General features: G+C 41.9%; 1 protein-coding gene and 1 pseudogene across 1 annotated transcript; one reads left to right on the forward strand and one right to left on the reverse strand.

The window, feature by feature from the left end:
• Nucleotides 1-7311: 7311 nt before the first annotated feature.
• LOC126163236 (5S ribosomal RNA) lies at nt 7312-7429 on the reverse strand (annotated as a pseudogene).
• Nucleotides 7430-13105: 5676 nt separating this feature from the next.
• On the forward strand, nt 13106-125093 carry LOC126161693 (NADP-dependent malic enzyme-like). The gene is made up of 11 exons (XM_049917708.1): nt 13106-13684; nt 46579-46737; nt 62566-62747; nt 62840-63020; nt 65831-65959; nt 70768-70950; nt 82155-82380; nt 84911-85053; nt 111040-111210; nt 123900-124023; nt 124166-125093. Exons 1-11 carry the CDS (start codon nt 13181-13183, stop codon nt 124297-124299), a joined length of 2136 nt encoding a protein of 711 aa, XP_049773665.1. The 5' UTR covers nt 13106-13180; the 3' UTR covers nt 124300-125093.
• The last annotated feature ends 163265 nt before the right edge of the window (nt 125094-288358 follow it).

A 288358-nucleotide genomic window follows, 5' to 3' on the forward strand; every position in this document is an offset into this window, starting at 1 on the left:
TTCCTTCCCCTTGTCCATTCATGGTTTCTGCTCCGCAGTGGTAGATCTGGAGTGTTTGGAGTCATGGTATGGATATTTCTAATAAATAATGATAATAAAGTAATTTTATTATTATTCCAATTACACACGTCGCCATTCGATATCTATGCACTGTAGTTAGAGGTTAGGGCGTGTTTATTGTTATAAAGGATGATGATGACGATGATAATTATAATAACAATAATCATAATACATCAGTTTTATTGTTACAAATATTTGACTTCAGTCATTAGAGGTCTGTACACTGTAGTGTGAGGACCATCAGCATCAGCAGAGAACTGTACTTAAAAAAATTGTGGCAAATATTATCATAATTTTGCGTGCTAAGACACTTTGGCATTACAGTGTGTGTATAAATTAACGCGGTCATAGCATATTCTGCAAAATGGCGATTAATGTTAACATAATTTATGATGTAAGATACTTTTGCATTATAGTGAGTGGCTGAATTACTAAAATTTTATGACGTCATGGCATATTCTGCAAAATGGCAGATAATGTTACTCCATCCGCTCCTCTAGGCATATTGTGTGTGGTAGGTGAGACGTAGTAAAAAATTGCTGTTTTGAAGAGCGCGCCGCAGTGCGTTGTGTGAAGCAGTCGCCCTCCGTTTCTGGCGGAGGCGCCGCTGTGGTAATTGCAGCTTTGGTATCTCCCTCTGGTGGGAAAGCGGAAAGGTTGCCTGTTCACGTGCATTTAAGGGGCGCTATAAGCTCGGCAGGGGCCCATCCCCGCCCCCTGCCACGTCTTCACTGTTGTGTCCCCCCTACCCTCCATCTCTACACCCTAAATCTCCTTTTCCAAGGTGGCTTCCGTCAACTCCCCCTCCCAGATGATGCCATCTCTCCCTCCATTTATCCCTCCTATCAACTCTGATCCTCACTCCCCCTCCTTTCCTCTGTCCTTTTCCCGGGCTCCCTCTCCCCCATTCCATATTCTTTCTTCCCCACCTCCCCTCTCTTTGCCCCCTTCTCTTCCCCGAGTCCTTTTACATTTCCCTCCTCTGCCTCCTCTCATTCCCTCTCACGTCTGCCCTTCTCCCCCTTTATTAGTCCTCTCCATCCTTGGTTCCCCCCCCCCTTTTTTCGTTTTTTCCCTTCCTCCCTCCTTGTTCTTCCCCCTCCTCCAGGTCCCCCCCCCCATCTGCCTTTGGCTCGGGAGTGTCATCTTTGTGCCGCCATTTTTATGCAGTGTTCTACATTGAGTGTTCTACAGTGAGTGTTTTACAGTGATTGTTCCGTGTTGTGTTTTTTGGGAAGTGTTGCGAACGGTCATCATACTGTCGCTGGGTGAGCCTTTTATCTCTTGCGAACAGAAACCAGACTGTCGCCGTGTTTTTTAATTGTGTGTGTACTATGTTACTTGTCTGATTCCTGTGTCTTTTATTAACGTTGCCAACCCCTTTTGCTTTCTGTTTTAACTTTCCGCATTTTTCCGCCATTTTACAGTTGACATCACCGTTTTATCGCCTGTTTTTCTTGTTTCTTTTCTTCTTCCGTTTTTTAAAATAAAAGTCTGTAGGCTGCAGAGCAGCGTACTAAGCTGCTGCCAGCCCGTTCCCTTCGGAGGAATTGAAAATCAATAAAGGAAAAAAAAAAAAAAACTCGGCGGGGGGTCAGTCGGAGTGAGGCTAGGTCAGTCTCGCGTCACCAGTCTGTCTCTCGTTTGCATTTGTGCGGCAGTTAGTGTCTGTCTGTCGTCGGAGTGCTAGTATATCTGTCGTTTGCATCAAACTTTATAAGTCAGAAAATGAGAGTCTTGCCACTCCGCCAGTAACAGAACTCAGCTAGTGGTCGCCCGGTCGGGGCTGAGTTCCTGCATCTGAGCCTGCACTTTAGGCCGCCAGTCTCCTCGGGTTTTAGGACCGTTGCTATTAACAATATACATAAATGACCTGGTGGATGACATCAGAAGTTCACTGAGGCTTTTTGCAGATGATGCTGTGGTGTATCGAGAGGTTGTAACAATGGAAAATTGTACTGAAATGCAGGAGGATCTGCAGCGAATTGACGCATGGTGCAGGGAATGGCAATTGAATCTCAATGTAGACAAGTGTAATGTGCTGCGAATACACAGAAAGATAGATCCTTTATCATTTAGCTACAAAATAGCAGGTCAGCAACTGGAAGCAGTTAATACCATAAATTATCTGGGAGTACGCATTAGGAGTGATTTAAAATGGAATGAGCATATAATGTTGATCGTCGGTAAAGCAGATGCCAGACTGAGATTCATTGGAAGAATCCTAAGGAAATGCAATCCGAAAACAAAGGAAGTAGGTTACAGTACGCTTGTTCGCCCACTGCTTGAATACTGCTCAGCAGTGTGGGATCCGTACCAGATAGGGTTGATAGAAGATATAGAGAAGATCCAACGGAGAGCAGCGCGCTTCGTTACAGGATCATTTAGTAATCGCGAAAGCGTTACGGAGATGATAGATAAACTCCAGTGGAAGACTCTGCAGGAGAGACGCTCAGTAGCTCGGTACGGGCTTTTGTTAAAGTTTCGAGAACATACCTTCACCGAAGAGTCAAGCAGTATATTGCTCCCTCCTACGTATACCTCGCGAAGAGACCATGAGGATAAAATCAGAGAGATTAGAGCCCATACAGAGGCGTACCAACAATCCTTCTTTCCACGAACAATACGAGACTGGAATAGAAGGGAGAACCGATAGAGGTACTCAAGGTACCCTCCGCCACACACCGTCAGGTTGCTTGCGGAGTATGGATGTAGATGTAGATGTAGAGTTGCTCGGGCAACGGTCATTGGCGGTTGGATCGGTCGGTTGGTCTGTCGCGCACTGAGACACAAGATGACTTGTCCGTCTTGAGCGTCGGCGCTTGTGAGGTCGCCATGTGAGCTGCGGCGTATAGCGAGGGGTAGTGACTTCGCGGTCGACACAAGAGCAACAGGAGTCAAACCACGACTTCAGTCTGACCGGTGCGAGCTGCGACGCCGTGAGACGGGAGATCGGCGTCCCTTCCTGCGTCCGTTGAAGCGGCTGGCAGCGGTCGGTTCGGGAGAGCGTTGGGGGTGCTGCGCGAGGTCTTCTCGAGAAATCGCAGTTTATTAGAAGTTAAGTGATTGGAGATATGTTGTTTCTTTTACTTGTTAAATTCTACTTGTTTTCTTGGTGAGGTCACCAGCCGCTTTGTTTTGGGGTCGTCACACCATTCTTCTCCGAATTTATTGCTTAAAGACCGAATTCTTGAAATATGTTTTTTTGCCTCTCTTCTTGCGAGGTGGTATATGTGTAACGTAGAGCATGTTGTACATTTTATGTAAGTCTGCATTTTACGGGTTTTATTTAAATAGTCATTTTAGGTTATAAGGTTGCCACCCTTCCACCGTAAGAGTACTTTAAAAAAAAGGAAATTGCACTTTCGGTGGCAAATAGTTTGAGTGTTGTACCATTTCCATCCCTCCTATGGGGTGCATAGTTTACGTGATTGTGTGAGTTGTTAGGAATTTTTTTGTTTAAAGTAATCTGGTGTGTTGCAGATTTGCACCAGTGTACTCTTTCAGAGGTTGTTGTGAGCGGTCATGACTACGGCCGTGTTGAAAGGGAGCAGGCAAGCTTCTCAGCCTGAAGGCTCATACTGTTAATATTGTTCTTCCTGCCTCTAAATAAAATTGTAACTTGATATTTCGAGTGTGCTTTTCTGCTTATAATTCTAAATTGTTTTTGAAAAAGCTTTTAGGAATAAAATTCTCAGTTGTTAAAAGTAATTTCATTTTCCATCAGTTACTTCCTGCAACTACTTCCACGCTCACCTAGTGTGATTAAATGTGTTAATGTTCTTGATGCATCGCTAGTAATCTAACATTCTGCGTGGTGTCTGTCTGTTGTTCTAAGTCATGTCTCCCCACCACTTTTGCGCAACGACGCTCTGAGCGTGTTTTTTAGGGAATTGACTAGTTTGAACCTGGGACCTGTTGCTGGTAAGGAGACGCCAGACCACACATGACATGTAGAGTTCAGAAGAGTTCAGTGAGACTAGCGATGATATAACCAAATACTTAATGATTTCAGCGTCAGCTCCACTGCACTCCCTGTGAAGGAATCTTAATACTAACTAAATTTAGTGGAAAGGGTTCAAGGCTTTCCTATTTTTAGTTAACTGGTAAAATAACGTCGAAAAAGCAGTTAAGTTTACCATTGGAAATTTTATTCTACTCACAAAACATTGTTTATAAATTGCACTATTGATAAAAGGAAATGTTTTAATACAGGGTGATAAAAACCAACTATATTCAACAAAAATGTGAACGAATATTCCCTGAATGGGTTTCCAAGTTCTACAATGGATCGAAGGATGATCTATGCCATATCATATCTATAATCTAGGTTTAAATTCAGTTTCACAAAAGAGAAAACTATCAAAATGGTCTACAGTGCGCCTCAATTATCTTTAATTACTTATCTAACTTGTCGTAAATTACAGTGGCTGATGTGGCTTCTCAATAATCATATAACAGAAAAATCATCGCGTTTCAGATTTTAACTTACGTAGCAAATATGAATACCATGAGCTTCAATTGACGATCGACACTAGTATTACGTAAAAAGGGGATGTAACAGATGAGACTTCTGCAGTTCTGAGTGAAGCCTTATGCGTTCAAAAATGCGGCATCGCATGCGTTCATTACCTTGTCGGTATTCGTCAGGGGGCGGCGGCCGGCGCAGCTCCATACAGCTCGCCGTCTCCGAAGCAACTCTTTTCTAACTTCTCCTTACTACAATTTACCGAAGTTGGTTTAAAAAAAAAACTATCTGGCTGTGTTTTCATCTGACCAATCAGGGTCTCAATGTTAACCTTAAGCTCCACCTACAAAAATTCTGTCTATCCAATGAGAAACGTTATACATTTCGTGGTGGGGCAATGTTTTTAACGTTTGCGACGTAACAGAGACGCGAAAAAGTCTCACGCTAAAACTTGCAGCTGGTGTGGCCCTTTTAGTGTTATCGTAAGATCTATAATGTTCTTCTGGAGGGCTGTAGCTTTTAACATGGGCTGGGGGGTGGTCCTGTCGGTTAGCTGGCGACGTGGGTGTCCGTCCCTTATCGTAGGGCCTTCTAGCTTAACACGGTTCTGCTCTCGGCTTCTGTTCTCGTTTCTCCTCTCGGAACTGCGTCTGTCTCACGGTGGGAAGGTATGACATGCATTTAGGCATTCTTGTGTTAGTCTGTGGTATTCCATTTGCTCACTCGTTACTCATATTACTTTGGTTAATTTAATGTCACGATTTATTCGGAGCTATGTGACATACTACTGGATTTGCTTATCATGTCAGGGTTTTCATGGAAGGTGTTGGATTTGCCTGGCACCTTATAGTAAATAAAGTAAATTCTTTAAGAAAAGGTTTTGAAAGTAAATTTACGGTTCAGTAGGGTGTAACCCTACTTAAAATTAATGGCCAATATTACCATAACAAATGGTTCAAAATGATGTCTTTAAGTTTTCATCTTAAGTAAGATGATTAGCAACAAAGTATTGGGTATATTTCGTAAGCACTCCTCCTCCCAATGTAATTTTCAATAATTTTAGCCTATTTCTCCACAAATACCCACACTATGAGCCTTAGCAACACAAACTAATGCCGCGAGTATCACGTTGTGCTATTATTAATGTGTGACATCACGATAAAGCAGTCCATAGTAGTAGGCTTGTAAATAACAAAGAAGAAATCAACACACTTGACAATGCTAAAATAAAATTACTATCACCATAGGCATAAAACTGAGGTAGTTTATTAATAAAAGAATCACATCACTAACAGAATGCGTTAGAGGAGTCAGAAACTTAAAGAATATAGTACATTTGTAAATAAAGATGGAATAATCCGAGTAGGAACGTTTCTACACACCAGTAAATTTAAGCTATAAATAACTGCCTCACATAATTGTTTTGGATAGCAGTTGATGCATATATGCAATTTATTTAAAGCATCAACAACAAAAACTTGCAATGTGGATGCCTGTATGTAATGCCGTTGTTGCACATGTCTCTAGCTAGACTGCTCAAGACCAACTGCCGCCAGTGGCGGCTGGTGCCGTACGCCTCCGACCTAGGTCCCAGCTCCGCGACGGGGAAATTAGCGATGTGTTTTGCCAGTATCTGTGGGCTCTGACACTCTTACTACAATGCACAGACTATGAATGACACATCCCACACATTTGCTCTAGTTATAAAGGGGGAGGGAGAGGAAGAGAGGTTGATTATTGTTGGCTCTGAGGAGAGTGGGGTAGGGGGGGGGGGGGGGAGACCTTGAATTATAGCATACAAGTGCATGGACAGGACGATGGGTCCCCAGAGGTGGGCGGCAGGTGACTATCAATATAAGTCACCGAGTTGCCTCAGGTGTAACCTGATACACTGAAAGTCTTAATAGTTCCTCGAATTGCCCCCCCCCCCCTTTATCTTAACAGTTCTTGGAATTTAGATCATTATCTGTGCTCTGCGTAACTGCTTTTAAAAGCGTTTTTCAGACTATTACAGTGTTAACAATAAGGAGCCTTTGGTGTTGGTGAATTCCGCATGTGCCGCGGTGGTCGTATTCTCTGGAACACCCAGATGGCGATAAGGAAACGAAACGTCATTTCAAGAAAAATTGTAGGATGTGAGGTCCACCAGTTATGCAAAACACCGTTTTTTCAAAGTACCCATACATGTTTCGCCACCACTGTGCCATCATCAGTGGGTTTCCATTTCATTTAATCTGTAATGTGAACATTTTTATTAAATGATTACAAAATTTTGTGGATATTTAGTTCAAACAATAGTTAATTTCTTTTTGTTAATACCATTACACTTGGTGTGCATGATTTTTCAGGACCACTTGTGTATTATTTATTACGTGTAGCTGGTTTTGGAAACTTTGTTAATAGACTTTCTTGGGATAGTTTACGTCTGTCTTCAAGAGTCTGCCAGTTCAGTTCCTTCAGTATCTCTGTGACACTCTCTCACAGATTAAACAAACTTGTGACCATTCGTGCAGCCCATCTCTGTTCAATATCCCCTGTTAGTCATATTTGGTAAAAATAAATTAAAAAAAAATAAACTGCGCTCGAACAGGTCATGAAGGCCCAACAGTACCGACGGGCCGCCGTGTCATCCTCAGACCACAAGCGCCAGCGGATGAGGATAGGATGGGCATGTGGTCAGCACACCGCTCTCACGGCCGTATGTCAGTTTCCGAGACCGGAGCCGCTACTTCTCAATCAAGTAGCTCCTCAGTTTGCCTCATAAGGGCTGAGTGCACCCCGCTTGCCAACAGTGCTCGGCAGACCGGATGGTCACCCATCCAAGTGCTAGCCCAGCCCGACAGCGCTTAACTTCGGTGATCTGACGGGAACCGGTGTTACCACTGCGGCAAGGCAATTGGCAATCATATTTGGTGCGAGTCCCGCAAACTTAAGCATTATTCTAGGATGGGTCACACGAGCGATTTGCAGACAATCTCGTTTGTAGACTGATTGCGCTTCCGCAGTAAACCGAAGTCTATCACTCGCTTTGCCCATAAGTGAGTCTATGTGGTCATTCCATTTCATATCCCTACAAAATGTTACACCCAGGTATTTGTGAGAGTTCCAGATTCCAACAGTGACTGATTGATGTTATAGTCACAGGATTCTACGTTGTTTCGTTTTGTGACGTGCACAGTTTTACATTTCTGAACATTTAGATCAAGTTACCAATCTCGGCAGCGCGTTGAACTCTTATCGACATCTGGCAATATTTATGCAGCTTCCTTCAGATAATATTTCATTACAGATAACTGCATCATCTGCAAGTAGTCTGAGGTTGTTATTAACATTATCAGTCACAAATTTCACTTGATACCCCATAAGACTGTACTTTTGACAATAAGCTTAGATGAGGTACTGAGTCAAATACTTTTCGGAATCTAAGAAATACTGCATCTAGCTGATTGCCTTGAGTATGTCACGTGAGAAAAGTGCAAACTGGGTTTCACAGGATCGATTTTGCTGAATCCATGCTAACTGGCACTGAGGAAGTCATTCCGTTCAAGATACCTCATCATGTTTGAGTTCAGAATATGTTCTAAGACTGTGCAACAAATTTATGTCAAGGATACTGGACGGTAGTTTTGTGGATCACTTCTACTACCCTTCTTGGAGACGGGTGTGACCTACGCCTTTCTCCAAGAACTGGGCACGGTCTTTTATTCGAAGGATCTACGATAGGTTATAGAGAAAAGATGGACTAACTCATCTGCAAATTCAGTATAGAATCTAACAGGAATTCCATCTGGACCTGGAGCTTTGTTCAGATTTCAACTGTTTCTCAGCACCACTGACGCTACTGCTTACTTCATTCATCTTTTCAGTGATACGAGGATTAAACTGGGGCAATTCTCCTGGGTTTTTCTTTGTAAAGGAACATTTGAAAATGCAGTTAAGCATTTCAACTTTTGCTTTGCCTCCCTCAGTTTCAGTTCCTGTACCATTCGCTGCGAACTGGACACTAACTTTGGTGCCATTAACAGCATTTACATACGACCAGAATTTTTTGTGGTTCTGTGAAAAATCATTTGACAATATTCTGCTACGCTAGTCACTGAAGGCATCATGCACTGCTCTTTTGACAGCCAAAGGCGTTTCATTCAGCATTTCTCTATCTATAGCTCTACGCTTCGTTTTACACCTATTATGCACCAATCTCTGTTTCTTTAAAAGTTTCTTTACAGTGACTGTATACCTTGGAGGTTCCCTCCCATTATGGACTGTTCTAATGGGTGCACATTTCTCCAGTGCATGGTCAACTATTCTTTTAGACTTGAGCCAAAGTTTATAACGATATGTTTACGTAATGTGTATACATAAACATACAGTTATAAATGTCCCCGTTCGTAGTCTCTGATTATAACAATATGTTACTTTTGTGCTGTAACATATAGCTATAATCAGCGGTGGAAACATATTTGCGAACGCCGACCGTGTGCGGCTGTTTCTTGTTGGATCGTCTGATCAGTCGGAAGTTGCATTGCAGAGGAGAGTAAATGCCTATTCAAAATATAATTATTTTGGATAGCTCAACATGAATTTCCTAAGGGACCGTAGTTTATCATGCATTTACCAGTAGAATATGGCGCGGAGAAAATATTTCGCCGCATGCAACTTCCGTCCGAACTCGACGAAAGAATTCGTGACTGTGAACTCTCTATTTGGCTGAAACATATAGAAAATTAAATAATTTCATGAAGAAGTGCGACATAGATTCTATAGTAAATGAATAGTCCATACACCAGTTCCATTTAACTCTGAATTTATGTCAAGTAATAGACAAACTTACACTGCAACGACGGATTTAACATGGATGCCGTTTTGACTGGCACTTCTCTTAATGAAAACAATTCCTTTGACGTTTTCACATACACGTCGCACAATAAATCTACTGCTAGGCACTTTTAGTATTACACATTTACTTTACACTAGAACAATATTAATTCTGACAATAATAATACGGCGGCAAGACATGCGCGTCCGACACAAGTTACAGGAGACAAGAGAAGAATGAGTAACTGTTCATCGAGAATATCTCGTACCTCAAAAAAAAAGAAAAAAAAGTGTAAAAGTGTTCTTCTTCTGTCCGTTTTTCGCGCCGCGGTTTTCAAAGTCAATAACTCACTGCATCTCTGACGGCGCTTCGACAATAAACAAGTTACGTCACAGGTCGTTCACCTTTTACATTCTCGCAACATTATTTGCTAACTGTAGCTGTTGCCGAGCGACTGCTCGATTAGTGAATGATTTAAAATGATAAGACAATCACATAATGTTACAAGTTCCTCTACATGCTCCTGCTCTGTGTTGAAAGTTTCAGGTTCCTGATCGAGATATGACACTACTAATTTTTTATCTAGTTTAGTGACCGTTTTTGTTTTAATTATCTTTTGTATTTTGGTAATCATTGTCGCCACAAACGCGTCATGGTCACTGATACCAGTTTCGATGTGGGCATCCTCAATGATCTATTTGTTGCCATTAAATACAATATATTTCCACCATGAGTGGGATTTCTAGCTGTCTGTTATAGGTAGTTTTCAGAGAAGGCATTTAGTAATGTTTCACAGTCTGTCTTATCACGTAGTACACCACTAAAAAACAGTAATTTTTCCAATTAACTGTTGGATCATTGAAGTGTCCACCAATGATTACAGTATGATTGAGGAACTTGCATACAAGTGAACTGAGGTTTTCTCTAAAGTTTTCGGTTACACCAGGAGATGAATCCGGTGCAATAGTTCTAGATTTCCGGAAAGCATTTGACACGGTGCCCCAGTGCAGGCTGTTAACGAAGGTACGAGCGTGTGGAATAAGTTCACAGATATGTGAGTGGCTCGAAGACTTCTGAAATAATAGAACCCAGTATATTGTCCTCGACGGCGAGTTTTCATCAGGGAGAAGGGTATCGTCAGGAGTGCTCCAGGGAAGTGTGACAGGACCGCTGTTGTTCTCTATACAGGGTGTTACAAAAAGGTACGGCCAAACTTTCAGGAAACATTCCTCACACTCAAATAAAGAAAATATGTTATGTTGACATGTGTCCGGAAACGCTTAATTTCCACGTTAGAGCTCATTTTATTACTTCTCTTCAAATCACATTCATCATGGAATGGAAACACACAGCAACACAACGTACCAGCGTGACTTCAAACACTTTGTTACAGGAAATTTTCAAACTGTTCTCCGTTAGCACATGCATCCACTCTCCGTCGCATGGAATCCCTGATGCGCTGATGCAGCCCTGGAGAATGGCGTATTGTATCACAGCCGTCCACAATACGAACAAGAAGAGTCTCTACATTTGGTACCGGGGTTGCGTAGACAAGAGCTTTCAAATGCCCCCATAAATGAAAGTCAAGAGGGTTGAGGCCAGGAAAGCGTGGAGGCTATGGAATTGGTCCGCCTGTACCAATCCATCGGTCACCGAATCTGTTGTTGAGAGCCGGCCGAAGTGGTCGAGCGGTTAAAGGCGCTGCAGTCTGGAACCGCACGACCGCTACGGTCGCAGGTTCGAATCCTGCCTCGGGCATGGATGTGTGTGATGTCCTTAGGTTAGTTAGGTTTAAGTAGTTCTAAGTTCTAGGAGACTTATGACCACAGCAGTTGAGTCCCATAGTGCTCAGAGCCATTTTTGTTGTTGAGAGGCGTACGAACACTTCGACTGAAATGTGCAGGAGCTCCATCGTGCATGAACCACATGTTGTGTCGTACTTGTAAAGGCACATGTTCTAGCAGCACAGGTAGAGTATCCCGTATGAAATCAAGATAACGTGCTCCATTGAGGGTAGGTGGAAAAACATGGGGTAATCAAGACATCACCAACAATGCCTGCCCAAACATTCACAGATGTCAACACAAGCACCGAAGTCAACATTACCTTCCTTTCATTGGGCCAACTGGCGGTGAATCGAGGAAGTACAGTACATACTGACGAAACTAAAATGAGCTCTAACATGGAAATTAAGCGTTTCCGGACACATGTCCACATAACATCTTTTCTTTATTTGTGTGTGAGGAATGTTTCCTGACAGTTTGGCCGTACCTTTTTGTAACAAACGGTTCAAATGGCTCTGAGCACTATGGGACTTAACATCTTAGGTCATCAGTCCCCTAGAACTTAGAACTACTTAAACCTAACTAACCTAAGGACATCACACACATCCATGCCCGAGGCAGGATTCGAACCTGCGACCGTAGCGGTCACGCGGTTCCGGACTGTAGCGCCTAGAACCGCACGGCCACCGGGGCCGGCTATGAAGATACGAGTCGACTTAGACAACATTTGCAGTTGGTGTGATGAATGGCAGCTAGCCATAAATGTGGAAAATTGTAAGTCAATGAGGATAAGTAGGAAGATCAAACCTATAATATTCGGATACAGTATTACTGGTGTCCTGCTTGACACAGTCAAGTCTGAGCGTAACGTTGCAAAGTGATATGAGGTGGAACGAGGATGTGATAACTGTGGTAGGGAAGACGAATGGTCGACTTCGTTTCATTGGGAGAATTTTAGGAAGTAGTGGTTCACTTGCAAAGGTGGCCTCATAATTATAGGACGCTGCGGGGACCAATTCTTGCGTACTGCTCGAGTGTTTGGGATCCGTACCAGGTCGGATTTAAGGAAGAATAGAAGCAACTCAAATGCAGGCTGCCAGGTTTGTTACCGGTTCGAACAACATGCAGGTGTTACGGAGACACTTCGGGAACACAGATGTGAATTCCTGGAGGGAAGGCGACGTTGTTTTCGAGAAACACTATTGAGAATATTTAGAGAACAGGAGTTTGAAGCTGACAGCCGAACGATTCTACTGCCGCCAGCATACATTGCGTGTAAGGGCCACGGAGATAAGATACGAGAAATTAGGGTTCATACGGGGGCATACAGACAGTCGATTTTCTCTCGTTCTATTTGCGAGTGGGACAGAAAAGGAAATGACAAGTAGTGGTACAGTGTACCCTCCGCCAGGCACCTTACCGTGGTTTGCGGTGTATCTATGAAGATGTAGATGTTATAGTGTTGTGTTTGTGTCGTTGTTGACGGTTAGGGAGAAAAATGAGGGGAAAAGCCGGCTCCGGTGCACAGAGTACTTCTCTCGAATAGGACCGAATACTGGTGATAAAAATTTCTTCCGCTACCAGCGTTTGAACCGGATACCTTTGAATAGAGTCAGTCTATACAGCGCGTTTTAGTGACTTTTTTCACTCTGTCTGTCCGCTACTTCGCCATTTTCTTGTCACTATTTCTGTGGGAGAGTAGTATGACACCTCTGAAATTCTATCGTAAAGAAAATCACACAGTTTTTTTCTTTTTTTTTTTATTACCGATGGTGGCAAGCCCCCTGCCCGCAGACACTGAGTTGCCGGGTCTCGACTGCGCAGGCGAGTGACACTTTTATTATCTGTAACGGCCTTCAATCTAAGCAGGAGTCCATCCTTTCGATTGACGCGGAGGCATTTCCGCTCTGCCGTTTCCGGACCGGGCTTGTTTATAACGGAGGCGCAGCTGTGAGAACCGGAGAACGCTGGGGTCGCACAGAAATCTGCGCTACTATATCACCCAGAGTCACCAGGCACTAACGAAATACCGCCGTCAGTAATCTGTTAACCATGGACACCGTATCGGCGAGCGAAGGCACTGGGAAGACGGCGATTGAGGCAAAGGATGAGAAAAGTGAAACGGCAGAACATAGCGCGCACTCAGTGTCGACAACCGGTGCTGCTGACAATGCAGACGAGAAGGCGACGGGTACAACAAAACAGGAGCTCGATCCGGGTCAAGCGAACGCAGGCAGCGAAGCGACCCTGACAATTGGCGGTGCAGCAGTGGGACCGACCTCAGAGTCAAAACCAGGTGTAGCGTCCAGGGCGCAGACAGTGCCGTCTGACGAGACAGTAACAGGTACTACTCTTGTTCCACAGAAGCAACCAGTCGCTGGAAAATCCGTGGAAACACCGGTAGCTCCGACTGCGAAGGAGCCACCAGCAGCGGCCGCCGTGTCCGACCTCCGGAGGGACAAGCTGGGACAGTGGGCGACAGGCGATGAGGGAACAGCTGCCTGCCCTTCGCTCACCAGGGGTGTGGATCACTTGCGCAGCCCTCAACTCAACAAGGTGCGTAGTGCAATAGCTGCAAAAGACACATTTTGAGGAAGGGGTTGAGGGGCTTGGATGAGGAGGGCAGGATGTCATCAGTCTTATGACTGGCTCTACGCCACCCACTACTCCTTCTCCTGTACCAATTTCTTCAGGTCAGACTAGCACTTACAGCCAACGTCTTCGAATGTTTTGTTGGACACATTCTATTCTTTATCTTTCCCTCTACGGATTGCTCTAGTACATGGAACATATTCCACGATGCCTTAAGGCATGCACTGTCATCCTGCCCCTCATTCTAGTCAGTGTTGTCCACATATTCCTTTCCTCGCCGATTCTGAGGAAAACCTCCACAATTTTCGTTTTATCACTCCACTTAACTATCATCATTTTCCTATAAGATCTCAAATGCTTCGATTCTCTTTCATCCGTTTTCCCACACAGTCCACGATTCAGTCCTCCTGTGCTCCAGATGTACATTTCCGATTTTTTCCCTCGTACTAATGACTACGTGTGATACTAATAAACACTTTTTAGCGAGGAATGCACTGTTTGCCTATGCTAGTCTGCTTCTCTGCTTCTTATACCCTCCTTGCGTCATCCGTCGTGCGTTGTTTTGCTTCCAAGTTAGCAGAATTCCTTCACTTCGGCCACTACAGGGACTCTAATATTTTTGTTAAGTTATTCTTCATTACATTCGTTTTTCTTCGATATGCTCTCAGTTTTTATTCTGTTATCATTAAACTCAAATGAAACATTACGGTTCTAGAGACCTTTCCAGGTCTCAAGACATCTATGATGTGTATATGCAGACTGCAGTGACAAATGAAGATTTGTAACAAGACCAGAATTCGAACCCCGGCCTCCTCCTTACTTGACAGATGTGCTAACCAAAATGCCACCCTGGCACAATGGCTTTGCACAACTGCACAGACTACCCTAGCACGCCTCACTTCTCCCTCAGTCCATACAATTGTGCAAAGCCACTGTGCCAGGGTGGCGGAGTGGTTTGCACAACTGCCTAGTGAGCAGGAGACCGGGTTCATATCCTGGCCTTGGTACAAATTTTCATTCATCGCTTCAGTCTGCATGTATACGTCATAGATGTATGAGACTCGAAAAAGTCTCTGGAACCATATGGTCTCATTCAATTAATGCACCTAAGCCTGGGTTTCAGGCAGGATCCCCCATTTCGTGGGCTGAGCTGTGAATGGGACTTTGTACTGAGGAGATTCCGTGGAGTTGCGGAAAGCCACTGTGCCTCGGTAGCATAGCGGTTAGCGCATCTGCCTAGCGAACAGGAGGCCCAGATTCGAATTGTGGCCTTGATAGAAATGTAGCCCCTTTTATACCTTGTAAAAAGAGATACATTATTAAGAGTAAAAATAAAAAAAAAACGCCGAAACAAATACTAGTAAGACAAATTATTTTTCTTCATTCTAGGTCCACAGTGCAATGAATTTTTAATGAGTCCATGATACCAACAATAAAATAAAAACTAACAGTTAGGCATCATGGAGTCATTCAAAAACTAATAAGATTAAATTACAGCAGGAGAAAGAACTAAAAATGTTCTTCAAAGGTGTAGAACGATGTTAATGCCCTGAAACAAAACGAAGCAGACATCTCGAATACTAAAGAAGTATTTGCCGTTATATATTAGAACCCATTTCCTTTTAGGAATCTAGAACTGTTTCCTTACGCTACGACGAATTTCTTCGAAACAGGTCAACTTGGTAGAAGTAAACAGGCAGTTTTCTACAGACGTTTGCTTGCGTTTCGACGAATGACAAATACGGCAGAGCTCCTGCAGAGCTTCTTGGAAAATGAAACGCAGAAATGTTTTGAGAAGTACAATGAACGAATACGGCCGTTTGTGCTCTCAAGTAGGTCCTGATCTGAAGGCAACCACTGACCGAACATCCTTCTAAAGCAGAAAAATTTGCACTATCCCTCCAGAATTTTTTTGTCACAGACTTTGTTTACATTTCTTGAGGAATCTCAAAAACGCGTCCTTCGTATATGGTTCATCCACTTTTACTAGTTTGCCGACACACAACTAGCAGAGTACTATTACACTACAGCAAAAAAATGGCTCTGAGCACTATGGGACTTAACATCTATGGTCATCAGTCCCCTAGAACTTAGAACTACTTAAAAAGAACTAACCTGAGGACATCACACAACACCCAGTCATCACGAGGCAGAGAAAATCCCTGACCCTGCCGGGAATCGAACCCGGGAACCTGGGCGTGGGAAGCGAGAGCGCTGCCGCACGACCACGAGCTACACTACAGCAAATAGATCTATAGTAATGTGAGAAATTTCGTTTGTTTCGAATCGCGGTACTTATGCCACTCTCCGATTGCCGGCCGGGGTGGCCGAGCGGTTCTAGGCGCTTCAGTCGGGAACCACGCGACCGCTACAGTCGCAGGTTCGAATCCTGCCTCGGGCTTGGATGTATGTGTTGTCCTTAGGTTTGTTAGGTTTACGTAGTTCTAAGTTCTAGGGGACTGATGACCTTAGAAGTTAAGTCCCATAGTGCTCAGAGCCATTTGAACCACTCTCCGACTTTACTGTGTACTTCACGCAATAGTTTCATTGCACTTTGACAGTTCGCTTTTATCTAAAATTAGTTTTTTTTAGTGAAATTGGTGATGATGTATTCATAGGTTGTTTAGGCACTCCATGCAGGAACTTCATGATGGCTAAAGGTTGACCTCTAGGGAAATTGCCGCACCACAGTTGTATAAGGCTTACTCAGGCAAGCGGGGCTCTGTCTGAGTGGACCCTTATTACCCTAGCTGCTCGTGGGTCTGAGATGGATCCCTCGAAATTTTCTCCTCCACCTCCCAGCAGAATGAGTGAGCGGCTACTAGATATCGACACCAATCTCTCGAGAGGCCTCGTGTGACGAGTCCTTCAGATCCTAGATTTATTCAGGGTAGTTCTGTCTTTAGTAACAGAACGCATGGTTCGGCTCAGGATGTGTTTTTCGTAGTTAAACGAAGAGTGGGAAGCTTTGAGAAAGTTTCCTCTTCCTACATTCACAAGGGTTTAGATGGTATAGCAAGTACACTCCTGGAAATGGAAAAAAGAACACATTGACACCGGTGTGTCAGACCCACCATACTTGCTCCGGACACTGCGAGAGGGCTGTACAAGCAATGATCACACGCACGGCACAGCGGACACACCAGGAACCGCGGTGTTGGCCGTCGAATGGCGCTAGCTGCGCAGCATTTGTGCACCGCCGCCGTCAGTGTCAGCCAGTTTGCCGTGGCATACGGAGCTCCATCGCAGTCTTTAACACTGGTAGCATGCCGCGACAGCGTGGACGTGAACCGTATGTGCAGTTGACGGACTTTGAGCGAGGGCGTATAGTGGGCATGCGGGAGGCCGGGTGGACGTACCGCCGAATTGCTCAACACATGGGGCGTGAGGTCTCCACAGTACATCGATGTTGTCGCCAGTGGTCGGCGGAAGGTGCACGTGCCCGTCGACCTGGGACCGGACCGCAGCGACGCACGGATGCACGCCAAGACCGTAGGATCCTACGCAGTGCCGTAGGGGACCGCACCGCCACTTCCCAGCAAATTAGGGGCACTGTTGCTCCTGGGGTACCGGCGAGGACCATTCGCAACCGTCTCCATGAAGCTGGGCTACGGTCCCGCACACCGTTAGGCCGTCTTCCGCTCACGCCCCAACATCGTGCAGCCCGCCTCCAGTGGTGTCGCGACAGGCGTGAATGGAGGGACGAATGGAGACGTGTCGTCTTCAGCGATGAGAGTCGCTTCTGCCTTGGTGCCAATGATGGTCGTATGCGTGTTTGGCGCCGTGCAGGTGAGCGCCACAATCAGGACTGCATACGACCGATGCACACAGGGCCAACACCCGGCATCATGGTGTGGGGAGCGATCTCCTACACTGGCCGTACACCACTGGTGATCGTCGAGGGGACACTGAATAGTGCACGGTACATCCAAACCGTCATCGAACCCATCATTCTACCATTCCTAGACCGGCAAGGGAACTTGCTGTTCCAACAGGACAATGCACGTCCGCATGTATCCCGTGCCACCCAACGTGCTCTAGAAGGTGTAAGTCAACTACCCTGGCCAGCAAGATCTCCGGATCTGTCCCCCATTGAGCATGTTTGGGACTGGATGAAGCGTCGTCTCACGCGGTCTGCACGTCCAGCACGAACGCTGGTCCAACTGAGGCGCCAGGTGGAAATGGCATGGCAAGCCGTTCCACAGGACTACATCCAGCATCTCTACGATCGTCTCCATAGGAGAATAGCAGTCTGCATTGCTGCGAAAGGTGGATATACACTGTACTAGTGCCGACATTGTGCATGCTCTGTTGCCTGTGTCTATGTGCCTGTGGTTCTGTCAGTGTGATCATGTGATGTATCGGACCCCAGGAATGTGTCAATAAAGTTTCCCCTTCCTGGGACAATGAATTCACGGTGTTCTTATTTCAATTTCCAGGAGTGTATTAAATTCTGTCTTTGGACATTAGTTCTCACAAGAACGTAACACAATTCTTTTGACTGTCATAAGGATATGAAAACATTAAAAACTTTAGCGCCCACCTGAAAAACAAACGAAGACAAAAGATAGAGGTTTCGTGATCCTCGATGCTGATAACCCACAGACCTGTAATACTCATATATAGGTTCTGCCCTCCACCATGAGATGGAGGCAAGAAGAAAAACGATTATTGTACATGTATCTGGAAAGATATTATTATGGCAGTTGAAGGCCGCTCACTTATGTCTCAGACCAGCATAAATAAATGCAAGTATTAATAATAGCAAATAGTCTCCAGGGGACGTTGCAAATGGAAGACTCCTGGACCAGGTGCGGTGTTTATCACACTGTCCATTCATGAGATCCAGAAGTCTGTAGACAGTGAGTTTTCGTTTGATGCTATGTTTCGTGATTTCCGAGAAACCTTCGATGCAGATACACATCGACGCCGTATATACAAACCACGTATTTATGAAAACCCGTATGAAACTGGAGACTGAAGACTTTACTAGCATCGCGTAGTACCTCTTTCTTATCATTTTCAGAAGCGAAAGTATCGTCTGGTATACTTGAGGAAGTTCTGTTGACAAGACATTAAGCAATCTAAAAGAACTTTTACCTCTCTGAGGCTTTTCGGAAACGACACATCAGTAATTAGGGAGAGGGAGATCATATCGTTAGAGGATTGCTGCAGAAAGACCTAGACATAGCTATCTCTCGTTGTAACTACTAGCAACTCATCCTCAACACGGTTTATCTGATTTACTCTCCACAAATATCCCGAAAGTCCCGATACCAGTTGATCCGGTAATCATTCATTAGAATCAGTCAGGACAGCCGGGCTTCAAGGAGTAGCTGTCCAGAGCGATTTATCGCGGAACGACCGCATAAATCTATCGTTCTGGAAACAGGATGACGTTGAGTTATCGGAAAAATCATTCGGAAATGTTCTTCACCCAAGAAAAACGCTAGGCCAATTATGAAATTCTAGTTCCAACAACTCATGAGAATTGTTCATCAGTATTGGTTACCGTTAGAGATACACGTTGAAAACAGATCCATGCGTCTAATCATTAATTTTATTTAGTCAGTGCGAGCACGACACAGAAATCCTCAAAAAACTCTAGTGAGAAACGTATCAAGAAAGGCGCTGTGTATTGTGACTCGAAGACCTTTGAAATAATAGAACCCAGTAGGTTGTCTCGGACGGAAAATGTTCATTGAAAACAGGAATGCTCCAAGGAAGTGTGACAGAACCGCTCTTATTTTCAATGTGCATAAACGATCTATCTGAGCAGAAATCTGAGACTGTTTGCTGATGACGCTGCAGTGTACGAGAAAGTGCCGTCCTTGAGCGACTGTAGCAGAATACAGGATAACATAGATAGAATTTATACTTGGTGTAATAAATGGCACCTTGCCCTCAATGTGGAAAAATGTAGGTTAATGCAGTTGAGCAGGAGAAACAGTCCTGCAATTTCGTATACTCTGTTAGTGGTGTGCTGATTGACATTGCCAAGTCCATTAAATAACTTACCGAAATGTTGTAAAGCTGCATGAAATGGAAAGAACAGGTAAGGGTAACTGTAGGGAAGATAAATAGTCGACTTCTGTTTATTGGGAGAATTCAAGGAAAGGGCAGTTCATGTATAAAGAAGATCACGTACAGAACACTAGTGCGACCCATTCTTGGGTAATGTTCGAATGTTTAGGATTCCGAGCATGTCGTATAAATGAAAGCTGTCGAAGCAATTCAGAAGCGTACTGCTAGATTTGTTACCGGCAATTCGATCAACACGCAAGTACTAAGGAAATGTTCCGCAAATTCAAATGAGAATCTCTGGAGAGAAGTAGTTCTTTTTATGAAGTACTGTTTGAGAAAGTTTAGAGAACCAGCACTTGCGACAAACTGCAAAATAATTTTACTACCACTAATGTACATCCCTCATAAACACAGCGCCGAAAAAAGAAACGAGGGCTTGAAAGGAGGCACCCACAGACTCGCTTTTCCCTCGCTCCATTTGCGTGAAACAGAAAGGAGAACGACTAACACCGATACGAGGCTCCATCCACCATGCACCTTATATTGATTTGCGCAGTATACGCGTAGATGTAGTTGTAGGCTTCCTTTCGAAATTCTGAGAACCCATTTTCCAACACGAGTTTATACTTCAGTTGTTGTTGTTGTTGTTGTGGTCTTCAGTCCTGAGACTGGTTTGATGCAGCTCTCCATGCTACTCTATCCTGTGCAAGCTTCTTCATCTCCCAGTACCTACTGCAACCTACATCCTTCTGAATCTGCTTAGTGTATTCATCTCTTGGTCTCCCTCTACGATTTTTACCCTCCACGCTGCCCTCCAATACTAAATTGGTGATCCCTTGATGCCTCAAAACATTTCCTACGAACCGATCGCATCTTTGGTCAATTTGTGCCACAAACTTCTCTTCTCCCCAATCCTATTCAATACTTCCTCATTAGCTATGTGATATACTCATCTAATCTTCAGCATTCTTCTGTAGCACCACATTTCGAAAGCTTCTATTCTCTTCTTGTGCAAACTATTTATCGTCCTTGTTTCACTTCCATACATGGCTACACTCCATACAAATACTTTCAGAAATGACTTCCTGACACTTAAATCTATACTCGATGTTAACAAATTTCTCTTCTTCAGAAACGCTTTCCTTACCATTGCCAGTTTACATTTTATATCCTCTCTACTTCGACCATCATCAGTTATTTTGCTCCCCAAATAGCAAAACTCCTTTACTACTTTAAGTGTCTCATTTCCTAATCTAATTCCCTCAGCATCACACGACTTAATTCGACTAAATTCCATTATCCTCGTTTTGCTTTTGTTGATGTTCATCTTATATCCTCCTTTCAAGACACTGTCCATTCCATTCAACTGCTCTTACCTCCAGCTTATATCACGAGTAATTATCCAAGAAAATTTAAGGCGTGCCTTTAGGGAATGAAACAAGTAGGACCGTGTTTATTGCACACTAAGTACCCTTCGCCTCGCATCACACGGTGAAGTATAGTCGTAGATGTACGCGCCCTCCATTCTACGATGAAAGATTGGCTCTGAAACTGATCTCTAAACCCCTCCAGGAAGGGCCATTCCACCAGAGATTGCAGGAGAACATCTCAGGAGTTTGGATGAGTAGTACAGAGGTCCTTGTAAATTGAAGAGCCGAACAGGGTTGTGAGTTGTGTTGCAAAGGGTTAGTTATTACGAAGTTTCCTGTGGTATGCAGAGTTTTGATTTCGTCTCCAGTTTGAAATTCAGGTTTAGACTCATTCTGTAGTTGTTTCTGCATTAAGAGCCGGCAGAGCGGTTCTAGGCGCTGAAGTCTGGAACAGCCCGACCGCTACCGTCGCATGTTCGAATCCTGCCTCGGGCATGGATGTGTGTGATGTCCTGAGGTTAGTTAGGTTTAAGTAGTTCTAAGTTCTAGGGGACTGATGACCTCAGCAGTTAAGTCCCATGTGCTCAGAGCCTTTTTTTCTGCATTAAGAGGAAAAAACTTTTCTACGATCTCTCCTGCCAGTTTGGCACTGGCCATCTTATCTCACTGAGTCCGGAATTTTGGATCTGTACCCTTTCCTAATTTCTCAACATTCTAACATCCCGTGCATGCAGACTAGTTGACATTAAATTTTCGTGTGATAGGTCCTCCAAAGTAGTCACCGACCATAAACACGAATGCGGGACTATTTTAGCGCCGAAATATTTCATCCAAGAAGAAATAAATATGACACTTATACCAGAGATATGCAAGGGGAGGACGGTGCGGTGGTTTCTCGTTGATTTCCATATCACTGTACTGCGGCCGTTGAAGTCACCTCGACAACTTCTGCAGGTCACCTCGACGTCACCGTTTCAATTTCCGTGATTTCGGCTAACTACATTTCTGTAGGAGCTACTGATTTCCCCTAGGATTAAGCTTTTCTATGTACCAACCACTGCTGCTGCGTGAGCCATATTGGTGGTGTCGTGATCCCATTCGCTTCACATCATTGCAGTCATCGCTGTTCCTCTGGCAGAAAGTCGTTAGGTGGTTCTGCCAGCCATGCCAGTTGGACAACAATTTTTTCAGGACGTGTTGCTCCGTCATTCTCCTTCCTCCTCCCGTTAACCTGACATATGACAGGCAAAGTCTGTTTCCTCAACAGAGAAGTTAAATGTCACTAGGAACGTTTAATTTCACTAAAGGAGGTAATTCAATATATCGATATTTAAAAAAGTATCATCACAGTCTTAGACTGTGGTATCATTATGGGCTCTCGATACGTCGAAGAAAATTATCGATACATCGCCGGTTAAAGAATCGATGTACCGGCCAAAAAAATATCGGCTGCACGTTGTAAATGTACTGTCAGTTTTAGAGCTGTTTATTTAAATTTAAGTATTGATTTATTATTAGATATCCTGTACATCAACAAGCTGCTTATTCCCCTTAGAGCAAGAAATGAAAGGAGAACGATGCACGTTGACGCTTGGCGATAACCACTTTGCTAACAATAATGGTAACTGCAAGTAAGTGGCACAAAAAAAGTGTCCGATGGGTCTGCCGTTCGGTTTCGTCATGTATCAGACTTGTCTGGAACACTTCATGTCGACTTCCCTGTTTTTTAATTTCTGCAAACGCCAGCGGACTAGCAGCTGTAGTGTCAAAATTACGTGCTGAAGTTAAACCGTGCAGTTTCCGTTGGTAGCGTCGAGTGCCGATTTCGTCAGCATCTCCCCCACACCTCTCCGCCCACCGCAAAGACCAATCTTGTCATTTAGATTTTTGCTCATCAGTTTCCTCAACTGATTTTGAAGAACGCCAATGTGAAGAAATAGCACATTAGTTGTTGGGTTAAAAATTGCTTGGCCGGCCGCGGTGGCCGTGCAGTTCTAGGCGCTTCAGTCCGGAACCGCGGGACTGCTACGGTCGCAGGTTCGAATCCTGCCTCGGGCATGGATGTGTGTGATGTCCTTAGGTTGGTTAGGTTTAAGTAGTTCTAAGTTCTAGGGGACTGATGACCTAAGATGTTAAGTCCCATAGTGCTCAGAGCCATTTGAACCAAAAATTGCTTTTTAACTCTATTCCTTCACATCGGTTGTGTTGTTATTCCGTTCACCCCCCCCCCCCCCCCATACAATCGGAGTTCTTTGTGCCATCTATACTTGCTTCAGCCAAAGAGAAAGACTGGACGTATTAGGAGCTCAAAAAGTAGGAAGAATACTTCACACAGAGAAAGTAAAATTATGTTCTGCCACAATTTTTAAAGAACAGTTTCAAATATTTATCGAAAATTGCGAAAAAAAAAATAAAATAAAAATATCGGCTCTCGATATTACCGTTTCGATATCGATGTATCCCTGAAAGACATGTCGCCGACATATATAGATATTTTTTTGAAATAAAATCTTTATGTCAATATATCGATATATTATCATCACCTCTATTTTCTACACTAATGACCGCTGTGACCGCTGCGTATCCATGAGCTCGAATTCTGCCTATTGTGTCTTGATGGTGTAAGAAAAGTACGTAAGCGAAGCAAAGACAAATGTGAAATCATTCTAGTGTCGTTATGTTCTACAAATGAGAACATTCACTGTCACAAGCGTCTGCCCTGATAGCTGAGTGGTGCCGACACGGTAGCTCAGCCTGTTCGATCAGAGAGCTGGATAGCCTCTGCAATAATAATAAAAAAAAACTGGGTGAAAACAACAACAACGAAGTTCAACGGATGTCATGTGACGTCCGCTACGACGAAATACAGCGAACCATAAAAAAAAGGTGGTCATCGCGACGGACTGTCATGCCAAGGGGCCCAGGTTCGATTCCCGGCTGGGTCGGAGTTTCTCTGCTCAGGCACTGGGTGTTGTGTTGTCCTAATTATCATCATCTCATCCTCATCGAGACGCAAGTCGCCGAAGTGGCGTCAACTCAAAAGACTTGCACCACGCGACCGGTCTACCCGACGGGAGGCCCTAGCCACACGACATTTCATTTCACTGTCACAAGCGACATGAAGAAAAAGAGCAGACTGTTGTCGACCGGCGCCTGCGAACAAGTATCTAGGAAACGGCGAAGCTGGTCGACTGTTTGCTTGCTACTGTGGTGAGCATCTAACGAAAGTGGTTGAAGGACGGTGAAGCCACGGAGGGCGAACAGGTGTTGGGTGTCCACGCCTCATCACACAACGTGAAAATTGGAGCCTTGCTCGCTTTATACAGTAGGGTACGGAACAATCTGTGGCAGATCTGAAAGCAGAATACAGTGCTGGTGCTCTAGTATTTTGGAGCAGACAGTACCACACAGACTACTCCTACGAGTCCCTACGTTGAACCAACGACATCGTAAATTACGATTGCAGTGGGCTCAGTAACAACGAGACTGGACTGTAGATCAATGGAAAAGTGTCGCCTGGTCGGATAAATCATGTTTCTTGTTACACCAGACCGATTGTTGCTTCCGCATCCTCTAGGTCAGTGATCGTCAAAGTTGTCAGTCAAAAGAGCTATATGGCAACAGAACATGAATTGAAATTTCTTTTAAGAGCCAATTTTTCAAAACTTAAACTATGTAGGCAGATACTTCGTTATTAACTTAATTAGAGTACTTCTAAGCCAGGTTTTGCAAAAACCTCCTCAATTTGAATGAAATAAATTTGCTGAGGTCAATCCCTTCCAACATACCCATCCACAGTACAACGAAAAACTAGCCAAAGTTGCAAATTTCACTTTTTTATTTATTTTATTTCGGGCTAGGACCCATTTTCAAATCATCGTGCCGGTTAGTCAAAATGGTATTTCCAAAAATACAAAATCATATCAAAAATATATAAGTATTATGAAGTGAAAATGAACAGTTACAGCGCATACAGAGTCACCGCGTAAATAAAAAAAAGTAAAATTTGCAACTTTGGCTGGTTTTTCGTTGCGCTGATTAAGAGAAGTTGAGGGCTAAGAGAAGTTGAGGACCTGCAAATATTTCAGCATGCTAGAAGTTCATACCCATCCACATTTGTGTTTTATACTTGTCTCGTCTGCCTCCTTTCATTCATCCTCTGTATATGCCAAACAGACTCACCATACCTTTCTCAATATACGACACTACAACTTTTCTCGTACTGCAACGCTCCCTAAAATTAACAAACTTCGCTTAAACTTTTAAATCTCAGTTGTGCTTTAGGCACGTTGGATAACGATGTTATTTATGAATAAAGGTAGATTTTGAGGTATCTATGAAATTAAATCATTACAGTGACTGGCACAAACTAATGTGAGTAATGATCTTGCATGTCCTTGGGCATTTGAGTAAACCAGCTTTCTACGTGGCTTTTAATTATAGCTAAGGTTCGACATTCTCCGCAGTAAGACAACTTCTCTTCACAAGGTCCATGGTTGAGAATGTTCGTTCGCATGAATACATAGATCTGAATAAGAAAACAACAAGGGACACTAGTTTTTCGGCTGATTATGAGTCAGGAATACTGTTCCAGGTGTAAAAAAAATCAACGTGTCTTCACTTCAGAGCACTCGCCTGAAGATAGATACAAACACAAACAGGGTATGAAGAAATTGATTTAAGAAAACCAGACATATTTACAAGTATATTTATTTGTTGTTGCACGGGCTTGTATTTCCTTGTAATTATCATCATCTACTCCACTTATTTACGACTCATGGATATTACTAAACCACTTTGCAAATGTTTCCTTGTTATTTCATTCTCTTCTTTCTTTCTTTTTTTTTTTTTTTGAATCGATTGCACGCTTCATAATGCACTAACTTCAGCACGTTAAAAATTATCTCGCGCACCATTTCGATGACATTGTCTCGAGCCGAAAAAGTGGTGCGAATGGCAACGAGTGGACGTGGTTTGAGTCATCTACACACACGCCTAACACCACTTCTTCAAAATACTCTAGCCCAAACCAAGAATCTACTTCTGTGCATAGGCCAGGGAGATTCAATCGTACTGTGCGTGCGCGACCGCGCGTGATTTTTGCAGAGTAACAATCAACGAGATAAGAGCTGCCCGAGGCTCGCGAGCCACGGTTTGCCGACCACTGTTCTAGGTGAACTTCTGCTCGAAGCAAGTACAGCACTACCGACTCCGGCCTGTGGGGACAGCATTAGCCATACGGGTACATTCACTTGGGCTTCCACGGGACCTGCAGTAGTAACCGAATGCACTGTGACAGCTGCGGACTACATGAACATAACTGCGAACTACCTGCTCTCTTAACGTTTAATATCTTCCTTGATGACGGCATGTCGCAGCAGGATAACTGTCCATGTCAAAAGGCCAAAATTGTGTTAGGGTGGTTTGGAGAGCATGATCGTGAACTCATTTCTTGTCTTGGCCATCGAATTAGTCTGATCTGAACCCGATGGAAAACATCTGAGATGCTGTCGGACACTAGCTCTGTTCCCCATACTAAAGGCCCATAATTTACGGGGATTTCGTGGTCTGTGTATAGACTTGTGAAGCCACATATTTCCACATTCCTGCCGTGGGCTTTTCGAATCCGTAACACTCAGAACTGCTGCTGCATTGCATTCCAAATGTGGACTAACACGCTATTAGCAGGTGATCATAACGTTTTGGCTGTTTGTGTGCGTTTTTTGAAGAATACGAAGGAAGACTATAGAGTTTTGGTTGGAGACGGACCGCAGCTAAACTAGGACAAAGATGGGGAACGAAATCAGCCGTATACTCCTGAAAGGAACATCCCACACAGTTCGCTTAACCGATCTGGGAAAACTACATAAAACTTAAATCTGGACTGGTAGATGGGGATTTGAAACCCACGCCTCCAGAATCTAGGTCTGTTATCTTAATCTATTATCTTAGCCGGCCGGTGCGGCCGTGCGGTTATAGGCGCTTCAGTCTGGAACCGCGTGACCGCTACGGTCGCAGGTTCGAATCCTGCCTCGGGCATGGATGTGTATGATGTCCTTAGGTTAGTTAGGTTTAAGTAGTTCTCAGTTCTAGGGGACTGATGACCTCAGATGTTAAATTCCATAGTGCTCAGAGCCATTTGAAGCATCTATTATCTTAATCGCTGCATCACTTGGCTCGGTTTGGGTTTCTGAGACTGGCATTTACCTGTGTTTGAATCTGCCCACAGTTAATTACAGCACTCAGATTTGCGAATGTCTTGTTCAGCTATATCACAAGAGAGCACTCCGCGCGATAAGCTATTGGAGCAACGTCGTACTACTAGTTATCAACATTTTCAAGATATTCATTTAGTATTCTAGGTAACTGGTACGCGGCACGTCATGAGGTCTATTTTACAAAGGAACTTTGTTTCTACAGCTAGATTCATAACATTATCACCCTGAAATTTTGCCGCATTGACATTAAACCTCGTCAAACTGGCATATACTGTAAAAAAAACTGCACTGTCTGTCAGCAGGTAATACAACATGCAGCTTGAAAAAACACGCTATGGGTGAATGCTGTAAATATTATCTTATAATTAAGTGCTGGTGAGTACGTGGGATACCAGTGTGTTATACAGCCAACACGAAGCTAGAAGCTGTTCTGGATATGTTGTCGACTGTGCATGACGTCTTGTCCAAATAAGTTACGGCGCAGCTATTGTATTATCAGTATGAATTATTTCATTTTCTCGTAAATAATTTTCGTTTCTAAGTTGCTTGTGACGAGGGCTGATTAGTATGATATCCTATAAGCTGTATGTTTTGTGTGACTGTCTGCAGTCGCCTCTGCTCATAATTAAGAAGTTCCACAAATTGTTTTTCTGAAAAGTAAAGCATAAAGGCCGTCTGGTATTAACGATAGGCAGGTAATGAGTGGTAGTTACAATAGATCACTCACTGACTACAGACAGTTCTGAATTGCGTGTAGGTCGACATTCTTACTGCAGTAGCAGGCTACGATGAATGCGTGTAAAACTATGCGTTACATTTACGTCCATATTGACAGAAATCTAAGTCCTGTCAAAAAAGTTAGTAACTAAATTTGGCGTGAGGTAATATTATGGTCAACTGTATCTTACGTTATCTCGTTGTTTGATACTACAGAAAAATTCATTAACCCTGAGTGTCGACGTGATAGTGTGCAGTAGATAATCTCAGATCAAACAACACGAAGATGTATTGTCTTTCTCCACGAAGGAGAGATGCTAAAGGACTGCTATAACGACTCATCATGCATGAAGACGATAACGATTGTTTCGTCATCATGATTGTAAACATAATAACATCGAAACGAAAAACTAAAGAGGCTGCAATTTGTTTTAATTTTGCTGTTACCTGTTTCCCTTTATTCCATCATTGCCTCTGTAATCGGAGAAACTGTAGGAAATAACCATTCGACCTTTTTTATTTTTTATCATTACGAAAGCTTCTGTCTCCTCTCCTGTCAAGAAGCCATTAGTTTCCGTATTATATTCATTTCTGCGTGCTTTTCTCTCTCTTTGATTTAAAAGCTTTTATCTTCTGTGTAAGACACCGCATGGATACATCTTGGAAATGTAGGCGAAATACTGCATCGCTATTCGTCTTTATATACTGATGCAAAAATATCTCAACACCAAAAAATAATTAATGTAACAAAATGAAATTTCGGAAATACATTTGTCTAGGTAACACATTTAAGTGATTAACATTTCAAGATCATAGGTTAATGTTTGCGTGAGATAAGTCATTGCAAATGTGAAATGCTGGTACACTAATAACCCGCGTAACCGCCAGAATGTTGAATGCAAACATGCAGACGTGCTTGCATTGTACTGTACAGGTGCTAGACGTCAGTTTGTGGAATGGATTTCCATGCCTGGTGCACTTGGTCGATCAGCAACAAAAATGGTTAATGCTGTTTGTGGATGAAGCTGGAGTTGTCATCCAATGGTGTCCCATATGTATTGGATTGGAGGCAGATCTTGTGATAGAGCAGGTCAAGCCAACATGTCGACACTCTGTAGAGCATGTTGGGTAACAAGAGCGGAATGTGGGCGAATGTTATCTTGTCGGAAAACACTCCCTGGAATGCTCTTCATGAATGGCAGCACAACAGGTCGAATCACGAGACTGACCTACAGATTTGCGGTCAGGGTGCATGGGATCACCTTGAGAGTGCTCCGGCTGTAGTACGAAATCGCACCCCTAATCATAGGTCCAGCGCATCTACCACGCAGACAGGTTAGTTTCAGGCCCGCAACTGGCCCCTTCTAACCAACACATGGCCGTCACTGGCACCGAGGCAGAACCAGCTTTCATCAGAAAACACAACAGACCTCCACCCTGTCCTCCAATGAGCTATCACTTGATGCCACTCAAGTTGCAAATGGCGGTGGTTTAGGGTTACAGGACGTTTGGCTCGGAGCTGTCCTTGAACTAACCGATCTGTAAGATTCGTTGTGTCACTGTCGTTCTAACTGCTGCTCACGTTGTCGCTACATATAAGTACGATGCGCCAGAGCCATGCGCCGAATACGATGGTCTTTCCTTTCCGTAATGCCACGTGACGTCTGGAGCCCAGTTTTCTTGCGACCACACATTCCCGTGATCACCGCTGACAGCAGTCGTGTACAGAGGCAAAATTTATGCCAAGTCTGTCTGCAGTATCGCAGAACGAACATCCACTTTCTCGTAGCCGTATTACACGACCTCGGTTAAACTCAGATGTCGGTAATGGTGTCATTTTAACGGCATTCTTGACTAACATTAAATCACCACGTCCTGTCTCGAAAGTAACTAAAGGTCACGGCTGTTATAGCCTGTATTTATAGCAAACCCGATTTGCATCCTGATAGTGGCTGTTACGTGACTGGCGTGAAATTTGAGTAGACATCATCTCTCAGATGTAGAAACACACCTACCAACTTTCGTTAATGTCGCACAACTCCTTCTTGGTGTTGCGATGTTGTTTCCGTCAGTGTATTTGGCAGCTCCGCTTCGATTTTTCGCGTATTTGTACACCATATTTTTATTTTTGTTGTGCTTCGGGAATTTAGAAGGACTTTTTCAGTAGTTTCGAATTCACTTTATGCCATCTCCTCCCGTAATCTTCAGTATGAGAAGCTACATTAATATCTGTGCTTTTCCGTTGGTTCATTAACAGCAAACACATTGTCTGCGTATTAATGCCTTTTTCTAAAACCAGGTTGCTTACCATCAAGTCTTGTAACCCCTACACCATCATATTGTTCAAAACAAAAATGATATCTTCTAAGGTGCTGCAGTACCTCAATATAACGTGGGCGAGCGTGGTGGGACAATAACTCGAAACGTAGGAATTTGAACTGTCGTTGTGTACAAGATGAGTCTGAGTCGCCCATTCAGCGCGGCATCGTGATGACTGGGTGTTGTGTGATGTCCTTAGGTTAGTTAGGTTTAAGTAGTTCTAAGTTCTAGGAGACTGATGACCATAGATGTTAAGTCCCATAGTGCTCAGAGCCATTTGAACCATTTGACCCAGCGCGGCATCTTCAAATGTGTAATCTCTTACAAACAAACGTACAATGGAAGACAGAAGGCAAGCAAGCTCTTGACGGAAGGAAATCATGTTTTAAAACTCTAAGAAACCGTTCTGAGTAGTATACCAAAACACTGTGCAGTTACCAGAGAAGCTGTCAATGTATACTGAACGCACTGGATACCACAAAAAGATTTTTTCTAGAAGGTAACACTTCCTTCGACAATTATATTTTTCAATTCTTGTAAGCAAGAGGTTTCAAGAAACTACTTCTGTTGAAATCCCGCTTCAAAGTGCATTCATTTTATGCGGAAGGGAGCAAAAACTACTGCTCATCCTGCAGTGGAATGTTTCGTTACGTATCGTGCAAAGACTGGTTTTCAAAAGCGACGTATACAGTAGAGCCTAGATGTTTTCGTGCAACAGTGATCTGCATGTTAAGTATTGTCGTTATCACCATACTAATCTGATTTCGCAATCGATGTGTCCCAAACAGGATATCGGGAGCGCTGTTTACGGAAATCACAACAATACGGCTATCACGCCGTTATTTTTGGGCAATAAATATCTCATACGGGCACATAAACATCCGGTATGATTCGTCCGTGATAACCTATTTTAGGTGGCTTATAGCATCCGGAGGGCAACGAAACGCATGTTATTTTGGAAAGGAAACGCGCTGTGATAACAGAGAGGTTGCTAACCCAAGAGTCGTATGCCAATGGAGTTGAACAGCTAAAACTCGATGCACTTTGTAGGATAGTGCTAACGTAGATGTTTCCAGAGTCTGCATATACATACAGCCTTAGGGTCAAATATACACTGCAGAGGATCCAAAAATGAACATGTACCAGATGATTCAAAAAGACAGAACATATTTCAGTTGTTTATTACAGACAAACTACGACAGACAGAAGCACATTGCGCATGTCACTGGCGAGACGAAGGTTCAAAGTATTGACACAGCTGAGGTGCTGTTAGTTTGTACAACATGGCGACTACACCACAAGAGAAGTTACTTTGTGTGTTGGGATTTACGCGAAGTCAGTCCATTGTTCAAGCGCAACGTGCATTCCGCCATCGATTCTGCAGGAAGCCGCTTCTGCACAAGCAGATTTATGACTGGCGTACAAAATTCTTTGAAGCTGGTTGCATATGCAAAGGGAAGAGCACTGGTCTGCCACGCACATTTGATGAAAATGATGAGCGTATCTAACAAGGGAACCACCCCATCGCAGCCCGCTCAGATTTAGTAGTAAGATGGCGCAAAGACTGAACACAGATCAAGCACAAAAAAAGGAAGAAAGTGTACTGAACTGTGAAACAAAAGCAAAACAGAAACAGACAACGGTCCAAGCCTGACAAATGCACCATTGAGGGGAGCATAAGTGCAAAGCGGGCGAGCCGGGTGCTAAACCTCCTCGTGCCATTTATCTTTTTTCACACCTTCAAGAACTGTCCGTCCAGTCAGTGAAATGTTTGTTCTCTTTCTTTAATCTTGGTTGGCAGTTTTTTTTTTTTTTAATCTTATGGGACTTAACTGCTAAGGTCATCAGTCCCTAAGCTTACGCACTACTTAACCTAAATTATCCTAAGGACAAACACGGACACCCATGCCCGAGGGAGGACTCGAACCTCCGCCGCGACCAGCCGCACAGTCCATGACTGCAGCCCCTTAGACCGCTCGGCTAATCCCGCGCGGCGGTTGGCAGTTGTCACAGTATACATTGGTTATAGAATATAAGTCATGTGGTAAGAATACATTACCGTCGCAAGTAAATGTGATGAATAGGGAGAGCAGGCGAGATAGCACATAGACGTCTCACAGAAATGAAAACAACAAATAAACCAATGTGAATTGTGTTACTCAAGAGTCAAAACTTCCAAAACGGAACGCAACTTCATAAACGTTAACAACATATGTTTTGACAGAGCACAGAGAAACTGTGTGACTGTGAAAATGTTGCGTTCATTTGTTGCAGCTTATGTGATAAACTATCATGTTTTCATCATTTCCTTGGGAGTGATCATGTTCACTTTCATACGAACACCTAAATCGGGCAGAGAGACATATCTCACTCACTCACCAGGCGTACAAATTAGGTGCTATTATTTGACACACGTACTGTCGCTAATGCCGCGTATGACACACCAGACGTGTTTTCCGGTGGTGGACCCCGTTGACTTGTCGCCTTGTCATCAAACGTTTGCTGTTCCATTTCGAAAGCCACTTCCTTTCGGCTGCTAATAGCGTAGGCGTGCAGAACCAACCTTCATTATAGGTCCTTCCTTACACCTCACTGTTGCAAACGGATCTTAGACCTTAGACCATGAATACAGCGAACAAAAAAATAAATAAATGAAAAAATGAAAGGCAAGAAGGAGCTTTGAAAACGGCTCGCCCACTCTGAAGTCCAACACCGTGACCACTTAACCACGACGCCGTCGTTGCTCAGCTTCCCTTAATGTTGCACTTGTGAAGCCTGGATCGTTCACTGTTTCTATTTGTTTATTTTCACAGTTCAGTACGCCTTCTTCCTGTTTTCATGCTTGATCTGTGTTCAGTTTTTGACGGGCTGACTACTAAATCTGCGGAGGGTGGGAGTCTGATAGGGAGTTTCCCTTGTGAGATGTGTTGGCGCGAAACCCTCGGAAGTCCACAACCATCTACTAACTTCAACAACGGTGTGGAGTGTTCTGAAATGACGCATGCATATGAAGCCTTACAAGTTGCATTTCTGCAGCAATTGCGTCCCGGCGACCATAACAGAAGGTACGAATTATGCATTTCAATTCCAAAGAATATGGCACAGGTAACTTTTTCCAAACGACTCATCGTTTCGGACGAATCGACATTTCATCTACCGGGTAAAGTAAACCACCATAACGTAAGAATTTGGGGTTCATAAAATCCTGGCGTCGTCGTCAAACATGAAAGAAACTCACTGAAACTGAATGGGTTCTGTGTTGTTTCTGTTCACAAAGTTTATTGACCTTTCTTTTTTGCGGAAGAAACTGTGACTGGAATGTCACACCCTGCCATGCTGCAAAATTGGTTGTTTTCTCAACTTCACGAAGATTCCAATGATTTTATTTTTATGCGTAATGGCATCTCGCCTGACTTTCATCTTGAGATGTGGCGTTATCTTAACACCACCACACCACAACGTTGGATTCGAAGAGGTTTATAACAAGATCTTGTTCACTGCTTTTGGCCTCCTAGGTCACCAAACCTCACACCTTGCGATTTCTTTTTTTTTTTTTTTTTCTGAGTACATAAGACAATCTTTGTCCCACATATGGCATCTACTCTTCAAGACTGATAAATCGAATTGTTGAAGATGTCGATTCAATAAATGGAATGTGTAACGAAATGAAGTACCGTTTTGACGTTTCTTGAGCAACTCATGGTACTCATGTTGATTCTACAGTGCAAACATAAAACTTTTAGTCTTCTTCTACCCAGTGACATCTGCAATCTGGTTCTGTCTTTCATAATTTGTCTGTAATAAACAACTTAAATCTGTTCTTTCTTTTTGAATCACCCTATACTCTGTGATAAGTAACTAATAGTCGGAAATGAATTCACACCTTATAGCAACAACTTAGGCTTTCCCAAATGCGACTGACACTTTCAGTGCATGCATGAATGGCAATATAATCCATTGACAGAACTAAACGCCATGTTCAAAAACATACGGCCTCCTGCTGTTTGTACACATTCTTTTTGATACAGGTGTAACTGCTACTGCGTGACTGTCGATTACTCTCCACACTGTGTATTTCGAAGTGTCAATTTCACGCCCATATAGAAGAGTGCGTTTTGTTTAATCTTCTCCCACACGATCTGAAGCCATCTCCTTAAATTCTTTGTCGAGTACCTTGACCGAAACGTGGATCCAGATTCAGTTCTGAAGGAGGCGAGTCACAGCAGTGGGACACCTATTACAGTTGGGAATCGCAAACGATGGCTGACGAGTTTAAGCTTCTTCTGCGCACCTACCCCACGCATTCTCCGACGGCTAACGCGCGTTCAGTAGTGTTCTGATTCCTCTGTTCTGAATGGCGTAGCTAATGCCAGCATTAAACGTGATCTTAGCGAATTGTTTAGTGAATTTTTATTCCATTTGTTGCGAGCTGTCATCGCTGGTTGTGGTTGTAAGTGATTCATTCCGCATAAGCAACAGAGAGACGTAAGTTACAGGATATACCCTTTCTTCAAGCGGAAAGCACACGCATGCGCGGCCGCAACTGTCGCCATGAACCGTCCGTACCTCGACATGCGGGAACCGCCATTGTTCGTGTGTCATTCTATGAGGTGACTCTAAAATTATAATTTTGGATATAAATGTGTTTCTTCCAGTTTCTAGACAATTCATTTCATAAGAACTAAATTACATAAGTGACAGAATAAAACGTTTTATAGCCGAGAGAATTGAAGTACCGGCGTATGAGAAGTGCATCAGAATTCATATGGCCTGTACTCCAATTCCGGTGACGGAGGGAGGAGGTACTCTTTCTTGACTTCTCCCTCCCCGACCCCTCCTTTCCCGCCCTTTTCTCCGTCTGCGCACGCCTACATGCACTGAATGCGTGTCTGCAAGTTCGCTCTGTCTTCGACAACCACCAGTGAACTGTAAACAGTGGTGAACTTCACCGTACACCATCACACTCAGCTAAATGTATACCTTTTAAAAGACGCAGCCGATTTCGTTCCCCATCCTAACATGACGACCGGTCCATACGCTGCGATCTGTCGGCGTAGAAGTCTGTTCGTGTAACAAAATGCCGCGAAGTCTCGCGCCCACACACGAAAGTTTCGATATACTGCCGATCTGTCATCTGTCGTTCTAAAGAAAATATCACGTTTTTACAGTGTCTGTAATACAGCAGGAAAACCACACCATATGGTAAGAAAGTATGAATAAATAATTTTACGTGCTCTTCAAAAATCTGTAATTACTACATAGAAACTAATATTTACATGCATTTAAACAGTAAATAACTTTCATTATGATGAATCTTCTCGGGTTATCAGCCGAGTGGTGGCGTTGTCTTGTCGCAACGTTTCGATGAGTTTCTTCTGGTGAAGATGATGAGTACGAGACTCATCGAAACGTTGCGACAAGACGACGCCACCACTCGGCTGATAACCCGAGAAGAATTCATCTGTGGAATACGCCGAGAAAGACTGCAATCGCATAACAGTCCATATGTTTAACAGCCATAATACGCTCATGCTAATAAATTAATAGTAATCGCAGAATGTGGTGCCACACAACGTGGCATTACACAAAACTGGCGCTAATATCATAGGTACATAGGGAACAGACATGACACGGAGCTATAAGTCCACGGTATTGGTGATAAGTTGAGAAAACCGTCCCGAAACACATGTGCTACAAAACGCCAATGTCTCCTGAGCATGTACCTCGACATCAATATGGGATATGACCACCATACACACGTACACAGGCCACACAACGGGTTGTCATACTCTAGATTAGGTGGTAGAGTAGCTGCTGGGGTACAGCCTCCCATTATTGCACCAGTGCCTGTCGGAGCTCCTGAAGTGTCCTAGAGGTTTGAAGACGGGCAGCGATACGTTGACTGAGAGTATCTTAGACGTGCTCAGTGGGATTTACATCTGGAGAACAGGCAGGCCACTCCATTCGCCCGATAGTTTCTGTTTCAAGGTACTCCTCCATGATGGCAGCTCGGTGGAGCCGTGCGTTATCATCCATCAGGAGGAAGGTGGGACCCACTGCACCCCTGAAAAGGCGGACATACTGGAGCAAAATGATGTGCCGATACATCTGACCTGTAAGAGTTCCTCTGTCAAAGACATGCAGGGGTGTTCGTGCACAAATCATAATCCCACCCCACACCATCAAACCACGAATTCCATACATGTTCCTTTCGAGGACATTAGGCGGTTGGTATCTGGTTCCTGGTTCCTGCCAGATGAAAACCCGGCGAGAATCACTGTTCAGACTATACCTGGACTCATCCGTGAACATAACCTGGGACTACTGTACCAATGACCATGTACTGTGTTCCTGACACCAGGCTTTACAGGCTCTCCTGTGATCAGGGGTCAGTGGAAGGCATCTTGCAGGTCTCGGACGAATAAACCACTTCTGTTCAGTCGTCTGTAGACTGTGTGTCTGGAGACAACTGTTCCAGTCGCTGCGGTAAGGTCCCAAGCAAGGCTACCTGCAGTACTCCATGGTCGTTTGTAGACACTGATGGTGAGATATCGGTCATTTGTGGTTTTGTACACAGTGGACGTCCCGTACTGTAGCGTCTGGACACGTTTCTTGTCCGCTGGAATCGTTGCCATAATCTTGAGATCACACTTTGTGGCACATGGAGGACCCGTGCTACGACCTGCGGTGTCTGACCAGCCTCCAGTCGCCCTAGTATTCTACCCCTCATAACGTCATAAATATATGTTCTTTAAGCCATTTTCAACACACAGTAACCATTAGCATGTCTGAAAACGTCTGCACACAAACTCGCTGCACCGTACTCTGACATGCACCAGCGTATGTGGACTGCTGTCAGCCCACCGTGCGACAACCACAGGTCAAATACACAGCATGGTCATACCCCAAGGTGATTTAAGCCCGCAAACCGCCTATTGGAGCGTTGTTTCACCATGTATCAGCATTAGCCTTAATTTATGAGCGTGAGTGTAATGAAAAACCCACTGATGATGCTGCAACTAAAGTGAAACATGTTTGGGACAAAAAACAAAATTGTGTTTTGCTAAAGGCAGACCCTACCTGAAAACATATGTTATTGTTAAAGCAACCACAGACAAAAGAGCTTCAACCTCAAGATGGCTGTTATTTCACTTCTTTTAACATCTATATTACTTTTTCATAAACATTGTTACCATTCTTGAAGTGTTACTGAATCCCTTACAAGTCTACTGTTATGAGTAATAAATAAGATCTCCAAACACTGGACGGTACTGAAGAATAGATCATTCTTGCATTGATCCACACTGAGAGTTGTCTGTCAGTACTCGAAGTATACGTATTTTCCAAGTCGTTTGAAACGTTTCTTCTCGTCCTTGCGTCGGAGAGACCCACTCACTGCCGCAGCCACAAACAATAGGTGCATATGACCTCAGTTGTTTTTGCGCCCTCAAACCAAACAAAAACAACCACAAACATATATTATTTATGTCTGTAGCAGCAATCAAAATTTATGCATTCTCGGCGCTGTGCGGTGCGCGTGACTAATTATGCTACAGTTTGTTCCGGAGACTTCCTCACAACCGCTTATTATTGGACCTGGATTAATTCTTTGCACTGTCACACATGGGCATCACCGGAAGGGGGAGGGGGCCAGGGTGAACGTGACGCGCTGCCCCTTTTTTTGAGGTGATAAGAAACTTAAGGACCTAAAGCACACAGATAAGGTTTTGACAGAATAGATTTTTGTGAAAATCAGATTTCTTGGCAAACAATCTGAATCGTAGGTTGACTTTTCTTTCTTTTCTTTTTTAACAAAGTCTTGACATTCTACATTTCAGTTAAAAAAATTACGTATCCACTTAATGTTATCAAATTTTAATTAATATTTAGAGTTATTATTATTAATGTTAATCTCTCCTCCCCCCCCCCCCCCCCCCCCCTTCCCCCCATGAACCTTGGACCTTGCCGTTGGTGGGGAGATTAAAACTGAAGAAACTGCAAAAAGGTGGGAATTTAAGGAGATGGGACCTGGATAAACTGACTAAACCAGAAGTTGTACAGAGTTTCAGGGAGAGCGTAAGGGAACAAATGGCAGGAATTGGGGAAAGAAATACAATAGAAGAAGAATGGGTAGCTTTGAGGGATGAAGTAGTGAAGGCAGCAGAGGACCAAGTAGGTAAAAAGACAAGGGCTAATAGAAATCCTTGGGTAACAGAAGAAATATTGAATTTAATTGATGAAAGGAGAAAATATAAAAACGCAGAAACAGAAGCAGGCAAAAAGGAATACAAATGTCTCAAAAATACGATCAACAGAAAGTGCAAAATGGCTGAGCAGGGATGGCTAGAGGATAAATGTAAGGATGTAGAGGCTTATCTCACTAGGGGTAAGATAGATACTGCCTACAGGAAAATCAAGGAGATCTTTGGAGAAAAGAGAACCACTTGTATGAATATCAAGAGCTCAGATGGAAACTGAGTTCTAAGCAAAGAAGGGAAAGCAGAAAGGTGGAAGGAGTATATAGAGGGTCTATACAAGGGCGATGTACTTGAGGACAATATTATGGAAATGGAAGAGGATGTAGATGAAGATGAAATGGAAGATACGATACTGCGTGAAGAGTTTGACAGAGCACTGAAAGACCTGAGTTGAAACAAGGCCCCGGGAGTAGACAACATTCCATTAGAACTATAGACGGCCTTGAGAGAGCCAGTCCTGACAAAACTCTACCATCTGGTGAGCAAGATGTATGAGACTGGCAAAATAGCCTCAGACTTCAAGAAGAATATAATAATTCCAATCCCAAAGAAAGCAGGTGTTGACAGATGTGAAAATTACCAAACTGTCAGTTTAATAAGCCACAGCTGCAAAATACTAACACGAATTCTTTACAGATGATTGGAAAAACTGGTAGAAGCCGACCTCGGGGAAGATCAGTTTGGATTCCGTAGAAATACTGGAACACGTGAGGCAATACTGACCTTACAACTTATCGTAGAAGAAAGATTAAGGAGAGGCAAACCTATGTTTCTAGCATTTGTAGACTTAGAGAAAGCTTTTGACAATGTTGACTGGAATACTCTCTTTCAAATTCTAAAGGTGGCAGGGGTAAAATACAGGGAGCGAAAGGCTATTTACAATTTGTACAGAAACCAGAGGTTATAAGAGTCGAGGGGCACGAAAGGGAAGCATTGGTTGGGAAGGGAGTGAGACAGGGTTGTAGCCTCTCCCCGATGTTATTCAATCTGTATATTGAGCAAGCAGTAAAGGAAACAAAAGAAAAATTTGGTGTAGGTATTAAAACCCATGGAGAAGAAATAAAAACTTTGAGGTTTGCCGATGACATTGTAATTCTGTCAGAGACAGCAAAGGACTTGGAAGAGCAGTTGAAGGGAATGGACAGTGTCTTGAAAGGAGGATATAAGATTAACATCAACAAAAGCAAAACGGGGATAATGGAATATAGTCGAATTAAGTCGGGTGATGCTGAGGGAATTAGATTAGGAAATGAGACACTTAAAGTAGTAAAAGAGTTTTGCTATTTGGGGAGCAAAATAACTGATGATGGTCAAAGTAGAAAGGATATAAAATGTAGACTGGCAATGGCAAGGAAAGCATTTCTGAAGAAGAGAAATTTGTTAATATCGAGTATAGATTTAAGTGTGAGGAAGTCGTTTCTGAAAGTTTTTGTATGGAGTGTAGCCATGAATGGAAGTGAAACATGGACGATAAATAGTTTAGACAAGAAGAGAATAGAATCTTTTGAAATGTGGTGGTACAGAGGAATGCTGAAGGTTAGATGGGTAGATCACATAACTAATGAGGAGCTGTTGCATAGGATTTGGGAGAAGAGAATTTTGTGGCACAACTGGACTAGAAGAAGGGATCGGTTGGTAGGACATGTTCTGAGGCATCAAGGGATCACCATTTACATGGAGGGTAAACATTGTTGATGGAGACCAAGAGATGAATACACCAAGCAGATTCAGAAGGATGTAGGTTGCAGTAGGTACTGGGAGATGAAGAAGCTTGTGCAGGATAGAGTAGCGTGGAGAGCTGCATCAAACCAGTCTCAGGACTGAAGACCACAACAACAACACCAACAACAACAGTGAGGGTCCCCACACCATTTTAATTTTCTTTCCTCAATATTCTCTTGTATGGAAGGGTTTCTCATTTATAATCTCTGTAACCCTTTCACTTCTCATCTTTTCTATTTTTGTCAGACTTATCAACACTTTACATTTTTCCCTTTCCTTCAAGACTCATGTCTTTGCAGCATAAAACAAAACTGCTGTCTAATATTTGGTATATCACCCTCTCAGTTTTCTGAGGGACTTGTTTGTCACACATCATTCCTCTCACATTTCTCGTAAAGTTATCAGGTTGTCCTGCAGGATCACTTACTGTTGGTTAGTTTTTCCATTTTCCTGGATTGTATTCCAGAGATTCTTGAAACTTTCCAATGTTTTCAGCTGCTTCCTGCCAAGCCTCATGTTTGCTATGGACATATTCTCTTTTCTAGTTGTGACGATCAGGTCAGATCACTTTGCATTAAATTTTAGGCCATATTCTTGCATAACTTCTTACCAAACATTTGATTGCTTCTGTACTTTCTCCTTGTTACTCCTCAATACCATCAAATCAACAGCAAACAACTTTGCTGTCACCCCAACTCCAATCTTTCTTGCCACATGTATCGTTATATCATCCATCATCGCCATGAAAAGTAGCATAAGTAATGCACTTCCTTTATTCTGACCATCTGCTTTCCCTCTTCCTACTCTCGCTCATTTCTTCCAAAGTACAATTCTTTTATGGATACAGTTTCCTTCTCTATCTCTTTTATTCATAGTGATTCCTAAACTTTAGTTCTGGACATAGTATCATACAATGACTCCTAAATTGAGGAATACTATAAGTAGGTCTCTTGCATAATCATGATGGTGTACCAGCAGCTGTCTCACTGCAGATATGAGACCTACTGTGGATTCTCCTGGGCAGAAATCACATTCTTCTTTTCTCAACTGCTTTTCTGCTGTTCTCTGTACTAGTCTCTCCAAAATGTTCTCAAAAATTTTCGAGCGGTAGCACATTAGGGTAATGCTTATGTAGTTATTTACAATACTGTGGAGTTCCTTACAGAATTCATTTTGCCACCCATCAACATTCATCCTTTCTTGATAACTGATCCATAATAGCTGGTTTGTTTCTATTGCAGGAAGTGTCATCTTTCTGGATCCCATAGTCTTTCTATTATTCTGAATATGGTTCACCATTGAAATGCTACAACTTCTTCTCCAAAAGTCTATTGCTAATGCCAGTAGATTCACTTTCTGTCAAATTTCCAAATCCCATATCTTTGCACCACACCTAGCAACACTCTCAACAATGGATTTACAGGAGCTTTGCGTCATCCTTTTTGTTATACTGGTGTTCCAGAGAACAGTGTCATCTTATTGCTCTTTTCATTAGTCTATTTTGTTATTTATATGAATTGTGCTTATGATAAGGGATAACAATACTTGCTTCAGATATCACAGCATTTCACATGTGTTGTCTTTATCCCCAATTACAAGACCCTGATTATCAGTGAAGAGGAGTGGATATTACTTTTTATCTTCTGTGAGTTTTCCAGTTTTGATCCATCTCTTAAGTGTTCCTCCAAGTAGATTCTAAATCAGGTCAGTGTCATCGAATACATTTGTCACATTCCTTTTCTGACTGGTAAAACTGTGAAACTCAGTTTCTTACTTTAACTGTACTAGTACAATCTGTATATAGTTGTACATCTTTAACATATGTGCTGTAGTTGGAAAGTTATGGTAGAATGTACATACGGTACTTCGGAGTAAAGGAACTGCGCCCTGAAAAGCAGAGTTGTTGAGTTATCAGCAGGCATACACAAAAAATAATTGCTTCTAGAGTAATCCATTTTCAAGCTAGAGTACAAATACACTCCTGGAAATGGAAAAAAGAACACATTGACACCGGTGTGTCAGACCCACCATACTTGCTCCGGACACTGCGAGAGGGCTGTACAAGCAATGATCACACGCACGGCACAGCGGATACAACAGGAACCGTGGTGTTGGCCGTCGAATGGCGCTAGCTGCGCAGCATTTGTGCACCACCACCGTCAGTGTCAGCCAGTTTGCCGTGGCATACGGAGCTCCATTGCAGTCTTTAACACTGGTAGCATGCCGCGACAGCGTGGACGTGAACCGTATGTGCAGTTGACGGACTTTGAGCGAGGGCGTATAGTGGGCAAGCGGGAGGCCGGGTGGACGTACCGCCGAATTGCTCAACACGTGGGGCGTGAAGTCTCCACAGTACATCGATGTTGTTGCCAGTGGTCGGCGGAAGGTGCACGTGCCCGTCGACCTGGGACCGGACCGCAGCGACGCACGGATGCACGCCAAGACCGTAGGATCCTACGCAGTGCTGTAGGGGACCGCACCGCCACTTCCCAGCAAATTTGGGACACTGTTGCTCCTGGGGTATCGGCGAGGACCATTCGCAACCGTCTCCATGAAGCTGGGCTACGGTCCCGCACACCGTTAGGCCGTCTTCCGCTCACGCCCCAACATCGTGCAGCCCGCCTCCAGTGGTGTCGCGACAGGCGTGAATGGAGGGACGAATGGAGACGTGTCGTCTTCAGCGATGAGAGTCGCTTCTGCCTTGGTGCCAATGATGGTCGTATGCGTGTTTGGCGCCGTGCAGGTGAGCGCCACAATCAGGACTGCATACGACTGAGGCACACAGGGCCAACACCCGGCATCATGGTGTGGGGAGCGATCTCCTACACTGGCCATACACCACTGGTGATCGTCGAGGGGACACTGAATAGTGCACGGTACATCCAAACCGTCATCGAACCCATCGTTCTACCATTCCTAGACTGGCAAGGGAACTTGCTGTTCCAACAGGACAATGCACGTCCGCATGTATCCCGTGCCACCCAACGTGCTCTAGAAAGTGTAAGTCAACTACCCTGGCCAGCAAGATCTCCGGATCTGTCCCCCATTGAGCATGTTTGGGACTGGATGAAGCGTCGTCTCACGCGGTCTGCACGTCCAGCACGAATGCTGGTCCAACTGAGGCGCCAGGTGGAAATGGCATGGCAAGCCGTTCCACAGGACTACATCCAGCATCTCTACGATCGTCTCCATGGGAGAATAGCAGCCTGCATTGCTGCGAAAGGTGGATATACACTGTACTAGTGCCGACATTGTGCATGCTCTGTTGCCTGTGTCTATGTGCCTGTGGTTCTGTCAGTGTGATCATGTGATGTATCTGACCCCAGGAATGTGTCAATAAAGTTTCCCCTTCCTGGGACAATGAATTCATGGTGTTCTTATTTCAATTTCCAGGAGTGTACAACAAACAATACACACAGACACACACACACACACACACACACACACACACACACACACACACACATGCACATGCTTGCCTGTGACAATACATGGTACCAGCTAGATGAAGAATGCCAGTGCCATTCAGTAGGAGAACTAGGCTGGGGGGTGTTGGATTGTGTCAGATGGGGTGTGTTCAGTGAGAGATAGGCAAGAGGCAGGAAGAGGGGTCAGGACAGCTGGCCAGTGGTTGGAGACAGACAGCCACTTTGCCAGCTAGAAATATGGGAGGGAGGGGTGGCAGATACACAAGCTAGGCATGTGATGAATGGGTGCCAGAGACATTGAAGGTTACATGAACTGGGAGGGGTGATAGGACAGAAGAAGTGAAAACTTTTGGGTGGAGGGTGTGGGGACAGTGGGTTACCAGAGAATGAGACAAAGATGATTAGGGGAGCAAAGGATATGTTGCAAGGATAACTTCTAGTTTTGTAGTTCAGAGAAGCTGGTGATGGATGAAAGGATTCAGGTGGCCTGAGTTGTGCACCAGACATTGAAATTGAGCATGTTATGCTCATCTGCATGTTGTGTGGCACAACTTTGATCTTGGAAACAGTTTGGTGGTGTGGTGGAGGCTACTCATCCTGGTGGACAACTAGCTGGTAATAAGCTGTGCAGTGTTTGCAGCAGAGTTGGTGTAGGAGATGGCTGCTTTCACAGGTAGCCCAGCCCCTGTTAGGGTAGGATAATCCTGTGACCGGACTGAAGTATTAAGTGTAGGGTGGTTGGACTGGTCACTTCTTGCACCTGGTCCTTCCACAGGGATGTGATCACTGTGGCAAGGGGTTGGGAGTGAGAGTAGCTTAGGGATGGACTAGGATGTTGTGTAGTTTGGGTAGGTGACAGAACACCACTTTAGGTGGGGTGGGAGGGATCTTGGGTAGGATGTGGCTCATTTGATAGGATGAGGATAGATAATCAAAGCTCTAATGAAGGGTATGGTTAAGCTGTTCCAGTACAGGATGGTATTGGGTGACAGAGATGTTGTTCCTTTATAGGTGGAACCCTACTTATCACTGTTGATGCCACCTCCCTATTCACCAACATCTGTCACACCCATGGCCTTCCTGCTACTGAACTCTACCTGCCCCAACATCCCTCAGACTCCAAAGTCACTACGTCATTCCGTATACACCTTACCAATAAAATCCTACACCCAACTACTTTGCCACTGATGTGAAATCCATGGCACAGCCATGGGACCTGCATGGCACCTTCTTTTGCCAAGTTTCTGGGTCATCTAGAGGGAATCTCCCAAACCCTAGTCTGGTTCAGGTTCATTGGTGATATCTCCATGATCTGGACTCAAGGCCAAGACATCCTATCCTCAGTCCTACAGAATCTCAACACCTTTCTCCCATCTACTTCACTTGGAACTCCTCAAACCTATGTGCCACTTTCTTGGATGTTGACCTCCACCTCTCTAATGGCTCAAGCTGAAGGTCTCTGTAATATGCTGATGTGGTACCTCTGAATAATTCAGCTTTACTGTGCCATATTCAGCCTTCTGATGACTATTTCACTGTAACTCAGCCATTGGACAACAAACACAAGACTTCACAAGCACGGCCATTGCCAGGTGCACCCAGTTCTCTACCAATTGCTGCCTCATGGGGCTCCACACATACAGACAGTGTGAGACAACCTTACTTTAATGATCAAATTTAGACTCTGATTGAACCTTCTTTCTTTTGGGTGCAGTGTAACCTTATATCTTGTTATCTAGTCGTTACTCTTTATTTTGTTCTTGTCACCAAGGATTAATTCTTTATCCTTCTATAACTGATGTTCCGCGATTACAGAATTAATAAATAAAGTGTTGTCCATCACTACAAGTGGCTCATCAATAAGTTTTTTCCCCTCTGTGGTCATGAAGATAAAAGTGTCATAAAGGCTTTCAGAGACAGGCACCACCCTTCAAACCTAGCCTGCAAACAGATTTCCTATGCCATATCCTGACACACTCCCAATCCTCTCCCCACCCCAAGAATCATCTACAAAGGAGTGCACCCCTCATCACTCAATATCACCCTGAACTGGAATGAGTGAAAAATACTGTTCCTAGCTGGAAAACCAGCTACCACTCTCTGAGCCACTAGCCATCCACCCCAACCCCTCTCCTGCCTCCAACCTTTCACATATCATTGCCTGAGTAATACAACTGTGTTATCATGCTAATCCACAACCTATTTAATGGAACAACCTGAATAAAAATAAATTACTGTCAACCATAATCACACATAATCTCCATGCTGAGTGTGAAAATTGCTTTGATTGTACTATGCACTTACGTAAATTAACATTTAGGTGTATGCAGATGTAATGTTCATTCCAGATGTAATGTTATTGTTAAGTAAGCACAGTAAAATGCTCTGGTTTTCACTGTAGGATAAAGACAGTGCCAAACATAGAAACATTATAGATAGAACTGAATAGACAAGAAAAGCCTGATAGTTCACAACATGCCTGGTGGAAAGGTCTCCTATGGTTGCACAGTACAGAAAACGGAAAGTGCACCTTTATACAGACAGATGTATTTAGCATTTGTTATGAGCAATTAAGAAATGAAACAAAACAAATCATGTAATGGATTTTGAGAAAAATTATCTACAGTACTCAGTTACAGTGGCGACTTGTTTGAAGGTAGATATAAACCAAAAACTTCCAGATTTTTAACTTGTAACTGAAAATATACTTTAAATTCCATCACATTTTCTGATACATTCACCACATCACAGAAGCTAAACATGACTAACTCAACATCATTAAACCATTTTAAATATTTCCAGGGTATGGCTTTTGAATTGATGGAAAGACAACTGCTAGGAATCCATGGTCTGCTGCCTCCACGCATCAAAACCCACGATGAGCAAATGGCTCTGTGCATGCTTAATGTGGAGCAGTGCACTGATGACCTGAGCAAGTACAGGTACTTAATGGGACTTCAGGTAAGCAGTCTAGATAATACCTTTTGTATTCACTGTTGATGATATTATAATTATGTATTGTAATTTATTGTATCTATTGAGCAGTATTATACATTTACTATATTTATAAACCTAAATATGTCAGAAGTAATACCATTTTTTTGAAGATTCTAAGAAATGCAAAACTGGCAGCATAAAGGAAACAATTTTCACTTCTTGAATGGAAGGTAGTGGTCTAATCTTCCAAACTTGATAGAATATCAGAAAAATGATTTTCGCTTTGCTGTTTCTCCATAAACCGTCTTGTGAATGAAAATAAATTGAAACAGAAATCACAGTTCAAACCTATCAGATTTTATCAACTGTAATACTCAGAGCTAAGTATACTAAAGTTAGTAGATCCTTGGGTATTTTTATTTCTCATTATTTCCAAGTACCCATTTGTTACATAAATTCAGGACTTGTCTTCCATCACGTAGTCTGGCAATGTGTGTCCATAACAAATCATCATATAAACTTTTTATTTTCTCAGTTAGGTGTGGTTTATATGTCAGTGACTTCAAGCAGGCCAATGTTCACCAGAAATCATGGCTATATATATGAAAATTTTGGAGAGAAAATATCTTTCCACATTTATTTTTCAAGAACATAATATAAATACTATAGAAAAAAGTATATTTTTGTTTTAGAGTGATTATGAGTTCATTTAACTTAATTTACTGCTTAAGGCAAATATTAGAAAAATAAAAAATAATAGATTTACAAAAATAAGGAACTGTAGTCTACACTGAATATCACAATGGATGTATGTTCATACCAACTCTTGTGTGTCTGTCACCAACTGAAGGAAAAATTATTTGTATTTTGACATACTTTCTGGAAAGACAAGTTTCTGTGACATATGCGACATGGTTGAACAATATTTCTTGGAACTTTGTGTTGCTCTGGTGTTTCAGAAATATTTACATTGCCAATGCTGGGTGTGACAGATTTGGCATTTGCCATTTGTCGATCATGCTTGTCGGCAAGAGCCTTGGAAAGCTGTGAAGAACCACAAACATGAGTCTTGTGGTTGTTGGCAGTTAGGCACTAATAGGAATAGTAACCAGCTGCATCTAAACTGCTGTTCTTCAAAAGAGCAAGGAGAAATGCACATCCTTGTATGAGAGCAAAAATGCACTCATTACCGTCGCCAATCTGTAGTTTGTTTGTAGGCACTGCAGCACTTGCTGCAGCAGGTGTTGTCTTTGAGCAGTTGTGAAACAGTCGTTTGGTCATTGTTTCTTTGAGCTGCTACTTGGGAGCACTCATGTCTTACTGCATTGCATGGATTTGTTCTGCTAGCAGAAGCTGGTACCCTCTTGCTGCATTCAGTGAAGCTAACATAGTACTGCCATTACAGGTTAGAGAAGCCACACATTGTCATCAATATTTAAGGTGAAGACAAGTTGTCACTGCTAATAGAAATTACTGTGCCTTTAACTGCAAATGGGAGTTTATTAAATCACACATGTTGTAGGTTTGCATCTGAACCTTCAGCTTTTGCAACCAATGTTTGAAGGTGACACTAAAATTCTAATGGGTATCTGTCACCAATATAACTCTTGTTGAATACGTAGGTGTCTTGATTTCCAAACACAGCAAAGCACTTGCTCTTTCAGAAGTTCATATTTGCACTTACTGAGTGTGCCTCAAATAATTTCTGACAGTAAAAATAGAGTTTGAGCATCCAAAGCACCAGTGGTGAGTACAAATTGAAAAGTGAGAGCTCCAGCACTTTAAACCACAGATTTGACTGCTGGAATTATGATTTTTCTATGCAGTGTGGAAGGTACAATGTTGAAATGTTTGTGAGTTGCATATTACTGAAAATTCCAGCAAATTTCTGTAAGTTAGAAGGACATGAGACCTAAGATTAATTGTTCTACATTGTGACATTTTAATAATTGCTCCAGCAAGACGGTGTTTTGTGTACCCGGCACTGTAAATTCACATTTGGCTAGTTCTTGTGATCCACAACTTTCTGCAGAGTCACCACTTGAGGGAAATGTTGATTCACAACAATAACAACAGTACCTACATGTTAGTACTGAAATATTTCAATTTATTATTGCTCATTTGCAGATGCATATGATACAAGACATTACAAATGTATCAACCACAAGGAAGTAAAGCGAAAGACGGGAAGACAGAGACACTAGTACAAAAGATATTACACACTATATTCCTTCAGTTATTGTCTTTAGTTATCAATTAATTGTGTCACAGGATTTAGGTTAGCACCTCACTTTTGTAGAGCAGAAATGGAGAAAGGAATACTTGTCACATTCATGAGGAATTATCCTAAAGCTGATAAATTTTGGTCAGAGCAGCATGTTGAAGCATAAGCAACAGGAGTAATATTTCATAATACAGTAAAGCTTGCTCAAATCGGCACATGTATAATTTGGAAATCTGCCCAAACCATACAAGTACACTCCTGGAAATTGAAATAAGAACACCGTGAATTCATTGTCCCAGGAAGGGGAAACTTTATTGACACATTCCTGGGGTCAGATACATCACATGATCACACTGACAGAACCACAGGCACATAGACACAGGCAACAGAGCATGCACAATGTCGGCACTAGTACAGTGTATATCCACCTTTCGCAGCAATGCAGGCTGCTATTCTCCCATGGAGACGATCGTAGAGATGCTGGATGTAGTCCTGTGGAATGGCTTGCCATGCCATTTCCACCTGGCGCCTCAGTTGGACCAGCGTTCGTGCTGGACGTGCAGACCGCGTGAGACCACGCTTCATCCAGTCCCAAACATGCTCAATGAGGGACAGATCTGGAGATCTTGCTGGCCAGGGTAGTTGACTTACACCTTCTAGAGCACGTTGGGTGGCACGGGATACATGCGGAAGTGCATTGTCCTGTTGGAACAGCAAGTTCCCTTGCCGGTCTAGGAATGGTAGAACGATGGGTTCGATGACGGTTTGGATGTACCGTGCACTATTCAGTGTCCCCTCGACGATCACCAGTGGTGTACGGCCAGTGTAGGAGATCGCTCCTCACACCATGATGCCGGGTGTTGGCCCTGTGTGCCTCGGTCGTATGCAGTCCTGATTGTGGCGCTCACCTGCACGGCGCCAAACACGCATACGACCATCTTTGGCACCAAGGCAGAAGCGACTCTCATCGCTGAAGATGACACGTTTCCATTCGTCCCTCCATTCACGCCTGTCGCGACACCACTGGAGGCGGGCTGCACGATGTTGGGGCGTGAGCGGAAGACTGCCTAACGGTGTGCGGGACCGTAGCCCAGCTTCATGGAGCCGGTTGCGAATGGTCCTCGCCGATACCCCAGGAGCAACAGTGTCCCTAATTTGCTGGGAAGTGGCGGTGCGGTCCCCTACGACACTGCGTAGGATCCTACGGTCTTGGCGTGCATCTGTGCGTCGCTGCGGTCCGGTCCCAGGTCGACGGGCACGTGCACCTTGCGCCGACCACTGGCGACAACATCGATGTGCTGTGGAGACCTCACGCCCCACGTGTTGAGCAATTCGGCGGTACGTCCACCCGGCCTCCCGCATGCCCACTATACGCCCTCGCTCAAAGTCCATCAACTGCACATACGGTTCACGTCCACGCTGTCGCGGCATGCTACCAGTGTTAAAGACTGCGATGGAGCTCCGTATGCCACGGCAAACTGGCTGACACTGACGGCGGCGGTGCACAAATGCTGCGCAGCTAGCGCCATTCGACGGCCAACACCGCGGTTCCTGGTGTGTCCGCTGTGCCGTGTGTGTGATCATTGCTTGTACAGCCCTCTCGCAGTGTCCGAAGCAAGTATGGTGGGTCTGACACACCGGTGTCAATGTGTTCTTTTTTCCGTTTCCAGGAGTGTATTTCAGTCCCAATGCATTCAATGCACTTTTATATGCTGATTTTTTGTGTAAAGCGGAATGTGCCCAACTTGGAAATGGAGTGCTAATCTTAGAACATACTTAATAATTCATTGTATAATGTGGAAAAGAGCCTATACAGTACTACTATATTACAGTTCATTAGTTATTCATGATTCTACAAGGACATTACTTTTAACAACACTATTAAGTGGCACAAAACCAAGAAAAGAGGTCCAGCACAGTGCAGCGCTGCTGGTGTGGATAAGATTTAGGACAAATGGATGAAAGGGAACAGGCAGATGAAAAGAAAGGCGAAGAAGACCGGAAATAAAGAAATTAACGAAATAGTGTGGGAATGGTTAGTAAGTGCGTGGGCAAAAACCTTACCTTTATCTGGACCCATGTTGCAGAGTGAGGCTCTGAAAGTTGCTAAAGAGCTTGGAATTATGGATGAAGGCTGGTCGGTTTCAAATCTAGCAGAACATCATGTGGAGTGAAGTGTGTGGGAAAGCTAAGGATGTGCAGGAAAGTGTAACAACAGAATGGAAGACACTACTGTCCAACTTAATTGTGAATTATGACCAGAAAGACGTTTTCAATGCTGATGAAATGGGACTGTTTTATTGTGTGCTGCCTTCAAAATCACTTGCATTTAGAGATGAAAAGTGGACTGACTGAAAAATGTCCAAGGAAAGACTCACTGTACTGCTGTGTGGAAACATGTTAGGTGAAATTGAGAAGCCACTGGCGATTTCAAAGGTGGCAAAACAGCATTATTTCAAATATATAGATGTCTATAAGCTTCCAGTCACATTGCAAAGCTATAAAGAAGCATGTATAAAGAGTGTCTTATGAAAGAATGGCTGGGCTCGTTCAATGCCAAAATGAAAAAAGGAAATCACCAAGTTCTCCTTTTCCTAGACAATGCAACCTACCACTCAAAATTAACGTTATCAAACGTGAAATTGGCTTGCTTGCCTCCAGATTCAACCAGCCCCACACAACCTATGGACCAGCAGGTTATTTACACATTCAAGTGTCCTTATAGCTGATTACTGATGCAATCTCTTATTCTTAGTGTCGAAGAAGCTGAAAGTGCATTTGCTCTTGTACTGTCAGTTTCTGTACTGGATGCAGTAAATTGGATTGGCTTGGCAGTAAAGGAAATAAAACCAGAAACTATCACCCAGTGCTTCAACAAAGCGAGTTTTGGGGGTCAAGAAAAGACGTTTCTGTGGCCACCAAAGTTCAAGAAAATGCAGTAGCCATTGCTGAATTCATGAAAATGCGAGACATTTCATGTAGTGCATATGATTATATTCTAAGTGATGACTTTCTGTCAACTCACTCCACTTTCACTTCAGCAACAAATTTAATAGAAATCCACAAAACAGAGAATGATGGAGAAGAAACAAAGGAGGAAAAAGAGGAGCAAAATGATGTCCCTAGAAAAATTAATATGCCTAAAGAACTTTTTGGAAATATTGTATGGTACAAAAAAATTGCCTAGAAAAAACAATTTTGAACAGAAAATTAAAACAAATGTCCCTCCTTGTTATGTGGCAAAAAAAGTGAAATGTAAAGCAAATAAACATGGAAATAATATGTATGTACATACAATAATATACAAATTTAAAATTTGAGTAAAATATAGAAATGCCTTGTTATTTATCAAATAGTGTAATAGTCCAGTGTTGTATTGTCCAATATACAGTAAATGGACATCTATGGTGCTGAAGTGAAGGTACGTAAATACAGTATATGCATAATTAAAATTTTTTACTGTACTTTTGTTCATGATACCTGAAAAATTTTACATAGCCCAGTGAGTTTTGTGTAATGTGGAAACTTGCCCAATTTGGAAAATTATTTTAGTTTCAGGCAATTCGTTTTTGAGCAAGTTTTACTATACGTTTCATAATAGGTAACTGTAACTGAAAACAAGAAAAAAAGTTTCTGTTGATTTTAATGTAGATTTTCTAAAAAAACTCTTCCTATAAGGTCAGTGACATTATCATTCAAGTTTCCAACTAAGTTAGTTAATTGTTCAAAAACAGCCATTAATAATATCTATATAGAAAAATCTAATGAACAGAATTATATTACAAAACAACTCAATGGACTCTCAGATCATGACATTCAGTTCCTTTTGTTGAATGTTAATACTGATTGGGATATAAAATTTACTAAACCTGCGTTCAAGAGTAAGCCAAAAGTTGATTCTTTTAGGAAGCTACTCAAAGACATGAACTGGAGTGATACTGTGCTCATGAATGAAAACTACCACACTTTTATTAATAAAGTCCTTACCTCATTTGAAAGTTCTTTCCTACAAAAGTAACCAAGACTTATTGTGCATATACAACCTAAAAATAAAAATAGATAAACCAACCAGAGTAACAAAGCATAGTGAAACTATAATTGATCATGTAATAACAAATATTACTACATGCTATTGTGACACACAGGTAATAAACTCCACATTAGCAGACCATTTTGCAATCATGATAGACATAAATATAAAGATTAGTGATTCAGTGCAGAAGATATGGGAGATGAGAAGACAGAACTACCCACATAACATAAATCTGCTAAAAAAGATGTTAGAGGCAGAAAACTGGGAAACAATATATGCAGCTAAAGATGCAAACACCAAATGGAACCAGTTTTTTTCTTTATTCAATTATTATTATGATGTTACATGTCCTGTTAGTAAAAGGCTTGTCAAACAGCAACAAAAAAAGAAAAGCTGGGTGACTGGAGAAGTAATCCATGCCAGAAATAATCTGAGAGTGTATTATGACCTCTCCAAACAAAAAGAAATACTGAGGCCTACAACACACTGTATAAAATAAAAAAGAAAGAGTACTGTAGTTTTATCAGAAAAACTAAAGCATCATTCATCAGGATGTCTATAGATAAGGGAAAGAATTACTCAATAGGTTTATGGTCGTTCATTAATGAAGAGAGAGGAAAAGTAACAAATCAGACGGAGGACATCTGCCCACTGATGAGTGGGAAAAACAACGCAAACCCTCTAGAAGTAGCCAATACTTTTAACAGATATTATATTACTGTAGCAGACGAATTAATAAGTCAAAATAAAACAAATGCAGTAAGTAAATTGTTAAACCCCCCACATACAAATCATACTATGGTTTTCATACCTACAACGGATGCAGAAGTGTCAAACCTAATAAAACAACTTAAAATTAAACATTCATCTGGCTTGGATGGTGTCACATCACATCTCATAAAGGAATGCAGAGAATGTATATTAAAACCATTGACACACATGCTGAATGCTGCGATAGAAGAAGGTATATTTCCAGATTCACTGAAAGTAAGTAAAGTGAAGCCAATATTTAAGAAAGGGAACAGGGATGAATTAGGAAATTACAGGCCAATATCATTGACCTGAACATGTGCTAAAATCTATGAAATGATAATAAAGAATAGAATTGTAAGTTTTATAACAAAGTACAGTATACTGCATTCATCACAACATGGTTTCAGAGAAGGGAAGTCAACAAAAACAGCATCAACAGATATAATTGAGCACATTCTTAATTTACTTGACAGGCAACAAAAGACTTGTGGGATTTTTATGGACCTATCTAAGGCATTTGATTGTGTGAACCACTCAAAATTAATGATGAAATTATATCAGTATGGAATTAGAGGAAAATGCTATGACATACTTAAATCATACATTATAAATAGGAAACAATGCACAGAAATCAGACATACTAGTGGGGGAAATATAAAAAACTACACATCAGAATTACAAACAGTTAAACACGGTATGCCGCAAGGGTCTGTGCTTGGGGCAATACTATTTATACTCTACGTAAATGACTTCCCTAGCTATATAAATCAGAAGCTTATAATGTATGCTGATGACACAACAATTATTCGCACAGCTGACACAAAGGAGGAGCTTGAGAAGGAAGCACTCCTGACTATCGAAAATGCAAATAAATATTTAACACAAAACAACCTGTTTATGAATCAGTCTAAAACAATGAATGTAGTATTTCAGACCAAGCATAGTGAAAATTATAATATAAATGTTAATATAAATGGAAAGACTATTAAAGAAGTAACCAGCACAAATTTTCTAGGAACTATAATAGACAAACATTTGGCATGGGGAGAGCACATAGATGCACTGTGTAAAAAGATAAACAAACATCTTCATCATGCATGAAACAGCTAAAACTGTGGATGATAAAGTCCTCAGATCAATGTATTATGGACTTGTCTTCCCACATTTGTCAGATGATTACATCCGCTTCATTTTAACATACACTGGGTGTGCTAATTCACACAACTGCGCATAGCTGTCCACCTCTTACGTATTCAGGGGCATACGAGATGCGTCGGTGCGTCCTCGTAACGACCTACGGGACTGGCCACCTTAAATATGTTCTCCAATGATGGAGATACAATTATTCAGTTCATATATGGGGAACTGCACAAGCTGGCTACCTAAAAAGAATATTCACAATTCAGAAAAGGGCAGTGAGATGCATTGCAAAAATACCACTAAGACAGACCTGTAGGCAAGCTTTTGTACACTATAATATTATGACAGTATATTCACTGTACATATACCAAAGCATAATGGTGGTAAGGTCAAGTGATAAACACCTCCTAAATAAAGATGTACACAAACACAGTACAAGAGGAAATGAAAATTACTACATGATAAACAGAAATCTAAAACTGTCTATGACTGCCCCAGAAGAAGCAGGCAAAAGGTTTTTTAATAAACTCCCCAAAATCATTAAAAAAGAAACAGACCTAAAATGTTTTAAAAATCATTTGAAACTATATCTCACAGAGAAATGTATATACAATTTGAGTGAATACTAAGATGGTGTTTAATATGTTATATCATTACTGAAATGTACCTTTAAAAATTATCATGTACACTCCTGGAAATTGAAATAAGAACACCGTGAATTCATTGTCCCAGGAAGGGGAAACTTTATTGACACATTCCTGGGGTCAGGTACATCACATGATCACACTGACAGAACCACAGGCACATAGACACAGGCAACAGAGCATGCACAATGTCGGCACTAGTACAGTGTATATCCACCTTTTGCAGCAATGCAGGCTGCTATTCTCCCATGGAGACGATCGTAGAGATGCTGGATGTAGTCCTGTGGAATGGCTTGCCATGCCATTTCCACCTGGCACCTCAGTTGGACCAGCGTTCGTGCTGGACGTGCAGACCGCGTGAGACGACGCTTCATCCAGTCCCAAACATGCTCAATGGGGGACAGATCCGGAGATCTTGCTGGCCAGGGTAGTTGACTTACACCTTCTAGAGCACGTTGGGTGGCACGGGATACATGCGGACGTGCATTGTCCTGTTGGAACAGCAAGTTCTCTTGCCGGTCTAGGAATGGTAGAACGATGGGTTCGATGATGGTTTGGATGTACCGTGCACTATTCAGTGTCCCCTCGACGATCACCAGTGGTGTACGGCCAGTGTAGGAGATCGCTCCCCACACCATGATGCCGGGTGTTGGCCCTGTGTGCCTCGGTCGTATGCAGTCCTGATTGTGGCGCTCACCTGCATGGCGCCAAACACGCATACAACCATCATTGGCACCAAGGCAGAAGCGACTCTCATTGCTGAAGACGACACGTCTCCATTCGTCCCTCCATTCACGCCTGTCGCAACACCACTGGAGGCGGGCTGCACGATGTTGGGGCATGAACGGAAGACGGCCTAACGGTGTGCGGGACCGTAGCCCAGCTTCATGGAGACGGTTGCGAATGGTCCTCGCCGATACCCCAGGAGCAACAGTGTCCCTAATTTGCTGGGAAGTGGCGGTGCGGTCCCCTACGGCACTGCGTAGGATCCTACGGTCTTGGCGTGCATCTGTGCGTCGCTGCGGTCCGGTCCCAGGTCGACGGGCACGTGCACCTTCCGCCAACCACTGGCGACAACATCGATGTACTGTGTGGAGACCTCACGCCCCACGTGTTGAGCAATTCGGCGGTACGTCCACCCGGCCTCCCGCATGCCCACTATACGCCCTCGCTCAAAGTCCGTCAACTGCACATACAGTTCACGTCCCTGCTGTCGCGGCATGCTACCAGTGTTAAACACTGCGATGGAGCTCCGTATGCCACGGCAAACTGGCTGACACTGACGGCGGCGGTGCACAAATGCTGCGCAGCTAGCGCCATTCGACGGCCAACACCGCGGTTCCTGGTGTGTCCGCTGTGCCGTGCGTGTGATCATTGCTTGTACAGCCCTCTCGCAGTGTCCGGAGCAAGTATGGTGGGTCTGACACACCGGTGTCAATGTGTTCTTTTTTCCATTTTCAGGATTGTATATTGTTTGGATTTGTGTGTACATATAATGTGAAACATGTAATACTTTTGTATGATTATGGACTATTTCAGTTTAATCATTTGTTTCATTTATATGTAATGAAATCAAGTTTGATGTTAATAGCCTATTGTATGACACACCCAATACTCTCAGCTGGATTTTCAGCTGGAGTCCATGGGCAAAGAATAAATAAATAAATAAAAAATCTGTGAAAAGCCATAAATGACTCAAGAAATAAAAGTTATTTTGTAAGACGTACAGGAAACTGAACCTGTTAATCAGAAACAGCTCTGATGTTGATACTATAGCTCATTACAAGACATACTGCAAAACAGTGAAGAGAGCAGGTGTAATACAGACATCAGATCAAATACGTTACAAGAAAAGACAAGAAAAGTGTAGCTACAACAGGTAACAAGATAAAAGCTACAAGGGATATATTGAAAGAGGAGAGTGGCAGAACCAGAGGTGAAGAGAAGTAGACACAGTTGAGAGTAAATGATACACTGATAACAGATGTGTGCAGTATTGCAAAACTTTTTAACAAGCATTTCATAACTGTTACTAAAAACATGAGGTTTTATGTTTAGCAGATGCTACTGTGGAATATCTCAGACCAGCCTTTACAAAGAACTACAGTAATATGAATATGGCCCATGCTGCACCTGTAGAAGTAAAGGCCACAACAAGTTCCACCATAGTTAATAAAGAGTGTTCTTCTGGATTTAGTAGCATATTAAGTTATTTGTGTAATCAACAACAATATTGTTCATTTTTTCTCAGTGGTTGAAATACACTGAAGTTAAGCCTTTGTATAAGAAAAGAAAAAATATGGACAAATATCAATCCAGTTTCGCTTTTGCCAGAATTCCTAAAATTTTAGAAAAAGTAACAAGCTTTTTAACCATCTGACTATAAATAATAATCTGACTGGGCAGATAGGCTCTTACATTTAGGTTATCTGGTTTTCAAATCTTGTCTGGTGCAGTCCCCAACAATCAGTCTTTCCTTCTTATCCTGTCCAGTAAGTCCCCCTTAACCTGGGGTTCTAGATGACTTTTCCAAACTATCCCCATTACCTAAACCTCAACAGCCTTTTTCTTTCACCACTCTTGCTTCCCCTTCAACACTTCTGTCAAAAGCTAGCAAATTTTAATACCTTCATATGTGTGTTCTCCTGGTGCCACTTGGTGAGTGTATGTTTTATCCATCCATTTACATCATTTTTTCAAAAAGTGATTACTTTCATTGATTACAAATATGACAAAGTCAAAGACACAGTCTGGATATATGGGTTTGTATATTGAGAAGTTTACTTATACATACAGCAAGAATGTACTTGTAACTGGCAATACATAAACCAACAGCTATAGTTTCATCTCTCATTTGTTCCAGAGGCAACCAGTTTTGGCATTCCATTATGCCATCACGATGGCTTGGCATGTAAATCACAATATCCTTTTAAGTAAATTAGAATATTATGATTTAACTAGAAAATCTGTAAGTGGTTCAGATTGTGTCTCTCTAACAGGAAAAAGGGATCAAAAAGAAAAAAAGCCCTGTTTTAAGCTACCAACCATCATCTAATTGGGAACTAATTGCATTTGGTGTTCCACACTATTCCATCTTAGGGCCCTAACATTTTCTAGTGTTTAACAATAACTTTCATTACTAACATTACCATATGCCAAGTTTGTTATGTTTGCAGATGATACAAACAATGCAATAAAGTCCAAATCATATATAGTTTTGAAATGATATGTTAATGAGATTTACATGGATATTAATAAATGGTTCCTAGCCAACACTCTGTCACTAAAATAAATAAATAAAACTGTATGCAGTTCAGTACTTGTAAGGACCATACCACAGAACTGCATTCTGTAATGACATATAGTTTTTTTTTTTTTGTCCGACTATACATCAAATCATGCTAACATGTAACACAAATTATTTGTGCTGTGAACTCAAGAATCCCCTGCAAACATCCATTCAAGGAGGCCTACTGCCTCTGAAGATATTTATTCCTTAAAGAAATTTACCGTGAAGAATATATCTCTTTTTTGAACCAACACCCCAGTGCATTGAGTTAGTGCTAGAAATAAGATTAAACAAACCTGTGACCATTCATGCTGCCCTTCTCTATATATGTCCAATATCCCCTCTTAGGCCTATCTGGTATGGGTCTCACACACTTGAGCAATATTTTAGAATTGGTTGCATGAATGATTTGTAAGCAATCTCCTTTGTAGATTAATTACACTTTCCCAGTATTCTATCAGTAAACTGATGTCTACCACCTGTTTTACTCATGACTGAACCTATATGATCAATCCATTTACATCCCCACAAAGTGTTACACACAGGTATTTGTATGAGTTGGTCAATTCCAACAGTGACTCATTGATATTATATGATATTATAGTCATAGGATATTATTATTATTATTATTATTATTATTTACTTTTTTTGTTGTTGTGAAATGCAAAATTTTACGTTTCTAAACAATTAAAGCAAGTTGCCAGTCTTTGCACCACTTTGAAATCTTATCAAGGTCGGACCGAATATTTATACCACTTCTTTCAGATAGTACTTCATTATAGATAACTGCATCTGCAAAAAGCATGATTTTATTATTAATACTGTCTGCGAGATCATTAATATACTATATGAACAGCAAGGGTCCCAACACACTTCTCTGGGGAATTACTTTAACATCAGATGATGGCTCTCTATCCCAGATAACATGTTGCATCCTCCCTACCAAAAAGTCCAGTCACAAATTTCACTTGATACCAGTGTGCTTTGATCATCTTAACATATACAGCCATATTTCTGTCCCATTCACCCAGCAGCCCATCAGACTTATGTCATTATGTCAGAGTCCACAATGTGTATCTCCCTCAGCCACTGTAAGAAGTCCTTTGAGTTCTGAATGTGGTGCACACATTTGCCCACATGTGGTGTTAGCATTTTCTTTAGGTATTTTTCAGTAGGATATTGCTAACAATAGATCGAATGACCAGTTTCGATGTGATCTCTCTCTTCATACAAGTACCACTGCATGACTCACTCAATCTTATTGGAGAGAGGTTCAATGGAGCTCTCCTTGACTTATTCAGGTGTGTTCTAACCTCAACGTACTTCCTACAAGGGAGTCAATTTTATGAGCAAATGGAAGAGGTGGATTGCCCTGTATCACCAGTGGTTGCCAACCTATTCATGGAAAGATTTGAAGAGGACGCCCTTACATCGGCCACATATCAACCCAAGTGCTTTTTTCTTAGATATGTAGACGATAACTTTGTCATTTCACCCCATGGCAGGGAGAAGCTAGATGATTTTTTGGAACATCTGAATTCACGCCAACCAAATATAACATTCACAGTGGAACTGGAGAAGGATGGACAACTGCCATTCCTCGATGTATTAGTCAAGAGAAAGGCTGATGGCACATTTGGGCACAGTGTGTACCGCAAACCAACACACACTAACTTATACCTGCAAGCCAACAGCTGTCACCATCCAGCACAGAAGAAAGGAGTGCTAAAAACTCTAGTCCACAGAGCATGTACTCTGTGAGACCCTGACAGTTTGGCGATGGAAATAGAACACTTACAGTCAATATTTAGCAAGAATAGATTCTCATCCAGAGACATACAGAAGGCCCTTCAACCTGCCAGTCAACCACAGGATCCAGAAGAAGAACCAGGAGAGGTGAAGAGGGTGGCATACTTGCCATATGCTGGACCAATTTATGCTAAGATCAGTAGAATCTCTTGAAACATGACATCAAGAACATATTTTTCCCACCCATTAAGATTGGGATAATGTTGGGGAATGTAAAGGATGAGCTGAGGTTACAGAAGCCAGGTATTTACAACATACCATGTGAGTGTGGGATATCATACATTGGCCAGACCACCAGGGCTGTGGACATCAGGTGTAAAGAATATCAGAGGCACACCAAACTCAGACAGGCAACGAAATCAGCCATAGCAGAACACTGTCTAGAGCTCGGCCACTCAATGAACTACAATGACACCAAGATTGTCACACAGACCCCTAGATATTGGGACAGTGCAATAAAAGAGTCCATTGAGATCAAGATCACGGAGAATCTCATCAACCATGACAATGGCAGCATGGCCTGGGATCCGGCTCTTGAACTTCTGAAAACTCAAAGCAAAACACATCGAGATTTCACAAGAAACAGGAGTGGGGACCTAGAAAACAGCCACAAGACAGAGCACCAGACACTACAGATTTGTCCTGACACTCCTGAGATGATGACCACAGTGCTAGAAGACATCCAAGTCAGGCGTGGATGTTGGTTGGTACACCAATGATCAGAAGGGACCATTGGAGCCATGCCTAGCTAGTGCGGACCAGAAACGGAACTCTGAATGTGGCGTGGACTGATTACGAAATGCCCAGCATGAGACAGAAGTGGAAACCGAGGAAACAGCAATGAGACAGAACACCTGACATTACAGACCAGTTTTGACAGACCTCAGATGATGGCCACGATCCCAGAGGATGTCCACACCAGGTGCAGAAAGCGTTTGGAACACAAGTGACCAGAGGAGAGCACAGGAGCCGAGCCTGGTGCGCGCGGACCACAAACAAAATGCTCGATGTGGCACAGACCAGTTACGAAGCGCCCAGCAAGAAACAGAAGTGGAGACAAAGGAAACAGGCAGGATACAGAGCACCAGACACTACAGATGATGACTGTGACCCCAGAGAGTGGCTGAGCCAGGCATGGACAGCAGTGGGAACACCAGTGACTAGAGAGGACCCTGGAAGCCGCATCTGGCAGGCGCAGACCTAAGGGGGGACAACCGATGCGGCACGGACCAACTAGGGAGCACCCAGCACCTTACAGGCATAAATACTGGACTCGATCTGTCCAAGGACCATTCTTGGGCAGCACCTGAAGAAGACAGCAAGATACAACATCGAAATACTGTGCGAGAGCGATGCAAACATCCAGCAGAAGTCCTGTTTTTTCAAAATGTCAACAGATTGCCGAGAAAGCTTATTTATTACTTCATTGCTATTTGTCTTTACACAACTCAGATGAAAATTGGCAAATACTGGTTCAGTGAATTGGGAGTTTTGGTGGAGAATTGGGATTAAAATACTGTCTAGCCACTAGGCTTTTTGTAACACACAGCTTTTTTTGGTGTATGCTAATGGTTTCTCTTCACTGTAATATTGCTTGCAGAAAGTAGATATCTCCTTCTCTCATCTCATACTATTACAGTTAATGTTAAAATTACTGGTATCATCTTTTTGTATGTGGTACCAAATGACTCAGCTATCTTTTGTGAAAATAAGTTGTATTCTCAAAGGAGTATGGATAAAAATATTTTTAAAACTGAAAGGTGATCTAAAGCTCAATGTGCAGAATTATTTGGGTGTAGTGAGATACCGCTGGTAGAAAGGTGTCAAAAATTAAGCATTCACATCACATCAAATCATCCCTGCGCATGTTTGCATAAATTTCATGCATATTAATGAAGAACTAATGGAGAGCTTATATTTTTGTACTGCTTGTAAATAATGTGGCTGTGTTTGTCAACAGGACAGCAATGAGAAGCTTTTCTATCATTTATTATCTGATAATGTGCAGTCCCTATTGCCTATAGTCTATACACCAACTGTTGGACTAGCTTGTCAGAATTATGGTTTAATTTATATGAGACCACGAGGACTGTTTATAACAATTCATGACAAAGGACATGTGTATGAAATACTCAAAAACTGGTAAGTATAATTATTCCATAATGAATTTCAGTTAATGGAAAATTTGTACATGTCCTTTTTGAGTTATTGTTAAGTTCACATTTTTTCCTTAGGCCTGAATCTTCTGTTAGAGCCATAGTAGTTACAGATGGAGAAAGGATCTTAGGTCTTGGTGATCTTGGTGCTTATGGTATGGGAATCCCTGTTGGCAAATTGGCTCTTTACACAGCCTTAGCGGGCATTAAACCCTACCAGTGCTTGCCTGTAACACTGGATGTTGGCACCAATACACAGGTAACTTATTTACCAAGACTGTCTGAGGAACTTTAACACTACAACAGTTAAATACACTCTAACTGTTACTTGAATGTAAACTGAATTTTGACAGATTTTCGTTTTTGGGTGCCTTAATTATTTCATACAGATTGGCATTTCTCATTTACATCAGTATCTATTTCTATAGATTAACAGTTTATAGCTTCCAGCCCTGTGGCTGGACAGCTATTACCTCTTAACTGAAATTTAACCACTTATTGTCACAATGAAGTTAAATGAAATGTTTCTAGCTGAATAAGTAAGGAATGGTTGTGAACATTTCTGGTTAACATTCTTAAACAAATAGGGGTGCACATTATGTAATTCTGATCAAAAGGCAGTGATTATTTGAGAAAAGATTCTTATACACTTTTATTAGATCATGTGCTCAACTCCAAGGCAATTTACTAAAATTTATTCAGCCATGAAGTAGGCAATGACTTCATTTATATGTTTCCAACTTCAAGTAAAATTACAAACCGCAGTTACTGACTGATATCTATTTCATGTGCACTCTAAACTCAAACTAAAACCATTTACTTATTAACTACAGCACATTCAATTTACAAATACATTATCTGCTATTCTGGGTGTCGACAAGCACCATGGATTGAATGAACAAATTTGGGAAGTCTGTGACTGATGCTTTTCTGTGAAGTGCATACAGCGTTTTTGGTTTTTAGTTTTAACTGAAACTGCAGTAAACATTACAGCAGGCCTTGCTGTAGTGGAGCCATGCATGTATGCTCTTATATAAATACAGTGTTTTAACTGGTTGTGAATTTCTTCTAATGAAACTCAAACAATTGAATCCACCCTTGGCAATTTTTGTTATAACCAAAATCATCAAGGACGCAAATACCTGCTGTGATATCCTGCCGTGAATGGTATTTTGTTATATCCATTTGAGGCCTCTGGCATAAACTGATGGGCTAGAACATTATGACAACCTGGTTAACAGCTTTTGGTCCACCTTTGGAATGCAGTACAGCAGAGATTCTGCATGGCTTGAATTCTATAAGTCCTTGGTAGATTTCTGGAGGTATGTCTAATGTCAGGTGTCTAATCATACGTTATGCAATTCCCATAAATTACAGGCCGATAGTTTGTTGTAAGAGGGTGGATATGTAATAGCACCCAGGATGTGTTCCATTGGGTTCAGACCACATGAACTTGGTTACCATGACATCTTGCTCCTCAAACCACATGATTCTGGTCCTGTGAGAACAGCTGAAAGGCGCCACAATGATAGAGGAAGATATTAAGCATGAAGTGGCACAGGTAGTCCACAAACATGTTCGCATAGTGCACAGCTATCAAGGCGCCTTCAGTTACTGCCACATTGTCTCTTGTTTGCTATAGCATAATACTGTCCCCAGCAGCCTGCATCCATGTCAAGGTGCATATTTTGAGTAGCCATTCACCTGGATGATGGCATAGCTGGATAAGACATTCAACCTGCTGTAACAAGAAACATAATTCATCTGAGACTTTTCCACTGATCCACAATCCAATCTCAGTGATCCAGGGCCCACTGCAATCATAATTTATGATGACATTAGGTCAATATGGGAAATTGTGGTGGTTTTCTGCAAGTGAACCTCACGCATGCTGAATTGTGTGTTCCAAAACACTTATGCCTTCACTAGCATTGTACTACATCAGATATGCCACTGATAACCAACAATCCTGCTTTAATACATGATTCCAATACAACACTGTTACACCACAAGGTGCATGATTAGCCATGTGCTTGTCTGATAGCACTTCTTTGATGTAACTGAATGCAACTCTTTCTAGTGCCATATTTGAAGTTACATGACAACAGAGACCAAAAAGTGGCATACAACTTGTCTGCTCAACAAAGTTGTATTCAGTTGCATTAAAGGAGTGTCATGAGATAGGTGCTTGGTTAGCCCTGCTGCTTATGTCACTACAGCTACTGCATTGGAATTCCACCTGGACTGGGCACTGTCTCTGATGAGATGTGGGTGTTCAACATCCTGTCACCTGCTCATGGTTTGGCTGTTCTTCTACCACTTTCCATAGATGCTCAGGATGGCTGCATCTAATGGTCAACCAGCTTCACCATTTCCAGGATGCTCTTCTCTGGTGCCAGATCATAACAACCTTGTCAGAATCACTTATGTCATTAGATATTGCTATTTGCAATCAGTATCGTCACTAGAATGATCTCTGTGTGTCTCTTCTCTGCTTATATACTTTTCTTATTATGTCACATACTTGCAGTGCCACCAGGAAGCATACAATTTTCTGGTGGGCAGTAGTCATTATGTTCTGGGTTATCCCTGTTGTTAGAACAAATTTGTGGCCTTATCAAATGAACTAATTGCAAGAGACTGTCAGAATAAAAACCACCAATTACACAGAAAATAGCTAACATTTTAGGGTCACTGGATTTTATGGAAACAGCAGTGATTTTTATGGAAGGATACAATTTTGTAATGTGACCCACGTCTGATCACCAGTGCACATCATAATAATGTTCTGTGTAATTGCTACTAAGCAATGTACCAGAGGTTTCTCAGACTGTCACCATTTACTGCATTTCCCTGTCACAGACAAAACAAATCAAACTAATAATGACTGATACAGCAATTATTTTTGCCATTTTAGTTTGCTCACAGCCATAAAGAATAGCTATCTTCGTTTACAACTCAAATAAAACAATATTTTGTGTAAGACAAAAAATGTTTTTCTCATTTTTGTTGAAGGCAAATGACAAACTTGAATCTATGTTTTCATTCTTGTTTTGCCCTTTATTACAGAAACTGCTTGATGACCCTCTCTACATTGGACTAAGGCAAAAGCGAGTAAGAGGAGACCAATATTCTGACTTTGTTGAAGAATTTATGCAAGCAGTGGTAAAGAGATATGGTCAAAATACTCTTATACAGGTAACATAGTATCTCTGTTCTAATTATCCAAAATTAACTAATTACCAAAACAAATTCCCACTATGTTCATTTATGAAATTTCTTAGGGATAAACCTACTAATGCAACTACACATTTGCAAATAAGAATTAAGTCCATCATTTGTCACAAATACTTCAGAATTTTTGTAATAATAAAATAAATAAACATCATATATGATTAGGGACTTAGGGAAAATTGTTCTCATCTCTATGTCTTCGTCACTGAAGAAGCAAAGCCAGAACATTCTGTTTGCTTTGTTATTTTAACATGTTTTTGTTATGAATGAATTACAAAATCCAAAAAGATTGTCAAAATAACAGTTTTCTATTGGATTGTTTACTGGTATTTTAAAACATAAAAATACTGAGTAAAATAAAATTTGCTTATCTGCTGATGCTGGAGTACTTTGAAAGCCTCTTCTTTCTTTCTTTTTATGTCCAAAAATCGTTAGCTTTTTGCTGACTTTCATCCTAATACTGAACAATATCACTGGGACATCTATGTAATTTCCTTATATCTTGAAGAGTATACTGTAATGGGGGAAACCCAGCATTCCAAAACATGCTTCATGTCTTAAACCTGATCCCACTCAGGAAGGACATAGTCGCCAGTCTTCTGGCTCCATCTTATTAGATTGGTCTTCTCTACTGGCTGCTTGTAACTAATTGAGCTACTTTTTGCATTGTTGAAGTGTGTATTGTTTTGTATAGCTTTGTGTAACATAAACTTCATGTAGTGAACTATTATGTGATAAACTGATTTTCTTGATGTAGGCAGATTCATTACAGAGAGAGCAGGCTGCATAGATGAGAGACCTGTCTAAGACAACTCCAAGATACCTGGTTGTATATGTAACAGCTGGAATTCCACAGACACATTACATTTTTTATCCCAGTCTTGAGTGTAAGGAAGAAAGGAAAATAAGAGTTATAGCCTTCTCAATGGTGAGATAATTAGAGACAAACTTGAATTGGAGAAGGAATGGAAGGAAATTAGTGATGTTCTTTCACAGTTACTATCCTGACATTCACCTTAAGCGATTTTTAGAAATCACAGAAAACCTAAACCACTCTTCTGGTTTTTCCATTTTCCTTTTTTGCCATCAAACCAAACATAGAAGATCTGTTAGGAACCAAGGACTGAATTATTCAAACCGAATGGTAATCCAGGGAGGATTAATATACAAACATCAAAAAAAGTTTTGCATCACCCCAGTTCCCAGAACTCCTGAAGATACATGCTGACTGTGGATATTGTATCACAGACACAGTCCCTTTGACTGTTCAGAGATGTCACTAAATCTGCCAAAATATGTAAACAGCCATGCATGAGTAGCACCTATTAGACGGAGGGGATCTGACAGCTGATCAGTTCTATTCACTCCCCCAGGAAGGAGGTACACAGCTTGTGTTCTCCATAGTTCAACCATACCTAAACAGTCAATGCTGCAGTTTGATTGTGTCTGCCAGGAAGTACTCTCAACAAAGAAGTGTCCAGGCATCTTGGAGTGAACCAAAGCAATGTTGTTCGGACATGGAAGAGATACATAGAGACAGGAACTGTCGATGACATGCCTGGCTCAGGCCGCCCAAGGGCTACTTCTGCAGTGGATGACCACTACCTATGGTTTATGGCTCAGAGGAACCCTGACAGCAATGCTAGCATGTTGAATAATGCTTTTTGTGCAGCTACAGGACATGAGTTACGAGTCCAACTGTGTGCAATAGGCTACATGATGCACAGCTTCACTCCTGACATCCATGGTGAAGTCCACCTTTACAACCACAACACCACGCAGTGTGGTACAGATGGGCCCAACAACATGCCGAATGGGCCACTCAGGACTAGCATCACATTCTCATCACTGATGAGTGTCGCATATGCCTTCAAGCAGACAGTCATTGGAGACATGTTTGGAGACAACCTGGTCAGGCTGAATGCCTTAGACACACTGTCCAGGGAGTGCAGCAGGACAGAGGTTCCCTGCATTTTTGGGATGGCATTATGGGGGGGGGGGGGGGGCAATGTACACTGCTGGTGGTCATGGAAGGTGTCATAATGGCTGTACAATATGTGAATGTCATCCTCCGACTGATAGTGCAACCATTTCATCAGCATATTGGCGAGGCATTCGTCTTCATGGATGACAACTCGCACCCCTATTGTGCACATCTTGTGAATGACTTCCTTCAGGATAATGACATCACTTGACTAGAGCAGCCAGCATGTTCTCCAGACATGAACCCTATCGAAAATGCCTGGGGTAGACTGAAAAGTGCTGTTTATGGACAATGTTTCCCACCAACCACTCTGTGGGATCTACACTGAATTGTCATTGAGGAGTGGGACAATCTGGACCAACAGTGCCTTGATGAACTGGTGGATGGTATGCCACGACAAATACGGGCATGCATCAATGCGAGAGGTTATGCTACTGGGTTTTAGAGGTACTGGTGTGTACAGAAATCTGGTCCGCCACCTATGAAGGTCTTGCTATATGGTGGTTTTCATGAGCAATAAAAAATCAAATTTTCTGTACAGGTTTCGGAACTCTCAGAACCGAGATGATGCAAAACGTTTTTTGATGTGTGTAGGTTGAAAATTATAATTTTGTAGTTTATACGAGGTGCATTCAAGTTCTAAGGCCTCCAATTTTTTTTCTAATTAACTACTCACCCGAAATCGATGAAACTGGTGTTACTTCTCAGCATAATCACCCTGCAGACGTACACATTTTTCACAACGCTGACGCCATGATTCCACGGCAGCGGCGAAGGCTTCTTTAGGAGTCTGTTTTGACCACTGGAAAATTGCTGAGGCAATAGCAGCACGGCTGGTGAATGTGCGGCCACGGAGAGTGTCTTTCATTGTTGGAAAAAGCCAAAAGTCACTAGGAGCCAGGTCAGGTGAGTAGGGAGCATGAGGAATCACTTCAAAGTTGTTATCACGAAGAAACTGTTGCGTAACGTTAGCTCGATGTGCGGGTGCATTGTCTTGGTGAAGCAGCACACGCGCAGCCCTTCCCGGACATTTTTGTTGCAGTGCAGGAAGGAATTTGTTCTTCAAAACATTTTCGTAGGATGCACCTGTTACCGTAGTGCCCTTTGGAATGCAATGGGTAAGGATTACGCCCTCGCTGTCCCAGAACATGGACACAATCATTTTTTCAGCACTGGCGGTTACCCGAAATTTTTTTGGTGGCGGTGAATCAGTGTACTTCCATTGAGCTGACTGGTGCTTTGTTTCTGGATTGAAAAATGGCATCCACGTCTCATCCATTGTCACAACCAACGAAAAGAAAGTCCCATTCATGCTGTCGTTGCGCATCAACATTGCTTGGCAACATGCCACACGGGCAGCCATGTGGTTGTCCGTCAGCATTCGTGGCACCCACCTGGATGACACTTTTCGCATTTTCAGGTCATCATGCAGGATTGTGTGCACAGAACCCACAGAAATGCCAACTCTGGAGGCGATCTATTCAACAGTCATTCGGCGACCCCCCAAAACAATTCTCTCCACTTTCTCGATCATGTTGTCAGACCGGCTTGTGCGAGCCCGAGGTTGTTTTAGTTTGTTGTCACACGATGTTCTGCCTTCATTAAACTGTCGCACCTACAAACGCACTTTCGACACATCCATAACTCCATCACCACATGTCTCCTTCAACTGTCGATGAATTTCAATTGGTTTCACACCACGCAAATTCAGAAAACGAATGATTGCATGCTGTTCAAGTAAGGAAAACGTCACCATTTTAAGTATTTAAAACAGTTCTCATTCTCGCCGCTGGTGGTAAAATTCCATCTGCCATATGGTGCTACCATCTCTGGGATGTATTGACAATGAACGCGGTCTCATTTTAAAACAATGCACATGTTTCTATCTCTTTCCAGTCTGGAGAAAAAAAATCGGAGGCCTTAGATCTTGAATGCACCTCGTAGTATCACACATTACTGAAAGGTCTATTGCTGCAATGCCAGTAACTATGTTCTCCTGGAAACCTTTCTCTATGTGTCCCATGACAAAAATAACCTGACTTGTGTGGTATTGTTGAGCTGGACTTTTACACATACCATAATAGTATTTTAAATAGTTTTAAGAAATGACAGAGAAGAGAACTTAGTTACCAAATATGTTTGGGTATTTGTCTAACTTTAATTTGGAAGCTGCTTTTTATCTTCTCTGTAATTATCAAATATTACAAATGCTGATGCAGTTGTTACATAGTTATAATGCTCATTGTTTGGTGTCAATTCCAAAATGTTTAATTTGCTCTTTACTTGTGTCCTCTATGTTAATGACATTACCATTTCATTTTCTATTGAGACCACTGTTTTGTGCTGGTAAAGAGAGAGGAGCAGTCCTTGCTTCTTTGGATCACATGATTATCTTGAGTTGGAAAATATTTCATTTATCTTCCCATTAAGACTAAGTTAGTGTGTAATCTGGTTTCCTCTCTCTGTGCCACTCTGTTTAGTATGGTACAGTATATCTTGGTTCCCCATTTAAATTCCTTACCACAATCGAACAGTACTGTTACTGTATGCTACACTTATTTAGAAATATTAAAAAATCTGAACTTTATTAACCATTCTGTCAGAAGGGTGCAGTATTTCATTAATTTATCCATTAAATTATTTTATTAATGAACCTTATCATAATTAATTCAAGAACTTCAATTACATAATGTTAAGTAATAGAAAAAGATAATTTTAGCAAATCTTTTTAACTTATATTAGAGGATGCATCTAATGAACATAGTATATATTCCTTTTAATGTTTCAGTTTGAAGATTTTGGAAACTACAATGCATTTCATTTGCTTGAAAAATACAGACAAAGTTATTGCACATTCAATGATGACATACAAGGAACAGCCTCAGTAGTTGTGGCTGGATTACTTGCCTCTTTCCGTATCACAAAGACGCGCCTGTCTGACAACATAATACTGTTTCAGGGTGCTGGACAGGTATCTATGAACTGTTTACTAAAATATCATAATTGAAGGAAATACTGTATAACTAACTTTATGTTGACTTGTGACATAAATGCACAAGTATATGTCACCATGGTGCTCCATTATTGCTTTTTATGTATCTCTTCACATTCGAAAACAATTCTTGAGTCAAGACTTCAAGTGGCAGAAGTTGGCAGCACTTCAAAGGATTATTTTTTCTTAGAGAAATGAATTGTTGCTCATTTGAAAGGACCATGTGAGAGTGGAGATTTGTTATTGATAGTGACTGACAGCTGACAGCCATTACATCAACCATTAGTCCTTTGTAAATATTCCTGCATTTTGCTGCAGTCTTCTCATATTGTAATTCATTCATACACAACAATACCATTAGTAAACAGCCTCATGGTGGTTTGGATGATTCAGTTATACAGGATTTCATTCTTTTGGAGTTACTTGGAATGTACACTTTTTTACCTTGTTTCATGTGCTATTCTTTCACCTTCATTTGCATTATGAAGCACTGATAATTCATTATTTCTGCAGCAATAGCAGTTGCACTTTCCAAGTATATTAACTGACCAAAATCCATAAAATGGGAAATGTCAGTTTTGCTGTAGGATACTGTTTTTTCCATTGAAAATATGATTTTCGATTGTTTGATGATGACAAAAGCAAATAGTGATACTGTGTTATATTTCATAGAATGTACAACAAGAAGTAACAGAAAAGTTTACATTCAATGATTCTCAATGTATTGGTAGTGGCATAAAAATTTGCCTAGAATTCGTCCAAGAAGCTAGACTAGAATTAAACAGCCTGCCTATAGGGCAACAGAGATTGAACATCGAATTAAAGACTTTTTAGAGCTGTAATGTTTTCTAATGATAGAAACAGATAGATCAATTGCCCAACAAGTCCATGCAAAACACGGATACAGCAAGATATGAGCATGCTTAAGAGGTTCATTACAAGCACTTGTCTTAATTTTTTAAACAATCATTCAGTCCTTAACACTTAGTAGTGCATTACATATATTAAAAATAAATATTAATGGCTGTGTGCTAAATGAAACTCTACAACCAAACATTTTTATGTCCTTGTAGATAAGAAAGCAAATGTAGTTGGTATACCACAACATTAGCTAACTGAATCTGAAAAAGACATTTTTCTTCCTCATGGCTATGTTGTCACTAACATAATGTGCAGAAAACAGAAAAAAAGGATGCAGTTGTAATTCTTGTCAAAGATGGCATGAAATTGGACAAAATTTAATGTGGGCCAATTTTGTTCGAAATCAGATTGAGTGTCCAACTGCATAATGATGACAGACCAAGAAAATGATAGTTCTCTGTCTTTATAGGTCTCTAAATCAAGCCGTAAAAATATTCTTCAAAAATTTTGAACTTACAGTGAGAACAGATTTTTTGAAAAAATGGAATATCGCTATCTGTGGCAACTTCAATAGAGATATGACAGACTCTGACAAGAAAGTTTCAAGGTTGTTTTTTAATAGTCCAAAGTACCTCAATTTTTTGTATGAACAAAAGTGATACTTGTAAAGAAGCCTGCTTCAGTACCATTAATGTGAATTTATCTAGTGACATTTTTACTGTTAGCTATGTGGACAGATGTTTTTATGGCCATGAACTGCTGCTCCTAACACTATACAGCAGGCAGCCAAGTCACACCAACAATTCTTTCCATGAAAAAGGTGTAGTGATTTGGATGAGTGATAAGAAATTTGTGTTTGTGAACTTGTTTGCTGATAGGCTAAGTTATATAAAATGGAGTTTTTTTTGTATGAAACTGAGACTGGACGAATTAGTGTTGAAACTATGTGTGATGGGTTCTTTAGCAAATTATTCAGTGAGTGGTAACCTTGTTTGCCTTTAAGAAAGATTAATTTCAAAGTTAAGCCTAAAAGAAATTTACCAAACTGGTATAACAGTGAATTCAAAAGCGTTAGGGAAAAATGTTGTTATTGTGAAGCATATATAAAATTAACCATTAATAGAGACACTAAACAGGATGATAAAAATTACAAGATGTATATGAAATATAAAAAATTTTATTCACTGATCAGCCAGAACATTATGATCACTGATTTACTATCAGTACAAACCCATCCAGGTGATAGCAGCATCAGCCGTTGGGAAATGACTGCAAATCAGATACACACACGGTGCATGTAGTATCAGTGAGCGTGCTGTCCATGTCTAGAATGGGGCAGGTGCATGATCTATCTGAGTCTGACCAAGGGCAGATTGTGATGGTCCAGAGGCTCAGCACAAGCATTTTGGAAACTGCATGACTTGTTGGGTGTTTGAGGAGTGCTATAGTGAGTGTCTTCAACACATGGTGAAATCAAAATGAAACCATATCCAGATGCCATGGGGATGGGGAGCCACCCCTCATTACAGTTGTCAGACATTGTAGGCTGAGCAGACTGGTAAAACAGGAGAGACAGTGAACTGTGGGAGAACTAACACCAGACTTTAATGCTGGGCAGGGTAGTAGTGTGTCTGAACACACAGTGCAGCCTATAACCCATGCTTGTGCCAATGTTAGCACCACGACACTAACAACTGATATGGGCACATGACCTTTAGCAACGGACGTTGGCACAGTGGCAGACAGTGCACGGTCTGATGAATTCTGATACCCTCTTCTTCATGTTGATGGAAGGATGTGAATCTGTCATCTTCCAGGGGAACAGATCCTCGACATCTGTACTGCAGGATGGAGACAAGCTGGCAGTGGCTCAACTATGCTCTGGGAAACATTCATGTGGGCATCCAGGGGTCCAGTGAAGCTCATGCAGGGCACCATGACCAGCCAAAGAGTATTGTACACTAGTTGCAGACCATGTTTTGCATGATCATTTTTCTTGATGGCACTTTTCAACAAGATAATTCACCATGTCACACGGCCAGGAATATGATGGAGTGGTAGGAGAAACACAATGGCAAGTTTCAATTGATGTGCTGACCCCCCAACTCCCTGGATCTGAACCCAATTGAACACATCTGGGATATGATTGAACATGGTGTCAGAGCTCATCATCCCCCTCCCCAGAATTTAAGGCAATTAGGTGGCATGTGTGTGCAGAGGTGGTGCCAATACACTCCAGTGACCTGCCATGAGCTCATTTGCTGTCATGCAATGACACATCACTGCTGTTATCGATGCCAAAGGTAGACATACCGTCTGTTAGATAGTTGGTCATAATGTTCTGACTGATCAGTTAAAATTTTCTCAAACTCTAAAGCTATGGGTAATGACTGTCCATCCACCCACATTATCAAAAAGGCCATTCATTTGATCTATGAAACATAAACATTCAATTCATTGTAATAAATGTCTACAGTCTGGAATTTCCCTGAATCACTAAAAACTTCAAAAGTTATAGCAGTTTCCAAAAAAGAAGACATAAATCTCCCACATGATTACTGACCAGTTTCAGTAGTTGTGATAATTTAAAAAAAATTTTGAAACTCCTATAGTACCAGCTAAGTAATCATTTGAAATAAAATAATTTCCTTCCAAAGAATCAGATTGGTTACAGATGGGGAAACATGGGCTACAGCTTCAGCAGTTTATAACATAGTAAAAGAGATAATTACAGCTTTAAGAACAATATCTTACTTTTTACATGAACTAAGTAAAGCTTTTGATTTTTTAAAAATATTCCTTGAGAAACTTGAACCTTATGGGATGCATAATACATCAATACAAGTAACTGATTCATGCTTAAGTAACAGAAAACAATATGTCTCTCTGAGGAAGAGACATTCTCTGATGGAAGTTGTTGAAACAGGTGTATCTTGGGTATCATTTCTTGGACTATTCTTTTTCATTATTGCAATCAGTTAATTGATGTATTATGTTCCGCACTCTGTGACCTGCTATGTAGATGACTCAGTGATAATTAATGACTTGGTGATGATTAACAGCCATCAAGACACAGCATTGTTAAAACAGTTGTCACTGGAATCACTAGATGCTGCAGTGAAATGGTTCTTCTCCTGTGTAACCCAGATAAGACCCATCATCTTCTAATAGGACTAAATAATGGAGAGACAGCTCATAGTTAAAGGTTCTGAAGTGAAGCCATCCCAAAATATATATTAAACACATCTCTTGATAATGGATTACATAATTTATATTATCAGAGTACATTTTTCATATTTGCCACATGAATTTACATAATGACAGTCAACATATTTAAACTGTTGATATCATCAAGTGATGTTTTTCAAATAATTATTAGCTAGGTGTAAGACTGTGCCTCAAAATGCTTCTTAGCTCTATGTAGCAGAGGTTTGAGTGCATGGTTTCTACAGTATACAGCTCTTACAGGCACCCTGAATATTCAATTCATTCAGCCTATGGGCCCTACATCACCTCTTCCTCATGTCTACATCACAAGAAGAATTTGGGCAGATGTTATTTTGGATTTCATCATATTCAGCTGAAGCCTATGTTTGCTGGGTTTTATGTTATAACATATTATGTCCTATGAATGTATGCTGTTTCAAAGCATTAGCACGAAGAGGGTCTCTTGAAACTGTGTCTTTATTGGTATGATTTGCTGTAAGAAAATGATAGAAAACATCATATTTTCCATTAAAGAGTTTTTGTATTTCTTCATTTTCTTTTGTAGCTTCTGTGCCATGAAAGTATGGCATTTCAGGGCAATGGAACACTGAATATGCATCAAAACTGGATCATTCTTCGTATGATTTGTTATAACTGAATGTCAGTTAATGGCATACCAGTGATTAATGGTGATGGGTATAGTTTCTTTGTGTAGAGCTACCTGTAGTTAATAAATATTCAAACACGCACTGAGAATATACTTGAATGGTTTATTAATTGATATTACAGAAAAAGAAATACAGTTGCTGTAGGCAACTTGTAAACAACAAAAACAGTAACCAAGGAACAGAATAAACATAAAAACAAAAGTTATAACTCCAAGCAGTAGGCAAAACATTATTCAGTGCTCCAACTGGCTGATTCAAACTTGCTTGTGCAGTCACTGAATTTGTGACACAACTGTATCTTGGCGCAAATGGAACTAACGTGTGCAGACATAGCAGTTGATGTGAATAGCAGTTGCTACAGGAGCCCCCTTGGTGAAAGCGGAGCATGGTGTGTCTTCTCTGAACCTGGCCAGGAAGTGGATGTGTTATCCGGAGTGGGTGGTGTGTGTAGGTTCTGCATCAACCTGTTGTGGCAGCTGGTGCCAGAAGTCAAGGTGTTGCATCTGTCAGGCATTGAGCTCTTCACCATAAGGTGGGTGATGCCTCCTTGGAAATGTAAGCCAGCTTCACTCTGCTAAGAGACACAGTGTCCTGTTTGCCATTTACTATGATGACCATCACATATGTGTCTCTGCACTGGATGCAACGGGGTCCAGCATACGGTGGCTGCGGTGGTGGCTTGATGCCATCTGTATGTAACATAATGTGCGAACAGCTTTCGAGGCTGTTATGCACAAAAGTTGTTGGACAACCATGCATGGAGGCCTATGTGGGTTTCATTTGGCTTACATGTTTCTGTAGCTTGCAAAGGAACTCTGGTTGGTCGTCTGTTTCTAACAGTAGGCCTGCGTCGACAAACTGGTAGGTGCAAAGTCTTGCCATAAACCAATACAGTTGCCAAGGACTCTATATCTGGTTTGTATGTGGCTTATACTCCCAGCCGGACTACAGGACTATGGGTAGTGCAGATGTCCAAGATGTCCCATGGCACATTAGCGCAGCCTTCAGCATTTGATGTCAATGTTCAAGCATGCCATTGCTGACCAGATGATAACTGGTCATTTTGTGATGGACATAGTCACAGAACTTCGTCAAGTGTGTGAACAAATCTGACTCAAACTATCAACCTCTGTCAGTGGTGATAGGGAGAGGACATCCAAATCTTGCCAGCTAGGTTGATGTAAAAGTGGTGGCTAGTGTTTCCGCAGAGATGTTGTCCATAGGTACTGCTTCAGACCATTGCATATATCTGTCAATCATTCTGAATATGTACCGCTGGCCATCTGATGGAGGAAGTGGTCCTACCACATCAAGATGAAAATTTGCGTAGCATAAAGAAGTGTCCGGGAACTCTCCTATTCGGGGATGAATGTGGCGAGTGATTTTGCAAAGTTGGCAATGCTGGCAAGTTCTCGTCCATTCATGGCATTTTCTTTCTATCCCTGATCACACAAACCTTTGAGACACTAGCTTGAATGTTGACCGGACTTGTGGGTGCCAAAGATTATTTAAGAACTTGAACACTGGCCTGTGAAATGCAATGGGAAAAAAAGGGCGTGATCTGCCATGTGACACTTCACAGTGCAATTTCATGTTCTCACCAGGAATGTCAACTTGCTGTAACTTGAGTGCTGCAGTGTCATCAGGCAATATGATGTGTAGCCCGGAATCTTCTTGTTGCACCCTGGCACAGCACCATCATGTCCACAGGCTATGAGACACTGGCCACTCCAGAGAGGCAGTCCACAACCACATTAGTGATGCCTCATATATGGCAGATGTCCATACTAAACTGGCTAATAAATTCTAATTGGCTGTACTGCTGTGGAGAGCAAGTGTTGCTGTTTTCCTTGAAGACGTATGTTAAAGGCTTGTGGTCAGTGTATATCACAAACTCTCGTGCCTCAACCTGTGGTTGAAAGTACTTGATTGCTTGATATATGGCTAAAAGTTCCTGATCATATGCGCTCCATCTTTGTTGTGCAGGTGGCAGCCTGTGCGAGAAATAAGCCAATGGCTGCCAGGCATTGTCTACCCATTGTTGGAGGGCTGCACCAATGGCTAACTGACTGGCATCCACCACTAATGCCAGTGGAGCTTCAAGCTTGGGGTGTGCCAGCAGTGCTGCTTGTGCTAGGCTCTTTTTGGTTACTTCAAAAGCCGTATTCATCTCCTCTGTCCACTGCACAGGAGAACTGTGCTTAACCTTGGGACCAACCAGTGCTGTGTTGAACTGTGCCTGTTATTTGGCAGTGTGTGGTAAATGACGGCGGTAAAAATTGAGCATTCATAAGTACCTGCATATCTTTTTTATTGTAGGTGGCTTGGGTAATTGCAATATGGCTTCAACCTCCTCAGAGTGTGGTAATGAGCCTGATGAAGATATTTGATAAACCCAGGAAATCGACTTGATGTTGGCCAAACACACATTTAGCTGTGTTTAACACTATGCTGTACTTTTTGAAACGCTCAAAAACTTCTCTCAGGTGCTGGTGATGTTGCTCCTTGGATGATGAATACACTAACACATCATCCAGATAAACAAAACAAAAGTTCAACCCACGCAAGACAGAATTGACGAACCTGTGCCAGGTTTGAGCAGCATTACGCAAGCCAAAGATCATGAACTTGCCTTCATACAACCCAAATGGCATAATAATAGTGATCTTTGGAATGTCCTCTGTTGCCACGGAAATCTGGGTATACGCTTTTGTGCAGTCTATAACATTGAATACAGTGGCTCCATGCAGTGTGTGGCTATAGTCTTTTAGTAGTGGCACTGGGTAGCAATCAGGCACAGTCCACGAGTTGAGCACTCTGTAATTGCTACACAGGTGCCAGCATCCTCCCTTTTTGGGTACTAAATGGAGTGCAAATGACCATGGACTACTTGAGGGTTGGATGAAACCTTCTCGTAACATTGCGTTGAATTCTGGTTTAGCAATGGTGAGGTGTCCTGGAGCCAATCATCGCAGTCACCAATACACAGGTGTTTTTTGTGTGGTGGACTGTATTGTGCAAAACTTTCTGTGGCACACCTGGAGGCCTTGTTAAGGTCGGGAACTCATGGAGCAGCAAGCAATACTCCTCTTCTGCAACCTGTATAACCTTGATGATGTATGTTATGGCATCACAATGGTACCCAATGGTTATAAGTCCAGTAACATTGTCTATTAGGTAGGAATTTGCTATGTCCAGTAGAAGTTGATAGTGAGCTAATAAATCAGCACCAATTATTGCTTCTGCCACATCTGCTATGGTGAAGTCCCACGTGAACTTACGGTGGAGCCACGTGCCATACATTGCAATTGCTGAATTATTTGCAGCAGACAAGCTAAATGCAGTGGGTGGCCTGAAACAGTGCAGAGATACTCTGGGCAAGATAGTAAGGTTGGACCCTGTGTCTATTAAATATTTCTGACCTGATACCCTGTCAGTAATGAATAGGCACCAGGATGTAATTGAGCAATCGGTGGTGCCTACATCCAACCGCTGTTTGTATTTGGGTAGGTACAGGGGTTAGTGCACTTTGTAGCCTGCTTTCCAAATCTTCTGTGGTACCAACAGGTGGTCAGACCAGCATCTCATACAGATTGATTTGAGGAACGGCTCCTAGATCATTTGTGGCTATGTCCTCTGTAGCGACTAACACCTCCTTGTGACAACAGTGTGCCAATATGTGCGCTCAGTGCATCAACTTTGATGGGCAGAGCATTGTAATCTGTGCCTGAAACGGGAAGGGCCACAGATGGGGCACTACCAGACTTTGTCACAGCACTAACCTGTTGGTCCAGAGCGATGGCATCTTAGATGCAGTCAGCCAGTTCTGCAACAGTGTCCAGGGACATCTCTGACTGCGATGTGATGATTGCCTTTACCTGCAGTGGCAGACGGCTGCTCCAGATGCAGATGCAGAAGATTGTTAGGCACTGTTCTGATGTCCACCTTTCTGCAGAGGTGACACAGGTACGCAGATGGTTTTTCTGTCATCTGTATCTTCCTGAGTCAGCACTTGTCTGATATGGTCTTCCTGTGATCTTGCAACTCTATGAATAAGCTCAGTCTCTAATCTTTTGTATGCATTCTCGGTTGGCAGTGCCGTGATTATATCTTGAACTTTGGAAGCATAGCATTGCTCGAGCTGACTCACTATTAATGCAAACTTAGTCATACCTGCTGTAATTCCAGCATAGCAAAAGCTGACATCAATCTGAGCGAATTTTGAATTTTTTATTACTTGGTATTACAGAAAAAGAAGCACAGATGCTATAGGTAACTTGTAAACAATAAAAACAGTAACCAAGGAATAGAATAAACATAAAAACAAAAGTTATAGCTTCAAGGAGTAGGCAACAACATTATTCAGCACTCCAAGTGGCAGATTCCAACTTGGCCATTTATGCCATTCATTTGTTGCTGTGCAGTCACTGAATTCATGACACAACTGTATCCATGAATGGTGCGAATGGAACTAACGTGTTTGGACACAGCAGTCGACACGAGTAGGGGTTGCTACAATGGCTTCAGGAAACTGGACAATATAAAAAACACACCTGCATGGAAGTTTATGACAGTTAATGGATAGAAACTTGGATTTACGAGGACAACGGTTCAATCCCGTGATCGGTCATCCTGATTTAGGTTTTTCATGATTTCCCTAAATTGCTCTAGGCAAATGCCGGGATGGTTCCCTTGAAAGGGCACGGCCAACTTCCTTCCCATCCTTCCCTAATCCGATGAGACCGATCACCTCACTGTGTAGTCTCCTACCACAAACAACCCAACCCAACTTAGATTTACAATGCAAAAGTTAATTGGTTCACATCCTGCTTTCTCCATTTTTTTAAATGAAAGATTCTGGGACTTGCTTATTAATTTAATGGCTGTATGCTCTGTAATATTAGATTTCATGTACACATACAGCACTCTCTCTCTCTCTCTCTCTCTCTCTCTCTCTCTCTCTCTCTCTCTCTCCCTCCCTCTTTCTCAAGAGTGAGTTTTTTTTATTGTGTGAATATGCCATGGTATATATGAACAAGCTGCAAGACTGTTTTCTATGGCACTGTCTCATTAGATCACAATTCAGTATTTATTTATTTACCCAAAAACCCCAATCACAGCACAAGACAAAACATTAACCACGCAGTAATGCTAGTACATGTAGCACTAAAAATTTCTCCAAAACACAAAAAACAAAAATGTGATGTTGGCAGATAAATATGCTACCTAAAGCTCTGACCTTGGAGTTAGCTTTTAGTGTCATTTAGTAGTTGATGATGAAATGGAAAGAAGATACATGTGTAAACTATTGGCCAGAGTGTGATATTGACATATTTCACTCCTCTCTCCCTCCATTCCACCCCCCCCCCCCACCTCTAATCACCCCCCCTCTCCACCCCCCCCCACCCCCCCAATCTTGGTTGCATGACAGACTGATCTGTAGTGTAGTCCAAGGTCTGGTTTGCTCCAATTGATAAATGTTACAGCCTCCTCTAGTATGGAAACTACAAGCTACATCTGATCTAACTATTTAGGAAACAACGACAGTACAAGGAAAAGGACAGACTGCTACTCATTGTAATGATGACATGTTGAATTGAAGACAAGCACAATGAAAAGACACTTAGCTTTGAGCCAAAGCCCTCTTCAGGAAAGGAAACACACATACATTCATTCACATAAGTGAGAACACCTCATGTACACATGAGCACTACCTCCGGTGGCTTGGACCAGAATTCTCGACATTCCAGTCTGAGCTGCTGGAGGTGGAAGTCCTCTGCTTGTGAGGTGTGCTTGCTTATGTGAATAAATTTGTATGTGTGTTTCCTTTCCTGAAGAGGGCTTTGGCTGAAAACTAATGTATAACAGTCTTTTCATTGTGCCTGCCTGCAACTCAATGTGTCATCTTTAATGTGAGTAGCAGTTTATCCTTTTCTTTACGTTGTTGATATTCCAACCTGGAGTTCTCATTGCCTGTAGAAAATAAGTTGAATCCACGTTAATGTGGGGAGATCACATCAGTCATATCTGGAAATGAATGTCAAGGACAACATGCCTATATAGAAAGTAAGATGTGCAGTTACCTCTGATTATAGAAGACAACATATTTTGAACTGCTCTAATCTCACATCTCTTTTGGGCTGCTGGAGTGGGTGCACTCATCACATATAAGTGATACACTGAAAATAAAAAAAAAGTCATGAGAAATGTGTGACACTTGCCCACAAGCCCACTGTCAGTCTCTGTTTAGAAAATTTAAGATAGTCAAAATTGTAATCTACACATATATGTCTCATCATTATGCATTAAGTTATATGTAAGAGGAGATATTCAACAGCATAACACAAGAAGTAAACTGTAAATTGATATTACAAAACACTGTTCACAACCTCAAGTTTGCACTATGAGGAGATTGATGAATCGTACAGCATTTTGATATTTTTATAGGCTTCACTTGGTATTGCTGGACTCTGTGTGAGGGCAATGCAGGAAGAGGGAACCTCCCTGCAAGATGCAAGGGACAAGATCTGGATGGTAGACTCAAAAGGACTGATTGTCAAAGATAGGCCTTCAGGTGGCATTACAGCTCAAAAGTCAGTATATGCAAAAATCCATGAACCTATCAAAGATCTTGAGGAAATAGTTGAAACAGTGAAACCAACAGTTATAATAGGTAATTATCAGATTTTAATAAATAATCTATTTTTATACCTACATAGTTTAGCTTATTTACTAAATCTATACCAGTCTCAATGCTGCATTTTGCTTTGAAGTTCAGTTTCTTCTTGACCACAGCTTTAGTTTTTCTTGCTATACTGTGCACCGGAGCTTGAACTGCTGCAGACATTGGTTGAGTTGTTTTATAAAGCATAATTAAAGAGCAAAATAGTGGTCCACAAAGATTCATCTATATCATTTTGCTTATTTCAGCCTTAGAATGATTTTCACAGGTTTATCCCACTGAATCAGGTGCCAGGCCACCTGTGAAAGCAGCCATATTATTTACCAGCTCTGCTGCAATCGATGCACAGCTTTTTATACTGCTATGACTACCAACCAACTGTCCAGTGGTGTGAACAGCCAATGCCAAACTGTGGCCAAGAGAAAAGTAGACCACCCTGTGGCACAATATGCAGCTGAACATAACATGCTTGATTTCAATGGCTGCATCACTATCCAAACCATGTAGATCCAGCCCTCCACCAGCAGCTTTTCTTTCAACTGCACAGATGGAGTTATCCTTATAACACATTCTCTGCTCTCATAATTATCCCAGCCTTCGTCTACGGCAACATATTGTCCCTACACCATTCACCCATAAGTTTCCACCCCCTCTGTCCAATGATCTCCTCCACGTTGTCTCCTCCCACCCTTTTTGTTTTTCTGCCCTCTGACAACTTACATGCCCATCTTTTTCTGCTGCTCTCCTTTTTTGCTCCTTTTTGTCCACCTCCCTGCCCAATAACCTCCTGATACTGTATCTGTGGGCACTCTAGTCCCTGCACACTCCACAGGACAACATTCTTCTCTCTCCTCACCCATACATTACCATCCCTTCCCCTTCCTGCCCCCTCCAGATTGCTGCTTGCATCCCAAATGAAGGTGAACTCTGGCTCAATATGCTGGAGTTGGCAGTAATGTGTACATAAGGTGTGCTTGCTTGCATGTATGAATGGTGTGTGTTTCTCTTTTGCTGATGAAGGCTGTGGCTGAAAGCTTTAAGTAAGTGTCTTTCCCTTGTGCCTGTCTGCAACTTAACATGTCTTCTTTACAGTAAGTAGCAATCTATCTTTTCCTATATTGTTGATATTCCTACCTGGAGTTTCCACTGTTTACACAGAAATCTCTTTATATTTTGCTATGTAAAAACTGAACAATTGTAAAAATTATCATATATTAAATTCTGTAGTCATTTTTAAGTACACTGATATTTGTACCATGCATATGTTATCACTTATGCTTATATGAAATGTTTTTTCTCTCTGTTTATGTAAAAAAAAAAAAAAAAAAACTTTTCCTCTTAACAAGTAAGCAGCTAAACTCTTATGACTTATTTCATATGTTGTCAATTGTTAGAGTTACTGGAATATTATTTATCATAATTAATGATTTTGATCAATGGGAATGAACTATGAAACTTAATCTGTGAAAGGCTGAGAAACAAATAATATCTAATAATTAACATTTATCCAGAACATATGGTTTCCACAGAAAGGAAAGGTTTTATTCATACTGTGCAGTTATTTGTAGGTCACATTCTAGTGGAATACATCAGCCTTTGCATCAGCCTTATGTGAGCTAATTAGAAACTCAATGGTACAAGTACAGCTTCAGTATGGGGTGGAGATTACTGGTGACTATATAAAGGGCCAGACAATCCTATCATACCTACAGTAACTGTAAAACACACTTCCTCAATGCTGAAAAAACTTATTTTACTAATTTTAAAGAATCATGTGATCACTACATTCTAATGTTCTATCTCATGTCCAAATTACAGTGTAGAGGCACCTCAACTACATCTTATCCAGTTGATGAATCAAGTATGAGCAAAGTGATCCAGTAGAATGAACTGCTTAGTCATCAGACATGTGAAAGGTTTCAAGTATGAGGAGCTCATATAAGACGTTCAGTTACTAAAATAACATGTTCACACCATTTAGTTTACACTGGAATATTTGAAGAGTGCAGCAATCCATGAGAGTTGCATATTCATGCATGCCTCTGCATTTGAGATGAACACTTCAAACCCTTCCACCAAAATACAAGAAAGTGTGTCATTCACTGTAATTTACTGTGAAGGATGCTGCATGGCATGCATAAAATGGCCTTTTTAATGAAAAAGTGTGTTATGCACTTCTGTTCATTAAACCTTATTATTCCTTACATCACCATGCATCATCTCCTGCAGTTTAATCATGATGTGTATGAAAAGAGCATTCTTTTCTTAAGCTACTTATGTAACTCTTGATATATGTTTTGACTGTTTTAGGACTACTGAAATTAAAAAAAAAAAACAACCTAAAATTTTTGTTTAAATCTAGCTGTAGTGCAGACATACTTTTGACAAATGTTTTGTTGAAGATTTCTGGGAGCACCTGTAGAAATAATGTTTTTCTTACAGTGCCTGCTAAAGTAATACTAAATATTCATTTTTTAAAAATCTTGATAACAATAACAAAATGTACATCTTCCCTTCCCAGGTGCTGCAGCTGTTAGAGGGGCTTTTACACCAAAGCTGTTAAAAACTGTGGCAAAATTCACAGAGCATCCCATTGTGTTTGCATTGAGCAATCCTACAGAAAAGGCAGAATGTACAGCTGAGGATGCGTATGTTAACACTGATGTAAGTGACTCAATGAATGTGAAAATATAAACAATAGGCTATAGCATTTTGAATGAGAGAGAAATGATCTGTTGCAATTGCAAGAGATCCTGCCTTTTTGCAAGATACTGCAGTAATTTCTCCCACATAATGAAATCAAACATAAGGAGATGGTAATGTGTAACATTTGATGGGAATAATGCTCCAAAATATATGCAGAAAGAGATATATTGCTTAATGGGACTCAACCATTATTTCTGTACATGGGACAGCTTTCAGTTTGTAATCACTTCTTCAAGTGTGCTCTGTTTCATGTGAAAATATTATGAAAAGGATAGTTACATTACTCACCATATAGCAGAGATGCTGTTGCAGATGGGCACAACAACTGAGGCCTCAGCAACCAGAGACTGTGGTCTTGTGTGTGTAAGTTGTGTTTGCATGAGTGTGTGTATATATGTTGTCTATTTCCAACAAAGGCCTTTTTGGCCAAGAGGTCCCTTTCTGACAGTCTTTTTGAGTGCCTGTCTGTGACTCAGCATCTCTGCTGTATGGCAAAAAGCAACTATACTTTTCACAGTATTGTCCCATAAAACAGTACATTCTTCTTACATTAGTTTATGTATCATAGGCATTGCAACATTCCTTTTCTTGGTCAAGATCCAAACATTTAGTGCAAAGTTCTAATTATAGATTGAATTTTCATCAACATCAGAATAAAGGGCTTCACAAATCATAGAAGTCTTACAGCAGGAAACATTACTTTTCCAACTGATATGTATCCTGAAGAGTTCAAAGCTGGCTTTCATTGTTGTTCATGTATGCTCACTGCATGCATCCTGGTTGCTATGCTTTATTGGATTATGTTGCATTCTTTAGCAGTTTTTGTATTTTGACTTTTTTTAGATAAAAAATCAAACAGAGGTATATTAATAATTTTCTTCATTTATCCATACCAATTAACTGCAACTGACTCACACTGCTTATTGATTCACACTAACAATTCAGTAACAAATCTCTGTAGCAATTAATTTGAACTGCTTTGGCCTGACACGAGACCTTATATTGAAATATAACAGTTTGTGGTGCTTACAGTTTTGCTATGATTATTATCTTATATAATTTACAATGAAAAAAAAACTGTTACAAAATTATTTATGCACGACAATATGCTTGACAGAAAATAGACATATCTTACATTAACAGTTTCGTAAAATACAGTCTTGCAATGTTAAAATCTATAGGAAGGATATAGACACTCTGGGATGATGATGGCATTGAAACAGAGGATGACAAGCATAAAGCTGAAATACTAAACACCTTTTTCCAAAGCTGTTTCACAGAGGAAGACCACACTGCAGTTCCTTCTCTAAATCCTCGCACCAACGAAAAAATGGCTGACATCGAAATAAGTGTCCAAGGAATAGAAAAGCAACTGGAATCACTCAACAGAGGAAAGTCCACTGGACCTGACGGAATACCAATTCGATTCTACACAGAGTACGCGAAAGAACTTGCCCCCCTTCTAACAGCCATGTACCGCAAGTCTCTAGAGGAACAGAAGGTTCCAAATGATTGGAAAAGAGCACAGGTAGTCCTAGTCTTCAAGAAGGGTCGTCGAGCAGATGCGCAAAACTATAGACCTATATCTCTGACGTCGATCTGTTGTAGAATTTTAGAACATGTCTTTTGCTCGAGTATCATGTCGTTTTTGGAAACTCAGAATCTACTATGTAGGAATCAACATGGATTCCGGAAACAGCGATCGTGTGAAACCCAACTCGCTTTATTTGTTCATGAGACCCAGAAAATATTAGATACGGGCTCCCAGGTAGATGCTATGTTTCTTGACTTCCGGAAGGCGTTCGATACAGTTCCGCACTGTCGCCTGATAAACAAAGTAAGAGCCTACGGAATATCAGACCAGCTGTGTGGCTAGATTGAAGAGTTTTTAGCAAACAGAACACAGCATGTTGTTATCAACGGAGAGACGTCTACAGATATTAAAGTAACCTCTGGCGTGCCACAGGGGAGTGTTATGGAACCATTGCTTTTCACAATATATATAAATGACCTAGTAGATTGTGTTGGAAGTTCCATGCGGCTTTTCGCGGATGATGCTGTAGTATACAGAGAAGTTGCAGCATTAGAAAATTGTAGCGAAATGCAGGAAGATCTGCAGCAGATAGGCACTTGGTGCAGGGAGTGGCAACTGACCCTTAATATAGACAAATGTAATGTATTGCGAATACATAGAAAGAAGGATCCTTTATTGTATGATTATATGATAGCGGAACAAACACTGGTAGCAGTTACTTCTGTAAAATATCTGGGAGTATGCGTGCGGAACGATTTGAAGTGGAATGATCATATAAAATTAATTGTTGGTAAGGCGGGTACCAGGTTGAGATTCATTGGGAGAGTCCTTAGAAAATGTAGTCCATCAACAAAGGAGGTGGCTTACAAAACACTCGTTCGACCTATACTTGAGTATTGCTCATCAGTGTGGGATCCGTACCAGATCGGGTTGACTGAGGAGATAGAGAAGATCTAAAGAAGAGCGGCGCGTTTCGTCACAGGGTTATTTGGTAACCGTGATAGCGTTACGGAGATGTTTAACAAACTCAAGTGGCAGACTCTGCAAGAGAGGCGCTCTGCATCGCGGTGTAGCTTGCTCGCCAGGTTTCGAGAGGGTGCGTTTCTGGATGAGGTATCGAATATATTGCTTCCCCCTACTTATACCTCCTGAGGAGATCACGAATGTAAAATTAGAGAGATTAGAGCGCGCACAGAGGCTTTCAGACAGTCGTTCTTCCCGCGAACCATACACGACTGGAACAGGAAAGGGAGATAATGACAGTGGCACGTAAAGTGCCTTCCGCCACACACCGTTGGGTGGCTTGCGGAGTATAAATGTAGATGTAGATGTAGAAGAATACTTTTAGGAATTATATTACAAAATTTCATTAAAAATAAAGTAATATACCATTTCCCCATACTAGCAGTAACTTAAATTCTAAATCTTCATTATTTTATATAAAATATAATGTTCAAGCTCATACTGAAGACTTCTTTACATTACGAACAAATGTTTTCATAATTTAATAAGTTTTTTGTTATCCTTTGAAGTGTGATTGTTACTCTTCTTCACATATAATGATAAATGCAAGCTGAATATTGGAACATGGTCATACATAAATTCTTACATAGCAAAATTACCAGTGTATCAAGAAGTAAGCAGAAAAGGGTGCATCATGCACTGCTATTGGTGTCTTGATGTGTTACATTATAGCATCCACAAGCAAAGGAAATGGTCACCTCCCCCCCTTTCCCCTAAATCAAGATGTGAGATGCATTTAAAAAATTCTTCCGCATTTTTCATATTATTTTGAGTAGACATGTTGCGGTAATCACTAGGTCTCTCACTCTATGAAAGCCATAGATGTCTCCAAGATGGGACGAGGATGTGGGGGTCACGAAAGAGCACTTGCTATCTCATGAAATATGGAGTACAGACTCTTTATTCACTACATAAATCTTATCTATTTCAAAAAATAGTTATCTATAATTCTGCTAAACTTGAAGTTTCACCTATTTTGGTATTATGTCACTGGTGTAATAAAAGCCCTGTTGCCATGACAGTTGCTGTGTAACATTTGTTTGTTTTGTGGTCATGCTTTCCATAGCAAGTTATTCAGTTTATGTTTACTTGGTGGCAGTATTAGCACCATTGTATGTTGAATAAATATGTGAACCTGCCCAGAACAGTGTCAAAATAGTCCATAAATTCTTCTCTGTTGCTTTGTTTACATATTGTTATCAAGCTATAATATTGACTGATCCAACAGTCCAGAGTGTAGAGTCAGCCTCAATTCCCTGCTCACACAATTCCTTCCTCACCTCCTTAACCCTGGTTGTAGTGTACCTTGTTGATATCAAATCAACACTGACCATAGTAGTAAAAGTTCATATGACAACTAGGTCTGCAGATGATTAAGATATTGAAAGAATAAATGATGAGATAAAAATTATGGAGGTAGTTAAGGGAGACAAAAGTTTAATTGTGGTAGGGAAGCTAAATTTGATAGTAGGGAAAGGGAGAGATGGAAAACTAGTAGGAGAATATGGACTGGGGGAAAGTACTGAAAGAGGAAGCCATTTCTAGAATTCTACCAAGAACATAATTAATCATTACTAATATTTGGTTTAAGAACCATGAAAGAAGGTCGAAGGACAGTGGGAGGTTTCAGATTGATTATGTGACTGTGAGATGGAGGTTTTGAAACCACATTTTAAACTGTAAAGCATTTCCAGAGCCAGATGTGGACTCCAACCATAATTTATTAGTCAAACTGTAAGTTAAAACTTACAAAATCAAAGAAAGCTATGAAATTAAGGAGATGGGGCATGGATAGGTTGAAAAGACAAAAGATTATTAGGAATTATAGCAAGCACAAGACAATATTTGGCTGAAACTGGAAGGGAATGTAGTTAAAGATGAATGGGTAGCTTTGATGTAAGTGGGTAGCCTTGACAAATGAAATAGTGAAGGTAGCAGATAATCAAACAGGTAAAAAGACAAGGCCTAGTGGAAATTCTTATATTACACAGAAGATACTGAATCATTTGATCAAAAGAGAAATTATAAAAATGAAGCAGGTTGCAGTAGCCACCAGACAGATCGCGGGAGGCGCACATTGGCACGGCGCGTCACGGACGGTAGTTGCCGCAAGTAGAGTCCCATCCACCAGAGGGCACGCGAGAATTCGGACGCGACCTCTGCCGGCGTAACAACAACAACAACAACAACAACAACAACAACAAGAACTCAGGCAGCACAGGCCTGCCTAGGACTCAGTCCCGGTCTATGCTAAGTGAAGTGCTACGTAAACGTGAACAGTGTTACTACACAATTGGCGACGAGTAGGGTCGTTCTTTCGCGTGTTGCGTCGTTGTTCCGGTTTCGCAGCTTCTCCACAGCATGGGGGATTTAGTGCGGGTTTTGGTTGAGCAGCAGACGGAGCTCATGGCCACCATGAAACAAGTGCTTCCGGTGTTGCTCTCCACGCAGTCTGCTCCAGCGCCGTTCCCTCCTCCCTTTCCCCCGTATGATGAGACGGCGGAGGATTGGGACGCATATGAACATCGCCTTCGGCAGCATTTCCAGGCGTTTCATGTTGCCGATGCGGAGGTATGTCGTGCTCTCTTCTTGTCTTGGATATCTCCCTTGCTGTATCACGTTTTGCGGCAGCTAGCGCCATTGCAGGAACCCTTGTCGCTGTCTTTTGACGCATTGTGTTCCTTGCTGTCTTCATATTATATCCGCCGCATGCATATTGTGGCGGCTAGGGTCGAGTTCTATCAATGCAAGAAACAGTCCCATCAGTCTTACCGGGCGTGGGCCGCTACCCTGCACGGTCTTAGTTGCAAGTGTCATTTTGTCACGGAGCAGTCGCGAGAGTCGTATGCTCACGTTATGGTACGCGATGTCATTGTTCGTTCTGCCCCTGATAGGGAGGTCCGGCAACGGGCCCTGCAGTTAGAAGACCCTTCCCTTGAGGAAGTCCTGTCCATTGCTCAATCGTATGAAGTCTCTCACATCGCAGGTCAACAGCTGGAAGCGTGGTGCGACGTCGTGGCGGTTCAGGGCGGCGCGTCCGCGTCCACTGTGTCCGGGGCAGACGACGTGCGAGCGGTACAATCCGGCCGTTACGGCCGCTCCCGCACGGTGCATAAACAGAATTCAGGCCGCCGGCCCCTGTTGCCGTCCTGTGCGTCATGCTATATGTATCACGATCGGCCAGAGTGCTCCCAGCGTTGGGCCGTGTGTCGCAAATGTAATAAAAAAGGTCACATTGCTAAACAGGTGGAAAGCAGTAGTCTAAAAATGAGATTGATAGGTGTAAATGGCTACACAGGAATGGATAGAACACAAAAGCAGGGCTGTAGAAGCTTGTATAACAAGGAGAAAGTTGGGTACCACCTATAGAATGATTAAAGAGACCTTTGGAGAAAAGAAAACCAACTGTATGAATATCAAGAGCTGGAATGGCATATTAGTACTAAACAAACAAGGGAAAGTTGAAAGCTGAAAGAAATATAGAGGCTCTACAACTTGAAGACAATATTGAGAGAGGGAAGAAGCAGTAGATGAATGGGAGGTATGGTACAATGATGATAGTTTGACACAATGCTGAAAAATATGGTTATCAGACACTCTGTCATTAAGAGATTAATTTTTTGTCCAAATTTTCTTCCTCTGTTTAGTTTTTACCCTTAGTAAACTATATTTTATGAAATAAATGTAATCGAAACTATATTTTATGAAATAAATGTAACCTTAAAACTTTTCTTCATGAAAAACGACTTTGTTACAGTTTCTTTGGTTAATGAATGTCATAAGTATTGTCAATGCTCAAGCTTCCAAATGCAGGCAAAAGCCAACTTTACTAATTTACATTACTTTCTCCACCATCTCCTGTCTGATTCAAGTATAGTGTGGCATGTGTTCTTAATCTTAGTCTTTACTATAAAATTGGTTTCAAGTTAACATTTGAGGGTGAAGAGGGTTCATCCAAGACTCCTCCATGAATAAAGTTTAAATCTAAAGGCAAATATAATCAAATATATCTCAAGAAGTGGGAAGATACATTTGTGTGGTTTGAGCCAGGACCAGATGAGAGCCAAGCATTCTGTATTTTGTGTAATACACATTTTAATATTTCAAAGGGTGTGACCTGAGGCAATGTGCTCCATTCAAGGGATAACAAATTAAGGAAAAGTTCCAACAAACTGATGAGCTATTTTATTATCTTAAAAGGTAAAGAAAACTTTGATAAAAACACCACATGTGAGCTTCATTTCATGTATGCAGCGAAACATAACCTGAGATATTCATGTCTGGACTACAGAAACATAATCTGTGTCCAATGTATTTAGAGATTCTACAGTTGTTTCCAAACTTTCATGTGGATACAGTAAAGTGGAAGTGTTTGTGAAGGATGTACTAGCTTCTAAAAGTGCAGAAAAGACTTTAACATTATTTTCATTGGCAACAGACGAGTAGTTCAGCAGTCATCAAGATTACCTCAGCAACAGTGTGAACAAAGAGGGACTGGGTGATAAAGTTGTGAACTGGCCTGAATACTTTTGTTCGATACCTGAGCAAGGTGTGCCAAATATTTCCAAAGTGCCAGGAGTTTTGTTTAGTATTCTTGATTTTAGTTGCCTTTGTGGAGTGTACCATGAAGAATAAGTGATGTGACACAAGAAACAAATGTTTAACAGATTTAATTAAGACAGAATTTCAGATAACAGTGAACTATGAAAGCATGTCCTGTTCAGAATTTTTTTTAAAATTTACAAAGTGATAATCAGTTATTGAAAAGTGCCATAAGTTCAGTGAAATACAATTAGAATCGGTTCGAATCTGACTGACTATCCCTTGAAAATGATAAATGCATATTTTTTATTTGTTAGATGTTTACTCTTGCATTATTAATATTTTGTGCACTCTATTGATATATGGAAGGGCTATGTAATTTTTTTGCGTGATATAATGTTATAGAAAAGGTAATGAGTCATCACTCTTTTTTTTTATTTCAGAAAATTTGGCAACCCCAGTGATTGGGTTAAATGCAAATAAGGCCCCTATGGTAGAGAGAATTCCCTGAGAATTATTGAGAGCCTTGGGAGAGCCAGCATGACTAAACTATTCCAGCTGGTGTGCATGATATAGGAGATGGGCAAAATACCTTCACACTTCAATAACAATGGAATGATTCCAATTCCAAAGTAGGCGGGTCACGTTCTCATTATTTAACTACCAGTTTAAAGAGTCATGGTTGCAATTAACACAAGTTATTTACTGAATAATTAAAAAACTGGGAGAATCTGACCTTGGGGAAGATATGTGTGGGAAAAATGTAGGACATGTAAAGCAGGACTGACACTAAGACTTATCTCAGAACATAGGTAAGGAAAGGCAAACCTTTGCTTATAGCATTTGTAACCTTAAAAAAGGCTTTTGACAATGGTGACTAGAAAATAGTCTTTGAACTACTGAAGAAGGAAACCAAAAAAATTGGAGATTGAATTATTTGCATGGAGAAGCAATAAAAATTTTGAGGTTTACTTGTGACACTATAATTCAATCAAGGTCAGCAAAAGAACTTGGTAGAGCAGTAGAATGGAATGGATAGTGTCTTGTAAAGAGATTTATAAAATGAACATCAAAACAAGGAGAATGGAATGAGTCTAATTAAATCAGGTGATGCTGAGGGAACTAGATTACAAAATGACATTAAAAGTAGTAGGAGATGAGTTTTGATGTTTGGACAACAAAATAAATTGATAATAGTCAAAGTAGAGAGAATGAAAAATGTAGACTGGTTCTAGAAAGAAAAGCATTTCTGAAAAAGAGGAATTTGTTAACATTGAATATAAATAAGAATTAGGAAATCTTTTCTGATGATTTGTCGGAGTGTAGCCTAATGTAGAAGTGAAATGTGGACAATAAGCAGCTCAACAAGAAAAGAATAGAAGCTTTTGAGATGTGGTACTGTAGAAGACTGCTGAAGATTAGGGGGGTAGATCAAGTAACCAATAAATCTTTGTTTTTAGGTATATATATATATATATATATATATATATATATATATATATATATATATATATATACACACAATGGTTTTACTGAGAAATGCGTCAATGGAGTAGGAGGAGTTGGCCACCAATAAATCCTTTAGGCTTCTCTTAAACAGAATTTTGTTGGTTGTTAATCTTTTTAATCATTTTATGGCTGCTGGCAAGTTATTGAAAGTGTGTGTTCCTGAATAATGCACACCTTTTTGTACAGGACTAAGTGACTTTAAATCCTTGTGAAGATTATTCTTATTTCTAGTATTGATTCCATGAATTGAGCTGTTGGTTTGAAAAAGTGATATATTTTTAATGACAAATTTCATTAAGGAATAAATATATTGGGAAGCAGTAGTTAGTATCCCTAGTTCCCTAAACAGGCTTCTGCAGGATGTTCTTGAGTTCACACTACATATAGCTCTTACTGCACGTTTTTGTGCTCAGAAAACTTAAGCTTGGCTTGATGAATTACCCCAAAAAATAATCCTATATGACATTATGGAATGAAAGTAAACATAGTATGCCAGCTTTTTCATTTTTATATCCCCTATGTCTGACAAAATTCCCATTGCAAACAGAGATTTGTTAAGACGCTTCAGCAGTTCTGTGGTGTGCTCCTCCCAGTTGAATTTATTATCAAGCTGTAATCCCAAGAATTTAACACTGTCCACTTCTTCTATCTTTTTGTCATCGTATGTTAGACATATACTCGTGGGACACCCCTTACAAGTTCTGAACTGCATGTAGTGTGTTTTTTCAAAGTTTAGTGACAAAGAATTGGCTAGGAACCATTGATTAATGTCCACAAATATTTTATTAGCTGATCTTTCTAAGACTAAGCTTGATTTGCTATTTATTGCAATGTTTGTATCATCGGCAAACAAAACAAACTTGGCATCTGGTAATGTTACTGATGAAAGGTCATTGATATACACAAGAAAAAGTATGGGCCCCAAAATGGAACCTTGTGGGACCCCACATGTAATTAGTTCCCGGTTGGATGATGACTGATAGCTTGATACATGTCTCTTTCCTAAGAACACCCTTTGTTTCCTGCCAGAGATATAAGATTTGAACCATTTTGCAGCATTTCCTGTTACACTATAATACTCTAATTTACTTAAAAGGATATTGTGGTGTACACAGTCAAATGCCTTTGACAGATCACAAAATATACCAGTTGCCTGCAATTTTTTGTCTAATGCATTAAGCACATTTTCACTGTAAGTGTAGATAGCATTCTCAATTTCAGAACCTTTTAGAAATCCAAACTGTGACTTTGACAATATGTTATTTGAGATAAGAAGGTTATAAAGCTGACTGTACATTAATTTTTCGAAAATTTTTGAGAATGCTGGCAACAGTGAAACTGGAGTGAAATTTGATGCTATTTCTTTATCTCCCTTCTTAAACAGTGGCTTAACTTCAGAATATTTCAGCCATTCAGGAAATATTCCACTGATAAACGCTAGATGTTTTTGTTTTAAAGATTTTATGATGGACATTATTTCTGTTGGGGTAGTGAGGGTCAAATTCATATTATGGAAGTTACTTGAAATGTCTGGTCAGAGGTATTCCATAGCAGCATCTACCAAACCTGACAACCCCATCTTTTCAGTAACAGTTATAAAATGCTTGTTAAAAAGTTCTGCAACACTATACACATGTCACCAATGTATCATTTACTCTTAATGCTATTTGTTCCTCTTCATGTCTGGTTCTACCGGTCTCCTCCTTCACTATATCCCATATTGTCTTTATTTTGTTATCTAATATGACTATCTTTTCCTTGTAATATGTTTGCTTTGACATCCGTATTACAGTCTTTAATATTTTGCAGTATTTCTTGTAATGTGCTATAGCATCAACATCGGAACTGTTTCGGATTGACAGATACAGTTTTCTTTTTGTTTTACAAGATACCCCTATTCCTTCAGTAATCCATGGCTTTTTTGTAGACTTTGCTCTAACCTTGGTAAGTTTTGGGGAAAACAGTGTTCGAATAAGGTAAGCACTTTATTAGCAAAAGTGTTATATTTTTCATTCATGCATCAGTCAGAAATGGAACAAGCTGTGTTCTACACTGGAGTTGGAAAATAATCCATATCCATATGTTCTGGTCCTGAATTACACTTTATGTCAAATACTCAAATATGTTGATTTCAACAAACATTTGTTCAACTTTAATTACAGCAGTCAATGTTAAAAAAATAGAAAACATATATTAATATGATCAGATGTGACATTTTGTGAGCAAATAAAGGGTTGTGCAGTGTGTCACAGAAATGCTTCTGAGAATTTTATAGGTAATATGACACAACAAAAGAAGAATTCCTCATTTTTGAATTATTAATAATAGAGCATTACTCACAATTCTCAAGTCAAAAATATGATAGCAAATGTCTAAAACATTACCCTGCATCTACCTCTACATCTCCATACATACTCTCCACGAGCCACTGTAAAATGCATGGCACAGTGTACCCGGTACCACTGTTAGTCACTTCCTATCCTATTCCACTTACAAATAGAGCAAGGAGAAACAAGTCTATATGCCTCCAAATGAGCCTTATTTTTCTCTTATCTTTGTGGTCCTTACACAAGTTCTCAAAATTTTCTCAATATTGTTTCATGAAAAGAACATCACCTTCTGTCCAGGGTTTCTGATTTTAGTTCCTTTTAGCTCCCAAAGCATCTCCATAATACTTGTGTGTTATTTTAATCTACCAGTAACAAATCTATCAGCTCACCTCTGAATTGCTGTGGTGTCTTACTTTAATCCAATCTGCTGCAGACCCCAAACACTTGAGCAGTACTCAAGAATGGGTCATGCTAGTGTCCTGTGTGTGACCTCCTTTACAGATGGATCACACTTTCCTAAAATTCTGCCAATAAACTGAAGTCGATAATTTCCCTTACCTACTACAGTCCTTACATGTTCATTCCATTTCATATCACTTTGCCATGTTACATCTAGATACTTAATCAATGTGACTGTGTCAGGAAGCTGTATTTAAACATTATGGGTTTGTTCTCATTCATCTGCATAAACTAACATTTTTATACATTTAGAGCTAGTTGCTATTCATCAAATCAACTAGAAATTTTGTCGAAGTCATCTTGTATCCCATTACACTCACTCACCTATGACATCTTCCTGTACATCACAATGTCATCAGAAAAAAGCTGCAAACTGCTGCCCACCCATGCTGCCATGTCATTTATGTGTGTAGAGAATAGCAACAGTCCTATCACACTTCCCTGGGGGGCTCCTGATGATACCCTTGTCTCTACTGAACACTTGCTGTGGAGGGCAATGTACTGGGTTCTGTAACTTAAGAGGTATTTGAGTCACTTTACATATATGGGAACATATTCCATATGCTCATACCCTTGTTAAGTCTACAGTGGAACAATATGTCAAATGCTTTTTGGAAGTCTAGGAATATGAAAGCTGTCTCTTGCCCTTCATCCATAGTTCACAAGAAAAGGGCAAGAGGAGTTTTGCATTAATGATGCTTTCAATAAACATGATAATTCATGGACAGAAGCTTTTCTCAAGGAAATTTATTATGATGAAACTGGAAATATATTCACGAATTTCTGCAACAAACCAATGTTAAGTATATTGGTCTGTAATTTTGCAGGTTCCTTCTTCTACCTTTCTTATATGCAGGACTTGCCTATGCTTTTTCCAGTCATGTGGGACTTTGTGCTGGGTGAGAGATGCCTGATAAATGCAGGCTAAGTAAGGCTTCAGTGCTGTTGAGTATTGATTGCAAAACAAAATTATGATTCCACTCAGACCTGGAAACTTATCTCTACAGGCAACTGCGCGGTGGTCAAATGCTGGTATGTTTGTATGACTCTCCTGTATGAATGCTTTCTTAATGTGAAATCTAAAACTTTGGCTCTCCTTTTGCCATCTTCTATTGGTCCACATGTTTTTTGTCATAAAGTGTTCCTTTCTGTCCACATCTGTGATACTCATCAGATTTAGCACCTTGTGACTCCCATCTCTTCCCAAAAATCATAATCCTATGTAAAGGAAAACACTTTGACACCATTCCCAACATTGAGAGGGCCATGGCACAGAGCTGAATGCCTTCAAAAAAAAAAAACCTTCCAGATATGCTTCCAGTCCTGGATTCAACAGTGGCACAAGTGCAGTGCTAACCGAGGACAGAACTTAGAGGGAGATTAAATCAAATTCCATGAAAGCTAGTTACTTTGTTTCTAGTAAAATTGCACCATGTACTGACCATAGACTTTCTCTGAATAACTCTAAAACTGTCACAGCAGAATCTGGTGGCTGGTAAAAACATCCAATGGTTAACTTTATTTCACCTAGCCCTGTTATATGCTACAAGATAACTTCACTGTCACACTCAAACTTGACCCCAATAGAGACAATATTTTTGTCACCTGCAATGGAGACTCCTTCTATGACATCTGATTGCTAAATATCTTCAGGTTTCAACCAGCTCTTAGTCCTGAGAATACTTTGTACATGGGAAATCATACTTCAATAATTCACTGATAAAATTTTGGCAAGCAAAGCATCTTTACTTTGAACATGGTCTGATTTGCTATAGTCATGTTGTCTGGTAGTGTTCAACAGAGTACCTCGAAATACCACCTAGCCTAAAAACTCCTTGTGTCAGGAATGGAAACCATCGGTGACTGGCAGGCCTGATTAACATCCTTCCTTGGGCTCATGGACGACCTTCTCATGTGATGCAGCAGCAGCACTTTTAGCACACAGTCAAAACTGTGGGGGCTGTGACATTAATGTTTATGAGATAATGCACCAATATGAATGGTACCATTTTCTTGATATGCCACACCAAGAAATTGTGCCTCAAGACACGCATTTTAGAGAGTACATTCTTTTTATGTTCACCCCATCTTCAGATGTTCACTTTTATTTACACATTCTGAACATTGTTTCTTTACTTATGATATTTTACTGTAGCCATCTCCTAACTGCTGTTGCAAAATATGCAAATTTCTGCAGTGCCATTAGTAAAGAAACAATGTTCATGATACATAAATAAATGTAAACATCTGAAGATGTGAGAATGGGATGACAGGCATCTTTAAATGTTACCAAGGAAATATAAATGCCCATAAAAGCACTGGTTGCAGGTAATTCATGATAAATTACATTTAATCCCACCTACTGTGGTATTATAATATGTACACAACAGACAAGAATTATTTATTAATGTTAATGTAAGAAAGAGTATAAAAACAAAATGCGGTAATGGTATAATGGAATTGGATGGATAAAAAATCTCCTTACCAACTGGTGGCAGGAGAAAACTCACATAAAAAAGGTTTTACTTATGCAAGCTTTTGGAGCCAATGGCATGAAGGGGAAGGATGAGAGGGTGAAGGAAAAGGACTGAAGAGATCTAGGAAAAAGGGTAGAGTTTGGGAAAGCTACCCAGAACCCTGGGTTATGGGAGACTTCCCAGCTGGAATGAGAAGGAAAGACAAATTGTCAGGAGCTGCATTGGACAAGAAGGCACCACTGCTGGAAAAAGGAGCCACTGGCTCTGAAGGCTTGCATAAGTAGAACCTTTTCTTATGTGAGTGAGTTCTCCTGCTGCCACTTGGTGGATAGATTTTTTTATCTATACAATTCCACTATAGTGTCAAAAGTTGATGATTTTCATTAAAATATGGTAGTGAGATAGGCAGTCCCAATTGACAAGCAATTAGGAGAAACTTTGCCATTTCTGGCCACAGGCAGTTGACTCAAGTGTTTGTGGGTATTAACACAGTAAATTTCAAACACTGTTAGCAAGCTCTTTTTAAATATCCATCCACAAATACTTTTGATGCTGGTTGCATAGGCAATGGTTGTTTCTGCAACATAAATAAAATAAGCCATACATAAAGTAAGCCATCATTTCTTTGTTCATTTTAAGAAGTTTAAAAGTCTAAATCACTTGAATATAGTTCATATTGACTGTTTTACACAGAAGCCAAACTAGACAAATCCGAACAACAGAATGACAAATTGTCAAACTGATAATAGTCACTCTCACATATACCGTTCATACTGAGAATACTGTTTGTCAATATTTCTGATATTGCCATAATCACTCTCAGATCATTATAGTGATGTATTTACAATAATATTGAACATGTGAGGGACCCTTAACTTCCATGTGATGTTTCCACCACATTTCCCACCATGCCCCTTCAAGGAAGTGAGCTGTTTCACCCACTCTCTACATGCACATGAGCTGTAACTTTGCCCTCATACTGGAAACTGGATGGTAGTTGTTGTTCAAATCCAGCAGCAGTGAAATGATGTTGCATGTTCTAGGAGGAAGCAAAACTTTCACGGGTCTGTGCCGAGCTGCAACCCGTGTGGGATGAGCATCTGTAGAAATATCTGAAAATGCCCTCTCACCAATGAATTTCTTCTGTGTGCCAGTCTGAGATCAACTGGGGTTGGATCTGGCCTGTGGGCCATGAGTTGCCTGCTCTACGTGGCCTTGTCAGACCACAGATGTTCACATACTTTTTAGATGCCCCTGGGCAGTGTCAATTGTTTCTTAGACTTCTGTGATATTTTCGTGAATACTTTGAGTGCTCATACTTTTAGGGACTTATCATGTAGAATGTATGGAAGAGCTTTCTGAATACGCTTCTTGAAGACAACAACTGTAAGAGATGGGAAAGAAAGTTTAAACCTAAAATTACAGTGCACACATTATACTTAAATCAGTTCTGATGTTTAGGCTGAATTATATCATACTCATCTACAAATTTTTGTTGAAAAAAATTTGCTGTTCCTTCTCTTCCAGAAGTTGCCTTGTTTCTAAAGGAGACAGAAAAAAATACAACAAATTGGCAGTGTGAGCAACATCCCATCAGCAGAAATTTTTCAATGTACACTCCTGGAAATTGAAATAAGAACACCATGAATTCATTGTCCCAGGAAGGGGAAACTTTATTGACACATTCCTGGGGTCAGATACATCACATGATCACACTGACAGAACCACAGGCACATAGACACAGGCAACAGAGCATGCACAATGTCGGCACTAGTACAGTGTATATCCACCTTTCGCAGCAATGCAGGCTGTTATTCTCCCATGGAGACGATCGTAGAGATGCTGGATGTAGTCCTGTGGAATGGCTTGCCATGCCATTTCCACCTGGCGCCTCAGTTGGACCAGCGTTCGTGCTGGACGTGCAGACCGCGTGAGACGACGCTTCATCCAGTCCCAAACATGCTCAATGGGGGACAGATCCGGAGATCTTGCTGGCCAGGGTAGTTGACTTACACCTTCTAGAGCACGTTGGGTGGCACGGGATACATGTGGACGTGCATTGTCCTGTTGGAACAGCAAGTTCCCTTGCCGGTCTAGGAATGGTAGAACGATGGGTTCGATGACGGTTTGGATGTACTGTGCACTATTCAGTGTCCCCTCGACGATCACCAGTGGTGTACGGCCAGTGTAGGAGATCGCTCCCCACACCATGATGCCGGGTGTTGGCCCTGTGTGCCTCGGTCATATGCAGTCCTGATTGTGGCGCTCACGTGCACAGCGCCAAATACGCATACGACCATCATTGGCACCAAGGCAGAAGCGACTCTCATCGCTGAAGACGACACGTCTCCATTCGTCCTTCCATTCACGCCTGTCGCGACACCACTGGAGGCGGGCTGCACGATGTTGGGGCGTGAGCGGAAGACGGCCTAACGGTGTGCGGGACCGTAGCCCAGCTTCATGGAGACGGTTGCGAATGGTCCTCGCCGATACCCCAGGAGCAACAGTGTCCCTAATTTGCTGGGAAGTGGCGGTGCGGTCCCCTACGGCACTGCGTAGGATCCTACGGTCTTGGCGTGCATCCGTGCGTCGCTGTGGTCCGGTCCCAGGTCGATGGGCACGTGCACCTTCCGCCGACCACTGGCGACAACATCGATGTATTGTGGAGACCTCACGCCCCACGTGTTGAGCAATTCGGTGGTACGTCAACCCGGCCTCCCGCATGCCCACTATACGCCCTCGCTCAAAGTCCGTCAACTGCACATACGGTTCACGTCCACGCTGTCGCGGCATGCTACCAGTGTTAAAGACTGCGATGGAGCTCCGTATGCCACGGCAAACTGGCTGACACTGACGGTGGCATTGCACAAATGCTGCGCAGCTAGCGCCATTCGACGGCCAACACCGCGGTTCCTGATGTGTCCGCTGTGCCGTGCGTGTGATCATTGCTTGTACAGCCCTCTCGCAGTGTCCGGAGCAAGTATGGTGGGTCTGACACACCAGTGTCAATGTGTTCTTTTTTCCATTTCCAGTCCGCCGCTCGTGGTCTAGCGGTAGCGTTCTCGCTTCCCGAGCACGGGGTCCCGGGTTCGATTCCCGGCGGGGTCAGGGATTTTCACCTGCCTCGAGATGACTGGGTGTTTGTGTTGTCCTCATCATTTCATCATCATCCAGGAAAGTGGCGAAATTGGGCTGAGCAAAGGTTGGGAAATTGTACGGGCGCTGATAACCGCGCTGTTGAGCGCCCCACAAACCAAACATCATCATCATCATCATCCATTTCCAGGAGTGTATGATGATTGGCAAAAGACTGGCCATCCACACACTGAAGGTCATACAGATACATGAACTATTCATCATGTACCATCTATGTGGCACTATGGGCTGTATCACAAAGGCAATGTGTCATGTGCTTATACCTGGATCTTTCACAGACACCACTATCTGTGGTGTTATGGATCCAGTCTCTGGAATGTAGTAACAAACAGCAACAAAAGTTGTCTTCTATCTGGAAACTCAGTTTGATACAGTCATATAGCCTTGACTCCATTAACATTTCTATGGCTGTGCCTAAAAATCATATGAACCTGCTCATGAAATGAAAGTTGTTCCATGACTAATCAGAACAACCAGCAGATAACTCACTGTTAATAGACATGTGTAACATTCAAGACACATTAATCTTAATAACAAATACTAACAAAGAGATAGAGGGGCTGGCCAGTACTTACCTCAGCTCAGTACAGCCGATAGATACACGTAAAACAAAACCGAAAATTTATGTTCCTAGCTTTCGGAACAAATGTTCCTTCATCAGGGATGAGAGAGGGGAAAGAAAGGGAAGAAGGGAAAGGAGATTCAGTTACTCGCAACCCAGGTTATGAAGCAACAGGGAAAGGAAAATAGGGAGGGTAGCAAGGATGGAGGCATGGTTGTCAGAGGGAAGCCAAAGATATTCTACTGTAAGTACTGTGCCAGCTTCAAACCAAAGAGGATGCACACAGAAGTAAAGAGGTAAATAGTATAAAGATAAACACAACTATGCAGGATGAAAAGATGCGTGAATGGCTAAGAGGAAAGGGAAAGAGGAGAAGACTGAAGAGTAAATGGGAGTGAGGTTGTTTAACGTAGGTTCAGTCCAGGGGGATGGCGGGATGAAAGGGTGTGTTGGAGTGCAAGTTCCCATCTCCGCAGATCTTTTTTGCGGCACGCGCGATCTTTTTTGCGGCACGCGTGATCGCTTTTGCGGTACGCGCGATCTTTTTTGCAGCATGCGCGATCCTTTTCTTCGCCACTCGCTATCTCTGTTTTTGAGCAACGTGTGTTCTTTTCCCCTGATCTGGACATACTTGCTTGGTCTGGTCAACTTTTTCCGTATTTATCTTATTTAGTGGTCTTCCTTTGGTATTGAACATTACCAACACAATTTCTTTCTTTCTCCTCCTTCCCTCCGCGTTTTATTCCTTCTTATGATTACTATTTCAATTTTAGTTATTTAATTTCCCTACCCACCAGTTACCCACTATGTACCCTAATCCTATACCACATTATTTACATTCATTCCGGAAACATGCATTCACCGTAGCCAAACTGCAATCCCACATACTTTTCCTCCGGTCCTGCTTAACCTTTGGAATTACGCCTAAAGGGCTTACCTTAAAAGTTCCCATCTCTGGGTGCAATTCCTCCCTCCACCAGTCTCTCCTGGACTTCCAGAACCTTCAATCCTTAGCCCTTACCCAACTTGTTCTGAATCTCTACATTACTTCATGTAACCACCACTCCCAACAGCTCCTATCTCTCTTCAAAGTCCTCCACCTCTCAAACCCTTGCTTGGAGAACACACTCAGGAACATCATCCTAGAAGCCAGCTGCAAACTTGAGTTCCATGCCACACACCACCTGAAAAAACTATCCACAGTGCTAGTGCAACATCTAAGAAGTGGGGTCCCTCTCCCTATCCCTCACAAACACCAACCACAACAGAACCTTCAACAAACCCCCCTCATAGCCAACAAACCTAGCCTAGCCACCCTACTCAATCTCCCCATCCCAGCACATACCCCACACAGACCAAATCTCAACTATAACCACAGTCAAATGCCACATATCGCCAATCCCAATTCAGTCCTAAACCTCTCATCCAGATCCCTCTCTCCTCCAGAGACATCTGTTCTGTCAAAAGGCTTAACCTTTAGCCCCATGACTAAATTCAACCACACTGCCCTGGTTAAAGATCTCCTCTCATTCACCCGGAACCTCAACTGGAAATACCACTTCACTACCCGAACACAGCCCCCAAATACTAGACCCAGTGTTGAACCCTGTCTAGAACAGTTCCGACTGCCTTCTCAAAGGGCTCCTCCTCCCCATCCCCAAAACCATCCCTTGCAGACATTTAAGGAATTCCTCACATCCAGTGTTGCCTCCCAGTCCTTCTTGAAGAACATCCCGACAACCCCCAACATCACCCCAGCTGAATCCCGTGCCATTAAGGAGCTGAAAATAGACCGCTCTATTGTCATCCTCCTGGCGGATAAAGGCTCCACAACTATCATACGTGACCATGCAGAGTATGTGGCTGAAGGACTGCGTCAACTCTTCGACACCTCAACCTACAAAGCTGTTACCCAGGATCCCATTCCCTCCATCCAGACTGAGCTGCAAAAAATCCTAAGAATCCAAGGTCCCTCACAAGACCTCACAACGGCTTCCATAGAATTACTCACTCCACCTGAGCCACGTACCCCTACCTTCTACCTATTACCCAAAATCCACAAAGAGAACCATCCTGGCTGTCCCATTGTAGCAGGCTTCAAAGCCCCAACCGAACGTATCTCAGCTCTGGTAGACCAGCACCTCCAACCTATCACCCGCAGACTCCCATCCTACATCAAAGACACAAACCACTTCCTAGAACGCCTCAAATCCATTCCCACTCCTCTCCCACCTGAAACCTTTCTTGTCACCATAGATGCTACATCCCTTTACACAAACATCCCACATACCCATGGTCTCTCTGCCCTTGAGCACTACCTCTCCCAACGCCAACCCGAAGATCTTCCAAAAACCTCGTTCCTTATCACACTTACCAACTTCATCCTCACCCATAATTACTTCACTTTTGAAGGCCAGACCTACAAACAAATCAGGGGAACGGCCATGGGAACCAGGATGGCTCCGTCCATGGGCCGCATGGAGGAGGCTTTCCTGAAGACCCAACAGCTGCTTCCCCTGGCCTGGTATAGGTTTATAGATGACATCTTTGTGGTCTGGACTCATGGTGAAGAAACACTCCTTAATTTCCTCCATAACCTCATCTCCTTTTCGAATCTGAATTTCACCTGGTCCTTCTCCAAAACCCAAGCCACCTTCCTGGATGTTGACCTTCATCTTGTTGAAGCTCACATCCACACCTCCGTCCATATCAAACCCACAAACAAACAACAGTACCTTCACTTTGATAGCTGCCATCCATTCCACATCAAACGCTCCCTTCCCTACAGCCTAGGTATTCGTGGCAAACGTATCTGCTCCAGTGACGAATCCCTCAACAATTACACCAATAACCTGACCAGTGCTTTCCTCTCCCGCAAATATCCTGCAGACCTTGTCCACAAACAGATCTCTCGAGCAATACATTCCTCCCCGTCCAACAACAATGTTCCTACCCCCAGACCGCACAGAAGCATCCCCCTTGTCACCCAATAGTATCCTGGCCTCGAAAACATCAACAAATTACTCCGCCAGGGATATGATTTTCTCAAATCAACCCCTGAAATGAGATCATCCCTTGACAAAATTCTCCCCACCCCACCCAGAGTTTCCTTTCGTCGGCCCCCTAACCTCCGTAACATCCTTGTTAAACCCTACAATATTCCCAGACTACCTTCTCTACCCAGCGGTTCCTACCCCTGTAACCGACCCTGCTGCAAAACCTGCCCCATGCATCCCCCCACAACCACTTACTCCAGCCCCGCTACTGGTAAAACGTACACAATTCAAGGCAGGGCCACATGTGAAACTACACATGTCATTTATCAACTGACATGCCTGCACTGCACAGCCTTTTATATCGGCATGACAACAACTAAACTGGCTGAGCGCATGAACGGACACAGACGAACTGTCCGCCTAGGAGATGCCCAATACCCAGTAGCGGAGCATGCCCTCCAGCATAATTGTAGGGACCTAGGAACCTGCTACACCGTATGTGCCATTTGGCTTCTCCCACCCAACACCAGTCCCTCTGAACTGCGGAGATGGGAACTTGCACTCCAACACACCCTTTCATCCCGCCATCCCCCTGGACTGAACCTACGTTAAACAACCTCACTCCCATTTACTCTTCAGTCTTCTCCTCTTTCCCTTTCCTCTTAGCCATTCACGCATCTTTTCATCCTGCATAGTTGTGTTTATCTTTATACTATTTACCTCTTTACTTCTGTGTGCATCCTCTTTGGTTTGAAGCTGGCACAGTACTTACAGTAGAATATCTTTGGCTTCCCTCTGACAACCATGCCTCCATCCTTGCTACCCTCCCTATTTTCCTTTCCCTGTTGTTTCATAACCTGGGTTGTGAGTAACTGAATCTCCTTTCCCTTCTTCCCTTTCTTTCCCCTTTCTCCTCCCTGATGAAGGAACATTTGTTCCGAAAGCTAGGAACATAAATTTTCGGTTTTGTTTTAAGTGTATCTATCGGCTGTACTGAGCTGAGGTAAGTACTGGCCAGCCCCTCTATCTCTTTGTTAGTATTTGTTTCACATCTCTATATGAGATTTTCCATAATCATTTTAATCTTAATAACACAATGCTAAAGAGGGTACTATAAATGCTTCAGCACATTGACTTACATCAATATTATCACTCAGCTACTTAACAAAATGAATTTGAAGTACTGCTTATGAATTTCAGTTGTTTCATTTTACCTGGAATAAATTTATCTTCAACCTTCATTATTATTTTTGGACTATTTAATTTGGCTTTTTTCTTGTTTTGGTCAAATGAATATGCCTCTCACAGTTTGTGAAAATATTTGTAAAACACTCTAAAAATGGAATAAAAGTTCAATAAGGAGTTTTTGCTGTGTCTCCACTTTTGAGAAGTAATGGTGAGTGGTGGTGCATTATTACTGGTGATTTTTATTGACTATGAGGGTATCTCATTTGTTCCAATGTTTTCCTATTTCACTTTGTTATTACAATTGTTAATCTAATAATACTGGTATGTGAATGAAAACATCCTTCTAGAATCATTATAGTTTTATTCCCAACTTGTTGATCACTTTATTGGACACTTTTCGAAGTTAGTGATAAGAGGATATGTAGTTTCAAATGTCGAAGTTAAAAAATGGCATCAATAATAAATATTAATATTACATAAAGATATTCTTGGTATAACTTGTTATTGTAATGGATACCTTTTACGTACTATAGTAATCACCCCACAGAAATATTGAGAGATTAACTATCATTCTTGTGGGAGATAAAAAGTTATTGTAGCATGGCACATCTTCAAATCCACTGACTTAGTTTTATAAAAAATGAAATCTCATAATTGTGCTCCTCCGTTACGTTTTATGTAATCAGTAATTCTTCCCTCTGTATTTTCCTCAGAAAATGTATTCAATGAACGAAATCTGTGCACATTCCATTGTCACATAATACGCTAAAGTATACCATGATATAATTTTTTGCAATTTAGTTACATATTTTGAAGTGTCCTTCTTTACTCCCCATTATTTGAATCATATTTCTTCTACCCTCTTCTGGTTTGTGATCCTGCATAATAGCAAGAACATTTCTGGAAATTTTATTATTGTCATGGTGGCAAATTTTTAACTGCACCTTCAATCTCTCCCATTAACTCTGTTTAGTCTGAGGAAGGCTGAGTCACCCATTTCAGTCTTAGCTCTTACCTCACCTCACATCACATCATATCAGTTTCACTTTGCAGTCTCTCATTTGTTCATAGGATTCTGCAGATCCTATCAAGAAGTAGTGATGTGGGAACAAATAAAGATATACAGTAAAATGTGGCAAAGAGACTTCAGAAACTTAATCTTTAGACTGTATTAACAGTGAACTATAACTATATTACTTAGTTATATTAAATCTTATACCATCTAAATTTACTGAGTACATTAGTAAGAAAGCTGCTACTTTGAAAAAACCTACCACATCATCAGCTTTACTATACAGCTGATGTTCATCTGATGTTAGTACCTCGAGATTTACTTGATAATGCTGGTATTTTTCAAAGAAAATATCTTTTACATCTACAAGAACTGAGTCCTTCTTGTAATACACTACATTACTTGCCATACAGTATGATAATAAATGATATTACTTGTATGTAGCTAACAGAACTTTTCAATCCTTATATCAAGATATTCATTAAGTCCAGATAAAGATCACTAGGTGACTTTGAATGGAGAGAAAACTACTGATTCACTCATAACATACATGTAAATGTAGTGTTGATTGAATTTTATTTTGTTGCTTATTCATATAAAGGGTGAGTCAGGAGGGAAGGTACATGCTTTGACAAGTAATACTACTTGTGATTCTGGACAAAAAGCTTCTAATAAACATATGCCCTTTTCTTAACCGTCTCTGGGCAAACAATGAAAACAGCTAGGAATGGGAAAGGCACTGGTGATGGTAAATTAAGATACTGTTGTGTTATGGTTTGTTTAATTGTGTACATTTCCTCACAGAAGATGTTCAAATAGTCCACAGTCAGCTTCAATGGATGTTGCTGCTCTTGTAGACAGGTATTGTCACTTATCAGAGCTCAGTTTTGCATTCCTTTAACTGGGTGCAAGCATGTAAAATATGAGTGAGAAGTTTCTCTCTTGTGTCCACTCTGTGATTGTAGATGTTGCTCTTCAGCCAACCCCCAAACAGTAATCCAATGGGGTAAGATGAGGTAACCTCGGTGGTCAAGCAATGACTGCACAGCGACCAATGCAACGACCAGGATATGTTGTGCTGATGAAGAAACTCAAGATACCATGTCCCGGTGATCTAAAACAACTGGACCAATGAGTTGATCATCAATAATACTGCACCACACATTGATTGAGAAACATCATTGAAAATTCATTTCCACAGTAGTGTGCACATTTTAATTTGCCCATACATGAGAGTTGCATGTGTTGTTGATTCAGTTGCGGGTAAATGTTGACTCATCAGTGAACAGAATATGTGGAATTAATATATCATTGGCAATGATTCATTTACAGAATTCTTGCCTGGCAGCAGTATCTCCTTCATGCAGAAGTTGTACACTCTGTTGATGAAAGGGATACAGACTGTGTATTGTTCGTATCACTCATGTTTGTGGAATACCATGTTGGGCAGCAATTCTCCTAGAGATAATAGTGTGGTTGTGTTTCACTACTTGAAGAATGTTCTCAACTTCATTAAGAATTTGTTGTGTGGGACGGTCTGAGACAACATTTGCGCTGGGAAGCATACCACGCTCATACAATCCATGACACACCCTGCTAAATGCCCTACTATCAGGCAATCAGCATTCAGTAATTGTTGTTGGTACTCTTGCACAGCAGCTCTGGGAATTTCCTTTGGACAAACCATAGACAAACACCATGTCAGCATACTCTGCATGTGTGAAGATCCGTGGCTTTTTCACTACACAAAACTGTATTCGTTGTTCACATAAAAACACTATAGTACGATGCACTATGATAAGCACTATTGAACTGAGACTTGAGGTAAACAACTGCACCATGCGCAAGTGAACTGCATACTAACACGGTTAGTAAGGACGACGCTACATGTTTTCCGCTCCTAGTCGTGTTCATTGGTTTACCTGGAAACAGTTAAGAAAAGGGTATATGTTTATTAGAAGCTTTTTTATTCAGAATCAACACTAGTATCACCCCTCAAAGCTTGTACCTTTCCTCCTGTCTCACACTGTATAAATAAATTCAATCAAAACTTGTTCACTGTAGGTGCAGCCAAAAACAAATACATACAGGAAATTCTCGATGAAAAGTAACTTCAATTGCACTCTTTTCCTACATTACTGTTCTTTGTTATATGTAGTAAACTAGTTTTGAGATACATGACCATCACCAAATAATGATTTTACATTTAAAAAACTTTGTAAGTTTACTCAGAGTTTCATAATTTATATGCATATGCTTGGTAATGGATGGGTAGCCTGAAAAAAACTAGTGATATGTGTGTTTTTGTGAATAAATGATATAAATGAGAACACTACAGCTGACACCTTTGATGAATCTAGATTTACTATACCAAATTTTGAAGACACTTGTTCTTTTTTTATTGGGTGGTGTGACTCCACTACATAAAGTAGCTCATTTGCTTGCAAAGGTCCCATAAGAATGCTTATACATTAACTAAGCTATTTTTTAATTGTTTAGTTTGGTTTAAGTTATCAGTTGAATGGCATAACACTTAATATCTTTGACACTCAGAAAATGTAACAGGTGTCTCCTGACAGGACTGAATGTGATTCTCTTTTACTTGGGAAAAAAACCAAGAATGAAATTAACTGACATGATAACTTATTAACAATATATTAAAAGGGATAGAACTAAACAGTGTAGGCACAAATGAAAGATCAGGGAGATAAGGGTAGCAAAATCGGCTAATTTCACTGATGAACAATTGAGTTAGAAACATTTGAGATTTTTGGGAAGACCTTGGTATTGAAAGCCAATGTACAACAGTGCACTCTGTGAAAATCCAAAAACATAGCAACCTAAACCTGAAGAGCATAGGACTATGTTAATTAATGGTGATGATAATAAGAAAATAAGCCTGAATGAAGTTCAATACAATAACAATCCGTACAGATCACGGCAAGAGGAAATAGAACAGTTTAGGTGAGGAAACAGTTAATGAATTTCCTGAGTCTGGAATGAAATTTTGAATTGTAGGAGAAGAGAAAACAATGTGTATAAATAATTTAATAAATTTTAACTATTTTAACATTATTTCATGTGACTGAGAAAATTACTAATAATTTACAAGCTAATTTAAAAGACAATAAAGCAATTGTGTTTTTTGTGAAACAGGGAAAAGCCATTTTTGCTAGTGGATCACCTTTTGCTCCAGTAACATACAAAGGGAAGACATTTTACCCTGGTCAGGGAAACAACTCTTATATCTTCCCAGGAATTGCACTTGGTGTAATTACTGCAGGGATACGCATCATCAGTGAGGATGTTTTCACTGTTGCAGCAAAGGTACAGTATTCCACTTCATGTATGAAATGGGCTATAATCCACCACAATAAACTTTGATATAAAAATAATAGATGGCATTCTTAAAAGTTTCTTTATGTAAAAGGTATTCCTCAAAATAATGAGAATGTTTTCAGATTGTTGTATTATTTGTCAAATTTTATGTTTTAACTTTGTTACACAACATTAGTGAAAATGAAATGAATGTCACTTGAATTTTATGTGTCACTTGTCTATAAGAATATTGAAGCTCCTCTGTTAGAATTGAAATAAGTTGACTCATTCACATCGAGAGATTAACTCCATATCTTTAACTGAAGAGGCTCATAGAAAATTATGAATTTCTCTTATTAAGATACTCAAGCAGTTCCCTAATATTCACATAGAAATTGTTAATACATTTATGAGTTTATACTGTCATGTTAAATAGGCCTAATTCTTGCCCACAAATGTGAGTGCATATGCAGATTTTTACATGTTATCTAGCCTCTTACTGTGTTAGTTTAAGGTATTTTTTACTTGTTAACATAATTTTGTTCCAAGTGGTTCATAGAACCCAGAATGAAATTTTTACACTGCAGTGGAGTGTGCACTGATATCAAACTTCCTGGCAGAGTAAAACTGTGTGACAGACCGAGACTCGAACTTGAGACCTTTAATCTGCCAAGAAGTTTCATGTCAGCACACACTTTGTTGCAGAGTGAAAATTTCATTCTGGAAACATCCCCCAGGCTGTGGCTAAGCCATGTCTCTGCAATATCCTTTTTTCCAGCAGTGATAGTTTTGCAAGGTCTGCAGGAGAGCTTCTGTGAAATTTGGAAGGTAGGAGATGAGGTACTGTCAGAATTAAATCTGTGAGGGTGGGTCATGAATCATGCTTGGTTAACTCAGATGGTAAATCACTTGCCTGTGAAAGGCAAAGGTCCTGAGTTCGAGTCTCAGTCCAGCACACAGCTTTAATCTGCCAGGAAGTTTCTGTTCATAGAATATCTGTCTCTGCTGCTTGAATTTTATCACTTATGTCAAAGGCACCATCTCCACATGTGGCGAATAACATTAGTTTGGGAGCTATTTTACCTGCACATTAAATCTGCTCAGTTTTACTTTCATTCAGCTCCAGTCATACATTTACAGTTTCGTGTGTAATAAGGTATGAGATCACTTCCTTATTTCACCAAATAGTGTATTAAGGTGGATCAGTTATAAATGAGCCTTCAGTGATATAATTTTTATTATTGAAAACTACTTCATATTTACTGTTTTGCTGTTTTTATTATTGATACACTTTTAACGTTAGTCAACCAATTTTAATATATTTTTGACAGACAATATGATGACATAACTGAAGCCAGCTGCACACAAACTGTTGCACCTCTGTATTAGTCATGAAATACTCTCCTCCAAAGCCTTTCTTAAGGCACACAAACACATGGAGGTCACATGGTGACAAGTCCTGAAGGTCAGATGTTCCAGGGCAGTCCAATGAATATCTGCTGATGTTTGTTACGTTCTTTTTTGGGAATCAGGTATGGCATTGTTGTTGACAAGCAGTAAACTTCTGATGTGGCTGTTGTGCCTTTTTGAGTAGCAGCCAGATAGAACTTGATAAAGAATGATGCAGTATTAGACAGCATTAATAGCCCAACATCCATGCAGGGAATTAATTAGCAGAATGCCTTAGTGTTCTCAGAACACCATGAATATGACCCTAACAGCAAGAAACTGTATCTGGGCTTCCATCAACACCCCGTCATCACCCCTCTGTCACTCCATACTGACTTTCCTCAATTAAAGGGTGTAATGCTGGGTGTCAGTCTCTTCAAATTTGATGAATTTCATTAAAAAGCAACACATTGTTCCTCATATTTTCTGGGAAGCTTGTAAGAAATTGTAGCTCTTGCAGCATTCTGCTCTCTATTCAGCAACTTTGGAACCCAACAAGTTGACACATTTCAGAATCCCAACTAATTCCAAATTACTGGCTGAACACTTAATGTAACTGATTTATAGTTTCTGAGAGATTTCAGTAATAGTTGTGCCAATCACCTTTGAAGAATTCATGGATTTTTGCACTGTGGTTCCAGTACGAAGATGATGAAAATGGGCCTTGTTATCAACACATTCTCATCCTTTCTTGAACTTTTTACACAGTACTTCATGCTGGATCATGAGTGGATTTCCTCAAGCTACAGAAGTAAACAGCAACAAATTACCGAAGAAAAAGTCATAATATGGAAAGTTATGTTGGATAACTGAAATTAGGGAGTCTGTATATTTTTTTTTGCACATAATGTAACAATGAAATTTATGCCTTCTACTAAAGAACTCCAACCCCCCCCCCCACCCATGCTCTCTCTCTCTCTCTCTCTCTCTCTCTCTCTCTCTCTCTCTCTACATAAATGAGGCAGTTATAGGTGCACTGATTGCTGACTGTCATTACTCTTAGTAGGAAGAAGATAGGTCTGGAGTGATCTTAGTTCATAGAATTCTAACCAACTTTTTCTTGAGTGCCCTACTGACTGAGAAAAAGTCAGAATTCTATGAACTAGGACATGCTCACATTCTTCTGATTGATCCACAATTAATGTGGCTGTGACAGTGTGCATTGTACACGTGAAGGGATATTGTATTGTTACTATAGGGAATATTCCATATAAAGTGGTTTAATTTTAGAGATGTTTCTCACTTGACTATCTCAGATTTTATCTGAATTTATGTGCAAGTTTTCTATGTGGCCAGAGAAAAGTAAACAAACTTTTAGCCCAGAACTTTTAATGTCATTTAAATCTTAATTTACTAAAGAAGCAACACTGTGAAATTCTTCCATGCTATGTATACTGCCAAGAGAACTTGGTTACTATGATGAAACCTGAATCATCCTTGCCAAGTGAACTTGCAGACAATCAAGAAACCACAATAATCCAGGCACCCAGTGTCACTAAGACTACACAGTATCTGCCATGTTTTATCTTAATTTCTTTTCATTTTGCTTTCTGTGAACCACTTTTTGTTCATGATGAATGACACATCTGCTTCATGAATTGCATGATCAGGGACTTTCCCACTAAGTAACAAGATAGCATCATTTACACAATAAGATCTGTCTACTGTAGCCCAAATTATTTACAAATATTACAAATAGGGAAAGTCCAGGTATCAATACCTGAGCATATCCTACTCTAACTTCTCTCCATGTAACATTGCTCCCTTGAAGGTTATAATCTCCCACCTGTTTTCAAAATAGGAGTGTAGGGTTGCAAGAGCAACACCAGTGATACCTACTATTTCAGATTGGTCTACAAAATGTGATTTGCAGTCAAATGGTTTGTTAAGGTCATAAAGTGCTACCACTATTAGTCCCTTCTCATGTGCACTGTTTATCTTTCTTACCAAACAGATGCTGCCATTGTAGTTGGCCTTCCTACTGAAAATCCATGCTGGACACCATGGAATATATCACTATTTTCAATGTATTTGAAAAGCATATTTTTCATTACAGACTCCATCAATGGAGCTGGTACAGGAATTATTGATAATGTCAGGTGGCTGACGTTTGAAGAGAATTGCCTTGCTCGTAGACTGGTGCTGCTCAAGCAAATTTTAAAGTGTTTGGCACAGCACCAGAGGAAAAGCGTTTGTTTATTACTCTGGCTAGTAGTTTTTCAGTTTCAGAAATAAGTTTATTCAGGGCAGCATATGTCATGCAATAGGCATATGGACTGTCACAAGACCTCTAAACTATCATAATGCTTATCATCTCATTATGATGCACTTTCTTTCTACTTATTCAAGGTGCAACATCTGTTTTACATCACAATATTTACAGAGTCTGTAAATGAATATGGAATCTACTTTACAGCTTTTCTCATTAGTCTCAAAAATGACTCATTAAATTTATTAGGATCACCATAATTCTCAGATGCTATAGGTTTGTCTGTGCTCATTAAATGGCTTATAGTCCTTTTCATTGTAACTGGCATTCTAATCCATTTTAGCTTCTTCAGTTTCTTTCCTGTAGACTTGTTCATGTATGTTTCACACTCCTTATACTCGTCTCTGTTATAGTTTCCATTGTCTCATCTGCGTAACACAAATTGTATCCAAAACTAGTAGCTCAAGAGCAGTCAATACAAAATTGAGATAAACTCAGCATGTTAAGTCAACTGCCCTGACATTGAAACTATTGTCATCATACACAGCCACATCTTATGAAGAGCTGTTTGTTTATTAACATACATTGACCATATGGAGTTACCCAATAAATGTGCCATAAAAATGCTGAATCATAACACACTTGCTGCAGTTGTGGTCAACATTATTTTGTCTCTTGGATCAAAATCAACATAAATCACATTATCAACTGTTACTTCAGCTTTCACAAATTAAATAAATAAATATACACAAACAACTTATTCCTCTTTCTGGTACTTTGTACCTACCCTTGCACAGCCCCAGAAGTGATTTTTCTGTTACCCTATATTTGATGATCAGCTGCAAGAGAATTTATAGCATAATAAAATTTTTGCTTTTTCTGTTTTTCACTACTTACCAATTTGTGTCCATATAGTTATTTGAATTAATATCTATATTTTGGCAGGTTTTCATGATTGTACTGATTCTTGATACTCACACAAGCTGGTCCTCTCAAACACTCCAGCCATACATTTGGACTGTGCAAGAAATTTAGGATATTCACATACTTACTTTCAGAGATTTCTTTGAAGAGACTTTCCAATATAAATGGCAATGGCAATTATTTCACAGTTTTTACACATGTTGTGTTTCTCATTTATCAATGTATGTGATGTGTCTTATTTTTTGCTTTGTTGACTGTGGTTTCCACATTTCTATCCTAAATTTAGTTGTCAACACAGTACTTTGCTTTCATTTTCTTTATTTGTAATCAGTAGTAAATTTTTTCACTTGTTTCGTAATATTATTCACTAATTCGACTCAGTTCCTTGTCCACAAGTTGCCCGGTCAGTCCTATTATTTTCTCTAATTTATCCTTAAAATATTTCCTCATGTTGTTAAAGTATGGCCTATGTGGTCTATGTGTCAAGTAGGATTGTTGATTCAGCTGAGGTTTGTTGGTCTATGTGTAGCCAATAGGGGTTGAGGGAAATAAATCATGTGTTGACTGATGGCTGCTGCCAAAGTGCGTTGGCTCCATGCAAAAGCTGTCTCTCTGGGACTGTTTCCAACCTAGCTTTTTTCTGGGCTTTAGTTCCAAAATAACTAACTTGCATTTCTAATGCATCACTTCTTGGCCCCACCAAGACTGGCTAGCACCTCAAAAATTGACCTTGTCACACCTAATTGCACTCCATATAAGAAACAAATTACTTTTTGGTTCATAAAACTTTACATCTTATGATTTAATATCTCCTAAAGATGCCCATACCTTGACTGTCTTGACCAGACTCACTCTGCACCTGAACACTAATTTGTGAAGTTTTAGCATGTTTTACATTATTAGCATCTCTATGATTTTTTTCTGTTAACCCCTTTACATAATTCTCAAAAAGTTATTTTTGACACCACTCTACAATAGGGTCTTCACTGTTGCTGAGACCAGTCAAATCAATTTGAAAACAGACAATCAATTTGAAATGATATTCCTCACCAAATTTTATGTGTTTAATATTTTAGCAGATTTAACACAAAGCTTTTTCTTTCTTCACAACAGTTTAGATCTTTGATGGTTGCAACCAGGTGAATAACACTTTGTTCTTCTGATATGGCTGGCATGAGGTTTGCCATGCCTGGTTGGTCAACTAGATGACTACGGATGTTGCTTACCACCTCCACATTTTTGACTGTTTGAATAATTTTTTCTGTTGGATACATTAGTTGTAGGGACTGGAAGGGCCAGAGCAGATGAGAATATTGAGCTACAATGGCTTGTTGTCTGCTTCAGGGCATTCAATATAAGATATATTCATATTAGATAGTATAACACATCATTTATTTGAACATCACAAAATCTGACAAGCACATTAACATAAAATAACAATTAATTTAATGAATCATAAGTAAATGCAAAAAATTGCAATATATACCATAATGAGTGAACACTGAATCATAAAAGTGTGCAAAAGACCATGAATATGGAAAACTGTCCATTTGCTGCACCATATTTTGCATGACTGGCCAATAAATCATATAAAATACAAAAAAAGTATTGTATTGTCGGTAGAGAACCAGTAACAGCAGAATGAGTCAGTTACTTTAGATGTGTACTAGTCATTGTATGTCACATGAATAACAAATCTATCAACCATTCTAAAGCTGCCTAAGTTGGTGATGGTGATGTGACTTGAAGTGGAAATGTGAAGAAACAGCCACAGCTAAACCAAGACCAGGCAGATCTCATGTATTGGTGGACAGGTACCATCGAGCTTTGTAGTGGGTGACTGTAAAAAATGACATGAAATCAGCAGAAGGAAGTGCTTGTGCATTCTGAAGTGTTACCAGAACAATGAACTGTTAAGTTAAAAAAGAGTGGGATTTAATGGTCAAGCAGCTCCTTGTAAACGACCCATTTCTGTAGTCTGTGCTAAACCATGCTTACAGTGGATGACTAGAAAAGAATGATTTGAAGTGATGTATTATGCTATATCCTGTGGCTATTGGATTTGGCGAGTGCTTGGAGAATGTTACCTGCCATCATGTGTAGAGCCAACAGTGAAGTATGAAGTGGTGTTAGGATATGGGGTTGATTTTTGCAGTTAGGGTGTGGTACCCTTATTGTACACAAGAAAATGCAGAGGGAAAGGAACATAAGCTTTGAGTATGTACAGCAGAGAAACAGTTCAGAGATGAAGACTGTTTGAAAAGCATGAAAGTGAACTCACAATGATATCCTGTCCACCAAATTCACTTGATCTAAACCAGTTGGAACACATCTGGGACGCAATCAGACACTGACACTGTACTCATAAACCATGGTGGACTGTGTGCAGGCATCTGGTTCCATATGCCTCTGGAAACCTACCAAGGACTAGTCAGATCCATGGCATGCAGAATCACTGTTGTATTGGGTTCCAAAGGTGGACCAACACACTATTGAGCAGGAGGTTGTAATATTTTGGCTCATCAATGTATTTTGGATAGAAGTGGTTCTGTAAAACTTCTGAACAATACTCTCAAAGATACATTTATGACTTAAGATTTCTTCCAGTTAAGAAGGATGTGCTGTGTTCTATTTGCTTGGAGCTTTTCATTCCAATCACAAAGCTGGTATGATGTTCTGTATGCTCATCTTTTCTTCATTGTGTGGCTGTATTGAACTGTATCAAATGCCTTCCTGAAGTCAAGAATACAGTGTCAACTTCAGCACATGAATCTGCTAATTTTGAGCTATTTATTGACTTAATATAAGACCAAAATGTCTTAGAATCTTTTTGTCAGTACTTTAGATAGAAATTACTTTTGAATTCATAGAACTTTTCATCCATGGTTCTCCTTTAGCTCCTTTTGGTCTTATTTGTCAACAAAACTTTGATTTAACTTAAATATGTGATGAAGTTTTCTTTGATTTTGAAGTAACTTTCTGATACAGCTTGAAATGTTCATTTTGTCTATTCCTTGAAGGTCTTATAGCATGGTACAAAATCAGACTCACGGTACAGTCAGGTGATGTGTACCACACATGAGAAATTATGTGATGTACTGCATTAATCAGAAATGCTTATCGGTGGTTCTGATTTCTCTGTATTGCCAAACTATCCAGTCAATGGGATGAGAAGTTCCGCCTTATGCCCATTTTCTTAGCAAGCACGGAGACAACAAGAAGAACTGCACCACAAGATGATTATCCAGTCAATGTAAATAAGGATCATCAGACTTGCATTGACCCGTGAAACAGGGCTAAACTTCTCGCTAGTCCAAGATCAGTTATTAAGTGTCTTGTAGCTATCTCCAGAAGGGGACTGCCAGTTGGGAAGGTGACCATGAGAAAAAGATTGAATAACCAATGAAGAGATAATGTTTTATGACTCGGTGTGTGGAATGTCAGAAGCTTGACCGTGGAAGGGAAGCTAGAAAATCTGGAAAGGGAAATGCAGTGGTTCAGTCTAAATATAGGAGGAGTCAGTGAAGTGAAATGAAAATAAGAAAACCTTTTCTGGTCAGATGAGAGCAGGGTAATATTAACAGCAGCAGAAAATGGTATAACAGGAGTAGGATTCATTATGAATAGGAAAGTAGGGCAAAGAGTGTGTTAATGTGAACAGTTCAGACTGCTACCAAGACTGGGAACAATGACTCTGTCGGTGTATTGCTGCCGAAGGGAACTACTTTGAACAGGACAAAAATAAAAAGTTTGATAAATAAAAAATAAGTCTCATTACTTTTCTCACACACCTCATATATTCTACCAGGCCTGGTAACAACACTAATGCACTCTGTACTGTCACAGAGAGTTACAGCTCAAATCATTTATCTTACTGTGAATGGTGTATACACACACAAAGTTACATTGATATTCTCCGTCTTCTGGGTGCTTCACTTTTTTTTGTCAGACATTGTATTCTGGCAGGAAGAATCTTTGCAATAAACAATTCTCCATTTTAAGATATATTAATATATATTACTAATATTACTGTTGGTGCCCAATATATTTATTTATAATAAAGCATAATAATTTAGTGGTCAGGAATTAAAATAGTTAATTTGCATTGCACAGCATCAAAAAGTTGCCCATAAAACAATCCTGACCAGAGAAAAACATTGTGGTTCTTTCCCTGGGGTAGGTGTTATGAAACTGTATTTCACTTTATGTTCCCACTTTGTTATGTTATTGGCTGGTTGTGGCATCTGGGGAGTGAAACTTGGAATGCGTGTTCTATAAATATATACTTAGGTTCATGTTGGGTGAATGTGAAAACAGAGGCATATTCTAAAATTATTCAAGAAAAACACATACATAACCTATATATTGTAAGACAAGGTTTTACCACATTGGATCACAACACTAAGACAGGATACTTGAAGAGGACAACCTTCATCACCACTGCACATTAATATATTATAGGTTCATAAATGTGTGGGTGGAGATGCACATAACACCTGTACCCACTGGTAGATCAACCTTGAGATTAAAACATAAGCTTATAGGTACTGTTCACAATGATTCTATCCAGTATGTGTTTCAAGAGGAAGATACAAGTTGAAGGTTGATTTGTAATAAAATATAATCAGTTGGCAATCAAAAGAATGTCATTTTACTGTTAATGGTCTCATTGCAGCCAGAGGTGTTGGCATACTGGGAGTGTAAAAGTCACATAGGCACAATAATGAATGTCTCTTCACCAGTACTTTATGGAATACAAAATGTGTATCATGCAAGTATATTCAACTGCTGAGTTGGCATTAAGTGAATGTCAGTGAGAAATTCATAACAGTCATTTCATGGAAACCTAACACACATCTCAGTCATGTGATTGTGGGTTCCCCTCATGTTATCAATGTATTGAATTTTCAGTAGACCACTGACTTCATTTTCCAGTGATTTACTAGTGGTTTATTCTGTATGTGTGGAAGTTGTGTAAGTAAATCAAGTGGTTGTGTTTTTACAGTCATCTTGCAACAAGTGTTTGTTGGATGCAGTACAGAAATTTTGTATGATATGAAGCATAATGTGACACAACAACTGCTTAGCTGTTTTCTTCTCTGTGACTAGGAGCTGCTTTTTGTAATAGAGTTCCCATAATTTAGAGGCCATTGCTGTGGAACAGTAATGACAATGATGGGTCACTTTGGCACATGGAAATTCCATTGTACTTCATACATTTCATGGCCAAAGCATTGATTGTTGTATTTGTTGTATGAGATGTAACTGAGAAAGCAGCTTTGGTCATGAAGAATATTTGTTCATCAGCAAAATTATTTATTTTTGGTTTTGGTTTCCTATAAACCTACTTCAATTTTCTACATAATCATTTTTTGTAAACTTACACTAGCTTCTACAAGCCCTCTGTGCAGAAGGCCTATGCCTAGGAACTCAACCAGTTGACAGTGGCAGTTTTGAGTTCTTTGTAATTTTCAAACCATTGTCCACCAAGCCTTTGTTTTATTTCAAATGCAAGAACACTGTTATTAATCACTGGGTGCGAGGTGGGGACTGTACTCAGGATAGTGAAAAATTCCCAACAGAAGTATTGACTGTCACCCACACATTGTCATGGAGAATAGTTCTCCTGGACAAAACTTCCCTGCACACAAATTTTTATGGAATGTCACAATTTTTTGAGAGTTTTATGTTTACCCAGATTCCATTTCAACATAAGTAAAGATATGCCCACAACATTTTTTTTTTGTGCAATATTGAACTGTGGAGAGTTCATCACGAGTCATGAATCACCAGTCAGATCATTGGGTTTGGTCCACCTATTGCATAATTTTGTCACTGTGGATACTTGACCCGCCGCTGCATTCTTTATTACACTCACTTGTATGGCTGTTTTTGAAGTCCTCTCATCATTGTCTAACATTTCCTTTATTCATTACTGTAGATCCATAAATTAGTCACAATGTTTGGTGAATCTGAATAGCTGTAGACCTTTCTGCACAAAAAAAGGAAAAGTATTAATGATAGCATATAGCACATATAGGGTGATTATAACTAAACTTTCAAAATGCTGTGGGAATAACACCACTGGTCAGAATGACATCAAATTGCAATGGAATGTTATTGGAGAAGGGGGAAAATGTGTGGCAGAAGAAAAAACTAGTGTGAAAACTGATCAACAGATGGTGCTGTATGTGTCAGAATACATAAATGAAAAAACCTGTCATGGGCACAACCAATTGAAGTTGGTATAAACACACCGAGTACATGGCTTTTCCTCCATTCATGTCTGCAACATTTGCCATTACTGTCTCAATTCTCTGCTTGTAAAGCTGTATTACAAGAATGATGACTGTGTACACATTGTTCGGCAGAAGTTATGAACACCGAAGGGTTTGAAAAAAAAGGTGTTGGTCTGATGACTGCCTTGGGTCTGGAGAAAATGATTTGGAAATTCAAGGACACAGGTTCTTTTGGTGTGCAACCTGGTAGAGGGAGGAAACAAATTGATTTGATGTCAGTGGATGCAGTGGCCACAGCAATGCAGGAGGAGACGAGTGGTGGTGTGCAAACGTGTAGTGCATAGAGAACTGCCCGAACATTGGACATACCCATGAGCATAGTGCATAAAATCCTATGACACATTCTTCTTTGCTGTCCATTAAAAATTACCCATGTACACGAGTTGCTTCCTGTTGACCTGCCAGTAAGAGAGACCTTTGCTTTAGAGTTGCTTGCTCACATGGAAGTGGATAATGATTGACCGTGGAAGACTTTGTGGACAGACAAAGCCCACTTCCATCTAAGTGGATATGTCAATACACAGAATTTTTGAATATGGGCAATGGAAAATCCACACGTAAATCAACTAGTATCATTTCATCCTGAAGAGGTCACTGTGTGGTGTGGCTTTATGGCATCATTTATCATAGGGCCATGTTTTTGAAGAGACAGGTGCTTCTGGTCCTGTTACTTGTATCATCACTAGTATGTGATATGAGTGTCTTTTGCACAACCACATCATTCCAGCTCTCCAACAGCGTGGATCTGTGGATGGAATCATTTTTATGCAAGATGGCGTACCTCTGCACATTGCAAATACAGTTGAGCATTTGGAAATGCTAGAATTATCAGCTACCATTTCCCTATAACCTGGCCGTCCTGCTCACCTGATCTTAATCCATGTGACTTCAGTCTGTGGGTCTATCTGAAAGATGTTGCATTCAGTGTTCAAATTGTAAACTTAGCTGCATTGAAGGCCCACATTGCGCAACACATACTGAACGTGACCCCGGAAACACTTCGATCAGTTGTGGAACATGCTGTTTCTTGATTTCAACTTGTTGCAGAAACTGGTGGATAGCATATTGAACGTGGTTTGTACCAGTCACATAGAAATTAATAATCTGATTTGATTTTCATTAGGGTTTTCTATGCGGTTTTTGGCCTCAGGACAGTTGAAAATTGATGTGATTGGTGCTTTATATGCAGTTTTTGGCCTCAGGACAATCAAAAACCTATTTTTCCCATATGTTGTGATATGACCTTGCCTTGGTGGATAGGCTTACGTAAGTAACAGTATCACATCTGTACACCCATGCACACTGAGTAGTAGAGTTTGTTTAATATCAAACGTATATCATAGATTTTGTTGTGTGATTCATTTTTCATTTGTAGTTGACTACTATTAAATTATGGTACTTACAGTGCCATCTATCGGTGCATTTTGTGACTATTTATTTTTCTCCTGCTATACATTTTCCCCCTTCTCTGGTAATATCCTGCTGCAATTTGATGTCATTCTGACCAGTGGTGTTATTTCTACAGCGGTTTGAAAGTTTAACTTTAATTATAATCGCCCTGTACTTTGCAGATACCAATAGAAACAATTTTGTTGTTTGCTTACTCCTATAGTCATATGATTTCTGTGGCTCTGTAAACAATTTGTAGTGTTGCATTCATGCAATTCTGTTCTGAATTGCCAACATGTAAATATAAGCAGAGGCCTTTACTTTTGATTATGCCTCATGCAAAGAGCAATACATATTATTTTCAATCATTTCTGACTGTGTACCTATATTTTCTCATTTATCTGCCAACAAAAAATGGTTATTTACAGGCACTGGCCAACTTTGTCAATGATTCTGATTTAGAGAGAGGTAGCCTTTATCCACCCTTGCATAGCATCCGTGAGTGTTCATTTAGAATTGCTGTGGCAGTTGCAAAGTTTGGATACAAAACAGGTGAGAACATATTACATCATTTTTTTAAAAAGATTTTGCTCAAAGCTTGTAATATTGTTGAGGCAATGAACAACATATTGCTTTGATGTATGTTTATGAAAAGAAGACTGTATATTTTTATGTTCATTTATTTTTATTTCAGGAGTTGCATCAACTTTTCCACAGCCTGAAAACTTGGAGAACTTCATCAAAGCACAGATCTATGATTTCAATTATACATCTTCAATACCAACTACATATGCATGGCCAAAAACTGAAATAATGAATGGTCAGTAACATAGTGTTTCAAATATATTCATATCTTTAAAACACACCTGTAATTCAACTGTATTGAACCAATTATTATGGACAGATAGCATGTGATGGATAGAAAAGAGTTGAAACAAAGAGAGCAGACAATTCCTACATTTATCGTTTTAGCACTTTTTCTCCATTTTCAGAATTTTATAGAAAATAGAAACATATTACTGGTATACATTTTTTAGTATTAACAAAGTAATTAAACAGAGTGTTCTTGGTGAAGTTGTCTCTGTTAAGGACAACAGTTTGTAATGATGATGATGTGGATAAGATGTTAATCTCTAAGCTACCTTCATTACTTTTCAGGCAGAAATCCCATCATTTAAATAAGTTACATACTTGATCAGAGTGAGAGCAAGGAATAATAATAATAATAATAATAATAATAATAATAATAATAATAGAAAGTTTTCAGCATAAAATGACACCACCCAGTTTCAAACATGCTGCATGGTAATTTTATCCACTTGATTTCTGTCTTTAAATATCAGCTTTTATTAGTTTTTCCATGCTTTGAATTTTCATCAGCTTCATTTCCTCCCAATTGCTGTGAATAACTGAAATATTGAATATCTCTACTGAACACTCTGAATTAAAATAAACAAATATACCCACTGTCAAACAACTAAGAAAAAGTAATGAAAAATAGTAAAAGCAGTTCTGTCATGGAATGAAGAGGAAGTTTTATGTCTTACTGTTATACTTATTTGTTATCACAATGTCATTATACTCATTAATAATTTTTTATAAAGTGTGAATAAATATGTAAATAAATAAATAAATTGTATCATATTTCATGCAAATTAGAAATAATGCAATGAACAGAAGAAAAAGAAACAGAACCAATGTTCTTTGTTCTCTGAGCTGCAACTAGACTACTCTGCAGTACAATGACAGGAAGTAGCACAAGAATTACACAACTGTTCTATGATTTTATTTTTAACTGCACGGCTAATTTTATTTATTCTGTTTTTACACACAACTGAACAGCTACCTGAATAAAATATATGTATAACTATCATAAAAACTTAACTTTGTTGTTAAACATACACCATATTAACCATATCACAATGAAATTTTCTTCAGAAAACGATAAAGTAATAATACAAAATTAAAATTGCTAGTGGCTACTAGCTTCAAGAAGTGAAATATCAGTACTGCTAACTAATACACAATACTAACATAGCTTTTGGAACTTCACTACATTAGGGTCATGTATTTTTATACGTGTCTAGCAGCATTGCTGATATTCCAGGTCCTGAAGGTAAGTACTAGCTGGCAATACTGGCTGATAATTTTTTGTACAATAATAGTCAGATTTCAGGCCTTATGTTCTCAGAGCACACTTTTTTAATGTTTGATAATGTAAACTGTATAGTGTACTCATAAAATGAAAATAGACTCACTATGCATAGAAAACAAGTTTTCAGGCACTGCACTTGTTACATTCAAATTTTAAATACCTTTTAGGTAGCCAAATTTGAGCACTATGTTTATCATATGTGTTATGTTCAACTTCATCAGTATTTTCAAAAGATATTCCAGTTCTGAAATGATTAAGGAATTATTGGTATCAAACACATTATTCTCATTTCAGCAATTGGTACAAAAGTTTTTACCAAAGCTTTTGTAACAAGACCAGTATTACTACATCAGCAACAGTTTTTTATTTAGTAATAAAAAGATGCAAAAAATTGTTGAACTTTGTGAGTCCAGGTTGAAGTAAAAACCTGATACTCAGTTTTTTTGTCTTGTACCTTAAAATCAGGAGAAAAACAAAATTCATGTGCTCTTATTGAAATGGGGACTAATCAACTTTTGAGATGCTGTATTACATTTACAAAGTGTTAATGTCGAATATTTTGAGAAGTGGTAGTGCTTAACACAATAAGAGAAAACAGGACAAATAACCATGGGTTTAGAAACATAACTTTTAGAGATCTGAACACTTGTTCATACGAGGAGCTCAATCTGATGTCCATCTGCGGCAGTGCACTCTCCTGCATTCAATGTAAATAATCAGACACTCTTTGAAACTGATCCGTTTGTTGTAGTATGTGCTGACATGCATGAAACACATCTGTAGTACTTTTGAGAAAGCCTGCTTCCAATACATTGAGAAGGTGTGCGCATGTCATCTTTTCACAATTGCATGGTGATTTTCATCAGTCTATACAAGCAGCTAATGAAAATTCAGATGACAGTCTCTTGTAAACCCATAAGTAAATGAAATCTTAGATGTAGACAATGGATCTATATCCCACTTTGGCCTGAGCTATTGAAAGAATTGCAATGAGCAACAGCAATCTTGATGCCTTCGGGCCAAGACACACTGAAGATTAATTGCTCATGGAGTAACAATCAGATAAGTGTATGACTCATACCTTCCACTGATGTTAATCATCACACACTGTAAAAGATTGCCACTGGAGTAAACTGAGATTTGTATCAATTCATAATTACAATGATTGATTTTTGTTAAGTTTTTTTTTCCCTAGCTATAGAGAATAGAATTTTGTTTCATTTTTACTGACTAAGATTACTGTTCAGTCTGTGTCTCTGCCTTGTAAATGTCTCTAAATGAAAGAAATGAAGATGTGTTATCTACTGTCTGAGAATTGTTTCCATTCTTGTTCCTGTGGCTATGTAAGCTAAGTTACTCTGTATGCTAAATTACTTGAATAATTATTCTAATATCTCATACATATCTGAGTCTGTCATTTCAATTCCATCACCTATCGGAATTTACCTCATGCAAATAGCATTCATTAAGCTTTTAGATGTTTGTTTCACAACACCTCAAATAAGAGAGAAAGGAGATGAGTTGTTGGACAGTGAATGACCAAATGCTGATCACATTCTCTCATTACTTATTTCTTTACATGGAAGTAAAGCATCCTGAAGATATTTCATACTGATCAGTTTTCAATACCTTATGTGATATTCTTGTAAGAACTGTAATTAGTTGATCTGTATCCCACCATCTAACAATGCATTACCCAATTTTCTCACTGGTCTGAACAAAAGTGGAGGAAGAGGGTGCTTTGAGGAAAAAGTGTTAAATATATGTTAACTACCTCTTTCACACTAAACGGTAAGGTGTATTAAATTATATTTCTGGTCTTCACCTTGCTTCTCTGTAAAAGACATTGTAATTAGGTGTATGTACAACACAACCAGTAGGCTGAACAAAATTCCATAGAAGCATTAACAACCTGAACACAGTAGTTAAGTAACATTCAGCAGGAGCCAATAACGTGCACAAAGATCTGTAGCAATACACATAGAGAACAGAGGCTAAGAGAAGCTCGTCTAGCCTTAAACACACACACACACACACAGACACACACACACACACACAGACACACACACACACACACACACACACACACACACACACAGATTCTGAGGTTCCCTCTGCAGATGACATATGACATAGAAATGCTGCATGCAGAAAATTCTTTTGAAAGTACATGCATATGTCACGCCTTCTCACCAACAGCAAAAGTTATTTTGATGCTTTGTCAACAACCCTTACAAATATGTTAAAATGTTGTTGAGCGTAGTTACAAATATCAAATTTACGAGTGTGTGAAAGCAAAGAACCACACGTACTACGGACCTCAGTATTTCTCACTCTTGTGAGATGCAAAAAGAAATACACTGATTGACACGAGACATGAATAGGCTAATTTCTGTACCACAGGTATCTAACAATGACTATGATATGCAGATTAATCCTATGGTGTGTCATACCTAGTGTACCAATCCCCACCTTGTGCTAGTAAAGACTTAAAAGCAAATGGTTGGGGGGGGGGGCTTTTAGGACTAACTTAAAGTAATGCTTATCACTAGGCCTAACGAAATCAGAAATCCAATGTTACCCGTCACCACCTACTTCTAAAACTGTCCTGACGAATTACCACACATAGAAAAATTGACACACATTTAATTAAATTGAATAACCTTTTGTAATTATCCTAGTATAACTGATAAGTAAGTAACGTAACTTAAATTATCTATATAATTATTTGTTCTTTTGTTTATGTATATATTTCCAGTTTTTTTTGAGTAGACTATGATCAATTCCCATTCTCCTTTTTTTCTTTATTTTTGTTTGTCAGGCCCATGCCTCTTTCTGTTCTATTCTTCGCTTCTCTTCCGTGAGGACAGCACCTGTGGACATGGTTGTAACATATCTCCCAAATACACTGTGGGGAAAAAAAAAAAAAAAAAACAGAACAGAATGGATATTGGTTACCACTTCCATCAACATGGCAGAAACTGTAAAAGAGTTTGATGTGTGTACAGAGAAAACAAATTAGTCTATTTGTTTTGTTTTTGCTCTCTTTTTTTTGTTGATTTGTGTGTTTTTCTTGACCTAATTGTTTTTGTTTTCTGTGAATGAGAGCTGTGAGTGCATTAAGTCCATCCTCAGAATATTTGTTGTGTGCTTAAGTGGTTAAAGCACCCATCCTCGTTACAAGTGTGCAGGGTCATTGCGACACATCGAGATATTTGCCCATAACAGAAAACAATGACTTTGAGAACATACACACAAATATATCCAGGGATGGCGTCTGACACGCAACTGCATTTACACAAAACAACAAAATGAAGCCAACAGAAACACACAATACAACAAAAAACAAACATTCCGGAGAGTAATATGGATACTATGCTACAAATAGTAATACATTAAAAAATTTCACAAAAATTAGATCAAACCCAATACTAACAAAAAAATAAATAACAAATGATGAAGTTCCTGTTCTAGAAATGGTTTGATGTCTGGCTTCAGTTGTGATTCCCACTTTGCTGGTGTAGTCCTTTGGATGGGTTCAGACCATTAAGTTCTATCCTGTCGCCGTTGTTGTTATTACAGTTCTGTCTGCCCCATCAGTTGTCTCCCTGCTGGCTATACTTTAGTTGGTGCCAGTTTCTATCAAACCTATGGGCATTCTCAGCTCCATAGCCTAGGTCCTCTTGATTCCTATGGTCCATCTGTGCTACTCTTTCCTATCACAAAGCTACAAGTCGTTTTACTCATTGCTCCTTTTGATATTCTTCAGAGGGTTGCTGAGTATACCCTTCATTTGCCCTTCTCCTTTCTCTTCCATTTTGTTTGTGAAACACAAGTTCCTATTTGGGCTGCAAACAGTTAAATGATTCAATGTAGTCACCATATCTTCCAACCTAAACTTGCTGGTAGTAGGTGGGGAGATTGCTGTAACAAAACCGAATTATCTCAGATGCGCTACATGGGAAGTCTTAGAACTGATTTTTTCGAAGCAGCGTGTCAAACATTTTGAGAGGGTTTTTGTATCTGGATGCTTCTAGATCTGGCCACATCATTATGTCCTGCTTAATGCGGTCTTGCATTTCTCGCGACCAGTATGTGGCAGGAAAAGTGTCAATAAATTTGTTGAAGGAAATGCAGTGTTCTGCAGTGACTCTTATTTTTTCCACAGAAACACCCTCCTTGTGAGTACAAACAAATTGCAGCTTCACATTCAGTGACCATGAAGAGGGAGTGACTTGCTGAGTTGTCCCAGTCAAATCTTTGAAGTTCTGAAATTTCAGGACTGATAAGAAGTGTTTTGTGATCAAACATGGGTGTTCCTTCCATGCTTGAATATCTCATTGACTCTGATATCTGAACAGGTTCTACGTGATGTCTACAGCGATCATCGTACAGACCCGAATTACTGCTAAGGGTGTCTGTTGTTGCTTTTAGCGTCTGTCCGGAATGGATCTCCGAGTGTACATTGATCGTGTCTCTGTTCGAATTGTGTGGGCTGCCGTTTAAACCTGAATACATCATAAGGACTGAACCGTGGATGACCCACATAATCGTACAGCCTCCTCTACATCTTTTCTTACAGTGACTGGTTTGAACGCTTGCTCAAAGTGAGCTACTCGATCATCTACACTCCTGGAAATTGAAATAAGAACACCGTGAATTCATTGTCCCAGGAAGGGAAAACTTTATTGACACATTCCTGGGGTCAGATACATCACATGATCACACTGACAGAACCACAGGCACGTAGACACAGGCAACAGAGCATGCACAATGTCGGCACTAGTACAGTGTATATCCACCTTTCGCAGCAATGCAGGCTGCTATTCTCCCATGGAGATGATCGTAGAGATGCTGGATGTAGTCCTGTGGAACGGCTTGCCATGCCATTTCCACCTGGCGCCTCAGTTGGACCAGCGTTCGTGCTGGACGTGCAGACCGCGTGAGACGACGCTCCATCCAGTCCCAAACATGCTCAATGGGGGACAGATCCGGAGATCTTGCTGGCCAGGGTAGTTGACTTACACCTTCTAGAGCACGTTGGGTGGCACGGGATACATGCGGACGTGCATTGTCCTGTTGGAACAGCAAGTTCCCTTGCCGGTCTAGGAATGGTAGAACGATGGGTTCGATGACGGTTTGGATGTACCGTGCACTATTCAGTGTCACCTCGACGATCACCAATGGTGTACGGCCAGTGTAGGAGATCGCTCCTCACACCATGATGCCGGGTGTTGGCCCTGTGTGCCTCGGTCGTATGCAGTCCTGATTGTGGCGCTCACCTGCACGGCGCCAAACACGCATACGACCATCATTGGCACCAAGGCAGAAGCGACTCTCATCGCTGAAGACGACACGTCTCCATTCGTCCTTCCATTCACGCCTGTCGCGACACCACTGGAGGCGGGCTGCACGATGTTGGGGCGTGAGCGGAAGACGGCCTAACGGTGTGCGGGACCGTAGCCCAGCTTCATGGAGACGGTTGCGAATGGTCCTCGCCGATACCCCAGGAGCAACAGTGTCCCTAATTTGCTGGGAAGTGGCGGTGCGGTCCCCTACGGCACTGCGTAGGATCCTACGGTCTTGGCGTGCAACCGTGCGTCGCTGCGGTCCGGTCCCAGGTCGACGGGCACGTGCACCTTCCGCCGACCACTGGCGACAACATCGATGTACTGTGGAGACCTCACGCCCCACGTGTTGAGCAATTCGGCGGTACGTCCACCCGGCCTCCCGCATGCCCACTATACGCCCTCGCTCAAAGTCCGTCAACTGCACATACGGTTCACGTCCACGCTGTCGCGGCATGCTACCAGTGTTAAAGACTGCGATGGAGCTCCGTATGCCACGGCAAACTGGCTGACACTGACGGCGGCGGTGCACAAATGCTGCGCAGCTAGCGCCATTCGACGGCCAACACCGCGGTTCCTGGTGTGTCCGCTGTGCCGTGCGTGTGATCATTGCTTGTACAGCCCTCTCGCAGTGTCCGGAGCAAGTATGGTGGGTCTGACACACCGGTGTCAATGTGTTCTTTTTTCCATTTCCAGGAGTGTATTTTTGTGTCTTTATTCGAGATATGCTTGACCACTACCTCACCTTCTCTTAGTCGATTGGTGAAGGTCTTAGTGTTCTGATTCGCTGTTTGATTCGGATGCACAGCTCTACCGGCTGTTGTGACAGCTACCTTCTTGGCTCCTGCCTCTTCTGATTAAGTCTGTTTCAGTGCCAATTGCAGTTGGCTGCTTCTGCTCACGTCTTTGCTATTTTCAACATCTACTCCCAGAGTTCACTAAATTCAGTGAAAATTCGTTTCGAAAGGTCTTTAAAATTTTCATCTCGTGTCTTTCAGTCTCATCCCTTCTCTTCTCTGCTCATTCCTATTTATTTTCGCTTTGAGAATTTCCTTACGAAATTCTTCGGCCTTCTCTTTCCTCTTCTTTCTGTTTCCTCCATTCTGTTATCTGTTCCCTATCTTTCTCTTTTTTTACTTCTCTCTGGGAAGAGCTAAAACAGCATCCCACGGTAGCTCATATACCATACAGGTAACAGGGAAGCCAACTCTGGATTCTTGCTCGCTATTACAGTATGCTGGCGAAGACTGACTGACCTGTATGCTGTCTGTTTGCAATGGGTTTCAGATTGTTACAATGACTTCAACAGGTTCGCTAAGGTGTGGCTCAACGGAATTTGCGTTATCCTGAATGGAGCGTTTTCCCCGTTGGTGATCAGTCTCAGAGCGGTGAAAAACAGTGGCATCTGGACCTGTCTGCTCCGTATTCCTTGAACACCATCTCGACCCCTGAGAGGTGCCATCCCTGTCGTCAAATTGCTCCAGCGTGTTAATAGAATTTGTACGATTTGCGTTCCTTTCAGCATTCAGAACTAAATGACATTACAACAACGACACTATTTCAAGCAAGAACGGATCTAATAATCTACTATTCTTTCCTCGAGACAATAATCAAAGAAAATTTTCCCTCCAAAAATAACAGACTCAAAAAAATCTTATAGAAGTTAATGTCACTGTTCACAATGCTGGCTTACGACAATCATCATGAATGTGGTGCAGAAATCACAAAACTGTGAGTCACCATGGAATGTAACTCGCTAAATAAAAGATAAGGATTAGCACATAGGTGCCGCCACCTCAAATCTCTCGCGGATCTAAAAAGAGTATCAGGTAACAGATGAGTTGTGAAAACGAAACTAAATTGTATCAGTATGATCTGTAGGGCACGACTCCTAATGCAAGGCTCTTCAATATCTATCAACAACTATCTCTTATTTCCAATCTTGGTACTCTTTAACTGATATGCAAGTTCGGAGGCAGAATCACAGTATCATGCAAATCACACCCAAGTGGGTTTATGTTGATTCTGGGTGCGTAAAGTGAAATAATAATGGCTCTGATATAAATCTTATATGGTGTGTTTAGCCTCTAATATAATTTATTCATTAAATTAAATTCAATGTTTCCCTCCAAAAATGATGATGGGGAGGGTTCTGGTGATTGTGACTATTTAACAGATAAATTCCGCCCTAAAAACTTACACTTACATTTATTTTCTTTAACTGGAACACAAAACTGATTTTGAATTTGTAGGAGGAACAACCTTGTATATTAAAGTAACCCAAACATGTAAGAATTCCCCACTTCATAGAAGTGTTGGAAAGAACCTAATACAAACTACACTGTATGGAATTTAGCGTGCTTCTCTACTGTGAGAAGGAGGAGCAAAGAGAACAGCTGAAATGTATAATATCGATAAATAAATGGGTAACCCTAAGGGGTTAAAGTGATTCTACAGCTGTCACGGACCAAAAACCTCAGTTCGAATTCTTGGTGGCTGAAAAATCAACTGAAACCTTACAGACCGGAGCTGCGTATATTACCGACAGTATGGCTACTGCTTTGGTCGCTGTATGGAGAGGGCCCCACCTTGGAGACCGATCGAAGCGCGAAAAAAAAAAAAAAAAAAGTTTGTCCGGATGGCTGGACAAGTGGTTCTGCAAATGAAATTACTCTGCAGCAAGGGTGGCAAAGTACTCTACTGACTCCTGCGGCGCTCAGGAACCAACAATCCCAATTTAGCTTCCACCCTGCCAACGCCCCCCCCCCCCCCCCCCCCCCCCAGAGACCAATTACTCCGTTGTGCCTGAACTCGGCCAACCGTCGCCAATAAACAAGGATTTCGCAATTATGGTCGTACAACAAATTCGTCTAGATTCCCACTACCATATTACGTCAACCTAGGCACCAATCCTTCCCATCGATTCCCAATGGCGACTGTAAATGTGTGCTCACTTAACAATCGAGCAGCCTATCAGTGCCTCCGTCAGGAGACTGCATGGGAAGCTGGGGCCAACGGAATGTGTTAGGTTGCTATGTGTAGCATAGTCCTGTTGGATATCCCGTTGACATCAGCGTCCACTTCCCCGAAACGCCGCAAATAACACAGCTGTAGCAGACATCTCGAGCGTTCTTCCCGAAAACATGAGGCTTTCGGGAGAAAACTGCCCCCACCCAATGTAAAAATAGCGAGCCTCTGTCGCTCTGACCACCGAGACCCAACATCAAAAGAGAAAGCCGCCAGCCAGGGTCGGAACTCTGTCCGCTATTCCTAGTGACCGTATTTCCCATGCCTTCAGACCGTTCGTCGCTGTTGGAACGGTTGGCCTCTTCAACACCCAAAAGTTTCTGCTCCTCTCCTATGTGAAATGAATAGAACTACAATCTGTATGCTTCCTATTCTCAACCATGTACATGCCGGTACGTACCATCTGATTACCCACCATGCATGACTGTGTAATACGGTAGCGAAATGACATTAATTTGCGTGTATCCAAATTCAGATTTTAGGAATTGAAGATAAGCCCTTAATAAGTATTTGAAGAGGCCAGAAGGCCTGCCGCCTTGCAGCTGTCCTCAGGCCCAATGGTTGCCACAGTTTCAATGCAGAATGCTTTGCAGTGCGAAACAATTATTTAAATTACCTTTGGAAAACCTCAGACCATTTACATTTCGTGTTCATTTATATATTTAAAACTAGAACAATAGATAAATACCCAGCATCAAATAATCTTATGGTTTCACGTGGCGTTGATTTCATCTCCCTTTCCATATGGGCATCATTACATATTCACGAATCAATCAAAACATATTTTATAATACAACACGAGCCTTATTAAGTAACATTCTTCCGTCAGAATACCTTTAAAAACTGTGGTGAATGTCCACAACCACGCTAGCTAACAAACTGTTTAAGAACAACACCAAACCGACGGTCTCCTATCAACATCAAGACACAGCAGCACAGCATGTCACAAAGTGGGAAGAAAGCTGCAGCAGCTGGACGAACGATGCATCCCCATAAACGGAATCGGACTTCCAGTAACATACAGCTGTGAAGTACGCGAATGCCTGAAGGTCGATGAACGTGGAGAATTGAAGTAGTTCTCATAAGTTGTTCAAATAACTTACTGGAATGCAGCCGGGTGACGTCGTCGACAACTGCCGATACTTCGGCAGGAGCACACTCTGCCATTTTCAAGGGAACAGCGCAGCAAGTAAGTGCTGTCCAAGGGAATTTAAAATCCCAGTTTCCAGAGAAACTCCTGAAAGATAAAACACACGCACAAACACACACCTGTAAACACTAGCGCCATTACAAACCATAGATGATCGTCACCAGAAGTTATCAACAGTGAAGCTAATAATCAGAGGATGAGGTAGCATTACATTTGTCCCTCTGTTTTTCGACAAGTGAAAGAGCAGGATTCCATGCAGAATTTAAATAAAACCACCATCTCTGTTTAAAAGGTTACTTGATTACTTAATTTCAACTAATTCCTTAATAGCACTATCCCAACAGCTGGAAGTACATGCCAGGATCTCCGTGTTGTTGTATTTCGTAGGACGACTGGTGCAAAGACAATGTTCTGCTATGGCGGATTTGCTCGGTTGTTGTAAGCTTCGGTCGCAGGTTCGAATCCTGCCTTGGGCATGGATGTGTGCGATGTCCTTTGCTAGTTAGGTTTAAGTAGTTCTAAGTTCTAGGGGACTGATGATCTTAGAAGTTAAGTCCCATAGTGCTCAGAGCCATTTGAACCATTTGTTGTAAGCTTGTGTGCCACTTACACCGGTCCTCCACAGACCTGATAGCCTGACCAATATATAACATACCAAAACTGCAAGGAATACGGTAGAACCCACCTTACGCAAGCCAAGATCATCGTTTACGGAACGGAAAAGGACCCTAATCTGCCAATTAAAGTGTGGTCGGAAAATACATTTCACATTGTATTTCTGTAAAATGCGACCCGTCCTGTTCGAAATGCTCCCTGGGTGTGGCAAAAACACCGTAAAGACCGTAGACTTCGATGAACCTTTCTGACGTAAGGTGACCTCAAGATGGGCTAACTCAGCTGTCACATTCTCAGGGTCAGAGACGACATGGGCTCTGTGAACCAAGGTACGAAGTATCCCTTCTCGCTGAGCCAGATGGTGACAACTATCAGACTGCAGAAACAAGTCAGTAAGAGTAGACTTCCTATAAACGGCATGTCCCAACGTACCATCAGTCTTCCTTCTGACCAACACATCAAGGAAGGGAAGACAGCCATCCTTTCCCACCACCACTGTTAAACAAGTATTCAGGCGGACTGAATTCAGATGGTCTTGAAGGTGTAATTCGATGAATGACGAACACTAACTTCACTTACCGAAGGTTTATTCAGCACTTGCACATACAAGAGCGCGGAGCGGACTGCCACCGACCAGAACACATACAGCATATAGACAGCTACAGAACATTCCAGTACAATGATGCTTGACATTTGTGGATACTTCTAGAATGTACTCGAACTCACGACCCTCCATGCAACAGCTTAGTATCATAACCACTACACCACGGTGTTACTTAGCTTCTTCAGCCACACTGCTCCCTCCTTAAGAGAACAGCGTCTCGGTGTTACGTCGTCCTAGTCAGGGAAAGAGTCATCGGTCCTGCATACTCCAACTCTCGATGACTGATGCTCACCATGGCGGTGACCTCCTTAGAACTTCTTTTGCCGCTACGCTCTTCGTCACATTTCCTCTTGTTGCCTGTCGCTGGAGCTTCGAATTTACCCTGGGTTGCAGGCTCCTTAAAGGGATTCATTCGAAGAACGTGCACCATATTTATGATCTTTCGTCGTCTTGTGTCGGGGTCGAAATCTTCAACTTCATAAGTAACATCAGACAGCTGTCTTACAACCTTATAAGGTCCAAAGTAGCGCCTGAGGAGCTTCTCAGAGAGACCAATCTTCCGAACAGGAGTGAAAATCCAGACGTGGTCACCAGGCTGGTAAAGAAAAGGGTGGTGGCTCGCGTCCTATTTTTGGCGATCGTTTTCTTGAGCCTGCAGCGTTCGGAGTCGAGCTAACTACCGAGCTTCCTCAGCTGTGGTTAACACTTGTCAACGTCACCAGGATGTAACGGAAACACAGTGTCCATCGTCGTAGTCGCCTCACGCCCATGCACCAGGAAAAAGGGCGCAAATCCCGTGGTGTCTTGTTTGGTGGTGTTGTAGGCAAACGTCATGGAAGGTAGCTCCTCATTCCAGTTGCTCTGCTCAACATTGGCATTGATAGCATGTCGGCCAAGGTTTTATTAAGGCGTTCAGTAAGCCCTTTAGTTTGCGGATTGTAGGCAGTCGTCATGTGATGAGTAACGTTGCACCGACGGTTTATCTGTGTCACAAGATTCGATTGAAGAATTTGCCCTCGATCCGTAATTAACGACCTTGGGGCACCGTGTTTTAATACAATGTCTTTACGATGAATTTGGCTACCTCTGATGCTTCAGCTGTTTTCACGGCTTTTGTGATGGCATAGTGTCAGATAATCACTGCAAACAATAATCCATCTATTGCCACTAGCAGACGTTGGAAATCGTCCGAGGAGGTCAATCCCAACACGCTGGAAAGGCGTTTCGGCTGGTGGAATTGGTATGAGTCGGCCAGGTGGTTTCTGAGGAACTGCCTTTGTCCTCTGGCACTCTCGACAGTGCGATAGTGACGGACACTCCTAAATAAACCTGGCCAGAAAAACTTCTTGCGGATTCTGTCGTATGTCTTAATAAATCCTAAATGTCCGGCCTCAGGTGTGTCATGGAATTTCTGTAGAACATCTAAGCGTATGTGTTTAGGAATCACTGGTAGCCACCTCTTTCCAAACGGATTAAAGTTTTTCTTGATAAGTAATTCATTAACTACCTTAAATTGTCCTTTCACATCCTCTGACCGATTTAAGGCAAGCATAATTTGATACATCTTGGCGTCCTTCTTCTGCTCAGCAGAGAGATCCTGGAGTGCAGCGAGACAGTCGCTATCTTCATCAGAGTCTTCATGATCTTGCACAGAGTTTCTTGAGAGACAGTCGGCACCTGGGTGTTTTCCTCCACTTTTGTACACTATGGTAATGTCATACTCTTGAAGACGTAGTGCCCACCTGGCTAGTCGTCCTGTTAGATCCTTAAGACCTGTCAGCCAACAAAGTGAATGATGATCTGTAACAACTGTGAATGGCCTTCCATAGAGATACTGTCAAAATTTGCACATGGCTCAGATCACATCAAGACATTCTCTTTCTGTAGTTAAGTAGTTTCTCTCGGCTTTTGTAAGTGTCCTAGAAGCATTGTAACCTTCTCTTTTCCATCCGAACTTTGCACCAGAACAGCACCGATCCCATACCCACTGGAATCTGTGTGTAGTTCCGTAGGTGGTCTCTCATCATACAGAGCTTTTCGTAGCACATCGAAAGAATCTTGTTGAGCACCACCCCAGATAAATTTAGCATCAGTTTTTAACTACTATTGGAGTGGCCTGGCTTTGATACAAAAGTCTTTGATAAAACGACGGTAATAAGAGCATAATCCAAAGAAGCTTCTCACATCTCTAATAATTTTAGGAATAGGAAATTCCATTATAGATTTCACCTTTTCTGGGTCTGGCCGCACACCTTCGTTTGACACAAGGTGTCCAAGTATTTTCTTTTTTTTTTTTTGCTCCAAAGAGACACTTTTTTGGATTAAGTTTCAGTACGCCTTGTTGGCCCTCAGTCTTTTTATATGTTCATCAAATTTCTGAGAACACTATTATGTCATCTAAATAACAAAGACACTTCGTCCACTTCAGGTGATGTAGAAGATTATCCATCATAGTTGCTGGTGCATTACACAAACGAAACGACATTACCTTAAACTCATACAGGCCCTCAGGAGTGATTAATGCAGGTTTTCACGATCAGCCTCATCTACTTCGATTTGCCAGTATCTCCAGTACAAGTCCATTATTGAGAAAAACTTAGCCCCCTTCAGACAAACTAGTGTATCGTCAATTCGTGGAAGAGGGTAAACGTCCTTTTTAGTTATCTAATAAGCTTCCTGTAATCAACACAAAAGCGCCAACTGCCATTCTTCTTCCTGACGAGGACCACCGGTGACGACCATGGGCTCTGCGAAGGCTGAATGATGTCATTCTTCATCATTTTCTTTACCTCGTCACGAATTATTTGACGTTCCGTTGCTGGCACACGGTATGCTCTCTGGCTTATTGGTTGATGGTCTCCAGTGCTAATCCGGTGCTTCACCATCGATTTGTCTAATTTGCTCTTCACCTGTGGACTGAAGCATTCAGAGAACTCTTGAAGAATGGCAAGTAGCTTCTTCTGTTGTTCCTTAGTGAGATCTGGTGATAGTCGAGTTAGAAGATCTTGTCTCGTAGTGGTAGCGCTAATTTCGCCCACAGACTTGGCACAGGAGGTTTCTATGACGCTCAGCTGTTCTTCAATTAACGGCTCAGCGTTTTTTACGCACATGCGTCTTGGAAGGAACTGCGGTTCTCGGCGACAGTTAACTATCTACAACACACCGAATCCGTTCTTAAACGAGACGGCAGACGCTGGGATGGCCAAGTTATTCTTCAGTGGTATGCTTCTCTCACATTCCACTACAAGATCCACGGGTTGATGCATGACATGACACGTGACAGTTGCCTTTCTAGCGCTGGCTGCAGGAATGATCACTTCATCCAGCACGAATAGTCTCCACACTCTCGGATGCTCATCTTCCTGTCCACAGTATCTCATCTCGTCTAGCATAATCTTCGAGCGACCACAATCTATAATTGCCAAGTCCCATCGGAGAATGACGTCATGACTACACTCTTGTAAGACGATTCTAAGCGTTGTGTACGGCCACTTATACCCACACGAATGGTACATCTTCCTGTAGGTTTTACATATTACCCATTAGCCACCTTCAGCAGAGATGTTTTGCTGTCGACGAATACGGTTCTCTGCAACTGGCGAAGGTACTTCTCCCAAATGACTGAATATGATGCTCCAGAGTCAACAAGAGCTTGGGCTGGTCGGCCATCCATGAGGATATCGACGTAGTTCCCTATCACTTTTGTAGTGATCGACTGCGGAGGATTTTTCTCTTCGGCGGCCTCACCTCCAAGGAAGGTCGCACCCTTTAGTTTTCCAGGTTGCGGAAGCTAGGTGATCGGCTGGAGCTTGTAAACGGCGATGGAGACCGTGATCGACGTGTTGGGAAGCGTCCTCTCCAGCGGCTAGCTTGAGGCAATGTTGACCTACGTCGTCCTGCACCCACATCTTCTTGTTCATCTTCGTCGTCCCGGAGTTGGCGTCGGGTAAGATCGGTCTGCTGTCTTCTGGCACGGGCGTCATCAAATATCCGCTGCGTTTCTCGACAATAGCGCACCACATGTCCCAGTCGTCCGCTGTGGAAACACACTGGTTGGTTATCCTGCGTCCTCCAGACGTCAGTCTTGCTTGGTGCCCAAACAGGTTCCTCATGCGGCATTGCAGGAACGTAACTTCGCCTGGGTCTCGACTTTTTCACCGTTTTAAAGGGAAATGAAGGACGAGAGATAGGGTTCAATGTCTGTTCCACTTCCTCCTTATGACTTCTTGAAGCGTCTCGGTTGTTTGCTCGCCATGCAATCTAAGTGCCTTCTGAACGAAGAACACTTGTGAAATCCGTTGCATCCTCCGTTACAGACATCGATACGACGTTTGGAAGCCGTTCAAACTCCTTGGTGTGTACTTTTTTGATGCATTGTCTCGATATACTGGCACCATTTTATGAAGTCGTCGGCTGTCGCAACCTCCTTCAGGAGTAGGCTTTGATACATGTCCTCAGCAACACCCTTCATGAGATGTGCAGCCTTTTATTCGAAGATCCACTATTTTACACAGCTCCAAGACGTCTTGAATGTAGGATGGTGTAGTTTCTCCTGGACGCTGTGCTCTGCACTTTAATTTATCTTCAGCCTTGCACTTTTGTCGTTGTGTGTCGCCGAAATATTTGCTCAGTTATGCCTGGAATACTTCTCAGCTTGTGAACTTCCCCTCGTTGTTCTCATACCATTGCTTGTCAGTGCCCTCCAAGTAGAAAAATACGTTAGCCAAACACACGGTGTCATTCCGTTAGTTAAATTTGGCTATCCGCTCATATACCTTCAGCCACTTGTTTGGATCTTGGCCATCGTTACCAGAGAACCCGGAAGGATGTCTCACGTGGTGGCACACCGTTGCTGTCATCGTAACGTCCTCTTCTTCTTCTGTCTCCGATAGATTGCGATCTGTTGAATATGGCTCGAGCTCGGGTTTCTCGCCACGTAAACGGCGGCTCTGTCGTGGCCTGATGGGAGCCACTGTGTCGTCGATAATGTGCGCTATCACAAGTTCCAATATCCGGAGCCTCCACCAGAATAATGTCACTTAGAAGAAGGTTGTAACGATGGAAAATTGTACTGAATTGCAGGAGGATCTGCAGCGAATTGAAGCATGGTGCAGGGAATGGCAATTGAATCTCAACGTAGACAGGTGTAATGTGCTGCGAATACATAGGAAGATAGATCCCTTACCATTTAGCTACAATATAGCAGGTCAGCAACTGGAAGCAGTTAATTCCTTAAATTATCTGGGAGTACGCATTAGGAGTGATTTAAAATGGAATGATCATATAAAGTTGATCGTTGGAAAAGCAGATGCGAGACTGAGATTCATTGGAAGAATCCTAAGGAAATGCAATCCGAAAACAAAGGAAGTAGGTTACAGTACGCTTGTTCGCCCACTGCTTGAATACTGCTCAGCAGTGTGGGATCCGTACCAGATAGGGTTGATAGAAGAGATAGAGAAGATCCAACGGAGAGCAGCGCGCTTCGTTACAGGATCATTTAGTAATCGCGAAAGCGTTACGGAGATGATAGATAAACTCCAGTGGAAGACTCTGAGGAGAGACGCTCAGTAGCTCGATACGGTACTGATAGAGGTACTGAAGGTACCCTCCGCCTCACACCGTCAGTTGGCTTGCGGAGTATGGATGTAGATGTAGATGAAGGTGTAATTCGATCAATGACGAACACTTACTTCACTTAACGAAGTTTTATTCAGCACTTGCACATAGAAGAGCGCGGAGCGAACTGCCTCCGGCCAGAACACATACAGTATATAGACAGCTACAGAACATTCCAGTACAATGATGCTTGCCATTTGTGGATATTTCTGGAATGTACTCAAACTGAATATAGAAATTAAAATTGTACAATCCAGGTGCGTTTTGAACTCACTGCACTCCATGCAACAGTTCATTATCATAACCACTACACCACGGTGTTACTCAGCTTCTTCAGCGACAATATTTTCTGTTTATTCAGGGACAAATTTAAGAACTTTCAAATTTTAAATGATTTCAGTGTATTTTATCCACACAGATAGCTTATTTATTAAAGTTTTATTTTATATTATTTTTAGAGCTGAAGATGATCACTAAATATGATCGAAAATAGTTATCATATAAGACCAAATGCAACTGCAACTCTTATAATAAATATATACATATATTTTTAAAATAATGTTTATCTACAGAAGTGTTCCTAAACTTTTCCTCTGATTGAACACTTTGTAAATCCTGGTACTCTGGTGGAACACTTAGTTAATTTTAATGGTTAATAAAACGTTTAAAAAATTGTTTTTTCAGTGATTGTTCCAAAAAGTGTTTTAAAAAATAAGGAAAAATTAATTATTTATTTAAAATGTATTTGGTAATAATGTTAGATTTTCCTTAACGCATAGCAACGCATACTGCGCCCGTAAATTAAAAATCTTTTTTATATCAGGTATGACAGAAAAAAGTTGAATTATAATATCAGATGTGGTGTCAAACCCGTTCATGAACGTTGTACTCATTGCAGTAAACTAAGAAAATCCTGCTTCACATGAATATCTAGTGGCAAACAGAAGTAAAATAATTTGGATAAACTCAAATAATATCTGGTAAATTATGCAATGGCTGATATTTGTGCTTTTGCTTTAAATAATAGTCAGTTATTAACTCAATTACTTTTTCACAGTCTCATGCACTTAAGCTTGTAGGCTTAGCTGTTCCAGAAAATGATTTTCGAACCCAAGAATTATCCTCATTAATCTTTGGAAAATATTGCATAAGAGTTTTTATCAAATCATACAAGTGTTCTATAAATAGCTTAGAAACTTCTTCAGCTATTTTAAAATTGTTTTTAGTAAAAAATTCATGTAAAGTGGGAAAATAATTAAAATTGTTTCCTTGAACTGAAGCAGTCAGAACTTTCAGTTTTCTCTCGAAATATGAAATGTTGTCTCTCACATTAAAAGGTGTAGCACTTTTTCCTTGCAACAACAAGTTAATTTCGTTTAACTTTGTAAAAATATCTGCCAGATATGCGGATTTCATCAACCATAAAGGGTTTCTTAAAAATTCAAAAAAATTTTGCTCTGAATTATTTTTCCCATTATATAATGTCAATAATTTATTACGAAGTTTATAAAACCGCAATAATGCTTTTCCTCTGAATCTCACTTCTGTATGTAGTGCAAGAGCGTTGTCTTCACTACCCATATCATGAGACAAAATTTTGAAGAGTCTGGACTGCAGTGGTCGAGATTTTATGTGGTTTATCATTTTGACAGTTCATCCATAACATATTTAAAATCAGCAGGCACTTTTTCTTGCTAGAACTTGCCTCCACAAATACAAGGTGTACATAAAGTCTGGGAACACTTTCAATTATTTATTGCACAAGAACTGAACATGGTACAGATGTCATACGTATTGAATTTTGATTAGAAAATCTGAAAGTTTTTTTTTCTATTTTACAAACATTTGATATGCGAACCACGAGTCACCCGGCAGACATCAATATAGTGATGGAATTCTTGCCATACCCGTCCCAGCATGGCATCGTCTACTGTGGCAGTCGCTTTCCGTATTCTCTCTCGGAGCTCTGCTGTATTGCGTGGTAGAGACGGTACATAAACCAAATCTTTAATGGGCCCCCACAGAAAAGAGTCACACGGAGTGAGATCTCGTGATCGGGGAGGCCATTTCATGAACTCCAACTAGCGACTAGCGCAAATTACCAAACTACCCTGTGGCAAATTACCAAACTACCCTGTGGCGGTATACATGGAAAAAAAACTTTCATGTTTTCTATTCAAAATGACGTATGTGTGGTTCTAGTGCAATGAATAATTGAATGTGTTTCCGAACTTTATGTACACCCTGTACAATGACTGCTGGTGGGTCTCGTAGCTACCTACAATGTAAGTGACACAGCTTCCCTGACTTTCATACCTTGGCTGCAGCATCATTTGTGCAAATATCAGTACACTTCCCATGCCGACCCTTGGAACCTTCTGAGCGGCACTCCTTGTGTTTTACATAGTGATTTCCTTTTAGTCTGGCCAGTGTGGCCTTCAGCCGAGTTTTAGCTTATTAAAATTGTAAGCTTTCTTCTCCTTAGGCCTTAAGCTGTGAAATTGTTTTCTCCATGGTGTGTGGCCCTCAGGCGAGTTTTAAACTCTCTTAACCTGAAAATTCAATATCTTGCTCTTGCCGTTAAGTCATAACTTTTTTTTTTTTTTTTTTTTTTTTTTTTTTTTTTTTTTTTTTTTTTTTTTTTTTTTTTTTTGGGTATGAGGACTTCAGCCGAGTTTGCATGAAATGTTTTGAGCTAAGGCCCTCAGCCTTTTCAAATTGATAGCTCTTCTTCCTAGGCCTTAAGCCGTAAAATTGTTTTGACATGGTGTGTGGCTATCAGCCGAGTTTTAATCTCTCTTAAATTAAAATTTCAAAATTTTTGTCTTGCCCTTAGGTCGTAAGATTGTTATTCTTTAATACGTGGCCTTCAGCCGAGTTTTAATCTCTCTTAAAATAAAAATTTAAAATCTTGGTCTTCCCTTAAGTCATAACGTTGTTATTCTTTAGTATGAGGCCTTCAGGCGAGTTTGCATGAAATGTTTTACGCTACGGCCCTCAGGTTGTTAAATTGAAAGCCCTTCTTCCTAGGCTTTAAGCCGGTGTACTGTTTGGTTGATCTGCGGCCTTCAGCCGGGTTTCAACCTGTTTGAATTAACACTGAAAATCTTTGTTTTGGCCTTAAGCCGTAACACTGTTCTTGCTTAATGTGTGACCTTCAGCCTAGTTTTATTGAAGAAAAAAATTTTTTTTTATAGAAGTGAAACTTCCAGAAGAACTTCTGTACCTAAATTCCTTGCTTAGGCCTTGGGTCCTGGATTTTCATATGTGGCTTTCATCCGATTTAAATCAAATCAAAGGAGCTCTTTCGTTAAAACTTTGAGAGTTTTTAATTGTTGCTTATGTTATTGTGTGTTTAACTAATAAAATCTGCATGTTGAACGTAACTGAAAGCAACTTATTTTGGTCCCTTTCCACAAATATAACCTCACCTGCTCTGTCCTGCTAGTCCAGGGATTCTCCTGTTGTTTTTTTCATGTAAATATACACACATGAGTAAATCTTCTTCAATACTTTTCTCAAATGTATAGTGAACAAATACTAGTAGTACAGCTAGTCCAGTGAAATCTGTAGATTCATCCATTTGCAGTGCATATTCAAGGCAAAACCGAAGTGAATAAGTCTATGGGAACAGAGAGGTCTTTGATCTGTCATGGAACACTATTATTAGTTTTTCTCCAGCTGAATGAGCTTCACCATTAAGTACAATACGGTAACGATGGTAAGATGCTTCGGTGTATTTTCATTTTCAGCTTTTGCAAAAGTAATTATTTAATGTTTTGACTGTTCTAAGGAGTCATGCTCTCTTTTTAGAAAAGTAAGTATCTTTTGCTTTATGATCAACATGCATTGTTTCTAACCGCCTATAAAATTTGGCTGGGGAAAAGAACTGTTTGCGAGTTTTGTTGGACATAAAACACACTCCGAAACAGGAGCATCTGACTTGCCACTACACATGAATCCATATTTTAAATAGGCTTTCATCCTACTTCCCTGTAGGTCTATTTGTGCGGGACACGGGTTCTTTAATATAAGCTTTTGAAGACGTTCCTGTTTGTGTATCCTTTACTTCTTCAGTAGTGCATGTACCAGTTGAATTACCAGAACTTCCTTCCCTCAAAATTCCTCTCTTTAGCAATGAATCCATGGACACTTTTTAGCTAAATAATGAATTTTACAAAAAGAAAAACAATTTTGATGAAATGCCTTCTTTATTCTTTAAATAATATAATTCCAAAACTATATCAGCCTATAACTAGTCAATGTAACGTTTAGGTTCGGTCCCTAGGGAAGCCGAGGTAGAACACGGTCGCTGTGTGGTGTACGGACGTGAGAGCAGAATGTTGCTACATTTGTCTTTCAGCGGTGGCCATTCAGGCGTGCATCCGCCTCACCAAGTGCGGTATAAATTACAAACGGAACTAACAAATTTCGTGAAAGCCCATCACTTTAACGTTAACGTTCAGACACACACGTTACGTTATCTGTTCCTCAGTTGACACAGAAAACACTGCTTTATCACGTTAGTGCCACATCTGTTAGATCGTTGAAGTTGGCAGCAGTCCAGCAGTTGGAAATATTCGGCAGTGCAATGTGTACCGATTCGCAACGACATGTACATAGCGAACATACATGTCTGTTGACCAATCTACTCCATGTATGAAAGAGAAATAAAATATGAAAGAAATATTATTAGTGTCGCCTCAACGTTAGTTTATTTTTGTTCGGATAAGTTTACCAGTTCACTCTTTTTCTATGTACAATGGGCATCAAAGCTCAGCTTAGCTATGCAAATACAGTGATTTATTAGTTTTAATCGATAAAACAACACGTATTATGCATTATTCAAAAAATGGCTCTGAGCACTATGGGACTTAACATCTGAGGTCATCAGTACCCTAGAACTTATAACTACTTAAACCTAACTAACCTAAGGACATCACACACACCCATGCCCGAGGCAGGATTCGAACCTGCGACCGTAGCGGTCGCGCGGTTCCAGACTGTAGCGCCTAGAACCGCTCGGCCACTCCGGCCGGCATTATTAATTATTCCTACAGATTAATTTCTCCCAGAATTTAGACGTCCGTATGCTGAACAGTTAACAAGTGTTTTACTGACGTATTTTAATCAGTTATATGAAGACTGCATCAGCAATACAGTGAACAGTATTGAGCTTCAGGGATAGCTAATCCTTTACTACGTAGATTGCTAGCAACAGAGGAAAGAAGACCAAAGCGATCGCAATTGTTGAATGGCTTGGAGTCGCAGTGAAACCGTGAAACGACTTTCCGTCATCTTCATTCCGTGACGACAACACAGTCGCGCCCTACAGGTCAGTTGGATTTCGTGAAAGTGCATTACAAAGACGTTCTTGTTGTAAAGTGGTACGTATTATTTGTAGCAATGATTATGAAATGAATTATATGGAGGCTGTTGCCTGCTGTAACTCAATTACTCAACGAGTAGAAGATGGATGACATTTTGAATACCTATTTAAGAGGGAGGCAGCGTGTAATCACACTGTTAGAACGCGAAGGTTGGCAGATGTTGCAAAAATGACGACTTCTAACGCCTATTGACCATTATTAATAAGAAGAAGGGACCCAATTAATGGCTGCAGCACGGTATGAGCTACACTTCTCAAGAGAATTAGGGGACCACGTGTATCTGGTATGCTGCATCTATTTAGATACAGACGGTGCCTTTGGTCTTATTGCACAGCCAGAAATCTTTCCGTTCAGTGCATGCAACAACTAAAGTCATTCGCCATTTATCGTCTATGTTATGCATTACAATATCAGATGACCCCTCAGATGGAAATTGGGCTGGTGTTCTAGCGTTCTCTAGTGAGGTACACAGTAGGCAGTTATCATTTTTGAACGTTGTCTTCAACCAAGTACACGCAATGGGACACCTTAATGTATTGTAGATTGCAAGGGCAGTGTGTTTGATCCAAGAAGGATGGAGTTCACGTTGTGTTGCTGCAGATGCCAATGTCTCTCCATCTGTGATCCATAGGTTGTGAACACGCTACAGGGTGACTCTCAGCACACAAGAGGAGTTGGTTGGACAAGGACGCCAATTTATTACAGCCTCACATGAAGACCGATATCTGGCCATCTCTGCGTTGCGGTGTCGTACGAATACCGCCAGAGCACTGCAAGACGATCTTCAATGGGCCACTGCTGCCGCTGAGTCAGATCAGACTTTAGAGAACAGGTTTCGAGGAAGGAATTTATGACCCAGACGTCCTCCTTGAGTACTCCGCTTGACTCGACATCTCGCAGCCCCCCTTCAGTTCTGCCGTTCCCACGTCAGCTCGAAATTTTGTGACTGGCGAAATGTGTTATTCACTGACGAATCCAGATTTCCTCTGACGCAAGGTGATGGCTCTGTTCATGCGAGAAGACACCGTGGTGAGCGGTACCTGCCAAGTGTTTCCCAGGCAGTCGATAGACTCGGCCAACGTTTGTAATGGTGAGGGGAGGATACCATGCTGACAGCCGTACGGATCTTTCCGTTGTACATGGTCGCCTTCCCGCCAGACAGTACACTGAATAGGCTTAGTTGGACCATGTGGTGACTGCTGCGTACGGCGGCGGCACTGAATCCCTTCTCATGCACGATAATGCCAACACTTATGGGGCGGGCGTCATCTGAGATGTCTTGCGAAGTCGGGACATTGAAGTAATGGATTGGCCAGCCATCACTCCCGACCCAACCACAACGAGCACGTATGGGACGTGTTTGACAAATGTGTCGTGGTCGCACTATTCCTCCTAGAATCTCCAAGAACTCTCCAGAGCTGTCACTGAAGAATGGGAACGGTTGCCACAGGGCAACTCCCGTACACTCACACAGAGCATGCCGCGTAGGTGTCATGAGGTGATAAACGCTCACGGATCGCATATACGTAATCGAAGCTCTAAACGCCCAATGAAAAGCACCCAGGTTTTAGGGATGAGTCACTGTTTCCATTTGGTTTTCAACACAAGTTGGACATTTCATTTCCTGTTATGTAAATGAACGAGGATGTAGTGATTTTTAGTTGTGTACTTAACTTTTAAAAACTCAAGGTATTACTTGGTAACATGGCCAGTCCTCAATTATTACTCAATGGTGTATGGCAGTCATTTTCTCCTAACTCTTCCGAGCATTGTACTTTCATCGAAAATATAAGCTGGAAGAAGTGCCTAATGTTATTGGTAATCACGCACACATTACTTTTGTGGGGCCAATAGCGGTGGGTTAATACATTTACATGCATTAAATTAGTATAATCAAAATGTCGAGAGTAGGAAAGAAACGCCATGTCATTAATAATTTTTTGAGGATCACTTCTTCACTTATCACGGTACACCAGTGGACAACAGAACATAGTTGCCAAACCCTGGTCTGTGGTAACAAGTATGGTACTCCATGTTCGGGACATCGAATGTAAATATTTTGTTTCTAAAATCGATGTTGTCACCTATAGTTATCGACATTGAAATGAAATGAAAAAATGAAGTCCCATGCTTCTTTTACAGAGCGTAGGGGAACGACGCGGGAGACCCGCACCGCCTTAATAGGCAAAGTCCTATTGGAGGTGGTTTACCGTTGCCTTCCTCCGACCGTAATGGGGATGAATGATGATGATGAAGACGATACAACAACACCCAGTCATCTCGAGGCAGGAAAAATCACTGACCCCACCGGTAATCGAACCCGGGACCCCGTGCTCGGGAAGCGAGAACGCTACCGCGAGACCACGAGGGCGGACCGACATTGAAATAAACGTGTGTAAATTCGCAACTTGGAAATATTGTAAATATCGATTACCATCACATATTCCTAACTGTAACCTTGTTCGGACATGTTTCACGGAACGTACATGCTGGTTGTCATTCCTTTAGTGAACTACATAGAAACATAGGTATCAGCGGGAATAATGTGTTCAACTAGGACCAGTTCTGCCGTATTGGCAGCCATGTTGGGCCCCGAAATTTTGGAGAGGAAGGGGGAAGGGGGAGAAGGAGGGGGGGGGGGGAAGCTTTAGCTCAACACCGAAAAGTGATAACAGAACGAACTTTCTTTCAGTTTAGGTTGTTAGCGGTTTGCCTCCTAATTTATACATTAAGAAAGCATTCTCGTAAGGCCAGGAAAAAAACCAATCACTCTACAGAGACAGTTAAGGAGAACATTAGTTTACAATACATTCTGCCGTCCACAATACCCTGGTTGGATCACCTGTACTGCCCCACCGCTGTGACAAAGGATAAAGTTCCATCTGACGTGAACGGAGGTGATTGCAACACATACGTAAAAAAAAAAAATCTCATAACATATCCTGCAGTGAAAAATGTTTCGAGACTGTATTAATACAGAATAGAGACAGGTTAAGACATATATACGTCAATACTACAGAAGCCACTGAGGGTGTATGGCAGAGGGTACTCTTGACACCACTAACCGATCCCCTCTTCCCTGTTCCATTCGTAAGTGGCGCGTGGGAAAAATAATTGTGGGTAAGCCTCTGTATTAGCGCTAGTTTATCGAATTTTCTCCTTGTGGCCATTTCGTGAAACGAATGTATGGTAGTATGTTGTCCGACTCTTCCCGGAAAGTACTCTCTCGAAATTTCAGTAGTAAACCTCTCCGTGATGCACAACGCCTCTCTTGTAGCGTCTGCCATTGGAACTTGTCGAGCGTCTCTGTAACACTCTCGCACGGACTAAACGAGCCCGCAACGAAACGCGCCACTCTTCGGTGGATATTGTCTATCTCTTTATCAGCCCTACCTGATATGCGTCGCAGGCTGATGAACAGTACTCAAGACTCGGACGAACAAACTCCTTGTAAGCGACTTCTTTAGTGGAAGAATTACTCTTACATTTCTTCAAAATTCTTCCTATGAATCTCAGTCTAGCATTTGCTTTTCCTAGTATTTGTTTTATGTGGTGTAAGTAGGCTGTTTATGTTTTCTTTATGTAAGTAGGCTGTTTATGTTTTCTTATTGGCAACGTTACGTAGCGCTCTGTATGAAAATCACTGGCTGTGCTGTGTGCAGTCTGTGGCTAGTTTGCATTGTTGTCTGCCATTGTAGTGTTGGGCAGCGGCAGCTGGATGTGAACAGCGCGTAGCGTTGCGCAGTTGGAGGTGAGCCGCCAGCAGGGGTGGATGTGGGGAGAGAGATGGCGGAATTTTGAAATTTGTAAAACTGGATGTCATGAACTGCTATATATATTTGACTTTTGATGACTATTAAGGTAAATACATTGTTTGTTCTCTATTAAAATCTTTCATTTGCTAACTATGCCTACCAAGTAGTTAGTGCCTTCCGTAGTTTGAATCTTTTATTTAGCTGGCAGTAGTGGCGCTCGCTGTATTGCAGTAGTTCGAGTAACGGAGATTTTTGGTGAGGTAAGTGATTTGTGAAAGGTACAGGTTAATGTTAGTCAGGGCCATTCTTTTGTAGGTATTTTTGAAAGTCAGATTGCGTTGCGCTAAAAATATTGTATGTCAGTTTAAGCACAGTCTTGTATAATTGTTCTAAGGGGACGTTTCAGTGGTCATTCCACTTAATGTAATTCCAGATTGATACTCCTACACGTTTTAAGGTAGTTACTGTTTCCAACAATTTGTCATCAATAGTGTAGTTGTACAGTAGTAAATATCTTTTCCTATATATGCGCAATATGTTATATTTATTCGCTTTCAGGTCCAGCTGCCATTCCTCTCTGTAGGTCTTTCTGCAAATCTTTACTGTCTTCCGGCCTTGCTACCACAGCATCTGCGAACAGCCTTAAAGAGTTTCCGACGCATTCTATGCATTGCAAACAGCAACGGTCTTATCGCATTTCCTCGGGGTACTCCCGAAATTACCTTTACGTCTATCGATTTTGTTCTGTTAAGAGCGACGTGTTGAATCCTATCTGCAAGGAAGTCTTGAATCCAGTCGCAAATTGGGTGTGATACTCGGTAAGTTCGTATTTTTTTTTCACTAAGCGACAGTGTGAGACACTGTCAAATGCCTTCCTGCAGTCGAGGGACACGGAATCAACCCGAGCGCCGATGTCTACAGCGCTGTGAATCACTTGGAGGAAAAGAGCGAGCTGCATTTCTTAAGACCTCTGTTTGCGGAATCCATGTTGATTTTTATAGAGGAAATTTTCATTCTAAAAAACATCATAATACATTAGCATAAAACAACAGATGACGTTAATGAGAAAGGCCTATAATTAGGTACATCTGCCCTACTACCATTCTTGAAGACGGGAATGATTTGCACTGTTTTCCATTCGCTAGCTACCCTTCGTTGCTCCAGCGACCTACAATGAACTGCTGCTAGAAGGGGAGCAAGTTCTTTCGCATAATCTTTGTAGAATATTGCAGGTATCTTATCCAGCCCTGGTTTTCTACACTCCTGGAAATTGAAATAAGAACACCGGGAATTCATTGTCCCAGGAAGGGGAAACTTTATTGACACATTCCTGGGGTCAGATACATCACATGATCACACTGACAGAACCACAGGCACATAGACACAGGCAACAGAGCATGCACAATGTCGGCACTAGTACAGTGTATATCCACCTTTCGCAGCAATGCAGGCTGCTATTCTCCCATGGAGACGATCGTAGAGATGCTGGATGTAGTCCTGTGGAACGGCTTGCCATGCCATTTCCACCTGGCGCCTCAGTTGGACCAGCGTTCGTGCTGGACGTGCAGACCGCGTGAGACGACGCTTCATCCAGTCCCAAACATGCTCAATGGGGTAAAGATCCGGAGATCTTGCTGGCCAGGGTAGTTGACTTACACCTTCTAGATCACGTTGGGTGGCACGGGATACATGCGGACGTGCATTGTCCTGTTGGAACAGCAAGTTCCCTTGCCGGTCTAGGAATGGTAGAACGATGGGTTCGATGACGGTTTGGATGTACCGTGCACTATTCAGTGTCCCCTCGACGATCACCAGTGGTGTACGGCCAGTGTAGGAGATCGCTCCCCACACCATGATGCCGGGTGTTGGCCCTGTGTGCCTCGGTCGTATGCAGTCCTGATTGTGGCGCTCACCTGCACGGCGCCAAACACACATACGACCATCATTGGCACCAAGGCAGAAGCGACTCTCATCGCTGAAGACGACACGTCTCCATTCGTCCCTCCATTCACGCCTGTCGCGACACCACTGGAGGCGGGCTGCACGATGTTGGGGCGTGAGCGGAAGACGGCCTGACGGTGTGCGGGACCGTAGCCCAGCTTCATGGAGACGGTTGCGAATGGTCCTCGCCGATACCCCAGGAGCAACAGTGTCCCTAATTTGCTGGGAAGTGGCGGTGCGGTCCCCTACGGCACTGCGTAGGATCCTACGGTCTTGGCGTGCATCCGTGCGTCGCTGCGGTCCGGTCCCAGGTCGACGGGCACGTGTACCTTCCGCCAACCACTGGCGACAACATCGATGTACTGTGGAGACCTCACGCCCCACGTGTTGAGCAATTCGGCGGTACGTCCACCCGGCCTCCCGCATGCCCACTATACGCCCTCGCTCAAAGTCCGTCAACTGCACATACGGTTCACGTCCACGCTGTCGCGGCATGCTACCAGTGTTAAAGACTGCGATGGAGCTCCGTATGCCACGGCAAACTGGCTGACACTGACGGCGGCGGTGCACAAATGCTGCGCAGCTAGCGCCATTCGACGGCCAACACCGCGGTTCCTGGTGTGTCCGCTGTGCCGTGCGTGTGATCATTGCTTGTACAGCCCTCTCGCAGTGTCCGGAGCAAGTATGGTGGGTCTGACACACCGGTGTCAATGTGTTCTTTTTTTCCATTTCCAGGAGTGTATATGCTCTCGCCCATCTTGAGTACACCGCGCAGAACTGTCAGTCAACCACGTGACACCGTCAGAAAAGTTCTCTTTTGGGTGGTATGTTATTCAGCTCGTGAGTCACAATGGCTTGAATGTCGATTATGTCGTAAAAGCATTGAGTATTGATGTGAATTTCTGAAGTTTGTTGTTTTATGGTAGAATCGTGTTGACAGCACCAATTCTCATCACCCGTGTTGATTTTATCCATCATTTCAATCAAGTCGCGGCAGGCGTCCACGCCGGCCTGGGTGGTCGAGTGGTTCTAGGCGTTTCAGTCTGGAACTGCGCGACCGCTACGGTCGCAGGTTCGAATTCTGCCTGGGGCATGGATGTGTGTGATGTCCTTAGGTTAGTTAGGTTTAAGTAGTTCTAAGTTCTAGTGGACTGATGACCTCAGAAGTTAAGTCCCATAGTGCTCAGAGCCATTTGAACCAGGCGTCCACGCGTTGTTATTTTTGTTCCTGAGTTGATGCGGGACTGACCTTGCCACACACTGTTCTCTTCTTGAAACCATTCTGGAGAATGTTGTGGACAATTTATTTAGAGATGTTGCACCATTGCAATTTGTGACACATTACGTGTGCACGTGTACTGCTTAAACTACCTTCAAACAAATGAATTGTCGAATGTATAATGGGCCATCAAAAAAATTCCGCACAGTCCAGAATCGGTATCCAATTAGGCAAAATCGCCGTGGGTATTGAGATAATCATCCCACCGACTCACCAATTTGAAGATACCCGTTTGGTAAAACACCTTATCTTATTGCATGAGGAAGTCCATAACTGCCTACTGCTCGTCCTCGTGCGACAGAAATCGTCGACCCTTCAAGACTTTTTTTTTAGGGACCGAAGGCGTGGTAATCGCATTGGAGAGGTCAGTACTATAGGGTGCGTGCTCGAGTGTCTCCAATTGAGTTGGCGTAGCTTCTGCGTTACGAAATCTGCGGTATGGGGCCGTGCGTTATCATGAAGCAGCAACACCACCTGTCGCAGTTTCCCCGGACATTTCGCCTTAGTTGCACCCCGTAATTTCTCAAGTGGTGCGCAGTACCGTTCCCCAGTGATGCAAACACCAGGTCCCTTTACATTAGTAGCCACGGTAGAGCGTCACCTTTCCAGCCAATGGTGGGCTCTTAAACTTCTTGAGACGAGAGGGCCATGGATTACACTACAGCATCGTCGACTCTACTGGCTCTGTTTCCCAGTGATGGCACTAGTTTTCGTCGCCTGCAGCAATGCGCTCAAGGAACATGTTACCTTCAACATTGAATCGCATCAGGTGCTTCAGGTAAACAACCACGCGGCTTCCCTTTTGTTCTGCACTTCACTGGCTGCAGACCTTACGGTAGCCTAACTCTTGCCAGATAATGTGACTCTACCGAAGCCGATGTCGAGATTCTTTGCTAGCGCACCAATGGTTACCCACCGGTCCACCGTAATTGCATCACTAACTACCCACCCGTTCTTTGTCCGTAATGGATGAGGCTGGCCTCCCAGATCGATCGCCGTCTTGTGTTTAATCGCGACCAGCACGGAACTTGACACAATATTCCACAACGCTGGTTTTCGACAGACATGCTGCTCAAACATGTTCTTCGTTCTTTGATTGACGCCTAGTGGTGTTTGTCCTTCGGCAGCCAAGAAAAGGAAAACAGCATGTTGGTCCTGTTTGGAGGCATTTGGTAACAAAGTCGCAATAGTTCACGTTTCCGCATTTAACGCACGCACGTCGGGAAGTTACGAATACCATATAAATCCCTTGCCTACATCACCGTGCTTATGTATCACATTGGAGTCGTGCTACGCTGCATTTACACTGTAGCAATCCCCTCAAACGGAAACTTTTTGATCGCTCTTTATACGAGGGGCGTTCAATAGGTAATGTAACACATTCTTTTTCTGAAAGCAGGTTGATTTTATTCAAGATTCAAATACATCATTACTCCCCACTCTTCACTCTTTTTTTTTCTTAATTTGGAAACCCTCGTCGCCAGTTTCGTAAAGGCCTTGTCACGAATGCTGTGGAGGCGAGTTTGTGCAATACACTGCCAAGACAACTTCTCCCTGCCACTATTACACAGCTGTGCGCCAGAGTCAGGTAACAAGATAGAACAACGAAGTTTTACAATACTCCAACAAATTAGTAACAAAGCCACACAAATGAGTTAAAAAGGTTTACTTATATTTTTGACTTGTTCAATAATTAAGTCTGCAACACTGCATGTAATATAACACAAAAAAGACTCTCAATGGCTAAGTGCAAATAACCGTAGGTAAACTTCACAGTACATAGCAGACGCAATTTACAACAGTTGTCTGTTCCCTTCTAACAGTTCACTAAACGACGTTCCCTGTCTAGGTCAGCCCTGGACGATGATCTATAACCAAGTGGGCGAGAGCTGCTCTTCTATCTTCCGAGAAAGTTCTGTCCTTTGTCGTCCAGTCATTGGCGGATTGTACTTGGCCGGCAGTTGGCCGGTTCGAAGTCGATATCTTCATCCTCATCGTCGCCCGTGACGCTCGTGGAAGTTGCTCAAGTGGTGAGTCTCTACGGCATTAGCACCAGCTCACATCTATGTGCCTGTGGTGCTTTTGCCCTGGCTGTGTCGTGTTTGGACGACACATCACTTTTGACTATAAAAACCTATATCTCAACACAACTTCAGTTCAATGCGACGACCTTACGCTACCTTACTGAGAGGGCATGTATGCCCGCTGGTACCACTCCACTGGTCGACTTCGGAGCCAATGTCTAGTGCACCAATAACCTCACCATCAGCCACAAACTACACTACTGGCCATTAAAATTGCTACACCAAGAAGAAATGCAGATGATAAACGGGTATTCAATGGACAAATATATTATACTAGAACTGACATGTGATTACATTGTAACGCAATTTGGGTGCATAGATCCTGAGAAATCTGTACCCAGAACAACCACCTCTGGCCGTAATAACGGCCTTGATACGCCTGGCCATTGAGTCAAACAGAGCTTGGATGGCGTGTGAAGGTACAAAAGATGGTTCAAATGGCTCTGAGCACTATGGGACTTAACATCTATGGTCATCAGTCCCCTAGAACTTAGAACTACTTAAACCTAACTAACGTAAGGACATCATACAACACCCAGTCATCACGTGTGCAGGTACAGCTGCCCATCCAGCTTCGGCACTATACTACAGTTCATCAAGAGTAGTGACTGACGTATTGTGACGAGGAAGTTGCTCGACCACCATTGACCAGACGTTTTCAATTGGTGAGAGATCTGGAGAATGTGCTGGCCAGGGCAGCAGTCGAACATTTTCTGTATCCAGAAAGGCCCGTACAGGACGTGTCGCCAAACACGAATGCGACCATCATGATGCTGTAAACAGAACCTGGATTCATCCGAAAAAATGACGTTTTGCCATTCGTGCACCCAGTTTCGTCGTTGAGTACACCATCGCAAGCGTTCCTGTCTGTGATGCAGCGTCAAGGTTAACCGCAGCCATGGTCTCCGAGCTGATAGTCCATGCTGCTGCAAACGTTGTCGAACTGTTCGTGCAGATGGTTGTTGTCTTACAAACGTCCCCATCTGTTGACTCAGGGATCGAGACGTGGCTGCACGATCCGTTACAGCCATGCGGATAAGATGCCTGTCATCTCGACTGCTAGTGGTACGAGGCCGTTGGGATCCAGCACGGTGTTCCGTATTACCCTCCTGAACCCACACATTCCATATTCTGCTAACAGTCATTGGATCTCGACGAACGCGAGCAGCAATGTCGCGATACGATAAACAGCAATCGCGATAGGCTACAATCCGACCTTTATCAAAGTCGGAAACGTGATGGTACTCATTTCTCCTCCTTACACGAGGCATCAAAACACGTCATCTTCGTGGTGTAGCAATTTTAATGGCCAGTAGTGTACTTCCCGTGGGGTGGATCCTTCATTGGGCCGAGGAGTTGGAGGTCGGAAGGTGCGAGCTCCAGACTGAATGCTGGATGAGGGTGAACAATGAAGTATTGTGGCTACTCTCGGGCGCGCAGACGTGTATCAAGCGTTGCGTTGTCATGGAGAAGTTAGTTGGCATTTTTGTGGCGACGAACACGCTGAAATCGTTTCTTCAGTTTCCTGAGGATAGCGCAGTACACTTCAGGATTGATCGTTGCCACGTGGGGCAGGTCATCAAACAGAATAACCTCCTCAGAGTCCCAGAAGACCGTCGCCATGAATTTACCAGATGAGAGTACGGCTTTCAACATATGCTTCGGAGGAGAGATGGTGAGGCGCCACTCCAACTATTTGCTTCCGGTTCTAATCGATGAATCCACGCTTCATTGATTCTGACGATATTCGACAAAAAATTGTCGCGATCAGCCTCGTAAAGTGCAAGCAATTCCGCACGGATGGTCCTTCGTTGTCTTTATGGTCTTTTGTCTCTGAGTACCCCAACTGGTGGACTAGTGTGCCAGCACTACCAACAGAGACGTCCAATTGTGCAGCGAGGTGTTCCATTGTGATCCGTCGATCACCTCGAATGAGAGTGTCGCACGTTCCAGCACTGCAGGAGTCTCAGCTCTGTGCGACCAGCCCGCACGCGGGATATCGGACGAGTTTGCGCGAACTTATTCCTTATTGTGACGATGACAGACACCTTGCCCAACAACTCACCGTACTTTTGTTCCCTTCCTTTATTTCCGCAGACATTCTGAAAGCGCCTATGAATATTTGCGATGCTCTGGCTTTCCGCCAAAAGAAACTCATCGTCAGCTCTCAGCTTGGATAGCACCCCCGTTCAGACGCCATACTGAAGGCCACGTATAGCAACGCCACCTATTAGAACTTTATGAAACTAATAGGATCTGAAGCGAGAATACTAGACGATGTCCCATAACAAATTCTCCGTTCTTTTAACCGAAATTGGCCGAGAAAAATACTTGTTGCATAACTTATCGACTGTCCCTCGTACATCTATTGTTTACAGTTGTTTGGTCAAGCTGCTTTCGTAGTCACCGTCTGGCATCGCCTGTACGCCAGAAACAAAATCAATCTTAGTACTTCTTGGGCGGGCAGAGTAAACACGTGAAGAGAAAGTGTTCTGAAACCACATCCTTTACTCCTACCTTCATGCAGCACCTCCCTATATTTCGTAAGATGACAGAAGAACCCCGATAGTTGCTTTCGCCAGTATTCAACTAAAAGGAGCAAAATGTTGCTGGAGATGTTGATGTAGTCTGTAAAGCTGTTGCAACACAGTGGCGTGGTCAGTGGGGTATATACGAAACTGTATACTTCTTATGGTCGGGAAGACGAAATGTTTGTAGTCTAGCCCCTAGTCTTTCTGTAACTTTGTTTACATGTACAATTTGTATGTGATATTTCCAATTTAGAAGTCATATAATTTGTTCGTGCTACGAAAGAAAGAGTTATTGTGGTGCAAACTATGCAATTATGTACTTAAAGTTTTTAATCATAGATCTTGTAACTTAAAACTGACGGTTTTTTACAATCTGTCAATATTCAGCAGTGTGTGTATATTCCTTCATTTCTCTGAGATACTTTTGTGGGCAGATTCGGGACCCTTCAGGAATTTGCAATAAATCGTCATTTATATGAGGATAAGAAAGAACACCTAAACAATTCTTGTCAGATCCGATGTTACTACTTCTACTATTGAAGACAACTGAAGATTGATATCATCTTACCAAGATATTATAAATTCGTTTTAAAGTTCAACTGCCTTTTAATCTTTTTAATGTAAGTAAACTGTTGGTAGAAATTTTCATCTTTCTAAATATTTTGAAATAAAAGAATTATTACGAAGAAAATTTTAAGTAAGAAGAGTGCTTACAATGCATTTTATCAGATTTGTGTAAAACAACTCTAAAAAGTAAGTGCTACGTTGCGGAGAAAAGCCGTGAAGATTTCGAAAACTATGTTTTTTTGGATCAGAACCGCAAAAGAGTGTATCCACCTTTATGAACTGTTACGTTTCATTTATTTGATGTTCTTCTGCTTCTTCTGTTTTTTTTTATAATTAAATTTCGCAGATTATTCCTAATCTAGCATCTGACATTCTACAGCCATTGCACTATCCATCTAAAATATGACGTCATTAATGTGGAGCTGGTTTTGGAAGGTGGTTTATGGCTGAACAACGTGTTTGGAATGACAACGACGACAAACACTTTATCAGATACCTAGCCACAAGGCTGTTAGCTCACTTGAGTGTGGCTCTTTCAAAAAATACCGTGGCCCGCACGTAGAGTGCTACTGACATTTCATGACCCCTGGGTGAAAGAGCAGAACTGTAGTTAAAATCCGCACCTAGATCTGCTACATAACAAGGTACTTTGGTTACCCGTAGGGTGCCAACAATATTTAGAGCCGGTCCTATGTACAACCACCAAAATTGTGACACAGAAATTGTGGAACACACTGTAGATACAACCACTACATACTGCAATACGACTCGCGGACAAGTGAGGCAGCAATTCTGTTAGCTAGATGTGTTAGAGGAGTCTGCAGTGCAGGGTTGCTGGATGCATGATGGTCATTCCGCCGTACTGCAGATTACGCAGGTCGTGTGAACATTAGCGCCCCCTTCTGGCCGTAATGGGCGGAGGAAGGCACACAGACACGACATGTTGGGGCTGCACGTTGCTACGAATCAGCAGGAGAGCACACTGATGGACTGTCCGAATAGCACCAATATCCCCAGCCGCCTGGATTGCTTCCATTCCGCGAATGGTGGTACCGTTCGTACAGCAATGGACTGCATAGTACTGACAAGGGACGCCTTTGACCTCAAGTGCTCGAAACGAGCGAGGTGACGCAGTGAATAGCACACTAACTTGTATTCGGCAGGACGACGCTTCAAACTCGCGTCCTGCCATCCTGAGGTAGATTTCCTGTTTCTCTAAAACGCTCCAGATAACTGTCGGGATGGTCCTTTGATAGACCACAGCCGATTTCCTTACCCATCCTTGACACAATCTAAGTTTGTGCTCCGTCTCTGATGATCTTGTAAGATAGACATGTCATTTTGATTTTTGTAAGTTATCGATGTGCGCGGCAGTAAGAGAGCAAGTTATGTTGCTGTTAAACACTCTCTGGTCTTGTTGTGGAACAATCTTTGCCTCTGAGTTGTGTGATACATTCTTAGTTGAAATGTGGTACGTTCTTAGTTGAAGTGAGCTAGATGATCGATGTATTCAGTAGTGCTGTGTTGACTTGTGATTGTATCTGTTAGATGAAGAAGGATAGTAAAGGACGACAAGGATGAATATGACGGACATACTGGAAAGCGAAAAGAATATAAACTTTGAATAATGTTTTTATTTCTGACGAGAAGTCTGAGATAAGACTGCAGCACTGCGCAGTTAATTTTTTAGAATAATTATTAACAGCTAGTTAACTTGCTCAGAGATAAGGGAAAGACCACACCACTTGCCTGAGTTATGCATTAAGATATAAACTGATTAAGCTGTCCGGTTATTAAGGAAACTCTGTTAATATTGTACCCTTTTCAAATCATCGTTCTCTTTGTTAAGCATAAAAATGTTGTTCAGACCAATGTTACGTGTGAAGATCATGCGAAGTATTACTCTGTCTTTTTGAATACATACATCAGCCTAAAATCATTGTATGGGATATCATTTCATGAGAATAGTTACTCTCCTCACTCCGTTGTTTAAAGGAGGTTCATCAGTAAGCATTACCACATTGCACCATGTGGTATGCAACAGTTTACTTATTTAGAAATAGAAATCTAGCTTAGCCTGTGCCTGCTCGCTGTTGTGCTTTCCAGAAATCTGCTATAATGTTGTCAAGACCGGTGGTAAGTGGAAATTTTTGGAGTATTCGCATGCGGGATGCTGTGTAAACTGTGTACAGTGATCCAGAGCAACAGGAACAATCCAGACAAAGTGAGTACGAACTATCTCCACCGAAACAGTCGAGGCTCAGTGCATTGGGAGGTACTGATGATAGCATACTAGAGAAAATTTATGAAGACTATTACAATCATGATTTCAATACCTATAGCAAACTAAAAGCGCATTGAAAGTAAATCAAACTGCAGATTATTTTTAAATTATGTATCTAGCCAGAGGCGAGCAGGTGCTCGTTTCATGGGAAACTGACTGTCGCAATTACAAGCTATTAAAAAGTATGTAGTATCACAATTTGGTAGAGCAAGGTGGTATGGATCTACAGTCCACAATTGGCATTTGCAAATGTGGGCTCCAGAAGTGTGCAAAATGGCTGGGTTGGACAATTTACAAAGCTTCGCTTTCTTTTATCGACGATCTTATGGCTGAACACGATATTTCATTCAGGCATATTACTACATTTGTCACACGTAAAGACATAGGAGACGATAATAGTACACGTCAAAAGTTACAACAGTTTTTGAAGGAATTGAACGTGTTTACGACAGTTTAGGGCGTGGAGAAAGGAAATGTTTGGAACAGTGACCAGTCAATTCCAGTGTGAAATGTCTTCATCCTCAACTATGTCTCAGAGAGGAACAAAGACTACAGTTAGTGTGTTACAGTCTTTGCGTAGTTCTACCCACAGCTACACAACTGACGTGGATTTATCAATGACAGGCAGACTAGCAAACAATTTGTACATTTGTTTTCAAGAGATACAAGGCACTTTCGCCATGAATATTTCAAAGAAACTTGAAACCACCTGCTCACGAAACATTCATGTGTAGGCAATCAAAAGTGGAAAAATTACTACAGAACTCATAAAACGGTCTCTGACTTCAGTCCTTGGCGAACATGTAAGAAGTGAAAGGAGCCTAATGGTGTGCGATTCCTGGTCTAGTCATACAGATCGTACCCTTCTAGATGCGTGGTTTTCAAACAACGATGTTATACTCAAGTTATTGCCACCGAAAACAACAAAATATTGCCAACCACTTGATGTTTACTTCTTTCGACAATGTAAGCTCTCTATCAGAAGGATTTCTGATTTTGTCAGACTACAGTGTGACAAACCACAAGATACGTGATCTCTATTTCATCATCAAGCGTCATAATGTTATGTTGCAATATGCTTGGCGAAAGGCTGGTTATGACACTGGCATACCTATATCATCATTTGAAAATGTAATTAGTGTTGCTTTTGATATTGGACTGCTTGACTGCGAAAGCAATTTTTAATGTAAAAACGTGGCTTTAGCGAGGTCTGCATATTGTTCTGTTCCAATTTGTTTTAAGCACTTCATCTAAATCCCTCATCTGCATTACGAGAACTAATGTAAGCACTATCAGGTGAGTAGAATATGTGTGTTTTGCGCTACTATAATTACTTTCGGCACTTTTGACTGAAAATGTAATGATACACTGACGTCACTGAACTACTTCATCCGCCTTCGGCGTTGTAGCGGCTCGAACGCGCCTAGCGCACGTGCCTAGCACCTCGTTTAGCGTGAGCTTTGTTCACATCCGTGAGGGTTCGCATAGCGGTGCATTGATTACTAAAAAATGGCTCTGAGCACTATGGGACTTAACATCGGAGATCATCAGTCCCCAAGAACTTAGAACTACTTAAACCTAACTAAACTAAGGACATCACACACATCCATGCCCGAGGCAGGCTTCGAACCTGCGACCGTAGCAGTCGCGCGGTTCCGTACTGAAGCGCCTAGAACCGCTCGGCCACCACGGCCGGCTTGATTACTGCAGATCACGATGGCTCTTTCTTACCGGAAGGCGACTATCAAGTTCACATTCGACGCATAATACACAAGACCAAAAGCACGCGAAATCGAACGTTTCATGCGCGGAGTGGTGAAACTAGATCCCCGGGAGCTGAAAGGAATTCACCTGTCAATAGTGGCCAGCGTCGTATAGGTAAAGCTCATAGACGAGGTAGCGTGCGACAGACTTACTTGTCGATCCATCGACGGTTACCGCTTTTGCCACTCCGACGGGAACGTGGGTGTGGTTTCTGTTTATCATGCTGGTAAGCGTATTCGAACTTCCGGTCGATGTTCCTGCGGGCATGGTTATCGCAGCACTTCGCCCTTACGGTACGGTCCTTACTCATGTTGCGGAGAAATTGACCAGATTCGAGACATATCCAGTGCTCAACGGAATGCGCCAAATAAGAATTGAACTCCAGAAGCACATACCATCTTATGTGACAATAGGTGACTGCCGAGTCATCGTTATATTCGATGGTCAACCGAAAACCTGCTCTGGCTGCGGGCAGGAAGGCCATGTCCGAACTCACTGTCTTCAGCGAAGTCTAGTACAGCTACCTCGGGAACTCAACACCCGCCACAGTAGATGACATCGCTGCGTATAACGTTCGTGGAAGCGCTACGGAACGACGTGGGCGACGCATATGACAGGCCGTTGTCCGTAGAGTCTGCGAGTATCGCCCCCGATCCCACGTCACTCACTGCGCAAATGACCTTGTCACACCAACAGCCAGACAACAGCAGCTGAGCCACGGTCGTACCACGCTCCAGTCGAACCCATCTTCAGGTACGGAAGCGGATCCGCAAGAGGATCGCACAGAACAGCATCCCTCAGCAGACGTGGAAGCTCCACCACGAAAACAGCCGTCGCAGAAGCGAAAGAAGAGGCGGCTGTCCACAGAAGACGAGCACCAGAATCGAGGCGACGAACGAGACAGTGGGAATGATCATGATTTGTTTCCACCGCCAGGCCAGAACGACATTACACCCACAGCGTCGATGCTACAAACCGTGGGGAAGCCGCCACGTCAAAGAGACGCGATGGATACAGACATACAACAGGATGACGTCCTACCTGCAGATGAACGTCCGTCAGCGAGAGTCCTCACCAATGCATTAGGAGACTGGGCACAAGAAATGGAACAAACTGATGAATGCAGGAGGTCGACGTTCAATCACTGGCTCCCATCGACAACGAGTCGGGAGGGAACCTTGTCCATGGCGGCCAATGAGACCATGCCGTGTGGTCCCGGTCCAGAAAGAATGCTCCGTCGACGGCCGATCACTAGATGCTTGACTTCCCAGCAGTGCACAACTGATGTCAGACGTCTGCCGTATTGGTACAGTTAACATCAATGGTATTCGCACCTCAGTAAAGATACAAATGCTGCACGATATGCTGCGGGCAGCAGACGTCGACATTTTCTGCAGGATACGATGCCCCAGTTGAGTTTTATCGTTATGACGTCTATCGTTTAACAGGTTACGAGGGTAGCAGTGGTGAAGGCATACTGTTACGAGAAGGAACAGTGGCGGAAGATGTGGAATTCTTATCATCGAGCCGTGGTGTTGCCCTGACTGTAGAGGATGTTTACGCACCGTCTGGCTCGTCGAAGAGACACGAACGCACAACCTTTTACACAGAGTAAGTGTCACTGCTATTTTGAGGACGTCAGGAGAATTATATTGACGGTGGCGAATTCAGCTGCGTTCTGCGGTCCGAGGACCAACGACCAGACTTCGTTCCTTGCCCGGCGTTACAGATGCTGGTCTGGGATCTTGCACTGCATGACACCTGGGGAATGACGCACGGCGACAGCCGCGGATATACGTACTTTACAAGGCACTCAGCTAGTCGACTAGAAAGGGTGTATGTCAGGTTACCCTCCATTCAGAGGCTGTTGCACGCAGAGACAGTTATTTTGATTTGTAAATAATAGATTTCAGCTATCAATCGTCATTTGGAATTTTTATTGGCAGATCTAGATTTCAGCTAGCAACTAGCCATTCTCAATGCACTATCCTTCTTTGGTCAATGCATGTAATGCCTGTTGGTCTGGCTTTGTACACAGTTCAGTATTCAATGAACTGTGTACAAAGCCAGACCAACAGGCATTACATGCATTGACCAAAGAAGGATAGTGCATTGAGAATGGCTAGTTGCTAGCTGAAATCTAGATCTGCCAATAAAAATTCCAAATGACGACTGATAGCTGAAATCTATTATTTACAAAGGGTGTATGTGTCACTTTGACTACGCAAGGTGACGACTGACGCCGAGGAGTGGCCTACGGCCTTTACAGACCACCGTGCTTACATCTGCACCATCGCGCTGCCACGACAGAAGACATGGCGCAGTAGGGGCCCATGGAAGCTCAACGTTACCCACCTGAGGGGTGAGAACTGTTTACAGGAGGTTGAAGTCACATGGTAACAATGTCAATAGCGTCAACGTTCGTACGATTCAACGCTTAGATTGTGGCTCTGCTGCGTCAAACCGTCTTTACGCAGAACGTTCACACGATATGGCCAAGATAAGTCACTTTGATATCGGGCGACTTCCGAATTTTATTTCACAGCCCTACGTGAGTTGGCGAAACAACTACCGTCTCCCGTATCAAATCACAACTGCTGCGTCTTCGGCAGTGAAGAGAAGGAGTTAAAGTGCGTGTGAGGATGCTCGACGGATTACGCAACGGACGGCCGTCATTCACTATATACTGATAGAAAGAAGGCAGGGGCGACGTACACTTATACGAGATATTGAATTGGCCTATGGATCGCGGGCCACGTTACAGGAGGATATTGCACGTGGTTTTGTTCACCCTGTCGCAGTTTCTATGCAGAGGACCAGCTGGAAAGAGCAGGACTGGCAGACGTGCTTCGCGAAATGCCAGCGGACGAGCATCCACTGAAGAGGACTGTCTTATGGCTGAAGTCACCATAGATGATCTGGACGCTGCTCTAAAGTGTGGTGCGTTAAACAAATCCCCTGGACCGGATGGGCTCCCTCTTGAGTTCCACCGCACCTCTGCTCCTCTGATGGGACCGACGTGGGTACAGATGTACAATGAACTCTTAACATCTACCTTTCGTGTCCCTACCGAGATCACAGAGGGTATAACGATACCCGTTCCGAAACCAAGCTGTGGACGTAGACCACAAGACTACCAGCCTTTGACATTGAATGGAGACTTCAAAATCTTTGCACGTATCCTCCGAGCTCCCCTTCAAGCGGCGATAAAGGACAAAATACATTTAGATCAAACGTGTCTAGATGAGAAGCGCAATATGCACACAGCGCTAGAAGCATATAGGAAAGTCATGGCATTGATGTCGACATGTCCATTACGAGGAGTCCTCGTTGCAGTGGATTTCGGTTTCGAACGAGTGGACCATGTGCTTCTACGAGGGGTCATGGAACGGATGGGAATCCCTCCCCTGTTTGGTGAGACGATCTTGAGGTTGATTAATGGCGCGAACTCGAGAGTCTTAGTGAACGGTGTTAGCTCAGAATCTTTCACACTCAGTACAGCAAGGTTGCCACCTTTTGGCCATCTTATCTGCAGTCGCTCTTGAACCTGCACTACACGGCCTCCGACGACGACTTGAAGGCGTCCAACTACGGACCGCACCTTTCCAATGCCGGGCATACGCCGACGACGTCGTTCTTTCGGTCAAGTCAGGAGACGAAATCCAGTTGGGGCTAGAACGGCTTCAGCAGTATGGAGCGGTGGCGGGTAGTCATCAACCTACGAAAGATCCGGTGTATGGAAGTGGGCAGAGGGCTGCCATCAGGGACAGTAGTGCCCATCACCACGGTTCCCACTCTCAACTGTTTGGGAGTGATATTCCAGGGAAACATACGGCACACAGCGGCGGATAATTATCGACGGCTACTGCGGCAGATTCGCGCGTTAGTACAACATGCACTGCGCACCACAGATATGTTCCAGCCCGCACATTATGTCAGCGTCTATTTGGCACCGAAAATAAGTCACTTGGCACACATACGAGGTGCATTCAAGTTCTAAGGCCTCCGATTTTTTTTCTAATTAACTGCTCACCCGAAATCGATGAAACTGGCGTTACTTCTCGACGTAATCGCCCTGCAGACGTACACATTTTTCACAACGCTGACGCCATGATTCCATGGCAGCGGCGAAGGCTTCTTTAGGAGTCTGTTTTGACCACTGGAAAATCGCTGAGGCAATAGCAGCACGGCTGGTGAATGTGCGGCCACGGAGAGTGTCTTTCATTGTTGGAAAAAGCCAAAAGCCACTAGGAGCCAGGTCAGCTGAGTAGGGAGCATGAGGAATCACTTCAAAGTTGTTATCACGAAGAAACTGTTGCGTAACGTTAGCTCGATGTGCGGGTGCGTTGTCTTGGAGAAACAGCACACACGCAGCCCTTCCCGGACGTTTTGTTGCAGTGCAGGAAGGAAATTGTTCTTGAAAACATTTTCGTAGGATGCACCTGTTACCGTAGTGCCCTTTGGAACGCAATGGGTAAGGATTACGTCCTCGCTGTCCCAGAACATGGACACCATCATTTTTTCAGCACTGGCGGTTACCCGAAATTTTTTTGGTGGCGGTGAATCTGTGTGCTTCCATTGAGCTGACTGGCGCTTTGTTTCTTGATTGAAAAATGGCATCCACGTCTCATCCATTGTCACAACCGACGAAAAGAAAGTCCCATTCGTGCTGCTATTGCGCGTCAACATTGCTTGGCAACATGCCACACGGGCAGCCATGTGGTCGTCCGTCAGCATTCGTGGCGCCCACCTGGATGACACTTTTCGCATTTTCAGGTCGTCATGCAGGATTGTGTGCACAGAACCCACAGAAATGTCAACTCTGGAGGCGATCTGTTCAACAGTCATTCGGCGATCCCCCAAAACAATTATCTCCACTTTCTCGATCATGTCGTCAGACCGGCTTGTGCGAGCCTGAGGTTGTTTCGGTTTGTTGTCACACAATGTTCTGCCTTCTTTAAACTGTCACACCCACGAATGCACTTTCGACACATCCATAACGCCATCACCACATGTCTCCTTCAACTGTCGATGAATTTCAATTGGTTTCACACCATGCAAATTCAGAACACGAATGATTGCACGCTGTTCAAGTAAGGAAAACGTCGCCATTTTAAGTATTTAAAACAGTTCTCATTCTCGCCGCTGGCGGTAAAATTCCATCTGCCATACGGCGCTGCCATCTCTGGGACGTATTGACAATGAACGCGGCCTCATTTTAAAACAATGCGCATGTTTCTATCTCTTTCCAGTCCGGAGAAAAAAAAATCGGAAGCCTTAGAACTTGAATGCACCTCGTACTGCCATTGCCCACCACGATCGCATCAAGACCACAGTCGGTCTTCGGACATTTCGTGAGTGCTGACCTCCTCTTCAAACTCCGCTACGATACCTTGACGCTGCCGCCGAGAGGAGGAGGCATCGGAATCGTAAACGAGAAGAACAGGGTGCGTGCGCTATTTTTAGTACGATGCAACGCCATTGGAGAACCGAGCGCGTCACCTTCATGGGCGCTGTGATCAACGAAGGGGTTTCCCCTTCATTCTGTCCACCAGTCAATGTAGGCCCTATCACGGCACCGCTCGCACACCTTCGGGACTTCTTCGCCGATTACAGTTACGTTCAGGACAGTTTGGTGGAGACCAGGCTGCCCACAACGAAAGTCATATATCGAAGCTTCCTTCAGCAACAATCTCGCATTGTGGCCGAACAGAAGTACCCGGCGATACAGTGGCAGAGAATATGGAGAGCGGTCTATCTTCCCTCTCTCTCTCTCTCTCTCTCTCTCTACAGAGGTACGTGCATTGTGGTATGTGTTGTGGATTGGCAAGACAGCCAACCCACTATGAGAGGAAGCCGAAAGGCACGCGTTTTAGCTCACTCAGGCTGGCGTGACATCTGGAACAGGTCAAGGAAATTAGACTAGCAAAAAAGTACGTAGCTGCTGGAGTACTTAACTTTGATCCATAATTGGTGAACATCGCTCTTGACGGTACATGTTTTACAGCATCAATAGTAACTGGTAATGGCGCCTTGCTAGGTCGTAGCAAATGACGTAGCTGAAGGCTATGCTAACTATTGTCTCGGCAAATGAGTGCGTATTTTGTCAGTGAACCATCGCTAGCAAAGTCGGCTGTACAACTGGCGCGAGTTCTAGGAAGTCTCTCTAGACCTGCCGTGTGGCGGCGCTCGGTCTGCAATCACTGATAGTGCCGACACGCGGGTCCGACGTATACTAACGGACCGCGGCCGATTTAAAGGCTACCACCTAGCAAGTGTGGTGTCTGGCGGTGACACCACAGTATGTAGTGGTGAACGGCAAATTCCCGAATCGTCAACGACTGCACTCTGTTCATATGGTCGACACTTTGATATGCCCCCACAGCGGGGTCGTCTACTCCGACGAGCACTGTTTGGTTTGTTGCACGGCGATCGACCGTTGGCTTTTGCTGCGTACGGCGCACACGGCGATCAAAGCTGACGACCTACTGTTCCCGGACAGAATATGCTTACCCACTGACAGGGAAAACGCCGTAAACTGGAGAAAGGGGATGGCGACGTATTATTTGTATCGCACCAATGACGAGAACGTCATAGACTTCTACTACATACAACAAGAGCAACACGATATCTTGCCGCGACACTTGAATTATAGAACACGGTGTTCCCATTACTTAGGTTCGTTATTGACGGATCCTCCGGCTAGTTGGTGTGTTCCGGGTATGAGAAGATAGTTTAAAGTTCAGGAACTAACGTTCAAGCCTGGTGTGTTCAGGGGACTACATATCGTTTTTAAGTTAGCGAGAAACTGACCTGGATACAAGCCAGCAGGACAGTTGCATGGTCCCGTTTTTATTCTTTCTTTCTCTAGTGAACTCTTTAAATCTAGACGTTATCTATCTCTTTAAATCTAGACGGCGTTAGGAGCCGTTTTTACGTTTGGATGTGTTGAATGGCACCTTTAGTTTCTGTATGTTGTGTGTAGCTCCAATGCAAGACAATAAAAATCAGTAGACACAAAAAAGAAAAAAAAAGGAAAAACAGTGGTCACGGTAAAGGACTCCAAAACAGGCGACCCATGTTCGAAGCTCGTCGTCCCATTTTTTTTCTCTATTCTTACAAACATATCGCAGCATGTCATTTTCAATGGAGAGAAGTCTTCCGAAGGAAGAGTGATTTTAGGTGTGCCGTAGGGGAGTGTCGTAGGACCGTTGTTATTCGCAATATATATATATATATATATATATATATATATATATATATATATATATATATATATATATATATATATATGACCTTGTGGATAACATCGGAAGTTCACTGAGGCTTTTTGCGGATGATACTGTAGTATATCGAGAGGTTATAACAATGGAAAATTGTACTGAAACGCAGGAGGATCTGTAACGAATTGACGCATGGTGCAGGGAATGGCAATTGAATTCCAATGTAGACAAGTGTAATGTCCTGCGAAAACATAGAAAGAAAGATACTTTATCGTTTAGCTACAATATAGCAGGTCTGCAACTGTTAGCAGTTAATTCCATAAATTATCTGGGAGTAGGCATTAGGAGTGATTTAAATGGAATGACCATCTAAAATTAATCGTCGGTAAAGCAGATGCCAGACTGAGATTCGTTGGAAAAATCCTAAGGAAATGCAGTCCGAAAACAAAGGAAGTAGGTTGCAGTACACTTGTTCGCCCACTGCTTGAATACTGCTCACCGGTGTGGGATCCGTACCAGATAGGGTTGATAGAAGAGATAGAGAATATCCAACGGAGAGCAGCGCGCTTCGTTACAGGATCATTTAGTAATCGCGAAAGCGTTACGGAGATGATAGATAAACTCCATTGGAAGACTCTGCAAGAGAGACGCTCAGTAACTCGGTATGGGCTTTTGTTGAAGTTTCGAGAACCCACCTTCACCGAGGAGTCAAGCAGTATATTGCTCCCTCCTACGTATATCTCGCGAAGAGATAACCTCAGAGAGTTTAGAGCCGCTACACAGGCATACCGACAATATTTCTTTCCACGAACGGTGCGAAACTGGAATAGAAGGGAGAACCTATAGAGATACTCAAGGTACCTACCGCCACCACATCGTCAGGTGGCTTGCGGAGTATGGCTGTAGATGTCGACGTAGATTCAGATTTGTGTATGTGTCATGGTGTAATGTTCATTTGAACAACGCGGTGTAAGGAAGGGACCTATAATGAAAATTGATTCTGCACAACTGCTCTATTAGCACCAGAAAGGAAGTGGCTTTCGAATGGGAACTGCAAAAGTTTGGTGAAAAGGGGACAAATGAACCGAATCATCCACCGGAAAACACGTCTGGTGTGTCATACACGGCATTAGTGACAGTCCGTGTGTCATATGACAGGAATCTCTTGTCGATGCACCTAACTTGTACGCCTGGTGAGTGAGTGAGGTATGCCTCCTTGCCCGATTTAGGTGTTCGTATGAATGCGAATGTGATCACTCCCAAGGAAATGATGAAAACATAGTAGTGTGTCACATAAGCTGCAACAAATGAATGTAACAGTTCCACAATCACACAGTTCTCTCTGTGCTCTATCAAAACATGTTTTTGGCTTTGGGTTTCGTTTTGACAATTTGGCTCTTGAATTCCTTTGTTGTAACATAGTCACACCCGGTTATTTGCTGTTTTCATTTCTGTGAGACGTCTATGTGGTATCTCGCCTGCTCTCCCTATTCATCACATTGACTTGTTTCGGTAATGTATTCTTACCACATTTTTATAATCTATAACCAGTGTGTAGTGCAACAACTGCTAAGACTACAGAAAGAGAACAAACATTTCAATGACCACACGGACAGTTCACAATTTTGTGAAAAAAATTTGGCACGAGAGTGTTTTGAACCCAGATCGTTCGCTTAGCAGTCCATCGCTGTAACCCATTTTTTATTTTGTTCGTTATTTTTCGTTGTTGATCCCATCACACATTTTTTTTTATTACAGACTCCAGCCAGCTCTCTGACCGAACACGCTGAGCTACCGCGCCGGCTGCTCAACCACGACGCCGTAGCTCTTCCAGTGCGCTCGATGTTGCATTTATCAACGTGGCACTTTTTCTATTTTGATTTTTTTCACACTACAGTACACCTCCTCCCTGTTTTCATGCATGATCCGTGTTAAGTTTTTGACGGGCTACCCGCTGGGCCATTTTAGTACAAAATAGAGAGGGGTGTGATGCGGAGTTTTCCTTGTAAGCATGATTTCGTGCGGTTCGGAGCATCAGAGGTCAAAGATGTCCCTCTTCAACCACTTCTTATCCGAATTTCATAGGTGGCCTGTCGCTTCCCTACAGTAGAAAGTTTATGAAAAATGGCTCTGAGCACTATGGGACTTAACATGTATGGTCATCAGTCCCCTAGAACTTAGAACTACTTAAACCTAACTAACCTAAGGACATCACACAACACCCAGTCATCATGAGGCAGAGAAAAACCCTGACCCCGCCGGGAATCGAACCCGGGAACCCGGGCGTGGGAAGCGAGAACGCTACCGCACGACCACGAGCTGCGGACAGAAAGTTTATACACACGGTGTGTTGCCAGTTGTGAAACCTTCCTGGTTGGCTGAGATCACACGAAGCTGTGTTTCCCTTTGCATTGTATTTGCTTCGGTTAGCGCAGAAGTCGGCAAACCACGGCACGCGAACCAAATGAGTCTTTTTGGCCCCTTGAGTGTGGCTCTTCCACAAAATATCACTTGCGGGCGTGCTTGTACAGTGCGACTGAAATTTCATGGTCCATGCGTGAAAGATCAGAACAGTAGTTAAAATGCGCACGCAGATCTTCTGCTGCATAACAAGGTAGGTTCATTATAAACAGAAAAGTCTTAAAACGTTCCGCCTCCTGGCCGAGCGGTTCTAGGTGCTACAGTCTGGAACCGCGCGACCGCTTCTAGGGGACTGATGACCTCAGATGTTAAGTCCCATAGTGCTCAGAACTATTTTTTTCGTTCCGCTTCCTTATTAACAGAAATTACATTTCTCCTTGAGAAGCGTGTTTACTAACCGAAACTACTGAACGCTAAGTGGATCCAAATACGGCAGATATCATGTCTCATCTAAATCAGCTTAATCGTAAACTACAGGGGAAGAGAAACACAATCTTTTCGATATTAGAAGTTTTTCCATTCAGATACAAGTTATATCTTTTCTGCTCAAGATTTTGAAAAAGTAATTTTCATTTGCTTTGCGAGGAAGGGAGGAGGGAAGGAAGATTAGAGTCGCGGTCATTAGCGTCAGAGCAGAAGTTGGGATTACGAAAGCAGAGGGAAGGAAACTGGGCGTGCCTTTTCAAAGGAAACAGGCCAGCAGTTGCCTGGAGCGATTTAGGGATATCACGGCAAACATAAATTTGGATACCCTGACGCGGATTTGAACTGTCCAGAATGCCCGTCTACTGTGCTAAACACTGTACCACACCGTTCAGTTCGCTTTCCAGCCCTGCTGAAACATCGCAAAGAAAATAATTCTGATATTGATGTCTGATATTTCAAATCATTTTCAAACATGACAGAAACTTTTCTGAAGGTTTCAGAAATTCAGAAACAGCAAAACGACGGTAGAGTTATTTGAAAAAAAAAAAATCCTCTCGTAACACAATTAATTTTTCTCCCTTTAATATTATTGACAACCTTGAAGTACAGTTGCTGAACGATATAAAAAAACAAGCATTGTGGAGCTAGAAATTTTAACCTCTTTGTGCTGATACAGAAATAATGGAGAAAAACAAATGTTAACTTGGTTCACAGTACACGTAGTCTGCTGTGGAAGACAGGGAGAAGGAAGATAAGTTCATTTGTAGCTTGTTGAAAAGTATTCCTGAGTCATATAATCAGCTGAAAAAATCAGTGTTTCCTGTGCTTTACTCATTCAGGTCTACATATTCATGCGAACTATCATTTACAAGTATGAACCTTGACAGTAAATTCAGATGTGGTCTTATTGAAGAGAAACTGCAATCGTTCGCGAAATTAAAAACGACATACAAACTTGACTTAGTCACACTTTCCAAGGAGATGAAAGGCCATTGTTCACATTAGTGTTTGTCAGTCATTGTCGTAGTTAAATCTTCTTGGTGCGGTACAATTTAAACTTTATTGGTAAACAATTGACTGTCGTCATTACGTATGATATCACGTTTTATTCAACGTTCCTGTACTTTAAGACAAAAATTTACTTACAATGTGTTAATTTTAGGGCGTGTGTGAAGTACTGAGAAAGGTTTGGACGTAGAGAGAGGATGAGTGAGAGGAGATAGGCCCAACAAGTATACAAGACGAGTGTGAGTGGGAAAGTTGTAAGGTGTCGATCTTAGCGAACGTTCCTCAATCAGATGGAGGGCGTTTTTAGCAAAGATCAGTTTAGAAGTATCCTGATTCAGTTACTAGAATGTTTTTACCTATAAGGTATAAAGTGAAAAAATATGGCTCTCCTAAGAAACTGCAATCGTTGTACTGCTGAGATTTGACTCTGTTGACTGATGTGTTTGCCAATCAGTGGGCTAGTGTAATGCGCGCGGTATTGCACAGAGTGCGGCGCTTAAATCCGGACAAACGAAACTTTTTTAAAAAAGCAAATTTATTAAAACAAAATACGAATTAAAATGAAAATCTTTTTACGTGTAAGTAGTGATATCTTTCAAGAGTAACATTACTCGATGTAACGCCCTTCAGCTGCAATGACCACCTCCAATCGTCCCCTGAAGCGATTGCACGCGCTCTTTAAAACAGGGCTGTCTATATTCGCGAATGCTGCTTCGATAGTGGCGCTTCGAGATGCGAAATTAGGGTGCCTCGACTTATTGGTAACTCTTTCGAGTACGCTCCACACATATTAGTCGAGGGGCCAGAACTCCTCTGACCGGAACATGTCAACGTTATCGGAGCGTTTTGGACTAAATGGCTCATATGCCATCGGACGCATTGTTCTCTCGCTGATATTCAATATTGGCGCCAGTTTCCTCAGCGATTGCCCCGGACCCTCCGAAATCAGCGCCTGAGCCTTTTCGACGAATGCCGCAGTTCGTCGAATGACGTTCCCTCGCCGGTGGTACTCCTCACTTGGCCCTAACGTCTCAGCCATTTTGAAGTTCTGACTGTTTACTAGTTGCCTATGGCTTTCAAGAACCAGTCGCAACCTCCGGCGGAATACGATATGGCGTTATATTCAAACTGAAATTTGTCCGGATTTAAGCGCCACACCCTGAAGATAGTTACAAGCTCTGAAAACCGATTTCGTGGTATATCATTTATATAAGGAAATATGGCGCCGGCCGGTGTGCCCGAGCGGTTATAGGCACTTCAGTCTGGAACCGCGCGACCGCTCCGGTCGCAGGTTCGAATCCTGCCTCGGGCATGGATGTGTGTGATGTCCTCGGGTTAGTTAGGTTTAAGTAGTTCTAAGTTCTAGGGGACTGATGACCTCAGATGTTAAGTCCCATAGTGCTCAGAGCCATGTGAACCATATGTGAAATATGGCGCATCTCACCACTCTGTTACATTTCATTTTACTTTAGGTATTGAATATAACGTGTCAAGATACCCCCAATGCAACAAATACTTACTATAGACAAAATGTCTCATCGACAATACAGTGTACAGAAACGGGAGGATATGGTCAAAGGTTTGAGGTTACTACTTACTTCAACGAAGAGTACTGCAGCAGGGAGAACTGAAATCACGGTAGCTTTTGTGAAGTAAAACAAAAGAGACCTAATTTATCATGTCGGTCCTGATCAGTTTGTTCTATTTTCTGAACATCTGTCATTGACTAATTCTACCGTTAGTAGGAAATAAGAGGGTCACTCAAAAACAAAAAAATACTAGTGAGGTTTTTTAAACATCGAATTCATTTCCCATAACTTTGATATTTTTACGATATTTTGGTACATTGTTGAGAGACAAAATTTCATTTTTCCGCATAATCTCTGTCCCCTACACCGCGGGACTGACGCCTATATGCCTGCTTGGTAGAAGTCAGCATCGTCAAGTTTGAGCCACTGTTTAGCAGAATTCACAAGGAAGTCATCGCCTTCAAATATCGATCCGCAAAGTGATTCTTCCGTTATAGAAGAGGCGGTAATCACATGATGCCTTATCAGGTCTCCAGGGCACTTGGATGTTGTCCACGCAAGCTTTGTGATCTCGGGGGCGATTTTATCACGTGTGGATGGGCGTTATCAGGCAAGTGTCCGCCCCCGGTAGCTGGGTGGTCAGCGCAACGGAATGTCATACCTAACGGCCCGGGTTCGATTCCCGGCTGGGTCGGAGATTTTCTCCGCTCAGGGGCTGGGTGTTATGTTGTCCTTATCATAATCATTTCATCCTCATCGACACGCAAGTCGCCGAAGTGGCGTCAACTCGAAAGACTTGCACCAGGCGAACGGTCTACCCGACGGGAGGCCCTAGCCACACAGCATTTCCATCAGGCGAGTTTTTGCCGATGTGGTCGTTCGCTATTATGAGTTTTTCAGCCAAAATCAGATTATGAATATGCCGCGCTTTGTCAGTAGTATGTGTGGCGCTCGGTCTACCGTTACTACGGAAATCCAGAGTACTGACTTACTTACTTTCACCAGGTAACGTCCTTGCCCATAGAGAACTGTACTGCGAACAACAGCGTCTTCACCATAAACCTTCCTCAGTCTCTTGTGAATGTTGGTCATTTTGTCGTTCTCGCAACACAGGAACTCTGTAACAGCATATTGCTTCTAACGAACGTCAAGTGTAGCAGAATGCATCAGTCATCTTGACGGAGTGCTATGTTTGCGCTACTCGCGGAAACAGGTTGAATTAAAACTGACTACCGACGTGAAGAATGTTTCTACGACCTCTGTGTATAGAAAAAGTTGAATTTCAGAAAAAAATGTGCGTTTCTTTTGATGTGACTCCTGTATCTACCGCTTCGTAGCATATTCATCTACTCCTGCATTTAAATACAATGTGTGGCTATAAAATAACAGGACTGATGCTGTCACAGAGTAAGTTCGGTTGCGCCAAAGATGATTGATCAATAGCTGTGAAGTGTGAAGTCTTCTCAGTCTAATGCGGCATCTCTAATATCTGTACACAAATCATTGTGGACGCTGTCTTCGATCCTGTAAGATGTGATATTTTCTGTTGGTGGAAAAGTGATAACATAATAGAGCAATGAACCGTTGTGAAATTTCAAATGAACTTTGCAAAAACTGCTACTGAAACCTACCTTTTACTGAAAGAAGTGTATGGTGACGACTGCTTATCATATGCGCGAGTTTCTGAGTGGTTCAAACGTTTGCGAGGCGGCTGAGAAGACGTAGAAGATACTCGTGCCCGGGACACTCTTCAACCTCAAAAAATGATGAAAACATCGAAAAATCAGGTAATCTGATTCGATCTGAGGGTCGGTTGAGTATTTTATCGATTGCTGGAAATGTAGAAATTGATAAAGGATGCTAAGGCAGATTTTACGTAACGAATTTAACATAAAATAGTGTATGCGAAACTGGTGCCCAAAATTCTCACGATCGAACAAAAAGAAGCGTGTGAAAATGTTTCTATTCACACTTTTTAATAACACTCAAAATGATCCCAGTTTCTTGGAAAAAGTGATAACATATGATGAAACAATGTTTCACTTGTGAGCCAGAAAATAAGCCAATCCATTCAATGGAAAGGCCCAACTTCACCGAAAGCGAAAATAGCTCTAATGACGAAATCAAGATGCAAAGCAATGCTGATTGTTTTTTTTCCGATATTCGTGAAACAGTGTATCTTCACAGGGTTTCTGAAGGTTAAACTGTTACCTAATATTACGAGGGTTATCCGGAAACGATGATGATGATTAGTGTTTTAGGGCGCACAACAACGAGGTTATCAACGCCCGGAGTCCGGAAACGAAGGTTACAAGGCAAGTAGCTTTAGCATTGAATGTCCGTGGAGAAAGTTGGCACCACTGTTGTGTAGCGGGAAGTCAGCGGAAGGAACGAGCATTCGCATCAATCAGTAGCTTGTCGAATAGTGTTGTGATGACTGTTAGAAATTAGCGTTCTCATTCTTGCTCCCGGGAAGTGCGCGCTGTAATTCACTACAAAAACGGTAAGGGCATGAACGCCGCTGCTATTCATGGCGAAATTGTTTGAGTTTACCCGAGAGGACGTATGTCAAGGGAGCATGTGACAAAAGGGTACGTATTTCAATTTTGGAAGGACGGAAATTCACGATGAAGACAGAAACGGAAAGCCGTCTGTTTTGACTGATCTGGTGCAGAAAACTGAACACCTTCTCTCTGATCGCTATTCGGCAATTAACAAATTGCATGCAGTTTTCCCAAATATTTCACGAACTGCTGTTCATCAAATCGTAATTGACCGACTAAATTATAGCAAGCTGTGTGCGCGATGGGTGTCCATGACGCTTACCGAAGCACACAAAATCAACAGAGTCAGTGCAGCTCGCGGATTTCTTGAACCGTTTTGAGAATGAAGGGGAGGCTTTTCTCAACTCCGTATTTTTTTTTTGACAGGAAATGAAACTTGGGCTTATCACCACATTCCAAAGTGAAAACGACAGTCAACGTAGCGGCGCTGTACTCATTCTCCTTCAGCCAAAAAACTCAAAACTCAGCAAATAGGGAGGAAAATCATGGTGTCAGTGTTTTGAGTCAGAAAAGGGGGTCTGCTCGTTGATTTTTTGGAAAGAGGTGAAACGATAAATGCTGCAAGATATTGTAAGATCATGAAGAAACTTTTCAGAGGCACAGGAAACAAACGTCGCGGGTTGCTGTCAACGAGAGTTTGTCTCCTTTATGACAACGCGTGTCCGCACTGCTCATGCAACACAAAAGTTGTTGACTTCGTTTGGTTGGCATGTTTTAAAAGCCACCTTCTCACATCCCCAATCTCGCTCCTAGTGACTATCATCTGTTCACTAAATTGAAGGAGCACCTTCGTGGAATAAACTTTTCCGACGACGACGTGTTGAAAATCGAAGTGAATAACTGGCTGTGACACAGGAATCAAAAAACTTGTCCCACGGATGACAAAATGTATTGAGGTAAATGGTAATGGGCCGGCCTAAGTGGCTGTGCGGTTCTAGGCGCTGCAGTCTGGAACCGCGAGACCGCTACGGTCGCAGGTTCGAATCCTGCCTCGGGCATGGATGTGTGTGATGTCTTAGGTTAGTCAGGTTTAACTAGTTCTAAGTTATAGGGGACTAATGACCTCAGAAGTTGAGTCCCATAGTGCTCAGAGCCATTTGAACCATTTAAATGGTAATTATGTGGAAAAATAATGGAAGACCGTACTACAACGATGTAAATTTTAGTAAAATAAACTTATTTTTCTACTTCAAAAAATTCTTGTAACATTACTTTCCGGATTAGCCTCGTATTTCCATGAAGTACTTGCTCAGCTTCATGGGAAAAAATGAAAAATGACCCCAATTGTGGAAGAACAAGTCATGGGTTCTGTGCCTAAACAACGCACCGGCTCACATCGCATTGTCTGTTAAGAGGTTTCTAGCGAAGTACAACATTCCAACGATAGACCAATCCCTTATTCGCCTGACCTAGAACAATATGATTTTCATCTATTTCCCAAGGTCCTGCCTAACCAAAGAATAGACAACATTTCTGTAATTATCTATGGAGTGCGCTTCGGGACCCTCCGTGCATCTGCATCACCACGGTTAGAAGCAACTGTAATTGAAAGACGATGATAGAACAATGCATGATTCAATGTAGGGCATACTTATACCGCAGTGGAAGGTGGTGGTGATGAAAGGAGCAGTTGTTATGACTCACATATCGCCTACCATCATGGTATAAATGGTCTGAAGATGGTCACATTCTGACTGAAACATGTAACCGTTGTAAATATAGATATATATTAAGCTAGTTTAAAGTATTTTGAGCCAGAACCCTGTGACCTCACGAGAAATGTTCTTAAAAATTGTCTCATGATGTGTTACATATGTTTTAACCGAAGTTACTAATGTTTCATCCAGTCAACTGCATAATTCAATGGTAGTTTATACATTCCTAACCAACACAGACACATCCTCCAATTGACAAATCGAAATTAAGAGGAAGATCTCAAGCTGATATTTACAACTCAGTAACACAATTTGTAATGAGCCCAAAGTACAGTGATCAAAAAGGAAAATATTGAACAACATCAAATTTGCTAATTTTAACTGGCATAGGCCTAATACCCAGCTGTCAATACCACAGTTCAAAGGAACACACTAGAGATCTCAGGTCTATGAAGCTATTTACATTTCTTTTAAAACAACATTTCCATAAAAGAGTCTCATTTGATTTCAAATGAAGAATGGTCCTCCCAAAAAATCAGTCGCAAACAGTAATCACCAGAGATTTGAGGGAACCCTGTTTTGTCTAAAAGACGCCACCCAAAACACAGAACAGCTAAAACATTAGCAATAAAGACGGCGCTTCAGTACGGAACCGCGTTGCTGCTGCGGTCGCAAGTTCGAATCCTGCCTCGGGCATAGATGTGTGTGATGTCCTTAGGTTAGTTAGGTTTAAGTAGTTCTAAGTCTAGGGGACCGATGACCTCAGATGTTAAGTTCCATAGTGCTTGGAGCCATTTGAATAAAGACGGCTTTAAATGATCACATACGCTTTTGGCGAAAACCGTAACAGCTGCCATTCAGTCGGTAACCTGGACTAAAAATCTTTGACAATTAGTCAAAAATGTACAGAAAAACATTCGTACAAATATTTAAAGAAACACATTACATTTTAGCTGGACAATAACGCCAATGTGGGCATGCTCCATTTTTCAGATCACAGGACGCCTGTAACCCAGTTCTGCTGCCACACAACAGGCTCCCAAGGTAATATGACGGCGGCGAATCCAACTGATAAGTCGAACTTCTCGCAAGGCCGTGGCACTTGGCAACAAACCGAGTACCGCCGGCCGGCCGAAGTGGCCGTGCGGTTCTAAGCGCTGCAGTCTGGAACCGCGAGACCGCTACGGTCGCAGGTTCGAATCTTGCCTCGGGCATGGTGTGTATGATGTCCTTAGGGGACTAATGACCTCAGAAGTTGAGTCCCATAGTGCTCACAGCCATTTGAACCATTTGAGTATCGCCGGCGTGTAAACCTACTTACATTATATGAATGCGTCGTCTCTGTTCTTTCCAAAATTTCCGAAAGAACAGCCACCACGCAGTAATGTAGCTCATTCACCTCGATGGGCAATGAATCCATCACCTTCAGTGCGGATGCACTATCAAGTTAGACCACCTCAAAGTACCGATTATGGAGGACATGGAGGGAAACAGCGGATGCGTGTCGCTAGATGCGTCAGATGGGAGGCGTGTCGAAATAGTTCGCACAGGTGAGATAATCCCTGCGTGTAGATGGTGCAGTGGGTAACGCAACTGCCTAGTAAGCAGGGGATGCCGGGTTCGAAGCCCAGTCCTGTACACTTGTTCACTCGTCACCGCTGATTCCGCATAAAGACCCGATGCAGCTGACATCAATAGTCTCTTTGATTTCTCCTACCTCAACCTTCTATTTGCATAAACTGCTAAGAAATTCAGGGTTTTACCAAAACGAGCCGCGGAGTGTCCCCAGCAGTTGCGGCCAGTGTGAACACTTCTCCAGGGTGCTCACAGGACCCACCGGAGTCGTTTGGGGGCAATACAAAAGCCTTGGTGACATGATGGAATCGAACCGCCACAATAGTCTAATTGCGTCCATCACAAACAAATAACACCACTTGTCATACAGTACTACGAAAGGCAGCCAGTGAGGACGGCACACTGTCTCCATCGTTACTCGAATTTCAGAATCCGTACAAATCACTTAGGAAATGTTTTGAGGTGCAATACAACCGATGTACAGCGCGGAGAGATGTGGGGACAGAGCTGCGTAACACGCACTTCTTCTCCTTCTCGTTCCTTCTCGGGCGGCCCACAGGGGCAGATTTGATTCAGCACTGCGGACGGCGTTCAGACCAGTCTGTTCTGAACAGCATGTAACGGCAGCTGTCTCTACAAACCATACCGCTTCTGATCAATAAAGCTTATCCTTGCTTTCCCATTTGAAACTTTTCGGTGATAAAATATTTTTTTACTAAAAAGCGATTTTTTCCTGAGTAAAGCCAAGTAAAAGGTATTGCCCAATATATCATGAAAACTAATATAATGTTTTTAGTGTCATAGCGCGAACGCCATCGTACTGTCATATATCCCTTCATTTGTGGATTGAAGCCAAAGTACGAGGATTTAAGTTACAACGGTCAAAAGCCACACCACATCATTAACGTCTGAGTTCTACAACACACTAAAATTTCAAAATGGTCAGTTCAGATCAAAAGGTAGTTGATCTATACAGATTTTACCAAACTCTTCACATCTGTAGTGTTTACTAAATGTACTCGTTGTAAATTATGTGCAGAGGAGAGCAACCTATTGAAAATGTTTTTATATCATATTACATGTTTTTACCAACTTTTAACTTTTTATTTATGTTCTTTGTGGCCGAAAAAAATCGAAAAACAAACTTCTAAAATCCGTATTTTACCTTCTTAAAATTTAGTCAAACGATGTTACCCTACATCTATAGCAGCTTAATGACGGAAAATGTTCTAACAACAATTGTAACTATTAATGTCAAATGGTGGCACAAGAATCCTGACGTCATGCAGTTGCACTCTGCGCGAACAGCATTAGGATGCACCGTTGCTCTCTTCGGCGGCGCTAACCGGATATAAAGTGCCTTACAGCTACAGGGGTTCGACAAAAATGTCGAAACACCGCGAAGATTACATGCTTAAACATATAAACATATGCAAACCAAGGCTGCCGATTGAGCTGTTGTATTTGACCAAGAATGGCTCCCGTGCTATATTCTTAATACGTTGCAAGCGTCAGCCGAGGTCAAAACAATGTTATTTGTACCTCTGAGTGCACCGTTAAGGAACAAAGTGAATTAGAAAGGGGGACAATTGTTGGTGGTCGTATGGTGAGTGCTTCCTTAACGAAGGTAGCTGAAATATTTGGTATTTGAAGAGACACTATATGGAAGATTTATGCTGTATAGTGGGGAAACGGGAAAACATCATCCACTAAGTCACAACGCAAATGAAAGTGTGTATTGAGTGTTCATGACAGACTGACATTGAAGAGGATTTTGACGAAAAGAGAGCCGCGCGGGATTAGCCGAGCGGTCTAGGGCACTACAGTCGTGGACTGTGCGGCTGGTCCCGGCGGAGGTTCGAGTCCTCCCTCGGGCATGGGTGTGTGTGTTTGTCCTTAGGATAATTTAGGTTAAGTAGTGTGTAAGCTTAGGGACTGATGACCTTAGCAGTTAAGTCCCATAAGATTTCACACACATTTGAACATTTGACGAAAAGAGAGGACGATAGCTGGGGGGGGGGGGGGGGGGAGTTGTTTTGGGGAAGGAGACCAGACAGCGAGGTCATCGGTCTCATCGGGTTAGGGAAGGACGGGGAAGGAAGTCGGCCGCGCCCTTTCAAAGGAACCATCCCGGCATTTGCCTGGAGCGATTTAGGGAAATCACGGAAAACCTAAATCAGGATGGCCGGACGCGGGATTGAACCGTCGTCCTCCCGAATGCGAGTCCAGTGTCTAACCACTGCGCCACCTCCCTCGGTCAGGACGATAGCTGCAAATGGCATTGCAGAACTGATTTTCGCACTCGCGAGCCCTGCCAACCACCAAAACAGCACGAAGGGAGCTCCGAAAGCACGGAATTCCAAAACCACTCACCAATAATCCAAATTCCGGTAACAGGAATAATCTGTTCCGAAATTACAAAACCTGAACTGCAGAGCAATGGAAGAAAGTCATTTGTTCAGATGAGTCGTGTTGCACATTGTTTCCAAATTCTGGTTTCGAGTGTGTCCCGAGAGCGAAACATGGAGTGGTACTGTCGTATCCGACGGCCCTCATGGATACTTTGCTAAATCGCATTACTGCTAAGAACTATGTGACTATTTTGGCTGAACAGGCCCATCCATGGTACTGTAACGATCACCTCTCGGGTCAGGAGGTCAGTGGGCGTTGAGGTTGGATAGGTGAGGCAGTGACTTCACAATGTGTCGGAGGGCTGGTGAGTGTTTCAGTCTTACGCCTGAAGGTGCCAGGGAAACAGAGATTTCTGAAATAATATTTTATTAACGTTTTGCTACAACGAATATTGTCTTCTCAGGAGCTCAGGAAATACGCTGGGCTGTACGCCCAGGCGTCGGCGTGGAATAATGGACACAGCAGCAAACAGCTTGTGTAGCCTGCGGCTGGTCAGGTACCCAGCCTGACAGCGAAGCACCACGGGGCGGCAGCGGCCTGCGGACGCATCGCGGCGAACTCGAAGGCCTCAGTGCACTCTAAGAGGGACGCGCGCTTAAACCTGTACCCACAGAATCTTCCGGATGGCAGCGTACTAAGAGCAAGGCGGAACACGTAAAACCCGGGAAGCACCACCTCGGCGCCCACCCAGCAAGTAGAAGGTGGCAGCTTGCAGCCGGTCGGCTAGGCCCATCACCAGACGAAGACCCCTTAGGTCTGATCTTCTGTACTGCTGCGACCTATCAAGAGCGACGGCGTCGAGCGACGAAGTCCACTAACAGCCTGCAGGCTGCGTCTCATAGTTGGAGTCTTCAGGCGGCAGGCAGTGCATCATGGTCCGCCAGCAGCGCTAACCTGCAACTAGCGAAACTGTCGTTCTTTCGAGATCGGTAATGGGGACGGAATAAGCAGACATACTAAGAGCGAGCTGTCCGAAACAATTGTATTTAAAGCCAGATATAACGTACCTGTGGTCCAGGGATACCGTCTTTGGCTTGTTACCAGGTTTGAAGCCCCCTACACCTTAAATTTTGAATAGAAATCATCAGCATTGTCGACCGAGAACTTCCGGCATCAGAAGTCCGCCAATGGCCTTGTCAAAGAGTTGGTTCAAATGGTTCATATGGCTCTGAGCACTATGGGACTTAACATCTATGGTCATCGGTCCCCTAGAACTTAGAACTACTTAAACCTAACTAACCTAAGGACATCACACAACACCCAGTCATCACGAGGCAGAGAAAATCCCTGACCCCGCCGGGATCAAAGAGTTGGAGGACAGGACGGAGGTTCAAGGCAGTCTCTTACCCTTGAAGTGGGAAACTGCCCCTAAAGGCGGAAGAATCAGTAATGATCAACGGCATGAGGATGCAGAAGGCAATGCAAACCACAGCTTTAAGGACACATACTGTGTATCCCTAGGACATGTGACCTGCAATTGAAAAAGTGTCAATAATCACTCCTGAGCCGTAGTAAAATTTGCTGTTTTGAAGTGCGCCCCGCAGGGGTATTGTAAAGCTTTAGCCTTCCGTTTCTGGCGGTGGCGCCGCTGTGGCAATCGCAGCTTTGGTGTCTGCCTCTGGTGGGAAAGGGGAAAAGTTGCCTGTCCACGTGCATTTAAGGGGCGCTATGAGCTCGGTAGTCGTTCAGTCTGTCAGTAAGGGCGAGTCTAGGCAGCTGGTCAGTCGGAGTGAGTCTGGGTCAGTCTGTCAGTTTCGGCGAGTCGGTCAGTTGGTCAGCCGGGTCAGTGTCGGGCAGTCAGTGTCTCTCTGAAGTGCTAATATGTGTTAGACCGCCAGTCTGCTAGAGTTTGTTCAGGCAATGGACATTGGCGGTTGGATTGATCGGTAGGTCGATCTCTTCCTGGGACAGGGATGTCGGGTAGCCTGAGGGCATGTTTCCTCTGCATGGGTGGGTCCGACCGAGTGTATCGCTTTGTCAATGTCGGTCTGCCGTCTGGAGTGGCAAGATGTCTGTCATTCGGATCGACCTTTAAGGCCGGTTGGATCGATTGGTTGGTCGGTCGTGCACTGAGACACAAGATGCCTTGTCTACATCTACATCTACATCTACATCCATACTCCGCAAGCCACCTGACGGTGTGTGGCGGAGGGTACCTTCAGTACCTCTATCGGTTCTCCCTTCTATTCCAGTCTCGTATTGTTCGTGGAAAGAAGGATTGTCGGTATGCCTCTGTGTGGGCTCTAATCTCTCTGATTTTATCCTCATGGTCTCTTCGCGAGGTATACGTAGGAGGGAGCAATATACTGCTTGACTCTTCGGTGAAGGTATGTTCTCGAAACTTTGACAAAAGCCCGTACCGAGCTACTGAGCGTCTCTCCTGCAGAGTCTTCCACTGGAGTTTATCTATCATCTCCGTAACGCTTTCGCGATTACTAAATGATCCTGTAACGAAGCGCGCTGCTCTCCGTTGGATCTTCTCTATGTCTTGTATCAACCCTATCTGGTACGGATCCCACACTGCTGAGCAGTATTCAAGCAGTGGGCGAACAAGCGTACTGTAACCTACTTCCTTTGTTTTCGGATTGCATTTCCTTAGGATTCTTCCAATGAATCTCAGTCTGGCATCTGCTTTACCGACGATTAATTTTAGATGGTCATTCCTTTTTAAATCACTCCTAATGCCTACTCCCAGATAATTTATGGTATTAACTGCTTCCAGTTCCTGACCTGCTATTTTGTAGCTAAATGATAAAGGATCTATCTTTCTGTGTATTCGCAGCACATTACACTTGTCTACATTGAGATTCAGTTGCCATTCCCTGCACCATGCGTCAATTCGCTGCAGATCCTCCTGCATTTCAGTACAATTTTCCATTGTTACAACCTCTCGATACACCACAGCATCATCTGCAAAAAGCCTCAGTTATCTTCCGATGTCATCCACCAGGTCATTTATGTATATTGTGAATAGCAACGGTCCTATGACACTCCCCTGCGGCACACCTGAAATTACTCTTACTTCGGAAGACTTCTCTCCATTGAGAATAACATGCTGCGTCCTGTTATCTAGGAACTCCTCAATCCAATCACACAATTGGTCTGATAGTCCATATGCTCTTACTTTGTTCAATAAACGACTGTGGGGAACTGTATCAAACGCCTTGCGGAAGTCAAGAAACACGGCATCTACCTGTGAACCCGTGTCTATGGCCCTCTGAGTCTCGTGGACGAATAGCGCGAGCTGGGTTTCACATGACCGTCTTTTTCGAAACCCATGCTGATTCCTACAGAGTAGATTTCTAGTCTCCAGGAAAGTCATTATACTCGAACACAATACGTGTTCCAAAATTCTACAACTGATCGACGTTAGAGATATAGGTCTATAGTTCTGCACATCTGTTCGACGTCCCTTCTTGAAAACGGGGATGACCTGTGCCCTTTTCCAATCCTTTGGAACGCTACGCTCTTCTAGAGACCTACGGTACACCGCTGCAAGAAGGGGGGCAAGTTCCTTCGCGTACTCTGTAAAATTGAACTGGTATCCCATCAGGTCCAGAGGCCTTTCCTCTTTTGAGCGATTTTAATTGTTTCTCTATCCCTCTGTCGTCTATTTAGATATCTACCATTTTGTCATCTGTGCGACAATCTAGAGAAGGAACTACAGTGCAATCTTCCTCTGTGAAACAACTTTGGAAAAAGACATTTAGTATTTCGGCCTTTAGTCTGTCATCGTCTGTTTCAGTACCATTTTGGTCACAGAGTGTCTGGACATTTTGTTTTGATCCACCTACCGCTTTGACATAAGACCAAAATTTCTTAGGATTTTCTGCCAAGTCAATACATAGAACTTTACTTTCGAATTCATTGAACGCCTCTCGCATAGCTCTCTTCACACTACATTTCGCTTCGCGTAATTTTTGTTTGTCTGCAAGGCTTTGGCTATGTTTATGTTTGCTGTGAAGTTCCCTTTGCTTCCGCAGCAGTTTTCTAACTCGGTTGTTGAACCACGGTGGCTCTTTTCCATCTCTTACGATCTTGCTTGGCACATACTCATCTAACGCATATTGTACGATGGTTTTGAACTTTGTCCACTGATCCTCAACACTATCAGTACTTGAGACAAAACTTTTGTGTTGAGCCAACAGGTACTCTGGAATCTGCTTTTTGTCACTTTTTCTAAACAGAAAAATCTTCCTACCCTTTTTAATATTCCTATTTACGGCTGAAATCATCGATGCCGTAACCGCTTTATGATCGCTGATTCCCTGTTCTGCGTTAACTTTTTCAAATAGTTCGGGTCTGTTTGTCACCAGAAGGTCTAATATGTTATCGCCACGAGTCGGTTCTCTGTTTAACTGCTCAAGGTAGTTTTCAGATAAAGCACTTAAAAAAATTTCACTGGATTCTTTGTCCCTGCCACCCGTTATGAACGTCTGAGTCTCCCAGTCTATATCCGGCAAATTAAAATCTCCGCCCAGAACTATAATATGGTGGGGAAATCTACTCGAAATATTTTCCAAATTATCCTTCAGGTGCTCAGCCTCCATCTTGAGCGTCGGCGCATGCGAGGTCGCCACGTGGCAGCCAGTGGGCCGCGCCGTATAGCGAGGGGTAGTGGCTTCGCGGCCGACACGAGAGCAACGGAGTCAACCCACGGCAACGGTCTGGCCGGCGCGAGCTGCGACGCCGTGAGACGGGAGATCGGCGCGCCTTCCTGCGTCCGTTGAAGCGGCTGGCAGCGGACGGTCAGGGAGAACGTTTTGGGGGTGCTGCGCCAGGTTTCACCAGAAATCGCCGTTTATTAGAAGTTAAGTGATTGCTGATATGCTGTTTCATTTACTTGTTGAATTATACTTGTTTTCTTGGTCAGTCTCTCGTCTACAGCTTGCTCGCCTGTCTTTCGTCCGCATTTGTTAGGCAGTTAGTGTCTGTCTGTCTGTCACTCTGCCGTACGTTAATAGCTGCCTCTGTCATGTTTGTCGGATTCGGTTTTAACGAACATATAGAATTAAGGTGAAAAGGCCGAATTCCTGAAATATGTTTTTATTTTGCCTGTCATCTTGCGAGGCGGTATATGTGTATGGCTCTGAGCACTATGGGACTTAACATCTGTGGTCATCAGTCCCCTAGAACTTAGAACTACTTAAACCGAACTACTTAAACCTAACTAACCTAAGGACATCACACACAAACATGCCAGAGGCAGGATTCGAACCTGTGACCGTAGCGGTCACGCGGTTCCAGACTGAAGCGCCTAGAACAGCACGGCCACACCGGCCGGCTATGTGTAATGTAGAGCATGTTGTTCATTTTATGTAAGTCTGAATTTCATGGGTTTTATTTAAATAGTAATTTTTAAAATGTTTCTACCCTTCCACCCGAAAGAGTCTTTTTAAAAACAAATTGCACTTTCGGTGGCAAATAATTTCTCAGTGTGAGTGTTTGTACCATTTCCATCCCTCTTACGGGGTGCATAGTTAATGTGTTTGTGTGAGTTGTTAAAATTTTTAGTTTAAAGTAATCTTTGGTTGGTTGGTTGTTTGGGGGAAGGTCTCATTGGATTAGGGAAGGATTTGGAAGGAAGTCGGCCTTGCCCTTTTCAAAGGAACCATCCCGGCATTTGCCTGGAGCGATTTAGGGAAATCAGAGAAAACTTAAATCAGGATGGCCGGACGCGGGATTGAACCGTCGTCCTCCCGAATGCGGGTCCAGTGTGCTAACCACTGTGCCACCTCGCTCGGTGAAGTAATCTGGTGCGTTGCAGATTTGCACCAGTGTAGTCTTTCAGAGGTTGTTGTGAGCGGTCGTGACTACGGCCGTGTTGAAAGGGAGCGGCAAGCTTCTCAGCCCGAAGGCTCATACTGTCAATATTGTTCTTTCTGCCTCTAAATAAAATTGTAACTTGATATTTCGAAGGTGCTTCTCTGATTATAAATTTTAAATCTGTTTTTGAAAAGGTTTTTATGAATAAAATTCCCATTTGTTAAAGGTAATTTCATTGTCATCAGCTACTCTCTGGCAACTGCTTCCACGCTCACCTAGTGTGATTAAATGTGTTAATGTTCTCGATGAATCGCTAGTTAATGAAGTAAATTCTTTAAGAAAAGAGTTTGAAATCTAAATTCACGGTTAAACTCCATTGGCAAAAAATTCTGGAACAGTTCCCGTTCTGATCACCGGGAGGGGACTACGAAAGGGAAGGTGACCATGGGAAAAAGAATGAATAACTAACGAAAGGATAAAGCTCTACGAGTTAGAAGATTGACTATGTTAGGGAAGCTAGAAAATCTGAGAAGGGAAATGCAATGGCTCGTTCTGGATTTAGACGGGGGTGGGGGAGGGAGGGCTCAGTGAAGAGAAATGGAAAGAAGACAATGATTTATGGTCAGATGAGTAATCTCAACAATAACGACAGTAGCAGAAAATGGTATAATGGGAGTAGGATTCGTCATGAATAGGAAGGTAGGGCAGAGATTGAATTACTGTGAACAGTTCAGTGATAGGGCCGTTCACATCAGAATCGATAGCAAACCAACACCGACAACGATAGTTCAAGTATACCTGCCGACGTCGCAAGCTGAAGATGAAGAGACAGAGAAAGTATATGAGGGTATTGAAAGGGTAATTCACTACGTGAAGGGAAATGAAAATCCAATAGTTCTAGGGTATTGGAAGGGAGTTGTAGGGGAAGGAGTAGAAGAAAGTGTTACCGAAGAATATGGGCTTGGTAGTAGGAATGAGAGATGAGAAAGACTGATTGAGTTCTGCAATAAATTTCACATGATAATAGCGAATACTCTCTTCAAGAATCACAAGAGGAGGATGCATGCATGGAAAAAGTAGAAAAATACGGGAAGATTTCGATTATATTACATCATGGTGAGGCAGACATTCCAAAATTAGATACTGGATTGTGAGGCGTGCCCAAGAGCAGATATAGAGACTCAGATCACAAATTTGGTAATGATAAAGCGTGGGATGAAGTTTAAGAGACTAGTTGGGAAGAATAAATACGAAAAGAAGTGGGATACGGAATTACTGAGGAATGGTGAGATACGCTTGAAGTTCTCTAAGGTTATAGATACTGCGATAAGGAATAGTTCATTAGGCAGTTTCGTTGATGAAGTATCAAAGAAATTGAAAAGAAAACCATATGTACAAAAAAAGTAACGGCGAAGAAACCATGGGTAACAGAAGAAATACTTAATCGATAAAAGAAGGAAGTACAAATCTGTTTGGGAGATTCAGGAATACAGACATATGAGTCGCTTAGCAATGAAATAAATAGAGAATGCAGCGGTGCTAAGGCGAAATGACTGCGTTAAAAATGTGAAGAAATCCGATTGTTTGAAGTACTGACTAGCCATATATAAAAGCGGAAACTACCGTCGGTGACATTAAAAGCAAGTGTGGTAACATTAAGAGTGCAACGGGAATTTCAATATTAAATGCAGAGGAGAGATAGATGGAAAGAGTACACTGAAGGCCTCTATGAGGAGGATACTTGCCTGATGTGATAGGAAAACAAACAAGAGTCGATACAGAACAGACAGGGGATCCAGTATTAGAATCAGAATTTAAAAGAGCTTTGGAAGACTTAAGATCATATAAGGCAGAAGGGGTGGATATCATTCCATCAGAATTTCTAAAATCATTGGAGAAAGTGGCAACAAAACGACTAGTCACATTGATGTGTAGAATGTATGAGTCTGGCTATATACCATCTGACTTTCCGAAAAATATCGTCCACACGATTTCGAAAACTGCAAGAGCTGGTAAGTGCTAGAATTATCGTACAATTATGCATCCAAGAAAAATATACAAAAGAATGGAAAAAAACTTGAGGATATGCTAGATGACTATCCGTTTGGCATTAGGAAAGGTAAAGGCACCAGAGAGGCAATTATGATGTTAAAATTGATAATGGAAGCAAGACTAAAGAAAAATCAACACATGTTCATGGGATTTGTCGACCTGGAAAAAGCGTTCGACAATATGAAATGGTGCAAGATGTTCGAAATTCTGAGAAAAATAGGTGTAAGTTATAGGGAGCGATGGGTAATACACAATATGACCAAGAGCCCAGTGGGAATAATAACACTGGAAGACCAATAAAGAAGTGCTGGGATTAAGACGGGTGTAAGACAGAGATGCGGTCTCTCACCCCTACTGTGCAATCTCTACATCGTAGAAAGAATGATGGAAATAAAAGAAATGTTCAAGAGTGGAATTAAAATTCAAGGTGAAAAGATGTCATCCTTATGAAAGTGCATAAAAATTACAGGATCTGCTAAATGGAATTAACAGACTAATGAGTACAGAATATGACCGAGAATAAGAAAAAGGACGATGATAATAATGAGAAGTAACAGAAATGAGAACAGTGAGAAACATAATATCAGGACTGCTGGTTACAAAGTAGATGAAGTTAAGGAATTCTGCTACCTGGGTGGCGGACGGTGCAAGAATGGCAAAAAGCAGACTAGCACTGGCAAAAAGGGCATTCCTGGCCAACAGAAGTCTACTAGTATCAAACATAGGCCTTAATTTGAGGTAGGAGTTTCTGAGATTGTACGTTTGGAGCACAGTTCTGTATGGTAGTGAAACATTGAACTGTGGAAAAACCGGAACAGTAGGAAATCGACGCATTTGAGTTGCGGTGCTACAGACGAATTTTGACTGTTAGGTGGACTGATAAGGTAAGGAATGAGGAGATTCTGCGCAGAATCGGAGAGGAAAGGAGTATATGGAAAACACTGACAAGAAGAATGGACAGGATGTTAGAACGTCTGTTAAGACATCACGGTACTAGTAGGAGCTGTAGACGGTAAGAACTTTAGACGAAAACAGCGATAAGAATACATTCAGCAAATAACTGAGGACGTAGGTTTCAAGTGCTTTGTGACACGAAGAGGTTGGCACAGGAGAGGAATTCGTAGTGGGCCGCATCTAACAAATCACTTTGTTGTAGTAGGTTGGGTGGTCACTTGCTCTCGTTTAAACAGTGGCGTTAGCGATCCTGTCCACACCATTATGTCTACGGACGGTTTTTTCGACTCTGCGTTTCTCATCAGTACTAGCAAGTCTTGGGGTGGCGGAGCTCGGATATTGTATGTTACTGTAGGGTTTGCCGAACGACATTCTGAGTGCCACCACATTGCACCATTTACGGTCCTTGCTATTGCTCTGCTTGCTGCGTAGCAATGTGGCACGGGCGTTACCCTACTTTTGCCGTACTGGCACTTTTTGTGTACTCTAAATTGCGGTCTGAGTTGGAGTTGATTCTTTTACCGTCTGTGTCGAGCAGTATCTTCGATAATTTATTAGTGCACCTGCAAACAGGGTGGCTGTATAAAAGTACAATTTTTCCCCAATTTACGATGCTGTTTTCCAAGACGACAGAGCACCTGTTCACACAGCTCGTATCGTTCAGAACCGATTTTGTAAGCACGAGGATGAATTGTAGCACGTCTCCTGTCCATCATAATCACCAGATCTTATCATTATTGAGCCTTGGTGACCTATTTTGTAAAGAAGGGTGCTTGATCACCATCCACCTCCTTCATTGTTATCTGAACTCCCTACTATTGTACCAGGAACATGGTATAAGATTTCCTTGAAAACCATACACGAACTATATTCCACCATCCAAAGACGCCTGGAAACTGTTTTGATTACCAACGGTTTTTCTACAATGAATTAGACGTAGTAATGTGTTGGGTTTTTGGTCCGCCCCTGTATCAGACAGTTAGGTAGAGACGGCTGTAGTTGTTTCTGTATATAAGACGGTCATTGCACAAGTCATTGCATCTTCTTTTGTCGCGAAATGATAACGAATTAAGCAATTCTGAAATTTGCAAATAGAAGGTTAGTTCTTATTTAAATATTACTTGTAGGGAGATGGATGTATCACACGGTGAAGATACAGCACGAGAAAAAAGGACGAAAAAAGTTTGTCGTTGGATACGTGTTTTACTGTCAACTACAATATTACATAATAGTACATTACAAACTACGCACGTTTCTTAATATCAGGAGTCTCCCCAAAAATTCACAGTAATGTGACGTGACGCTAGACGGCAGTCCTCTCCAGGAGAACAGAACGTGAGGAGGGATCACAGTGTGAGTTGAGCAGCCATCCAGGATGGATGTTACTCGACATGAACAGCGCTCTTACGTAAAGATCGCAGTTCACTATGGAAGGAAGTCGCATCAGTGCCACGAGGAGCATGTGAAAGCGGAGGAAAATGCTGCTCTACCTGTCATGTCCTGACGTAGGTGGGAGAGGTGAAAAAGGGCTTACTGGTCAGTTTGCGCTCCCGAGCGGTACACAGCAGAAGGCAGAAGGACAATTCACAGTGAAGGCATTTGATTGTTTTCTTCTATCTGAGCCAATACTGGTACAGGCATTTACTACACTCCTGGAAATGGAAAAAACAACACATTGACACCGGTGTGTCAGACCCACCATACTTGCTCCGGACACTGCGAGAGGGCTGTACAAGCAATGATCACACGCACGGCACAGCGGACACACCAGGAACCGCGGTGTTGGCCGTCGAATGGCGCTAGCTGCGCAGCATTTGTGCACCGCCGCCGTCAGTGTCAGCCAGTTTGCCGTGGCATACGGAGCTCCATCGCAGTCTTTAACACTGGTAGCATGCCGCGACAGCGTGGACGTGAACCGTATGTGCAGTTGACGGACTTTGAGCGAGGGCGTATAGTGGGCATGCGGGAGGCCGGGTGGACGTACCGCCGAATTGCCCAACACGTGGGGCGTGAGGTCTCCACAGTACATCGATGTTGTCGCCAGTGGTCGGCGGAAGGTGCACGTGCCCGTCGACCTGGGACCGGACCGCAGCGACGCACGGATGCACGCCAAGACCGTAGGATCCTACGCAGTGCCATAGGGGACCGCACCGCCACTTCCCAGCAAATTAGGGACACTGTTGCTCCTGGGGTATCGGCGAGGACCATTCGCAACCGTCTCCATGAAGCTGGGCTACGGTCCCGCACACCGTTAGGCCATCTTCCGCTCACGCCCCAACATCGTGCAGCCCGCCTCCAGTGGTGTCGCGACAGGCGTGAATGGAGGGACGAATGGAGACGTGTCGTCTTCAGCGATGAGAGTCGCTTCTGCCTTGGTGCCAATGATGGACGTATGCGTGTTTGGCGCCGTGCAGGTGAGCGCCACAATCAGGACTGCATACGACCGAGGCACACAGGGGCCAACACCCGGCATCATGGTGTGGGGAGCGATCTCCTACACTGGCCGTACACCACTGATGATCGTCGAGGGGACACTGAATAGTGCACGGTACATCCAAACCGTCATCGAACCCATCGTTCTACCATTCCTAGACCGGCAAGGGAACTTGCTGTTCCAACAGGACAATGCACGTCCGCATGTATCCCGTGCCACCCAACGTGCTCTAGAAGGTGTAAGTCAACTACCCTGGCCAGCAAGATCTCCGATCTGTCGTCCATTGAGCATGTTTGGGACTGGATGAAGCGTCGTCTCACGCGGTCTGCACGTCCAGCACGAACGCTGGTCCAACTGAGGCGCCAGGTGGAAATGGCATGGCAAGCCGTTCCACAGGACTACATCCAGCATCTCTACGATCGTCTCCATGGGAGAATAGCAGCCTGCATTGCTGCGAAAGGTGGATATACACTGTACTAGTGCCGACATTGTGCATGCTCTGTTGCCTGTGTCTATGTGCCTGTGGTTCTGTCAGTGTGATCATGTGATGTATCTGACCCCAGGAATGTGTCAATAAAGTTTCCCCTTCCTGGGACAATGAATTCACGGTGTTCTTATTTCAATTTCCAGGAGTGTAGAAATGCAGGCTGTGAGACTCGGTAGGGAACTCGTTGTGGAGACTCTTGGACAAACAGGGTTTTTAAATAGTTGTTTGTTCCAGACAGGACTAACTAATACACTGGAGGCTAGTTATAGGGTTAGAAAAAGCATGAATAACACTGTTACAACAGAAACCAGTGCAGAAGCCCCAGGAGTGGATGCTAACCACAGTAGCAAACACTAGCAGCATCTTAAGGCAACAACGTAGTTTGCAAAACAAAACATACTGAATGTGACACTGTTCACTGAGGCACTCCAAGAGAGAGAGAAAACTTACGCGGAGCTGGACTGAGGCTGGAGTCGACGGCCGCGGATTCGGCGACCAGATCGTCTGACTGAGAACTCTGCCAAAATGCGGACTCTAGGGGTTTTAAAGAGTCGTGTGGGGGCACTGTTTTTCCCACTTAAAGCCACCCAGCCAATCCCGTAGGTCTCTTGCAGGTACCTGCCAGTCACAGTTCAGTTAGGCCCCCTCTACTGCTCCTAAGGCGGGGATGTTAATGCAGTTGCACTAAGTCCGTATTTGGTATCAACATTGTTCAGCTGAAAACTAAACGTAACTGCTCTGTCAAATAAGGCTTGCAACATTATTGTTACACGTCATTTAGCCCCGCCCCTCGGGCTCCCCTGAGTAGGGACTGCTAGGTCAACAATTTTTGGCGTTTTCGCTCTCTTTCTAACCCTTGTGAGCCTACTGACGTCACAGTTCTCAGGGCTGGTATCAAGCTGGCTTTATACGCTACTACGTGCCTGTTGGTTACAAAGCTTTACGGTGGTAACCTACAACAGCGTCTCCACGGCATATGAAGTTACATGTTAATTCCTCGAAGAGTAATTAACGCCCTAGGACCGCGTCTGGGGGCGTCTGCACTTTCGCAAGGCTCTCCGTTTACGGTTTACTTCATGTAACAATATCTCCCATAGTTTGCTCTGCCCTCAGCATCGTCTCTGCTTCCGCGCCTTGGAACGCCTGTCCTCCTTCCTCACAGCTTCAAGATAACACTACAGTAGCAAAGAATAATCAATATATTACATACCGTACCGAACGGTTGTTCGATGGGTATATGTATTTAGGCGCGGCAGAGCTGCAACGGCCCATCTGCACCGATCTGGGTGGCCTGTCAGTGTGCATACGGACTGTGCTCTACCCAGATCGACCAATGCTTGGAGAATGACAGAAAATAGACGCTGCAGGAATTTCAATGCCATACTGGCATTCAGAAATAAAAATCTACAGGATTTTGCGCGACGAGCTACACATGCGTAACGCTGCTGCAAAGTGGGTGCATCATACAGTAGCTGAAGTGGAAAAGTGGACACGTTACGAAATTTGTCGTGCGCATCTAGCGAGTTATGAGGAGGAGGGAGACATGCATTGGCGAGAATAGTCGTCATATACGAATTTTGGGCCAGGGCCTTTGAACCAGAAGTGAAAAGTCAGTCCGTGGAACGACGTCATCCAGGTTCAGCATGCAGGCAGAAATTTCGTCGTAGTCCCCCTCCTGTCTAGTAAATGGTCATTATGGCCTATGACATTAGAGGAGATAGTTTGTGTCATTTCGTCCCACATGGACAAACTGTTAATGCACTGTACTACTGTCGCAGTTTCCTGCAACGACACCTACGGCGGGCTACGCGGGACAAACGTCCTGAACGTCTACATGATGCATCAGTTCTTCAGGACAACACGAGAGCCTATGCTACGGTTTGCGTGCGGAATCTGTTCGCACAATGGGGAAGGGAAGTGCAACCGCATCCATCGTATTGCCAGACTTATCACCTCGCGATAACGACATAACAAAATTGAAAGAGCCATTGGGTGGAACACGCTTTCGAACACGGGAAGACATGGGCACAGCGGTGCCGCGTGAGGCCCGACGATTCGCTCATGGATAGTCAGCGTGTTCCACAACATTGGCAGTGTGTGACGGATTCGTTGGGAGACTATTTCGGGGGACCCTAAGATTTCGCAGGTCCGTGTTCGTGCGCTATACTATTGTGTACTGTTTCAGCAGGCAGTAAAACATGTTTTAAACGCCAAAATTTGTTTCGTCTTTTTTTCTCGTGGTATATCTTTATGGCAGTGTGTTTGTTCATCCATCTCTGTACATGTAATGTTCACATATGAACTAACCTTCCCTATACATATTTTAGAATTTTTTAGTTCGAGACTTAAAAATAGATGATATGACTTTTGCAATGACCCTCGCATCCCCATGAAACATTTTTTGTTGTTATAAATTTGTGGTTCATGGTGTGCGTTCCTGTAGTCATGTCCTAGTTCATGAACCACGGGCAACGTATGAGTGGCCAAGTAAGTGGCCCCGACAGACGGGATACCAGTTACTTTGGAATAAGGCTGGGCATCTCGGACATATTCTGAGTCATGGTCACCTTTGTGCTCATACGGCAAAGACTACCAAATCCACCGGTTAGTCCCTCAACCGTTAGGGGTAAAACTCAATAGGACTCGGGGCAAGTAAGGCTAGCAACCTGCTTCCCTGGTACTTTAAATATGATGCTGGCAACAATCAGAGCAAAATGCCTCGGACCTTTGGAGGTGACGGAGTCCCACCTCTAACTGACAAACCAGGGACTCCTAAGATACGACTTGGCAAACAAATGGTAATGAGGTGGGGAGCTATTAATATCAATGGGGGCTACTCTGGGAAGAAGGTAGAGCTGGCAGAGGCTGCAAGTAAGATGGGGCTGGACGTTTTAGCTGTTAGTGACATTCGGGTAAGGGGTGAGAAAGAAGAGGAAGTGGGAGAATACAAAGTTTACCTATCAGGAGTCAAAGCAGGAATAGCACAATTGGGTGTAGGGCTTTACATTAGGAAAGAAATGGAACCCAGCGTAGTTGCAATAAGGTATGTAAACGAATGACTGATGTGGATAGATTTGACAGTGTCTAGCAAGAAAATTAGGATTGTGTCAGTATATTCGCATTGTGAAGGGACCGATCAAGATAAGATGGATAGTTTTTATGAGGCACTCAGTGATGTAGTTGTTAGAGTAAAGGACAAGGACAGTGTTCTGCTCATGGGTGATTTTAATGCCAGCATTGGAAATCGAACAGAAGGGTATGTAAAGGTTGTGAGTAAATTTGGAGAGGATATGGAGGTCAACAGGAACGGGAAATAACTCTTGGATTTCTGTGCCAGTATGGCCTTAGTAATCACAAACTCCTTTTTTAAACATAAGAACATTCACCGGTATACTTGGGAAGGTAGGGGAACCAGATCTGTCAATGACTATATAATAACAGATCAGGAATTCAGGAAGGCTGTGAAGGACACACGTGTATTCAGGGGATTCTTTGATGACACTGATCATTATTTAATCTGCAGTGAAATTGGGATTGTGAGGCCGAAAGTGCAGGTCAGGTCCATATGTAGGAGGATAAGAGTGGAGAAACTTCAAGATAAGGAAATCAGGCGCAAGTACATAAAAGTGATCTCAGAAAGGTACCAGTTAGTTGAATGTAGTCCATTATAGTCATTGGAAAAGGAATGGACAAGGTACAGTGACACAGTACTAGAAGTGGCTAAAGAATGTCTTGGAACAGTAGTGTGTAAAGGTAGGATGAAGCAAACAGCTTGCTGGAATGACACAGTCAAGGCAACCTGTAAAAGGAAAAAGAAGGCGTATCAAAAATGGCTACATACTAGAACTCAGGTAGACAGAGAAAATTATGTTGAAGAAAGAAACAAAGCTAAACATGTAATTGCAGCATCGAAGAAGAAATCTTGGGAAGACTTTGGAAACAGGTTGGAGACTTTGGGGCAAGCTGCTGGAAAACCATTCTGGAGTGTAATTAGCAGTCTTCGAAAGGGAGGTAAGAAGGAAACGACAAGTATTTTGGACAGGTCAGGAAAACTGCTGGTGAATCCTGTGGATTCCTTGAGCTGATGGAGGGAATATTTTGAAGAGTTGCTCAATGTAGGTGAAAATACGATCAGTAATGTTTCAGATTTCGAGGTAGAATGGGATAGGAATGATGATGGAAATAGGATCACATTTGAGGAAGTGGAGAAAATGGTCAATAGATTGCAGTGCAATAAAGCAGCTGGGGTGGATGAAATTAAATCGGAACTCATCAAATACAGTGGAATGTCAGGTCATAAATGGCTACACAGGATAATTGAAATGGCCTGGGATTCGGGACAAGTTCCATCAGACAGGACAAAAGCAGTAATAAAACCAATCTTTAAACATGGAAACAGAAAAGATTGTAACAACTACAGAGGTATCTCTTTAATCAGCGTTGTGGGTAAAATCTTCTCAGGTATTGTTGAAAGGAAAGTGCGAATATTAGTTGAGGACCAACTGGATGAAAATCAGTGTGGGTTTAGGCCTCTTAGAGGTTGTCAGAACCAGATCTTCAGCTTACGGCAAATAATGGAGAAGTGTTATGAGTGGAACAGGGAATTGTATCTGTGCTTTATAGATCTAGAAAAGGCATATGACCGGGTTCCTAGGAGGAAGTTACTGTCTGTTCTACGAGATTATGGAGTAAGAGGCAAACTTTTGCAAGCAATTAAAGGTCTTTACATGGATAGTCAGGCAGCAGTTAGAGTTGACGGTAAATTGAGTTCATGGTTCAGAGTTGTTTCAGGGGTAAGACAAGGCTGTAACCTGTCTCCACTACTGTTCATACTATTTATGGATCATATGTTGAAAACAATAGACTGGCTGGGTGAGATTAAGATACGTGAACACAAAATAAGCAGTCTTGCATATGCCGATGACTTAGTTGTGATGGCAGATTCGATTGAAAGTTTGCAAACTAATATTTCAGAGCTAGATCAGAAATGTAAGGACTATGGTATGAAGATTAGCATCTCCAAAAGGAAAGTAATGTCAGTGGGAAAGAGATATAAACGGATTGAGTGCCAAATAGGAGGAACAAAGTTTGAACAGGTGGACGGTTTCAAGTACTTAGGATGCATATTCTTACAGGATGGCAACATAGTGAAAGAACTGGAAGCGATTTGTAGCAAAGCTAATGCAGTGAGCGCTCAGCTACGATCTACTCTCTTCTGCAAGAAGGAAGTCAGTACCAAGACTAAGTTATCTGTGCACCGTTCAATCTTTCGACCAACTTCGTTGTATGGGAACGAAGGCTGGGTGGATTCAGGTTCCCCTATCAACAAGGTTGAGGTTACGGATATGAAAGTAGCTAGGATGATTGCAGGTACTAGTAGATGGGAACAATGGCAGGAGGGTGTCCACAATGAGGAAATCAAAGAAAAACTGGGAATGAACTCTATAGATGTAGCAGGGCGAACAGGCTTAGATGGTGGGGTCATGTTACACGCATGGGAGAAGCAAGGTTACCCAAGAGACTCATGGGTTCAGCAGTAGAGGGTAGGAGGAGTCGGGGCAGACCAAGGAGAAGGTACCTGGATTCGGTTAAGAATGATTTTGAAGTAATAGGCTGAACATCAGAAGAGGCACCAATGTTACACTGAATAGGGGATCATGGAGGAATTTTATAAGGGGGACTATGCTCCAGACTGAACGCTGAAAGGCATAATCAGTCTTAAATGATGATGATGATGATGATAAATTTAAACTCTTCTATGTATTGAAAATATATAGATTGTTCCAAAGCTGACTGTGATGTAACAGAATCGTACGTATTTGTAAATGCAAATGAACAAATTAATATCCCATATCACGAAAACTGCAAAGTAACTAATCAACAGCGCATTACGACAATAAATCAGAACAGCGATACCCATCGGAACTACGCCTATAAACTGAAAACAGTAGAGATGGACACCACTCACTGTCCTTATTTCCCGCTATCGGGCGGAGAAATGTAGGGTCCCCCTGAATAGGTCAGGCGTTCACTACACGCCGGAAGCGGCTACAAGGGTAGCGGAGTACGTGTGGAGTGCACATGGGGGTTTTTTAGGTTAGAGAATCCCCTCCCTAGGCCCGACAAGACGCCTCCTGAGACGCGGCAAGGTAGGAGTAGGCAAAATGCAACAGGGAATAACAATATTAATGTGCTAATAGTAAACTGCAGGAGCGTCTATAGAAAGGTCCCAGAACTGCTCTCATTAATAAACGGTCACAACGCCCATATAGTACTAGGGACAGAAAGTAGGCTGAAACCAGACGTAAACAGTAATGAAATCCTAAACTCAGATTGGAATGTATACCGCAGAGACAGGATGAACAGTGAAGGGGGAGGCGTGTTTATAGCGATAAGAAGTGCAATAGTATCGAAGGAAATTGACGGAGATCCGAAATGTGAAATGATTTGGGTGAAGGTCACGGTTAAAGCAGGCTCAGACATGGCAATTGGATGTCTCTATAGGCCCCCTGGCTCAGCAGCTGTTGTGGCTGAGCACTTGAAGGATAATTTGGAAAATATTTCGAGTAGATTTCCCCACCATGTTATAGTTCTGGGTGGAGATTTTAATTTGCCGGATATACACTGGGAGACTCAAACGTTCATAACGGGTGGCAGGGACAAAGAATCCAGTAAAATTTTTTAAAGTGCTTTATCTGAAAACTACCTTGAGCAGTTAAACAGAGAACCGACTCGTGGCGATAACATATTAGACCTTCTGGTGACAACCAGACCCGAACTATTTGAAAAAAGTTAACGCAGAACAGGGAATCAGCGATCATAAAGCGGTTACGGCATCGATGATTTCAGCCGTAAATAGGAATATTAAAAAGGGTAGGAAGATTTTTCTGTTTAGAAAAAGTGACAAAAAGCAGATTTCAGAGTACCTGTTGGCTCAACACAGAAGTTTTGTCTCAAGTACAGGTAGTGTTGAGGATCAATGGACAAAGTTCAAAACCGTCGTACATTATGCGTTAGATGAGTATGTGCCAAACAAGATCGTAAGAGATGGAAAAGAGCCACCGTGGTACAACAACCGAGTTAGAAAACTGCTGCGGAAGCAAAGGGAACTTCACAGCAAACATAAACATAGCCAAAGCCTTGCAGACAAACAAAAATTACGCGAAGCGAAATGTAGTGTGAGGAGGGCTATGCGAGAGGCGTTCAATGAATTCGAAAGTAAAGTTCTATGTACTGACTTGGCAGAAAATCCTAAGAAATTTTGGTCTTATGTCAAAGCGGTAGGTGGATCAAAACAAAATGTCCAGACACTCTGTGACCAAAATGGTACTGAAATAGAGGATGACAGACTAAAGGCCGAAATACTAAATGTCTTTTTCCAAAGTTGTTTCACAGAGGAAGATTGCACTGTAGTTCCTTCTCTAGATTGTCGCACAGATGACAAAATGGTAGATATCGAAATAGACGACAGAGGGATAGAGAAACAATTAAAATCGCTCAAAAGAGGAAAGGCCTCTGGACCTGATGGGATACCAGTTAAATTTTACACAGAGTACGCGAAGGAACTTGCCCCCCTTTTTGCAGCGGTGTACCGTAGGTCTCTAGAAGAGCGTAGCGTTCCAAAGGATTGGAAAAGGGCACAGGTCATCCCCGTTTTCAAGAAGGGACGTCGATCAGATGTGCAGAACTATAGACCTATATCTCTATCGTCGATCAGTTGTAGAATTTTGGAACACGTATTGTGTTCGAGTATAATGACTTTTCTGGAGACTAGAAATCTACTCTGTAGGAATCAGCATGGGTTTCGAAAAAGACGGTCATGTGAAACCCAGCTCGCGCTATTCGTCTACGAGACCACGGGGCCATAGACACGGGTTCACAGGTAGATGCCGTGTTTCTTGACTTCCGCAAGGCGTTCGATACAGTTCCCCACAGTCGTTTAATGAACAAAGTAAGAGCATATGGACTATCAGACCAATTGTGTGATTGGATTGAGGAGTTCCTAGATAACAGGACGCAGCATGTTGTTCTCAATGGAGAGAAGTCTTCCGAAGTAAGAGTGATTTCAGGTGTGCCGCAGGGGAGTGTCATAGGACCGTTGCTATTCACAATATACATAAATGACCTGGTGGATGACATCGGAAGTTCACTGAGGCTTTTTGCAGATGATGCTGTGCTGTATCGAGAGGTTGTAACAATGGAAAATTGTACTGAAATGCAGGAGGATCTGCAGCGAATTGACGCATGGTGCAGGGAATGGCAACTGAATCTCAATGTAGACAAGTGTAATGTGCTGCGAATACACAGAAAGATAGATCCTTTATCATTTAGCTACAAAATAGCAGGTCAGCAACTGGAAGCAATTAATACCATAAATTATCTGGGAGTACGCATTAGGAGTGATTTAAAATGGAATGATCATATAATGTTGATCGTCGGTAAAGCAGATGCCAGACTGAGATTCATTGGAAGAATCTTAAGGAAATGCAATCCGAAAACAAAGGAAGTAGGTTACAGTACGCTTGTTCGCCCACTGCTTGAATACTGCTCAGCAGTGTGGGATCCGTACCAGATAGGGTTGATACAAGACATAGAGAAGATCCAACGGAGAGCAGCGCGCTTCGTTACAGGATCATTTAGTAATCGCGAAAGCGTTACGGAGATGATAGATAAACTCCAGTGGAAGACTCTGCAGGAGAGACGCTCAGTAGCTCGGTACGGGTTTTTGTCAAAGTTTCGAGAACATACCTTCACCGAAGAGTCAAGCAGTATATTGCTCCCTCCTACGTATATCTCGCGAAGAGACCATGAGGATAAAATCAGAGAGATTAGAGCCCACACAGAGGCATACCGACAATCCTTCTTTCCACGAACAATACGAGACTGGGATAGAAGGGAGAACCGATAGAAGTACTCAGGGTACCCTCCGCCACACACCGTCAGGTGGCTTGCGGAGTATGGATGTAGATGTAGATGTAGATGTTATGTGCAACAAGTTATTTCTTCCTGAATGACGACTTGCCCCGGAATATTCAAACTCGTTTCGGATAGTTACCTAACGTTTTCTTTGCTGTTTAGATCATGTTGTGACTAAATGTGGAGAAATACGTACCAGGCCATTATATATTTGTGCCCCCACGTACGTGAAGAAAATGAATGGACGGGAAAGCTGCCAGATTGCATTTTTATCAGGCACAGGTAGGTTTCTGTTAGTTGATACTCGTTTAGGCTTCTACCACTCCCCATCTCAACAAACCTTAAAAAATTTAAATCGTGACCCATAATAATGGAGATGGTTTATTTTATTGTAATCTGCATGAAGCGTACTATTGACACTGAGACGCATTAATTTTGTTCTGTCTCATTGTATATCATTTCCAATAAATTTTTCTCTGAATAACTGTATTTTGCTGTATTTATCGGTGCAGCGTTTGTCACCAGTATGCCGTATTGTAGCTTTTATATGTAATATTTTGTTGTGTATTTGGCTCTTAATTCGTATGGGCTTAATTATTCTTCAGAAGGAGACGAACATGCTCCAGTAAACTAAAGATAAAATTTTTTATGATTTTAAATATGCTGCATATGTTTGTTGAATATGTTTATGCAAAGTCACAGTTCTCCCGTGTATGACCAGCTTTAAGTTAAAGGAGAAACAGATGAAAGGTAAAGACTACTGCAGGTAGCTTGGAAATGTTTTTCAAAAATTGTGCACAAATTCTTATTGTAAGAAAATATGATCAGTCACTGAATGGAGAGCAAAGCATTTTTACGTGGGAGAACTGGAAACTGAGGGATTCATAATTCAACACCTCAGATGGGGCTTAATTTCAGGGGAATAAATTTTCAAATTTACTCACCGCCGTTGTAATTTTCGTACCGCATTAATGACACGAATTTTAAGTCTCATGTGGATTTCTCTGGCAAATTATAAGCGAAGCAAAAAATAAATTATTTAACAAAAGATCACGCAGAAAGGTCACAATAGCGAAAGGGTGATCCGTGTTGTAAGAGATATCCCTGATGCGAAAGCTACCTAAGAATGCAGGTGCTAAAATATTGAAAAACTCGAGATAGATTCAAGAAAATAGCACGATGCAAAAGCAAGAAAATGTTAAGAATGTTCGGCTCGTTTCCTTGTGATTGTAATTACTTATGGAGTGTATACTTTCTATGAAATATTGTTTATATGAGAGAATCAAAAACTTTCTCCTTGTGTATGGTGTACTTTAGGGATTGCACTCAATTGCCGGGCAGAACTAATTGTTCAAAAATGGTTCAAATGGCTCTGAGCACTATGGGACTTAACATCTATGGTCATCAGTCCCCTAGAACTTAGAACTACTTAAACCTAACCTAACCTATGGACATCACACAACACCCAGTCATCACGAGACAGAGAAAATCCCTGACCACGCCGGGAATCGAACCCCGGAACCCGGGCGCGGGAAGCGAGAACGCTACCGCACGACCACGAGCTGCGGACAACTAATTGTTGGTCGGCCCTTTATTGCACGTGCGAACAGAGTCGAAATAAAACTTTAAACTTCATGAAATACAAAATTTGAAATAAAGAAAACGAATCTAATTAGCTGCTCAGTGAAAACTATATAAGTAAAACTCAGTACCAAAGCACGTTATGAACGATGCGTGATATGGAGTGCAATGTTAGATTAAGAAGATCTATCTGGTGTACTCGGGAGAAAATAGCTGTTTGAAATTACCAACATAGTTCACTGAAAATTAACGTACTTCCTAGCACGACACCTGACAATCCTGATTTCGCACTGTTTCTTCAAGAATGCAGGGTGAGATCTGCCCTAAAATAAAAGTGACTTACCTCTTGCTCAGCATGAGACTTTTATGTCTGGAGTACCGACTTTCTCGAAAGCAAATGCAACTCAGCAGATGCAGGAGCTAAAGATAAATAATCTACTCTAAATTCTTTTCGTCAGAAACAGTTTGTTACTTCGTGTAAAGTATAATGCACACACGATAAAAATTCAAAACTTTACTATGAATCATGAAGGTAAGTTTACAAGAAAGAAATTCGTTTTTGAGAAATCAAAGTTTGATTATTGACAAACAGGCTTCACAACAAAAGAAGACTCTAACAATTATAATATTTCTCATTACAAAGAAACTATAAATATACTTTTATAATGATTCCAAAATTTTCTCTAATAATAACATGAACAAGAAAGAGTTAATTGTCAGTCTTGATGCCATAATAAAGTACTCTAGATAGTTTCTTCCAGATACAGAGAAGACAGATCTCATTCTTTGAAAAACTCAACTGGACAAAAAAGAATGTCTCAGCGCTGCAACACTGCGTGGCTGAGAAGTCAATCACAGATAAAACTAATCACACAGTCAAGGATCTTATTCACTACTCCTACACTGCGCTAACATATGTGACCTTTACATGAGAGTCAGCAAAGAAAGCAAAGATAGTAGAGAATTAAAAAACTATGAATACAACTAAATGGTATGCGACGGAACGAAAACATGTGAAATTGTATCAAGCCTAGCAATACCAAGGGGGTGGCGGTACTTTATGCCTACCTTTTGAAAATATTGTAATCCAGTTATTTACTTTATATTTTAAAATTTTGAAAAAAATTGTTGTTTTTAGCCATTTCTTCTACTATATTCCGCAAATGTTTTAAAATTTGCAGATTAACTTAATGGAAAAATTTAGGTCTTAGGAATAGAGGTCACTTTCCAAGTGGATGACTATATAATCAGCACTTTTAAATTATGTGCCTTACTAAGATATAAGCATCTATTTAAATAGTATGTTGTGAGAAAAAGTCAACAAAATTCAACGAAATTTGCATTTCTTAATTATTTTTCACGGTGGGCATAAAGTATCCCCCTCCCCTTCCGCTGGTAACACACGTTACTGAAAGATCAATGATATTGCTAAGAGTGTGATAAAATGTATTTTCAGCTTCTGGACCCAATGTATCTTCAAAAAGTATATTGTTGATGTAAGTCAAGAAAAAACAACATATTTTTCAGTTTTCAATTTTTTTAAGGTGGGCACAAAGAATCCCCCCCACTCCTCCCCCTTGGTTATGCGCCTTACAGAAAATGCGTTGGTATCGCTAGGGTTAAGATTGGGATTTGTCAATGGAGCAATGTGGCGCTGAAGGACGCCAGTACAAGTTCCCTTCTGGCCTTCCGTCCGAGGTTTACCTGCATCGCTTAAGGCGAAAGACCAGAAGGTTCCTTTGAAATGGTCATGGGCAATTTCCTTTTCCATCCTCGGGAATAAAAGGAGAACATGTGAAAAGCACCTTGAAAGAAATAAGTTCCCTTCATTCGCTGTTTATCATTTCCATTTTATTTTTATTCTGTGTGCTACGAAGTTCTGGCTGTGTAACCATTTTCAAGCTACTGCATACATATTAGAAAAAAGTATAAGTAGAATGCAAGGTTCGAAGCAACCGTTGGTTATATTTATGAGAATAACATCGGACTAAAGGCAGAATAAAAAGAGCAGAGCCAATGTTTAATCAGGTAGCTACATTTGTTGTGGCTAAGAGTTGTATAATTTCATGAACAGTTTGTAACTGACCTAATATACAATAAAGTAAAACAAAAATTAAAGTACAAGTTAAATGAACAAGTACTCAGTAGTTGAGAACGTCATATAATACCATGGTTTACAACATTACATTACTTTAAAACTTCTTTATTTCTTCCTTGCCGCTTTTCCGGTTTCTCTGCGCTAGGGTTTGTCAAACAGTGCGTCGCGGGTTTCCGGGGCGTCACAGTAGCGGCGTCACGATGGTTTCATAAAAATAATAATTTGGTCTATTCGCTTTCTGGCATGTGAGTAAAGGAACAAGGGGCGCGTTGGTTACGATATCTAGCGTGCGGACGAGTAAGTCTTGTTACTGTGGGAGTGTGACAGAAGGTAACCTAATACTGTGGAAGAAAAAAGTTGGATGACGAAGAATATACATTACGTTTTCCATAATCTTCTAAGAAGACAGTGATCTCCTGTCGGGTGAAGAATTGAAAACCGTGTTTGTGAATCATTTAACTCAACTCAGTAATTACTTTCGGAAGTATTTTGCAGAACAAGTTGATCAACATAAATGGACCAATGATTTTTTTCGGTACAGATGTTCCGTCACCACTGAAGAACAATAATAGTTTTTTGATATTTCTTCAGACTACACATTGAAATTTAATTTCGTTTCCTTACAACTGCTTGATCTTTGGAGCGTGTTGAAGCAGAAATATCCGTAAGCAGGTAACAAAACCCCTTTTGCAACATACGTGAGGTAGATTTCCAAGCACTGGCAGTCATCAACACGAAATATACGTCACGAATGACTGCTCGACGCCGGAGCCAAAGCCTTGCTGCGCCGATAGCCTCCCCATCATCCACGTACTGTTTCTCGCTGAATGCATCCTTCATTCGGCCAGATAGACAGAAGTCGGAAGATGCCAGATCCGGACTGTAAGGTGGATGAGGAAGAACAGACCAATGACGTTTTGGGAGCTCCTCTCGGGTGCGCAGAGTTGTGTGAGGCCTTGCGTTGTCATGGGGAAGAAGAAGTTCGTTTGCGTTTTTGTGGTGACGAACACGCTCTTCTTCAATTTCCTGAGAGTACCACAATACAATTCACCAGACTGGACAGGTCTCCGTGACAGACGTCTCGCCCAACGACTCGCTGTGCTTTTGTTCACTGCCATGTCTCCTTAAACATTCTGCAAGCGCCTATGAATATCTGCGATCCTCTGCTATTCCAACAAAAGGAACTCTCAATGTCAATTTTCCACTTGGGAGACACCTCCGTTACAGATACCATTTTGAACTATCGGAACTACACGAAACTATAGGTGCTGAAGTGGTAATTTTCCACGATGTCTCACAACAGATTCCGCATTTTTGCAACATAAATTGCCCGAGAAAAAAATGTGGTTCATTACTTATTGAAAGCCTCTCGTACTTTTAGTGTCTCATTCCCTACTGTTATTCCCTCGACATCATCTGATTTTATTCGACTACACCCAATTACCCATTTTTTATTTATGTTGATATTCATATATTTTTGTAAAACTTTTTATGATTTTTCAACATTTTTCCTTCGTTTTTAACTTTTAAATTTTCTGGTCAGATTTCTACGAATTACGTAGTGACTCGTTAGATGGCCAAGTAGCTCTGGCTCACGCTGTCTCACAGAATCTGGCGAATGTAACTTAAAATTAAAAGAAAACCTGAATAAAATGGCGTTATAAGAAAATTGTTTTGATGATTTTAGGGCCGTTCTGTTTTAGTGAGAAATGAGCTAAATCAGTTGTCATTAGTTCTCCGATAACTCGAAGTGGACGTCCCTCCGATGTTTCCGGTTCGCAGTGGCGTTGGCTGCAGAGAGTGCTGACTCGTGGCTGCGCGACTGCATTTCATCGAGAAGTGAGTGGCACTAATATCGCACCATCACATGGGCTGGGCTCGGTGGATCGGATCGGTATTCCGGGCTGTGCTTTATCTGAAAGGACAATCGCCGAGCCGTTCGCTAATCCGGCTAACTGATGGCGTGCAAATTACGTTCCGCTCATTGGCACAGGTGGTTACAAGGGCCCGCGTTACGGTTGGCTGCTCTGCGTCGCTTGTAGGCGCGCTGGGGGAAGACCTCCATCTATCCTGGTGGCACTCGAAAATTGGTACACGTCGGAGGTATTACTACTGCAAGTTTTATTGTAATTGCTAGCTGAAAAGGACCTGCTTCGCTTGATTTTTCTCCATATGCTTTCTGAATTAAAAACAACTTTCTAGGTGCGAATAGGACTCGCGCATCGAGGGTTCCATACCAATGTTTACTGACAGTTCCTCCATTCCTGGAAACGCGAATCTGGCCGTTGTCAACACTGACACTGGCAAAATATCAACCCCAGAGATTCCAATATTTTCGAGAACGTTTAAAATTCAATTACATAAATGTGACATAAAGACACGCATGAGGCAGGCGACCATTATTATAACAATCAGTAGTTCTCTATTCAGGCTGACAGGGTCGCATTGGTAAAAGTCAGACATATGTCAAGGAATGACATTATTGCTAATATGACGCGTTTTGGAATTTATCCATCGTCACGCATCCAAGGAGCAATTACTGCACGTAAATACGACGTTTCAAGTTGTATATGAGACAAACAATTTTTGTCGTGTGATGTAATCAGAAATTCACAGTTTTCCAATTTTTTCCTTCGATTGTACTGAGAAAGCTTTCTGTCTGTCAAATTTGACGAGTGAGTCTGCGAGTGTCAAACTATGTGACATAAATCTTTTAACAGCACTGACTTAGAAGCTTCTCAATGTTTTACACCGCCAAGAGACTACAGGCGTCAGTATGTGACAAATTTCAAGTTTATACGTCTACCTGTTCCTGAAAAAAGGGGTCCTAAGAGACTGACGAGCAGACAGAGAGTCAGATAAGAAATGACAAAATTTTTTCTCGTGTGATGTAATGACAAATTTACAATTTTAGAATTTTTTCCTCTTTCTATACTGTGAAACCTTTCTTTTAGCCAAATTTCATGATTCTAGGCCAAAGGGAAGTACCCTATAGACTTTGGTAAGTGAGTTTGCGAGTATCAAAACACGTATCATTTGACTGTATTGACTTAGAAGCTTTCGTTTTTTACACCGCCAAGGAACCGTAGAGAACAGTATGTAACATAAATTTCAGTTTGGTACGTCTACCCAGTCCTGTGAGAAAAAGGGTTTTTACGAGGGGAGTTTGTAAAGTCCGTGCAAAAATAAAAACTACTTACGTGTTTGGGGTAAACATTTTTTATTTTTCGACATAGTCTCCTTTTAGACTTATAAACTTCGTCCAACGCTGTTCTAATTTGTTGATCCCTTTCAAATAATAGGAATTTTCCAAGTCTGCAAAATAGCTATTAGTTGCTGCAGTCACCTCCTCGTTTGAATAAAATCCTTGTCCTGCCAGCCATTTCTTCAAATTGCGAAACAAATAGTAGTCCGAGAGAGCCAAGTGCGGAGAATAGGGGGGATGTGAAACGAACTGGAATCCTATTTCCATTAATTTTGCAATCACAAATGCTGGGGTGTTAGCTGGTGCATTGTCGTGCTGGAAAAGAACTTTTTTGCGATCCAATCGCCCCAGTTTTTCTTGCAGCTCGGTTTTCAAACGGTCCAATAATGATGGATAATATGAACCTATAATAGTTTTACCCTTTTACAGATAGGCGATGAGGATTATCCCTTGCGAATCCCAAAAGACAGTCGCCATAGCCTTTCCGGCCGAAGGAATGGTCTTCGCCGTTTTTGGTGCAGATTATCCCTTGGTAACTCATTGTTTAGATTGTTGTTTGGTCTCAGTAGTATATAAATGTATCCATGTTTCATCCACAGTAACTAAACGACGCTTAAAGTCCTGTGGATTCTTCTTGAACAGCTGCAAACCATCCCTGCAACACTTCACACGATACCGTTTTGGTCAAGCGTGAGCAATCGGGGAACCCAACTTGCGGATAGCTTTCTCATGTCTAAATGTTTATGCAAATATAATGTACCCGGTCATTCGAGATGCCCACGGCAGTAGCAATCTCACGCACCTTAAATCTTCTGTCATCCATCACCATATCATGGATTTTATCAATGATTTCTGGAGTCGTAACTTCCACAGGCCATCCAGAATGTTCTGCATCACTTGTGCCCATATGGGCACTCCGAAAATTTTTAAACCACTTATAAACTGTTCTAATCGAAGGTGCAGAGTCACCGTAATGTTTGTCAAGGTTCTCTTTAGTCTCCTGAGGCATTTTGCCTTTCATAAAGCACATTTTAATCATCACACGAAATTCTTTTTCGTCCATTTTTTGACAATCGCTCGACTTCCTTGATTCACATGAATGCCAGACACAAAGAAATAGACCAATATGGCCAATATGGCTGAAACTTAGTGTGCGCTCTTTCCAAAGATGCTACTAACTAAACATGACCTCGATACGCACAGGTGGTGCCATCTCTCGGACTTTGCACAGAATTTTCAAACGCCCCTCGTAAGAGTCCGACAGTCAGATGAATAGCAAAGCGATCCTGTAAGGGTTCCGTTTTTACAGATTGAGGCACGGGACCCTAGAAAGTGCAGTTAATCATCCCATTTGTACGACATCTAACTTATTCAAAGTATATTCTGATAAACTACGTTTGATGTTTTGATTTCGGGTGCAAACAGTAATAAGTTGTGGTTGTGCAACACACGAACAAGCTAAGTGTAGTTGTCTATTCGAGAGACACGCTTCCTTTAAATTCAGTCTGCAATATTGGAATGTTTGTCCTTGTGCTTTATTCATAATCTTACTGTCTGCTAATCCTCTCGGATATCGGAGCTTTTTACTGCTGAATGGTAACAGTAGAATTGAGCGAAGTTCGCAGAATGGATACTGACCTGTCGCATTCTTTTATCGTTAATACGAGGGTAGGAACTTAAATAGTGGCAACTATTTATTCACAACTGATACAAAAGAGTTACATGTTTGCACCTGTTACTGTCCTTCAATCCTTCAAAGTAATCACCAGTGTTGAGTAGAGCCCGTTGCCAGCGATGTGGAAGGCGTAGTATACCGTTAGCAGAGACTGTTCTGTGGATGGTGCGAATGGAGCGGTCTAAAGTTATGGTGATTCTCGTGTGCGACTGTGATGGTGTCATCCTAACGCATTACGTTCCTCCACGGCAGACCGTCAATGCGCAGTATTACTGTTCGTTTTTGGAGCATCACCTGCGACCAGCTTTGCGAAAGAAGCGGCGACACTTTCTGCGCAACCCACCCATTATTTTGCACGACAATGCGTGGACGCATATAGCGCAAGCTATGGCTGCTCTGTTGGGTCGATGGGACTGGCAAGTACTGTACTATCCACCATACTCCCCGGACTTAAGTCCTTGTGACTTTGATTTGATTCCGAAGGTGAAGGAATCACTTCGTGACATTCGCTTCAGAACTATTCCAGAGATTCGATAGGCAGAAGACCGCTCCATTCGCACCATCAACAGAATAGGTTCTGCTAACTGTTTACTAAGCCTTCCACATCGCTGGCAACGGGTTCTACACAACGCTGGTGACTACTTTGAAGGACAGTAACAGGTGCAAACATGTAAGTCTTTTGTATCGGTTGTGAATAAATAGTTCCCACTATTTAAGTTCCAACCCTCGTATTTGCGCCTCTGCAATGTTATTTAGAACCTTTTTAGACGGGACGTACCAGAAGCATTGAGCGAATTCAGCAGTTCTGTCGGGAACTTTACTCTGTCCTCTAGCTTCATTGTTTTACCAATTGGTTTGATTATTTTTTATTCACAGGTATTAAACAAAGAATGGTTTGCGTCTGTGAACAATTTTAGCAACAAAAATGACTTAGTTTAATAAACGGGTCTGGGAATATATGCCGCCACGTAAGGTTGACCAACTTCCACAATATTTCATCAAAACAATTCATGTAAGCTGCTGTTGTAGCTGCTGCAAGACGTGACTGGTGATAACCGTGCAGTGCCGTCGAAATTTGTTGGGACCACAAGCAGGAATTACTCACGTGCCAGGAAACACGGACAGTGGGACGAAAGTGGCGTTCACAGTGTCCCCTGCTGGAAGTCGAAGAGAGGCCTTCCGGTTGTGGACAGGGGCAATAACAATACTACCGGATTCTGAGGTGGATAAAAGCTGAATTAACTCTCTGCATTGTGCTCCTTCGGGTCAGAAAACGGAGGTCGTTGTTTCTCCTTTTTTAACTTAATGACAGCCAGTGCTGCATTTCAAGCATTGCTTACGAGAATAACAGGGCAAGTGTCACAAACAGATTTCCCCGAAACTTCTCTCACTGGAAGACGATTCAAAATAACCAAGCAAGTGCCTCGGCTTATCCATAGATAGTTGACCGTTTCTGAGAAAACGACAGTCAAATGGCTTTTTAGAGAGTGAACTGTTTAACGAAGGGGTGGCCAAGTGGCTAGCGTCACGGCATTTCGGTTTCGCGCCTCGTGTTCTAAACCCGATTATTGTTATTATTATTATTATTTTTTCATTTGTCTTCTCATGTCCATACGAGGATACTACACGAATATTTATTATTAGTTTAGGGGATGTACGTACGTATTAAACCGGATACCTAGATAAGCCAGGGAGCCTTCGTCCCGCCGTAGCCCTCAGAGTGAAACGTCCCCTTAGAAAAATTAATGAATTACTGTGCTGGTAAACCCCTTACGTTATTTGATTTTCAAGCAGCTGAGGAAAACTGAATGTACTCAGACATTTCTTTCTTTACTTATTCACTAAACTGACACACAATATTTTTAGCGTAACGCCATCTGACTTTCAATAATCCCTACAAAAGAATGGCCCTAACAATAACCTATACCTTTCATAAATCACTTACCTCACAAAAATCTTCGTTACTCGAATTACTACAATACAGCGAGCGCCAATACGGCCAGCTAAGTAAAAGATTCTAACTACTGAAGGCACTAACTACTGAAAGGCATAGTTAGCAAATGAAAGATTTTGATAGAGAAAAAACAATATATTTACCTTAATAGTGTTCAAAAGTCATACAAATTTACTCTCTCTGATGGACACACGTCCAGATCATCCGCTCTCAAAACACCGCCATCTCACTCCCCACATCCAACACTATCGCCGTCTCACCTCCAACTGCGCAACGCTACACGCTGTTCACATCCAACAGCCCAACACTACAATAGCGAATATTACAACAATGCCAACCAGCCACAGACTGCACACAGCACACCCAGTGATATTCATACAGAGCACTACGTGTCGTTACCAATATAAAAACCTAAACAGCCTACTTACATAGCCCCCATGCTCCTCACAAAAATTTTACAAATTGTTTTGAGCACTGGCCAATACATATTTGTTAAAATTTTTTTATATTAACGCTAACAAATATATCAAATGCACACACTTATCGATACAATGTTGGTCAAAAGCTAAAATTTTCTCACAGTCCATAAAGACAGTCCTGATCATTCATCACAGTATTAATTACAATTTTATGCACAAAGTCTGAGCAGTAAAAGAAAATGCACACGGAAGTAGTGGATTTCCATGCCGTCTTGAAGAAGAAGTGTTGTCCTTCCAACAGAAAGATAATTCTGACTCTTGACATGCAGACAGGTAACGGGGCACAATAGAGCAAACCCACAGCAGAGTCAGTCGAAGTTTTGAAGAATACTGTTAGGTAGGTCATCACAGAGCAGACCACTGTAGTCCTGTTAGAGATTACGGTACTGGTGGGCCACCAGAGGTGCAGACCCGCTGCAGTCCTTGTAGAAATAATGACATTGGTGGGCCATCAAAGATGCAGACCCACTGTAGTCCTTGTAGAGACGGGCAGCAACCGTCTGCTGCGACTGTGCAGGTGCACAATCACCATCGAAGAGTATTGCGGACAATATAGCAAGTCCATAAACCACCACTTGTGCACTCACAAAGTTTTTGGAATTGTCCTTAGAACCAGCAATGCTGTTAACCAGTCCCTTGCTGAATTATTAACACATGTGCAAACAATAACAGTCCCAACTTCTCACATATAGTGCATATACTATGACCAAAAGAAATGTGTGCACTGAAATGAATGCTTACAAGTTACTTAATTCGATGAACTGGTATCAATTACAATTTTATAACATGAGAATACAAACACAAAGGTACAGAAAACATCATTAAAAACATAATAATACAGATAACATTTGTAGTAATACAGACTTTACAAAAGAATAGAAATAAACATGTACATCAGTGTTACAGGAATTATGACATAAGTAATAAATAAAATAATGAGAATAGTTTTCGAAACATTAATTTCACACATGAGCATTAAAACAGAACAGAATGAATAATGTCTAAACATCTTTACATAGAAAATAATCATATATAAGAAAAATTCTACAACATAACTCTTATCAGATAAACACATAAAGACAGGAAGAACACAAATACACAATGGTACACAAACACATAGTGGAATAACACAAAAGGAAAGGACAGGGTTTGTTTTACTGCAGTATTTTGCAGACAAAACTTTCTTTACTTCTTTGAGATCTCCCTTCATTCATCATTATTCCCAAAAAGTCCTATCTATACCTTTTGTCCCTAAACCCTACTGCTTTGTTCATATCCTCTTTCAAAATAATTATTCTTCATTGTACACTACTCATTTTGGCCCAAATCTTTTTTGTATAATTTCTCAATGCATTTCTTCCAATCCATTACAACTCATTCTCTTATATATCCTACCCCCTCTTAAGCTAACTTAAATCTACTGAGCTCAGATGCATAAACTAAGGGACGAGGCAATGCAGCAGCACACAAAACAATTAACACAAGCAGCAATGACAAAAAATGCAAATTGGCAAAGCAAGCAGCAGTATATCTAAATTAGCAAAGCAAATGCAACATTACAACTAATATGAGCTAATGTGCAGCAACAAGAAAAATAAATCAGTAGTAAAACTGGCTTAACAGAGTAGTAGAAAGTGAAATTTAGTAGCACTATGCCTGGCAAACAGCAGCAGCAAATGCTATAACTTATACCCAAACATGAAAGAAGCTCAAGCAGAAAAAATATTACAGTAGAGATGGCCATGTCTAATACCTATGTCACATCTTAACACTAGAGTGATGCATCACGATGGCTTACTCTAGCAGACAATTTACCAAATCATTAAAAAATGATTTATGAATCCTGTGAATGGAAATGTCTATCTGTGTTCCTTTTTTTTAAGAAAGTAGATCATAAAATTATTGTTTAATGGATCTATAGACAGAAAATATTTAAATAAGTACATCTATTAAATTTTATTTTAACCAATGCTGCAGTGCAGCTAGAAACTAGATATTAAACAGGCAAATATATATATATATATATATATAAATACACAAAGCAAAGGATGAAACATCATTCACTAGCCATATGGCATTTCATAAGGCAGTAAAAATTCTCTCAACTCTCATAGAAAGACACTTGTCATAATCAGGTGTGCAGTTGTAAGAAGTAGCACAAAGTACGGACCTCCACAGTATAATCATATGTTTCCAAGTAATAGTGTGTCATATTTGCGATGCTTTCCACAAATGAATGTCAATAGCGAGGTTAATGGCCTCTTTTTTCTCCATCTAATGGGTTTTTCTCCAGGCAACAGGAGCAGCTGGGCGCCCACAATGCATTACTTCAAGGTCACTTAGCTTTCTTACCGAAATATCTACGACAGCAGTTTGCACTACAGTGACAGTCTCATATCTAAAAAAAAAAAAAAAAAAAAAAAAGAATTGACAGATCGAAAAATTGCAGTAGAAATGCGTAGAAACGCAATATTATGAATAGCAGTGTTGTGATACATTCACGCATGAACACACAAGTCATAACTCTTAAAGTACGATTCTTGGTTTCCAACATCCTTTTTCACAAACCAGAGTCCCTAGCTTCTATTCATTATTCATATACATATAAACATGTAATCACATTCCTCATATATGGTAGCATCATATTATTGATCATAAACATACCCCAACAGCACAATACACATCGTCATCGTAATAATAACATCATAAGAGATCAATCACATCCCAAAATCGTCGCATATTCTTTCAATAATTTCAGAACCTTCAATAAAGTCATCAACCTCAAATGTATTTCAAAAATAATGATCCCTTACCAAATACACCATTCAAAGCTATCATAGTATTATAATGGTTCCGAAAAAATATGAACAGTTCACAAAGTACAGACAAAATACAATTGCATAAGTGTCAAGTTATCCAACTGTGTAATTGCATAAACATGTGTCACTGATGTAGTAAAAAAAATGTTTGTTTCTCTCAGTTAAATGATCAGACAGCTGTGTAATTCTGTGTTACAGAAATATGGCAACGATGTGTAAAGTTTTATAAGCAAATACCATATTAGCTAGGGCTCCCAGCGCTCGCTACACACTTAGTACACACAGTAGGCGTGTACCCCCCTGAGAATTAATGTAATTATACCCTCAGGTGTTATAGATTACAGCAATGGAATGAAATGTATCATGGAAAACCTATGTGTGTTTGTAATTTAAAAATCTTTAAAAATAAATGTTTTACGTACAAAATTAATCACTCAAATATGTGTACTGTAGCGCTAAATGTGCGTCTTGTTGTAAGATAATCACTGTCATTACTTAAGGGTAGAAAAAGTGCCAAGTGTCGTAATTATCGTCGTCTGTATGCAAAATTCTGTAGAAGTCAATGTGCTTACCTCCTAATAAACAAAAGCGAAATGCTATGCTTATAGATATCGTAGCTATTACGTATATTACCGTGATCAAGAAAGTACTATACTGTAATGTATTGTTGTGCTACGAAAAAAGCTGTCTCATTGTAGCTATATCACAAAAGTTACTACTGAAACATGTTTTCCTTTCCGGAAGAATTCAGAAAAACTGTGCACATATAAAAGAGATACACCGCAAAAGCAACAATGTAAATTGTGTCACACATTAGTAGCGTCGTGATATAATCGTGTAGCTTTCAAATAAACTAACCACTGTGTCATCTGGTATCTCTCAGAAAGTACTTTAAATCCAGAATGTATTTTCAAGTAAATCAAAATGTTGCATTGAAGTCTCATTAGCAGTACTAGTATATGTTCTAAGTATGTAAGCCTTATAGTCGTTACGTAATCGTGCAACTAACAAGCAAGAATGTACACACAGTAACACTGTGTCGTCTGTTCACTATAACAATGCATTCGTAATTACTGTCTAAATAAGTTGCCCAGGTTCTTGACTGGATAGTTGCATGTTAACAGTTTCTAAGTGTGTACTAGTAATGTGAAGTGAAAAATTTTATAGCAAACACTAAATTAAAAAGCAAATTATCTCTTAATAAACGGTTTTACATGTGAAATGTGATGTAATCCTTTACTCTTCCTAGTACACAGAGTTTCCACTTCAACGCAACTATCATGTGGTATACGTCGGATTCTGTAAGGTCCATTGTAAATCAGAAAGAATTTGTGACTCGAGTTTTTCTCCTTATGTGACAATGAATGAGCTTTAATGAGAACTTTCTGACCAATTTATAATTTCTTTGCATTTGCTTTACTGTGTAGTTTTCTCCTTTTGTATGTTGCAGAATTTATATTTTTAACAGCCAAATCAATTACGTCTTTGTGTCGAAGTTTACATGTATTCGGAAAAGGTACAAACTCTCTGATTCTGTTCGGTGGTTCTTCATTCTTCAGTACAAGAATAGGTGGTAAAGCAGTGGAGTCATGAGGAATTTCATTCAGCACGTTTTGAAATACGTATAAATATCTGTCCCAATGCTGGTGCTTTCTGTGATAATAAAGTCTGCAAAGCTTATTGATTTCTTTCATAATCCGTTCAGACGGGTTATAATGTGGTGAGTACAATGAAATAAAAACAGGTTTGATTTTATGATTCCGAAGCATGCGTGACCAAACAGCAGACCTGAATTGCGGTCCGTTATCTGAAATGACTTTACTAACGTGTCCAACTTCACGTAGGAAATTTTTAACAAAGGCGTTGGATACAGACCGTGCAGTGGCTTTACGTAACGGAGTGAAAGAAACAAATTTTGAAGTAAGTTCAACAGCGACTAGAACGTAGGAAAATCCATTCGATGTTCTGACAAGCGGTCCCAAGAGATCAACAGCAGCAAATTCTTTTAATTTAGTAGGAATGGTAGGAAACAACAGAGCACGATGTGAGATGGTAGGTGGTTTAGCTTCTTGACAAAGTTTACAAATAGACAAGACTCTCCGATGTGAGATGGTAGTTTGTTTAACTTTTTGACAAAGTTTATAAATAGACAAGACTCTCTGAATTCTCTTTTCCATATTATTAAAATAACAAGTCGTCCGAAGAATATGATAACATTTTCGTGGACCAAAATGTGCGTAGCTGAAATGAATGTACCAAATGAGCTTATTAACAAAATCGTCAGGAACGCAAATTACCCATAGCTTGTCATCAACAGTGCAGCGTTTGAAGAGTATGTTGTTTCTAACCAGATAATAATGCCGAATTTGTGTGTGTGTCTTTTCATGTCACTTACTTTTGATGTCTTTCCAAATCGGATCTTTATCTTGTTCATGAGCAATGTCCTTTAAAGATGTGGTGATGAAGTTTTCAAAGGCGACTTTCTGAACGTAAAGAATACTGAAATTTTTCTCGAGATTGCCTTCTGTGTTACTTTTCTCAAGCCCAGCCAGTGCGCGTGCCAGTGCGTCCGCTGGGTGAGCTAGTATTGGCGCGTTAAGTAGCGTTTCTTCCAAAGAATTGAATTCCAACTGTGCTTATTCGTCCCAGTTCCAAATTGTATTTTTTCCAGTGAGAGAACAAAGTTTTGATGTAACTAGAATTTGCATATTCAGAAATCGACGGTAAAAATTAACGAGACCTAGAAAACTGCAGGCTGGTTTTTTTGTGGATGGAACGGGAATGGCTCTGATTGCTTCTAACTTTTCAGGATCCGGCTGAATGCCTTCAGAAGAAATAATATGTCCCAAAAACCTCACCTTTGACCTACCGAATTCAGACTTTTCCAAGTTGACTGTAATTACAGATTCAGCAAAAATATGTAACACACTGTTGAGGATGCGATTATGTTGTTCCCATGAGGCTTCTGCTATTAGAATATCGTCCACGTATAAGATGATGTGGCGTTTTAAGAACTCAGGTAATACGGAATTCAGCCCGCGAATGAATGCTGCCGAAGAAATGTTCAAACCAAAAGGAAGTTTCCGAAACTGATAACAAACGCCGAAACAAAGGAAAGCGGTGTATTTTTTACATTCTGGATGAAGTTCGATCTGATAAAAGCTGGAGCTGAGATCAATAGAAGACAACACTTTTACACTATTAAAATTTTGAAGAAGTTCTTCGAACGTTTGGGGCCTGTCTGTTTCAGGAATGATGATAGTATTGATTTGTCTCGAATCTAAGACAAGCCTGATCGATCCATTTTTCTTCTCAACAACGTGTAATGGATTGTTGTATGAGCTTACTGCAGGCTCAATAATGCCCTTGTCAAGCATAGATTGTATTTCTGTTCTAACACGGTCCCTATAATGTGCTGGGATTATGTATGGTCTAACACAAAATTAAGTATGCTCACGAACACGAAATTGGTATTGAAATCCCTTGATTGTTCCTGTTTTGTGAGTAAAAACTGTTGAATGTGCTTGTAAAATCTCAAAAAGGTCCTGCCTATCAGTGTCATTACAATTCTCAATTGTTTGAATTTTATTCTGAATTAACTCGTTAGTATCAAATGCGCCGTCGATATCATCCCTGTCAGTACTTGCAGAGTGATTATTAGTGTCAAGTTCCGTCGAAAATTCCGAACTGTTGTCTAACAGGAGGTAAAGCCGATTAATTTCTTCGTCATGGTTTGAGAGCCAACCTTCAAATTTCAAAGGTACTGACCTACCTTCTTTCTCTAAACTTATTTCAGCATCATGAAAGTTTAAGATTACTTTGTATTCATTCAAAAAGTCTACTCCCAATATAATTTCCGTTGACAATAATGGAACAATAAGAAAGTTCATAGAGAAGCTGTGGCTTTGACAAAAGAATTCTAAGTTGGTTTGTTGGCATACATCTACACTTTTTCCAAAGATTGCACCTTGTAATTTAATCTTACGTAACGGAAGTGTGGGGCAATCGTTCGATTTGTTGCATTTGCTAAAAGCTGTTTCACTAATTACTGAAATGGGACTGCCAGAGTCAAGTACTGCAGTAAATTTTATGTCATTTACTGTAATGTGAATCACAGGATATGCAATGTTGTTATGTTTTACGTCATGTTCCTGGAGTAAGATGTCCCTAATGTCTTCCATTTACACGTAATTACTAGCTGCGGCAGCTGCGTCGTCAGTTTCGTAAGTACGTTTTGTGGCTGCCAGCAGTATGAGTCATCGCCTATTGTGTCTTTGTTGGCGCGCGTCGTTATTGGGATTTGGAGACATAACTTCTACAAATTCACCTTGTCGAGAGGGCCCTGCTCTGTTTGAATCCCGCCAGTTCTGATGCAATTCAGGTCTGTCGTTACAATCATATCATCTGTCGTCATGTCGGTAGATTCCATAGTTTCTTTCTTGTCGGTCACGTGGTGGAGAATTTCTCCCTGAATCGTAACTGCGCGCTGGACCGTTGCATCTGAAGTTATTCTGTCTCCCTTGATAATAATTATTTTGGTTCCCATATGGTCTGTTTCTCTGATTGTCTCTGTGATAGTCACTACCGCGGAGAGGTGATCTTTCCCTGTAACTATTATTACTCTGCCAACGGTTGTCATACAGGTGGTGTCTGTTTTGGTCACGATTTGTGTTGTGAGAATAGCCTTGTCGTGTCCAGTTATTATTTCTTTCATTGCGGAATTGCGACGGATGTGACCTGTAATTATTGTGTTCCTGTTTTTGCGTTCCGCAATTGTCAGTGTCAATTTCTAATTCTTTTAAGAGTCCCTGAAAAGCTTCAATGTCGTCTTTGCAACGTCCTGCCAAAATAATATGTCGTAAATGTTCAGGTAATTTGATTAAGCAAATGTGGATGAGTTCTGAGGGGCTGTATGGGTTTGACAGGTACTGATTCTTGTGCAACATGCCTTCAAAATATTTCACAAGACTGGAAAATTCAGATTGTTCGAAATGTTTCATCATTACGATGCTATGTTTTACTCGGTCTTGTGTAGCTTGAGACCAGTATGCTGAGAGGAAGGCATGGTAAAATTGTCCTTCACTGTGACAATCGTGAATGACCGATCGCATTCTTACAGCTGGTTCATTCTTTAAATAGCCACACATAAATTCTAATCTGTGCTCTAATGACCAGTTGGGTGAAAAACAATGAGAGAATAGATGGAGCCACGCTTGTGGATGAATGTCGTTGCCAGAATTCTTAAATGTTTTAAATTTACGTGTAGTAATGAACAGCTTACAGTCAAAATCATCATGTCGGCGAGTCGCATATCGGTCATTGTTACGTCGTTTCGGCGGTTCCATTTCAAAATTCGGTGCACCTTGCCAATTTCTTTCATAATTTCCGAAATGCGCTGTGTTATTATTTTGTGGCTGTTCTGTATTTCTAAGTTCCTCTTCCCGTGTTGGAGCGCGAGTGTCCTCTGAAATACGAGTATGTAATTCTTGTATTACTTGTGCCAACTGATCTTGTACTTCCCGGATTTCTCTTTTGTACTGTGTATTGATTTGATTTTGATTTTGTTTGAATTTTCGAGTTTGTTCATACTCTTCAGTGTCAGTGAAGGCTACAGGTCTTGTGTCATTCAGATCATCATCTACCTTTGCAGATAAGTTAGTGAACTGATCCGAAAGTTCTGCTACTTTCTCTGATAGTGTACTTATTTCCTCAGTGTGTTTTTCTGAACCAAGTTTCAGAGTGTCCATTTGTGTTGAAATCGTATCTACTGTGTCCGTTAAGTTTTCTTGAGTTTTTGCAAGTTTGTAACCGAATCGGTAGATGCAACTGAGTCAATTTTAGCTTGCAAGGTATCGTGATTTTCATGAACAATAGTTTGCAGTTCTTTTATGGTTCTTCGTGATTCTGTAATGCATTTTCATGACGCGAAGAAATAGGTTGGAAATGCTCACAAATTTGTGTTTTTACGTCATTACAGACTTTTTGACATTTCGATTCGATGTTATGTAACTCAGTAGTTAAATCTTCACGTCTTTGTTCAAGCGTGGTGTCTAACTTTTGAAGATTTTGTTCCATTGTGTCTAACTGTTGCTGTGTTTGTCTCTGATGTTGTTCCGTCGTGTCTAACTTTTGAAGAGTTTGTCCCATTTGTTGCATTAACTGTAATAACAGTGCACTGGTGTCTGAAACATGTTCCTCAGTGCTTTTCGGCAGTGAATTTGCACCGGCAACATTCACATTTTGACAAGCAGAAAATGTGTCTTGACTTATTCGAGAAAACGGTGAGGACCCAAAACCTGAATCTACAGTATTTGCGAAACTGTGTCCTGTCATTTCGGATTCCTGAGGCGAGCTATTGCCGACCGATCGATCGATAATGCTTCCCTGTTCACTAACTGTTTCACTGCGTACACCATTATTTGCAGCCCGCTCCATTTTCCTATGCACAGTTGCCAAATTACTACTTTGAACATTAGTTAATTCATTATATGGTGGCGCTAACACACTGCTTTCGTCTTCATTGTCATTTCTCAGTTTACTTTGGAGCCTAGTATTACGTTTTTCACACGCCATTATTGTCACAATATTTCACACGACAACACAGGAAAACACAATTTGAAGAGCAAAAATAAGATAACACATTAACATAGCACTGAAAATAATATCTAGTTAATTGCAAGCGCAGCTGCGAAATACTTGGTGCAAATTTACATGCATTCCACACCTGTTTTACTGTACAACAATGAAAGACTGCAACTACAAAGGAGATTCTCTTTACAATTACGCGCTAGCAATAAACAAAATCTACATTAATTACACAAACTACAAGAAAAAATCAGAAGATTCCAGTGAGGTATCCTCGGCTAAGGATCGACATATGAAACGTCCCCTTAGAACAATTATACATGACTGTGTTTAAACTGACACACAATATTTTTAGCGCAACGCAATCTGACTTTCAAAAATCCCTACAAAAGAATGGCCCTGACTAACATTAACCTATACCTTTCACAAATCACTTACCTCACCAAAAATCTTCGTTACTCGAACTACTGCAATACAGCGACCGCCACTACTGCCAGCTAAATAAAAGATTCAAACTACGGAAGGCACTAACTACTGATAGGCATAGTTAGCAAATGAAATATTTTAATAGAGAACAAACAATGTATTTACCTTATTAGTCATAATATATATAGCAGTTCATGACATCCAGTCTTACAAATTTCAAAACTCCGCCATTTCTCTCCCCACATCCACCACTGCTGGCGGCTCACGTCGAACTGCGCAACGTTACGCACTGTTAACATCCAGCTGCCCAACAATGCAAACTAGCCACAGAATGCACAAAGCACAGCCAGTGATTTTCATACAGAGCGCTACGTGGCGTTACCAATAAGAAAACCTAAACAGCCTACTTACAATAAAATTGCAATCTAGTTTTGTTAAGAACAAATAAATAGGGGAGCAGAAGGCCGAGAGGAGGCTCAGTTGGAGACAGCTCACATTCGCGACCGCTGTGTCACACGTCAGGGTAATAATTTAATTGTTGTACTGCATTGGTTCAGTGACCATGTAGCCTGTTATGTGGAGTGGGCTCCCACTAAGAACAAGTTGTGCAGCTTATCATTAGTAAACGACTATGAAACGACTTGGTACCTGGATTATTTCATGGAATTCGCGTAACTAAATCCAGTTTGCAGGTGAAACGGACCGGGACAACGACTTCAGCAGCAGCATCAGGAGGCAGATTACTGAACTAAGATATGTATAAGCAATGAACTAAACTTCACATGTCATTGCAGAACTAATTACTAAAATGTAATGTTTGGAAACTATTCTAGCAGTAAACATATGTATTCGTCTCAAAGTTATCTTTGAATGGTGGAGGCCAGAGTGATCAGTAACAAAGACACCCCCATGATCACACGTTCTTGATGTCATAGGAACAGAAGCATAACAACAAACTTTTCAAATTCTCTTTTTAATCAAATAATTTTTCAATGATTATTTTTGTTGCATTTTTGCCATAATTACAGTCTCCTTTGCAATTCGTTACACGAACTTACGCACCAAACTAATATTTATTTCGTATGAAATAACCTGCGTTCAGGTCAGGCCTGAACAAGACACTGGGCTGACCAGACAAAATAGCAGTTTGGGCACTTTGAAGTGCTGGGGAGTTTTAGAACTGGTATCAGGTGGTCGTGTGACCTCTGCTGCTCACTTAAGTGGCAGTGAAGTGGCGCGTTTGTGCCAGACGGTTGTATGAATCAAGGCAGTAAGATATGTGGAGACGCTAAAGAATGACAAGAAGGAGCTATCGCGTCTGGAAATGTTCGTGATGGCACAGCGAATACAGCTGCCAGACTTTGAGGTGTATCAATGCGCATTGTCCAACTGGTGTACAAGAAATGGTGTACCACTCTCAGACATGTGACACAGCTTAGAAACAATATGGAGAATCGTTAGTGAAAATAAATTTCAAACACAGCAGGAATTACTGCTGTCAGTGAATGCAGCATCAACTCAATGATTTTCTTACGAACATCGGCGGGAAGGGAAGAGCACGACGGAACGTCACAATAGTCCCGCCTCCGTAGCTGAGTGGTCAGATGAACCCTGACCTTTCCCTCCCACCTGATCTCGCAGAGGACCTGCTTATCCAGCCCCCCCCCCCTCCCCCAAGTCGTCTGAGGGTTTGGGAGTTGGACATTATCGGCAGCCGTCCGTGTTAAATTGTGAGTTATTGTTTTTTACCCAGATTCTTAGAGCCCGCCTTTAGGGCGTCCTCCCTCAAGTCATATCTATAGATCAAACGTGCTTTGGTGGTGACAGTAACATCCAGACAACGATCGGCGATTATCACATCATAGCCCTGTCAGCGACCTTTTGCATTCACGGTGCCTTAGTGGTGGTGGACTTTGACCAAGCTCTTGATACAGTGAGTCATGACGTTCTAGAGAAAGTGCTGCAATGGATGGCCTTCCCCCACAGAGTTATACACATCGTATTGCGACTCCTCCGAGGTTCCATGTCGCGACTGCTGGTCCATGGCCGTGCGGCCGGCTATGTTACTGTCATGCGATTGGTCTGCCGGGGGTTTCCGCTGTTGATGCTTATTTGTGTCATTACCCTTGAGCCACTGTTACACGGTTTCCCGATGCGGCTGAGTGGGATCACAGTGAGAGGGCATGCTTTCATCTGCCGTGCGTACGCGGATGACCTAATGTTCTTGGTTCTATAGGGGGGATGATGTACGAGAGGAAGACGTGTGAATCTGACCAAGTCTGGTGCTACGTTCGTTGGTAGAGTTATTCCAGCACCTCCTGCGAGAATTAGATCTAATAAAAAAGGTGCATTTTGTTAACAAAAAATGGTTCAAATGGCTCTAAGCACTATAGAACTTAACATCTGAGGTCATCAGTCCCCTAGACTTAGAACTGCTTAAACCTAACCTAAGTACATCACACACATCCATGCCAGAGGCAGGATTCGACCGTATCAGCCTCGTGGTTCCGGACTGAAGCGCCTAGAACCGCTCGGCCACAGCGACCGGCTTTTGTTAACACTCACTTGGCTTCACGACTACTCGATTTGGCACAGATATTATCGAAGACAAAGGTAATAGCACACAGGCTGCAGGCAACTACGACACGCTAACTTTTTCTTCTCGAGTCGGTGGCCTCGGTATTGTCAACGACCATGCAAGAGCAGTTGCCCTTAATGTGATTACGGTGGTTAAATCATGGACGCGCCACCGAACCGGATTAACGGGACGCCTGATTTATGAATTGGCCCCTACTTCCTGCTTAGCGCCCATTGCTGTAGCACATATTTCTGCCTCCCCCACTCACATATTTGGACCTTTTCCATCGAATAAAGTTACGTCCATACCGACTTGCTTTGTACCAGGAACCCTAAGGCACGTGATATTTATCGCCTAAAGACGAGAGACGATAATCGGAATGTCGTGGAAAGCCGATACCCTACGGAGTTCTGTCCACCATGCCCTCCACGACACGAACGCTCATGCTACCTGGTATCTGGTTGGTAAAGGAAAATACATGACACAACCTCGTCTGCCTGTCATTAACATGACAGTTTCGCCAGTTTGCCTCCATTGTCACATGCTTGACACGGATGAACATCGACTGGTATGTGAATCTTCTGCAGAGGTGTGGCTGCTGATTCTTCTACGTACCGGTCCCCATGCCATTGCACAAAAGTCACTCCTGCTCCCAGATAAGAGCCTTTCCCGATGTACGAAGACCAACGCTGTGAACTGAATAAATGGCTGATCAATCTTTTGGTGAAGGAGATGAGCTTAATTTTTGGATCTTCTTGCAAGTTAACTTTTCGTTTCTCACACACCGTTCGAGATACCGTCAATACTACGCTAACTCTTTTGGCAGTGCCTTCTCGGATCCACCATGCAGTTAGTGTGTCCCGAGTGTAGAAGGTGATTTCACTGTAAATGCGTAATACCAGGACTCGGACCAATTTATCAGCAAAGTACAATTTTCTACGAAGAGATGTGCCTGAAACATGTTTGACTGAATTGAGATTCTGAGTACATGTGCCCACAATTTGACGGCGCGTTGATTCCATTTTGTTTGTTTTGGCGGGAGGGCGTTTTCACATTCATTTATTTTATTTTATTTTTTGTTATTGATGCTAATTGCACATGATTATTTTTCGCCTGGAAGGCTCCCTCCTTGATCTCAATTGTTATTTTGGCCATTATCACTCATAATGTATGAACCTACTGTACGTTTTCCCTGTACATTTCTTTTTCTAAATATAAAAAGTAAAAATGAAGTTTATTGCAAAACGAAAGCGGTTAAGGCGGCCACCCGCGAAAAAAGGCGAGGACACGGACTTAAAAAATAGAAAAAAGGAAAAAGAAAGTGGATAGTGTGGGTGACTCCCATATGCAGGACCCATGATCAGTTTCCAATACTGTTAGGGATCTTTTTCCTTTCGTGGGAGATGAAAAGACCCTTATTATTTCTTAGTTCCCTGGTTTCTCCTCAATGAATTGATGATGTGGCGATGTATGGCAAGAGAAGAAACTTTATTTATAAGAAAAGGTTACTATTTAGTGAAAGACAATATTCACTAGAGATCCAACGAATACAGGGTGAATCAAAAAGAATCATCCGATTTGGCACGTCTATATTTCTGAAACTAATAAACATGTACAATTAATTTTGTCTTTTGATGAATGGAAGATTCAAAAAGTCCTTTTTCCATAGCTTCTCATAGGTGTTCAATATGCCCTCCTCAAAATGTACAGCATATGTCAATGTGGTATACACATTGTTCCCACACTGCAACGAGTATGTCTAGTTGCAGCTTCCACGGCTGTTGTTATGCGATATCTCAGTTCATTCATTCTTGTTGGTAATGGAGGCACGTAAAGAGAGTCTTTTATAAACCCCCACAAGAAATATTCACATACAGTCAGGTCCGGTGACTCTGGAGTTCAGTAACGTAGGGCTGAATAATTTGGTCCAGCGCGACAAATCCATCGTTCAGTAATCGTTTGATTTAAAAATTCCGGCTCTTCCAGATACCAGTGTGGCGGTGCCCCATCCTTTTCGTAAATGCCGTCGTTCGAATCAGTCACCAACTGTGGGAAAAGAAAGTTCTCAAGCAAATCGAGATATGTGCTTCCAGTAACAGTGTTCTCAGCAAAGAAAAATGGACCATACACCTTTTACCGTAAAACTGCACAAAACACGTTAAATTTTTGAGAGTCCTTCTCATGTTGTACAACTTCATGTGGTTGTTTCGTACCCCATACACATTATGACGGTTCACCTTTCCATTTAAATGGAATGTTGCCTCGTCACTAAACACACCTTGCCAAGAACGAAATCATAGAACTCCACACGTTGTTGTTTGCCACCTTCACGAAGAGCTTGCAGTAGCTGGATTTTATATGTTTTCATGTGTAAACGCCGACGCAACGCAGGCCAGACAGACATTGGGGGCATGTTGAGCTGTCGATTTGCTACGGTGAATGGATTTCTGCAGACTCCTTCCCAAACTACGGGGGATGCGTTCGACGTCTTGTCAGACACTCGGGGACGATAGGGCTATTTGCCTTTTCACAAAGAACCTGTTTCTCGGAATTGTTCACGCTGTCGTCTATTGACCTGTGCTGTAAGAAGATCTACAGTCTACACCATACCCAGTACGAAAGTCTCGCTGAACAATTATTACTGACCCGCACTGCGCAAAACGTACAACACGAAACGCTTTCTATTGTCTCGACACAATTTTTACTAGAACTGAAGTGTGCGCACACTGCTGCTACCTAGCGGGAGTCCCTGAAAAACTCGATAGTTTGCTCTTTCCAACAGTACGTTGGTCGCGCACGTATCTCAAATGACGTAATAGCTATGATTTTTTAAAAGTCGGATGATTCTTTTTGACACACCCTGTATAACAGATACGTCAGTACTGCCAGAAATGGTATAGGCAGTAGATGTAAAGTTGCTGAAAAATGTAAAAGTACTGTAGGCTTTTGTCATCTACTTGTTAACTTGTCTCTTGTCACTGCAAGCTCAAGATGAGTAGATGTAAGTTGTGTAATACTCAAATGTTTGCTGGAAAAATGTCATTTATATAAAAACATTTTGTGTAGTCCATCATTAACTCAAGGCACCATCATGTCTCCTTATCATTTATTCAGTTCACGTTGTGTTTTATGTATGTTTTGTTGAAAAAAAAATTGACACGCGAGATTGACGGCGGATTGTTCGGACACAGTTTCTGTTCTATAGCTTTTTTTTTTTTTTTGTTTACGAATCGGGGCTCCCTGAGATACCTAACTTGATCATTTTCCTGCTGTACGCAGTATTTTATAGCGTCAATTATTTGAGTCTGATCTGTCAATTTTCCCGAATAATGATGTCTACGAGCCTACTTATTGACTGTGCATAACACAAATGACTGTGAAAATATCCAGAGGTGAACTATATCTGTTAATAAGAATCATAGAAACTTCGAGGAACTGCACTGAAGCGTGGTATTTATATACAAACCGGCCATCGTGAATGTAGGTTGGCTCCATGTGGCGACTGTTATAATATCCTCAGTTGCATAATTTGTAAATTGCTAAATTAATGTCGCACCTTTGTCAAGCCTTTACGATAACCCTCTCATTGTGAGAGAGAGTGTTTTAAAAACGCCACAGAGGGCTGGTGCGAGGTGCGTTCAGCCTCGTGAGGCCCATGATTGTGGTGGAGCTACTCGACCGATTAGTAGCGTTTCCAAGGCCAACACATCCGACAACAACCGGCGGAGCGGTATGTTAACTCTCTGTGCCTTTATACGTCATTGGGAGAGGATGACAAGACGGTCGACCGGGTCCTACTGGCCCGTCTAGAGCAGAACGTGTCATGTTACCTTTTTACCTTGCCTCACGAAAGGTCACTGCTCAGAGTAGCATAGCTACACGTCTTCAGTTGGCCAAACAACAGAGAAACTCACAATACACTAGATGATTGGGGCCGTGTAGTGTAGTGCAGTCCGAAGGATCGTGATTTGTCCTAAGATTGGAGCGACGAATAAAAATTTGTCCATGGCCGGGGTTCGAAACCAGGTCTCCGTCTCACTAGGATTAACCTAGGCCACTTCCTCCTCAAATAAAATTCTCATTTCCGCCTCTGCCGACTTATTATTCCCCATAAATTCGAACAGCGCTCAAGTGTACTGAAAAAAGCAATTGCGCTTCGAATGATATGTGTGATCGATGCTGAGATGCTGTTACAATACAGTTAGAGAGCCTCTGCAAAGCTGTTCGAGCTTAAGAGGATACAAAGTGAGCTGAGGCGTGAATGGGAATTTGGATCGAGGAGGGAGGTGTGCTATGGTAGTTCGTGCAGTTGGGCAAAGACGCTGTACCAAGTTAGCGCATCCGCCTAGTGAGTCAGAGACACGGGTTCTAACGCCAGCCTTGGCACAAATTTTCATTCGTTGCTTTAGTCTGCGTATGTACATCGTAAATAAAACATACTGACAGATTAAAACTGTGTACCGAACCAAGACTCGAAATCTGAACCTTTTCCTTTCGAAGATAAGTGCTCTAGCGACTAAGTTAGCCAAGTACAACTAACGACCCGTCGTCACAGCCTTTTGTTTAAAAAAAATTGAGTGAAGGCATCAACAACAAACTTCAATGGTTGTCATGTGACGTCCGCTACGACCAAATACAACGAAAAATAACGAACAAAATGAAGAAAAAAGAAGTCATAGAGCACTTGCCTGCGAGAAGCAAAGGTCACGAGTTCTAAACTCGGTCCGGCACAAAATTTTAATCTGCCAAGAAGTTTCGTATCAGCTCACCCTCCACTGCAGAGTGAAAATTTCATTCTACGTTATACATATTTGAGTGTTGAAAAGGTATTCATTTGGTTACGACAGAAGCCAAATGAAGGTCATCATTTGAATATGAATGCCGTCAAATGCACCAACGAGGTATTAACCTGCAGAGTGTAGTTGAGGCCAACAGTGGTTCTGTGACGTTTTGGTGGTATTTTTCGTAGCATGACTTCGGTTCACTCATTCAAGTTACCGTGAATAAGAGCCAGGATGTTTATTTCAACTTTCTTGGTGATCAAGTGTGCCACTTTCTTCCACATCTTCTTCATTAAGTTGTGGTCACTCACATCCACCAAAATGACAATAGCCATGGGTAATTCGTAACAAAGTCGCGTGTGCACTACGAGCGACATATATCGAATGCCTCACTGTCGAGGCGGCGAAATTTGGATGTTTTTCCTACGTACTTGTGGGAATGTCATGTAACGGTAAAAGTAGTGACTGACTCAATCTGTCTTGATATCTAGTGAAAGTACACTTCCATGGCTGAAATTAATTCATCGAATGTGTACAGTGGAAAAGTGCTGACCATTTCCTTCAGTTCATAATGCGTTCTTCTGTGCTCTATGATGTAAACGTATCAACATTGAGGCGTTCGATATACACTGAAGAACCAAACAAACTGGTACACCTGCCTAATATCGTGTAGGGCCCCCGCGAGCATGAAGAAATGCTGCAACACGACGTGGCATGGATTAATGTTTGAAGTAGTACTGGAGGGAATTGACACCATGAATCCTGCAGGGCTGTCCGTAGATCCGTAAGAGTACGATCACGTTGCAAGGCTTCCAATATATGCTAGATAATGTTCATGTCTGGAGAGTTTTGTGGCCAGTGGAAGGGTTTAAATTCAGAAGAGTGTTCATGGAACCACTCTGTACCAATCCTGGATGTGTGGGATGTCGCATTGTCCTGCTGGAATTGCCCAAGTCCGTCGGAATCCACAATGGACATGAATGGATGGAGGTGATTATACAGGATGCTTACCCCTACCTGTCAGCTGTCGGACTCGTATCTAGACGTATCAGCGGTCCCATATCACTCCAACTGCACACGCCCCACGCCATTACGGAGCGCTCACCAGCTTGAACAGTCCCCTGCTGACATGCAGGGGCCATATTCGTGAGGTTGTATCCATACCCATAAGCGTCCATCCGCTCGATACAATCTGAAACGAGATTCATCTGACCAGGAAACATTCTTCGACTCATCAACATTCCAATGACGGTATTGACGGGTCAAGGTGAGGAGTAAAGCTTCGTGTCGTGCAGTCATTAAGAATACAAGAGCGGGCCTTCGGCTCCGAAAGCTCATATCGGTGATGTTTCATTTAACGGTTCGAACACTGACACTTGTTGATAGCTAGCCCAGCATTAAAATATGCAGCAGTTTGCGGAAGGGTTGCTCTTCTGTCACGTTGCCGCTCTTGCAGCGATGCCGGAGATTTAATGTTTTACCGGATTACTGATATTCACGGTACACTTGTGAAATGGTCGTACGGGAAAATCCACACTTCATCGCTACCTCGGGGACGCTGTGTCCCATCGCTCTTGCGCCGACTATAATATCATGGTCAAACTTACTTAAATCTTGATAACGTGCTATTGTATCAGCAGTAACCGATCTAAAAACTGCGCCCGAGACTTGTCTTATGTAGGTGGTGCCGACCGCAGCGCCGTATTCTGCTTGTTTACATATCTCTGTATTTGAAAACACATGACTATACCAGTTTCTTTGACGCCTCAGTGTACATCACTCCTCCGTAGCGCACACACGAGTTCGATACCCAGACTTGTTCCAAGTTACCAAACCATGTTCACAGGGCTGCGCGCATATCGTTGACTCTTGGCATACAACTCGTATATCAAGAACAATACTGTGGGTACACAGAAAGCAAGTACAGTACTCGAAACGAAGTCCCGGCGTTGTTCATTATGAGCTGTAGGTGGAACTCTGAGTAGCACAGTAAATGGTTCAAATAGCTCTGAGCGCTATGGGACTTAACTTCTAAGGTCATCAGTCCCCTAGAACTTAGAACTACTTAAACCTAACTAACCTAAGGACAACACGCACATCCATGCCCGAGGCAGGATTCGAACATGCGACCGTAGCGGTCGCGCGGTTCCAGACTGTAGCACCTAGAACCGCTCGGCCAACCCGGACGGCCAGCACAGTAAATATTGCAATGTATGTTGCATTGAGCGTCTTATAAATAACAGCCACATCAAAAGGTCCGACCATAGTTCGAGAACAAGTGGTCCTCGGCTAGGCGCATTGGCTACCCTTATTTCGAGTCGGAAGAAGCTCATTGGCGCCCTGTGATCGTAGAAGGTAACTTGTTCATACGAATTAAAAAAAAAATAATAATAATAAAACCGCAACACGGTGGAATTATTCGAAAAGGTTGGAAATTCAATTCGAGGCAGATCCGGCGACCTTCCTGGCCAATGTCGGGTTTGAAAAACACCATAAAAGCAGTGAAAACTCTAGCCGTATATGGGCAGGTACCATCTTGCTGAAATGTAAGCCCAGAATGAATAGCCGGCCCGGGTGGCGCTACAGTCTGGAACCGCGCGACCGCTACGGTCGCAGGTTCGAATCCAGCCTCGGGCATGGATGTGTGTGATGTCCTTAGGTTAGTTAGGTTTAAGTAATTCTAAGTTCTAGGGGACTGATGACCTCAGAAGTTAAGTCCCATAGTGCTCACAAGGGAACCTCCCCATCGCACCCCCCTCAGATTTAGTTATAAGTTGGCACATGGATAGGCCTTGAAAAACTGAACACAGATCGATCGAGAAAACAGGAATAAGTTGTATGGAACTATGAAATAACAAGCAAAATATACAAACTGAGTAGTCCATGCGCAAGATATGCAACATCAAGGACAGCATGAGCTCAAGAGCGCTGTGGTCCCGTGGTTAGCGTGAGCAGCTCCGGAACGAGAGGTCATTGATTCAAGTCTTTCTTCGAGTGAAAATTTTACTTTCTTTATTTTCGAAAAGCTGTGATCTGTCCGTTCGTTCATTGACGTCTCTGTTCACTGTAATAAGTTTAGTGTCTGTGTTTTGCGACCGCACCGCAAAACCATGCGTTAGTAGACGAAAGGACGTACCTCTCCAATGGGAACCGAAAACATTTGATCACAAGGTCATAGGTCAACCGATTCCTCCACAGAAAAACACGTCTGATACATTCTATACGACACTGGTGACGGCATGTGCGTCACATGACAGGAATATGTTGTCGACCCACCTAACTTGTACACTTGGCGAATGGGTAAAAAGATTCTTCTACCTTGCCCGATTTAGGTTTTCTTGCGGATATGATAATCACTCCAAAAAAAGTGATGAAAACATAAGAGTTTGTCACATAAACTGAAAATAAAAAATTAAACTTTTCACTCTAGGGAATATTTGAACCAGGGACCTCTCGTTCCGCATTTGCTCACGCTAACCACGGTACCACGGCGCTCCTGAGCTCATAGAGTCCTTGATGTCAATTATCTAGCGCATCAACTACTCAGTTGGTATATTTTGCTTATTTTTTCATAGTTCCAGACGACTTCTTCCTGTTTTCTCGATCGATCTGTGTTAAGTTTTTCAAGGCCTATGCACTGTGCCAACTTATAACTAAATCAGAGGGGGGTGCGATGGGAAGGTTCCCTTGTCAGAGCCATTTGAACCAGAATGACTTGCCATGAAGGGCTACAAAACGGAGCACTGAATATCCTGCTATGAAATGAAATAGCACCGCAGGCAATCATTCGTGTTTGTCAGGCCATACCAAGGTGACAATCAGGTTGCTATTTCGCCACTGTCTGGGGCATCTCGAGACATTTATTCGCTGGTCATCAGGGCTCATTTCGAAGGGAGACTCATCACTGAAGACAAATGTACTCCAATCAATGAGATTCCAGACCCTGACGATCAGCGAAGACCATCTGGAAACGCCCTGGACAGTGATGGGATACCGACCTGGATGTCACCCGTCATACAGCGTGACAACTAGGAGTTATGGCCTGGGGTGGCATTTCATTTCATAGCAACCTCTGGTTGTCATCCGTGGCGCCCTTACATCACAGCTGTACGCCGGCAGTATCATACACTCCGTTTTGTTGCCCTTAGTGGCAAGCCTTTCAGGCTTACAGTTCAGCACGATAATGGCCGCTCGCACATGGCGAGTTTCTGTTGCTTGTCTTCTACCCGCCAAACCCTACCATGACCAGTAAGGTTGCCGGATCTGTCTCCAATTGAGAACGTTTGGAGCATTATGGACAGGGCCTGAACCAGCTCGGAATTCTGACGATCTAACCCACAAATTGGATGGAATTTGGCACTATATCCCTGAACCGAACGTCCAACAACTCTGTCAATCAATACCAAGACGAATAACTGCTTGCACAAGGGCCAGAGGTGGACCACTGTGTTATTGACGTCTTGCTCTTGAATAAATCATCCAATTGTTCTGAAATTATCATCATTTGCTTGTACATGCGCGTTACATCCGTCCCTTTCGGATAATTCCTTGGCGGTGCGTCGGTTTCTAGTCCTCCGCCCTGCAGGATGGCACAGCTGACCAGCTGATTTTGGGATCGCGGCGGACGCCCACACGGCACCGGTGCCCCGTACGGGCGCAGCTCAGAACCCAAAGCGCGCGGCGGCGCACGCGACCGTACGTGACTGCACTAACGAGCGGCCCGGATCAATGGCTCGCGCCCATCGCGCTGATTACGGCTAACGGACGTGAAAGAGAAAGGAGCTAACAGGCGAGCCAAACAAAGCCGTTTAAAGCCCGCGGATCACACGAGATTCCAGCGGATGCCCCGCCCATTGTCCTGCACGTCAGGGGCGCGCAGCCAATTTACAGGCCGTGTGTCGGACGCCTGCCACCTGCGTGGGCGGCAGGCGCGCCGAAATGCATGCCGCGTCGGCGGCCCAAGAGTCCCGCCGCCCGCCCCTCGGCTCGCGTGCCCCACTTCCGTCGCCCGCATCGGCCTGCCGCGGCGCGTAAACAAGTTATTGGCGGGACGCAGCCGGCGCCGGAAGGCACCCAATAACAGAGTTCGGTATTGGTTCGGTCGGTGCACTGTGGGCGGTCGAACTACAGCAGTCTCGCGAGGAAAAGATATTAACAAAATCCTGTGCTCTTCCTCTTCCTACGGAGGCTGCCTTTTACCCGCATAAACAGCACGTGTGCCAAATGACTTGTGTCGATGTAAGGCATTACATATAACTATCGCCTTATAGGCACGTTTACGTATGGGATTTGTACCGGTACAGCTAAGCGCGACATGCGTACGCGTCTCTGAGACACGTTTCGCGATTTCTATGAGTGTCCTACTTGCAAGTCATAAGCGTCAGTGCGTTCAGTGGTGCACAGCTGTTCGGAATTCATGATGACTTCCCAAAATGATGTGGAAGACTTTACATTTATATGTTGGTGCACTTGCCCTTTCGGATGAAGAAAGGAAAATCCACAAAAGGCAAGGAATACAACAACAGACCCCATAGAGCACTCAAGATCAAATAGGCATTTGTAAACAAACATGGGTGGCATGGCACCGAGGTACTGGTACTGCGCATTTGCAACTTCCCTCAATAGTCGAGTATATCGCGAAAGATCTGTATATGAAATGTATATGCGACTTGTATACCTGGGAAGATCCGCATGCAATTTGGGTGAACTTTTGCATCTACATCTACATCTACATTTATACTCCGCAAGCCACCCAACGGTGTGTGGCGGAGGGCACTTTACGTGCCACTGTCATTACCTCCCTTTCCTGTTCCAGTCGCGTATGGTTCGCGGGAAGAACGACTGTCTGAAAGCCTCTGTGGGCGCTCTAATCTCTCTAATTTTACATTCGTGATCTCCTCGGGAGGTATAAATAGGGGGAAGCAATATATTCGATACCTCATCCAGAAACGCACCCTCTCGAAACATGGCGAGCAAGCTACACCGCGATGCAGATCGCCTCTCCTGCAGAGTCTGCCACTTCAGTTTGTTAAACATCTCCGTAACGCTAACACGGTTACCAAATAACCCTGTGACGAAACGCACCGCTCTTCTTTGGATCTTCTCTATCTCCTCCGTCAACCCGATCTGGTACGGATCCCACACTGATGAGCAATACTCAAGTATAGGTCGAACGAGTGTTTTGTAAGCCACCTCCTTTGTTGATGAACTACATTTTCTAAGGACTCTCCCAATGAATCTCAACCTGGTACCCGCCTTACCAACAATTAATTTTATATGATCATTCCACTTCAAATCGTTCCGCACGCATACTCCGAGATATTTTACAGAAGTAACTGCTACCAGTGTTTGTTCCGCTATCATATAATCATACAATAAAGGATCCTTCTTTCTATGTATTCGCAATACATTACATTTGTCTATGTTAAGGGTCAGTTGCCACTCCGTGCACCAAGTGCCTATCCGCTGCAGATCTTCCTGCATTTCGCTACAATTTTCTAATGCTGCAACTTCTCTGTATACTACAGCATCATCCGCGAAAAGCCGCATGGAACTTCCGACACTATCTACTAGGTCATTTATATATATTGTGAAAAGCAATGGTCCCATAACACTCCCCTGTGGCACGCCAGACGTTACTTTAATGTCTGTTGACGTCTCTCCGTTGATAACAACATGCTGTGTTCTGTTTGCTAAAAACTCTACAATCCAGCCACACAGCTGGTCTGATATTCCGTAGGCTCTTACTTTGTTTATCAGGCGACAGTGCGGAACTGTATCGAACGCCTTCCGGAAGTCAAGAAAAATAGCATCTACCTGGGAGCCTGTATCTAATATTTTCTGGGTCTCATGAACAAATAAAGCGAGTTGGGTCTCACACGATCGCTGTTTTCGGAATCCATGTTGATTCCTACATAGTAGATTCTGAGTTTCCAAAAACGACATGATACTCGAGCAAAACACATGTTCTAAAATTCTACAACAGATCGACGTCAGAGATATAGGTCTATAGTTTTGCGCATCTGCTCGACGACCCTTCTTGAAGACTGGGACTACCTGTGCTCTTTTCCAATCATTTGGAACCTTCTGTTCCTCTAGAGACTTGCGGTACACGGCTGTTAGAAGGGGGGCAAGTTCTTTCGCGTACTCTGTGTAGAATCGAATTGGTATCCCGTCAGGTCCAGTGGACTTTCCTCTGTTGAGTGATTCCAGTTACTTTTCTATTCCTTGGACACTTATTTCGATGTCAGCCATTTTTTCGTTTGTGCGAGGATTTAGAGAAGGAACTGCAGTGCAGTCTTCCTCTGTGAAACAGAGGTATCGCGACATGTCAGATTGACGTGATGTTTATACAAGTTGCGATACATGTATCTCAGTGTGAACCTAAAAACATACCTTTTTCATGTTAGGTGCATTGTGCTGCCAGGTACTCCATATCAGCGGCCTCGGTAGTCATTAGACATCGCGAGAGAGCGGAATGCGGCGCTCCGTGGAATTCGCGGACTTCGTACGTGGTCAGGTGATTGGATGTCACTTGTGTCATACTTCTGTATGCGAGATTTTCACAGTCCTAAACATCCATAGGTCCACTGTTGCTGATGTGACAGTGGAGTGAGAACGTGAAGGGACACGTATAGCACAAAAGCGTGCAGGTCGACCTCATCTGTTGACTGACACAGACCGCCGATGTGTAACAGACAGACATCTATCCAGACCATCACACAGGAATTCCAGACTCCATTAGGATCCACTTCAAGTACTATGACAGTTAGGCGGGAGGTGAGAAAACTTGGATTTCATGGTCGATCGGCTGCTCATAAGCCATACATCTCGCAGGTAAACGCCAAACGACGCCTCGCTTGTTGTAAGGAGCGTAAACATTGGACGATTGAGCAATGGGAAGACGTTGTGTGAAGTGACGAATCACGGTACACAATGTGGCGATCCGATGGCAGGCTGTGAGTATGGAGAATTCCCGGTGAACGTCATCTGTCAGCGTGTGTAGTTCGAACAGTAAAATTCGGAGGCTGTGGCGCTGTAAAATTCGGAGGCGGTGGTGCTATGGTGTGGTCGTGTTTTTCATGGAGGAGGCTTGCACCCCTTGTTGTGTTGCTTGGCACTATCACAGTACAGGCGTACATTGATGTTTTAAGCACCTTCTTGCTTCCCACTGTTGAAGAGCAATTCGGGGATGGTGGTTGCATCTTTCAACACGATCGAACACCTGCTCATAATTCACGGCCTGTGGCGGAGTGGCTACACAACAATAACATTCCTGTAATGGACTGGCCTGCACAGTACCCTATAGAACGCCTTTGGGATGTTTTGGAACGCCGACTTCGAGTCAGGCCTCACCGACCGACGTCGAAACCTCTCCTCAGTGCAGCACTCCGTGAAGAATGGGCTGCCATTCCCAAAGAAACCTCCTAGCACCTGATTGAACGTATGCCTGCGGTAGTGGAAGCTGTCGTCAAGGCTAAGGGTGCGCCAATACCATACTGAATTCCCACATTACCGATGAAGGGCGCCACGAACTTGTAAGTCATTTATCAGCCAGATGTCCGGATACTTTTGATCACATAGTGTACCTTAACTAGTACTCATCTACAGAACTAAACGTGTGGACTATTTCCTTATCTTTGTATTTCTAGTAAAATTATCTGCATGAGTCTATCTACAGTCCCATTTTCGGTACCAAGTACCGTCTACAGGCCATCCACAGCACTCAGATGTCGAGACCATTTTTCCGAGAATGCTTGTCTCTGTTACAGATACAGTGAGGTGGCAAAAGTCTCGGGATTTCGATACGCGCCGATATTGATGGCGGTAGTATCGCATGAACGAGGTACAAAAGGGTAGTGCAATGGTGGAGCTGTCATTTGTACGTGATTATGACTGCTCGACGAGATTAAACAGACATCAAACCTTGGACGCATAGGACATTTCATTTCGGAAATCGTTAGGGAATTCAACATTCCGAGATTCACAGTGTCAAGAGTGTGTCGAGAATACAAAATTTCGGGAATTACGTCTCACCACAGACAACGCAGTGGCCGACAGCCCTCAGAGCAGCAGCGTTTGCATGGTCAGTGATAACAGATAAACAACACTGTGTGAAATGACTGCAGAAATCATTGTGGGACTTACGACGAACGTATCTGTTAGGAAATTTGGCTTTAATGAGCTGTACCAGCAGATGATCGATACGAGTGCCCTTCCTAACAGCACGATATCGCCTGCAGCTCCTTTCCTTGGTTCGTGATCATATCGGTTGGACCACAGACGACTGGAAAACCGTGCCTTGTCAGATGATTTCGTAAGAGCTGACGGTAGGGTTCGAGTGTGGCGTAGGCCCCACGAAGCCGTGGATCCAAACTGTCAACAAGGCACTGTGCAAGCTTGTGTGGATTGGAAAGGTGGGAGGTGGGGTGGGGTGGGGTGGGGGGGGGGGGCAGGGCATGGCTACATGAAATGGAATGGGTCCTCTGATCCAGCTGAAAAGATCATTGTCTGGAAATTTTTATGTTCGGCAAATGGGAGACCATTTGATGCCATTCGTGAACTTCATGTTCCCAAACGATGGAATTTTTATTGATCACAATGCGCTATTTCAGCGGATCACAGTTGTTCGCGGCTGACATGAAGAACTTTTGGGACAATTCGAGCGAATGGTTTGGCCACCCAAATCGTGCGACATGAATCTCATTGAACATTTATGGGGTAATTGAGAGGCTAGTTCGTGCATAAAGTTGTGCACCGGAAATACTTTCGCAGCCATGGTTCAACATTTCTGCAGGGGACTTACAACGTGCATGCCACGTCGAGCTGCTGCACTGCCTCGGGCAAACGGAGGGCCGATACGATATTAGGAGGTATTCCATAACTTTTGTCACCTCAGTGTTTGTTTGTATCCAGTTTGAAGCGACAAATGGAAATTTGTACCAAGGCCAGTATTCGACCCGGGTCTCTGCTTACTAGGCAGATGAGCTAACCACTACGCCAACCAGGCACAGTGGTTTTTGCACAACTGAAAGAGCTAGGCTAGCACGCCTCCCTACTCAATCCAAGTTCCCAATCTCGTCTCAGCCCACTTGGTATTACCCATAAACTCAAACAGCATTGCTGGGGCTCTCCAGTTTTATTGGAATAGCGTCAAATAAAATTGGAGGATTCTGCCAGAAACGCAGGCATAGGTGCTTTTCGAGTCTCAAACATCTATGACGCATATATACAGAGTTCTAGAGTTTAGGGGCTGAGACGTGAATGAGAATTTGGACCGAGGAAAGATGCATGTTAGGATAGTCCATGCATTTGTGGAAAGCTGCTGTGCCAGGATGTTGTAGTGGTTAGTTCTTCTGCGCAGTGACCTAGGTTCGAATCCCTGCCATTGTACAAATTTTCATTCGTCGTTTCAGATTGCACATATACGTCATAGATGTTTGAGACTTGAAAAGGTCTCTGGAGCCATGTAGTTTCATATGTTACACACTTATCACCGAGCTATTTCGATAAACGTACTTGACGACTTGTGCCAGGGAACGGCCTAATGATGGTACTTGTTACCAAATGCGGTAGCCATTAGACAAAACAGAAGCGTGGCTGTAAACTAAAGAATAATTTTTTCTGACTGTGTTGGTCGCTGTTACAACAGTGTGTTGGACATTTGCTTCATTTCTATTTATTGGCAGCTTTGTCTACCTTTTAATAATTATGGTTGATTGGCCGGCTGAGAACAGTAGTGTTGTGCAATATAACAAAAATGCTACTACTGCGTAGCCCAGGAGCGGCCAAGAATTCAGCTCGAGAGCAGTGCTCTGGCACGAGTGTCACAGCGCTCAGTAAGGCTGCACATTTCCCCCACTGCCATGGCACGATGTCTGAGCATGAGGAGTGGGAAGAATAGGAAACTGCAAATGTGCCAAATTTAATGGCAATGCATTCGCACTCATACAAATTTATTTTATATTTCACATTTCTCAACAACACAGACCACAAACAAAACAAATTTCCAGTATTATTTATTTTTGACGCGGCGACGACATAATATAATTTTCATCAAGTGCAAACTGTCGACATACGGACAGATGCAAACAGTTTCATAGGTTTTCTCACTGAGGTTGCCACGTAATACTGACTTAGTTAGTTTCATACTCGAAAAAAGTTCTTTCACACACATAATTGTATTCATTGAAAAATTGCAGCACTTCTCCTACCTCATTATGGAGACGTAGAATGTGCACGTCTAGTCTTTAAAATGAAAATTGGACTGCAGATCAATCAGTTACACCTGCACATGGACAGAAGCACTGTGGTGTCACCGTCAGACACCACACTTGCTAGGTGGTAGCCTTTAAATCGGCCGCTGTCCGTTAGTATACGTCGGACCCGTGTGTCGCCACTATCAGTGATTGCAGACCGAGCGCCGCCACACGGCAGGTCTAGAGAGACTTCCTAGCACTCGCCCCAGTTGTACAGCCGACTTCGCTAGCGATGGTTCACTGACAAAATACGCTCTCATTTGCCGAGACGATAGTTAGCATAGCCTTCAGCTACGTCATTTGCTACGACCTAGCAAGGCGCCAGTACCAGTTACTATTGATACTGTAATCATGTACCGTCAAGAGCGACGCTCATCATTAATGGATTAAAGTTAAGTATTCCACCAGCTACGTCCGTTTTTCTAAAGTCTAATTTCCTTGTCCTGTTCCAGACCTCACGCCAGCCTGCGTGAGCTAAAACGCATGACTTTCGGCTTCCTCTAGTACCCGGTGTTGGCTCTCCTGCCAACCCACAACAAGCACTTTCTGCTGAAACGGCAAAGTCTCGAAAATAGTGGTCCCCAAACGTTTAGAAAAATGTCCTTGTAATTCTTTCAAAGCCACAATGCATTTTTCAGACCTATTTAGCGCTTAGAATTTACTCCTACAACAACGCAATTTTCTTTTTAAATGCATCCCCATCAAAGTAAAAATATATTGCTCTTCACCTTGCAATATACTGTTGTGGGTAGTATGCAGTCAGCTCCACTTGAGATGCGAGATCTGCAGTCCATTCTGAATGTTCTAATTATCGTTCCTGCACTCCTTCTTCCTTCATAAATTTAACAATAACCATTTTTAATCGAAAGATAAAATCTTCCCAGAAACGTACCTTGACTTAACCAACCTACTCTGCAGTAACAAATAAAATCTCCGTATTCTTCGTTCAGTTCCATCGAAAACTGTGGCAACTGATATTGTAATAATGCGTGCAACTTCAGAAATTTTACAGAACAATGAATCCCCTCTGGTGACAGTTCTGATTTTTTTCTCCTTCATTGACAATAAAATCTTTAAGTTCTTCCTGCGTGGTAGTGTAATGTGGTTTCTTAGCAAATCTGCAGTAACTGACAATTATGCGACTGTGTTATATATACAGAGAATATTCATCCCTCTCTCCTGTTATTCCCATTCAGTTTTAAACGCTTGTGACGATAGAGCGCTAGAGTGCGTCTTTTTGTGCAAGGGGCCACTGGACTTCCTTGATAACACTGACAAATAGCGTAGGGTAAATAGCTCTGGCACGACGACTGTGCCGAACTGAAGAGTTGTACCAACGGGAAAATGCCACATCGAAGTAGGATATTTGACTGTTTTTTTGGACATAGTCTTAAATGGTTAATTACGCATTTTATGCCAATAACATGCTTTTCTCCTCATAAATTTCAGTATTTTTTTAAGGAAATGGAATTAAAATAATTTTAAAGCCTAGTAAAACGCTCCATTTGAGTCATGTTATGCCTGTGACATCACTGGCTAGCACGCTGTTCCTTTCAAAAGGTTCATTCATAATAATATCTTGTTTCTAAATTTACTTTTCGGAAAATGGGTTATAAATTTTGTGTAGTATCACACCGTACATCTATAAAAACTCTGGAAGCCGTGTTTTTAAGTGTTCCAAAGAATGAGAAGATGTGTAAAATGTGGTTACAACTCGCTCGTAGAGATCCAAATGAGGCAGGATCATTATGATGTAATTAAATACACCATATCGCCACATTGTCGCTTGTAGCTTAATACAAAGCATGCAGGATTACTGATGTACTGTTTGTATGATCAATCCTCATTCAGAGCGAGGCTTTTTCTGTCTTCTTAAGTTTACTTTATTCATAATAGAGATACGTAAGAGTTTCAAATTCTATATCATATTTCATTTTAACATCCATTTTCATTCATTAGCTTCATTTTACACCTGATCAGTTTGAGATGAATCACAAGCTTAGTGCTAAAAACTATATTTCATGACTGATGTAGCCCTTATTCTGACATCTGAGTAACCATTTAAAATTTCCGACCACACCATTCTTCCCAAACAAGTCACTGAAAACAGCCTATTGTAGACATATATGATTTAACAAAGAGTGAAATCGAACATTGCTTGAAACCTACGAGGATATGTAATAAGACAACGGCATTACGATAAAACGAAAGTTGGTTCTGTTTAAGCACATTTAAATCATCGTGTTTCAGCAGCAGTGGAGTATGAAGTAGAACAACAGATACTTCCGTCCTGCTGCGCCAACTGCTTATTCTATAGACATAATTTTCCAGCGGTTTGTATACTGATTGGAGGAACAGAAAAAGTGCAATGTGGAAAATTGTTGAAGGCAAACGCGACGATGCCCTTCAGTTCCCCGCGATTGTTATTACTCGGTACCAAAATTTGAAAATTGAGAAAAATGTGCCTGGGAAACAGCAGTTCTGACAACAGCCACAGCAGTTAACATTCAGAATTGTCTTCTGAATGAAATAGTTTCTGTTGTGCTTTATCGCACAGGCTTTCATAAGTTGTCCTGGAAAAACTTTTCAGCAAGATCTGAAAAAAGCAATCTAGTCGCAGCTTCCCTGAGTTTTCAGACGACTCTGCGACTTAATGCTGTGTCACAGTACTTCTGTTCCAGTCGCCGTGTAATGCAGTTTTCATGTTCCTTATTTGTGGAACAGAAAAAATTGAGTTGTTTTTGAAGAACGGAGAGTCCATAATTGCGTTAACTTTCGGAATATTTCCACTATCAGCCTTCATAAAATTCCTTTCTTTTGCCATTTAAAAGTTGTAAACGCATTTTTCATCACTGAATAAACTGCTTGCAGAAAGTGCGGAAAAACACTAGTAACTTCCGTCAGCACTCCTATACACACACCTAGCTAGTTCTTCAATGATTTTGAAGGTTCAGTCACATAAAAATAACATATATTTTGAGAGAATACTGACCGAAAATCCTATTCGAATGTTATACCGTATTTTACTGACTTAAGTATGCACCTGTAAGATGCACCTTAATTTTTAAACAATTTTTAAAAAACATTATTTTTGCAATTTTTATTATTAGATCGCGAAGCCAGACTAAAAAAAAATTAGTTTATAAAATCGAAGTGACCTTTAAAATCCTTGAAAATCATTATCAGAACTTTCTTCTTCCTTTTCGTCCTCATCGTTGTCCTCTTGATGTATAAGACGGTCTTCACTGCCATCGAGAACGTTACATCTGCAAACATTTAACGATAATGTCTTCTCTCACTCTAGAACACGACTGTTTGATTGTAGTTGCTTTAAAGCTCCTTTCGGCGTGAATTCATGTTAGAATTCATCCATCATCCATTTGCGCCATTCCTCTCTTATATACACTTTAAATGATTTGTTTATTGATACATGAAGAGGTTTCAATTGTGAAGTAAGTCCGCCCGAAATAAGAGTTGTCTCCATTTCTCTTTCACAGAATTTTTCAATTGATTATTAACTTATCCAAAACAAGAAGAGAATTCTTCTTCAATAAAGCACCTTTCCTTCTCTCTCACACTGTATTGATCCATAATTTCATAATAGCCTCGTACAAACAACCCTTGTCATGTACGTGAACAACAAAAAATGGTTCAAATGGCTCTGAGGACTATGGGACTCAACTTCTGAGGTCATTAGTCCCCTAGAACTTAGAACTAGTTAACCATAACTAACCTAAGGACATCACACACATCCATGCCCGAGGCAGGATTCGAACCTGCGACCGTAACGGTCTCGCGGTTCCAGACTGCAGCGCCTAGAACCGCACGGCCACGTCGGCCGGCTACGTGAACAACAGTACCTGGCGGTATTTCAGAAAGTTTTGGCATTGTTTTACGCTTGAAAGTGATTATTGGATTAAGTTTAGTTCCGTCAGCACAACATCAAAGGACAACAGTGCAGTGCACTTCTTCATGTCCAGTTTTTTCTTTTTTATAGTTGCAGTTTTACAACCTTTCATGGCAACAGTTTCGTTACTCGACACATCAAATGCCAGAGGAGTTTCGTCCACACCCTCTATTTGGCTTAGTTCTACATGTCTTTTTTATGTTGAATAACAAAAAAATGGTTCAAATGGCTCTGAGCACTATGGGACTTAACATCTGAGGTCATTAGTCCCCTACAACTTAGAACTGTTTAAACCTAACTAACCTAAGGACATCACACACATCCATGCCCGAAGTAGGATTCGAATCTGCGAACGTAGCGGTCGCGCGGTTCTAGACTGAAGCGCCTAGAACCGCTCGGCCACATAGGCCGTCGTTGAATAACAAAGCGATGGAAAGATAGTATTTTCTCTTCGTACTCTTGTGGCATTTCCTGAGATATTTTGGTTTTGGTTCGTAAGCGAAGTCCACGATGCTTCATAAGCCAACTCCAACCTTAAAGTCTGTTGAGTTCCACTGTAGCTAGCTTACGAGCGCGTTTTTGAATAGTTTTTGTATTAATTCCAGTGCCATTTTGACGGTGTCCATGAATCCCTTTTATACGTCATCTTCTAGTTTTGGATATTTTTGCATTCAGTCCCCTAATTGCATATTTAATTTTCCTTATTTTTTTCAGTTCGTCTTTACTAGCCGACCAATCGCGAATGGTTTTTTCTGTTGGTGGAGGGCCGAAATGCCGCTCTTCTGGTCTGTTTCCATGTTCTTCTGCATATGCTATTACTTTCAGTTTGTAGCCCGCATTATATGAATACATTTTATTTTTTCCGTTACGAAACTTGGTACTAACAAAAATATTGTACTGTTACCGACAACACAAATCACTTTCAGACCAGGTTCACTGGAACTGTAGACGGCCATGACGCACCGTAGGCTAGACATTGTTCTGGGTTTGTGATGCCGGGACGGGAGGATAACAGTGTTAGCAAGCTTGTGAATCCCCGCAAGTAGTATTCGTGATAGTGGTGCACTGCTGCTGTCAGTTGAACCCAATGTTGTCAGATAGAAATATGTTTCCCGCGGCATCGAATATAAGGTCATTTTTAAAACTGGCGGGAATTTTAAATCAAACACAGAAAAATTTTATATAAATTTCGGGTATAAGTGTAGTCCGTAAAATACGGGTCATACGGATCATCCAGAATAACAACAATGCGAATCATATTTTTAACACAGGAAAGCAGTCAGTGAACTAAATAAAGTGTCGCGCTATACTGGATACTTCCGAGAAGAACCGACCACAGCCGAGACATGAAGAACATCAGCCAGCACACGGTCTGCACGTCCGCCACGTGAGCGGTTTGGCACGCCGTGACCTACTGCCCCATGATCACGAGCTGAGGCGTGGATGTTCGCATAGAGACTGTTTTCTCATAACGTACCCATTGGCTGATCGTAACTTGGTCTTATATGGTAGCCTTGCCTTTCCTGGCCTTTGGCTAAGATAGAAAGACGGCACTGCAACCTGACAGCGTTTGGGTCGCATCAGTCACCACTTCTAAGTTTAGTGACGAGTCGCTGAAAAGAATCACAGTGAGGAAGTTGGTGGCCTGAGCGGATGTATGTTCACTGCTCAGGATATTAATCATTTAACACAGTTTTATTCAATTTTATCTGCGTTTCCGTGAGTTCATTGCCTGCATTCAGATAATAACGTCGAATGAAGCAGTAATGTGTGTGAATATAGAGTACTGTGCAATAGTGACAAATGGAACTGTACAATAGATCGATATCATTAATTTGGAAGTGTTTATCAGGATATAATTATGATCGTAGAAGTGATGCGTTAAGTGTTGCTTCAAACTTACAATGTGGAAAAAAATGTCTAGCATAATTACTAAAATGTAGTCTTGCACATTCCTGTAGCACATCCACAGAGCCGAATCACCAATGGAGCTATTACTCGGAGAGCTCTTCTGTCACGGAGACACCAGAGTATAAGACGCAAGGCGAGCATACAGCATTTTGACGATGTGTGCCTGAATGTACAGCCGTACTCAAAAGTATCCGAACGACCTGAATTGCATTTCGCCTGATTCGCATGCAACCGGCAAAACGCAGCTGTCTAGCAGGTCCTTTAATCGCTCCTCGGTACAGTCGTTTGACTATTGAAAATGGTTCCAACAAGTCACCACAAGAAAACACTGCCCTGTATCGTAGTAACTCAAGATATAAAGTAATACCACGAACTACAAATACAAGGGAACACCTTACCACAGATAAGACTGTCCTTAAGGCTTGTAGGCTCACATTTATTACAATAAATGACATACCTGAAATGTTACCACTCTCATTATTACGTCAGATAGGTAATGCACGAAGTAAGTTCGTCGTATTCATGATTTCCTCTTCAAAGTAACATACAGTACTTATTATTTAACACAAAATGACACTACAAATTTAAGTTATCCACGAGCAGCTAGTTGAGAATGTGTATGAACTTCAAATGACACGACGAACCGTCTCGTTCTGCATACGGATGCAAACTCAGGTCAGGCAGACTAAGCAAAGATTTCGTGACTGACGCAAACTGTCATTCCTGATTAGGCATACAGAGAGTGATATACCTCGATTTTAGACAGATCATTTAGCAAATATCAACATTAAATCACATAACGCAAACATTTTTAACGGACACGAATTCCTACCCAGCAACTATTGTCCCAGTTAACGAACTACGAGAGATGTCAAATATTGCTTCTTCACAAGTAACTTACTTGAAATGCCTTGAGGTAAAGCTTTGTGTTGGACAGGGATTCGAACCCAGAACCTAATCGTACTGATACCAAAACACAACCAACTGTGACATATCGGATTTTTCGGCAGTAGCTAGATGTTTTAACTGAAATGACGAGACGAAACATTAATTTTTTTCTTCCCAGGACTCCAACCCGGCATCTATCACTGTTATATTCTAGAGAAAACGAACGTTAAATATGGGTTTGTTGCACCAGCAACGACATGTGATCATGTTTGAACTAGAAATAATATGACGAAGAGTTCAGTGCTCACTGGGACTAGAGCCCTACATATATCGTTGTTGACTACACACAAAGAGACGTCAGCTACCGATTTTTCTCCACCAGCAGCTCGGAATAACATCTTCAACTTACAGTGATCTCGCAAATAGTTCTGTGTCCCACTGGGAGTCAAAAACGTCAGATATCGTTAGTGTTGACAACGAATGAAAAAACATTAAAAATCAAAATTATTATCCACCAGTGGATAGGTGTTCTCATGCTAGAGCTTGATAATACATAATGAAATCTTTAGTGCCGGGCCAGGATTCGAATCCATGCACGTGTAATACGTGGAGACGTTGAGGAATCTTCAGTTTTGAACAAACAACAAATTGTAGCCGAGCTGTATTGTCACGAAGGGATCAAATTCCGCGTTAAGGGTGGTCTGAGTTGCATTCTCAGTTCAGAACCAATTTTATCGACGTACAGAAGCTCAGATAAAAGATGGAATAAGTGTCCTGTGACCCTACATAGCGTTTGTTTCGTCACTAGAAATAAATAACTAGTATAAGAAAAGTTACTGGTGATAGAATGTCTACATGTCGCCACTCCAGACTTTATTGTGGTTCAACCTAACGTCTACTTGGCAGAAAAGGAATATCATCTTTAATGTGAATTTCAGACCACCCTGCCATTATATCTTCTTCAGTTGGTGTAGCCAGAAGAGAATGGAATCTTTCTCTCCCTATCTAAAATCATTGACAGGAGTGGGAATCGAACCCAGACCATAGGTATAAGAACCTACCATCAGTCCAACAGACCACTAAGTCGTGGTTTCTGTGACTCCTTTTTCCATCGTAACACCGTTGAGCCACACTGGATGAGAATTCTGACACACAGGCTCCCTGTAGTAGATTGCAGCATGTTCAGTAAATTCATTTACTTGGTTGACCGAATCACCATGCATTAGCTGCCTCTGCTACCCAGTGCATACATTCGACTCTATTTTGTAATCACCGAAATAAAATCACGTAACTGCCACCTGAACAGAACTGCCAACAGTGTAGGATGCAGAAATTTAAATAGCAAGTGTTCCTTTCCACTTGAGCTATTCTATTGCACTAACTGTTTGTAGAGAACGTGGTGCAGCGCAAAAGAAAAGCTGTAACTGTTTCTGTCAGAAGTCTAGACCCGGCTATTTGCATCATTATCTCGCAGCGCTGTGGTATGCAGAAGTTCTGGAGGAATTGTTCAGCTCTGGAGCTGTTGTAACTGTGTGTCAGCTAGTAGCGTAGTGGTAAGTGTCGTGCACCATAGATAAGATGTTGCGAGTTCGGATATATTCAGTGCTAAATTTTTTTAAAACGCAATTCTGCTGTCTGCTGAAGTTACCAATCTAATTTAACTTTGAACATAATTCCCGTCACTTCTCAGCCCAAAATAGTCGCATGTGGAAAAAAAGGCTAACTTCTGTAACATTTTTTCTTTTCAGGTTTAATAGACAGCCAGGCAGCAGATGCATCTCGAAGCTTTTGTATTATGTATGGGGAGAGCACATCGTGCCCAAATACTTCAGAAAAGAATTTTCTACATTAGCTGTCGTGTGGTAGTGGCATTCTATTCTTCTTTAAATCTAGTTTGAGAGCTTTAACTCAGAACAAGTTTTCTACGTGCATGTAATCAATAAACTGCATGTGCATTATCAGACTGTTATACACAACATCAAAGAATTCGCATATATCGTTGATGATTAATTTCGCTCTCATGTTTACTATTGTTTTAACAACACTAAAGGAAAACTTACGAAAATTGTGCACTGTATTATAAGAAATGAAATAAAACTACCCACGTTAACCTTAAGACGAAGGTCTGGTTTCATAAAAATGAGTATCTGTACACAAGCGTGCCTCTATCGACACGAATTAGTAAAATACTACTCACTTAGATTTTGATTGGGTCTGTGTTTAATTGGTATGCTGTGTCATACTCAAGAGGTATGCAAACGAGGCATTTCATAAATATAGTTATGTATTTCTCGAAACCAAAAATTTGCTTGTGAACAGCGGAAAGAGGCGTTACCTGTTGTGCAGCATTGTAAGTTTTTCACCATTGCACTATGAGCCGAAAGTATTTTGTTGCGATTTCCTTATTGATGTTTGATCTGACTGCTTGTTGCTCTTTCACAGAAGGGGTACAAACGGTGAAGTTAGTGAGACTGGAACTGCGAACCATAACAGACGCTTTTTCACAAGTCAGCACGTTACCATTGACCTGGCGAAGAGGTATGTGTCTTAGCTTCTTCATACCAGGCCAATAGTGGCTAGAACTCATAAACCGCTATATAAAGGACGTGATTATTTGCGATTTCCACCACTTTGCTGGGCTGAAAACCGTAAATTTACGATCTTTTGTTGCACCTCAAGCGATAACAATTCAGATTATTCAATGGAAATGACAGGTAAAATCAAGTGAACTTTGAGGCTTAATTCCGTGCACACCAGGAAGTAACTCGTCGATCACAGAGTTGCCAAACATACTTTGCCTTGTTGCCAAATCTCAGTTACAGTACCAGCAGAAAGTAGACGAACCGATGTGATCCTACAGCGGGCTGGGAAGTGACCATAGCTGGTGTCTCCAAGTCGCTGCTGCTAAGGCCTGGAATACGTAATGCGTCTGATTCGCATTTCTGTAACTAGGTTTAGGGACTGGAGCGTAGTTACTAATAATAGAATTGACTGCAAACTAAGCATCATAAATCAGTAACTCTCATAGTTGTTTTTATATTTCTTTCGTAAGTGTACTGAAAACTCTGGAACTCGTCCACAAGCGTTTTCGTGCCTCGCTGATAGTCGAGCACAACAAACAAATAAAAAAAAAGAATGTGTGTGTGTGTGTGTGTGTGTGCGTGTGTGTGTGTGTGTGTGTGTGTGTGTGTGTGAGAGAGAGAGAGAGAGTGTAAAAAATTGTTGTAAAGAAATTGAATCATGGTATGTAAAGAAATCTTTAATTTAAAATGACATGTTCCACGTGATTACGAAATGTATTCATAACCTATGGAACAAGAATTAATCTAATGTAATCTAATCACATCATATTGATGACTAGCTATGAAGAGTTATGAATTACCGAAATTTTTGCCAATACCTGCAACCAAACCTAAACTTGAATATAAAAGACCACAATTTTTGTAATAAAGCGGGACTCCTATGAAGACCCTTTCTTCCCCGTTAGCTAATCACGAAAGATGTCTGATATACCTCCATTCTGAAGTAACAAAGTGTGCATGCATTTAAAGATGAAGTGCATGTCTTGAAATTCTTTGGTGAAGATACGAACCCAACACGTATTGTTAACTAAGATAAATCAAATATTACATATCGATTTTTCTTACGAGCTGCTATGTGTTTGAATCTAAAATAAGGATACAAACTTTTGTACCTAAGCGACAATCGAACTGCACACCTACCGTGCATCCACGAATATAGCTTAAGTATCAGTTGCTTACTCACCGACAGTGAGATGTGTGCGTGTTTGACCAGAAATAACGACAACTATTGCGATTGTTGGCAACACATGAACAGACATTAAAAATGCACGTTAATTTTCACTAGCAGGTGGGTGTGCACTTGATAGGGCTTGAAATGAAATTATGAATATTTTTGTACTGGATCCTTTGGAGGAGACCTGGAGAAGATTGCAGTCTTGGGAAAAGGAACGAAATGATTGAACTACACTGTTTTGAGAGGTTCAGATCCTCGAAAGAGGAGATACGAATTCAAATCACAGTCCAGCACCAAATTTCTCAACGTCTCTAGTTCAATCAAGTACAAGTAAAATAAGAGACCTGTTCCTTTAAAGGGCTATCGGTTCATCAAATAAAATAAAATATTCTAATGTAAGTAAGTTTACTGGCGACTGTTTTTCTGTTTGCCATGACTTCCGCCATGTCATTTCCCAACGTAAACCGGCTCTGCCCAGTTGGTAAGGAAGGAACGTGATGTTTAATGCGGACTATGCAACATCATACTGACAACAGTAATGTGCTTTTACTGACAACCTGACTTTGTTTTACCTGATTTTGTAATCATTTAAATAAAGCAACATGACCTTCCAGTGGGAGGCATTTCGTCCCCCTTTTCCTTTTGTGAAATTTGTCAGTAAGCTTTTTGCCTTCCAACCAGCGAAATGCGGCAGAGTACGGGCGGTAAGCGATTCACAAACCCCGATTTAGTGCCATTAGGACGATTTCTCCAAACATAGTCGTAGGTGAAGGAATTTAGTTTCTTCTTAAATCGTCTTAAGCAGCAACTTTCTCAGATATCTCAAATAGGAAAAAGCTCATTATCCAGGTACGAAGGTTGTAAAACAAACTTCCCACAGTTTCTGTCAGGTTGATCTTTTCGTCTGATAACACTGCGTAAGTATTTTGTCTAAGAGGTATCACAAGTAGTGTTCCTGTAGCTGTGGGAATCATTGGTAGAAAACCTAAACTGGTCTCACTCTGAGCTAGAGTTTATGGTCAGCGACTAAGTGTCAGGTCAATGAGTCGGATGCGAGTTTTGCAACGGTGAAAAACTTTCCTACATTATAGAAGCGAATATTAAATTTGAAATAACGTTGCGAAAATTTTGTACTTGGATAGCTTAGAATGAAAATCTTTCTGTTTATTTCAAAGGAAAACAATTGATCTTCTAAAACATTGTCTGTCATACACAACTTGAACCGGTGATGTTGTCCAAATCGTATGGAAGAACTGACAGCGACGTATATCGGAAGGCAATAAGATCTCTTGCCTTTTGATTTGGCAGTACTCGATAGCCATTGCTAGGCGCAAGTAAATGAAGAAAGGCAGCGCGTTTTTGTTACCAAATAACGTCTTAATCAATTACTTTAGTTGTAATGTAATTACGAGTAATTGGTGATGTTTGATATTAACATGAAAAGGATTCAAATGGTTCAAATGGCTCTGAGCACTATGTGACTTAACAGCTATGGTCATCAGTCCCCTAGAACTTAGAACTACTTAAACCTAACTAACCTAAGGACATCACACAACACCCAGTCATCACGAGGCAGAGAAAATCCCTGACCCCGCCGGGAATCGAACCCGGGAACGAAAAGAATTCCGAAGACAGGGAAAGAACCTGTTCTTGGGAAACTACTTCTATAGTGACCAAAAGGCATTAAATGACCTCCAAGCACATGTGTTCCAGCAGCGGTATGAAAAAAAATGATAGTAATAATGACGGTAATAATCGAATTATCCGGTAACTTCACACTTCGCAGTGGATTTTCTCGAACTAAGAAATTTGCTCAATTTGTGAAAATTCAAAATGGCTTTACTTCGAGCCTATGATACCTGTAAGAGTCTTTACATCCTGCTGACATGAGAATAGCATAATCTCCGCGACATAAGCTTGCTTATACTTAACCATTTAATATACTCGCATTCTTTCCACCGTGACTAATTTTGTAAGCTAAGCACATCATCCGTTTCAGCACACTCTTGAGGCTGGGAAATGTGGCCACAATGGTCTGGTGGAAAGAATTATCACAGGTGCACTGCGTGGGTTCAGGCATTTACTTTTAAGAGGCAGAAACATTTACTTTACCTCTGGTAACCTCAAGAGAAAGACGTTATGTTGTGGTTGGCAGGAGAGCCAACACCGTGTTACTAGAGGAAGCCGAAAGGCACGCGTTTTAGCTCACGCAGGCTGGCGTGAGGTCTGGAACAGGACAAGGGAATTAGAATTTAGAAAAAACGGACGTAGCTGGTGGAATACTTAACTTTAATCCATTAATGGTGAACGTCGCTCTTGACGGTACATGATTCACAGTATCAATAGTAACTGGTAATGGCGCCTTGCTAGGTCGTAGCAAATGACGTAGCTGAAGGCTATGCTAACTATCGTCTCGGCAAATGAGGGCGTATTTTGTCAGTGAACCATCGCTAGCAAAATCGGTTGTACAACTGGGGCGAGTGCTAGGAAGTCTCTCTAGACCTGCCGTGTGGCGGCGCTCGGTCTGCAATCACTGATAGTGGCGACACGCGGGTCCGACGTATACTACGGACCGCGGCCGATTTAAAGGCTACCACCTAGCAAGTGTGGTGTCTGGTGGTGACACCACACGTTATAATCCATAATCCGCATTAAACATCACGTTCCTTCATTACCAACTGGGTAGAGCCGGTTTACGTTGGGAAATGACATAACGGAAGTCATGGTAAACAGAAATACAGTCGCCAGTAAACTTACTTACATTAGAATATTTTATTTTATTTGATGAACTGATAGCCATTTAGCCGGCCGGAGTGGCCGAGCGGTTAAAGGCGCTACAGTCTGGAACCGCACGACCGCTACGGTCGCAGGTTCGAATCCTGCCTCGGGCATGGATGTGTGTGATGTCTTTAGGTTAGTTAGGTTTAAGTAGTTCTAAGTTCTAGGGGACTTATGACCACAGTAGTTGAGTCCCATAGTGCTCAGAGCCATTTTTTTATAGCCATTTAAAGGAACAGGTCTCTTATTTTACTTGTACTTGATTGAACTAGAGACACTGAAAAATTTGGTGCTGGACTGTGATTCGAATTCGTATCTCCTCTTTCGAGGATCTGAATCTTTCAAAACAGTGTAGTTCAATCATTTCGTTCCTTCTCCCAAGACTGCAATCTTCTCCAGGTCTCCTCCAAAGGATCCAGTACAAAAATATTCATAATTTCATTTCAAGCCCTATCAAGTGCACACCCACCTGCTAGTGGAAATTAACGTGCATTTTTAATGTCTGTTCATGCGTTGCCAACAATCGCAATAGTTGTCGTTATTTCTGGTCACACACGCACGCACCTTACTGTTGGTGAGTAAGCAACTGATACTTAAGCTATATTCGTGGATGCACGTTAGGTGTGCAGTTCGATTGTCGCTTAGGCACAAAAGTTTGTATCCGTATTTTAGATTCAAACACCTAGCAGCTCGTAAGAAAAACCGATACGTAACATTTGATTTTTCTTAGATAACAAGTTGGGTTCGTATCTCCGTCACAGAATTTCACATCATGCACTTCATCTTTAAATGCATGCACACTTTGTTACTTCAGAATGGAGGTATATCAGACATCTTTCGTGGTTAGCTAACGGGGAGAAAGGGTCTTGATAGGAGTCCCGCTTTATTACAAAAATTGTCGTCTTTTATGTTCAAGTTTAGGTTTGGTTACAGGTATTGGCAAAAACTTCGGTAATTCATGACTATTCATAACTAGTCATTAATGATTGAATAATCTGAATTATTATCGCTTGAGGTGTAACAAAAGATCGTAAATTTACGGTTTTCAACCCAGGAAAGTCGTGGAAATCGCAAATAATTACGTCCTTTAAATAGCGGTTTATGAGTTCTAGCCACTATTGGCCTGGTATGGAGAAGCTAAGACACATACCTCTTCGCCAGGTCAATGATAACGTGGTGACTTGTGAAAAAACGTCTGTTATGGTTCGCAGTTCCAGTATCACTGACTTCAGCGTTCTTACCCCTTCTGTGAAAGATCAACAAGCAGTCAGATCAAACATCAATAAGGAAATCACAACAAAATACTTTCGGCTCATAGTGCAATGGAAAAACTTACAGTGCTGCACAACAGGTAACGCCTCTTTCCGCTGTTCACAAGCAAATTTTTGGTTTCGAGAAATACATAACTATATTTATGAAATGCCTCATTTGCATACCTCTTGAGTATGACACAGCATACCAATTAAACACAGACCCAATCAAAATCTAAGTGAGTAGTATTTTACTAATTCGTGTCGATAGAGGCACGCTTGTGTACAGATACTCATTTTTATGAAACCAGACCTTCGTCGTAATGTTAACGTGGGTAGTTTTATTTCATTTCTTATAATACAGTGCACAATTTTCGTAAGTTTTCCTTTAGTGTTGTTAAAACAATAGTAAACGTGAGAGCGAAATTAATCATCAACGATGTATGCGAATTCTTTGATGTTGTGTATAACAGTCTGACAATGCACATGCAGTTTATTGATTACATGCATGTAGAAAACTTGTTCTGAGTTAAAGCTCTCAAAAAAGATTTGAAGAAGAATAAAATGCCACTACCACTCGACAGCTAATGTAGAAAATTCTTTTCTGAAGTATTTGGACACGATGTGCTCTCCCCATACATAATACAAAAGCTTCGAGTGCACGACATTTACCACTACGCTACTAGCTGACACATAGTTACAACAGCTCCAGAGCTGAACAATTCCTCCAGAACTTCTGCATACCACAGCGCTGCGAGATAATGATGCAAATAGCCGGGTCTAGACTTCTGACAGAAACAGTTACAGCTTTTCTTTTGCGCTGCACCACGTTCTCTACAAACAGTTAGTGCAATAGAATAGCTCAAGTGGAAAGGAACACTTGCTATTTAAATTTCTGCATCCTACACTGTTGGCAGTTCTGTGTAGGTGGCAGTTACGTGATTTATTTCGGTGATTACAAAATAGAGTGAATGTATGCACTGGGTAGCAGAGGCAGCTAATGCATGGTGATTCGGTCAACCAAGTAAATGAATTTACTGAACATGCTGCAATCTACTACAGGGAGCCTGTGTGTCAGAATTCTCATCCAGTGTGGCTCAACGGTGTTACGATGGAAAAAGGAGTCACAGAAACCACGACTTAGTGGCCTGTTGGACTGATGGTAGGTTCTTACACCTATGGTCTGGGTTCGATTCCCACTTCTGTCAATGATTTTAGATAGGGAGAGAAAGATTCCATTCTCTTCTGGCTACACCAACTGAAGAAGATATAATGGCAGGGTGGTCTGAAATTCACATTAAAGATGATATTCCTTCTCTGCCAAGTAGACGTTAGGTTGAACCACAATAAAGTCTGGAGTGGCGACATGTAGACATTCTATCACCAGTAACTTTTCTTATACTAGTTATTTATTTCTAGTGACGAAACAAACGCTATGTAGGGTCACAGGACACTTATTCCATCTTTTATCTGAGCTTCTGCATGTCGATAAAATTGGTTCTGAACTGAGAATGCAATTCAGTCCGCACTTAACACGGAATTTGATCCCTTTTTGACAATACAGCTCGGCTACAATTTGTTGTTTGTTCAAAAGTGAAGATTCCTCAACATCTCCACATATTACACGTGAATGGGTTCGTATCCTGGCCCGGCACGAAAGAATTCATTATGTATTATCAAGCTCTAGCATGAGAACACCTTTCTGCTGGTGGATAATAATTTTGATTTTTAATGTTTTTTCATTCGTTGTCAACACTAACGATATCTGACGGTTTTGACTCCCAGTGGGACACAGAACTATTTGCGAGATCACTGTAAGTTGAAGATGTTATTCCGTGCCGCTGGTGGAGAATAATTCGGTAGCTGACGTCTCTTTGTGTGTAGTCAAAAACGGTATGTGTAGGGCTCTATTCCCAGTGAGCACTGAACTCTTCGTCATATTATTTCTAGTTCAAACATGATCACATGTCGCTGCTGGTGCAACAATCCCATATTTAACGTTCGTTTTCTCTAGAATATAGCGATAGGTGCCGGGTTGGAGTCCTGGGAAGGAAAAAATTAATGTTTCGTCTCGTCATTGCAGTTGAAACATCTAGCTACTGCCGATAAAATCCGATATGTCACAGTTGGTTTTTTTTTGGTATCAATACGATTAGGTTATGGGTTCGAATCCCTGCCCAACACAAAGCTTTACCTCACGGCATTTCAAGTAAGTTACTTGTGAAGAAGCAATATTTAAAATCTCTCGTAGTTCGTTAATAGGGACAATAGATGCTGGATAGGAATTCGCGACCGTTAAAAATGTTTGCGTTATGTGATTTAAAGTTGATATTTGCTTACTAATACTGTCTAAAATCGAGGTATATCACTCTCTGTATGCCTAATCAGGAATGACTGTTAGTTTGCGTCAGTCACGAAATCTTTGCTTAGTCTGCCTGACCTGAGTTTGAATCCATATGCAGAACGTGACGTTTCGTCGTGTCATTTGAAGTTCATACATATTTTCAACTAACTGCTCGTGAATAACTTAAATTTGTAATGTCATTTTGTGTTAAATAATAAGTACTGTATGTTACTTTGAAGAGGAAATCATGAATACGACGAACTTACTGCGTGCATTACCTATCTGACATAATAATGAGAGTGGTAACATTTCAGGTATGTCATTTATTGTAATAAATGTGAGCTTACTAGCCTTAAGGACAGTCTTATCTGTGATACGGTGTTCCCTGATATTTGTAGCATCGTGGTATTACTGTACATCTTGAGTTATTGTGATACAGTGCAGTGTTTTCTAATGGTGACATGTAGGAACCATTTTCGATAGTCAAACGACTCTACCAAGGAGCGATTAGAGGACCTGTTACACATACACGTTATGCCGGTTGCATGGGACCAGGCGAAATGCAGTTCAGGCCGTTTGGATACTTTTGAGCACGACTGTACATGTCCATCTGCATATCCAAACTGAACTGTTAGGTTGTTTGTTACAACTAAAACTCGCTCACATTCCTGAGTTATTGCTTCTTGGTTCCATCCCATGGGACTGAGCAAGTTGGTAATATCGGATTGCCATACTACCTTACCTCACCCTGATGTAGTATCTATATATACAGTACATACGTACATCCTCTACAAACAACTGAACTTCATAACAGAGGATACATCGCATTGTACCACATGATAGCCTTTCTTGCCGTTCCATCTTCGTATGGAGTGCTCAAATGCAGTTATTTATATGATCTTGTCTTTGCGACTCTTCTGTGAGTGATACGTAAGAGGCTGAAGTATATTTCTAGAGTCTTAATTCCGATCGTAGGAACTTTGTAAACAAATTCTTTCTCAATAGTTTCTATCTTCAAGCGTATGCCAGTGCAGAGTTTTCAACATTTCCGTGACACAATCATGTGAAACAACCCTGTGATCATTTCTGCTGCCCTCTTTTATGCGCGTTTTTGAGTAAGTTCTTTAACCGTGTTACAGACAAACTTGAGCAATATGGGCCACGTAAGGGTTTTGTAAACAGTCTGACTGATTTTTCTCATTATGCTGCCAGTGAAACGAAGTCTGCCGCCTGTGTTACTTACGATTGACTCTATGTGACCTTTTCGTATCCACACAAACTTTTACACCCATGTTTTTTCATATGAGTTAATGACTGATTCCCATTGTGACTCACTGATAGGATGCCACTTTTCTGCATTTTGTGGTGCACTATTCTACATTGCTTTACATTTTACGTAAGCTGCCAGTCTTAAGCCCACTCCTAAAATTTTTCAAGATATTACTGTACACTGCTGCTTTTTTCAGTAGCTTATTATTCACTGTCCAGTCACATTAATGTAACCACCTGTCAGAAGCTTGAATAAACACCTTTTACAACGCGGACCGCTGCGAAACGTGCAGGAAGAGATTGGTTGAGGTTCTGGTAGGTACCGGTAGATGTATGGAGCCATGCCGACTACAGTGATGCGATCAGTTTCGTTAGGTTTCTCAGGTGGAGGATTCATGCTGCGAACAGTCTGACAGAGGTGCTTCCACAGATTGGAGTACTCCGGGGTCTGGTGGCCAGGGGAGTACGGTAAATTCATACTGGTGCTCTTTGAACCAAGCACGTACAATGCGAGCCGTTTGACGCGTTATATTGCACTGCGGCCATGGTGCTGAGGAGAACAAACGGCATGTAGGAGTGGAGATTGTCCCCAAGGATAGGTGCGTACTTGTAATGGTCCATTGTGCCTTCCAGAATAATGAGATCACCCAGGAAATACCAAAACGCATTCCTCCCGCCATAACGCTCTCTCTTCTGACCTGGAGATTTCCGACGACTATGTAATGTGTTGGCTTTTAGATGTTTCACGCGTTACACGCCAACGCCATCGGTCCAATGGACTATAAAAAATCATTCATCTTGAAATACTACCTGTCGGCACTCGATGGACGTCCAGTTGTGGGCATTGGCATCCAAATTACAGCTTTCAATGCCGATAAAGTAGTCGCCATGGTTGCACGAACCAGGCGTCTGCTGCGGAGACCCAACACAGCAATGTTCGCTTAATGATCGTTGTAGAGACACTGTTGGTAGCCTCTTGGTTCATATAGGGGGACAATCGCTCAACAGTTGCACTGTCTACGAGGGTAATTGTCTACAAAAATGCATTGACAGACATGGTGATTATGTCGAAAAATAGCTAAATGTTCAACCTGTAAACTGATGTACACCACTGTAGAAATAAGCAGGTCTGTGTACTTATAAAAAATAGGGGACCTTACTTTTGGGATTACCCTCGTATTTGCCCGTACACATCTCCGAAGCGGTTGTTCACCCCTGTCATCTAGGGCCCATGGTGCACCGGTTTTCGATAGCGCCATTTTACCATGCACGGTATACTTTAACCACGGCGGCATGCGAACAGATTATAAACTTTGCCGTTTCGGACATGCTTCCACCCTTGGTGCTTCCACCCCTCGCCCTCTCTCTCTCTGTCGTGTGACCAGGGCCTCCCGTCGGGTAGACCGTTCACCGGGTTGCAAGTCTTTCGATTTGGCGCCACTTTGGTGATTTGCGCGTCGGTGGGGATGATATGATGATTAGGACAACACCCAGTCCCTGTGCGGAGAAAATCTCCGACCCAGGCGGGAATCGAATCAGGCCCTTAGGACTGACATTCTGTCGCGCTGACCATTCAGCTACCGGGGGCGGACACCCCTGTCCCGAAAGCCAGTGATCATGCCCGTCTGGACGTCAGGTAAATCGCTTCGTTTCCGCATTACATCTACTGCAGTGCTTTCCCATGTCCCCCTGAAACGCGTTGTATACCCTCCCCAACTGCTAATGTTGCCACTAGGCGTTATTGCGCGTTGACGTTGAACGTAGGCGGTGGTCACATTAATTTGACTAGACTGTGTAGACAACAGCATCATCTGCAAAATCTTACATTGCCTGCCAGCTCGTCACCAGATATGCAGGGCGTCCCAGGAGAAATGTTCAGTAGTCAGGAACATGATAGGAACGATCATTTGAAGCAAAAAACTTCATACGGACATATACTCTATTCCGAATGCTTTCCGAGACACAACACTTTAAATGTAAGTAGTTATCTGTTTTCTGTATTATTCATTACAGTGTCAGATTTACACATGTATAAAAAAAAAAAAAAAAAAAAGGAATTCGACCTGTCGGAAAGGGCCCACCGACGGTATTCTTCGATAACAGCAGGAGCCAGGAGCACGATCATCACAGAAGCTGTAAACATACACAATATCTGCAGATTATTCCAAATAATTCGCTCAATGCAAACTTCTTGACATCAGCTGCAGTGGGTGTAGATGTATTACCCAAATATGACGTACGAAAATTTTTCTTTAGTGTAGATGCGTGGCATTTTAGCCAACGCATGTACAAATACAGTTAACCGATACTTCTCTCTTATACACAGTCGGTCCCCTCACACGGCTTCACTCATAACACACCATAGACAACTGCGCGTTCAATGGGCTAGTTTAATGACTGAAAGACATCCCGAGCAAAGAAGCTGAAAGCAATGAGGCAGGCTGGGCTAGAATAAAACGTCAAAGAGTTAGTTGGGTAAGACACATATGTGCCCGCCACTAACGTAAAAACAAATCTACATTAAATGCGTTCTATCTCGGCAGCAGTTCTGAACAGAGCATATGTACGTATGAAGTTTTATGCTTCAACTGAGTATTCCTGTCATATTCTCGAATATTGACAGCCACCTCAGCTGCAATTAAGAAATACTCTAAATTTTCACCACCTGTTACGTTCACTAAACACCCTATGGTGACATGTGTCTTGCACCTTGTGGAGTGGCTTAGTGCACATGAAATAGTTTATGTAAAAGGTGGTTTTATGTTAAGTCTCAGAATACTAACAAGTACAACGTACACGTACATGAGGCTCGGCATAACACCACATGCTACTGGAATTGTTTTCCTGTGTAGTACAGGACTCCACAACGTACTAGGCTCCTGTAACCACAGGATGTTCATCCAGTGTAACCAGTAGTGAAAACTGGAGCTTGTAAGGCACAGATTATTGCTCCAGTGGTAATTTATTTCGTAAGTCAACTCGTGATCTGCTCGTTGTCTGATAAAGAAACAGCTGAGGGTGCAGCCACGGTAGAGAAGAAAATCCTTTGTTTATTCGTTTGGAAAATATGTTTCCGAAAGCACGATATGTGTGTGTATCTGGGCGTACCTATCAGTCTTGCAACCGGCAACTGGACACTAACAGCGGAGAGGCGAAGGCAGGGCGATATTGCGGCGAATGTTAAAAGATTCCCCGTCGAAGCCGGCTGCAGAATAAAAAATAAATAACCTGTATTGTCAGCTTCAACTCTGTTCAGTATGGTGCTCTGTACTGCAAACTACTCAGCGCACAGCCAGATTTAACTGATATTGCCTCTGAATAATTTACTTGATCGTGTGATAGATGGGGACACGATTGGCGCTCGTATTGAGTTGAAGTATATAGGATTGAAGTATATAGGACGTTATGTTACTGTTACAAATTGTGACTTACGATAGGTAGACTGCATTTACTGAAGTGCCTTATTATCGTGTAAGCCCGTGGAAGTTGAAGGTGAGCGGTTCCATTTTTTAAAATTATTATTTGACGTAATTACGAGGAAGTGACAGTTTATTTACTCAGTTTGTAGTGAGATTACTCTTGGACTTCAGTTAATTTTCGGCCCACTGTCCTTTACGACATTTCTTTTCCTCTACCAATTCCGACTAGTCAGGATGTAGTGAGTCAAGTCAGGGTTATTAGACACAGAATAATTACGAGGATTTCTCCCTGAGTATACATCTCGAAGCACTCTAAGTAACTGGCGCCACAAATTGCTTTACCATCTGTGGGCACTGAAAATTCAAATACGGCTCATAGTAACCACGATGATTCAAGGGATTGGACTCAAATCTATACGTTTGTAATTCATGAGTAGTACATGATATGCTGATGCACTAAATTAACATTTGATTGTACCGATATGAACATTTAGAAACGTTCAGCAAACCCTGTCAGACTGCATGGACAACATCCGAGTGGTAGAGTGCACACAAAATAAATTGACCTGTACCTGTGCAGACGGCATCGTAGGAAAGCGGAAAATGGTAGTGGTGGGGGTTTCACTACGTGCGGTCGGCCTTCAACTGCTGATGATTGTTTACAAGCTGATATTACATCAGCTCCCAGAGGAGAGTCATCAGAGGCGAGTAATGAGTAAAGCCTACATTGCTCATGTTTCCATGTTAAAATTAGTTTCTTTTGCCTAAGTACAGAGAGGTATATGCAACGTCACGTCACTAACATGCTAATGCATTAGCAGTTGTGACAGAATCCTGAAACAATGTAGTATTAAACAAGCTTCTGAAAAGTCATTTCTTCACTAACGTTGCTGCAAACTAATACAGGCTGTCGTATCACCAGCTACCGATGGTCCTTAAAATAATCACATTATTTCATCGAAGCAATTGTGGTTAATTGTATATCTTAATAGACAACAGAGATTTGTATGTTGACCACATGGCAAAATATTTCACTTTCGCCATGTCGTTTGTAAATGTGAGCAGAAGTGAGTGTGCTACATGCAATCCACTTACTTGAGGCTGGAGACAGATATAGATCTTCTTGCAAGTTTAAAGAAAATTGCAAGATTACAGCTACATTTCATGTATCGTAATGTACCACCTAACACATATCAAGAGTAAACATGTTACGGCTCATATTTTTTATTGCAAAAAATTCGAATTCTATGTGGTGGACTACCTAATTTCGAAATATCACAGCAACTATGACCATAAAAAAAAGGTAGGCAATTCACACTGAAACTGACAGATGGGGATACGAGATGCTAAGAAATCAAATTGTTTTACCAAATAGTTTCTTTAACGTTGTGTGAAAAAGATTCCAGAGCGGCCGTCTGCATGTGCCTCTGTTCCCATAGCGTAAAGAATCAGCCACTGGCCGCACTGAAGTGGGCAGAGGGTATTTTGTTCATGATGTATGCAGCTCAGAGCTCAGCAGGTGGAAGAAAACTGAGGCAGCCGCCTCTTCAGAACAGAGAAATGGACTACCCAGTCCGAGAAGGAGAACGCGTTTTTTGCATAGGAACCACCTGCACTGACACTAGCAGAACTTCTACTACGACAGCTGAAGGATGTCTCACTTAACCCCCGTCACAGCAGTGACACGATTACTCAATTAATGCAGAGTTGTTGGAAGAGGAGAATTCTGTCTAAATGGGACCTCTCCACACACCCCCTCCCCCTAAAAAAAACCATGAACAAAAAACAGTCACAGCATGTAATGTGAGAGTTTAGGGGGTCAGGACAGAAGCCTCAAGTGTACGTTTCCCACACGACCTGTCGGGGTTAATTGATAAATCGTTAAACGAATTAGTGCCAATGGAGCGCCGTTTCTTATATTCAGCGAATGAAGTTCTTAAATCTCCAATGATTTGAGAAATAAACTCAAAATTCATTGTCGCAAGATACTTTATGCCCAAAACGGTATTTACTTTACGAAAGAGACAAATGCTCAAGTGTTACTCAGCGATTTTCAAATGATCAACTTATGAGGCCGTCTACTAAGTTGCCTGCTTTTGTGGAATATCACATAGTTGCTAAAAATCACACATTGTAGAAAACTGTCACCTTCTTCCTCGTGTTGATCACATCGTTCGCTTTATTCATTAGTTTCGCGTAGAACCATGACCAGCTGTACTCCAAATGGTTTGAACATTAGTGACCCTAGCCAGATGTTCGTTGTAATATCAGTTCTACTTTTTTTATTTGGTCTTTGGCAAAACAATCTTAATTTTTATTGCCTATCTTATACGGCCAGCCTTCGACTTTCCTGATGCATGGCGAGACAAGCTTATTCTGCCGACAAAATAATGAAATGATCTTATGCATTGATGGTCAGGAGTTTCCACATCGGAAAGTTTTGTCGCCGAGTTGCAAGTATTTTTAGTTCACGCCATATTGGGTGACTTACGTCTCGAAGATGATAAAATGATGATGAGGGCAACACAACACCATCCCCGAGAGGAGAAAATCTTCGACCCGGCCGGGAATCGAATCCGGGCCCGCTGCATGGCAGTCAGATTCGCTGACCACTCAGCTAAAGGGGGGGGGGAATTCTACCGACAGATGTTTGTTCTCTTTGGAAGATGAACACTGGTAATGAAGAAGGAAAGCACACTTCACCTGGAAAAAGACCAGCAGTAATTTTCCTCACTAAAGAGATTTAGTGGTGGTATTGAAACTTCATGAGTGCTCTAGCGATGGTAATTACAAATTTCACCTGTGATCTTACGGTGTCACTTGAAAACTTAAAGACATTCGTTTTTAAATGGTACTATCTAGTCAAAATCATGAACTCGAACATATGGTCACTTGCTACAGAACATTTTTTTTTTTTACTAATCTGCAAGATATTTGAGACGCTCGTTTCCCAGTGTCGGACGATTTAGTTTTATTTGTTGCTGTGCTCTGTGTAACTGGATGTATTTGTCTGTAAATTCCATTTTGGATGCTTTTGTAGAACTTGTTGTGGAACACGTATTGGGAACTGCATCTATACGGTAACGTGTAATTTTTAGCGTAGTGGAGAGTAAACCTCATGTGAGTGCTAGAAGCAAAAACTGATTGAATCGAGGGAAAATTTTATTCCGCCACAGCATACACCGTCTGCGATATGCAATGCATCATAAAAAATTGACAGATTTCGATCACAACAGGCATGTAAGCTTGCAAATGGCTTTGTTATGGACGAGTCAGAAAGCTGCGCCTATGCGACTGCAACTATCGACGTATGGCACCATTGTTCCTGATAGCATGGAATTTTGCCATGAAAAACCATCAACAGTTTCTACAAATCACGGAAATTAAAAAAAGGTCGCTATGCAAGCATAATGCTGTGATGAAATTTGAGAATGCAGTGATAACAGCAGTACTGAACAATGCTTCAAACAGAAGTAATCAGAATCGCTGCTATCCTCGTGTGACATTTGTACTTACGAGATTGCATCATAATTGAGAACTGAATGGCAGTTAGTACTCTAAGTGTTAGAGATGACAGCTGGACTAAGCGAGCTGCCGCAGAGGGAACACACTGGATTCAAACGTGGAATGACGGCGGTTCATATCACAGATTTAGGTTTTCCGTGGTTCCCCTAGATCGATGAAGGTAAAAGCAATTGGAATCGTCACTACGTGTGTACGACGACGAACATCATTTGTCGGACGATTTGCGATGGATGGCCGATTGCTGCATGGAGAGACGATACTATACTAAACGGTTACCAAGTCACTGCGAAGTTTTCTCTGTATGGCACTAAGTCGAGGTTTATAAGAACGACATTTTGGTTTTGCCATTTTGGTTCATGGTACAAATAATACAAATAATACAAATAATTGTGTCAAATTGTTCCGTACAAACGCATTGATTATATGGATTTTCAAAATATTTGAATGTGAGTAGTTCGACAAACAAAATGGAACACTGTACCGTTTCTAAAATCTTTGCATCGGGCTGTTTGTCACCCATGAAAAATTCTTCTGAAGTTGGTGAAGATGTGTCGTCTGCTCCCTCATTTTCGACAGATAACGATGTTGGTGATGAATTTAAATACAGTTACGCTTCGCTTGAAAATAATCCATGGGAAAGGCGTCCCAAAATAAAAAAAAATAAAAACCTGTGTAACCATCGAGAAATTACATGATTTATTGAAATGAAAAGACACATCCGGAAAAAGAGTGTGTTACATCTTACATGAAGAGCTAAGAATAAGAAATTTTTATGGAAGACAGGTGTCAATTTTTTTTGTATTCAGACTACGGACGGGGAAACGAATTTTTCAGCTTCATTTGGATCATTTTAAAAGGATCCCAACTTATTCTGTGCGCCAGTTTATAGCTGCCATACTTGTAACACTTTCTTCCGCTGATTCCCGTCAGAAACGGAACAGCCTAAAACACTGAGTGGAGCTATGGCCATACGCCAGAAAAGAAGTCGGAGTCGATTTAGTTCGCCAAAAGGTTAGATCACCTTCTTTGGGGACATAATGAGTATTCTTCTTGTCGATAACTTAGCAAAGGGAAAACAATAACTGGCGAATACCGATCAAATATTCTCGACTATCTGAATGAAAACGTACGTGCGAAGAGGTCTGGAATACAAACGATAAGAATTCATTCAACCGGGAATCTCCTCGGAAAAGTTAATTGGAAGTGGGATAACTGAGGGCAAAGAAGCACGAATCAACGATATCAAATCTCTTCATAAGATTTGGATCTCTGAGTTCCACCTACTTCCACAGCAAGGAAAACTGTAGTCGAAAACAGAAAAATTGAGTCCGATGATGTAATTGTTGTATCACACTGTTTGTTGAAATATTCTATTTGGAAGGCGATTTTCAGTATCGGCATTCACCTGATAACCCAGTGAAATCTTCCCAACATCCATAAGTGAAATTTCATCACATTTGGTTAACGCTAAACCGTACCGACCTGAGAGCGAATTTTCAATACCAAATATGATTAATTCAATAGCCTTGAAATAAAATTAATGTGATGTACTGTATGATGTATTATATTTCATCATGTAGTTAATTTATTTCTATTCCATTAGATAAAAAGTCTGTGTTTTAAACCAAATATCTTTAATGGAACTAATCTAGAAAGCATCCGCCAGAGAGAACACAATGCCAGAACAAGTGGATCCGCATTTGGGTGATTCAGTGTTCAAATCTCCGACCACCTATCGAGATTTAGGTTTCCAGCAACTTCCCTACGTCACCTACACTGAAAGCAAGCATATTATATTTGGAGGACCCACAGCTGATTCCATCCTGCAACATTACCCAGGAATAAAGGATTAATAAGTGTGAAGAACCCATCAACAAAGATGGTTTGATAAGGCTCGTAATTTTTCATGAAAGAATCAACGCTCTCATTACGCCTTCATGGTTCGTGAGTCTAATTATTCCAACGACAGTGTAAAGAATTTTAACAATGTACAGCGAATAGCTTATTGTTGTCAGCCATCTAAATTGGTTATTGTGGTGAATGCGATTGAAATGGAGAAAACTGAACTTCGTGCTGTGATTAAACATTTCCTTTTGAAGGTTTGGACAGTCGCACAAATCAAAACAGACTTAGATGAAGTTCACGCTGACTCTGCACCATCATTGAAGACCATTTACTTTTGGATTAATGAATTTAAATGTGCCGTGCGCCCGCGTTCAATTTCGCGTAATTCCCGCGGATTTGGAATCCCTCCGGCCGCAAGAGCGCATGGAGCTTTACTGTCGCCGGTAGAAGGCAGGTCGGAGGAGAAGGTAGTTAAGGGCTGCGGAAACCTGGAGAAAAAGAGAGTTTGATGGTTCAAATGGCTCTGAGCACTATGGGACTTAACATCTGTGGTCATCAGTCCCCTAGAACTTAGAACTACTTAAACCTAACTAACCTAAGGACGTCACACACATCCATGCCCGAGGCAGGACGCTGACAATGTCGACTCACAGATGGCGCTGCATGTTGCGTATCCTGTATCGACGGTGCACGCAGATCTTGCGCCATCGTTAGAGAAAATACCAGGCTTCTCCAGTAGTGCGGGGCTGGAAATCTTGAAGCAGAGCCAGGCGGGAGAATCGGGCAAGTTCCCATTTGAATAGTGATCTGATAAGATGATTCCTTCTAAATGTAATATGAGTGCAAGTTAGTAATGTTTGAAGTATTTACTACGGGTACATCAGTGGCTCAAATGGTTCAAATGGCTCTGAGCACTATGGGACTCAAATGTGCTGTTTATGAAGGTTTTGCGTGGTACCACTTGAGTTCAGTTTTGTCAGTGTGTGTAGGCGTGTGGCTGTCACTATTCCAAACTGATTTTAGAATCTGAAGCATAGAATACAGGTGTAATTCTTCTGATTTTTAGGTTGACTTTATAGTCAGTGAAAATTGTTGAATCTAGCTACCTTATTTTTGCGGTATGTCTATAGTTACATGTTGGCTAGTATCACGAGCTCGAACTGTTTACTAAATTGTTTGCTTCTACAAAAAAACTAAAGAAGAAGTTCTGAATTTGTGGTATGTTTAATTTTTGCTAAATAATTAACGAGTTGTCTTGGTGTTACAGGATAGATTGTGTCTCTTCTAAGTTGTCATCTGGTTAAAGGTACCTGTGTACCATGACTGAAATTTTTAATGAAGGTTTCTAGTACTGTGGTAGTGACAACCGCCGTCCTATGTTAGTAGAGAAGTAGCAATTATTGCTACTGCGTTACCTCTGCCGCCGCCTCTATCGTCATACAATTGAACCACATTTGTCTGCCATTTTGGCTACTTCGAAGCCAATGGCGTTTTGATAATTATTGGCAATAGCCGATGGTTGACGTTTGTGACATAATCATTTGATCACATGCTTTGCTTTTTATATTGTAAATGTAATATATTTTACTTCATTTAATACTTCTTACTAAAAGGAAGTGATTTTATACTGTAGCCGTTTTGAGGTGTTTATTATTCTTGAATTTTTGATCTTTAAAAATAAATTCATTAGTCTTTTTAGGAACGTTAAAAAATTCATTATGGTTCAGTACCTTTCCACTCAACACCAGCTCCCTACCGCATTTCATTAAATATGTCAGACGAGCACGGAAGACGAAGCGCGCCCCGTCTAATTGCCGTCGCTACAAAGGAAACGATTGACAAACTCCGTGATGTAATGCAAGACCGACGAATAAAAATTCGAGAGATTGCTGATACTGTAGGCATCTCAACTGAGCTAGTGCATAATATCTGCTTGGAGAAATGGCTATGACGAAGCTGTGTGCGAAGTGGGTGCCGCAATTGCTCACAATCGACCAAAAGTGCGTCCGGTACATTACGTCGACAGAATGTCTGGTGATGTTTAGTCACAACCCGCAAGACCTTTTGAGCCGATTTCTCGCTGTTAGTGAAACCTTGATCCATCTTTACACGCCAGAGTCAAAACGGCAGTCAGAACAACGGACAAAGGCTGGCGAAAATTCAATGAATAATTTAAAGACCGTTTTGTCATCTGGTAATGTGATGGCCACTGATTTTTGGGAATCCTAAGGAATAATCCTCAGAGATTAATTAGAAAAAGTCAGAACCGTTAATGGACCCTATTATGCTTCATTGCCGGATTGTTTGAAATTTGCGTTGGCTGAAAAAAGGCTAAGATTGGCAAGAAGAAAATGCTCTTTCACCAGGATAATGCACCATCCCATACATCAGCGGTAACAAAGGTGAAAGTGCATGAACTGGGATCTGAACTGATTTATCTTCCACTCTGTTCGCCGGACTTCTTCCTGTTCCCTAAGTTGAAACTTCGACTTGCTGGGAAGAATTACTCATCAAATAAAGAAGCGACAGCTGCAGACAACGAGTGTTTTACAGAGTTTGACAGAATCTATTTTTACCGTGGGATGAAAACGCTGGAGGATCGCTGGACCAAGTGAATATTCCTCAAAGCAGACTATGTCTAGACGTAAGGTACCAGATTTATCAAATCGCCGTCGTATGTAGGCGCGATGGATGGCTATACTGTGGTGGACAACCATTATTAAAGAAAAACATCGATGACTACGCGTTGAAACGGTTGGCACTAAAGCAGGATCATTGACCATGCTCTGGAATAAACGAAGTTCAGAAAGGGCGCACTTTATCTATAAATGAATTTTACAATTGACTTAAATATTAGAATGGACAATGTGCTCTGTTCCTATTTATTCAGACAATTGGGAAACATTAATCGTAGTGTCATTCAGAAGGCAATTGCGCGCAGCGTTGTAGTACAGATAGCCATCACAATGGCAGCTAATATCACGGGGCAACGTCATTAAAGCCAATTAGTGGGGCCACTGCTGATACTGCTCCCTTCCGGGGCGGAAATCAGCGGCCCATTCACCGAACCAGTGACGCAGCGACAATAGTTAACCAATTGTAGATCTAACATTCCAAACGTGCTAAGGACCGGAAGTCTTTTTTTTTTATAACAAAAACCTATATTGTATGACATACGAAATTAGCCCGCACGTTCTTGTAGTATTAAACATTTGTTATCATCCAGGAAATATGACACTGAATTTTCCAAATAAAGAAAATTAAGAACTTGAGAGCAGAAGGTGCCTTACACGTTACCTTATCCAGACCAAGTAAGACGTGTAAACAGCACAAAACAAAAAATATTAGTTTACACAGTATCATTAAACAAATCAGTAAAGAAATGCCTATGGCGAAGTGCTATAAAGGATACCGTAGCAAGCATGTCCTCATTCTCAGAAGACAGTCGTGAAATCTTTTGAACTGCTGAAAGTTAAATGTGAATGAAATAGTCAACAGTTTTGCCTTCTTTATGATGTTTACACTTTCCCACTGTTCAATACCACTAAATATCCTCTTCATGTGTACCGCTGCAGGTGAGGTGATTTTGATTTGTGCAGCAAAACATATGTGTAGCTTTGCTGCCTGGAACTCAAGAAAGTCCTTTTCCTCTATTCTGAACGTGTTGATTGGTAAAGAAGGGCGTGCTGAAGTAAGTACTTCTTCTAAATCATCAGGTGCACAACAATTAACTATTTTCTTGAGCTTTTCTAATGTATAAACTACACGGTTTTTGTTTTCTACACAACAGTTGTCAATCCAGCTCATTTTTAGTGCAATTCTGAACATGAAACAGACATCGTGGTATGTAGAATGAGATTTTCACTCTGCAGCGGAGTGTGCGCTTATATGAAACTTCCTGGCAGATTAAAACTGTGTGCCCGACCGAGACTCGAACTCGGGACCTTTGCCTTTCGCGGGCAAGTGCTCTACCATCTCAGCTACCGAAGCACGGCTCACGCCCGGTACTCACAGCTTTACTTCTGCTAGTATCTCGTCTCCTACCTTCCAAACTTTACAGAAGCTCCCCTGCGAACCTGGAAAATCTAGCACTCCTGAAAGAAAGGATATAGCGGAGACATGGCTTAGCCACAGCCTAGGGATGTTTCCAGGATGAGATTTTCACTCTGCAGCGGAGTGTGCGCTGATATGAAACTTCCTGGCAGATTAAAACCGTGTGCCCGACCGAGGCTCGAACTCGGGACCTTTGCCTTTCGCGGGCAAGTGCTCTACCATCTGAGCTACCGAAGCACGTCTCACGACCGGTACTCACAGCTTTACTTCTGCCAGTATCTCGTCTCCCACCTTCCAAACTTTACAGAAGCTCTCCTGCGAACCTTGCCCGCGAAAGGCAAAGTTCCCGAGTTCGAGTCTCGGTCGGGCACACAGTTTTAATCTGCCAGGAAGTTTCATATGGTGGTATTTAGTTAGCTCCAGAAGACCCTATACTCTCAAGTTAGAATTACATTATTTTCTCACTGTTGCCTTGAGCATGAACAAAGAAGCTTTAATATGAAAGCTGACGTAGGCATAACATATCCAAGTGTGTCGGAACTTAGAGATTGATTGTTAGCGTTTGTTTTTTTGGCCTATAGAATTGTACTCTATTAGACATCGAGAACAACTGTATACACGGAATACATAATTGTATACAGTGGATATTTATAGAGCTGAAAGCTCGAGCCGTCAAATTTTTCCTACAACAAATGTTTAACAAATAAAATGATACGTAAACTAGACATATTTATGTTATCAATTCACACTACTTAAATTTAATAATAAGTGATACATATTTTTTCCGTATACAAGAAAAGTGACAATTACTTTATACAGGCGAATGTCTGCAGAAATGAAAAGAGAATACGCTCTTTGTGGAAGGAGGTAACCCATACTCCTCAATGTCCGGAAATTTCGGTCTTTCATTGTCAAATTTGAAGCGAAAATAATGTGACTTACATCACCTTTTGACTCATAATAACTCTCACATGGAGCTGAACTGTAAATGTTGATTCTATACAGATGTACAGCGAATGAGGTGTGGTTAAAGCGCAGTCGAATCATGGTGGAAGTCGTAGATTGATCCAAATGCGTCCTCGTAAACAAAGGCTTGTAGGAATTAAGATTATAATGCTGATTAATATCCACCTGTTGTTTGTTGGAACACATTCCACATATCTCGCCAGTGCCGTTTTCCCTGGCTCTTGACGTAAGTAGTCCGTATACGATAATTTCAAATCGAGAACAGTTCCTGCAGATGCAGCGTGCTTCGCTAAAACATCAACTTCCTCTTTCAGCGACTGCAAGCGTAGGGCTGCACCCACAGCAGATTGATTGACTGCATACTCCACTTTTTTCTTTTCCTTTTTCTTTTTTTTTTCTTTTTGAGTCATCAGTCTTCTGATTGGTTTGATACAGCCCTCCACGAATTCCTCCACGAATCTCAGAGTAGCACTTGCAACCTAAGACCCCAACTATTTTCTGGGTGTATTCCAACCTCAGTCTTCCTCTACAGTTTTTACCCTCTACAACTCTCTGTAGTGTCACAGAAGTTATCCCCTGATGTCTTAACGGATGTCCTATCATCCTGTTCCTTCTTGTTGGCAGTGTTTTCCATATACTCCTTTCCTTTCCTCCTTCTACGGAGAGCTCCTCATTCCTTACATTATCAGTCCACCTTATTTTCAACATTATTCTGTAGTGCAACACCTCAAATGCTTCGGTTCTCCTCTGTTCCGTTTTTCCCACAGTTCGTCTCACTGCCATACAAAGCTGTGATCAGCAATCAGGATACTTTTGTCACTGTTCTCATTTCTGCTACTTTTCATTACTTTCATCTTTCTCCGATTTACTCTCAATCCGTATTCTCTACCCATTAGAGTGTTCATTGCTTTCAACAGATTAGGTTATTTTTCTTCACTTTCACTGAGGACAACAATTGTTATCCCTCCACTTAGAATTTCATTCCCACTCTAGAACCTTTCTTTTATTTCCGTCATTGGTTCTTCGACATACAGATTGAAAAGCAGGGCGAAAAACTACGTCCCTGTCTTTTTAATTCGTGCCCTTCGTTCTTCACTCTTATTGTGTCCTCTCGGTTCTTGTACATCTACTGTATTACCTGTCTTTACCTATACCTTACCCATATTTTTATCAGGATTTCTAAAATCTTGCACTATTTTACACTGTCGAATGCTTTTTCAGGTCGATAAACGCTATAAATGTGTCTTGATTTTTCTTCAGTTTGCTTCCATTATCAACCGCAACGTCAGACCTGTCTCTCTTGTGGCTTTAGCTTTCCTAAGGCCAAACACGTCGTCATCTAACAAATCCTCAATTTTCTTTTCCATTGTTCTGTATTTCACTCTCATCAGCAATATGAACGCATGATCTGTTAAGCTGATTGTGCGAGAATTCTCGCTCTTGCAGTCTAGGGAACTGTGTGGATGAAGTTTTTCCAAAAATATGATGGTATATCGCCAGTCTCACACACTATATACACCAATGTGAATAATCGTTTTGTTGCCACTTCCACAGTGATTTTAGAAATTCTGATGGAGTGTTATCTATCCCTGCTGCTTTATTTGATTCTAAGTCTTGTAAAGTTCATATAAATTCTGATTCTAATACTGGAAGTCTTATCACATCCATATCAATTCCTGATCCTTCTTCTGTAACGTCCTCGGGTAAGTCCTCCCCCCTCACAGAGATCTTCAGTGTCCTGTTTCCACCTATCCGGTCTCTCCTCTGCATTTTATAAGTAAGTAAGTGCCGTGTGGCTAGGGCCTCCCGCGGGTAGACCGTTCGCCTGGTGCAAGTTTTTCGAGTTGACGCCAATCCGCCAACTTGCGTTTCGATGGGGATGAAATGATGATGATTAGGATAACACAACACCCAGTCCCTGAGTGGAGAAAATCTCCGACCCAGCCGGGAATCGAACCCGGACCGCGCATTTAATAATGGAATTTCCATTGCACTTTTAATGTTACAGCCATTGCTTTTAATTTCATCGAAGGTTGGTTTGACTTTTCTACATGCTGAGTCCTTTCGACAACCATTTCTTTTTCGATTTCTTCACATTTTTTTCTGCAGTCATTAAGCCTTAGCTTCTCTGCACTTCATATTTACTTCATTTCTAGGTGACTTTTATTTCTGTACTCCTGAACAGCCCTGAAAATTTTCGTACTTCCTTCTACCTCGATCAAAAAATGTATATGAAATCTTATGGGACTTAACTGCTAAGGCCATCAGTCCCTAAGCTTACACATTATTTAACCTAAATTATCCTAAGGACAAACGCCGCCCGCGGTGGCCGTGCGGTTCTGGCGCTGCAGTCCGGAACCGCGGGACTGCTACGGTCGCAGGTTCGAATCCTGCCTCGGGCATGGGTGTGTGTGATGTCCTTAGGTTAGTTAGGTTTAAGTAGTTCTAAGTTCTAGGGGACTTATGACCTAAGATGTTGAGTCCCATAGTGCTCAGAGCCATTTGAACAATCTGAACCTAAGGACAAACACACACACACACCCATGCCCGAGGGAGGACTCAAACCTCAGCCGGGGTCAGCCGCCCAGTCCATGACTGCAGCGCCCTAGACCGCTTGGCTAATCCCGCGCCTTCCTCGATCAACTGAAATATTTCTTCTGTTATCCATAGTTTCTTCGCAGTTATCTCCCCTGCACCTAATTTTGTCTTTCCAGCTTCTGCGATCGCCCTTTATAGAGATATCGATTAATCTTCAACTGAACACCCTACTGATCTTTTTACTATCGCAGTACCTATAGTCTTCGAGCTTCAAGCGTATCTCTTCGTTTCTCAGTACTTACACATCCCAGCTCGTTGTGCGTTGGTTCTTCCATTACCGAATTGTGAGCCGTGTCTGTATCTGTTTCTGAGTATGCCTTACAATCCAGTGTCTGATTCCGGGATCTCTGCCTGCCCATGATCTAATATAACTGAAATCTTCATCTATCTCCGGACATTTTCCAAGTATACTTCCCCCTCTTGTGATTCTTGCACAGAGTATTCGTTTATTACCATCTGAACTTTACTGCAGAGCTTGTAATATTGTAACTTAAATTTTGTTATGCTGAGATCGGTGCTAATAGACAATAAAAGCTGTGATCTGTCTGGGGACGTTAACCGTGGATTACTGGGCAACTGTTTCATCAGATATTTAGTCTAGGTTTACCAAGCAGACAAAACCGGTAATATACATATATAAAAAGGACAATTTAAATAAAAGGAAAGAAATCAGTTTATATTTGGAAATTTATTTTAAGATTGTTCATTGAAATTTCAGCATATTACACGTGGGCTATAACTGAGCTGGTGCCTTATTTACGATTAAAAAAAATGTGAGATTGTAATTTTACGGAACACATAAAATATGGAGCCAAGATTTGGGAAACTGCATACAACACTCCATTCATAAAATAACACACGAAGAACATTGAAACATAAGCAAGACGAAATTAACCACAACCAACAGATTCAGTTTTTACCCAAAGAAATTACGTTCATACCACAATCCTGTCCGTCATGTAATTACCACACACTGGTATACTAAATTCATATTAACTCTTTGTGAAGTCTTCGCAAAAAGAATAGCTGAGGGCTACTTTGATGATTACACCACATGCTCCACGTGGTCAACTTGGTTTACACAAAGCGTACAACTCCACAATAATTTTGAGAATTAAAATAAATTAGATCGAAAAGCAATTGACCAAAGAAAAACCTTGAACTGGTTACTAACGTCTTACTATTAATCTGATGGGTCAAACAGTTATGTAAGCACGTGGTACTGGTCTCGCAAAGTACACTCCACGTGGGTTGAACATAAAGAAAAGTTGCTATATTGCAAAATATTGTCAAGACGAGACGTTATAATCACACAAACATTCGCATTTAAGATTGATGAACTTAGTTAGAGTTACTGATCAACACGTGGTTCCAATTTACTCACAAAGTAGTAACAAAGCAACTACCCCAAAATAATCTGAATTTAACACGAGAATTACACTCCGCTGCACTTTAAGATAGCGTTAGATATTTTAGAGCTAAACCTGAAATCAAGGTGATTAAATTTTCAGTTAGGCTGAACTTAAGAAATCCATTGTCCTACGGACTTAACAGACACGCGCTTAGCCGGAGATCTTACCACTTCAGACGCTCGCTACGGCCACACTGCAACTGCCTACTGCCCAGCGTGCTTCCTCGGTCTCACAAAGACCAACGGAAGTGGCCAGAGGGGCAGCTTCCTATACCAACATGACAACGGACGGACAGGACCATACTAAGGATAGAAACCTCTTTGCTTTTAGGAAGCGTAGCTACCTGTTCCGACGTTGGTCCTACTGTTCTCTAGCAGACAGCCTTGTCTGCTACCCTCAAGCATGCAACTAGAAATACATATGCTCATTCATCCTGTCACACAAAAGGGAAGGGGGATGACAGTATCTTATCATATACAGTATATAAAAGAAAGCGGATGTAGGTTCCGTATGAGACTGTGTGACATGAATTACATATAAGAATTACATATAAACTGTGCTTTAAAGTGTAGTAGTGTGACAGATCGTTCTTGTTTATGTGTAAAAGTAACACGTTCCACTGCTCAGTCTCCTCCCAGATAGTCAGAAACGCCACAGTACATTTAGAAGAGGAATTTATTCCATAAATGGCAACAGATTTAAGAAATTAAACATGAAAGGAATCCAACAGAGACCTTTCATAACCCCAACGCTCCGGGAAAAGACTGTGCAGGGAATTTTCTGGCCATGCTAGGACATTCCCAAGCAGGCTTCTCACACCCTACTTAAACCAAAAGTGTAAAAGAAAAGGCAAAAGGACACCAGCTACTTGCTAAAACACAATAATTTCAACACCTCTTTAGAATCTACCAATTTCAAACAGAAAAAAAAGAACACAATCTGTGACACCTATTTAAAAGGTAGTGTAGACCTAATTCGGTCAGCAAGTAAAAACAATGGTTCCTGTGTCATTAATATGAAAACAATTTCTGTTTGTTACCCTTATGGAGTTCACCAGTATTTGCTCATTGCAAGAGCCAACTGATCACAGGAAAATTTATGACTGTTTATTAACAAGCAAAATTTATGAAAATAGCAAAGGTGCCACAGCAATTAAAAAAAGAACATCAAATAACATCGGTATTAAAAAGCAGAACATAACAATGCACAATCTGCAAAAGCAACAAAACGATAAGAGAAAAAACATGTTTTACAAAGTGGTTATCGCAAAAAGATTCTATATCGTATAAAACTAATAATTTGTAGAATTAAAATAACTATGTGGCACTCATTTAATCACTCTACTATATTTCAATTAGCTAGCAAACAATGAGCACTGTGTCATTATACTGAAACTACAATAATTATGTGATTGTTACCCTTAAGGGGTTCCTCACAGTAAATATGCCCCATGCAAAGGCTAATCGATCACAGTTCAATGAGAATAAAAAGCTATCTGACTGATAAACGAAGCAATGCCACAGCAATGAATTTACGAAACAAAATATCACAAATCTAATACATCACACAAAAACAAACATTGATAAATAAAACAGTACAATAGTCAACATCTAAAACAAAAAAAAAAAAAAAAAACACCTATAAATAAAACACCTGCAAAATACAAGAGTCAGTCTAATAAACACCAATAAATCGAACTCCTGCAAAACATACGAGTCAGAGTTTCTCTGACAGAAACACACGTATATGCACTGGACTAAGAACCGTATAATCACTGTTCACTGACACACTCAGTACTTCCACTGTTCCGTGGCACAATATAGGGGAAAGGGGGGGGGGGGTTCGTCGCCGCAGCTGTCAGTAGGGATTTTTGTCCATCTGTTGTGTGCGATCCCGCCGTCTCTGCCCTCTCATGAAGTTTCTCTCGTGTCACGTACATCTCGATTTGGTTCCATGTTTGTATTGTCAAATTCGTGCGGTATCCTCGTTTGATACGCCAGGTTGATATTCTCGGGCAAGGATGACACTTAATGGCTCTTCTTTTGTGCCACCCTTAGCGACCAGAGAACATCGAACCAAGATTTACTGTCGCTTGACAGTAGGCATCCATCAGGAAATGTCGATAGGCGTCGTTGACGTCTGCAAGTTTCTCTGGGCAGTACCTGTCAAAAGGCTCCACGCCCCTTGTGTTGTTTCACCGCGGCCGTCTCGTCACGGTCGCGTGCGTGTGGTGCGTTGCCAGCAGATGGATTTCCGCGCGGTGGACCGCTCGCCCATCTCAGGTCATCGCCTCGAGGAAAGGTCGCCCGGGGCGGCCGCCCATTAGCTCCAGGTACAAGGGAAAGTGTTTGCCGCTTACTCTCCTTTTGTTGTCGGCCGCGCTCCCAAAGTGGCCCGGACGACAGCGTGTCCCGCTGGGAAACCCGCCAGTTTACAACTAGTCCGGCTGCTCCCGCTGTCTCTTAAGAGTTTTGCCGGTTCGCTTTCAGGTTCTCAACTGCATTCACAGAAATTTTTCATCATCCTTATGTGATTACACAATGTCATACATAATACCACTTAGTATTGTCTTTCACAATTTTTAAGAACAAAGTGAGACTTAATATTTTTTTAAATGAAAAAAATTAGATGAATCGACAATATAAAATAAAATTTAAATGACTTGACAATGTAAAAAAAATAAAAGTGAAATGACTTGACAGTATAAAAATAAAAATTTAAATAAACTGACAATATAATATTTAAATCCACATCACTAATGTGGTTCACTTACGTTTTAATAAATCAAATGCTATTTATTAATTCACTAAAATGAATAGGATTATGCCTTGTGCAAGTATAGGTCAGGACAGCATAGGGTTCACATGTTATTTACACACACATACATGCACACCTGTTGTCTATTCTACAAACTAACTACCCATAAACATGCATTACTCAATATTCTACTTCTATCCACTACTAGTTAACCCAATAAGCTACTTCAATGCTATTTCAACACCGTGTATATACCACTACAACATTGTTCTAATTCGTCCTCTTCTTGACGCTCGCGGCATACGTCTTGTCACATGATAAATATGGAGAACTTTCCTTAAACATACACATTAAAAAGAACAATGGTTATTTACACGCCAAAACATTTATACCAGTTCGCACACCTGAAAAGAGACTCGCAATTATACATTTATCATACTCATATATTCACACATAAAACAGTAAGAAAATTTCACCTAAAATTACGTTATCACAACAATTAATCACGCAGATGACTCTGAGAAGGTTAAAAATATTTGCATTATACAGGTTATATTACATTTTCTTACCCATTTTGCTGCGATTTCGTTACTTCTTTACGTTACCTTTCGCTTCCAAATCAGTTATTTCGCCTGTGGTGGTTATTCTGGATTCATTTCTCATGAATGGCAAAATTGTGGTCACCTCTATTCTGTAAAACAGTATCATCTTAACATATTGAACTTACAACAGACACAAAAGATCCGAATCCTCCTGTAGTTTAAATGACAAATGTTTTGCTTTATCCTTATTACCTTAAACCAAGCTTTCCTTCGTTCCCATAATCAAAATTATTTAATCATCCTCTACCTTCAACAGGGAAATTTCCTCAGTACAAATCATATAGGCTGCAGTGCATCCCGCACCAGCGAAAACAGTAAGCTGTAATGCTCACAGCATCAGCAAAACACATAAACGTCGCTTTTCTAGGACAAGTATTAACGCAGAATAATTTTTTAGACTTTGGCTCAACATCAATCAAGACTACAAAAAGGATCCATATTTCCGTTCCATTCTCCATTTGCTGAAAAGCTGCTCGTATTTAACTACCACAATAATATTTCAGAGCCACGTAAATTACACAAACCACAATTCTTCTTTCACCTTGAAGGGAATCAATATACTTACGAAATCCACAGACAGCACTTTACGTACTCAGCTATAAAGAACAAAAAAGACATATATCATCAATATTAACATATCATCGCATATTGGAAGCCAATGGTTCAACAATCGTATTATCGCATCCTGTTTTCAAGATTCCAAACTTACTCATTCCTTTCTCAGAGTTCTCCTATCTTAAAATATTCATACAGCACGCATACTCTAGTAAGAGATCCTCATTTATACTGACAGATATAGAATAGTAATAGATAGATAGTAGCACTGAAAGCAGAAAATCGGAAACAAGGCTACTAACAGCTGGGGACCTGGGTTTGCCAGACCCATAATACCCACAGATCGGATATTCCCCTGAGTTTATGCACTAATTCAGCAACGATCTTGCTTTCCTCAGGAGCGACTCTTTTCAATTTACACACAAAAAAAAACAAACAGCCTTTTACTCGTTCACAAAGAAACCTTTTATCTTCACGTTTGAATCAAACTAAATCCTAATTGCACAAGGAAAGAAAAATAACTAAAAACGTCACTTCAATCAATCACATAGAAACAGCTTTATCATTATTTTTACTAACATATTATTCAAAATGCATACGTCACAAATTTAAACTAATCAATTATTTCTCCCCACCGTCCTCTCTACTTCTCACTGTCCTTTCTACTCATTTGCCATGTCGCTCATTTGTTCCGATTGGGCGCCTTCTGCGCTGATCGTTTGTCATTGCCGGTTTCGTTCATTTCCATTTGCTGGATTATGTCTAGGGTTAGCCGGCCGAATTTCAACATCATGAGGTGCTCCGCCTACAGTCCTATTCCCACCGTATTCATCATAGTGTCGATTCTGGTTGCCGTACCTGTAGCGTTCACGATCCTGTCTACGTCCTCGATCATTTCTGTTGTTCCACCTGTGTTCGCGACTGTCACCCCAGTTTCTATACGGCCGGTCCCGATTATTGTTCCGTTCGCGTCGCGACGACCAGTCACGCCGTTGATTAGTAATACGGCCACGACTGCGGTCGCGCTGCTGTGCCCCGTAATAACTTTGTGCCTGATTAGGCGGGCATTCTGCTGTATTGTATTCCAACTCTTGGAGAAGTGTTTTAAACGTTTCCACGTCCTCTTTGCATCGTCCCGCAAGAATGACGTGCCGCAAGTGCATCGGCAATTTGGTGATGCATATCCTAATTAGTTCCGCAGGCCCGTATGGGTCGTATAAAAATTGATTTGCCTGCAGCATGTGGTCGAATAGACGTGCAGGGCTGCCGAAACCAGACTGGTTCAAATTTGGCAGCATAATTATGCCATGTTTGACCCTATCTTGTGCCGCTTCCGACCAATAGGCGGACAGAAAGGCTTGTCGAAACTCCCGAGTGGAGTTGCAGTGACGCGCTGCCGACCTCATGCGAATCGCCGGTTCGCCTTCCAAATAGCCACACATATATTCTATCTTATGTGAACTTGCCCAGTCGGGAGGAAGACAGAACTCAAATTGCTCGAGCCATGCTCGTGGATGTATTCCTTTTTGCGAATTTCGGAATATTTCAAACTTTCTCACCGTAAGGAAATGTTTGAAATCAAATCCCCGCATTTCCTCCTGGCGAGGCCCTTGAATGTTTCTGTTTCTCTCATGTCTGCCCCTTAAATTACATTCTTCCCTGTCGTCAAAATCTCCCTCGTGGCCGGAGTCCCTCTCTGCACTGTTCATCCGGCTATTTTTAGTGCTATTGGCGAGTTCGGAATCACACGCCATGCGGTTTTCCAGATGCGCCACGCGTTCTTGTAATTCGCCTGTTACAGCTTTGTGTTGTCTGTTCACTTCAAACTGTCCCTTCTGAAATCTAAGAAGCGAACGCACTTCTTCGGTCTCTGCGGCCGCTACCGGTGTAGTATTGTTCTCGCTTTCCGTCAGCTTCATCGTGCCTACAGTGTCCGCTAATGCCGCAATCTTATCATCAATTTGTCTCTTGTCCTCCGCCCCAGTCTGCTTCAATTGTTCTATTTGCTGTTCCAACGCGTGGATCGCTAAACTGTTGTCCGCTATTGTGTTGCTAACGGACGTGGGACAATGCGTTTCCGCCTGCTGGACCCTCGAGATTATCTGCTGGTGTTCCCTTTGGCATTCTTCCCTCAGCTCTTCAAAATTCCTAAGTAGCCGTTCTTCGCTTTCTTTAGATTCGGTATCGCCCCTCCGCTTGCTCTGTTCTAAAGCTTGCAGACGATCATCGATTTGTTCAAATGTACGGCCTAATTCTTTCATAATATCACTTTTTATCTCACTTGCCAGATTGTTTATTCTTTGTGAGATATCATCGGACACTCTCTGCATCGACTTGTCGACTTTATTTGTCTGCTGGATTAGTTTTTCGTCTATTTGTTCGCCTAGCTCCCGGATCGATTTTTCAGATTTATGCGTCATTTGTTCGCCTAGCTCGCGGATCGATTTTTCGGATGATTCTTTTTGTTCTCGGAACGATTTTTCTGATGATTCTTTTTGTTCTCGGAACGATTTTTCAAATGATTCTTTATTTTGTTGCAATAAGGCTTTCATGAGTTCTGCCAAATCAATTTGGTTAGTTGGAGGCAAATTAATTTGTGGCTCTGATGTGAGCCCGTTCGTCCTGTCTTGCATTTCGTCTGAAGTATTCCCCATTGCATTTTCGGAACCGCCCGACGCGTTAACATTCGAAATTAAATTATCCCCTTGGTCCATGTTGGTTAGGTTGTCGGACCGCTTACTTTTAGTTTGGTTACATGTCTGCATTAGTGCAATTTATAACCGGTATGCGACACACTAATCAAAATAAATGTGTCCCACAAAAATTACGACAGTCACGCGAAAGATACCCAACCTAGTACGCACTTTTTTACACGCAATACAAATTTTTATCTTAGATCGAAACAGTGGAATTTACAAGCGAGAATAAAAAACACACAGACATATAAAACACACAAATATAAAAAACAAAACAAGACAAACAACGCAACGCCGATCAACAACGCCGTGAATCTTTTGAAAGTCTGCTCGGAAACAATGCAGAAGTTGTTTGAGCGCTGTAGGGAAAAAAATTAAGATTATAACACGCTCGCAATCTAACATTTCAGAGATTCCAGAGTCTAGCGGAATCACAGAACAGGGTCGCCATGTGTAACGTTGTAACTTTAATTTTGTATGCTGAAATGTAATATTGTTACTTTAATTTTGGTATACTGATATCGGTGCTAGTTGACAATGAAAGTGGGTTAAAAGCCGTGATCTGTCTGGGGACGTTAACCGTGGATTACTGGGCAACTGTTTCATCAGATATTTAGTCTAGGTTTACCAAGCAGACAAAACCGGTAATATACATATATAAAAAGGAGAATTTAAATAAAAGGAAAGAAATCAGTTTATATTTGGAAATTTATTTTAAGATTGTTCATTGAAATTTCAGCATATTACACGTGGGCTATAACTGAGCTGGTGCCTTATTTACGATTAAAAAAAAAATGTGAGATTGTAATTTTACGGAACACATAAAATATGGAGCCAAGATTTGGGAAACTGCATACAACACTCCATTCATAAAATAACACACGAAGAACATTGAAACATAAGCAAGACGAAATTAACCACAACCAACAGATTCAGTTTTTACCCAAAGAAATTACGTTCATACCACAATCCTGTCCGTCATGTAATTACCACACACTGGTATACTAAATTCATATTAACTCTTTGTGAAGTCTTCGCAAAAAGAATAGCTGAGGGCTACTTTGATGATTACACCACATGCTCCACGTGGTCAACTTGGTTTACACAAAGCGTACAACTCCACAATAATTTTGAGAATTAAAATAAATTAGATCGAAAAGCAATTGACCAAAGAAAAACCTTGAACTGGTTACTAACGTCTTACTATTAATCTGATGGGTCAAACAGTTATGTAAGCACGTGGTACTGGTCTCGCAAAGTACACTCCACGTGGGTTGAACATAAAGAAAAGTTGCTATATTGCAAAATATTGTCAAGACGAGACGTTATAATCACACAAACATTCGCATTTAAGATTGATGAACTTAGTTAGAGTTACTGATCAA

Source organism: Schistocerca cancellata, chromosome 2 (assembly GCF_023864275.1).
Source record: "Schistocerca cancellata isolate TAMUIC-IGC-003103 chromosome 2, iqSchCanc2.1, whole genome shotgun sequence".
NCBI classification, from domain to species: domain Eukaryota; kingdom Metazoa; phylum Arthropoda; class Insecta; order Orthoptera; family Acrididae; genus Schistocerca; species Schistocerca cancellata.

Bases quoted from the DNA above. Each gene is read 5' to 3' on its own strand.
- LOC126161693 (XM_049917708.1), top strand. From the start codon at position 13,181: ATGGACACCGTATCGGCGAGCGAAGGCACTGGGAAGACGGCGATTGAG. The intron at 85,054-111,039 runs GTAAGTGACTCA...TTTGTGAAACAG, and splicing joins ATGCGTATGTTAACACTGAT to GGAAAAGCCATTTTTGCTAG. The intron at 111,211-123,899 runs GTACAGTATTCC...GGTTATTTACAG, and splicing joins TTTTCACTGTTGCAGCAAAG to GCACTGGCCAACTTTGTCAA.